The sequence below is a fragment of the Pseudophryne corroboree genome, chromosome 1, assembly GCF_028390025.1.
Source record: "Pseudophryne corroboree isolate aPseCor3 chromosome 1, aPseCor3.hap2, whole genome shotgun sequence".
Classification (NCBI taxonomy): Eukaryota; Metazoa; Chordata; class Amphibia; order Anura; family Myobatrachidae; genus Pseudophryne; species Pseudophryne corroboree.
Genome location: NC_086444.1, coordinates 942189713 through 942478070, shown reverse-complemented (window position 1 = coordinate 942478070; position 288358 = coordinate 942189713). Strand labels below are relative to the sequence as shown.

Below are 288358 nucleotides of genomic sequence, written 5' to 3'. Positions count from 1 at the left end.
GCTCCAGTAAATCTCTCTCAGTCTCTTATAATCTAAATGGAGAGGACGCCAGCCACGTCCTCTCCCTATCAATCTCAATGCACGTGTGAAAATGGCGGCGACGCGCGGCTCCTTATATAGAATCCGAGTCTCGCGATAGAATCCGAGCCTCGCGAGAATCCGACAGCGTCATGATGACGTTCGGGCGCGCTCGGGTTAACCGAGCAAGGCGGGAAGATCCGAGTCGCTCGGACCCGTGAAAAAAAACATGAAGTTCTGGCGGGTTCGGATTCAGAGAAACCGAACCCGCTCATCTCTAGATTTTAGTTAAAAAAAAATATATATATATATTTTAAAACATTGAAACATCGATAGGAAACATTGCGAACATCGGAAACATCTCAACCATCGTGGCTTTCATTTAGAAACCCGGTACAGCCTCCAAGTACACAGGGGCGGCTTAGTGGAGTTAATTTACACTTCCCCAGTGGCTGCTATAGTCTGCAGCCATTGGAGGGGGGGAAGGGGGTCCTGCCATGCTGACCGATCAGCAGTGATTTGCAGCACGGCAATCAGTAGGGCTTAGCGCAGGGAGGCAGAGGGACCTTCTGGTTTATTCTGACAGAAGCAGCGGAGGGAAGTTTCCCTTCCCTGCATCTGCAAACACTGTTTATCTAACTGGTCGCATCCTGTGCGACCAGGTCAGATAAAGCACTTGCAGGCATGGTTGCATCTGATGCGACCATGCCAGGCAAGTGGTTAATGACCTGTAGTTGATACAAGTATGGGAGTATGGGAGTGTGGTCAAATACCTTTCTAGTACTGGGTACAAACCTCATTTGTTCTCATAGCAGACTTAACTATTTGTGGAAAACTTTTTTTATGGATTCTGGTCCATGTTTATACAGTAGCGTTGTTGATATGTAGTTAAATGGTTAATCACTATGCACTCTCTTAACTGCGTTATTGTGCATGACTAATCTATATAAATAACATCACGTCTGAGTACATATTATTCCCCAAATATAAAGTTCTGACTGTCTAGACACCAGATGCAAGACTTGTTTACACACCTCTATAAAGGTTATCTGTATGTGGCCAAGTCTGTCACTGTGTTATTGGAGAGCCACAGTGCTGAACAGCTATACAGTGTTTAGCCCAAGAGAGATTGATACCTTATTGTATTGACTGCTGTTTATCTTATTTCAGGTATATCCTGTTATATTCAATAATTTGTACTCCGATTTGTAATCATGTGGACTAAAGTCCTTATTCACATCCACTATGCACCTATCAACTTGTAGGCACTTGCCAATTAGCATGATATAGTTGCTTTATATTTGACATCTGTACATTCATGTTGCAAATCTCCCATTCTACCACGTCCATATTGTATTCTTTTGGACTGATAAAAGTAGAAACTGGTGTGACCTTCTGCTGCTGTAGCCCATCCAGGTTCAATGTGCTGAGCAATAAGAGATGCGCTTCTGCATACCACTGCTGTAACACATGTTTAGTTTAGTTATTGTTGCTTTCCTGTCAGTTGGACATTTTCCTTTAAACTCTCTTATTAACCAGATGTGTTTGCCCACAGAACTGTTGCTTATTTGATGTTTTGCGCACAATCTCACTATAAGCATAGAGGCTGTCTGAAAAAAATAAATTTATTCTCCAAAGAAGAGCAACAAGAACCATTCAATTATGTCCCCAATCAGGGGCGGATTGGGATCAAACACCAGCCTGAGAAATTTATGGAAGCAGCACTAATGGAGGCGGAGTCTGTTGAGGGGGAGGGGCCTGTGAAGAGGGTGGGGTCACTCCTCAGAGGTCCTGATTCTGAGATAGACACAGTTGGGGCCTCTTTTGCTTTACGTTATGCTAATGTTTACCTGTGACTTTATGCATATGCTGCTACAATGACCTTCCCTGATGTACATCTATACGTCTGAACATACAAGGACTGATATGCCCACTTTCAGTGTCAACTGACACTGCAGCCATGCCTTTAATCTACTTCTGATTTTATTGATTTTTCATTGTACAAACCCTTTTTTTAACCTTATGGGGTATATGCAATTAGCGGCGAATTGCGGCAATTTTTCGGCCGTTTTTTAATTGGACACAATTCGACCGTCGAATTCCGGCAAGTGGGTGCCAGAATTCAACATATTCAATAAAAAACGGATTCAACAGTCCCGCTGTCGAAAGACGGCCGATTTGACGGATTATGATCCGTTTTTTAAAAAAACGGAAAAAACTGTAAAAAACCCGAAAAAAAATTGCGTGGGGTCCCCCCTCCAGAGCATAACCAGCCTCGGGCTCTTCGAGCCGGTCCTGGTTCTAAAAATCCGGGGGGGGGGAAATGACAGGGGATCCCCCGTATTTTTAAAACCAGCACCGGGCTCTGCGCCTGGTGCTGGTGCAAAAAATACAGGGGACAAAAAGAGTAGGGGTCCCCCGTATTTTTTACACCAGCATCGGGCTCCACTAGCTGGACAGATAATGCCACAGCCGGGGGTCACTTTTATACAGCGCCCTGCGGCCGTGGCATTAAATATCCGACTAGTCACCCCTGGCCGGGGTACCCTGGGGGAGTGGGGACCCCTTCAATCAAGGGCTCCCCTCCCAGCCACCCAAGGGCCAGGGGTGAAGCCCGATGCTGTCCCCCCCATCCAAGGGCTGCGGATGGGGGGCTGATAGCCTTGAGAAAATTGCAAGAATATTGTTTTTTCCAGTAGTACTACAAGTCCCAGCAAGCCTCCCCCGCAAGCTGGTACTTGGATAACCACAAGTACCAGCATGCGGGAGAAAAACGGGCCCGCTGGTACCTGTAGTTCTACTGGAAAAAAAATACCCAAATAAAAACAGGACACGCACACCGTGAGAGTAAAAGTTTATTTCAGACATGTCGACACATACATACTCTTTTTGTCCCCCGTATTTTTTGCACCAGCACCAGGCGCAGAGCCCGGTGCTGGTTTTAAAAATACGGGGGATCCCCTGTCATTTCCCCCCCCCCCGGATTTTTAGAACCAGGACCGGCTCGAAGAGCCCGAGGCTGGTTATGCTTTGGAGGGGGGACCCCACGCAATTTTTTTTCAGGTTTTTACCATTCCATTTAAAAAAATATATATATTTTTAAAAATATATAAATAATACTTGTGCCTCCAAAATAGACAAACCAAGTACCTAATCCCTTTTAATATAAATAGATATGCTATTACCAATAAAAAAATCACCCAAAAAAACATGTTTAAAATTTTTTTTATTAGATTCCGCCACCAAAGTGTGGCGGATTGAAAATGACGAATTTACTGTCTAAAAGCACTGTTGTCGAATTTCCAAACTTCAATTGAATATACTTTTGTCGAATTGCCGCAATTGTACCATTGCAGAAATGTCGAATTTGACAAATGTCGAATTTCAAAAAGTCGAATTTGGAAAGTCCGTTTTTTTGACGGAAAGTACTGAATTGCATTGTCGATTTTTTTTTTTTTTTTGCGGAAAAACTCCCGTTTTTTGACAATTTAGGGAATTTGACCGCAATTGCATATACCCCTATATGTTTCAAAATACAGGGAGGGGGAGCACACACTACATACAGCACAGTACAGGGAGGGGAAGCACACCCTACATACAGCACAGTACAGGGAGGGAGCACACACTACATACAGCACAGTACAGGGAGGGAGCACCCACTACATACAGCACAGTACAGGGAGGGGGAGCACACACCACATATAGCACAGTACAGGGAGGGGGAGCACACACTACATACAGCACAGTACAGGGAGGGGGAGCACACACTACATACAGCAAGTACAGGGAGGGAGCACACACTACATACAGCACAGTACAGGGAGGGAGCACACACTACATACAACACAGTACAGGGAGGGAGCACACACTACATACAGCACAGTACAGGGAAGGAGCACACACTACATACAGCACAGTACAGGGAGGGGGAGCACACACTACATACAGCAAGTACAGGGAGGAAGCACACACTACATACAGCACAGTACAGGGAGGGAGCACACACTACATACAGCACAGTACAGGGAGGGGGAGAACACCTTACATACAGCACAGTACAGGGAGGAAGCACACACTACATACTGCACAGTACAGGGAAGGAGCACACACTACATACAGCACAGTACAGGGAGGGAGCACACACTACATACAGCACAGTACAGGGAGGGGGAGCACACACTACATACAGCACAGTACAAGGAGGGGGAGCACACACCACATATAGCACAGTACAGGGAGAGCGCACACACTACATACTGCACAGTACAGGGAGGGGGAGCACACACTACATACAGCAAGTACAGGGAGGAAGCACACACTACATACAGCACAGTACAGGGAGGGAGCACACACTACATACAGCACAGTACAGGGACGGGGAGCACACACTACATACAGCAAGTACAGGGAGGGAGCACACACTACATACAGCACAGTACAGGGAGGGAGCACACCCTACATACAGCACAGTACAGGGAAGGAGCACACACTACATACAGCACAGTACGGGGAGGGAGCACACACTACATACAGCACAGTACAGGGAGGGGGAGCACACACCACATATAGCACAGTACAGGGAGAGAGCACACACTACATACAGCACAGTACAGGGAGGGGGAGCACACACTACATACAGCAAGTACAGGGAGGAAGCACACACTACATACAGCACAGTATAGGGAGGGAGCACACACTACATACAGCACAGTACAGGGAGGGGGAGCACACATTTCATACAGCACAGTACAGGGAGGGGGAGAACACCCTACATACAGCACAGTACAAGAAGGGAGCACACACTACATACTGAACAGTACAGGGAGGGAGCACACACTACATACAGCACAGTACAGGGAGGGGGAGCACACACTACATACAGCACAGTACAGGGAGGGAGCACACCCTACATACAGCAAGTACAGGGAGGAAGCACACACTACATACTGCACAGTACAGGGAGGGAGCACACACTACATACAGCACAGTACAGGGAGGGGGAGCACACACTACATACAGCACAGTACAGGGAGGGGGAACACACACCACATATAGCACAGTACAGGGAGAGAGCACAAACTACATGCAGCACAGTACAGGGAGGGGTAGCACACACTTCATACAGCAAGTACAGGGAGGAAGCACACACTACATACAGCACAGTACAGGGAGGGAGCACACACTACATACAGCACAGTACAGGGAGGGGGAGCACACACTACATACAGCAAGTACAGGGAGGGAGCACACACTACATACAGCACAGTACAGGGAGGGAGCATATACTACATACAGCACAGTACAGGGAGGGAGCACACCCTACATACAGCACAGTACAGGGAGGGAGCACACACTACATACAGCACAGTACAGGGAGGGGGAGCACACACCACATATAGCACAGTACAGGGAGAGAGCACACACTACATACAGCACAGTACAGGGAGAGAGCACACACTACATACAGCAAGTACAGGGAGGAAGTACACACTACATACAGCACAGTACAGGGAGGGGGAGCACACAGCACATATAGCACAGTACAGGGAGAGAGCACACCCTACATACAGCACAGTACAGGGAGGGGGAGCACACACTACATACAGCAAGTACAGGGAGGAAGCACACACTACATACAGCACAGTACAGGGAGGGAGCACACACTACATACAGCACAGTACAGGGAGGGGGAGCACACACTACATACAGCACAGTACAGGGAGGGGAAGAACACCCTACATACAGCACAGTACAAGGAGGGAGCACACACTACATACTGCACAGTACAGGGAGGGAGCACACACTACATACAGCACAGTACAGGGAGGGGGAGCACAGACTACATGCAGCACAGTACAGGGAGGTAGCACACACTACATACAGCACAGTACAGGGAGGAAGCACACACTACATACTGCACAGTACAGGGAGGGAGCACACACTGCATACAGCACAGTACAGGGAGGGGGAGCACACTCTACATACAGCACAGTACAGGGAGGGGGAGCACACCCTACATACAGCAAAGTACAAGGAGGGAGAACACACTACATACTGCACAGTACAGGGAGAGAGCACACACCACATATAGCACAGTACAGGGAGAGAGCATACACTACATACAACACAGTACAGGGAGGGAGCACACACTGCATACAGCACAGTACAGGGAGGGAGCACACACTGCATACAGCACAGTACAGGAGGGGGAGCACACACTACATGCAGCAAGTACAGGGAGGGGGCACACACTACATACAGCACAGTACAGGGAGGGAGCACACACTACATACTGCACAGTACAGGGAGGGAGCACACACTACATACAGCACAGTACAGGGAGGAAGCACACACTACATACAGCACAGTACAGGGAGGAAGCACACACTACATACTGCACAGTACAGGGAGGGAGCACACACTACATACAGCACAGTACAGGGAGGGGGAGCACACACTACATACAGCACGGTACAGGGAGGGGGAGCACACCCTACATACAGCACAGTACAAGGAGGGAGCACACACTACATACTGCACAGTACAGGGAGAGAGCACACACCACATAACCACATATAGCACAGTACAGGGAGAGAGCACACACTACATACAGCACAGTACAGGGAGGGAGCACACACTGCATACAGCACAGTACAGGGAGGGAGCACACACTGCATACAGCACAGTACAGGGAGGAGGAGCACACACTACACACTGCACAGTACAGGGAGAGAGCACACACCACATATAGCACAGTACAGGGAGAGAGCATACACTACATACAACACAGTACAGGGAGGGAGCACACACTGCATACAGCACAGTACAGGGAGGGAGCACACACTGCATACAGCACAGTACAGGAGGGGGAGCACACACTACATGCAGCAAGTACAGGGAGGGGGCACACACTACATACAGCACAGTACAGGGAGGGAGCACACACTACATACTGCACAGTACAGGGAGGGAGCACACACTACATACAGCACAGTACAGGGAGGAAGCACACACTACATACAGCACAGTACAGGGAGGAAGCACACACTACATACTGCACAGTACAGGGAGGGAGCACACACTACATACAGCACAGTACAGGGAGGGGGAGCACACACTACATACAGCACGGTACAGGGAGGGGGAGCACACCCTACATACAGCACAGTACAAGGAGGGAGCACACACTACATACTAGAGATGAGCGGGTTCGGTTTCTCTGAAACCGAACCCGCACGAACTTCATGTTTTTTTCACGGGTCCGAGCAGACTCGGATCCTCCCGCCTTGCTCGGTTAACCCGAGCGCGCCCGAACGTCATCATGACGCTGTCGGATTCTCGCGAGACTCGGATTCTATATAAGGAGCCGCGCGTCGCCGCCATTTTCACACGTGCATTGAGATTGATAGGGAGAGGACGTGGCTGGCGTCCTCTCCATTAGAAATTAGATTAGAAGAGAGAGAGAGATTGTGCAGAGTCAGACAGAGTTTACCACAGTGACCAGTGCAGTTGTTGTTAGTTAACTTTTATTTATTTTAATATATATCCGTTCTCTGCTATATCCGTTCTCTGCCTGAAAAAAAACGATACACAGCAGCAGCCAGTCACACAGTGTGACTCAGTCTGTGTGCACTCAGCTCAGCCCAGTGTGCTGCACATCAATGTATAAAAGGCAAAGCTTATAATAATTGTGGGGGAGACTGGGGAGCACTGCAGGTTGTTATAGCAGGAGCCCCCAGGAGTACATAATATTATATTAATTTAAAATTAAACAGTGCACACTTTTGCTGCAGGAGTGCCACTGCCAGTGTGACTAGTGGTGACCAGTGCCTGACCACCAGTATAGTAGTATATTGTTGTATGTATTGTATACTATCTCTTTATCAACCAGTCTATATTAGCAGCAGACACAGTACAGTGCGGTAGTTCACGGCTGTGGCTACCTCTGTGTCGGCAGTCGGAACTCGGCAGGCAGTCCGTCCATCCATAATTGTATTACAATATATACCACCTAACCGTGGTATTTTTTTTTCTTTCTTTATACCGTCGTCATAGTGTCATACTAGTTGTTACGAGTATACTACTATCTCTTTATCAACCAGTGTACAGTGCGGTAGTTCACGGCTGTGGCTACCTCTGTGTCGGCAGTCGGCAGGCAGTCCGTCCATCCATAATTGTATTATTATTATAATATATACCACCTAACCGTGGTTTTTTTTTCATTCTTTATACCGTCATAGTGTCATACTAGTTGTTACGAGTATACTACTATCTCTTTATCAACCAGTGTACAGTGCGGTAGTTCACGGCTGTGGCTACCTCTGTGTCGGCAGTCGGCAGGCAGTCCATCCATCCATAATTGTATTATTATTATAATATATACCACCTAACCGTGGTTTTTTTTTCATTCTTTATACCGTCGTCATAGTGTCATACTAGTTGTTACGAGTATACTACTATCTCTTTATCAACCAGTGTACAGTGCGGTAGTTCACGGCTGTGGCTACCTCTGTGTCGGCAGTCGGCAGGCAGTCCGTCCATCCATAATTGTATTATTATTATAATATATACCACCTAACCGTGGTTTTTTTTTCATTCTTTATACCGTCGTCATAGTGTCATACTAGTTGTTACGAGTATACTACTATCTCTTTATCAACCAGTGTACAGTGCGGTAGTTCACGGCTGTGGCTACCTCTGTGTCGGCAGTCGGCAGGCAGTCCGTCCATCCATAATTGTATTATTATTATAATATATACCACCTAACCGTGGTTTTTTTTTCATTCTTTATACCGTCGTCATAGTGTCATACTAGTTGTTACGAGTATACTACTATCTCTTTATCAACCAGTGTACAGTGCGGTAGTTCACGGCTGTGGCTACCTCTGTGTCGGCAGTCGGCAGGCAGTCCGTCCATCCATAATTGTATTATTATTATAATATATACCACCTAACCGTGGTTTTTTTTTCATTCTTTATACCGTCGTCATAGTGTCATACTAGTTGTTACGAGTATACTACTATCTCTTTATCAACCAGTGTACAGTGCGGTAGTTCACGGCTGTGGCTACCTCTGTGTCGGCAGTCGGCAGGCAGTCCGTCCATCCATAATTGTATTATTATTATAATATATACCACCTAACCGTGGTTTTTTTTTCATTCTTTATACCGTCGTCATAGTGTCATACTAGTTGTTACGAGTATACTACTATCTCTTTATCAACCAGTGTACAGTGCGGTAGTTCACGGCTGTGGCTACCTCTGTGTCGGCAGTCGGCAGGCAGTCCGTCCATCCATAATTGTATTATTATTATAATATATACCACCTAACCGTGGTTTTTTTTTCATTCTTTATACCGTCATAGTGTCATACTAGTTGTTACGAGTATACTACTATCTCTTTATCAACCAGTGTACAGTGCGGTAGTTCACGGCTGTGGCTACCTCTGTGTCGGCAGTCGGCAGGCAGTCCGTCCATCCATAATTGTATTATTATTATAATATATACCACCTAACCGTGGTTTTTTTTTCATTCTTTATACCGTCGTCATAGTGTCATACTAGTTGTTACGAGTATACTACTATCTCTTTATCAACCAGTGTACAGTGCGGTAGTTCACGGCTGTGGCTACCTCTGTGTCGGCAGTCGGCAGGCAGTCCGTCCATCCATAATTGTATTATTATTATAATATATACCACCTAACCGTGGTTTTTTTTTCATTCTTTATACCGTCGTCATAGTGTCATACTAGTTGTTACGAGTATACTACTATCTCTTTATCAACCAGTGTACAGTGCGGTAGTTCACGGCTGTGGCTACCTCTGTGTCGGCAGTCGGCAGGCAGTCCGTCCATCCATAATTGTATTATTATTATAATATATACCACCTAACCGTGGTTTTTTTTTCATTCTTTATACCGTCGTCATAGTGTCATACTAGTTGTTACGAGTATACTACTATCTCTTTATCAACCAGTGTACAGTGCGGTAGTTCACGGCTGTGGCTACCTCTGTGTCGGCAGTCGGCAGGCAGTCCGTCCATCCATAATTGTATTATTATTATAATATATACCACCTAACCGTGGTTTTTTTTTCATTCTTTATACCGTCGTCATAGTGTCATACTAGTTGTTACGAGTATACTACTATCTCTTTATCAACCAGTGTACAGTGCGGTAGTTCACGGCTGTGGCTACCTCTGTGTCGGCAGTCGGCAGGTATCCAATACTAGTATCCAATCCATCCATCTCCATTGTTTACCTGAGGTGCCTTTTAGTTCTGCCTATAAAATATGGAGAACAAAAAAGTTGAGGTTCCAAAATTAGGGAAAGATCAAGATCCACTTCCACCTCGTGCTGAAGCTGCTGCCACTAGTCATGGCCGAGACGATGAAATGCCAGCAACGTCGTCTGCCAAGGCCGATGCCCAATGTCATAGTACAGAGCATGTCAAATCCAAAACACCAAATATCAGAAAAAAAAGGACTCCAAAACCTAAAATAAAATTGTCGGAGGAGAAGCGTAAACTTGCCAATATGCCATTTACCACACGGAGTGGCAAGGAACGGCTGAGGCCCTGGCCTATGTTCATGGCTAGTGGTTCAGCTTCACATGAGGATGGAAGCACTCAGCCTCTCGCTAGAAAACTGAAAAGACTCAAGCTGGCAAAAGCACCGCAAAGAACTGTGCGTTCTTCGAAATCCCAAATCCACAAGGAGAGTCCAATTGTGTCGGTTGCGATGCCTGACCTTCCCAACACTGGAGGTGAAGAGCATGCGCCTTCCACCATTTGCACGCCCCCTGCAAGTGCTGGAAGGAGCACCCGCAGTCCAGTTCCTGATAGTCAGATTGAAGATGTCAGTGTTGAAGTACACCAGGATGAGGAGGATATGGGTGTTGCTGGCGCTGGGGAGGAAATTGACCAGGAGGATTCTGATGGTGAGGTGGTTTGTTTAAGTCAGGCACCCGGGGAGACACCTGTTGTCCGTGGGAGGAATATGGCCGTTGACATGCCAGGTGAAAATACCAAAAAAATCAGCTCTTCGGTGTGGAGGTATTTCACCAGAAATGCGGACAACAGGTGTCAAGCCGTGTGTTCCCTTTGTCAAGCTGTAATAAGTAGGGGTAAGGACGTTAACCACCTCGGAACATCCTCCCTTATACGTCACCTGCAGCGCATTCATAATAAGTCAGTGACAAGTTCAAAAACTTTGGGTGACAGCGGAAGCAGTCCACTGACCAGTAAATCCCTTCCTCTTGTAACCAAGCTCACGCAAACCACCCCACCAACTCCCTCAGTGTCAATTTCCTCCTTCCCCAGGAATGCCAATAGTCCTGCAGGCCATGTCACTGGCAAGTCTGACGAGTCCTCTCCTGCCTGGGATTCCTCCGATGCATCCTTGCGTGTAACGCCTACTGCTGCTGGCGCTGCTGTTGTTGCCGCTGGGAGTCGATGGTCATCCCAGAGGGGAAGTCGTAAGCCCACTTGTACTACTTCCAGTAAGCAATTGACTGTTCAACAGTCCTTTGCGAGGAAGATGAAATATCACAGCAGTCATCCTACTGCAAAGCGGATAACTGAGGCCTTGGCATCCTGGGTGGTGAGAAACGTGGTTCCGGTATCCATCATTACTGCAGAGCCAACTAGAGACTTGTTGGAGGTACTGTGTCCCCGGTACCAAATACCATCTAGGTTCCATTTCTCTAGGCAGGCGATACCGAAAATGTACACAGACCTCAGAAAAAGAGTCACCAGTGTCCTAAAAAATGCAGCTGTACCCAATGTCCACTTAACCACGGACATGTGGACAAGTGGAGCAGGGCAGGGTCAGGACTATATGACTGTGACAGCCCACTGGGTAGATGTATGGACTCCCGCCGCAAGAACAGCAGCGGCGGCACCAGTAGCAGCATCTCGCAAACGCCAACTCTTTCCTAGGCAGGCTACGCTTTGTATCACCGCTTTCCAGAATACGCACACAGCTGAAAACCTCTTACGGCAACTGAGGAAGATCATCGCGGAATGGCTTACCCCAATTGGACTCTCCTGTGGATTTGTGGCATCGGACAACGCCAGCAATATTGTGTGTGCATTAAATCTGGGCCAATTCCAGCACGTCCCATGTTTTGCACATACCTTGAATTTGGTGGTGCAGAATTTTTTAAAAAACGACAGGGGCGTGCAAGAGATGCTGTCGGTGGCCAGAAGAATTGCGGGACACTTTCGGCGTACAGGCACCACGTACAGAAAACTGGAGCACCACCAAAAACTACTGAACCTGCCCTGCCATCATCTGAAGCAAGAAGTGGTAACGAGGTGGAATTCAACCCTCTATATGCTTCAGAGGTTGGAGGAGCAGCAAAAGGCCATTCAAGCCTATACAATTGAGCACGATATAGTAGGTGGAATGCACCTGTCTCAAGTGCAGTGGAGAATGATTTCAACGTTGTGCAAGGTTCTGATGCCCTTTGAACTTGCCACACGTGAAGTCAGTTCAGACACTGCCAGCCTGAGTCAGGTCATTCCCCTCATCAGGCTTTTGCAGAAGAAGCTGGAGGCATTGAAGAAGGAGCTAACACGGAGCGATTCCGCTAGGCATGTGGGACTTGTGGATGCAGCCCTTAATTCGCTTAACAAGGATTCACGGGTGGTCAATCTGTTGAAATCAGAGCACTACATTTTGGCCACCGTGCTCGATCCTAGATTTAAAGCCTACCTTGGATCTCTCTTTCCGGCAGACACAGGTCTGCTGGGGTTGAAAGACCTGCTGGTGACAAAATTGTCAAGTCAAGCGGAACGCGACCTGTCAACATCTCCTCCTTCACATTCTCCCGCAACTGGGGGTGCGAGGAAAAGGCTCAGAATTCCGAGCCCACCCGCTGGCGGTGATGCAGGGCAGTCTGGAGCGACTGCTGATGCTGACATCTGGTCCGGACTGAAGGACCTGACAACGATTACGGACATGTCGTCTACTGTCACTGCATATGATTCTCTCAACATTGATAGAATGGTGGAGGATTATATGAGTGACCGCATCCAAGTAGGCACGTCACACAGTCCGTACTTATACTGGCAGGAAAAAGAGGCAATTTGGAGGCCCTTGCACAAACTGGCTTTATTCTACCTAAGTTGCCCTCCCACAAGTGTGTACTCCGAAAGAGTGTTTAGTGCCGCCGCTCACCTTGTCAGCAATCGGCGTACGAGGTTACATCCAGAAAATGTGGAGAAGATGATGTTCATTAAAATGAATTATAATCAATTCCTCCGCGGAGACATTGACCAGCAGCAATTGCCTCCACAAAGTACACAGGGAGCTGAGATGGTGGATTCCAGTGGGGACGAATTGATAATCTGTGAGGAGGGGGATGTACACGGTGATATATCGGAGGGTGAAGATGAGGTGGACATCTTGCCTCTGTAGAGCCAGTTTGTGCAAGGAGAGATTAATTGCTTCTTTTTTGGGGGGGGTCCAAACCAACCCGTCATATCAGTCACAGTCGTGTGGCAGACCCTGTCACTGAAATGATGGGTTGGTTAAAGTGTGCATGTCCTGTTTTGTTTATACAACATAAGGGTGGGTGGGAGGGCCCAAGGATAATTCCATCTTGCACCTCTTTTTTCTTTTCTTTTTCTTTGCATCATGTGCTGATTGGGGAGGGTTTTTTGGAAGGGACATCCTGCGTGACACTGCAGTGCCACTCCTAGATGGGCCCGGTGTTTGTGTCGGCCACTAGGGTCGCTAATCTTACTCACACAGCTACCTCATTGCGCCTCTTTTTTTCTTTGCGTCATGTGCTGTTTGGGGAGGGTTTTTTGGAAGGGACATCCTGCGTGACACTGCAGTGCCACTCCTAGATGTGCCCGGTGTTTGTGTCGGCCACTAGGGTCGCTAATCTTACTCACACAGTCAGCTACCTCATTGCGCCTCTTTTTTTCTTTGCGTCATGTGCTGTTTGGGGAGGGTTTTTTGGAAGGGCCATCCTGCGTGACACTGCAGTGCCACTCCTAGATGGGCCCGGTGTTTGTGTTGGCCACTAGGGTCGCTTATCTTTCTCACACAGTCAGCTACCTCATTGCGCCTCTTTTTTTCTTTGCGTCATGTGCTGTTTGGGGAGGGTTTTTTGGAAGGGACATCCTGCGTGACACTGCAGTGCCACTCCTAGATGGGCCCGGTGTTTGTGTCGGCCACTAGGGTCGCTAATCTTACTCACACAGCTACCTCATTGCGCCTCTTTTTTTCTTTGCGTCATGTGCTGTTTGGGGAGGGTTTTTTGGAAGGGACATCCTGCGTGACACTGCAGTGCCACTCCTAGATGGGCCCGGTGTTTGTGTCGGCCACTAGGGTCGCTTATCTTACTCACACAGCGACCTCGGTGCAAATTTTAGGACTAAAAATAATATTGTGAGGTGTGATGTGTTCAGAATAGGCTGAAAATGAGTGTAAATTATGTTTTTTGAGGTTAATAATACTTTGGGATCAAAATTACCCCCAAATTCTATGATTTAAGCTGTTTTTTAGGGTTTTTTGAAAAAAACACCCGAATCCAAAACACACCCGAATCCGACAAAAATAATTCGGTGAGGTTTTGCCAAAACGCGTTCGAACCCAAAACACGGCCGCGGAACCGAACCCAAAACCAAAACACAAAACCCGAAAAATTTCAGGCGCTCATCTCTACTACATACTGCACAGTACAGGGAGAGAGCACACACCACATATAGCACAGTACAGGGAGAGAGCACACACTACATACAGCACAGTACAGGGAGGGAGCACACACTGCATACAGCACAGTACAGGGAGGGAGCACACACTGCATACAGCACAGTACAGGGAGGAGGAGCACACACTACATACTGCACAGTATACAAGGAGGGAGCACACACTACATACAGCACAGTACAGGGAGAGAGCACACATTACATACAGCACAGTACAGGGAGAGAGCACACACTACATACAGCACAGTACAGGGAGGGAGCACACACTACATACAGCACAGTACAGGGAGGGGGAGCACACACCACATATAGGCCCTCATTCCGAGTTGTTCGTTCGGTATTTTTCATCGCATCGCAATGAAAATCCACTTAGTACGCATGCGCAATGTTCGCACTGCGACTGCGCCAAGTAACTTTGCTATGTAGAAAGTAATTTTACTCACGGCTTTTTCATCGCTCCGGCGAACGTAATGTGATTGACAGGAAATGGGTGTTACTGGGCGGAAACACGGCGTTTCAGGGGCGTGTGGCTGAAAACGCTACCGTTTCCGGAAAAAACGCAGGAGTGGCCGGAGAAACGGTGGGAGTGCCTGGCCGAACGCTGGGTGTGTTTGTGACGTCAACCAGGAACGACAAGCACTGAACTGATCGCACAGGCAGAGTAAGTCTGGAGCTACTCTGAAACTGCTAAGTAGTTAGTAATCGCAATATTGCGAATACATCGGTCGCAATTTTAAGAAGCTAAGATTCACTCCCAGTAGGCGGCGGCTTAGCGTGTGTAACTCTGCTAAATTCGCCTTGCGACCGATCAACTCGGAATGAGGGCCATAGCACAGTACATGGAGAGAGCACACACTACATACAGCACAGTACAGGGAGAGAGCACACACTACATACAGCAAGTACAGGGAGGAAGTACACACTGCATACAGCACAGTACAGGGAGGAGGAGCACACACTACACACTGCACAGTATACAAGGAGGGAGCACACACTACATACAGCACAGTACAGGGAGAGAGCACACACCACATATAGCACAGTACAGGGAGAGAGCACACACAAGTAGTGAAACATAGGCACAGGGGACCAGCGCAGCGGAATCTGTCCCAGTGGCCAATCCGCCCCTGTTTACATACATAGGCCATAGCCACCACATTATTACATGAATAGCTCCGCATTACACGTATAGCACCACATTACACGTATACAGATGGAGCCCTCCTCATCTATAACTTTAATAGAATTAACTGAGCCAGGGCAGTCGGACTTAATCCTGCTGTATTCTTCTCTCTGTATTGTATTGCAGCTGAGAACAATAGATGAAAGGCTTATGCTAATAAGACTTGATGCACCTAGGTACAGCAGAGAAGCCTAGATGAGCGAGGCTCCATCTGTAGCACCGCATTACGGCCCTCATTCCGAGTTGTTCGCTCGCAAGGCGATTTTAGCAGTATTGCACACGCTAAGCCGCCGCCTACTGGGAGTGAATCTTAGCTTCTTAAAATTGCGAATGAAAGATTCGCAATATTGCGATTACACATCTCGTAGCAGTTTCAGAGTAGCTTCAGACTTACTCGGCATCTGCGATCAGTTCCGTGCTTATCGTTCCTGGTTTGACGTCACAAACACACCCAGCGTTCGCCCAGACACTCCTCCGTTTCTCCAGCCACTCCCGCGTTTTTTCCGGAAACGGTAGCATTTTTTCCCACACGCCCATAAAACGGCCTGTTTCCGACCAGTAACACCCATTTCCTGTCAATCACACTACGATCGCCTGAGCGAAGAAAAAGCCGTGAGTAAAAATCCAAACTTCATAGCAAATTTACTTGGCGCAGTCGCAGTGCGGACATTGCGCATGCGCACTAAGCGGAAAAACGCTGCGATGCGAAGAAATTTTCAGAGCGAACGACTCGGAATGACCTCCTACATGTATAGCACCGCACTACACATATAGCAATGCATTACACAAATAGAACCACATTATACGACTAGCACCACATTACATACATATCCACCGCATTACATACGTAGCCACGGCAATACATAAATACGCCCATCATCATGGACAGACATTGGGCAGCTATAGGGCTGAAGGACTCTGCATTAGAGATTGTCCCAGGGCTGGCTGTGAGTGCTGCCTGGCCAGCTGGCATCCTGAGAACAAGGTACATTCTGCTCTTGGCCAGTTCCCAAACCATACATTGTGACCGGGGACGCCCTAACCCTTACACCATCATGATAATGCAAATAATGTAATTAAAAAATAATCTCTCTGCCGGGTCCCCTTCAGTGCTCAGTTGCCGCTCTGGCTAGTTCAGTGAGAGTGCGGGAGCTAGGGTGGCGGTGAGTGTAGTGAACACGGCTCCGGCCATCGCTATGCCGCTGCTCCCAGGCCGGGCTTGTTGAAGAAACCATTGGCCGGGGCCAGAGAGAGGATGCTGCTGGGCTGGTTAGCTTTCTCCAGGTCCACCACTTTTCACGGCTAGCAGCATCTGGAAGTGCCCGCTAGCCTAACTTACGGATTGCGTTCCAATGAACCGCAAGTACTGGAAGCAGTGTGAGCCAGCCCAGCCTGAGTGTGAATCGGCCTGGCTGAGGGGGATATGGGACCGGCCAGTCGGAATCTGTCATGGTGTCCTGGTGGGCCAATCCGCCCCTGTTCCCAATTGAGGACCACAGTGTGCGATTCAAAAGAGTGGGTTTCGATGCCAAAGTCACTATGTGCAGTGACGTGTCTTCCTTGCCATAACGGAATATTTCTTGGGGCTCTTGTTTGGTTATTTTTAATTACAGAGTCCAATGCTCTTGTGCAATCACTCCTGTGATTGAAATGGACATCGGTCAGACTCAGGACATCTCAAAACTTGTTTACAATGTTTCAATAAATCTCTACGTTGTAGCTACAGAACAGTTTGTGCAGCTCCTACTGTATTTAGCTGTAATGCTGGAATTGTGTATCGTGTACATACATTTGCATACAAAAAAATAGTACTTTCCACTGTCTGACCTGCACTTAAATACCCATGATAAACGTGCTGTGAGCATAATACATTCAAAATAAGTCTGTAAGTAATTAGTATGCTATTCCACCATAATGAATAATTAATGGATAACATATTGTAGCATTCTATTAGTTGAAGATTAACACAAAGACCTTACACTGCATATCCATGATTCAAACCACAATACAAATGGTTTCCATTACAACAAAAATCTAAAATATTCATTCAGCAATGCAGACTTGTAAAAATCCAAAAAAATAACAGAACGTGACCTCAATTTTTGTTTAATAAATAAAATATATTCAAGCACATAGATCAGTGGATAGCAGTATACAGTAAACAGGGGAACAAATGTCCTATTTATAAAAGGATGTACCTATAGTAATATTGGACAGGAGTGTGTAGGGATAACTGTACATGTGGATTAGACTAATATAAATCACAACTGACATTAACAAGTATTCTGCATGTTTTTATGCGTTCTTCTACCTAATTAACAACTTCTGAACTGCTAATACATTGCTGAATCAGCTCCATGAGACACGGTAAGGGTGAATATATGTATCCCCCTGCCTACTTATTATATGCATTACAGTATTATGGGGTTCTACTGATTAGTCCTGGAAAGAATAAACTGCCTTACATAGCCAGAAACTATGGGGCTAATTAAGAGATGGACGCTAATACACAGCTGATGAGTCTTTTATGCAAAAGCCGCAGGACGTGTATTAAGTAAAAAGACACCCTCTGACGGCTTCTGCGATCTGCTACTGTATCCGAAGACGCAGCTTGAGAATCTAAGAAACCTTGAGGTTACTCAGGATGTCCGGTGAACTCATACTGCTGGGGCCAATGAAGCTGCGTCACCGGAGCCAGAGAAGCTGCGTCTGAGGATGCAGACACTACTGGACTGGCACACGTTTTCTGGAATGCTACCCATTGCTGTTCCCAAATGACAGCAGCTTGTCAGTCATCCTTTGGCTTTTGGGGTAGTGTGCGACAAAATGCAGGATCTAACCTGCACATAAGCAAAGCGGCTCCTGCAAATGTGCAGAACAAAAAACATTGGAGAGTTACATAAATATTGAATTGACGTAACTCTGACTCATGATGCTGAAGGAAATCTGATATATTAAGTTGTGCTGTATGAACACTATTTCAGAAACAATACCATGAACAGCACATGAATTATGTTTAAATGTCCACATAAGGTGGCTCAGTATTAGTGCATATTGGGGGTCATTCCGAGTTGATCGTAGCTGTGCTAAATTTAGCACAGCTACGATCGTAAACTCAGACATGCGGTGCGACGCCCAGCACAGGGCTAGTCCGCCCCGAATGTCAGTGCCGCCCCCCCCCCCCCCTTCCCCTGCACAAATACAAAAGCATCGCACAGAGGCGATGCCTTTGTATCTGTGGAGTAACTCCCGGCCAGCGCAGCTCCTGCGGCTGGCCGGGAGTTGGCTTTCGCTGCCACGCAGCCGCCGCACCATGCCCCCCCAACGGTCCAGCCATGCCTTCGTTGGCCTACCGCGCCTACTAAACGGTGGCTTAACGCCGCCGTTCAGCCCCCTCCCGCCCAGTGACCGCCTCTGTCTCAGAGGCAATCGCTGGGCACCGATGACTGCCATGCGTCGGCACACTGCGTCACCGGTGCATGCGCAGTTCTGACCCGATTGCTGCGCTGTGACAAACTGCAGCGAGCGATCGGGTCAGAATGACCCCCATTGTTGTATGCTGAACTGCAATGAATAGCTGTTCAATTTTACAGGATTAATAGAGATTTCTGTATTTGTTAATACTTGTAGGTAATACATTTAATTAGCATTGGGCCCGATTCAGCATGGAACGCATTTGCGATGCGTTCGCATGCTGAAGCCCCTTTGCAGTGTGCGCACTTGCAGAAGCCACACTGTGCGTGCGCCCACAGTGAGATGTGATGGCATCTCTCTCTAGTATGCGAACGCCTCTGCCTGACTGATTGTCTCTGGAAACATAGGGGGCAATTCAGATCTAATCGCAGCAACAAATTTGTTAGCAGTTGGGCAAAACCATGGTGGTCATTCCGAGTTGTTCGCTCGGTAATTTTCTACGCATCACAGCGATTTTCCGCTGACTGCGCATGCGCAATGTTCGCACTGCGACTGCGCCAAGTAAATTTGCTATGCAGTTAGCTATTTTACTCACGGCATTACGAGGTTTTTTCTTCGTTTCTGGTGATCGTAATGTGATTGACAGGAAGTGGGTGTTTCTGGGCGGAAACTGGCCGTTTTATGGGAGTGTGTGAAAAAACGCTACCGTTTCTGGGAAAAACGCGGGAGTGGCTGGAGAAACGGAGGAGTGTCTGGGCGAACGCTGGGTGTGTTTGTGACGTCAAACCAGGAACGACAAGCACTGAACTGATCGCACTGGAAGAGTAAGTCTCGAGCTACTCAGAAACTGCACAGAGAAGTCTTTTCGCAATATTGCAAATCTTTCGTTCGCAATTTTGATAAGCTAAGATTCACTCCCAGTAGGCGGCGGCTTAGCGTGTGCAATGCTGCTAAAAGCAGCTTGCGAGTGAACAACTCGGAATGAGGGCCCATGTGCACTGCAGGTGTGGCAGATATAACATGTGCAGAGAGAGTTAGATTTGGGTGGGTTATATTATTTCTGTGCAGGGTAAATACTGGCTGCTTTATTTTTACACTGCAATTTAGATTGCAGATTGAACACACCACACCCAAATCTAACTCTCTCTGCACATGTTATATCTGCCACCCCTGCAGTGCACATGGCTTTGCCCATCTGATAACAAATTTGCTGCTACGATCATGTCTGAATTAGGCTCATGGTGCCCACATCATGTTCCCAAAGACTTCTCTACAGCGCATGTGCAAACTAGAGATGTGCACTTGAAATTTTTCGGGTTTTGTGTTTTGGTTTTGGGTTCGGTTCCGCGGCCGTGTTTTGGGTTCGACCGCGTTTTGGCAAAACCTCACCGAATTTTTTTTGTCGGATTCGGGTGTGTTTTAGATTCGGGTGTTTTTTTCAAAAAACACTAAAAAACAGCTTAAATCATAGAATTTGGGGGTCATTTTGATCCCAAAGTATTATTAACCTCAAAAACCATAATTTCCACTCATTTTCAGTCTATTCTGAATACCTCACACCTCACAATATTATTTTTAGTCCTAAAATTTGCACCGAGGTCGCTGGATGACTAAGCTAAGCGACCCTAGTGGCCGACACAAACACCTGGCCCATCTAGGAGTGGCACTGCAGTGTCACGCAGGATGGCCCTTCCAAAAAACACTCCCCAAACAGCACATGACGCAAAGAAAAAAAGAGGCGCAATGAGGTAGCTGTGTGAGTAAGATAAGCGACCCTAGTGGCCGACACAAACACCTGGCCCATCTAGGAGTGGCACTGCAGTGTCACGCAGGATGGCCCTTCCAAAAAACACTCCCCAAACAGCACATGACGCAAAGAAAAAAAGAGGCGCAATGAGGTAGCTGTGTGAGTAAGATAAGCGACCCTAGTGGCCGACACAAACACCTGGCCCATCTAGGAGTGGCACTGCAGTGTCACGCAGGATGGCCCTTCCAAAAAACACTCCCCAAACAGCACATGACGCAAAGAAAAAAAGAGGCGCTATGAGGTAGCTGTGTGAGTAAGATAAGCGACCCTAGTGGCCGACACAAACACCTGGCCCATCTAGGAGTGGCACTGCAGTGTCACGCAGGATGGCCCTTCCAAAAAACACTCCCCAAACAGCACATGACGCAAAGAAAAAAAGAGGCGCAATGAGGTAGCTGTGTGAGTAAGATAAGCGACCCTAGTGGCCGACACAAACACCTGGCCCATCTAGGAGTGGCACTGCAGTGTCACGCAGGATGGCCCTTTCAAAAAACACTCCCCAAACAGCACATGACGCAAATAAAAATGAAAGAAAAAAGAGGTGCAAGATGGAATTGTCCTTGGGCCCTCCCACCCACCCTTATGTTGTATAAACAGGACATGCACACTTTAACCAACCCATCATTTCAGTGACAGGGTCTGCCACACGACTGTGACTGAAATGACGGGTTGGTTTGGACCCCCACCGAAAAAGAAGCAATTAATCTCTCCTTGCACAAACTGGCTCTACAGAGGCAAGATGTCCACCTCATCATCATCCTCCGATATATCACCGTGTACATCCCGCTCCTCACAGATTATCAATTCGTCCCCACTGGAATCCACCATCTCAGCTCCCTGTGTACTTTGTGGAGGCAATTGCTGCTGGTCAATGTCTCCACGGAGGAATTGATTATAATTCATTTTAATGAACATCATCTTCTCCACATTTTCTGGAAGTAACCTCGTACGCCGATTGCTGACAAGGTGAGCGGCGGCACTAAACACTCTTTCGGAGTACACACTTGTGGGAGGGCAACTTAGGTAGAATAAAGCCAGTTTGTGCAAGGGCCTCCAAATTGCCTCTTTTTCCTGCCAGTATAAGTACGGACTGTCTGACGTGCCTACTTGGATGCGGTCACTCATATAATCCTCCACCATTCTTTCAATGGGGAGAGAATCATATGCAGTGACAGTAGACGACATGTCCGTAATCGTTGTCAGGTCCTTCAGTCCGGACCAGATGTCAGCATCAGCAGTCGCTCCAGACTGCCCTGCATCACCGCCAGCGGGTGGGCTCGGAATTCTGAGCCTTTTCCTCGCACCCCCAGTTGCGGGAGAATGTGAAGGAGGAGATGTTGACAGGTCGCGTTCCGCTTGACTTGACAATTTTCTCACCAGCAGGTCTTTGAACCACAGCAGACTTGTGTCTGCCGGAAAGAGAGATCCAAGGTAGGTTTTAAATCTAGGATCGAGCACGGTGGCCAAAATGTAGTGCTCTGATTTCAACAGATTGACCACCCGTGAATCCTTGTTAAGCGAATTAAGGGCTCCATCCACAAGTCCCACATGCCTAGCGGAATCGCTCCCTTTTAGCTCCTCCTTCAATGCCTCCAGCTTCTTCTGCAAAAGCCTGATGAGGGGAATGACCTGACTCAGGCTGGCAGTGTCTGAACTGACTTCACGTGTGGCAAGTTCAAAAGGTTGCAGAACCTTGCACAACGTTGAAATCATTCTCCACTGCGCTTGAGACAGGTACATTCCACCTCCTATATCGTGCTCAATTGTATAGGCTTGAATGGCCTTTTGCTGCTCCTCCAACCTCTGAAGCATATATAGGGTTGAATTCCACCTCGTTACCACTTCTTGCTTCAGATGATGGCAGGGCAGGTTCAGGCGTTTTTGGTGGTGCTCCAGTCTTCTGTATGTGGTGCCTGTACGCCGAAAGTGTCCCGCAATTCTTCTGGCCACCGACAGCATCTCTTGCACGCCCCTGTCGTTTTTTTAAAAATTCTGCACCACCAAATTCAAGGTATGTGCAAAACATGGGACGTGCTGGAATTTGCCCATATTTAATGCACGCACAATATTGCTGGCGTTGTCCGATGCCACAAATCCACAGGAGAGTCCAATTGGGGTAAGCCATTCCGCGATGATCTTCCTCAGTTGCCGTAAGAGGTTTTCAGCTGTGTGCGTATTCTGGAAACCGGTGATACAAAGCGTAGCCTGCCTAGGAAAGAGTTGGCGTTTGCGAGATGCTGCTACTGGTGCCGCCGCTGCTGTTCTTGCGGCGGGAGTCCATACATCTACCCAGTGGGCTGTCACAGTCATATAGTCCTGACCCTGCCCTGCTCCACTTGTCCACATGTCCGTGGTTAAGTGGACATTGGGTACAACTGCATTTTTTAGGACACTGGTGAGTCTTTTTCTGACGTCCGTGTACATTCTCGGTATCGCCTGCCTAGAGAAGTGGAACCTAGATGGTATTTGGTAACGGGGGCACACTACTTCAAGAAATTGTCTAGTTCCCTGTGAACTAACGGCGGATACCGGACGCACGTCTAACACCAACATAGTTGTCAAGGCCTCAGTTATCCGCTTTGCAACAGGATGACTGCTGTGATATTTCATCTTCCTCGCAAAGGACTGTTGGACAGTCAATTGCTTGGTGGAAGTAGTAAAAGTGGGCTTACGACTTCCCCTCTGGGATGACCATCGACTCCCAGCAGCAACAACAGCAGCGCCAGCAGCAGTAGGCGTTACACGCAAGGATGCATCGGAGGAATCCCAGGCAGGAGAGGACTCGTCAGAATTGCCAGTGACATGGCCTGCAGGACTATTGGCATTCCTGGGGAAGGAGGAAATTGACACTGAGGGAGTTGGTGGGGTGGTTTGCGTGAGCTTGGTTACAAGAGGAAGGGATTTACTGGTCAGTGGACTGCTTCCGCTGTCGCCCAAAGTTTTTGAACTTGTCACTGACTTATTATGAATGCGCTGCAGGTGACGTATAAGGGAGGATGTTCCGAGGTGGTTAACGTCCTTACCCCTACTTATTACAGCTTGACAAAGGCAACACACGGCTTGACAAATGTAGTCCACATTTCTGGTGAAATACTTCCACACCGAAGAGCTGATTTTTTTGGTATTTTCACCAGGCATGTCAACGGCCCTATTCCTCCCACGGACAACAGGTGTCTCCCCGGGTGCCTGACTTAAACAAACCACCTCACCATCAGAATCCTCCTTGTCAATTTCCTCCCCAGCGCCAGCAACACCCATATCCTCCTCATCCTGGTGTACTTCAACACTGACATCTTCAATCTGACTATCAGGAACTGGACTGCGGGTGCTCCTTCCAGCACTTGCAGGGGGCGTGCAAATGGTGGAAGGCGCATGCTCTTCACGTCCAGTGTTGGGAAGGTCAGGCATCGCAACCGACACAATTGGACTCTCCTTGTGGATTTGGGATTTCGAAGAACGCACAGTTCTTTGCTGTGCTTTTGCCAGCTTGAGTCTTTTCATTTTTCTAGCGAGAGGCTGAGTGCTTCCATCCTCATGTGAAGCTGAACCACTAGCCATGAACATAGGCCAGGGCCTCAGCCGTTCCTTGCCACTCCGTGTGGTAAATGGCATATTGGCAAGTTTACGCTTCTCCTCCGACAATTTTATTTTAGATTTTGGAGTCCTTTTTTTACTGATATTTGGTGTTTTGGATTTTACATGCTCTGTACTATGACATTGGGCATCGGCCTTGGCAGACGACGTTGCTGGCATTTCATCGTCTCGGCCATGACTAGTGGCAGCAGCTTCAGCACGAGGTGGAAGTGGATCTTGATCTTTCCCTAATTTTGGAACCTCAACATTTTTGTTCTCCATATTTTAATAGGCACAACTAAAAGGCACCTCAGGTAAACAATGGAGATGGATGGATACTAGTATACTTATGGATGGACCAGCGACTGCCGACACAGAGGTAGCTACAGCCGTGGACTACCGTACTGTGTCTGCTGCTAATATAGACTGGATGATAATGAGATGAAATTAATATATATATATATAATATCACTAGCACTGCAGCCGGACAGGTATATATATTTATTATGTAATGACTGATGACGGACCTGCTGGACACTGTCAGCTCAGCAGCACCGCAGACTGCTACAGTAAGCTACTATAGTAGTATGTATCAAGAAGAAAGAAAAAAAAAAAACACGGGTAGGTGGTATACAATTATGGATGGACCAGCGGCTGCCGACACAGAGGTAGCTACAGCCGTGGACTACCGTACTGTGTCTGCTGCTAATATTGACTGGATGATAATGAGATGAAATTAATATATATATATATATATAATATCACTAGTACTGCAGCCGGACAGGTATATATATTTATTATGTAATGACTGATGACGGACCTGCTGGACACTGTCAGCTCAGCAGCACCGCAGACTGCTACAGTAAGCTACTATAGTAGTATGTATCAAGAAGAAAGAAAAAAAAAAAAACACGGGTAGGTGGTATACAATTATGGATGGACCAGCGACTGCCGACACAGAGGTAGCTACAGCCGTGGACTACCGTACTGTGTCTGCTGCTAATATAGACTGGATGATAATGAGATGAAATTAATATATATATATATAATATCACTAGTACTGCAGCCGGACAGGTATATATATTTATTATGTAATGACTGATGACGGACCCGCTGGACACTGTCAGCTCAGCAGCACCGCAGACTGCTACAGTAAGCTACTATAGTAGTATGTATCAAGAAGAAAGAAAAAAAAAAACCACGGGTAGGTGGTATACAATTATGGATGGACCAGCGACTGCCGACACAGAGGTAGCTACAGCCGTGGACTACCGTACTGTGTCTGCTGCTAATATAGACTGGATGATAATGAGATGAAATTAATATATATATATATAATATCACTAGTACTGCAGCCGGACAGGTATATATATTTATTATGTAATGACTGATGACGGACCTGCTGGACACTGTCAGCTCAGCAGCACCACAGACTGCTACAGTAAGCTACTATAGTAGTATGTATCAAGAAGAAAGAAAAAAAAAAAAACACGGGTAGGTGGTATACAATTATGGATGGACCAGCGACTGCCGACACAGAGGTAGCTACAGCCGTGGACTACCGTACTGTGTCTGCTGCTAATATAGACTGGATGATAATGAGATGAAATTAATATATATATATATAATATCACTAGTACTGCAGCCGGACAGGTATATATATTTATTATGTAATGACTGATGACGGACCTGCTGGACACTGTCAGCTCAGCAGCACCGCAGACTGCTACAGTAAGCTACTATAGTAGTATGTATAAAGAAGAAAGAAAAAGAAAAAACCACGTGTAGGTGGTATACAATTATGGATGGACGAGCGACTGCCGACACAGAGGTAGCTACAGCCGTGGACTACCGTACTGTGTCTGCTGCTAATATAGACTGGATGATAATGAGATGAAATCAATATATATTATATCACACTAGTACTGCAGCCGGACAGGTAGATATATTTATTATGTAATGACTGATAACGGACCTGCTGGACACTGTCAGCTCAGCAGCACCGCAGACTGCTACAGTAAGCTACTATAGTAGTATGTATAAAGAAGAAAGAAAGAAAAAAAACCACGGGTAGGTGGTATACAATTATGGATGGACGAGCGACTGCTGACACAGAGGTAGCTACAGCCGTGGACTACCGTACTGTGTCTGCTGCTAATATAGACTGGATGATAATGAGATGAAATCAATATATATTATATCACACTAGTACTGCAGCCGGACAGGTAGATATATTTATTATGTAATGACTGATGACGGACCTGCTGGACACTGTCAGCTCAGCAGCACCGCAGACTGCTACAGTAAGCTACTATAGTAGTATGTATAAAGAAGAAAGAAAAAAAAAAACACGGGTAGGTGGTATACAATTATGGATGGACGAGCGACTGCCGACACAGAGGTAGCTACAGCCGTGGACTACCGTACTGTGTCTGCTGCTAATATAGACTGGATGATAATGAGATGAAATCAATATATATTATATCACACTAGTACTGCAGCCGGACAGGTAGATATATTTATTATGTAATGACTGATGACGGACCTGCTGGACACTGTCAGCTCAGCAGCACCGCAGACTGCTACAGTAAGCTACTATAGTAGTATGTATAAAGAAGAAAGAAAAAAAAAACACGGGTAGGTGGTATACAATATTATATATATATTATATACAATTATATATATATATATATATATATATATATATATATATTAAACTGGTGGTGATTATTAAACTGGTGGTCAGGTCACTGGTCACACTATCAGCAACTTGCAAGTAGTACTCCTAAGCAGACAATCACAATATATATTATACTGGTGGTCAGTGTGGTCACAATGGCAGTGTGGCACTCTGGCAGCAAAAGTGTGCACTGTACGTTATATGTACTCCTGAGTCCTGCTCTCAGACTCTAACTGCTCCCCACTGTCAGTGTCTCCCCCACAAGTCAGATAATACAGTCACACTATCTATCACTTCAGCAAGTAACTAGTCTAGTACTCCTAATGCTCCCCAAAATTACTACTGTGTCTCTCTCTACTGTCTCACTCTCTTCTCTATAAACGGAGAGGACGCAAGCCACGTCCTCTCCCTATGAATCTCAATGCACGTGTGAAAATGGCGGCGACGCGCGGCTCCTTATATAGAATCCGAGTCTCGCGATAGAATCCGAGCCTCGCGAGAATCCGACAGCGGGATGATGACGTTCGGGCGCGCTCGGGTTAACCGAGCAAGGCGGGAAGATCCGAGTCGCTCGGACCCGTGTAAAAAAAAATGAAGTTCGGGCGGGTTCGGATTCCGAGGAACCGAACCCGCTCATCTCTAGTGCAAACCACAGGGAAATGGCCAGAGACCTTTTTCCCAGTGATTTCTGCTGCTCTTCACTGCCGGCCATTATGGAACACGCAGCAAAAGTATAATTATGGGTGCAAAGTGTGCGGTGTGGACACCTCTGTACCCTTTGCAAATATGTGGAAATGTGCCCTGGCAGTTTTAGTATAGCAGATGGTGCTGGGATCAAGTGTCAGATCCAGCACCGGAAGTATAGCGGAGGTTGGTGCTCAGCTCCCACTGTCGATTAAGCAACAGTTTAAATTTGTCTCCAGGCACGAGCCAGTCACAGCTCGTGGACCAGCAGCCAATCAGAAGTGGCTGCAGCAAGCCAATCATGGCCTGCTACATCATAGTTCTGCCCATTTACGGCATCTGACGTCAGACACCACCAGGCGGAAGAGCTCAGTTTGGCTGTGCGTTCAGAGAATGAGGACATCAGGTCAAGAGATCCAGCGCCCACGGAAGAGGTCAAAGGCCATATGTTTGTGCAGGGAAACCTGCAGTACACATGTGAAACACAAAAAAGGGTTAATTCAATAAGCCATGGGGTGGGGCTGCCGTTGCAGCGGTGTGTAAATGCTGGCAATAGCACATCAACTCACCCCCTTTGTGAGCGATCTTGTCCCAGACTCAAGATCTTTGTATGTAGCCCTGCGAGCAAAAGTCAGCATTTCCAGAGCTACAATATGTGCAGTATATAGCCACACTTACTTGCACGGACTTGGGGCCTAATTCAGACCTGATCACTCGCTAGGAGTTTTTTGCACTGCTGCGAACAGATAGTCGCCGCCATAGGGGAGTGTATTTTCGCTTTCCAAGTGTGCGAACGCATGTGTAGCAGAGCTGTACGAACAGATCTTGTGCAGTCTCTGAGTAGCCCAGGACTTACTCAGCCTCTGCGAACACTTCAGCCTGTCTGGGACCAGAATTGACGTCAGGAACCCTCCCTCAGAGCCGGCCATAGGCATAGGCAAACTAGGCAATTGCCTAGGGCATTTGATATGCCTAGGGGCATCAGCAGCTTCTGCTGTTTAAAATGATATGCGGCATGCCTATATTCTGTGTGTTGCAATTCATATGCAGATACAGCCACAGTCTCACACAGTATATAGGCATGCTGCATATCATTTTAATAAGCAGAAGCTGCTTGTGCATCCTAGCCACATAGCAATGCAAATAAGATGCATTTTCATAAAAAAAGGTGCCCGACGTTAGCATTGAGGCAAGATTTATGAGGACACATCTGTATCCAAGCAGAGGCAGAGCTCACAGTGTTAGTGGCAGTGTGAGCGCTGTGTGCATGTGAGTGGATTGGTTGTGCAGTAGTGTTCGGAATATGTGTAAGGAACATTATGTGTGTCATGTAAAAATGCATTAATAATGTGCAACATTTGTGTAAGGGGCACTATGTGTGTCATTATGTGTATAAGGGCATTAATAATGTGTGGCATATGTGTAACAGGATACTACTGTATTTGTGTCATTATGTGTATAGGGGCACTAATAATGTGCAGCAAATGTGTAAGGAGCACTATGTGTGTCATTATGTTTATAAGTACATTAATAATGTGCGGCATATATGTAAGGGACGTTATGTGTAAAAGGGCATTAATAAAGGTTGTCATAATATGTAAGGCACATTATGTTTATAAGGACATTAATAAGGTGTCTCATATGTGTAAGGGGCATTACTGTGTGGAATTAGGTGTATAAATGCATTACTAATGTGTGGCATTATGTGTATAAGGTGCTCTACTATGTGGCGTTGCGTATATAAAGGGCACTACTGTGTCGTCTAATGTGAATAAAGAGCAATAGGGTGTGGTGTTATGTGAATAAGGAGCAATTCAGTGTGATGTAATGCAAATAAGAGGCTCTACTGTGAGGAGTAACATTTATAAGGTAAAGTGATACTACTGTGGGATGTAATATGAATTATGGACACTATCGCATGATCAAATGTGAATAAAGTTGCAGTACTGTGTGGTGTAATTGGAATTGGGGTTACTATTGTGTGGCCATGCCCCTTGCCAGCAAAAACACACCCCTTTTTGGGCTGTGCGCCAAATGTGTGAACTGTTCCTATTTAAAATATAGGTGGTACAAACACCAAAATAAGGACTGCTATGGGTGAGGGGTGATGGTGCTGGGAAAGAGGTGCAAGGTCAGAGGTAGAACCAGTGGTGGTGCTAGGGGGCACCAGCCAAAATCTTGCCTAGGGCATCATATTGGTTAGGGCCGGCTCTGCCCTCCCTGCTAACGCATGGGCACGCCTGCGTTTTTCCAACCACTCCCAGAAAACGTTCAGTAACCCCTCACAAATGGCTACTTCCTGTCAATCTTCTTGTGATCGCCCGCGCGAATGGATTCTTCGCACAAACCCATCGCTGAGCGGTGATACGCTTTGTACCTGTGCGACGCGCCTGCGCATTGCGTGCACACACATGCGCAGTTCTGAACTGATCGCAGCGCTGCAAAAAACGCTAGCGAGCGATCAGGTCTGATTTATCCCCTTGGAGTGGTGAACTAACTGAATTTACTTCAAAGTGACAATATGGACTGTATATGTAGCATGTATTGTGGTTGACCCATTTAGGTACATATAAGGCATTCTAGAAGAGTAGTGTGCATTGTGTGAAGTTATGTTTTCATGTTTGAAGCTGGTGACAGCAGGCAAGCTCCTAAAGTTAAGCATTTCAAAGCTTATTAAGTGGCTCTTTAATGCCGTTTCCATAAAAAAAAAATATGGGGACAGCTCCTGTGAGCGCTGGTGATTGCACAACAGAAGATATCTCCTGCTTTCTATCTTCTTAAAATCTAGAGATACATAATTCTTTCCGTAATCATATGAAAACAGCTGTCTCCAGGGCAAGTAGTCACTCAATTTGTTGACAGTCAATATGCTGACAGCAGATTGCTGATGACATAATACAGACATGGTTGTCATATTACTTAAAGCTAACAATATTGGCATTATAACTTTAAACATGATGCTTTACAATCATGTGTAAAGTTAGAATGTCAACAGTTAAAATACTTTAAGAAACATTTCCACCTGCCGGTGTTATGCCATTGGCATTCTCCTGTAGGTAAATTGACTGTCAACATATTGATATCCAAATCTAGCAGCTAGAACCAACCACAATGGAATTTAGATTCGCTAGTGTGATATGCCATTTTGCCTTGCTGACAATGGAAGACTTGTTTTATTTAATTATTATTATTTTTTTAACAACACAGCTCGTAATCGAGCACCTGGAGTCAGCAATGGAGCTTCACTGCCAGCGCTTGGAAGTAAGGTCTCCACTGAGGTACCAGCCCCCCACCAACCCAGAGTTGAACTACTGTACACCCCCCTTCTAACTTGCTTTAAATGTGACATTGTGCATGGGGTAGGGACACACAATGAAAATCAACATGTGACTAAAATGCAGCTCTGAACACACTGCTAACACTGGGTACTGCAGTCTGCTGTTGTCGGTATGCTGGACGTATTTTCCTCCCTCTGAGTGCCGCCCTATAAGTGATACTCTGGGGCAATCTAAAATTCCCTCCGAGAGTTGGCCAACTTCTTTAAGACTCTTGTATTATTTGATCTGTGCAACTATTATTCTCACTGGAGAAACTACAATGAGTCTATGGGTAAGAGGTACATCTATGGGCCCTACACACTGCTCGATCCGCCGCCGAGCTGCCCGACGGCGGATACGGCCGACGGGCGACCCGGCGGCAGGGGGGCCGTCACCCGGCTCCATAGCAGTGCAGCCAAATATGGACGAGATCGTCCATATTGGCCTGCATGCACAAGCAACGGGGCACCAGCAATGAACGAGCGCGGGGCCGCACATTGTTCATCGCTGGTGCCTCTACACTGAAAGATAGGAACGGTATCTCGTTCATTAATGAATGAGAACGTTTATATCTTTCACTCATATCGTCCAGTGTGTAGGGCCTACAACAGAACTTTATTGGATTTAAGACATACAACCATCAAGGAAATACAATCTAGTTTCCAATCTAAATATAGGACAAACAGAAAACAAGCCTATCATCTGCTTCCTCTTATAAATGATCTCCTTTATTCTCACAAAACAGCTGTATGGAAGCTTTTAATATTAATATATATACCGTATCTATATAAGTTTCATGCTGTATAATAACTATTCTTCTTAACATTGCCTCCAGTCATTGCAGTGAATCACTAAATTATTAAATTGCAATGTAAGTCTATCCCTTTTGGGGTTAAGACAGAACTAGACCTTCCTGTAGAAGATCAAGAGATAATTCTCTACGCCAACCCTGTATCTAAGGAAATCAGTAAAAAGTTTTGAGAACAATTTGTAAGATTAGACCTCTCTACACAGTGGGAGTAGAAAGCCACAGTTATTATAGGACGTGCACTTGTGTGGCAGCTATAGTTATACAAAAACAGGAAAGTGAGGAAATTGACACACAGCTGCTTGCAATTTATGATAAGCTTTTAATAATAGTAGCAGAATGCATGAGAAATATAATGTGAAGACCAAGTGAGTTGGATGAAAAATGTAGATATCTAGTGAAGAAAACAATGAAATAAAAAAGTTAAAAGAGATAAATGGAACTCTATAATTCTGATTATTGATTGATTAATGACTGGAATCCAGAACATATAACAGTAATCGCTGACACTTATGACACAGAAGTAAAATATATATGTAAATTCAAAAGTGCATAAGTAAAGATCCAGACTTACATAGTACATAGTTAGTGTCACAACTGAGGGCCTGAGCTGACGGGAGGCAGCCTCAGTTGTAGGGGCTGAGATGTACCGGAACCTGGGAGGTTGTATCAGACACCTGGACATGTAAGTAACATGAATAATAACTGCCCGAAGGCGTGACCACGACAACTTGGATAAAAGTCAATGATGTTTATTATGACAACTCCGCAACACAGCAGCAGTAAAAGAAAACGTAAAAGTCAGCAAAGAATAAATACAGTTCCTGGGTACTACAGGATGGCAGGAGCCACAGGGCACTGGTAGTGTGAGATAGTTCTTATGATCTTCTAGATGGAAAGTCCTTACCAGGCCCGACTGTAGCAATGGAGATAACCCAGGATTGTGCCAGCTGGTGTTCCAGGAAAAGCTGGGTTGCTGAAGATAAAACAGCTGCTGTGGATACTGGCTGGAACCAGACTGTTGTTAGCACGGAGTGGATACTGGCTGGAACCAGTTAAATAATAAATGAACTTGGGAGCGATGAAATATGAACTGAAATGTAGAACTTGAGAGCGGAGAAATAATAATACCGGTGGAGAGTGGTAAAGTGTAGAAAGGACACCGGCCCTTTAAGGGAAGCTGTACTCTGCTGGAAGCTGAGCTGGAAGCAGGTAATGTTGTAGCTGGAAACAGATGAATCCACAATGGATTGGAGAGTCAGGCTACACCGCAGGTGGAATGCTGGTGCGGGTCTCTATGGTGGAAGTCTTGAGACAGGAGCTGGAACCTGGAAGACAATCACAGGAGAGAGACAAACAGGAACTAGGTTTGACAACCAAAGCACTGACGCCTTCCTTGCTCAGGCACAGTGTATTTATACCTGCAGCAAGGAAGGGATTGGCTAGGCAATTATGCAGATTAACAATACTGACAACAGATTGGAGGAAATGATCAGCTGACAGAATCCAAGATGGCTGCGCCCATGCAGACACTTGGAGGGAAGTTTGGTTTGTAATCCATGTGGTAATGAAAACAGTAATGGCGGCGCCGGCCACTGGAGACAGGAGACGCCAGGCTGACAAGTGCACATCCAACCACGCGGACACAGCGGAGGCCGCGGCTGACGTAATCGCCACTCTGACACTCTGCATGCAGAAGCTCAGGGACGGCGGCGGAGGCCGCGGGAGACGCCATGCCAGATGTAATAAGGCGTTACTGTGACAGCGTCTCAGAGAGACAGGAGAGGATGCAGGAATGTGAACATTAGGATAACAGATGGGATCCGGTCCTGGAGCGCTGAGCCAGCCTTAGGAGGCATCTGATGGGTAAGAAATGGCGTCCAGATACCCGGATCGTGACAGCACCCCCCCCTTTAGGAGTGGCCCCAGGACACTTCTTTGGCTTTTGAGGAAACTTGGAATGGAATCTCCGGACCAAGGCAGGAGCATGGACATCAGAAGCATTGGTCCATGAACGTTCCTCAGGGCCGTAACCCTTCCAGTCAATAAGATACTGTAGTTGACCGTAACGGTGACGTGAGTCCAGGATCTTGGCCACTTCATACTCAACGCCTCGTTGAGTTTGGACTTTCGGAGTTGGAGGAAGTGAGGAATGAAACCGATTCAAGATCAGTGGTTTCAACAGGGAAACATGGAATGTCCTGGGTATTTTTAAGAAGGGAGGCAACTGGAGTCTGTAAGCAACAGGATTGATGACTTGTTCAATCTTGAAAGGACCGATATAGCGAGGTGCAAACTTCATACTGGGAACTCTTAACCTCAAATTCTTCGTGGATAACCATACCCGATCACCCACCTTGAGAGCAGGAACTGCTCGACGCTTCTTATCCGCAAACTTCTTGTACCTGAACGATGCCTTGAGCAGAGCTGATCGTACGCTCTTCCAGATATTGGCAAACTGATGCAAGGTGATATCCACTGCGGGAACAGAAGTTGCTGGAAGCGGTTGGAACTCAGGAACTTTAGGGTGGAATCCAAAGTTAGTGAAGAATGGTGTTGAAGCAGATGAAGAATGATACTGGTTGTTATGACAGAACTCGGCCCAGGGAAGTAATTGAACCCAGTCATCTTGAGAGGAGGACACATAGATGCGGAGGAAGGCCTCCAAGTCCTGATTCACCCTCTCGGTTTGACCATTGGTCTGAGGATGGTAAGCCGTGGAAAACTTTAGCTTGACTTGGAGGACTTGACATAAACTTCGCCAGAATTTGGCTGTGAATTGAACTCCTCGATCTGAGATAATTTCTTCAGGAAGACCGTGGAGTCGGAAGATCTCTTGTATGAATACTTGAGCCAACTTGGAAGCTGACGGAAGACCGGTGAGAGGAATGAAGTGTGCCATCTTGGTGAACCGGTCAACTACCACCCAGATGGTATTGAACTTGTTGCACATGGGTAAGTCTGTAATTAAATCCATCGACAAGTGGGTCCATGGTCGACGGGGAACGGATAGTGGAACCAGTTGCCCCGCAGGCGACTGGCGGGATACTTTATGTTGGGCACACTTTGGGCAAGATGCAATAAACTCCAAGACGTCCTTTTTCAGAGTTGGCCACCAATAGGACCTAGAGATAAACTCCAGGGTTTTTTGGATACCTGTATGTCCGGCAAAACGGGAAGCATGGGCCCAATGCATGAGCTTCTTCCTTAGCATCGGCTTCACAAAACTTTTCCCTGATGGGGGCGTAGAGTCCATCCCTACCGTGGAGAATGCCAACGGATTTATAATAGGATGCTTGTCTGAAGACTCTGACTCATTTTCTTGCTCCCATGAGCGGGAAAGGGCATCGGCCTTGCGATTCTGAGAGCCCGGACAGAACTGGAGTTTAAAGTCGAACCTGGAAAAGAAAAGTGCCAATCTGGCCTGACGAGGGTTGAGACATTGTGCGCCCTTCAGGTATAAAAGGTTCTTGTGGTCTGTAAGTATGGTGATTGAATGAGAAGCTCCCTCCAACAGATACCTCCACTCTTCTAGAGCGAGCTTGATGGCTAGCAACTCCTGGTCGCCAATGGCATAGTTGCGCTCAGCTGGGGAGAACTTCCGGGAGAAGAAACTGCAAGGGTGTAAATGGCCATCTTTAGCCCTCTGAGATAACACCGCTCCTACTCCAACGGAGGAGGCATCCACCTCTAAGATGAAAGGAGAGTCGATGTCAGGCTGTTTCAGAACAGGCGCAGAGATGAACCTTTGTTTTAAAAGATGAAATGCTTGCATGGCTTCTTCAGACCACTTGGACGGGTTAGCACCCTTCTTAGTGAAAGCAGTAATAGGCGCCACAATGGTGGAAAAGTCTCGTATAAACTTTCGGTAATAGTTGGCGAACCCTAAGAACCTCTGGACCCCTTTGAGGGTTAAGGGTACCGGCCAATTTTGGATTGCTTGTAGTTTCTCAGGATCCATCTCTAGTCCGGAACCGGACACAATGTACCCTAGAAACGGAATGGACTTGACTTCAAAGACGCATTTTTCTAATTTGCAATAGAGATGATTGACACGGAGACGGGACAGAACCTCTTTAACCCAAAAACGATGTTCCTCTAAATCGTTGGCAAAAATGAGGATATCGTCTAGATAGACCACGACATGACGGTATAGAATGTCTCTGAAGATCTCATTGACAAAATGCTGGAAGACAGCTGGAGCATTGCTCAATCCGAAGGGCATGACGAGGTACTCATAATGTCCGTCACGGGTGTTAAAGGCGGTCTTCCACTCGTCACCCTCACGGATCCGGATGAGATTGTATGCACCTCGCAAGTCCAGCTTTGTAAAGATGGTAGCTCCGCTAACTCTGTCAAAGAGCTCAGTAATCAGGGGTAAAGGATAACGGTTCTTGATGGTAATGTCGTTCAAACCTCTGTAGTCGATGCACGGCCGCAGACCACCATCTTTCTTTTTTACAAAAAAGATGCCTGCGCCGGCTGGAGAAGAAGAAGGTCGAATGAACCCCTTTGCTAGGTTCTCTTTAATATATTCCTCCATAGAATGCGTCTCAGGCAGAGACAACGGATAAGTTCGGCCTCGAGGTGGAACCTTCCCTGGAACGAGATCAATCGGACAGTCCCATTCTCTATGAGGAGGAAGGATATCAGCAGAAGCTTTACTGAACACATCCGTGAAATCTTGATATGGAGGAGGTGGAACATCAGACGACCTGGGGGAGGAAGAACAGACAGGCAATACTTTAAACAAACATGTCTCAGCACAGGAGGAACCCCATGCCAGGATTTGCGTAGTCGTCCAATCAATTGTAGGATTGTGAAGACGGAGCCATGGAAGGCCCAGGACCACAGGATGTGTGGCTCTTGGAATCACTAAAAAAGAAATAAGTTCGGAATGAAGAACTCCCACTCTCAGACGAACTGGTAGAGTCCTTAAAGAAATGACTGCATCAAAAATTTTGCTGCCATCCACGGCAGTTAAAGAAATGGACGAAGGAAGTCTCTCGGTGGGTAGGGACCACCGTTTAACATAGGCTTCGGTAATAAAGTTCCCAGCTGCTCCGGAATCAAGGAGGGCAATGACGTTCCGATAACGTTGAGCAACTTGAAGCGAGACTGGGAGATTACAATCTTGAGGAGATGGAGAGGAGATCATTACTCCTAGCCGGCCCTCTCCTTGGCGAGCTAGGATTTGGAGTTTCCCGGACGTTTGGGACAGGCATTAATGGTGTGAGACGGAGCTGCACAATAGAGACAGAGAAACTCGGAGAGACGTCTTCGGCGCTCAGCAGGAGTTAAACGGGAACGGCCAAGTTGCATGGGCTCATCTTTAGATGGTGACAGTTGACGAGGAGGAGGAGCAGAAGATTTTGGAGCAGATGATCTTCCACGCTCAGTTGCTCTCTCTCTGAAACGTAAATCAACTTTCGTGCAGAGTGAGATTAGCTCATCTAACTTAGAAGGTAAGTCTCTGGTAGCTAACTCATCTTTAATACGCTCAGATAAGCCATGCCAGAATGCAGCATACAGGGCCTCGTCGTTCCATGCCAGTTCGGATGCCAGGATCTGGAACTGTATCAGATATTGTCCTACAGTACGTGACCCCTGGCGTAAACGGAGAATCTCGGATGAAGCTGAGGTTACCCGGCCTGGCTCGTCGAAGATGCGCCTGAATGTTGACACGAAGGCAGTGTAGGAAGATAGCAGGGTGTCGGACCTCTCCCATAACGGTGATGCCCAATCAAGGGCTGAGCCACTGAGAAGAGAAATAATGTAGGCAATTTTTGTACGGTCACTGGGAAAATTGCCAGGTTGTAGCTCAAACTGAATCTCACACTGGTTGAGAAATCCCCTGCAGAATCTTGGAGATCCGTCAAATTTTGCTGGCGTTGGAAGATGAAGACGTGGAGCAGAAATGGGTAAGGTGGGTGGGGTTATAGCTGGAGTCACTGTGGTTGACGCACCAGACGCGCCTGATCCACGGAGAGTTGTCTGAATCCCATCCAGCCGAGTAGAGAGATCCTGGAGACAGCGGATGATGTGGCCCTGTGCAGCCTCCTGATGTTCTAGTCGGGCTGCCAGTTCTTGCATCGGCCTGGCCGCTTGATCCTGGTCTCCGGCTGGATTCATTAGGTCAGTGCTTACTGTCACAACTGAGGGCCTGAGCTGACGGGAGGCAGCCTCAGTTGTAGGGGCTGAGATGTACCGGAACCTGGGAGGTTGTATCAGACCCCTGGGCATGTAAGTAACATGAATAATAACTGCCCGAAGGCATGACCACGACAACTTGGATAAAAGTCAATGATGTTTATTATGACAACTCCGCAACACAGCAGCAGTAAAAGAAAACGTAAAAGTCAGCAAAGAATAAATACAGTTCCTGGGTACTACAGGATGGCAGGAGCCACAGGGCACTGGTAGTGTGAGATAGTTCTTATGATCTTCTAGATGGAAAGTCCTTACCAGGCCCGACTGTAGCAATGGAGATAACCCAGGATTGTGCCAGCTGGTGTTCCAGGAAAAGCTGGGTTGCTGAAGATAAAACAGCTGCTGTGGATACTGGCTGGAACCAGACTGTTGTTAGCACGGAGTGGATACTGGCTGGAACCAGTTAAATAATAAATGAACTTGGGAGCGATGAAATATGAACTGAAATGTAGAACTTGAGAGCGGAGAAATAATAATACCGGTGGAGAGTGGTAAAGTGTAGAAAGGACACCGGCCCTTTAAGGGAAGCTGTACTCTGCTGGAAGCTGAGCTGGAAGCAGGTAATGTTGTAGCTGGAAACAGATGAATCCACAATGGATTGGAGAGTCAGGCTACACCGCAGGTGGAATGCTGGTGCGGGTCTCTATGGTGGAAGTCTTGAGACAGGAGCTGGAACCTGGAAGACAATCACAGGAGAGAGACAAACAGGAACTAGGTTTGACAACCAAAGCACTGACGCCTTCCTTGCTCAGGCACAGTGTATTTATACCTGCAGCAAGGAAGGGATTGGCTAGGCAATTATGCAGATTAACAATACTGACAACAGATTGGAGGAAATGATCAGCTGACAGAATCCAAGATGGCTGCGCCCATGCAGACACTTGGAGGGAAGTTTGGTTTGTAATCCATGTGGTAATGAAAACAGTAATGGCGGCGCCGGCCACTGGAGACAGGAGACGCCAGGCTGACAAGTGCACATCCAACCACGCGGACACAGCGGAGGCCGCGGCTGACGTAATCGCCACTCTGACACTCTGCATGCAGAAGCTCAGGGACGGCGGCGGAGGCCGCGGGAGACGCCATGCCAGATGTAATAAGGCGTTACTGTGACAGCGTCTCAGAGAGACAGGAGAGGATGCAGGAATGTGAACATTAGGATAACAGATGGGATCCGGTCCTGGAGCGCTGAGCCAGCCTTAGGAGGCATCTGATGGGTAAGAAATGGCGTCCAGATACCCGGATCGTGACAGTTAGTGAGGTTGAAAAAAGACAAGTTGTCCATCGAGTTCAACCTTGCTTTAATCCTATGAATGTAACCGAAGTATATCTGTAGTAACTCAATACTGTCTTTTTAAATGTTATATCTTTGGATTTCTTTATCAGTCAGAAATTTATCCAACTCATTTTCAAACTCAGTTACTGAGTCCGTCATTACTAATTTCTCAGGCAAGATGTTCCAGATCCTTACTGCCCTTATTGTGATCTCTTCTAACCTCAGAGAGTGTCCGCATGTCCTTTGTATAGGTATCCTAGCAAACAAATCACCTGATAGCTCCATATATTGTCCCTTTATGTATTTATATATATTGATAATGTCTCTTCTTAGACACCTTTTTTCAAGTGAGAACATATTTAACTTGGTAAGCCTCTCCTCGTATTCCAGCATCTCTAACCCCTATACCAATTTATTTATTTATTTATTTATTTATTTATTAACAGTTTCTTATATAGCGCAGCATATTCCGTTGCGCTTTACAATTAGAACAACAGTAATAGAACAAAACCGGGTAAAAACAGACAGACAGAGGTAGGAAGGCCCTGCTCGCAAGCTTACAAGCTATAGGGAAATAGGCATAGATACACAAGGATAGATGCTACCTATTGCATAATGGTACACCAGATTGCTAGGTACTTAATGGGTTGTATGATGATACCCCACAAAGTTATCCAAGTGTCAGGAGGGTGTGAGACTAAAGAAATACAAGATATGTGATGTTATGAATACTCTACAGAGGATGTAATTAGATAGGGAAGCACTGAAGGTTATGTGGGTGGGTCTGGAATTTGATAGGCTTGTCTGAAGAGGTGAGTTTTCAGGGAACATTTAAAGGTTTGGAGACTAGAGGCGAGTCTTACTGTGCGTGGGAGGGCATTCCACAGAGTGGGTGAAGCCCGGATAAAGTCCTGTAATTTTGAGTGTGAACAGGTAATGCGTGTGGATGAGAGACGTAGATCTTGTGCAGAGCGGAGAGGTCGGGTAGGGAGATATTTTGAGATGAGTGAAGAGATGTATGTTGGTGCAGTTTGGTTAATAGCCTTGTATGTGAGTAAAAGTATTTTATATTTAATACGGTAGAATACCGGTAACCAATGGAGGGACTGACAGAGCGGATCTGCAGACGATGAACGTCTGGCAAGGAATTTACACATAGTTGCTCGTCTCTGAACCCTTTAAAGCTCTAAGATATCTTTTTTTATATTGTACACAATATTCAAGATGTGGACATACCAATGATTTATATAATGGTACGATTACACTTTCATCGCTAGTTTCAATTCCCGATTCCCGTTTTATGTAGGCTAAAATCTTATTTGCCTTTGTTGCTGCAATCTGACATTGTAGACTGTTGTTACTTTTATTATCAATGAGCACCTCCAGATCTTTTTCTAATACAGTGTCTCCTTCAATCGCTCTGTTTAATTTGTAGGATTCATGGTTATTTTTAGTTCCGAGGTGCATGACTTTACATTTATCTATATTAACACTCATCCTCCATTTAGATGCCCAAAGTTCCAGTTTAAATAAGTCATTCTCTATGGACTCTGAATCCTTGTCTGAGTTAATTACCCTACATATTAATATCATCTGTAAAAATTGATACTGTGCTTTCCAGACCTATTCCTAGGTCACTAACAGAGGCGTAGCTAGGGTTTTCGGAGACATAGAAACATAGAAACATAGAATTTGTCGGCAGATAAGAACCACTTGGCCCATCTAGACTGCCCCTTTTTTTTTTTTTTTATTATTATTTTTTATCTCTAACCTTATTTGATCCTTATTTCTTTGTAAGGATATCCTTATGTCTATCCCATGCATGTTTAAATTGCTCTACTGTCTTAGCCTCTACCACCTCTGATGGGAGGCTATTCCACTTGTCCACTACCCTTTCTGTGAAATAATTTTTCCGCAAATTTCCCCTGAACCTCCCCCCCTCCAGTCTCAGTGCATGTCCTCATGTCCTTTTGCTTCTCTTCATTTGGAGAATGTTTCCCTCCTGGACTTTGTTAAAACCCTTGATATATTTGAAAGTTTCTATCATGTCCCCCCTTTCCCTTCTCTGCTCCAAACTATACATATTGAGATTTCTTAGTCTTTCCGGGTATGTTTTGTGATGTAGGCCATGCACCATTTTAGTTGCCCTCCTTTGTACAGTTTCTAATGTATTAATATCCTTTTGAAGATATGGCCTCCAGAACTGAATACAGTATTCTAGATGAGGCCGTACCAATGACCTATACAGTGGCATTATTACTTCTTTCTTTCTGCTGCTGATTCCTCTCCCAATGCAGCCAAGCATCTGACTAGCCTTCCTCATTGCCTTGTTACATTGCTTACCTGCCTTTAAGTCATCTGAAATAGTAACTCCTAGATCCCTTTCCTCCTCAGTAGTTTCCAGTATAGTGCCATTAATACTGTATTTAGCTTTAGGATTTTTGAGACCCAAGTGCATGATTTTGCATTTTTTGGCATTAAACTGTAATTGCCAGACTCTTGACCATTCCTCTAGTCTACCTAGATCCTCAATCATTTGTTTTACCCCACCTGGTGTGTCTACCCTGTTGCATACCTTTGTGTCATCTGCAAAAAGGCATACTTTCCCTTTAATGCCATTTGCAATGTCACCAATAAATATATTAAAAAGCACTGGTCCAAGTACAGATCCCTGGGGTACTCTACTGGTAACATTTCCCTCCTGTGAATGCACTCCATTTACCACAACTCTCTGTTTTCTATCCTTCAACCAAGATCTTATCCATTCAATAATCCTAATATCCAATCCCAAACTTTCAAGTTTATTTAGCAGTCTGCGATGTGGAACTGTGTCAAAAGCCTTACTAAGGCAAGATGGAAAATGGCGCCCCCCCCAAAAAGAAAAAAAGTAAACAGCAAAATAAGCATGTGCATGCGCGCGCGGCAGAAAAATGGGCGTGGCTGCACACCAGAAGGGGTGTGGCCACGCACCAGAAGGGGTGTGGCCACTGAAAATTGGCCCACAGTGCCAGTTACATTGCCCCATAGTGCCAGATACAATCCCCCACAGTGCCGGATACATGCCCCACAGTGCCAGATACATTGCCCCACAGTGCCAGATACATGCCCCACAGTGCCAGTTACATGCCCCACAGTGCCAGATACATGCCCCTCAGTGCCAGATACATTGCCCCACAGTGCCAGTTACATGCCCCACAGTGCCAGATACATGCTCCACAGTGCCAGTTACATTGCCCCACAGTGCCAGTTACATTGCCCCACAGTGCCAGTTACATGCCCCACAGTGCCAGTTACATTGCCCCACAGTGCCAGATACATGCTCCACAGTGCCAGTTACATTGCCCCACAGTGCCAGTTACATGCCCCACAGTGCCAGTTACAAGCCCCACAGTGCCAGTCAGGGGCGGATCCAGGAGAAAATGGCCACCCACTTCTTTTTTAAAGGCACTGCTATGTGTGTGGTTTTTTTTTTAAGTACCTGCCACTGGTGCCAGTTACATTGCCCCACAGTGCCAGTTACATGCCCCACAGTGCCAGATACATGCCCCACAGTGCCAGTTACATGCCCCACTGTGCCAGATACATGCCCCACTGTGCCAGTTACATGCCCCACTCAGTGCCAGTTACATGCCTCACTCAGTGCCAGATACATGCCCCACTGTGCCGCCCCCCCGGTCACTCACCGCTTGTTGATATCTATGTGAGGGGAGGAGAGCGCAGCGCCTCTCCTTCCCCTCACCGCTCCAGGTCTCCGGCGGCTGTCTGGTGCCGGTTTGCTAGCCAATCAGAGCTCGCGGACCGGCAGCCAATCAGGAGCCGGTCCGCAAGCTCTGATTGGCTAACACCGCCGGAGACCGGACACAGCAGCGCTACTGGCAGCGCTGCTAGTGCTGGCAGTGCTGCTAGTGCTGGCAGCGGCGGTGAGGGGAGGGAGAGACACTGCGCTCTCCTCCCCTCACATTTCGGCGTGACAGGGGCGAGTGGGGCATTATGCCCTGGCCGGCGGCGGCGCCCCCCTCTCCTGGGCCTGCCAAGGCGCCCAGGGCACTCGCCCTACCCTTGTTACGCCTCTGGTCACTAATAAATATATTGAACTGTAGAGGCCCACGTACTGACCCTTTCGGTATTCCACTGAATACAGTGGCCCAGTTGGAGAACATCTCATTAACCATAACTCGCTGTTCCCTGTTGTCCAGCCAATTACTTACCCAAGTACAAATGGTGTTTCCTATGCCAAGCTCTTTTAGTTTGAAAATCAGCCTCTTGTGAGGCACTGTATCGAAGGCTTTTGCAACCTCTAAATAGACCACAGCTGCTGCATTGCCCTGGTCAAGATTGTCGCTCACTTTTTCGTAGATGCTAATTAAGTTAGTTGGGCATGACCTGTCCCTCACAAAACCATGCTGGTTCCTAGAAATAACATTGATGGTATTCAAATACTCCTGTATTCTATCCTTTAATATTCCATCCAAAATTTTTCCCACTACTGATGTAAAACTAATCGGTCTATTGTTACCGGGATGAGTTTTGCTTCCCTTTTTAAATATAGGCATTACCTCTGCTATCCGCCAGTCCTTTGGTATCATGCCGGTTTTCATTGAGTCATAAAAAATCAAATACAGAGGTCTTGCTAATTCTGAGTGAAGCGCCATAAGAACCATTGGTTGGAGTCAATCTGGACCCGGTGATTTATTAATCTTAATTTTATTTAGTTGCTCTTGTACTGTACTACTTCCTCCCTCAAATAAGTGCTTAGCAACGGTACGTCATCATTACTTACAGTGCCTTGCTAAAGTACTCACCCCCTTCTGCATTTTTCATGTTTTGTTGCCTCGCAACCTGGAATTAAAATGGATTGTTTTAAGGTTTGCATCATTTCATTCACAGACCATACCTACAACTTTGAAGATTTTTTTTTTAATTGTGAAGCAAACAACAAATAGGACAAAATAACAGAAAACTTCAGCGTGCATAACTTTTCACCCCCCTAAAGTCATCACTTTGTAGAGCCACCTTTTGTGGCAATTACAGATGCAAGTTGCTTTGGATAAGTCTCTATGAGCTTGCCATATCTTGCCACTGGGATTTTTGCCCATTCCTCAAGGCAAAACTGCTCCAGCAACTTTATGTTGGATGGTTTCCGTTTGTAAACAGCAATCTACAAGTCTGACCACAGATTCTCAACTGGATTGAGATCTGGGCTTTGACTAGCCTATTCCAACACATTTAAATATTTCCACTTAAACCACTCGAGTGTTGCTTTAGCAGTATGCTTCGGGTCATTGTCCTGTTGGAAGATGAACCTCCATCCCAGTCTCAAATCACAGGCAAACTGAAACAGGTTTTGCTCAAGAATATCCCTGTATTTAGCACCATCCATCTTTCCTTCGACTCAAAACAGTTTCCTAGTCCCTGCTGCTGAAAAACATCCCCACAGCATGATGCTGCCACCACCACCACCATGTTTCACTGTGGGGATGGTGTTCTTGGGGTGATGGGATGTGTTGGGTTTGCGCCAGAGATAGCATTTTCCTTGGTGTCCGAAAAGTTCAATTTTCATCTCATCTGACCAGAGCACCTTCCTCCATACATTTGGGGAGTTGTCTACATGCCTTTTGGCAAACTCAAGATGTGCCATCTTATTTTTAACACTAAGTAATGTTTTTTTTCTGGCCACTCTTCCATAAAGCCTAGCTCTATGGAGTGTATGGCTTATTGTGGTCACATGCGTAGATACACCAGTCTCAGCTGTGGAACTCTGCAGCTCCTTCAGGGTTACCTTTGGTCTCTGTGCTGCCTCTCTGATTAATGCCCTCCTTGCCTGGTCTGTGAGTTTTGGTGGCCGGCCCTCTCTTGGCAGGTTTGTAATGGTACCATGTTCTTTCCATTTGAAGATGATGGATTTGATGGTGCTGAGAGGGATCATCAAAGATTTGGATATTTTTTTATAACCCAATCCTGATTTCCACTTCTCAACAACTTTGTCCTTGACTTCTTTGTAAAGCTCCTTGGTCTTCATTGTGTGATGCCTCTTGCTTAGTGGTGTTGCAGCCTCTGGGGGCTTTCAGAAAAGGTGTGTTTATACTGACAAATCATTTGACACTTAGATTGCACACAGGTGGACTTCATTAGTTACGTGACTTCTGAAGGTAATTGGTTGCACCAGAACTTTTGAGGGGCTTCATAGCAAAGGGGGTGATATACACATGCACATGCCAATTTTCACATTTTTATCTATAAAAATTATTTTTTATATAAATTTTTCTCATTTCACTTCACCAACTTAGACTATTTTGTGTAGATCCATCACATAAAATTCAGATAAAAAAATAAATAAATTACAGGTTGTAATATAGCAAAATAGGTAAAAAGCCAAGGGCGGTGATTTCTTTAGCAAGGCACTGTATGTTAGTCATTTCCTCTAACATCTGTTCCTCTCTTGTAAATACTGATGAAAACAGAAATATTTAATATTTCTGCTTTTAGTTTGTCATCATTTGTCAATTGTCACAATTCTCCTTTTATTGGTCCAATATTCTCCCTTTTTGACCATTTGCTGTTTATATACTTTGGGTTAGTTTTACTCTCCTTAGCTATTTGCTTTTCCTTTTCTATTTTAGCAGCTCTGATTTCATTTGTGCATTTCTTATTACATTCCTTGTAGTACTGGAGTGACCCCGCCTTCCCATTTGATTTAAAAGCTTTGAAAGCGTGCCGCTTTTTATCCATTTCTTCCTTAACCTTCTTATTATGCACATCAGTTTGTATTTTGAACTTTTGTGTTTGCTGCTCATGGGAATGAATTTATGAGTATAATTATCAAGCAACCATTTAAAAGCATCCCACTTTTCAGCAGTGTTTTTACCAATGAACAAAGTGTCCTAGTCAATGCCCTTCAGTGCTTGTTTAAGACTATTGAAATTTGCTTTTCTGAAGTCTTTGTTGAACCCATATAGTGGTGTTTCTGAAAACCAATATTGAATGTGATATTGTGATCGCTGTTTCCCAAAGTCTCCCCTACTTAAGTATTTGATATTATCTCCATATTATTAGTTAGTACTAGGGTGGTCATTCCGAATTGATCGCTAGCTGTTTTCGTTCGCTGCGTAGCGATCAGGAAAAAAATCGGCACTTCTGCGCATGCGGCGCAATGCGCATGCGCGTCGTACTATTACAACAAATGATGTCATTTCACACAAGGTCTAGCGAAGCTTTTTTAGTCGCACTGCTGGCTGCAGAGTGATTGACAGGAAGAGGGCGTTTCTGGGTGTCAACTGGCCATTTTCAGGGAGTGTTCGGAAAAAACGCAGGCATGCCAGGAAAAACACAGGCGTGGCTGGCCGAATGCAGGGCGTGTTTGTGACGTCAAAACAGGAACTGAATAGTCTGAACTGATCGCAAGTGCTGAGTAGGTCTGAAGCTACTCTGAAACTGCACAAAATTATTTTGTAGCTGCTCTGCGATCCTTTCGTTCGCACTTCTGCTAAGCTAAAATACACTCCCAGTGGGAGGCGGCATAGCGTTTGTACGGCTGCTAAAAACTGCTAGCGAGCGAACAACTCGGAATGACCACCTAGGTCCAGTATTGTACTGCTTCTAGTGGGCTCCTCGATTAATTGAGACAAATAGTGGTCTTTCAGCATATTTAAGAACTTTTTTCCCTTAGCTGTAGCACATGATACATTGTTCCAATTAATGTCAGCATAGTTGAAATTCCCAATGATTATGACTTCCCCCAATCCTGTTGCTTTTTCTATTTGCTGCAATAGTTGAATCTCCTCAATCAAACCAATGTCGAGTGGTTAGTAGCATATACGTAATATTAGCTTTTTATTTCCTGTCCCCCAACATGATATTTCAACCCACAGTGCCTACACGGTATCTTCTGTTCCCTCATAGATCACCTCCTTTAGGTATGGTTTTAAGAATGGTTTAATGTAAAGCACTGGCGTGCGCAGCACATTTTATTAGGGGGTGCACCATCAGAGGGGTGTGTCTAGCATCGCCTTTTGGGCGTGTCTAGCACCATCTATTGATGGTGAACGCAATATAAAATATCCACCCTTGTACCAATCCTAATAAAGCAGATACATTGTCAGATGTTGTGGTGTGCACCAAACAAACACCCCTGATGGCACTTACTGCAATTACACTGCTCCTCCTCAGCCTGTGCTGGCTCCCCCTCACTTTCCCCTGCAAGCTGCAGCAGCTTACTTACAAGTCAGTCACTCACTGACACTGACAGTCACAGACTAGTACTGCTGCTGCTGGAAAAACGAGTGACGTGTCAATGCTGCTGCTGGCCGCCTGCCAGTATTGAATTTGTCTTCCTAAGAGGAACACTGGCTGCATGCTGCTCCTCATCAGTGGCTGGCGTTGGCATAGCATATAAGGAAAGTGGTGGGCATGCGAGCAGCATGACGGAATCACGTCACATCGCGCTGTTTTTGCACATGGAGGTGGAGCCGGGAGTTTGAAAGCCGGTGGCAGTGGCACCCTTGATTAACCCAGGCGTCTAATCAGTAATGCAGTCCTTACAGGATGCAGCGCAAAGGGTACAGTAATCAGCCTGCTCGGCGATCGCTGCTTCAGGCATGTGATATCGGGTGCCAGACATTAGGGGGTACCTGTGCGCACCAGGCACCCCCCCTGCGCACGCCTATGATGTAAAGGCATACTCCACCTCCTTTTTTGTTAGCCCTGTCTCTCTTGAAGTATATCCCTCCAAATTTGCTGCCCAGTTATGTGAGTCATCCCACCATGTCTCCATAATACCTAAAATATCAAGCTAATCTTTTAATGCAATTATTTCTAATTCCCCTATTTTACCTGATAGACTTCTTGTATTTGTTAGCATACACTTTAGTTATTCCTTTTTCTTTATGCTTTTTTGCTGATACAATATCCTTATTTAAATGACTATCTCTTGTTTTACCCTTGTTGCCTGATTTTCCTTTCCCCCCCTTTCCCACCCCCATTATACTTAATACATCCCTCATTACGGCTCTCACTTATCTTCCCGTATAATCTTACTAATCCCTCCCCCCAGACACCTAGTTTAAAATCTCCTCCAACCCTCTAACCATCTTTCCCCCCAGCATTTCTGCCCCCTCCTCGTTCAGGTGCAATCCATCGCGACAAAAGAGATGGCGTCTGACCGAGAAGTCTGCCCAGTGTTCCAGGAACACAAATCCCTCCTTCCTACACCAATCACACATTAACCTCCCTCATCTCTCTCTTTCTCCCTGGGCTAGCACGTGGCACAGGTAATAGTACTGAGAATATGACCTTAGATATCCTTTGCAACCTAGATCCTTGTAATCTTTTTTAAGGACATCCCATCTACCACTAACATTGTCATTGGTGCCAACTTGCACCAAGACCGCCGGGTCTTTCCCAGCCCCTCCCAATAATGGGGGGTCATTCAGATCTGGTCGCTGCTGTGCTGTGTTTTTGCACAGCGGGCGATCAGGTCCTAACTGCGTATGCGTATGCACCGCAATGTGCATATGTGTCGGACAACATCAACGGGCATCGCTGGTCAGTGACAGGATGGTATGATAAATCCGATCGCACGGGCGTTCGCAAGGTGATTGACAGGAAGAGGCCGTTTGTGGGTGGCAACTGAGCGTTTACAAGGATTGTCCAGAAAAACGCAGGCGTGCCCAGGGAGGGTGTCTAACATCAGCTCCAGCCCCGATCAACCTGAATCTATCGCATTGGAGGAATAAGTCCTGGGCTGCGCACACACTGCACAAAATGAATTTTAGCAGCTCAGCGTACACATAGGATCACACACTTGCACAGCGAATATACAGTCCCCCTGGAGGCGGCGACTATCTGAACGCAATACAGCAAAATTAGCAGCCCAGTGATGAGATATGAATGACCCCCAAATGTCTACCTGATCTGCGATGTGTCGTACCCGAGCACCAAGAAAACATACGGTAGGACAATCGCAGTCGCCGTAGCAGATTTCCCTATCCGCCTTTCTAATAATTGAAGGGTTTATTTACTAAGCCTTGGATGGAGATAAAGTAAATGGAGATAAAGCACCAGCCTATCAGCTCCTAACTGCCATGTCACAGACTGCGTTTGAAAAATGTCAGTTAGGAGTTGATTGGCTGGTACTTTATCTCCATCCAAGGCTTAGTAAATCAACCCCTGAGTCCCCTACCCCCACACTCTGACTAGTGACTAGGTACCTTGCTAAAATCTTTCCCCTCCATGCTGGAGTGACCGTTCCTCTGGATGCTAGAGGAAACCGTCTCTGCCAGCTTCGCCAAATCTGTGTTGGCATTCACAATGTCTTCATCCAATCAGGCGAATCTACTTGGATTGCTCAGCTCAGAGCTGGCCTGCCTCTTTCTGCTCCCTCTACCCCTTCCAACTGTAACCCAGCTACGTACCTGTTCGTCCTCCTCTGAAGATGGACCAACAGGCAGGGGAAGCACTTCATCCAGTCAGTTACCAGTGTCAACCACCGCTTCCCCCACCCTACTGCAGAGCTGGCTGGGGGTGCTAGGTGTAGATGCAACCCCGCAGGAGAGAGCGGGAGTAATCAAAGCGATACTAGAGGTACAAATCCTTACTGGCAGTGGAACTCCGGAGTCACCCCAAAGGACTGAACAAAAGCAGCGGTGCTTGAGATTAAAGGATGTTTCCACATTTCAGGAGAATAAAACAGACATCGATACTCACCTTAGATCTTTGAGAAACTCATGGGGGTGCACGGGATAAAGGCCACTGAATGGCCAAAGTACTTGGGGCCAAGTCTCACTGGCAGGGCTTTGGAGGCCTAGTGGACCCTAACTCCTTTGGAATGTGGAGTCTCCGTCTATATAAAGAAGGCATTGCTAGCTAAGTTCCAGATCTGATTGATATGCCGTTATGTGTGGAATCGGACAAAAAAATTGCAGTGTGTATGCCCGACACAATACATACTTATTCTGGAAGTTGTCAGACTATGTTTGTGATCTGTTACTAAATTAATCAGGGACTATAGCTGCATTAACAATAATTTATGCATTAGCACTTTTTATCCCTTAGACCTAAGAGTTCCTACTATAGTCTAATATTATAAAACAATGAAACTATTTGTTAACCGGCACACACTTGTTATTTACTCTCTTAATAAATGTCTGCGGCCATTGTTTAATATTGTTAGTCCAGGACCGGTTTCTAAGAAAAGGTATACTTTTATAGTATGCAAATTATAAACGTTACGTAAATGCTGATTGGTTGCCCTGGGCAACTTCTCTACTGGCTCACTTCTCCACTTTTATCACTGCTTAGTACATGTCCCCATTAGTAAGTTATTGAGAGCCTGGCCACGACGAATTGGTGCACACATCCTTCAGTAGTAAATCTAGGTTTAGAATGTAACTATCAGAGGGGAGAAGGATTAGGGAGAAGTTTGATATGAGATGAAATTTAAGCAAACTGAAGTAGGATTTTAGTACAAAAAATGACCAAGTGTCTGTAGGTGGTTCTTACTCTGGCTCGGAGTTTACTTACCTAGTTCTGCACTGCTCAGGGTGCCTGTCACTTTAAAGGGGGAAAATTCCTTGCTAATTTGGTTTCATTTATTAATAAATATTCGCTATCCAAATATTAAGTTTCCATTTCAGGTAACCTAAGTGTAATGGTGCATACACACTGGCTGATATATCACGGGTCCATCGGCCAGTGTGTACGAACAATGGGGGTAATTCTGAGTTGATTGCAGCAGGATTTTTGTTAGCCGTTGGGCAAAACCATGTGCACTGCAGGGGAGGCAGATATAACATGTGCAGAGAGAGTTAGATTTGGGTGGGTTATTTTGTTTCTGTGCGGGGTAAATACTGGCTGCTTTATTTTTACACTGCAATTTAGATTGCAGATTGAACACACCACACCCAAATCTAACTCTCTCTGCACATGTTATATCTGCCTCCCCTGCAGTGCACATGGTTTTGCCCAACTGCTAACAAAAATCCTGCTGCGATCAACTCAGAATCACCCCCAATGGGCCTAATTCTGAGTTGATCGCAGTAGCAATTTTGTTAGCAGTTGGGCAAAACCCAAGGGGTCATTCCGAGTTGTTCGCTCGTTATTTTTTTTCGCTACGGAGCGATTAGTCGCAAACTGCGCATGCGCAATGTTCGCAGTGCGCCTGCGCCAAGTAAATTATCACAAAAGTTTGGTATTTTACTGACGGCCTAACGAAGATTTTTCATCGTTCTGGTGATCGGAGTGTGATTGACAGGAAGTGGGTGTTTCTGGGCGGATACTTGCCATTTTATGGGAGTGTGCGGAAAAACGCTGGCGTTTCTGGGAAAAACGCGGGAGTGGCTGGAGAAACGGGGGAGTGGCTGGGCGAACGCTGGGTGTGTTTGTGATGTCAAACCAGGAACGAAACTGACTGAACTGATCGCAGTGTAGGAGTAAGTCTCGAGCTACTCAGAAACTGCTAAGAAATTTCTATTCGCAATTCTGCTAATCTTTCGTTCGCAATTCTGCTAAGCTAAGATACACTCCCAGAAGGCGGCGGCTTAGCGTGTGCAATGCTGCTAAAAGCAGCTAGCGAGCGAACAACTCGGAATGAGGGCCCATGTGCACTACAGGAGGAGTAGATGTAACATGTGCAGAGAGAGTTAGATTTGGGTGGGGTGTATTCAAACTGAAATCTAAATTGCAGTGTAAAAATAAAGCAGTCAGTATTTACCCTGCACAGAAACAAAATAACCCACCCAAATCTAACTCTCTCTGCAAATGTTATATCTGCCCCCCCCCCCCCTGCAGTGCACATGGTTTTGCCTAATTGCTAACAAACATGCTGCTGCGATCAACTCAGAATTACCCCCAGTATGTCTGTGAACACCGTCGTTCACAGACATATCGCATTGGCCCTGCAGCACAGCCGATGACCAATATATCTACCGATACATTGGTGCATCGCTGTGTGTGTACAGGCGGTCAGCCGGCCGCCCATAGCCCATAATCAAGCTGCATCAGTCGGCGGTGGTTGACGGCTGAAGTGGACAGGCGCATGTAAATGCCCGCCCCGTTCGTGACACCAGTCCCGACGGATCGGGCAGTGTGTATGCTCACATGCTCATTGTCCATAGATATACAGGTTGAGGGGTGGTCTTCTGTTTGCCGGCGGTCGGGCTCCCGGCGCTCAGTATACCGGCGCCGGGAGCCCGACTGCCGGCATACCGACAATTATTTTCCCTCGTGGGGGTCCACGACCCCCATAGAGGGAGAATAAAATAGTGTGGCGCGCGTAGCGCGCCACCGTGCCCGTAGCGTGGCGAGCGCAGCGAGCCCGCAAGGGGCTCATTTGCGCTCGCCAAGCTGTCGGTAAGCCGGCGGTCGGGCTCCCGGCGCCGGGATGCTGGTCGCCGGGAGCCCGACCGCCGGCCAGCCGTAGTGAACCCCAGGTTGAGTATCCCTTATCCAAAATGCTTGGGACCAGAGGTATTTTGGATATCGGATTTTTCCGTATTTTGGAATAATTGCATACCATAATGAGATATCATGGCGATAGGACCTAAATCTAAGCACAGAATGCATTTATGTTACATATACACCTTACACACACAGCTTGAAGGTAGTTTTAGCCAATATTTTTTATAACTTTGTGCATTAAACAAAGTGTGTATACATTCACACAATTCATTTATGTTTCACATACACCTTATACACACAGCCTGATGGTCATTTAATACAATATTTTTAATAACTTTGTGTATTAAACAGAGTTTCTGTATACTGAGCTATCAGAAAACAAAGGTTTCACTATCTCACTCTCACTGAAAAAAGTCCGTATTTCGGAATATTTGGATATGGGATACTCAACCTGTATCTGTAGATCAGTTGATCTGCAGCTCTATCTAAATGTGTGTACCCAGCATTAGAGGGGAATCCACTACTGTGATACTACGGAGTTTATTATTATGCTCTCACTCCTTTCACTACTGCACCTAAATCTGGAATGGCACAACCTCAAAGAGCTCCAATTAAGGGAAAATGAGTGGCACATATGTGTCCTCATACACTTGCTGCAGTTGTACCAAACAGTCCTTAGCACACCAGGTTCTGTGCAACTCTGTTTGGGCTGATCATATTTTTCACCCGAATTTGTATCTTAGTCGCAACTAGATGATACAAAACCGCTTCACGAGACTGCACTGATTAAATTGATATGTAACACTTGTATATCTGTGTGTGATGGAGTCTGAATCTGTATACAAAGTGCTGCATTCTAGTGGCCTCTGCTTGTTTTTCAGTGTAGTCTCTTGAAGCGGTTTTGTTGCGTCATATTGCAACCAAGACACAAATTCTGGCAAAAGATGCTTGGCACTGCATGGCATTTTGAGGCTAGGCACAGGGCCGGCAGCAGAAGTATTGGGGCCTTGCACACACTTGTGTTTTTGGCTGGTCAGCCATTGGCTCATCCCCCATGTGTCTTCAGCCTCATCCTCACTTGCTCCAGCCTCAACCCACATTGCTCCAGCCTCATACTCGCTTGTCTCTCTCCATCTCCAGCTATGCACTCATTCCCCCCCCCCCCCCCCCCGTCTCTCAGCCTCCTTTCCCACCATGTCTCTCAGCCTCACACTCATCCCGTGTGTCTCTCAGCCTCCCCCATGTCTCTTGGGCAAATCTTATTATGTCTCCACAGCCCAGTATTTTTAGCTCCATCCCCATCATTGTTCATCTCTAGTGCAACCCCCACTAGTGTCTCTCCTGCCCAGCCCACACTTACCTCCTGTTGCCTGCTGAGGGTGCAGCTCCTATTCACGGGTGGCTCGACTCCTCTCCAATGCAGTGGTATAGGAACAGCAGGTAACAGGAGGTAAGTGTGGGCTGGAGAGACACGTCATGTGATGACTTCACACACTGTGCCGGCAAAAAAATACTTTATTGCGCCGGTCGCACACTGGGCTCCTACGGCTGACTGTGCCATGCTGAGTACAGTAGCAGAGCAGTGCCATTGCACAGGCATGTGGGATACATGAACTGGACTCTCAAGATCCCTAAGGGGCTACAAATTCTTGAGCATCAAAGTGCACTGTATAGGCATTTTATTAATACTTTTTCCCTGTGCTTTCTTCATGGTGTGCACTTTACAACCAGCACAGTATATTGTACTGGGGTTCTTTATATTAATTTCATTCAACTGTGACCGTGTTGACAGTCATGATGTTGACATGGTCAAAATGAGGCCTGTGAACATTGCAATATTTATGAGGTACCCAATTAGTCATGAAAATTTTTTGGGTGAGAAAAACAGGGATTTGTTAGCTATTATTTTTATCACTTTTTTTTGGGGGGGGGGGGGGGGGCCTACAGATGTTGCCACATCTGCCGGGCGCCCAACGGGCACACCTAGTTGCACATGCGACTGCCCACGCCTAGCTGCGCCAATTGGCGCTCAATACATATCTAATGAGTGTGACTAAAGTGCGCCCCAGGCGTGCACGTGGATGCATCCATAAGGGGCATTCAGGCCTAGATGAAGCCACGATGAGCGTGGCTACATCTACAGTATATGTATTTTTGCGTTCACGATCATGAAAAAAAAAGCTACTTTTTGGGGATTTACTCTGGGCAGCATTTACGAAATGGGGGGGAGGGGGGGGGTATTGTCCCTATTTCCTGGAAGTATCGATGCCAGTATCTGTTTATTTCAATGCAGATTTTCTAGCCCTGGAAGCCAACCTGAGGGTTACTCAGATGGTAAGGGAAGAGTCGCACAGACACCTATTTACGTTTAATGTTTAAAAAATATATGTCCTTTCCCTTATATTCAATAGTATAGGTGTATACCTTTTATCTATTGGGAGGTGCTCAAAAGAATAGCGTAAGTATAGAAACTCAAAGGAAGAAAGAAGATTCCCTGTAGTGGGCACACTTTTAGTTGCTAAAATTGTTACCAATACTGAAACACTGTTTAAAACATTGGAGACAGTGAAGAAATACACAATTACAGTGGCTAAGCCTTTTAATTCACTTTATTTAATTTTTTCACAATTATTCACAATTCATATGCACTATATTTCGCTCATGTTTTAGAAATTATATTAAAAGTTATATTTTAGAATCTGTGGTCATCTATCATAATAGATATTTGACTTTAAGAAAGTATACTAGTCCGAGTGTGCCCACTACAGGGAATCTTCTTTCTTCCTTTGGGTTACTCAGATGGCCAATGTTCATGCAAGTGTTCTGATGTTGCATCTTCGGATACAGCAGCATATCACACAAGCATTCCTCCTGCAGCATTAGCAAATGTTAGCACAGTAGCTGCGTCTAATGATGCAAATACTCTGCTACTGCCTCCATCTCTGAATCAGGCCCTATACCTTCTTGCTAAATGTTGTTTGTTCTTCCCATAAATCTTTTAGTAGGCAAGAAAATATGAATTTCACCCATTCCTAACACTAGCATTAGTTTCTGAGAATCATGGCATGGACCAAGAGACCCCAGCAATGTAACCTTTAAAACAGATGTTTCAGGCTTTCAGCTAGAAGTCATCTCCACCAACCTAAGCTTTAATCAGCAGAAACTCTGCGTATGGCTTTACGTTTGACTTCTAAACACTGTGCAGTTGCTCCCTTAAGATGTAACCTGGCAGTATAAATAATGTTCACTTTATATCCAGCAGGTGCTTGGTGCACCTGGAATAAAAGTCTTCATTTCCATTTGTGTCTTTATAACAGATGGCCTTAATCTAAAGGGAGTTTGCAGAATACAACTTTATTTCGTCTGCAGCTGAGACTTTCATTTAGCAGCTGGGTGTCTGCCCCTTGCTGGGGAGATTCATCATAAGGAGGAAGAGAAAAATAAAGGGAACACTTCAAAACATAATTAAACTGGTTATAATGTTCCAATAGAATAAAAGTGTAAACACTTTTTTAAACAACTGTGGAGGGTTGGATTAATGATCATAAATGGAGAACACAAATTGCATGAGGGCCATGTAATTAGCGAATAGCACAGCCAGGCAAGCTCCAATCCCCTTCTGTTTTACATTTTGTCAGGCAATGAAATGTAAAATCACAGCAATATAATGTGGATACTGGCTCATTGGCCCAGTATTAGACAATGCAGGCCACATAGATAAATTAGCATATATGACCAGAGGGTTTATTGATTCCCAAATACGAGGGAGGTTCAATAAAGAGGGTAACAAGCCTTCTCATGTAAGTCATGTTCTCTATTTCATGATAGTTTCCTGCCAAGCCAGAGCAGGTAGACCACTGCTTTCCCTCACGGCCATTAGACCGCGCCTCATATCAGTCACACTGTTCCAACATCGGTTGCAAGATGGCGGGGCTGGCGGAAACCTGGTCAAACATTGAGGTGTGCAGTGTGATCAGATATTTGTGTCTAAAGGGCACATCAGCAGCTGAAACGCATCGCTAACTTGTTGATGTGCATGGTAATTACAGCATGTCACGAAAACAGGTATGTGTTTGGCGTACTGGTCGTGATTGGCCAGCTGAATCGCTGCTCATCTTGAATGTCCGTACTGCTGTTATCAAAGGCAGTGCACCAAACTCAAACCTGTTTCCGTGACATGACATTATCACTGTACACCTCAACAAGTTGGCAATGAAATTCAGCTGCTGAGGTGTCCTTCGTATGCAGGTATCTGATCACAAAATTTGACCAGGTTTCCACCAGCACCGCCATCATACAACGGATGTTGGGACAGTATGACTGATATGAGGCACAGTCTAATGGCGGTGAGAGGAAGCAGTGGTCTACCTGCTCTGGCGGGAAATTAGAATGAAATTAAATAGAGAACATTACACATGTGAGAGGTCTTGTTACCTTACTTATTGAACCACCATCATTTTATTTAGGAGATATTTGTAGTGAGTGCACATATATTTCCACAGCATTGACGTAGCATAAGCACTGCTTTTATGCTCGTTTACATTTGGATGCAAGTCAACTTTATGACACACGCCGCCCTTATAGGTGTTGTTTTCACAATCTCCCTCAAATGCCTTTTCAAAAGTAGATACGGGTATGCTTTAACTAAGTGGCGTTTGTATATTCTCTATGTAATCGTGTGGGTTTCCTCCTACACCCCAAAAAATATACTGGCTACATATAATTGGCTATAGACAAAGTAATTACCCCCTAGTGTGTATGACAACTAATCAGGGATTCACAGATTAATTTATATACATCCATATATTTAGTCCCATGCTGTATTGGCTGTGAAACATGGTAATAATTTGCCTGACATGAATTGTTCTATTTGTTACCAGTATTAGTACAGAATTATACTCAAAATACATTGCCAAAATTTCAATGTTGACATTACTGCCAGGTTGACCTAATGAACATTTACAAAATATACCACGCCTATGTGAATGACTAGCGATCTACAAGAGAGTCGTGGTAGATTAGATTGACAGGGATCTTATCATGGTGTATTAGGGAGAAAATTGCTTGCTGACATATGGGGCTAATTGTAATCTGGGGTTCTCTATAAATAGGATTACCATAATATCTTTTTAATCCAGGACACCTAATATGTACGCAGGTTCTGTGATTTATTAAACCAGGTGAAATGCAGGCTTGAATTTAACCTGCCACCGAACCTGTATAATTCGTATGTATCCCATTTTAAAAGGGATATTATGACAACACTGTCTATAAACAACTATTCCCAAATTTATATAGTTTTTAGGGTTCCTCACAGATACCCCTTCCTATTGCCTAGCTGTGTCTGCACAGAAGTGGTCACAGGTCTGAAACATGTATATCCTGCATGCTACTCCAACACTGTATAACCTTAATGGATCCCGCCAGGATAATTGTGAAAAATAGATCCCCTTGGTTCCTCAAGTCCCTCCTCTTTAAAAACAATCCCAAAGCCTTTTGAGATAGTTACTGCGGAAACATTACGTATGATCAGACAAAACTTCTGCTGGCCTCCTCCGGTTCATCAGATAGCTGGTTAGACAGACTATCTCTTCTCTACATCTCTCTTCTGGATGCCCCTCCTGAGATGCATCTCTGTCAGGGTGCGGGTCTTCACTCATGACCAGGCTTTTGGAGACCAATTGTTCTTTGAAGAGCCAAAGCACACATGAAGCTCTTTACAACTCATTCCACTGCACAATTCCCAACCTTTATATCCTAAATACGCTCAGCCTAATGGATGGATGTAGTGTCCTTTGATTGGACAGACCTGATTCCCACATGTGCCTTTCTGATGCTTGTTCTTTTGTTTAAGGCATTACACAAAAAGTCAGAAGTGGTCCAATTGTCTTGCTTAATCCTAGTTTGCCTCCTTTGACCATAGTTTCTGATAACCAGTTAGGCAAGGGAACCAAGATTCCTTTGGGCCATTAAGCAAAACTCCAGATTTCCTTTATGGCTCACCATAGGGCATGTGGAAGGTAATATTGCGGGGATTCTCACTGAATTGTCATTATCTTCCTCTATTGTGGTTCTGATCAATGCCTTTTTTAAGACCCTGCACAAGGTCTAGATAATGTGCCAGGATTAAGGAGATCAACACATGGTGTGATACCGCCCATGCTTCCACGTCATTTTCCCATCTTCATTTAGTCTTGGAATTTCTGGAGGGTTAGCTTCTTCTAGTACTACTGTACTGTATTGTGTTAATTCTGTTAGGTGCCTTGAGTTCTATTGGAGAAAGTTTGCTATATAAATAAATTATTACATTATTATTATTATTACTACTACTATCTGATTATAACGATCAGACATTGCACTTTTGGATCCTAAACAAACAGGGATAGACTTTATTTTTATTTAATCCATGTCATGTACCTGTTCATGCTTATTTAACAATGTGATATAGAGCCTTTTAATTATTTACATCTTATTTAGATACTAGTTGAAACATTTTCCTATTGACTAGAAAACGGATATGACTGATGTCCATTACCTTTCAGCTTTAGGTGCAGAACTAATCTTAACTGACATATCAGACACTTGGTTGACTAAAACTCTGAGGGGCTTTGCTATTATTCTCAATTGTCACAACAAAACCTCTTCCTGTGGGAACTCCCTGTGGAGTATGACAGTCAGATCCTACAGTATCTTATTGTGCTTAGTGTGCACGGTGGCCCAGAGAGGTGAGATATCTGTTTCTTTATAACCTGTGCAATAAAAATGTTTCACTATGCCAGAACTTTTACTATTAGAACCCCACCTACCATCTTAAAGGGAATTCCCTAAGGGGTGCCGACATCACTAACGCAGCCACAAAAAGTATGTTATAATAAATACTGCTTATTGGTCATCTGAATGAATAATGTCTGGCAAATGTTCAAGACCAACCAATCTTCATAAGAATGAGTTCCTCCAAGCAACCACCAGCTATTTGGTAGCCGGCCTACCAGCTGTTGCTGGGTTGTAAGCCTCCAGAGGAATCAATCTGCAAACCTCCTGTGTGCTAGAGTATAGGCTTGCCACCCTGCACCTTTGCTAGCTCAGTTTGTTTCTCTACTTAGATTATATTTTTGTTTATGCCTCCACTTCTGCTCTTTTAGAATGCCTTAGAAAGTAGAGGAGAAGAAGCCACTGATATCAGTTTCAATTAACAGACACATACTGTACCTAACTCAGCCAGATACAGCTCCAGGGGTAAATAACAATGAGGAGTAAGTCTGGGCCCAACCTGGTTATACTCAGCAGCCCAATCTACACTGAACCCTGCCCAAACAGGAAAATCAGAAATACTATATAAAAACGTAGTGGAGCTCGAAGTTGCTCAACCAGAAATACAGTATACAATAATCTTAATGTGGCAAACAGTCACTCAAAATATATCCTGATGGTGCTCTAAAGTGGCAAATATGTTGTAGTGTGTTACTTTTCAGAATAATCTTGATGGAATGTGGACATAGAATTGAAAAAGAGAGCATGTGTAGTAAATTTATTTTCCGTATATATCACTTCAAAGGTCCCGTTCACCACTTATGGTACGCGAATGGGGGCTGACAAAAATCAGTGAATCCTGTCTGTTTCTATAAGAAGCAAGGACGTACCATACTCACTTCAAACAGAGGTTTCTTTTAGATTCATCAGGGAAACCATCAATGTGTTACACCAGCACCATGTTAAAATAATCAAATCGGCGTACTCCACTCACTGAAATAAGCAGTGGTATAAGTATATAAAAATTTCTTTACATATACAGATTTTCAATGTAAATAGGCGTACCTTACTCACATAACAGGCAAGAAGAGCTCACATCAAGGTTTCTTTTAATTACGCGAATCTTCAATCAACTTAATCACCGGTCATTAATAGCCTTTACAGAAAACAATTTATAATCATAAAAAAACATGAAAACAAATATGAGCATACACAGTGATCCAAATAAAGTGAAACCAGCTTACAGTGGTGCAGGTCTTGATAAAAGCTCAATGTAAAAGTCCAGATCAGTCACAGAGCAGCATAAAGTACCTTCAATTAACAGGAAAACTGGATCATTGGGTCCTCAGCAATTAAAAAATAGGATTTTAATACCTACCGGTAAATCCTTTTCTCTTAGTCCGTAGAGGATGCTGGGGACACCAAAAGAAACATGGGGTATAGACGGGATCCGCAGGAGACATGGGCACTTTAAGACTTTGAAAAAAGGGGTGTGCACTGGCTCCTCCCTCTATGCCCCTCCTCCAGACTCCAGTCTCCAGTTATAGGAACTGTGCCCAGGGAGACGGACAAATTTCGAGGAAAGGATTTATTGTTAACTAAGGTGATATTCATACCAGTACACACCACAAACACACCGCACAACATGGCATTCAACAGAAACCAAGCCAACGGCATGAACCAATGTCAGCAACAGGCTGACTATAAACATAACACAACATGCGTGTAACCAGAATTAATAATTGCAGATTCAGTACGCACTGGGACGGGCGCCCAGCATCCTCTACGGACTAAGAGAAAAGGATTTACTGGTAGGTATTAAAATCCTATTTTCTCATACGTCCTAGAGGATGCTGGGGACACCAAAAGAACCATGGGGTTATACCAAAGCTCTAGAACGGGCGGGAGAGTGCGGATGACTCTGCAGCACCGATCGACCAAACTTTAGGTCGTCATCGGCCAGGGTATCAAACTTGTAAAACTTCGCAAAAGTGTTCGAACCCGACCAAGTAGCAGCTCGGCAAAGTTGTAATGCCGAGACCCCTCGGGCAGCCGCCCAAGAAGAGCCCACCTTCCTAGTAGAATGGGCCTTCACCGATTCCGGTAATGGTAATCCGGCCATGGAATGAGCATGCTGAATCGTGTTACAGATCCAGCATGCAATTGTTTGTTTGGAAGCAGGACACCCAATCTTGTTGGGAGCATACAGGACAAACAGAGCTTCTGTTTTCCTAACTCGAGCCGTCCTGGCGACATAGACTTTCAGCACTCTGACCACATCCAAAGATTTTGACTCAACGAAAGCGTCAGTAGCCACTGGTACCACAATAGGTTGGTTCATGTGGAAAGATGAAACCACCTACGGCAGAAATTGCTGCCGAGTCCTCAACTCTGCTCTATCTTCATGAAAGATTAAGTAAGGGCTCTTGTGAGACAATGCCGCTAACTCAGACACGCTCCTTGCGGACGCCAAAGCCGATAGGGTGACCACTTTCCAAGTGAGAAACTTCAATTCCACAGTCTGTAAAGGCTCAAACCAATGCGACTGTAGGGACTGCAACACCACGTTAAGATCCCATGGTGCCACAGGAGGCACAAATGGAGGTTGGATGTGCAACACACCCTTCACAAAAGTTTGAACTTCTGGAAGGGAGGCCAATTGCTTTTGAAAGAAAACCGATAAGGCTGAAATTTGAACCTTAATTAAGCCCAACTTTAGGCCCGCCTCTACACCTGCTTGTAGAAAATGGAGAAAACGTCCTCTTCTGCAGGAGCCTTCTTGGATTCACACCAAGATACATACTTCCTCCAAATGCGGTGGTAATGTTTAGACGTTACTCCCTTCCTGGCCTGAAGAAGTGTGGGAATGACTTCACTGGGAATACCCTTCCGTGCTAAGATCTGGCATTCAACCGCCATGCCGTCAAACGTAGCCACGTTAAGTCTTGGTATACGCACGGCCCCTGCAGTAACAGGTCCTCGCGCAGAGGAAGAGGCCAGGGATCTCCTATGAGTAACTCCTGAAGATCTGGATACCAAGCCCTCCTTGGCCAGCCTGGGACAATGAGGATCGCTCGAACCTTTGTTCTTCTTATGATCTTTAGAACTTTTGAAATGAGAGGAAGTGGAGGGAACACATACACCGACGGAAACATCCATGGTGTCACCAGTGCATCCACTGCTATTGCTTGAGGGTCCCTGGACCTGGAACAATATCTCTGAAGCTTTTTGTTGAGGCGCGACACCATCATGTCTATGTGAGGAACTCCCCAACGACTTGTGACTTCCGTGAAGACCTCTTGGTCTTCCGTGAAGACCATGGGGAATAGACGGGCTCCGCAGGAGACATGGGCACTTTAAGAAAGAATTTAGATTCTGGTGTGCTCTGGCTCCTCCCTCTATATCCCTCCTCCAGACCTCAGTTAGAGAAACTGTGGCCGGAAGAGCTGACAGTACAAGGAAAGTATTTTGGAAATCCAGGGCAAGACTCATACCAGCCACACCAATCACACCGTATAACTTGTGATAAACTTACCCAGTCAACAGTATGAACAACAGAGCATCAGTTTAACCCTGATGCAACAATAACATAGCCCTTATTGCAGCAATAACTATATACAAGTATTGCAGAAGAAGTCCGCACTTGGGACGGGCGCCCAGCATCCACTACGGACTACGAGAAATAGATTTACCGGTAAGTAAAATCTTATTTTCTCTAACGTCCTAGTGGATGCTGGGGACTCCGTAAGGACCATGTGGATTATACCAAAGCTCCCAAACGGGCGGGAGAGTGCGGATGACTCTGCAGCACCGATTGAGCAAACAATAGGTCCTCATCAGCCAGGGTATCAAACTTGTAGAACTTTGCAAAAGTGTTTGAACCTGACCAAGTAGCAGCTCGGCATAGTTGTAATGCCGAGACCCCTCGGGCAGCCGCCCAAGAAGAGCCCACCTTCCTAATGGAATGGGCTTTAACTGATTTTGGCAGCGGCAATCCAGCCGCAGAATGAGCCTGCTGAATCGTGTTACAGATCCAGCGAGCAATAGTTTGCTTTGAAGCAGGAGCACCCAGCTTGTTGGATGCATACAGGATAAACAGCGACTCCGTTTTCCTGACTCTAGCCGTTCTGGCTACATAAACCTTCAAAGCCCTTACCACATCCAGTAACTCGGAATCCTCCAAGTCACGAGTAGCCACAGGCACCACAATAGGTTGGTTCATATGAAAAGATGACACCACTTTTGGCAGAACTTGTGGACGGGTCCGCAATTCTGCTCTATCCATATGGAAAACCAGATAGGGGCTTTTATGTGACAAAGCCGCTAAATCTGACACACGCCTAGCCGAAGCCAAGGCTAATAGCATGACCACCTTCCACGTGAGATATTTTAACTCCACCGTTTTAAGTGGTTCAAACTAGAGATGAGCGGATTCGGTTTTACTCGGTTTTACTCGGTTCTCAAAACCGAATCTTATTGGCTCACGGATGTCACGTGTTTTGGATAGCCAATAAGATTCGGTTTTGAGAACCGAGTAAAACCGAATCCGCTCATCTCTAGTTCAAACCAGTGTGATTTCAGGAAACTTAACACCACGTTAAGATCCCAAGGTGCCACTGGAGGCACAAAAGGAGGCTGAATATGCAGCACTCCCTTTACAAACGTCTGAACTTCTGGTAGAGAAGCCAACTCTTTTTGAAAGAAAATGGATAGGGCCGAAATCTGGACCTTAATAGAGCCCAATTTTAGGCCCAAATTCACTCCTGACTGTAGGAAGTGAAGGAAACGGCCCAGCTGGAATTCCTCTGTAGGAGCATTCCTGGCCTAACACCAAGAAATATATTTTCGCCATATACGGTGATAATGTTTAGCTGTCACGTCCTTCCTAGCCTTTATCAGCGTAGGAATGACCTCGTCCGGAATGCCCTTTTCTGCTAGGATCCGGCGTTCAACCGCCATGCCGTCAAACGCAGCCGCGGTAAGACTTGGAACAGACAGGGCCCCTGTTGCAACAGGTCCTGTCTTAGAGGAAGAAGGCCACGGGTCCTCTGTGAGCATTTCTTGCAGATCTGGATACCAGGTCCTTCGTGGCCAATCTGGAACAATGAGGATTGTTCTCACTCCTCCTTTTCTTATTATCCTCAGCACCTTGGGTATGAGAGGAAGAGGAGGAAATACATAGACCGACTGGAACACCCACGGTGTCACCAGGGCGTCTACCGCTATTGCCTGAGGGTCTCTTGACCTGGCGCAATACCTCTGTAGTTTTTTGTTGAGGCGGGATGCCATCATGTCCACCTGTGGCAGTTCCCACCGATATGTGATCTGTGTGAAGACTTCCTGATGAAGTCCCCACTCTCCCGGGTGAAGGTCGTGTCTGCTGAGGAAGTCTGCTTCACAGTTGTCCACTCCCGGGATGAACACTGCTGACAGAGCGCTTACGTGATTCTCCGCCCAGCGAAGAATTCTGGTGGCTTCTGCCATCGCCACTCTGCTCCTTGTGCTGCCTTGGCGGTTCACCTGAGCCACTGCGGTGATGTTGTCTGACTGAATCAGAACCAGTTGGTCGCGAAGCAAGTGCTCCGCTTGACGTAGAGCGTTGTATACGGCCCTTAGTTCCAGGATGTTGATGTGAAGGCAGGTGTCTTGACTTGATCACAGACCTTGGAAATTTCTTCCCTGTGTGACTGTTCCCCACCCTCGGAGGCTAGCGTCCGTGGTCACCAGGACCCAGTCCTGAATTCTGAATCTGCGTCCCTCTAGAAGGTGAGAACTCTGCAGCCACCACAGGAGTGACACCCTGGCGGACAGGGTGATTAACCGATGCATCTGAAGATGTGATCCGGACCACTTGTCCAGTAAGTCCCATTGGAAGGTCCTCGCATGGAACCTGCCGAAGGGAATGGCCTCGTATGATGCCACCATCCTTCCCAGGACTCGAGTGCAGTGATGCACTGACACCTGTTTTGGTTTTAATAGATTCCTGACCAGTGTCATGAGCTCCTGAGCTCTCTCTATCGGGAGAAAAACCCTTTTCTGATCTGTGTCTAGAATCATGCCTAGGAAAGGCAGATGAGCCGTAGGAACCAACTGCGACTTTGGAATATATAGAATCCAGCCGTGTTGCCGTTACACTTCCAGAGAAAGTGATACGCTGTTCAGCAACTGCTCTCTTGATCTCGCTTTTATGAGGAGATCGTCCAAGTACGGGATAATTGTGACACCTTGCTTCCGCAGGAGCACCATCATTTCCGCCATTACCTTGGTGAAGATTCTCGGGGCCGTGGAGAGACCAAACGGCAATGTCTGAAATTGGTAATGACAATCCTGTACCGCAAATCTGAGGTACGCCTGATGAGGTGGATAAATGGGGACATGAAGGTATGCATCCTTTATGTCCAGAGACACCATAAAATCTCCCCCTTTCAGGCTTGCGATGACTGCTCTTAGCGATTCCATCTTGAACTTGAACCTTTTCAGGTATATGTTCAGGGATTTTAAATTCAATATGGGTCTGACCGAACTGTCCGGTTTCGGGACTACAACATGGTCGAATAATAACCCCCTCCTTGTTGAAGGAGGGGAACCTTGACCACCACCTGTTGAAGATACAATTTGTGAATTGCAGTTAACACTGTTTCCCTCTCGTGGGGGGAAGCTGGCAGGGCCGTCGGTGAGGGGGCATCTCCTCAAAGTCCAGCTTGTATCCCTGAGACACAATATCTATTGCCCAGGGATCCAACAGGGAGTGAACCCACTTGTGGCTGAAATTACGAAGACGTGCCCCCACCAGGCCTAGCTCCGCCTGTGGAGCCCCAGCGACATGCGGTGGATTTTGTAGAGGCCGGGGAGGACTTCTGTTCCTGGGAACTAGCTGTGTTGTGCAGCTTCTTTCCTCTGCCCCTGCCTCTGGCAAGAAAGGACGCACCTCAGACTTTCTTGTTTCTTTGTGTTCGAAAGGCTGCATTTGATAATGTCGTGCTTTCCTAGGCTGTGCAGGAATATAAGGCAAAAGATCAGAATTACCAGCTATAGCTGTGGAGACCAGGTCCGAGATCCCTTCTCCACACAATCCTCAGCCTTCCATATGCCTCTTAAGTCGGCATCACCTGTCCATTGCATATTCTACAGGACACGTCAAGCAGAAATCGACATAGCGTTGACTCTAGAACCCAGTAGACTAATGTCTCTTTGGGCATGTTTAATATAATATATATATATATATATATATATATATATATCTATCTTAAGACAGCATCTTTAATATATATATATATACATCTATATATATATATCTATATATCTATATATATATATATACATACTAGGGTCTCAATCTCTGCTGATAAGGTACCTGTCCACGCTGCTACAGCGCTATAAACCCATGCCGACACAATCGCCGGTCTGAGTAGTGTACCAGAATGTGCACGCTATCTGCAGGATCCCTGAGGATAGCTGTTAAGTCAGGGCTACCTTTTGGGCAAACGTGACACCCTAGGGGAAGATTCCCATCGTATCCTGGCCCTAGTAGGGAAAGGATACTCCCTGAGAATTATTTGTGGGAAACTGTAGTCTCTTGTCTGGAGATTCCCGCTCTTTTTCATCATGAGAGGAGGGAAATTTACCTCAGCTTTCTTCCCCTTAAACATGTGTACCCTTGTGTCAGGGACAGATGAGTCATCAGCAGTGCCGTAACTAGGCATTTTAGCGCTGTGTGCAAGAACCGACATTGGCGCCCCCCCCGTACAAGATAGGCGCGCGAAAAATATATAGGGGCGTGGCTTCACGGGAAGGGGCGTGGCAACAAAATAATAGCAATTCATACTACGGTGCACAGTAGTCTCCATTATTAAAATTATGCTGCACAGTAGCGCCACTACACCAGGTAGAGCCCCTTTTATACATTACAGCAGACAGCATCCCCCTTTTTACACATTGCGGCAGCCAGTCCCCCTTTTTACACATTACGGCAGCCAGGACCACTTTTTACACATTGCGGCAGACAGGACCACTTTTTATACATTGCGGCAGCCGGGACCCCTTTTTACACATTACGGCAGCCAGTCCCCCTTTTTACACATTACGGCAGCCAGGACCACTTTTTACACATTGCGGCAGACAGGACCGCTTTTTATACATTGCGGCAGCCGGGACCCCTTTTTACACATTACGGCAGCCAGTCCCCCTTTTTACACATTGCGGCAGCCAGGACCACTTTTTACACATTGCGGCAGACGGGACCCCTTTTTACACATTGCGGCAGATGGGACCACTTTTTACGCATTGCGGCAGCCGGGACCCCTTTTTACACATTGCGGCAGCCAGTCCCCCTTTTTACACATTGCGGCAGACAGGACCACTTTTTACACATTGCGGCAGACGGGACCCCTTTTTACACATTGCGGCAGCCAGGACCCCTTTTTACACATTGCGGCAGATGGGACCCCTTTTTACACATTGCGGCAGCCAGGACCACTTTTTACACATTGCGGCAGACGGGACCCCTTTTTACACATTATTAAAATTATGCTGCACAGTAGCGCCACTACACCAGGTAGAGCCCCTTTTATACATTACAGCAGACAGCATCCCCCTTTTTACACATTGCGGCAGCCAGTCCCCCTTTTTACACATTACGGCAGCCAGGACCACTTTTTACACATTGCAGCAGACAGGACCACTTTTTATACATTGCGGCAGCCGGGACCCCTTTTTACACATTGCAGCAGCCGGGACCCCTTTTTACACATTGCGGCAGCCAGTCCCCCTTTTTACACATTGCGGCAGACAGGACCACTTTTTACACATTGCGGCAGACGGGACCCCTTTTTACACATTGCGGCAGCCAGGACCCCTTTTTACACATTGCGGCATGTGGGACCCCTTTTTACACATTGCGGCAGCCAGGACCACTTTTTACACATTGCGGCAGACGGGACCCCTTTTTACACATTGCGGCAGACGGGACCCCTTTTTACACATTGCGGCAGCCAGGCCCCCTTTATACACATTGCGGCAGCCAGGACCCCTTTTTACACATTGCGGCAGATGGGACCCCTTTTTACACATTGCGGCAGATGGGACCCCTTTTTACACATTGCAGCAGACGGTGTCCGAGAGAGAGAGAGAGAGAGAGACATACTTACCTTCTCCCCGCTGACAGGCTCCTCGTGCAGCTTCCTCTCGGTGCAGGCAGGTGAGAAGGAGGAGGAGGGAGGGGGAGCAGAGAGCCGCAGCAGCGCTATTTGATTGGTAGTAAGCGCCGCTGCAGCATCCCCCTCTCCTTCTGTATTGGCTGCCTGGCGCTGCTGTGGATGCTGGGATGCATCCCAGCACCCACAGCAGCGCCAGGCAGCCAATACAGAAGGAGAGGGGGATGCTGCAGCGGCGCTTACTACCAATCAAATAGCGCTGCTGCGGCTCTCTGCTCCCCCTCCCTCCTCCTCCGCTGCCCGGCGCTCCTGTCTTCTCTCTTCACAGTGCGGCGCACGGCGCAGTTCAGAGGCGGCATGTAATGAGTCAATTTGACTCATTAAATGCCGCTGGCCGTGCGCCCCCAGGGCAACTGCGCTGTGTGCCAAGCCCCCTTGGCACACACGTAGTTACGGCCCTGGTCATCAGTGATATGCAAATCATCTTTTATTACAATAATCATATATTGAATACTTTCCTGCCATTTTGGCTGTAACTATGCATTATCGTAGTCGACACTGGAGTCAGACCCTGTGTCGATATCAGTATCTATTATTTTGGATAGTGAGCATTGAGAGACTCTGAAGGTCTCTGCGACATAGGGACAGACATGGGTAGATTCCCTGTCTGTTCTCTAATCTTTTGTGCAATAAATTCACCTTAGCACTTAATTACACATATCCAAACAGGTGTCGGCGTTGTCGACGGAGACACCCCTCACACACACATTTGCTCCATCTCCTCCTTAGGGGAGCCTTTTACCTCAGACATGTCGACACACACGTACCGACACACCACACACTCAGGGAATGCTCATCTGAAGACAATTCCCCCACAAGGCCCTTTGGAGAGACAGAGAGAGAGTATGCCAGCACACACCCCAGCACTATTAACCCAGGAATAACACAGTAACTTAATGTTAACCCAGTAGCTGCTGTTTATATTGATTTTTGCGCCTAATTATGTTCCCCCCCCCCTCTCTTTTTACCCTCTTCTACCGTGTATCTGCAGGGGAGAGGCTGGGGAGCTTCCTCTCAGTGGTGCTGTGGAGAAAAAACATGGCGCTGGTGAGTGCTGAGGAAGAAGCCCCGCCCCCTCGACGGCGGGCTTCTGTCCCGCTTAAATATACATTTACTTGGCGGGGGCTCATACATATATACAGTGCCCAACTGTATATATGCTAAACTTTTGCCAAAGAGGTCCCAATTGCTGCCCAGGGAGCCCCCCCCTGCGCCCTGCATCCTTACAGTGACCGGAGTATGTGAGGTGTGTGTGGGAGCAATGGCACACAGCTGCAGTGCTGTGCGCTACCTCAATGAAGACTGGAGTCTTCTGCCGCCGATTTCGAAGTCTTCTTGCTTCTTATGCTCACCCGGCTTCTGTCTTCCGGCTCTGCGAGGGGGGCGGCGGCGCGGCTCTGGGATCGGACGACGAGGGTGAGATCCTGTGTACGATCCCTCTGGAGCTAATGGTGTCCAGTAGCCTAAGAAGCAGGACCTATCTTCAGAGAGTAGGGCTGCTTCTCTCCCCTCAGTCCCACGATGCAGGGAGTCTGTTGCCAGCAGAGCTCCCTGAAAATAAAAAACCTAACAAAATACTTTCTCACAGCAAGCTCAGGAGAGCTCACTGAAAAGCACCCAGCTCGTCCGGGCACAGATTCAAACTGAGGTCTGGAGGAGGGGCATAGAGGGAGGAGCCAGAGCACACCAGAACCTAAATTCTTTCATAAAAAGCCCATGTCTCCTGCGGAGCCCGTCTATCCCCATGGTCCTTACGGAGTCCCCAGCATCCACTAGGACATTAGAGAAATATATAGTAATGCCCCAATTTAATAACAATATATAGTAATGCCTCCATTATAACAGGAACATTCAGCCACTGTCGCACTACCAGTAACCCTGACAAAGTTGGAGGAGCAGTCATGCTGCCAAGCACCATGGTTTTGTTGCTTTGTGGCACATTATAATTGTGGTAATGGCAAAGTGTGTGGCAGGTGGTACTGCGTACCCGCTGCCAAATTCTTACGGGTACTCCGTACCCGAGCGTACCCGCCCAGGGTTCTTTTGGTGTCCCCAGCATCCTCTAGGACGTATGAGAAAAGCAGTTAAATACCTCTTGGCCACCGCAGTTCTAGAAGATCTTTTTCAAGGCATAATAAGTGGTAAACATACCAATGTATTTATATTTCCGGTTACCAATCATGTATAACCGGAAACAATGTCACGATTAGTCCAAGACAAAATATTTAAAATAATAAGATTTTACTCACCGGTAAATCTATTTCTCGTAGTCCGTAGTGGATGCTGGGGACTCCGTAAGGACCATGGGGAATAGCGGCTCCGCAGGAGACTGGGCACAGCTAAGAAAGATTTAGGACTACCTGGTGTGCACTGGCTCCTCCCACTATGACCCTCCTCCAGACTTCAGTAAGGATACTGTGCCCGGAAGAGCTGACACAATAAGGAAGGATTTTGAATCCCGGGTAAGACTCATACCAGCCACACCAATCACACCGTATAACTCGTGATAATATACCCAGTTAACAGTATGAACACAACAGAGCCTCTCAAAAGATGGCTCAACAATAACCCTTGTAGTTAACAATAACTATATACAAGTATTGCAGACAGTCCGCACTTGGGACGGGCGCCCAGCATCCACTACGGACTACGAGAAATAGATTTACCGGTGAGTAAAATCTTATTTTCTCTGACGTCCTAGTGGATGCTGGGGACTCCGTAAGGACCATGGGGATTATACCAAAGCTCCCAAACGGGCGGGAGAGTGCGGATGACTCTGCAGCACCGAATAAGAGAACTCAAGGTCCTCCTCAGCCAGGGTATCAAATTTGTAGAATTTTGCAAATGTGTTTGCCCCTGACCAAGTAGCAGCTCGGCAAAGTTGTAAAGCCGAGACCCCTCGGGCAGCCGCCCAAGAAGAGCCCACTTTCCTCGTGGAATGGGCTTTTACAGATTTAGGCTGCGGCAGGCCAGCCACAGAATGCGCAAGCTGAATTGTGCTACAAATCCAGCGAGCAATAGTCTGCTTTGAAGCAGGAGTACCCATCTTGTTTGGTGCATACAGGATAAATAGCGAGTCAGTCTTCCTGACTCCAGCCATCCTGGAAACATAAATTTTCAAGGCCCTGACTACGTCCAGTAACTTGGAGTCCTCCAAGTCCCTAGTAGCCGCAGGCACCACGATAGGTTGGTTCAAGTGAAAAGCTGATACCACCTTAGGAAGAAACTGGGGACGAGTCCTCAATTCTGCCCTATCCATATGGAAAATCAAATAGGGGCTTTTACATGACAAAGCCGCCAATTCTGACACACGCCTTGCCGAAGCCAAGGCCAAAAGCATGACCACTTTCCACGTGAGATATTTTAAATCCACGGTTTTGAGTGGCTCAAACCAATGTGACTTTAGGAAACCCAACACCACGTTGAGGTCCCACGGTGCCACTGGAGGCACAAAAGGAGGCTGAATATGCAGCACTCCCTTGACAAATGTCTGAACTTCAGGCAGTGAAGCCAGTTCTTTTTGGAAGAAAATCGACAGAGCCGAAATCTGGACCTTAATGGAACCCAGTTTTAGGCCCATAGTCACCCCTGACTGTAGAAAGTGCAGAAATCGACCTAGCTGGAATTCCTCCGTTGGGGCCTTCCTGGCCTCACACCACGCAACATATTTTCGCCATATGCGGTGATAATGTTGTACGGTTACATCTTTTCTAGCTTTAATAAGCGTAGGAATGACTTCCTCCGGAATACCCTTTTCTTTTAGGATCCGGTGTTCAACCGCCATGCCGTCAAACGCAGCCGCGGTAAGTCTTGGAACAGACAGGGCTCCTGCAGCAGCAGGTCCTGTCTGAGCGGCAGAGGCCATGGGTCCTCTGAGATTAATTCTTGAAGTTCCGGATACCAAGACCTTCTTGGCCAATCTGGAACAATGAGAATAGTTCTTACTCCTCTTTTCTTTATTATCCTAAGTACCTTGGGTATGAGAGGAAGAGGAGGGAACACATAAACCGACCGGTACACCCACGGTGTCACTAGAGCGTCCACAGTTATCGCCTGAGGGTCTCTTGACCTGGCGCAATATTTTTCTAGCTTTTTGTTTAAGCAGGACGCCATCATGTCCACCTGTGGCTTTTCCCAACGGTTTACAATCAGTTGGAAGACTTCTGGATGAAGTCCCCACTTTCCCGGGTGGAGGTCGTGCCTGCTGAGGAAGTCTGCTTCCCAGTTGTCCACTCCCGGAATGAACACTGCTGACAGTGCTAACACGTGATTTTCCGCCCATCGGAGAATCCTTGTGGCTTCTGCCATCGCCGTCCTGCTTCTTGTGCCACCCTGTCGATTTACATGGGCGACTGCCGTGATGTTGTCTGACTGGATCAGAACCGGCTGGTTTTGAAGCAGGGGCTTTGCTTGACTTAGGGCATTGTAAATGGCCCTCAGTTCCAGAACATTTATGTGTAGGGAAGTCTCCTAACTTGACCAAAGTCCTTGGAAGTTCCTTCCCCGTGTGACTGCACCCCAGCCCCGAAGGCTGGCATCCGTGGTCACCAGGACCCAGTCCTGTATGCCGAATCTGCGTCCCTCTCTGAGATGAGCACTCTGCAGCCACCACAGCAGAGACACCCTGGTCCTTGGAGACAGGGTTATCAACCGATGCATTTGAAGATGCGATCCGGACCATTGGTCCAACAGGTCCCACTGAAAGGTTCTGGCATGGAACCTACCGAATGGAATCGCTGCGTAGGAAGCTACCATCTTTCCCAGGACTCGCGTGCAATGATGCACCGACACCTGTTTTGGTTTCAGGAGGCCTCTCACTAGAGATGACAGCTCCTTGGCTTTCTCCTCTGGGAGAAACACTTTTTTCTGGACTGTGTCCAGAATCATCCCCAGGAACAGTAGACGTGTCGCCGGAACCAGCTGAGACTTTGGAATATTCAGAATCCAACCGTGCTGGTGTAGCACCTCCTGAGATAATGCTACGCCGACCAACAACTGCTCTCTGGACCTCGCCCTTATCAGGAGATCATCCAAGTATGGGATAATTAAAACCCCCTTTTTCCGAAGGACTATCATCATTTCGGCCATTACCTTGGTAAATACCCTCTGTGCCGTGGACAGGCCGAACGGCAACATCTGGAATTGGTAATGACAATCCTGTACCACAAATCTGAGGTACTCCTGGTGAGGATGGTAAATGGGGACATGCAGGTAAGCATCCTTGATGTCCAGAGATACCATGTAATCTCCCTCTTCCAGGTTTGCAATAACCGCCCTGAGCGATTCCATCTTGAACTTGAATTTTCTTAAATATGTGTTCAAGGATTTCAAATTTAAAATGGGTCTCACCGAACCGTCCGGTTTCGGTACCACAAACATTGTGGAATAGTAACCCCGTCCTTGTTGAAGTAGGGGCACCTTGACTATCACCTGCAGGGAATACAGCTTGTGAATTGCCTCTAACACAGCCTCCCTTTCTGAAGGAGTCGTTGGTAAGGCAGATTTGAGAAAACGGCGGGGGGGGGGGATGTCTCGAATTCCAGCCTGTACCCCTGAGATACCACTTGAAGGATCCAGGGATCTACCTGTGAGCGAGCCCACTGATTGCTGAAGTTTTTGAGACGGCCCCCCACCGTACCTGGCTCCGCCTGCTGAGCCCCAGCGTCATGCGGCGGACTTAGCAGAAGAAGCGGGGGAGGACTTTTGTTCCTGGGAAGTGGCTGTATGCTGCAGCTTTTTTCCCCTACCTCTGCCTCTGGGCAGAAAGGACGCGCCTCTACCCCGTCTGCTCTTTTGGGGGCGAAAGGACTGCACCTGATAATACGGTGCTCTCTTTGGTTGTGAGGGGACATGTGGCAAAAATGCTGACTTCCCAGCTGTTGCTGTGGACACTAAGTCTGAAAGACCATCCCCAAACAACTCCTCACCAATATAAGGCAAAACTTCCATGTGCCTTTTAGAATCTGCATCACCTGTCCACTGCCGGGTCCATAACCCTCTCCTGGCACAAATGGACAGTGCACTTATTTTTGATGCCAGCCGGCAAATATCCCTCTGTGCATCTCTTATGTTAAAGACAGCGTCTTTAATATGCTCTACGTTTAGCAATATAGTGTCCCTGTCTAGGGTGTCAATGTTTTCTGACAGGGAGTCTGACCATGCAGCTGCAGCACTGCACATCCATGCTGAGGCAATAGCTGGTCTCAGTATAATACCAGTGTGTGTATATATAGCTTTCTGGAGAGCCTCCTGCTTTCTGTCAGCAGGTTCCTTTAGGGCGGCCGTATCCTGGGACGGCAGTGCCACCTTTTTTGATAAGCGCGTAAGTGCTTTATCCACCCTAGGGAGTGTTTCCCAACGTGACCTATCCTCTGGCGGGAAAGGGTACGCCATTAGTAATTTTTTTGAAATTACCAATTTTTTATCGGGGGAAGCCCACGCTAGTTCACACACTTCATTCAATTCTTCAGAAGGGGGAAAAACTACTGGTAGTTTTTTCTCCCCAAACATAATACCCTTTTTTGTGGTACCTGGGGTCACCTCAGAAATGTGTAAAACATTTTTCATTGCCTCAATCATATAACGAGTGGCCCTATTGGACATTACATTAGTCTCTTCGTCGTCGACACTGGTATCAGTATCCGTGTCGACATCTGTGTCTGCCATCTGAGGTAGCGGGCGTTTTAGAGCCCCTGATGACTTTTGAGACGTCTAGGCAGGCACGGGCTGAGAAGCCGGCTGCCCCGCATTTGGCATGTCGTCAAATTTTTTATGTAAGGAGTCGACACTTTCGCGTAATTCCTTCCACAAGTCCATCCACTCCGGTGTCTGTCCCGCAGGGGGTGACAACACATTTATAGGCACCTGCTCCTCCTCCACATAAGTCTCATCAAACATGTCGACACAGCCGTACCGCCACACCGCACACACACAGGGAATGCTCTGACAGAAGACAGGACCCCACAAAGCCCTTTGGGGAGACAGAGAGAGAGTATGCCAGCACACACCTGAGCGCTATATAAATCAGGGATTAACTAAATTATATCCCCTTATAGCTGCTATATGTATATTGCGCCTAAATTTAGTGCCCCCCCTCTCTTTTTTACCCTTTTCTGTAGTGTAGACTGCAGGGGAGAGCCAGGGTGCTTCCTTCCAGCGGAGCCGTGAGGGAGAAATGGCGCCAGTGTGCTGAGGGAGATAGCTCTGCCCCTTTTTCGGCTGACTTTTCTCCCGCTTTTTTATGGATTCTGGCAAGGGTATTTATCACATATATAGCCTCTTGGGCTATATATTGTGATATATTTGCCAGCCAAGGTGTATTTATTGCTTCTCAGGGCGCCCCCCCCAGCGCCCTGCACCCTCAGTAACCGGAGTGTGAAGTGTGTATGAGGAGCAATGGCGCACAGCTGCAGTGCTGTGCGCTACCTTGGTGAAGACTGATGTCTTCTGCCACCGATTTTCCGGATTCTTCTTGCTTCTGGCTCTGTCAGGGGGCCGGCGGCGCGGCTCCGGGACCGAACACCAATGGCCGGTTCCATGCGGTCGATCCCTCTGGAGCTAATGGTGTCCAGTAGCCTAAGAAGCCCAAGCTACCACCAGTTAGGTAGGTTCGCTTCTTCTCCCCTTAGTCGCTCGCTGCAGTGAGTCTGTTGCCAGCAGATCTCACTGTAAAATAAAAAACCTAAAATATACTTTCTCTCTAGGAGCTCAGGAGAGCCCCTAGTGTGCATCCAGCTCAGCCGGGCACAGGATTCTAACCGAAGTCTGGAGGAGGGTCATAGTGGGAGGAGCCAGTGCACACCAGGTAGTCCTAAATCTTTCTTAGCTGTGCCCAGTCTCCTGCGGAGCCGCTATTCCCCATGGTCCTTACGGAGTCCCCAGCATCCACTAGGACGTCAGAGAAATATACAATACATTCCAGTAAAGCCATAAAGCTTAGAAATGCCAAGCTGCAGTGCGCACGCCAGACTATCGTTCAGAGTGTTAGTAGGTGTTAATAAAAAGAGAGCAAAATCTATATACAAAAAGTGATATACTAGTGAAGTTTTAGTAACACCTACTAACACTTTACCTTCTCACATGTGTGCTGCCCTGGAGTGGCTGGCCTTTGCCGATTTGTCCGGTTCTGGACCCCAGACTTAGACCTATTATTAGGGACCACCAGTAATCAGAGGAGCCGTGTTGGGGCCTGGTGGCTTACCATATATTTGCAAATGTATGTAACCAAGTCCTCTGGATTTCTATTATAAACAGTTTTTCAAGTCATGGTACAGGTACAGCTTGGTGTGCTGGAGGACACCAGGGGTTAATCCCCATTTCATTTCTTGCTTAGACTAATCCCTCCACTTTCATGCACCTGAAGTGTATTTTATAATTGATATGCGCAACTTACATTTTGTTTTGTTAAGGCCTCCAGGTAAGTTGGCTCTCAAATCTAGAAATACATAAATGTTTGACCCAAAGTAGAGTCTATCATCATGTAGCATAGGACCACCAGAACAGAGACACCTTGCCGCAGATGGTTGCGTACCATGTTTGTAAATGTATGTAACCGAGACCTCTACATTTATGATCATGTAGGATGCATGTCTCTTTTGCTGGTCTGTGCTGTGGGATTTTTGTTTCTTCTTGTCTAGGTATTCAGAAGTCATCTTATGTCAAGTAATGGATATACACCAATAAATAAACTGTCTGGAAAGCAAAAAATAAGAATTTACTTACCGATAATTCTATTTCTCATAGTCCGTAGTGGATGCTGGGGACTCCGAAAGGACCATGGGGAATAGCGGCTCCGCAGGAGACTGGGCACAAAGTAAAAGCTTTAGGACTAGCTGGTGTGCACTGGCTCCTCCCCCTATGACCCTCCTCCAAGCCTCAGTTAGGATACTGTGCCCGGACGAGCGTACACAATAAGGAAGGATTTTGTATCCCGGGTAAGACTCATACCAGCCACACCAATCACACCGTACAACTTGTGATCTGAACCCAGTTAACAGCATGATAACAGAAGGAGCCTCTGAAAAGATGGCTCACAACAACAATAACCCGATTTTTGTAACAATAACTATGTACGAGTATTGCAGACAATCCGCACTTGGGATGGGCGCCCAGCATCCACTACGGACTATGAGAAATAGAATTATCGGTAAGTAAATTCTTATTTTCTCTAACGTCCTAGTGGATGCTGGGGACTCCGAAAGGACCATGGGGATTATACCAAAGCTCCCAAACGGGCGGGAGAGTGCGGATGACTCTGCAGCACCGAATGAGAGAACTCCAGGTCCTCCTCAGCCAGGGTATCAAATTTGTAGAATTTAGCAAACGTGTTTGCCCCTGACCAAGTAGCTGCTCGGCAAAGTTGTAAAGCAGAGACCCCTCGGGCAGCCGCCCAAGATGAGCCCACTTTCCGTGTAGAATGGGCTTTTACAGATTTTGGCTGTGGCAGGCCTGCCACAGAATGTGCAAGCTGAATTGTACTACAAATCCAACGAGCAATCGTCTGCTTAGAAGCAGGAGCACCCAGCTTGTTGGGTGCATACAGGATAAACAGCGAGTCAGATTTTCTGACTCCAGCCGTCCTGGAAACATATATTTTCAGGGCCCTGACTACGTCCAGCAACTTGGAATCTTCCAAGTCCCTAGTAGCCGCAGGCACCACAATAGGTTGGTTTAAGTGAAATGCTGAAACCACCTTAGGGAGAAATTGAGGACGAGTCCTCAATTCTGCCCTGTCCGTATGAAAAATTAGGTAAGGGCTTTTATAGGATAAAGCCGCCAATTCTGATACACGCCTGGCTGAAGCCAGGGCTAACAGCATTACCACTTTCCATGTGAGATATTTCAAGTCCACAGTGGTGAGTGGTTCAAACCAATGTGATTTTAGGAATCCCAACACTACATTGAGATCCCAAGGTGCCACTGGAGGCACAAAAGGAGGCTGTATATGCAGTACTCCCTTGACAAACGTCTGAACTTCAGGAACAGAAGCTAGTTCTTTTTGGAAGAATATCGACAGGGCCGAAATTTGAACCTTAATGGACCCTAATTTGAGGCCCATAGACAGTCCTGTTTGCAGGAAATGCAGGAATCGACCCAGTTGAAATTCCTCCGTAGGGGCCTTCCTGGCCTCGCACCACGCAACATATTTACGCCAAATACGGTGATAATGTTGTACGGTTACATCCTTCCTGGCTTTGATCAGGGTAGGGATGACTTCATCCGGAATGCCTTTTTCCTTCAGGATCCGGCGTTCAACCGCCATGCCGTCAAACGCAGCCGCGGTAAGTCTTGGAACAGACATGGTCCCTGCTGGAGCAGGTCCTGTCTTAGAGGTAGAGGCCACGGGTCTTCCGTGAGCATCTCTTGAATTTCCGGGTACCAAGTCCTTCTTGGCCAATCCGGAGCCACGAGTATAGTCTTTACTCCTCTCCTTCTTATGATTCTCAGTACTTTTGGTATGAGAAGAAGAGGAGGGAACACATACACTGACCGGTACACCCACGGTGTTACCAGAGCGTCCACAGCTATTGCCTGAGGGTCCCTTGACCTGGAGCAATATCTGTCCAGTTTTTTGTTGCGGCGAGACGCCATCATGTCCACCTTTGGTTTTTCCCAACGGTTTACAATCATGTGGAAGACTTCTGGGTGAAGTCCCCACTCCCCCGGGTGAAGATCGTGTCTGCTGAGGAAGTCTGCTTCCCAGTTGTCCACTCCCGGAATGAACACTGCTGACAGTGCTATCACATGATTTTCCGCCCAGCGAAGAATCCTTGCCACTTCCGTCATTGCCCTCCTGCTTCTTGTGCCGCCCTGTCTGTTTACGTGGGCGACTGCCGTGATGTTGTCCGACTGGATCAATACAGGCTGACCCTGAAGCAGAGGCCTTGCCTGACTTAGGGCATTGTAAATGGCCCTTAGTTCCAGGATATTTATGTGAAGTGACGTTTCCATGCTTGACCACAAGCCCTGGAAATTTTTTCCCTGTGTGACTGCTCCCCAGCCTCTCAGGCTGGCATCCGTGGTCACCAGGACCCAATCCTGAATGCCGAATCTGCGGCCCTCTAGGAGATGAGCACTCTGTAACCACCACAGGAGAGACACCCTTGTCCTTGGAGACAGGGTTATCCGCTGATGCATTTGAAGATGCGATCCGGACCATTTGTCTAGCAGATCCAACTGAAAAGTTCTTGCGTGGAATCTGCCGAATGGAATCGCTTCGTAAGAAGCCACCATCTTTCCCAGGACCCTTGTGCACTGATGCACTGACACTTGGCCTGGTCTTAGGAGTTTCCTGACTAGGTCGGATAACTCCCTGGCTTTCTCTTCCGGGAGAAACACCTTTTTCTGTACTGTGTCCAGAATCATCCCTAGGAACAGCAGACGTGTCGTCGGAATCAGCTGCGATTTTGGAATATTTAGAATCCATCCGTGCTGTCGTAGTACTATTTGAGATAGTGCTACTCCGACCTCTAACTGTTCTCTGGACCGTGCCCTTATCAGGAGATCGTCCAAGTAAGGGATAATTAAGACGCCTTTTCTTCGAAGAAGAATCATCATTTCGGCCATTACCTTGGTAAAGACCCGGGGTGCCGTGGACAATCCAAACGGCAGCGTCTGAAACGGATAGTGACAGTTCTGTACCACAAACCTGAGGTACCCTTGGTGAGAAGGGCAAATTGGGACATGGAGGTAAGCATCCTTGATGTCCAGAGACACCATGTAGTCCCCTTCTTCCAGGTTCGCTATCACTGCTCTGAGTGACTCCATCTTGAACTTGAACCTTTTTATGTAAGTGTTCAAGGCTTTCAGATTTAAAATGGGTCTCACCGAGCCGTCCGGCTTCGGTACCACAAACAGCGTGGAGTAATACCCCTTTCCCTGTTGTAGGAGGGGTACCTTGATTATCACTTGCTGGGAATACAGCTTGTGAATGGCTTCCAATACCGCCTCCCTGTCGGGGGTAGACGTTGGTAAAGCAGACTTCAGGAACCGGCGAGGGGGAGACGTCTCGAATTCCAATTTGTACCCCTGAGATACTACCTGCAGGATCCAGGGGTCCACTTGCGAGTGAGCCCACTGCGCGCTGAAATTCTTGAGACGGGCCCCCACCGTGCCTGAGTCCGCTTGTAAGGCCCCAGCGTCATGCTGAGGACTTGGCAGAAGCGGGGGAAGGCTTCTGTTCGTGGGAAGAAGCTGTCTGTTGCAGTCTTTTTCCCCTTCCTCTGCCCCGGGGCAGATATGAGTGGCCTTTTGCCCGCTTGCCCTTATGGGGACGAAAGGACTGAGCCTGAAAAGACGGTATCTTTTTCTGCTGCGAGGTGACTTGGGGTAAAAAGGTGGATTTCCCAGCCGTTGCCGTGGCCACCAGGTCCGATAGACCGCCCCCAAATAACTCCTCCCCTTTATACGGCAATACTTCCATATGCCGTTTGGAATCCGCATCCCCTGACCACTGTCGCGTCCATAATCCTCTTCTGGCAGAAATGGACATCGCACTTACTCTTGATGCCAGAGTGCAAATGTCTCTCTGTGCATCTCGCATATATAGGAATGCATCCTTTAAATGCTCTATAGTCAATAATATATTGTCCCTGTCCAGGGTATCAATATTTTCAGTCAGGGAATCCGACCAAGCCACCCCAGCACTGCACATCCAGGCTGAGGCGATTGCTGGTCGCAGTATAACACCAGTATGTGTGTATATACTTTTAAGGATATTTTCCAGCCTCCTATCTGCTGGCTCCTTAAGGGCGGCCGTTTCTGGAGACGGTAACGCCACTTGTTTTGATAAGCGTGTGAGCGCCTTATCCACCCTAGGGGGTGTTTCCCAACGAGCCCTAACCTCTGGTGGGAAGGGATATAGTGCCAATAATTTTTTAGAAATTAGCAGTTTTTTGTCGGGGGTAACCCACGCTTCATCACACACTTCATTCAATTCATCTGATTCAGGAAAAACTACGGGTAGTTTTTTCACACCCCACATAATACCCCTTTTTGTGGTACTTGCAGTATCAGAGATGTGCAAAACCTCCTTCATTGCCGTGATCATGTAACGTGTGGCCCTACTGGAAAATACGTTTGTTTCTTCACCGTCGACACTGGAGTCAGTGTCGGTGTCTGGGTCCGTGTCGACCCACTGAGGTAACGGGCGTTTAATAGCCCCTGACGGTGTTTGAGACGCCTGGACAGGCACGAACTGAGCTGCCGGCTGTCTCATGTCGGCAATAGTTTTCTGTAACGTGCCGACACTGTCACGTAATTCCTTAATTACGGCCATCCATTCAGGTGTCGACTCCCTAGGGGGTGACATCACCATTATAGGCAATTGCTCCGCCTCCACATCATTTTCCTCCTCATACATGTCGACACACACGTACCGACACCCAGCACACACACAGGGAATGCTCTGATAGAGGACAGGACCCACTTAGCCCCTTGGGGAGACAGAGGGAGAGTTTGCCAGCACACACCAGAGCGCTATATATGTATAGGGACAACCTTACAATAAGTGTCTATCCCTTATAGCTGCTTATATCTGTTATTTTGCCAAATAAGTGCCCCCCTCTCTTTTTTACCCTGTTTCTGTAGTTGCAGGATGCAGGGGAGATTCTGGGAGCCTTCCTACCAGCGGAGCTGTGTGGGAAAAATGGCGCTGTGTGCTGAGGAGATAGGCCCCGCCCCCTTCACGGCGGGCTCTTCTCCCGCTTTTTACTGGAAAACTGGCAGGGGTTAAATACATCCATATAGCCCAGGAGCTATATGTGATGTATTTTTTGCCAAATAAGGTAAATTCATTGCTTCCCAGGGCGCCCCCCCCCCCAGCGCCCTGCACCCTCAGTGACCGGAGTGTGAAGTGTGCTGAGAGCAATGGCGCACAGCTGCAGTGCTGTGCGCTACCTTATGAAGACAGGAAAGTCTTCTGCCGCCGATTTATGGACCTCTTCTTGCTTCAGCATCTGTAAGGGGGCCGGCGGCGCGGCTCCGGGACCCATCCATGGCTGGGCCTGTGATCGTCCCTCTGGAGCTAATGTCCAGTAGCCTAAGAAGCCCAATCCACTCTGCACGCAGGTGAGTTCGCTTCTTCTCCCCTTAGTCCCTCGATGCAGTGAGCCTGTTGCCAGCAGGTCTCACTGAAAATAAAAAACCTATTTAAACTTTTACTCTAAGCAGCTCAGGAGAGCCACCTAGATTGCACCCTTCTCGTTCGGGCACAAAATCTTAACTGAGGCTTGGAGGAGGGTCATAGGGGGAGGAGCCAGTGCACACCAACTAGTCCTAAAGCTTTTACTTTGTGCCCAGTCTCCTGCGGAGCAGCTATTCCCCATGGTCCTTTCGGAGTCCCCAGCATCCACTAGGACGTTAGAGAAATATACTAGACTAACTTTATCTACATTCTACATCTGTTTGCATAATACACTTGGAAATATAAAAGATGAGGTTATGAAATTGGTAAAGTGGAATAGAATACCAATATTATTCATCTACAGTGATACTTCTAGCATGGAGTAAAGTAAGTTTGTTTCCATTTATATAGCATTTGTGCAACTGTGAATGAACAACACCAAAGAATAATTACAGCTACTTTTTATCATTATTTGTATTACTTCTTGAGCCTCATTGTTAGTGAGAGTATACCTATTGTAATATATGATCCAGCGCAGTGTATTCTTTAGTGATGTTTGTACAAATGTTTGGAGTTTTTGCCTAACTTCTTACACTTGCTGCAGGTCCATTTGTTTCTGATTTTCATTCACTTAGCTAAATATCTGCAAACGCACTATAATACTTTTTATTATATAGCGCCAGGAGATTGGTAGTGGTGTCACTACCTAGTGTGTGTTTGGTTTTCCAACTGTCAATGTGTGCAAGGATTTCTTTTAAGACATCACCTTCAAAGCCCAACTTGGCAGACAAAGGATCCACTGTACTGTACATCAATGATTCCTTCTCCAGCTAGTTTACCACCTCTAAATCTCCCTTATGTTTTCTTTCAAAAAATATTTTACCCTCTCATACAGTCCTACAAGAAACTTGACATGGTAGACCAATAAAATGTTCTTACAATTATAAATAAAAAGTCAAAAGTAATGAAGTTATATAGAATACAATTATTTTATTGATCCAATTGGAAGCCAGTCATGAACCCTCCCTTGCAATAAAATAACCCAGTTGGGACTGTTAATGTGTCGGAGTGACGCACACAAAATAATTCTCCATATTGCAGCCAAAATCTCATTAAAAGCGACCATATAGTAAACTTGTCCAAAAAACAAGATTGCCCCTTCACAAAAAATGCTCCTCTTGTAAATCATAAATAAAATAACACATTTAAAGTTCAATGTTCCACAGAAATTAGTACATTCTTGATAAAATGATATGGTTTGGAATTTATTGTAAGAATTTTGTACATTAACCCATTTTAAACCATGCAAGTTTTTTAAAGACTTTTTCATACTTCGCAAAATCAGGGGCAGATTCTAACAGCCATGAGGGCACACCATTGATATTAGGGCAATAAAACCTTCGTTACATTTTGCTCACATCCCATAGAGGTATCGCTTGTAATAACCATAAATGCTTGCAACAGAATCGTGTTGTTAACCGAGTCTGCCCCTAAATAACAATCCAATTAACCAGGATAAAGTCGCGAGTTGCGAGTAAGTGCGGCTGCATGTACTCGGATTCGTGGGTTTTTGTTCACAGCCCCATAGGGTTTATACAAAAATCTGGGAGTCCGTGGTAAAAGATCGGGCCACAAAGGGGGCAAATTCCGGTGCCGTTGCCAGCATTTTCGAGATGCTGCAGTGGTAACTCGCCCCCTTCGCAGGTAATCGGATTGAGCCCACAGTCCATTACGTAAGAGTTCTTGCATTGAAAGGTCATGTAAGCATTTTATCATGCTTTCTCATAATTATTGGGCATCACTGTGGTGTTGCAATCTATGCAACAAATAGATTTACATTTATGTAGAACAAAAAACATGTTATTTCCTAATTGTTAAATATTCGGGGAAAGTAACAAGACTTCATGATAAACTAATATTGAAATAAACTTTACATATGAGCACTGCATTCTGTTTACCAAATGAGGCACAGGTGTTACACAATGGGCTAGTAAGTGTACAGTAAAGCTACTGTGATCTGACTGTTCTGCGCACCATTTAAATGTCTCATTCTTGAGACTCTTCATAGTGAGCATAGCCACTAGCATATGTGTTGCCTAAATTCAAGTGACTAAAAGGTTCTGAAGACTCTGTGTCAGAGTCTCTCTCTCCTTCTTCATCTTCCCCTTCTTCATCATCCTCATCATCATCCTCCTCTTCCTCCTCATCGTAGTAGGTGTTGGTGGCACCAGACGCAAGATTCTTCCAGTAGTTTTCATAGCCAGAGGCACCATCGTCATCGTCATTGGCTCCGCTCTGCCTGCCGAACTTCAGGTTACGTGCTACAGAGTGTAAACAGAAAGAACTGGTTACTAGTACGCAACATTTAATGTGGTCATTATGACTCAAGCATTTAGTGCAGGTTTTTAGAGAACGTAAGTGTATTTTGTTAGGTATATGGCTGATGGGCAATTTTTTTGCAGCAGTTTTAAAAACAGTGAATTTACTGTACAGACTCTCTAATCTAGTAAACAGCGGTTTTATTCCTAAAGAAAGCTGACTGATAATTGTGGTGATTTTGAGCCAATACAATCTAGTGCTTTGACCAATATTTTAACACATCTTCTGATCGTCATCCTAAGTTCAATGGGTTCAGGCATTAAACAGGCTTTCCAGAGTGCGCACTGCATACCGAAAATCCATTGCCTTTAACTGGCTATTGAAATTATTGGGAGAAGCACTTATAATTAGTATATTACAACTACAAAAAAAAAAAAAAAAAAAAGAAAGAGAAATGTGCCCTGTCCCCAAATTCCTCAATCAGTCCTGAATCGGCCAGCCTTGACTCGTTCCATTAAAAAATAAGGACAATCAGCATGGTGGAAAACACACAAGTTTTCCATGCGGTTTAATAAAATGGTGGAAGGAAATTTCTAGGATGTGATATATGTATATACATTAATTATCACAAAGTGACAAGAGGGTACAACACTGTTTTCAACTTCTTTCTCTTCCATATCTTTGGTCCTGCTGGTGCTTGCAGTTCCATAAGCTCCAGCATACAAAAACATTAAATGGCTGCTTGCGAATGTAACCCCACAACACCTGGAACCACTATATAGTAATATTGGGGGGAAATGTATAAATTTTTGCAAATAAATTGCGATACATTTTCCCCCTATTCGATTACTTAATTGCCAAGACAGCTCTTCTGATATAGAGTAAGTCCGACATAGTACAGACTAACAAGTTTAACACCTGGGGGTGAACATGCAGATGCACGGCCACTGGCCTGCAAATGCAACAAAGAGGGATCATTTTTTATAGTATTTTTTTTTTTTTTTACTATTTCTATACTATTTCATTCGGATTAAAATGCTACATGGGGAAAAAGTGACTAAAAAAAGTTATACTTCTATTTCTCTTTCCTATTATTATTATTATTTTATTATTATTGAATTATTAAGATATGTTGGATCAAAATATTTTGAGTAGTATTCAATGATACCGTCATGAATTTTTATAACTATACAATTTAAATGGTGTTTCCACAAATGAAAAACGCTGATTAACATCTGAAGTAGGACAGCGGCATGGCATTTCAGTGAAGGATGTCCACACGAACACATTTACATAAGAAGATGCACCACTATCAGAGAACCCTGTCAGCAAATAATACGACCTGTGTGCAATCATCTGCTGCAAGGAGAGGGGCAGATATGGGCAATTACAAAATGACAAACATGTCGGAACCAATACGATAGATCCTGACAGTCTGTACTTCTTGCTATGTGTGACCGGTTCATATTAGAGAATTCCAGGAGTGGGAGTAAAGAGACTTCTGAAATACTCAAACAATCCTACAGACAGCTAAATGTGTGACATTTCTATGTGCAGTGTGTATACATAAATTTGCAGTGACATAAGCTACTGCATTGTTTATAAAGTGCTGATGTGCGAGTAACACAGATAAAACACAGAATATATAGGGAAAAGAGGTCTTACTAGACATGCTCAAATTCTTAGTTTGCTGGGTTTCATGGCCACATTTGGGGCAGGGCGGCTCCTTTCCCTTCTCCGCCTTGAAAACTTTGCTTCGAGCATGATCATCACAGAAGCATGCCTGTCCAAATTACAATGATAAACATTACCCCACGGTACATCACTGAAGAGAACACATGACATAAACTTCCTTCTAAGGCGTGGCAGTAAACCACAGCAGAAATAGGCGATACCCTACTGCAGGGATAGGCAATCCTGTTTAGTTTTACTACGATCTTCCAAATTTGGTCCACCTGCTAGTTCCCGGATCTTAATAGAAGTTCTAGTTCAATACAACCCAAGATTATACACCTCCATTATGCTGGACATAGACTGTACAATTACAGACCCAAACAGCCAATCGGATCGATAATTGAACAGTGTTTTGCTACAACCAATCAGTAATTATGGATGGAGTGAAAGGAAAATAAAGAGAAGGAATTAAACCATGTATTACCTTGCAGCGGAGGCATGAATGTTGCCCTAAGCGATTGCAGGAAGCACCTGTTGAAAACAGTTGAATAAAACAAGATGTTGACCATAACAAACAGGCACTTATCTGAGAGCAATTGCTTTGGAAAAACATTTTTGCACAGGACTAATGGCAACGCCTCTCTCACCGAGACCTTTACTATGACGTGCAGAGGTCTCTGTTTTGGCTAGTCTCAGATGACATATTCAACATACCAAATCTTGTTCACAAAAAAAACTGCCAGATGTTAAAGGTTAACAAAGCTGGCATGGTAAATGCTATACACAATTTTAGTACATCGTTTAAAGGTGCATTGAATACAGTTTATTCGTTTGTAATTGATTTCTAAAGTTTTGAATCACAGCAGGTAATTTCCGGAGGTTTTGCAATTTCTTGCCAAAGGTCACTTTTCCTTCATCTGGCTCCGTTGTTATCCAGCAGAATTTTCATTACTGCGAGGAAAACATTCCTGATCAACTTCATGAAAGGCCTCTACGCAGCCAATAGGGCCAGCTGAAAGCTGATGTCTACCAACATCGACCAAGGGTCCTTATTCAGGTTGGTCTACATAAGTGATCCAACCTGAAGTTTCCAGATTGTCATGAAACTGCGCACGCACAGGACCCGTTCTGCGCATGTGCAGAACGTATTCTGCAATCGCATCTCATTAATGTGGTCGCCTATGTCCAATTGACAGGCAGAGGTATTCGCGGGGAGGGGCGGCCAGCATTGCCAGAAACGTTTCCCGGGAGTGGCGAGGCCAAGGACTGTGTTACAGACGCAGTTTCCATGGCTTCGCAAGCCACACTGTAACTGTTATTCTGAGTAAGCTCAGGCTTACTCAGCCTGCAGTTGTAGAGAAATAAAACGGTTCATCCAGAACTGCGATCGTATCACAGTTTAGTTTAGAGCTCACAAATGGAGGAAGGAGCTGGTATGCACCTCCGCCTGCATTTGCATTGCTATGGACTGCATAGGCAAAGCTGCTGCGAGCCGCTTTGCAAATGCAATCCTTACTGAAATGGGCCCAAGAACCATAAATTAACTGAAGGCTGCTAAAATTCCAAAAAATGATGATATCATATTCAAAACCTATTGAAAACCATGCACTTTTAGATTATGTATTAACATTTTGAATAGCATTTACCATGCTTTTTTTGTTAACCTTTAACATCTGGGAGTTTTTTGCCTCACCCTGTACTATAAAATGTACAGAGTGCCATGACACTGATGGAACTTGAACTCGGAGGAACTTCTGGTGTGTGAGAAGCAATGCTCGCAGAGTGATGGAGAAACAGGGGTGGCCTAATATAGGACCTCCTCATAGGAGTACGGCCTAGTACGGCAGGAGCAGAGGTCTAGGGACAGACTACACCACGTTAGATGGTAGTTAACGGAACCGGACAGGTTACAGGACTTAGCGAGACCGGGCTGGGTACCGGATTATATCTGGACCGGCTGGTTACAGGATTATATCTGGACCGGGCTGGTTACCAGATTAACGAGACCGGGCTGGGTACCGGTTATGTCTGGACCAGGCTGGTTACCGGATTAGCGAGACCGGGCTGGGTACCAGTTATGTCTGGACCGGGCTGCTTACCGGATTAGCGAGACCGGGGAGAGTATCGGTTATATCTGGACCAGGCTGGAAATGGGTTCAGAAATGTTGGACTGATTTAGCAACCTAAACTCTATAAAACACACTCTGAGGATACAGGGTGCAACCTGGGACGTAGCTTGAGAGCAACGTTGTGCAGGCGCCGAAGCTCTGTCCGACATCTGCCTTTAAACTTCCCGCTCAGCTCCCACTGGCCAAGCGGGTCACGTATGCTGAGGAGTGCTCCGATTGGCTGACTATGTCAGCTGACAGTCCAGGAAGATGGCGGCACCCATATCCGCGCCGGCGGGAGACCGCAGTGCATGGACGCCAGCCTCCTGCAGACCCCCTCGCCAGCGAGCCTGGACCTCTTCGCACTCGTCTAAACCAGCAACTCCGGCGGAGTGGTAAGTGTGGTGGCTGCCGCCGGGGTTTGATGACAAAGAGTTAGTTACTTCTGATACAGCGTGAGATAAGGATAAATTCTGTACTTCACAAATCCTGGATAAACTGAAACTTGAGATTCTCATAAATAAACTTACATTTAAAGGTTTCTGCCTCCAAGACCTGGCAACTAGCCTGATGCTCAAACTGGTCGTCTTCACACAGGGAGTTGTAACAAAATGAGCAGCTGAATATCCTGCCACCTGCACAGCAGAAAGCCACACATCATCATCATCATCCAACACAAAGCATGCCTCATACAGAACTGGCGATACGGTACATGTAAGTAGAATGTGTAGGGGTCGTGACGCAGTCATGAGATAATGTTTCTACTGCTCTGTGCCCACCTAAACGTTTAGTATTAGCAGTTGCAAGTTAACCATTGCAATGGTCAGAAATGATGCTATAGTACTATCCGCCAGTTATCATACTGAATCTCTACAGTAGATCACACATTAAGAGGATGATTTGCCGCTACAACAGCATAAAAGAGCACCGTAACGACAACGAAACTCCGCTAGACGTACTGAGGTTAGGTGTAATGAGGACACAACTATACCTACTGCATTTCTTTCTGCTACCACAATATAGGAATAAACAGATATTTTCACACATTATAATATTATGGTCATTTGCGATTAGAATAAACAGTTTAACTACTTTTGGAAGTAGTAAGGCAGTTTGACCGTGGCAAAGTCTTCCTTCATCTCATACTCCTGCCTGTCCCCATTTTATCTACCAGTGCGTTCTGCCCCTTATCTAGTGTATGTCACCTAGTAAAACATTTTATGTATTCCACAATATATTAATACTACATATCCTATGTGGATATGCTTCTAGTTTGGCCTGCTTTTCTGCCTGTTCTGTCCTACGTGATGATCAGAGTTATATATGCTTTGTATGCCGAGGCAGACCTATGGCACTTTTTATAAATAAATGTATAATATTTATTTAGGTTGCTAGACTAACAAATGCATACTAGTGCTTTATCCATACATTTCATCTTGGATGTTCATAGTTCTAAAATAAACTCAATGCATTAACATACCATGGTCCCAGACTGCCCGTTCACATTCAATGCATTCAGCAGCGGCTAGCGGACAGAGGCACGCGTGCACACTGAGGCATTTCCTGCCGTGGCACACCCAGGCCTCACAGAAGTCACAAATTGCACCCTGCAAACAGAAAAAGAGGTGTGTAAATATAGAACATCGTTAATGTGATACAGTTACAAAACGTTTGCAGAAAAGGACATAAAATCAGATAACAAATCATTTAAAATGAGTTTTAGATAATGTTAGAGAAAGTGTGTTTAAATGAAACAGAACTGCACAACAATAAATGTAAAAGATTACCATAACCTGTTGTCATTCTTAGATGTAGTAAATATTAATAGAAGTAAACAATTTCATTATGTTGTATTTTTTCTCAACTCAATCATGCCAACAAATAAGGAATCTCACAGAACATTTATATACCACTACCCCTTTAAATGTAGTGTAAGTTCAAATGGAGGAAGACCATTCCCTAAGGATTCAATTGTCTTACAAACTGGAGAATGTTTCTCTCTAATTACCATGGCCTTAAATAAATTGATCATTATGGCATGAACCTAGGATCTAGTTGTGCCTTACAATAGCAGTGATATACTGCACTACAGACCACAGCAAGATGCTTAATAAATGGGAAAGAGCCATTTAAAGAAAAAATTCTATACAGATAGATTACGTTATCCCAAAACATGCTTCCTCTAACACACAAAGAAAGCATTCATTTATTTGTAATTTAATGGAAGGGTTGTGAGACTATGTAAAGTTAAAGATTTAATATGCTAGTGACAAACGGAACTGAAGTTGCTCAAATAATTTTATAATCCTATCAAAGGTGCATGAAAGGGAGGGCTTAATCTAGACTAGGAAAAAAAAAAATCCTCCAGCACACTGTGAATAGGCCAGCATAAAGAGATTTACATTCTACCTGATAATATTAATACAGAGGGCTCCGTTGCATACATTTCAGAGTTCATATACTCACTGCAGCAGTTTTCAGTTCAACACTTCCAGGCTTATAGCACCATCTTGTGGTTATGTGGTGTATATGTTTAAATAGATTCTAAACTCCACATATATTTTCACCCAAAAACAGATAACGCACTAATACCCCTTTTACACTCGCAGAAAAATCCCGGGATATTGCACGTGAACGCGCATCATCCCGGGATTCTTCTCAGTGTAAATGGGTACAGGGACAATTTCCCGGGACGAGCATCCCGGGATTTCATCCCAGGTCAAAAGCAGGGTTGAACCCGGGACCGTCCCGGGAAGCTGCCAGTGTAAACGGGTATACCGGGTCAAGGCGACCCGGCACCCGTTCTCTTCATAGGAGGAGGCGGTGCTTGGAGAAGATTATCTCCAAGCACCGCCTCTGGGAGACTCGGCGGTGACGTCACTGACCCGGCAATATGCCGGGTCAGCCCGCTAATGTGAAAGGGTCATTCCCGGGAATGTGTCCCGGCAAATATACCGGGACACATTCCCGGGAATGAACTTTCCTGCGAGTGTAAAAGTGGTATAACAGACTCATGTTCAGAGTATTTCGGTTAGAATAGCAATACTATTGACAAAAAAAATATACAAATAAAAAAATAAGAATTTACTTACCGATAATTCTATTTCTCATAGTCCGTAGTGGATGCTGGGGACTCCGTAAGGACCATGGGGAATAGCGGCTCCGCAGGAGACTGGGCACATCTAAAGAAAGCTTTAGGACTATCTGGTGTGCACTGGCTCCTCCCCCTATGACCCTCCTCCAAGCCTCAGTTAGGATACTGTGCCCGGACGAGCGTACACAATAAGGAAGGATTTTGAATCCCGGGTAAGACTCATACCAGCCACACCAATCACACCGTATAACCTGTGATCTGAACCCAGTTAACAGCATGATAACAGAGGAGCCTCTGAAAGATGGCTCACAACAATAATAACCCGATTTTTGTAACAATAACTATGTACAAGTATTGCAGACAATCCGCACTTGGGATGGGCGCCCAGCATCCACTACGGACTATGAGAAATAGAATTATCGGTAAGTAAATTCTTATTTTCTCTAACGTCCTAAGTGGATGCTGGGGACTCCGTAAGGACCATGGGGATTATACCAAAGCTCCCAAACGGGCGGGAGAGTGCGGATGACTCTGCAGCACCAAATGAGAGAACTCCAGGTCCTCCTCAGCCAGGATATCAATTTTGTAGAATTTTACAAACGTATTTGCTCCTGACCAAGTAGCTGCTCGGCAAAGTTGTAAAGCCGAGACCCCTCGGGCAGCCGCCCAAGATGAGCCCACCTTCCTTGTGGAGTGGGCATTTACAGATTTTTGGCTGTGGCAGGCCTGCCACAGAATGTGCAAGCTGAATTGTACTACAAATCCAACGAGCAATAGTCTGCTTAGAAGCAGGAGCACCCAGCTTGTTGGGTGCATACAGGATAAACAGCGAGTCAGATTTCCTGACTCCAGCCGTCCTGGAAACATATATTTTCAGGGCACTGACAACGTCTAGCAACTTGGAGGCCTCCAAGTCCCTAGTAGCCGCAGGCACCACCAATAGGTTGGTTCAGGTGAAACGCTGAAACCACCTTGGGGAGAAACTGAGGACGAGTCCTCAATTCCGCCCTGTCCGAATGGAAAATCAGATAAGGGCTTTTTCAGGATAAAGCCGCCAATTCTGACACACGCCTGGCCCAGGCCAGGGCCAACAGCATGACCACTTTCCATGTGAGATATTTTAACTCCACAGATTTAAGTGGTTCAAACCAATGTGACTTTTGGAACCCAAAACTACATTGAGATCCCAAAGTGCCACTGGAGGCACAAAAGGAGGCTGTATATGCAGTACCCCTTTTACAAACGTCTGAACTTCAGGGACTGAAGCTAGTTCTTTTTGGAAGAAAATTGACAGGGCCGAAATTTGAACCTTAATGGACCCCAATTTCAGGCCCATAGACACTCCTGTTTGCAGGAAATGTAGGAATCGACCCAGTTGAATTTCCTCCGTCGGGCCTTACTGGCCTCGCACCACGCAACATATTTTCGCCAATTGCGGTGATAATGTTTTTGCGGTTACATCCTTCCTGGCTTTGATCAGGATAGGGATGACTTCATCCGGAATGCCTTTTTTCCTTCAGGATCCGGCGTTCAACCGCCATGCCGTCAAACGCAGCCGCGGTAAGTCTTGGAACAGACAGGGTCCTTGCTGGAGCAGGTCCCTTCTTAGAGGTAGAGGCCACGGATCCTCCGTGAGCATCTCTTGAAGTTCCGGTTACCAAGTCCTTCTTGGCCAATCCGGAACCACGAATATAGTGCTTACTCCTCTCCATCTTATCAATCTCAGTACCTTGGGTATGAGAGGCAGAGGAGGGAACACATACCCTGACTGGTACACCCACGGTGTTACCAGAGCGTCTACAGCTTATTGCCTGAGGGTCCCTGGACCTGGCGCAATACCTGTCGAGTTTTTAATCATGTGGAAGACTTCTGGGTGAAGTCCCCACTCTACCGGGTGGAGGTCGTGCTGAGGAAGTCTGCTTCCCAGTTGTCCACTCCCGGAATGAATACTGCTGACAGTGCTATCACATGATTTTCCGCCCAGCGAAGAATCCTTGCAGCTTCTGCCATTGCCCTCCTGCTTCTTGTGCCACCCTGTCTGTTTACGTGGGTGACTGCCGTGATGTTGTCCGACTGGATCAACACCGGCTGACCTTGAAGCAGAGGTCTTGCTAAGCTTAGAGCATTGTAAATGTCCCTTAGCTTTAGGATATTTATGTGAAGTGATGTCTCCAGGCTTGACCATAAGCCCTGGATATTCCTTCCCTGTGCGACTGCTCCCCAGCCTCGCAGGCTGGCATCCGTGGTCACCCGGACCCAGTCCTGAATGCCTAATCTGCGGCCCTCTAGAAGATGAGCACTCTGCAACCACCACAGGAGGGACACCCTTGTCCTTGGTGACAGGGTTATCCGCTGATGCATCTGAAGATGCGACCCGGACCATTTGTCCAGCAGGTCCCACTGGAAAGTTCTTGCGTGGAATCTGCCGAATGGGATTGCTTCGTAGGAAGCCACCATTTTACCCAGAACCCTTGTGCATTGATGCACTGAGACTTGGCTCGGTTTTAGGAGGTTCCTGACTAGCTCGGATAACTCCCTGGCTTTCTCCTCCGGGAGAAACACCTTTTTCTGGACTGTGTCCAGGATCATCCCTAGGAACAGAAGACACGTCGTCGGAACCAGGTGCGATTTTGGAATATTGAGAATCCAATCGTGCTGCCGCCACACTACCTGAGATAGTGCTACACCGACCTCCAACTGTTCCCTGGATCTTACCCTTATCAGGGAATTGTCCAAGTAAGGGATAACTAAAATTCACTTCCTTCGAAGGAATATCATCATTTCGGCCATTACCTTGGTAAAGACCCGGGGTGCCGTGTACCATCCATACGGCAGCGTCTGAACTGATAGTGACAGTTCTGTACCATAAACCTGAGGTACCCTTGGTGAGAAGGGTAAATTTTGACATGAAGGTAAGCATCCTTGATGTCCCGAGACATCATGTAGTCCCCTTCTTCCAGGTTCGCAATCACTGCTCTGAGTGACTCAATCTTGAATTTGAACCTCTGTACGTAAGTGTTCAAAGATTTTAGATTTAGAATCGGTCTCACCGAGCCGTCCGGCTTCGGTACCACAACAGTGTGGAATAATACCCCGTTCCTTGCAGGAGAGGTATCTTGATTATCACCTGCTGGGAATACAGCTTGTGAATGGCTTCCAAAACTGTCTCCCTGTCAGAAGGAGACATCGGTAAAGCCGACTTTAGGAAACGGCGAGGGGGAGACGTCTCGAATTCTAATTTGTACCCCTGAGATATCACCTGAAGGATCCAGGGGTCTACTTGCGAGTGAGCCCACTGCGCGCTGAAATTCATTGAGACGGGCCCCCCACCGTGCCTGATTCTGCTTGTAAAGCCCCAGCGTATACTGAGGGCTTGGCAGAGGCGGGAGAGGGTTTCTGTTCCTGGGAACTGGCTGATTTCAGCAGCCTTTTTCCTCTCCCTCTGTCACGGGGCAGAAATGAGGAACCTTTTGCCCGCTTGTCCACGAAAAGACTGCGCCTGATAATACGGCGTCTTCTCATGTTGAGAGGCGACCTGGGGTACAAACGTGGAATTCCCAGCTGTTGCCGTGGCCACCAGGTCTGAAAGACCGACCCCAAATAACTCCTCCCTTAATAAAGCAATACTTCCAAATGCCGTTTGGAATACGCATCACCTGACCACTGACGTGTCCATAACCCTCTACTGGTAGAAATGGACAACGCGCTTAGACTTGATGCCAGTCGGCAAATATTCCGCTGTGCATCACGCATATATAGAAATGCATCTTTTAAATGCTCTATAGGCAAAAATATACTGTCCCTATCTAGGGTATCAATATTTTCAGTCAGGGAATCCGACCACGCCAACCCAGCACTGCACATCCAGGCTGAGGCGATTGCTGGTCGCAGTATAACACCAGTATGTGTGTAAATACCTTTTAGGATACCCTCCTGCTTTCTATCAGCAGGATCCTTAAGGGCGGCCATCTCAGGCGAAGGTAGAGCCCTTACAAGCGTGTGAGCGCTTTATCCACCCTAGGGGGTGTTTCCCAACGCACCCTAACCTCTGGCGGGAAAGGATATAATGCCAATAACATTTTAGAAATTATCAGTTGTTATCGGGGGAAACCCACGCATCATCACACACCTCATTTAATTTCTCAGATTCAGGAAAACTACAGGTAGTTTTTCCTCACCGAACATAATACCCCTTTTTTGGTGGTACTCGTATTATCAGAAATGTGTAAAACATTTTTCATTGCCTCAATCATGTAACGTGTGGCCCTACTGGAAGTCACATTCGTCTCTTCACCGTCGACACTGGAGTCAGTATCCGTGTCGGCGTCTATATCTGCCATCTGAGGTAACGGGCGCTTTAGAGCCCCTGACGGCCTATGAGACGTCTGGACAGGCACAAGCTGAGTAGCCGGCTGTCTCATGTCAACCACTGTCTTTTATACAGAGCTGACACTGTCACGTAATTCCTTCCAACAGTTCATCCACTCAGGTGTCGACCCCCTAGGGGGTGACATCACTATTACAGGCAATCTGCTCCGTCTCCACATCATTTTTCTCCTCACACATGTCGACACAAAAGTACCGACATACAGCACACACACAGGGAATGCTCTGATAGAGGACAGGACCCCACTAGCCCTTTGGGGAGACAGAGGGAGAGTTTGCCAGCACACACCAGAGCGCTATATAAATACAGGGATAACCTTATATAAGTGTTTTTCCCCTTTTCTCTGACGTCCTAAGTGGATGCTGGGGACTCCGTCAGGACCATGGGGAATAGCGGCTCCGCAGGAGACAGGGCACAAAAGTAAAAGCTTTAGGATCAGGTGGTGTGCACTGGCTCCTCCCCCTATGACCCTCCTCCAAGCCTCAGTTAGGTTTTTGTGCCCGGCCGAGAAGGGTGCAATCTAGGTGGCTCTCCTAAAGAGCTGCTTAGAGTAAAAGTTTTGTTAGGTTTTTTATTTTCAGTGAGTCCTGCTGGCAACAGGCTCACTGCAACGAGGGACTTAGGGGAGAAGAAGTGAACTCACCTGCGTGCAGGATGGATTGGCTTCTTAGGCTACTGGACACTAGCTCCAGAGGGACGATCACAGGTACAGCCTGGATGGGTCACCGGAGCCGCGCCGCCGACCCCCTTGCAGATGCTGAAGAGAGAAGAGGTCCAGAAATCGGCGGCTGAAGACTTCTCAGTCTTCATGAGGTAGCGCACAGCACTGCAGCTGTGCGCCATTGCTCTCAGCACACTTCACACCAACGGTCACTGAGGGTGCAGGGCGCTTGGGGGGGCGCCCTGGGCAGCAATGAAAGTACCTATGCTGGCTAAAAATACATCACATATAGCCCCTGGGGCTATATGGATGTATTTAACCCCTGCCAGGTTGTCAGAAAAACGGGAGAAGAAGCCCGCCGAAAAGGGGGCGGGGCCTATTCTCCTCAGCACACAGCGCCATTTTCCTACACAGCTCCGCTGCTAGGAAGGCTCCCAGGCTCTCCCCTGCACTGCACTACAGAAACAGGGTTAAAACAGAGAGGGGGGGCACTTATTTGGCGATATTATTATATATTAAGATGCTATAAGGGAAAACACTTATATAAGGTTGTCCCTGTATAATATAGCGTTTTGGTGTGTGCTGGCAAACTCTCCCTCTGTCTCCCCAAAGGGCTAGTGGGGTCCTGTCCTCTATCAGAGCATTCCCTGTGTGTGTGCTGTGTGTCGGTACGTGTGTGTCGACATGTATGAGGACGATGTTGGTGAGGAGGCGGAGCAATTGCCTGTAATGGTGATGTCACTCTCTAGGGAGTCGACACCGGAATGGATGGCTTATTTAGGGAATTACGTGATAATGTCAACACACTGCAAGGTCGGTTGACGACATGAGACGGCCGGCAAACCAATTAGTACCTGTCCAGGCGTCTCAAACACCGTCAGGGGCTTTAAAACGCCCATTTACCTCAGTCGGTCGACACAGACACGGACACGGACACTGACTCCAGTGTCGACGGTGAAGAAACAAACGTATTTTCCATTTGGGCCACACGTTACATGTTAAGGGCAATGAAGGAGGTGTTACATATTTCTGATACTACAAGTACCACAAAAGAGGGTATTATGTGGGGTGTGAAAAAACTACCTGTAGTTTTTCCTGAGTCAGATAAATTAAAGTGTGTGATGATGCGTGGGTTTCCCCCGATAGAAAATTATTGGCGTTATACCCTTTCCCGCCAGAAGTTAGGGCGCGTTGGGAAACACCCCTTAGGGTGGATAAGGCGCTCACACGCTTATCAAAACAAGTGGCGTTACCGTCTCCAGATACGGCCGCCCTCAAGGAGCCAGCTGATAGGAGGCTGGAAAATATCCTAAAAAGTATATACACACATACTGGTGTTAAACTGCGACCAGCGATCGCCTCAGCCTGGATGTGCAGCGCTGGGGTGGCTTGGTCGGATTCCCTGACTGAAAATATTGATACCCTTGACAGGGACAGTATTTTATTGACTATAGAGCATTTAAAGGATGCATTTCTATATATGCGAGATGCACAGAGGGATATTTGCACTCTGGCATCAAGAGTAAGTGCGATGTCCATATCTGCCAGAAGATGTTTATGGACACGACAGTGGTCAGGTGATGCAGATTCCAAACGGCACATGGAAGTATTGCCGTATAAAGGGGAGGAGTTATTTGGGGTCGGTCCATCGGACCTGGTGGCCACGGCAACAGCTGGAAAATCCACCTTTTTTACCCCAAGTCACATCTCAGCAGAAAAAGACACCGTCTTTTCAGCCTCAGTCCTTTCGTCCCCATAAGGGCAAGCAGGCAAAAGGCCAGTCATATCTGCCCAGGGATAGAGGAAAGGGAAGAAGACTGCAGCAGGCAGCCCATTCCCAGGAACAGAAGCCCTCCACCGCTTTTGCCAAGTCCTCAGCATGACGCTGGGGCCGTACAAGCGGACTCAGGTGCGGTGGGGGGTCGTCTCAAGAGTTTCAGCGCGCAGTGGGCTCACTCGCAAGTGGACCCCTGGATCCTACAAGTAGTATCCCAGGGGTACAGATTGGAAATTCGAGACGTCTCCCCCTCGCAGGTTCCTGAAGTCTGCTTTACCAACGTCTCCCTCCGACAGGGAGGCAGTATTGGAAACAATTCACAAGCTGTATTCCCAGCAGGTGATAATCAAAGTACCCCTCCTACAACAAGGAAAGGGGTATTATTCCACACTATATTGTGGTACTGAAGCCAGACGGCTCGGTGAGACCTATTCTAAATCTGAAATATTTGAACATTTACATACAAAGGTTCAAATCAAGATGGAGTCACTCAGAGCAGTGATAGCGAACCAGGAAGAAGGGGACTATATGGTGTACCTGGACATCAAGGATGCTTACCTCCATGTCCCAATTTGCCCTTCTCACCAAGGGTACCTCAGGTTCGTGGTACAAAACTGTCACTATCAGTTTCAGACGCTGCCGTTTGGATTGTCCACGGCACCCCGGGTCTTTACCAAGGTAATGGCCGAAATGATGATTCTTCTTCAAAGAAAAGGCGTCTTAATTATCCCTTACTTGGACGATCTCCTGATAAGGGCAAGGTCCAGAGAACAGATGGAGGTCGGAGTAGCACTATCTCAAGTAGTTCTACGACAGCACGGGTGGATTCTAAATATTCCAAAATCGCAGCTGTCTCCGACGACACGTCTGCTGTTCCTAGGGATGATTCTGGACACAGTCCAGAAAATAAGATTTTACTTACCGATAAATCTATTTCTCGGAGTCCGTAGTGGATGCTGGGGTTCCTGAAAGGACCATGGGGAATAGCGGCTCCGCAGGAGACAGGGCACAAAAAGTAAAGCTTTTCCGATCAGGTGGTGTGCACTGGCTCCTCCCCCTATGACCCTCCTCCAGACTCCAGTTAGGTACTGTGCCCGGACGAGCGTACACAATAAGGGAGGATTTTGAATCCCGGGTAAGACTCATACCAGCCACACCAATCACACCGTACAACTTGTGATCTAAACCCAGTTAACAGTATGATAACAGCGGAGCCTCTGAAAGATGGCTTCCTTCAACAATAACCCGAATTAGTTAACAATAACTATGTACAATTTATGCAGATAATCCGCACTTGGGATGGGCGCCCAGCATCCACTACGGACTCCGAGAAATAGATTTATCGGTAAGTAAAATCTTATTTTCTCTATCGTCCTAGTGGATGCTGGGGTTCCTGAAAGGACCATGGGGATTATACCAAAGCTCCCAAACGGGCGGGAGAGTGCGGATGACTCTGCAGCACCGAATGAGAGAACTCCAGGTCCTCCTTAGCCAGAGTATCAAATTTGTAAAATTTTACAAACGTGTTCTCCCCTGACCACGTAGCTGCTCGGCAAAGTTGTAATGCCGAGACCCCTCGGGCAGCCGCCCAAGATGAGCCCACCTTCCTTGTGGAGTGGGCCTTTACAGATTTAGGCTGTGGCAAGCCTGCCACAGAATGTGCAAGTTGGATTGTGCTACAGATCCAACGAGCAATCGTCTGCTTAGACGCAGGAGCACCCATCTTGTTGGGTGCATACAATATAAACAACGAGTCAGATTTTCTGACTCCAGCTGTCCTTGCAATATATATTTTTAATGCTCTGACAACGTCCAGTAACTTGGAGTCCTCCAAGTCACTTGTAGCCGCAGGCACTACAATAGGCTGGTTCAGATGAAATGCTGACACCACCTTAGGGAGAAAATGCGGACGAGTCCGCAGTTCTGCCCTGTCCGAATGGAAAATCAGATATGGGCTTTTGTAAGATAAAGCTGCCAATTCTGACACTCTCCTGGCAGAAGCCAGGGCTAGAAGCATGGTCACTTTCCATGTGAGATATTTCAAATCCACCTTTTTTAGTGGTTCAAACCAATGAGATTTTAGGAAGTCCAAAACCACATTTAGATCCCACGGTGCCACTGGAGGCACCACAGGAGGCTGTATATGCAGCACTCCCTTAACAAAGGTCTGGACTTCAGGGACTGAAGCCAATTCTTTTTGAAAGAAAATCGACAGGGCCGAAATTTGAACCTTAATAGATCCCAATTTGAGACCCATTGACAATCCTGATTGCAGGAAATGCAGGAATCGACCCAGTTGAAATTCCTCCGTCGGAGCACTCCGATCTTCGCACCACGCAACATATTTTCGCCAAATTCGGTGATAATGTTGCACGGTTACTTCCTTCCTTGCTTTAATCAAAGTAGGAATGACTTCTTCCGGCATGCCTCTTTCCTTTAGGATCCGGCGTTCAACCGCCATGCCGTCAAACGCAGCCGCGGTAAGTCTTGAAACAGACAGGGACCCTGCTGAAGCAAGTCCCTCCTTAGAGGTAGAGGCCACGGATCTTCCGTGATCATCTCTTGAAGTTCCGGGTACCAAGTCCTCCTTGGCCAATCCGGAACCACTAGTATCGTTCTTACGCCTCTTTGCCGTATAATTCTCAATACTTTTGGTATGAGAGGCAGAGGAGGAAACACATACACCGACTGGTACACCCAAGGCGTTACCAGCGCGTCCACAGCTATTGCCTGCGGATCTCTTGACCTGGCGCAATACCTGTCCAGTTTTTTGTTGAGGCGAGACGCCATCATGTCCACCATTGGTCTTTCCCAACGGGTTACCAGCAAGTGGAAGACTTCTGGATGAAGTCCCCACTCTCCCGGGTGAAGATCGTGTCTGCTGAGGAAGTCTGCTTCCCAGTTGTCCACTCCCGGGATGAACACTGCTGACAGTGCTATCACATGATTCTCTGCCCAGCGAAGAATCCTTGCAGCTTCTGCCATTGCCCTCCTGCTTCTTGTGCCGCCCTGTCTGTTCACATGGGCGACTGCCGTGATGTTGTCCGACTGGATCAATACCGGTTTTCCCTGAAGCAGAGGTTCTGCCTGGTTTAGAGCATTGTATATTGCTCTTAGTTCCAGAATGTTTATGTGAAGAGACGTTTCCAGGCTCGTCCATACTCCCTGGAAGTTTCTTCCTTGTGTGACTGCTCCCCAGCCTCTCAGGCTGGCGTCCGTGGTCACCAGGATCCAATCCTGTATGCCGAATCTGCGGCCCTCCAATAGATGAGGACTCTGCAACCACCACAGAAGAGACACCCTTGTCCTTGGAGACAGGGTTATCCGTAGGTGCATCTGAAGATGCGACCCTGACCATTTGTCCAACAGATCCCTTTGGAAAATTCTTGCGTGGAATCTGCCGAATGGAATCGCTTCGTAAGAAGCCACCATTTTTCCCAGGACTCTTGTGCATTGATGTACAGACACCTTTCCTGGTTTTAGGAGGTTCCTGACAAGCTCGGATAACTCCTTGGCTTTTTCCTCCGGGAGAAAAACCTTTTTCTGAACCGTGTCCAGAATCATCCCTAGGAACAGCAGACGAGTTGTCGGCATTAACTGGGATTTTGGAATATTCAGAATCCACCCGTGCTGTTTTAGCACTTCTTGAGACAGTGCTAATCCCATCTCTAGCTGTTCTCTGGACCTCGCCCTTATTAGGAGATCGTCCAAGTATGGGATAATTAATACGCCTTTTCTTCGAAGAAGAATCATCATCTCGGCCATTACCTTTGTAAAGATCCGAGGTGCCGTGGACAATCCGAACGGCAGCGTCTGAAACTGATAGTGACAGTTTTGTACAACGAACCTGAGGTACCCCTGGTGTGAGGGGTAAATTGGAACGTGGAGATACGCATCCTTGATGTCCAAGGATACCATAAAGTCCCCCTCTTCCAGGTTCGCTATCACTGCTCTGAGTGACTCCATTTTGAACTTGAACTTCTTTATGTACAGGTTCAAGGACTTCAGATTTAGAATAGGCCTTACCGAGCCATCCGGCTTCGGTACCACAAAAAGAGTGGAATAATACCCCTTCCCTTGTTGCAGAAGAGGTACCTTGACTATCACCTGCTGAGAGTACAGCTTGTGAATGGCTTCCAACACCGTCTCCCTTTCGGAGGGGGACGTTGGTAAAGCAGACCTCAGGAAACGGCGAGGTGGATCTGTCTCTAATTCCAACCTGTATCCCTGAGATATTATCTGCAGGATCCAGGGATCTACTTGCGAGTGAGCCCACTGCGCGCTGTAATTTTTGAGACGACCGCCCACCGTCCCCGAGTCCGCTTGAGAAGCCCCAGCGTCATGCTGAGGCTTTTGTAGAAGCCGGGGAGGGCTTCTGATCCTGGGAAGGAGCTGCGTGTTGCTGTCTCTTCCCTCGACCTTTGCCTCGTGGCAAATATGAATAGCCCTTTGCTCTCTTATTTTTAAAGGAACGAAAGGGCTGCGGTTGAAAAGTCGGTGCCTTTTTCTGTTGGGGAGTGACTTGAGGTAGAAAGGTGGATTTCCCGGCTGTAGCCGTGGCCACCAAATCTGATAGACCGACTCCAAATAACTCCTCCCCCTTATACGGCAAAACTTCCATATGCCGTTTTGAATCCGCATCGCCTGTCCACTGTCGCGTCCATAAAGCTCTTCTGGCCGAAATGGACATAGCACTTACCCGTGATGCCAGTGTGCATATATCCCTCTGTGCATCACGCATATAAAGAAATGCATCCTTTATTTGTTCTAACGACAGTAAAATATTGTCCCTGTCCAGGGTATCAATATTTTCAATCAGGGATTCTGACCAAACTACCCCCGCACTGCCCATCCAGGCAGTTGCTACAGCTGGTCGTAGTATAACACCTGCATGTGTGTATATACTTTTTTGGATATTTTCCATCCTCCTATCTGATGGATCTTTAAGTGCGGCCGTCTCAGGAGAGGGTAACGCCACTTGTTTAGATAAGCGTGTTAGCGCCTTGTCCACCCTAGGAGGTGTTTCCCAGCGCTCCCTAACCTCTGGCGGGAAAGGGTATAATGCCAATAATTTCTTTGAAATTATCAGCTTTTTATCAGGGGCAACCCACGCTTCATTACACACGTCATTTAGTTCTTCTGATTCAGGAAAAACTATAGGTAGTTTTTTCATACCCCACATAATACCCTGTTTAGTGGTACCTGTAGTATCAGCTAAATGTAACGCCTCCTTCATTGCCAAAATCATATAACGTGTGGCCCTACTGGAAAATACGGTTGATTCGTCACCGTCACCACTGGAGTCATCGCCTGTGTCTGGGTCTGTGTCGACCGACTGAGGCAAAGGGCGTTTCACAGCCCCTGACGGTGTTTGAGTCGCCTGGACAGGCACTAATTGATTGTCCGGCCGTCTCATGTCGTCAAACGACTGCTTTAGCGTGTTGACACTATCCCGTAGTTCCATAAATAAAGGCATCCATTCTGGTGTCGACCCCCTAGGAGGTGACATCCCCATATTTGGCAATTGCTCCGCCTCCACACCAATATCGTCCTCATACATGTCGACACACACGTACCGACACACAGCAGACACACAGGGAATGCTCCTAATGAAGACAGGACCCACTAGCCCTTTGGGGAGACAGAGGGAGAGTTTGCCAGCACACACCAAAAGCGCTATATATATATCAGGGATAGCCTTATAATAAGTGCTCCCCTATAGCTGCTTTGTTATATAAAAATATCGCCATAAATTTGCCCCCCCTCTCTGTTTTACCCTGTTTCTGTAGTGCAGTGCAGGGGAGAGACCTGGGAGCCGTCCTGACCAGCGGAGCTGTGAGAGGAAATGGCGCCGTGTGCTGAGGAGATAGGCCCCGCCCCTTTTCCGGCGGGCTCGTCTCCCGCTATTTTGAGAAATCAGGCAGGGGTTAAATATCTCCATATAGCCTCTAGGGCTATATGTGAGGTATTTTTAGCCTTTATAGGTACTCATTTGCCTCCCAGGGCGCCCCCCTCCCAGCGCCCTGCACCCTCAGTGACTGCCGTGTGAAGTGTGCTGAGAGGAAAATGGCGCACAGCTGCAGTGCTGTGCGCTACCTTTAGAAGACTGCAGGAGTCTTCAGCCGCCGATTCTGGACCTCTTCTGTCTTCAGCATCTGCAAGGGGGCCGGCGGCGCGGCTCCGGTGACCATCCAGGCTGTACCTGTGATCGTCCCTCTGGAGCTTGATGTCCAGTAGCCAAGAAGCCAATCCATCCTGCACGCAGGTGAGTTGACTCCTTCTCCCCTCAGTCCCTCGCTGCAGTGATCCTGTTGCCAGCAGGAATCACTGTAACATAAAAAACCTAGCTAAACTTTCTCTAAGCAGCTCTTTAGGAGAGCCACCTAGATTGCACCCTTCTCGGCCGGGCACAAAAATCTAACTGGAGTCTGGAGGAGGGTCATAGGGGGAGGAGCCAGTGCACACCACCTGATCGGAAAAGCTTTACTTTTTGTGCCCTGTCTCCTGCGGAGCCGCTATTCCCCATGGTCCTTTCAGGAACCCCAGCATCCACTAGGACGATAGAGAAAAAGGTGTTTCTCCCGGAGGAGAAAGCCAGGGAGTTATCCGAGCTAGTCAGGAACCTCCTAAAACCAGGAAAAGTGTCAGTGCATCATTACACAAGGGTCCTGGGAAAAATGGTGGCTTCTTACGAAGCGATTCCATTCGGCAGATTTCACGCAAGAACTTTTCAGTGGGATCTGCTGGAAAAATGGTCCGGATCGCATCTTCAGATGCATCAGCGGATAAACCCTGTCTCCAAGGACAAGGGTGTCTCTTCTGTGGTGGCTGCAGAGTGCTCATCTACTAAAGGGCCACAGATTCGGCATTCAGGTCTGGGTCCTGGTGACCACGGATGCCAGCCTGAAAGGCTGGGGAGCAGTCACACAAGGAAAAAATTTCCAGGGAGTGTGATCAAGTCTGGAGACTTCTCTCCACATAAATATACTGGAGCTAAGAGCAATTTACAATGCTCTAAGCTTAGCAAGACCTCTGCTTCAAGGTCAGCCGGTATTGATCCAGTGGGACAACATCACGGCAGTCGCCCACGTAAACAGACAGGGCGGCACAAGAAGCAGGAGGGCAATGGCAGAAACTGCAAGGATTCTTCGCTGGGCGGAAAATCATGTGATAGCACGGTCAGCAGTGTTCATTCCGGGAGTGGACAACTGGGAAGCAGACTTCCTCAGCACGACCTCCACCCGGGAGAGTGGGGACTTCATCGGGAAGTCTTCCACATGATTGTGAACCGTTGGGAAAGACCAAAGGTGGACATGATGGCGTCCCGTCTGAACAAAAAACTGGACAGGTATTGCGCCAGGTCAAGAGACCCTCAGGCAATAGCTGTGGACGTTCTGGTAACACCGTGGGTGTACCAGTCGGTGTATGTGTTCCCTCCTCTGCTTCTCATACCTAAGGTACTGAGAATTATAAGACGTAGAGGAGTAAGAACTATACTCGTGGCTACGGATTGGCCAAGAAGGACTTGGTACCCGGAACTTCAAGAGATGCTCACAGAGGACTCATGGCTTCTGCCGCTAATAAGGGACTTGCTTCAGCAAGTACCATGTCTGTTCCAAGACTTACCGCGGCTGCGTTTGACGGCATGGCGGTTGAACGCCGGATCCTAAGGGAAAAAGGCATTCCGGAAGAGGTCATTCCTACCGTGGTCAAAGCCTGGAAGGAGGTGACCGCACAACATTATCACCACATGTGGCGAAAATATGTTGCGTGGTGTGAGGCCAGGAAGGCCCCACGAAGAAATTTCAACTCGGTCGATTCCTGCATTTCCTGCAAACAGGAGTGTCTATGGGCCTCAAATTGGGGTCCATTAAGGTTCAAATTTCGGCCCTGTCGATTTTCTTCCAGAAAGAATTGGCTTCAGTTCCTGAAGTCCAGAAGTTTGTCAAGGGAGTACTGCATATACAACCCCCTTTTGTGCCTCCAGTGGCACTGTGGGATCTCAACGTAGTTCTGGGATTCCTCAAATCACATTGGTTTAAACCGCTCAAATCTGTGGATTTGAAATATCTCACATGGAAAGTGACCATGATGTTGGCCCTGGCCTCGGCCAGGCGAGTGTCAGAATTGGCGGCTTTGTCTCACAAAAGCCCATATCTGATTTTCCATTCGGACAGGGCAGAGCTGCGGACTCGTCCCCAGTTTCTCCCTAAGGTGGTGTCAGCGTTTCACCTGAACCAGCTTATTGTGGTACCTGCGGCTACTAGGGACTTGGAGGACTCCAAGTTGCTAGATGTTGTCAGGGCCCTGAAAATATAGGTTTCCAGGACGGCTGGAGTCAGGAAAACTGACTTGCTGTTATCCTGTATGCACCCAAAAAACTGGGTGCTCTTGCTTCTAAGCAGACGATTGCTAGTTGGATGTGTAGTACAATTCAGCTTGCACATTCTGTGGCAGGCCTGCCACAGCCAAAATATGTAAATGCCCATTCCACAAGGAAGGGGGCTCATCGTGGGCGGCTGCACGAGGGGTCTCGGCTTTACAACTTTGCCGAGCTGCTACTTGGTCAGGGGCACACCCTGGCTGAGGAGGACCTGGAGTTCTCTCACTCGGTGCTGCAGAGTCATCCGCACTCTCCCGCCCGTTTGGGAGCTTTGGTATAATCCCCATGGTCCTGACGGAGTCCCCAGCATCCACTTAGGACGTCAGAGAAAATAAGAATTTACTTACCGATAATTCTATTTCTCGTAGTCCGTAGTGGATGCTGGGCGCCCATCCCAAGTGCGGATTGTCTGCAATACTTGTACATAGTTATTGTTACAAAAATCGGGTTATTATTGTTGTGAGCCATCTTTTCAGAGGCTCCGCTGTTATCATGCTGTTAACTGGGTTCAGATCACAGGTTGTACAGTGTGATTGGTGTGGCTGGTATGAGTCTTACCCGGGATTCAAAATCCTTCCTTATTGTGTACGCTCGTCCGGGCACAGTATCCTAACTGAGGCTTGGAGGAGGGTCATAGGGGGAGGAGCCAGTGCACACCACCTGATCCTAAAGCTTTTACTTTTGTGCCCTGTCTCCTGCGGAGCCGCTATTCCCCATGGTCCTGACGGAGTCCCCAGCATCCACTACGGACTACGAGAAATAGAATTATCGGTAAGTAAATTCTTATTATAGCTGCTGTATAGTTAATACTGCGCCTAATTAGTGCCCCCCTCTCTTTTTTAACCCTTTCTGTAGTGTAGTGACTGCAGGGGAGAGCCAGGGAGCTTCCCTCCAACGGAGCTGTGAGGGAAAATGGCGCCAGTGTGCTGAGGAGATAGGCTCCGCCCCTTTTTCGCGGACTTTTCTCCTGCTTTTTTATGGATTCTGGCAGGGGTTAAATGCATCCATATAGCCCAGGAGCTATATGTGATGCATTTTTTGCCATCCAAGGTGTTTTTATTGCGTCTCAGGGCGCCCCCCCCCAGCGCCCTGCACCCTCAGTGCCCGAAGTGTGAAGTGTGCTGAGAGCAATGGCGCACAGCTGCAGTGCTGTGCGCTACCTTGTTGAAGACAGGACGTCTTCTGCCGCCGATTTTCCGGACCTCTTCTGCCTTCTGGCTCTGTAAGGGGGCCGGCGGCGCGGCTCTGGGACCCATCCAAGCTGGGCCTGTGATCGTCCCTCTGGAGCTAATGTCCAGTAGCCTAAGAAGCCCAATCCACTCTGCACGCAGGTGAGTTCGCTTCTTCTCCCCTTAGTCCCTCGATGCAGTGAGCCTGTTGCCAGCAGGTCTCACTGAAAATAAAAAACCTAAACTAAAACTTTCACTAAGAAGCTCAGGAGAGCCCCTAGTGTGCACCCTTCTCGTTCGGGCACAGAGATCTAACTGAGGCTTGGAGGAGGGTCATAGGGGGAGGAGCCAGTGCACACCAGATAGTCCTAAAGCTTTCTTTAGATGTGCCCAGTCTCCTGCGGAGCCGCTATTCCCCATGGTCCTTACGGAGTCCCCAGCATCCACTTAGGACGTTAGAGAAATAATGTTGAAGTTGCAGCTATCAGCTACAGTGAAGGTAACATTATCATCAGAGAAACAGGTTTGGTATATTATGTCAGTCACCATGTCTAAAGTAACCTTACACCAGACATCGACACTTCATACTGTCAATATTCTGTTCATGACAAAATTTTCCATGTGACATTATGAATTTAAGAACTAGAGATGAGCGGGTTCGGTTCCCTGAGAACCGAACCCCCCGAACTTCACTACCGGAGCCCGGTTCGGGTTTTCCCACCTGACTCGGAAACCAGAACGAGGCAAAACGTCATCATCCCGCTGTCGGATTCCCGCGGGCTTTGGTTTCCATATAAGGAGCAGCGCGTCACCGCCATTTTCACTACGGCATTGGAGAGTGTAGCAAGACGACGTGTTCCCGTCCTCAGTGTCTGTGTGGGAGGGATAGTGGGGGTGGCGATTCCAGTGCTGTCTTGTGCTGCTCAGTCCAGTGTAGTCTCTTATGCTGCATCAGTCCAGTCACAGTGGTGGTGTCCTCTGCTGCCATATGTCCAGTGCTGCTGTATAAGTCCAGTCCATTGCATTGGTGCTGTATTGTCCTGCATCAGTCCAGTGGTGTTGTCCCTGTGCTGCCGTATAAGTCCAGTGGTACCGCCGTATAAGTCCAGTGGTACCGCCGTATAAGTCCAGTGGTACCGCCGTATACTGCAATGCCCTCTACCTTGGTCTCCCAGCAAAAGAATTGCACCGCTTACAGCTGGTGCAAAACACAGCTGCCAGGCTGTTAACCAACCAGCCCCGTTCTAGCCACATAACACCCATCCTCTACTCCCTTCACTGGCTGCCTGTAAAATGGCGAATAATCTTCAAGATTGGCTTACTGAGTTTCAAAGCACTACATGACCAGGGCCAAGGTACCCAAAGCAGCTTCTGATCCCATACTGCCCCACTCGATTACTGCGATCTGTAGATGAAGGACTTTTAGCAGTACCTGGAATCTCCCGTAATTCATCTGGGGGTCGTCGAGCTTTTAGTCATGCGGCTCCAACTCTATGGAACTCACTTCCCCGCACAGTGCCAGAGGCCCCAACTATAGAATCCTTCAAAAGTAGACTCAAGACTTTCCTGTTTACACAAGCATTTCCATAATGTCCCTTTAGTATCTTCATGCTTCTGTATCATTATTTTCTGTAGTATATTATGCTATGTATCTGTTAATCGCCTTGAGTCCTATTGGAGAAATAGCGCTATATAAATAAAATTATTATTATTATTATATGTCCAGTGGTACTGCCATATAATTCCAGTTATACTGCCGTATAATTCCAGTGATACTGGCATATAAGTCCAGTGATACTGCCATATAAATCCAGTCCAGTGGTACTGCCGTGTAAGTCCAGTGGTACTGCCGTATAAGTCCAGTGGTACTACTGTATAAGTCCAGTGGTACTGCCGTATAAGTCCAGTGGTACTGCCGTATAAGTCCAGTCCAGTGGTACTGCCGTATAAGTCCAGTCCAGTCCAGTCCAGTGGTGCTGCCGTATAAGTTCAGTGGTTCTGTCCTGTGCTGTATATTATTTATTCCAAATAAAGGTGTTACTGTATTAATATTTAATCCAAATAATTTTTACAGCGTTTGCCTTGTGTGGTGTACAGGCACGCTCTCCTTTGCTGCATTTTGTTATATAACTCCAGAAAAATAATGGAGAACAAAAGTATGGGGGATAAAATAGGGAATGATCAAGAACCACTTCCTGCTGCTACTGCCGCTGCTGTTGTTGCTGCTGGGAGTCGATCGTCATCCCAGAGGGTAAGTCGGAAGACCACTTTTACTTCTTCAACTAAGCAAATGACAGTCCAACAGTCCTTTGCGAGGAAGATTAAATATGACAGCAGTCATCCTGTTGCAAAGCGGATAACTGGGCCTTGACAGCTATGTTGGTGTTAGACGTGCGTCCGGTATCCGCCATTAGTGCAGTGGGACTGCAGTACCAACCCTAGATGGGCCAGGTGTTTGTGCCGCTTAGCTTAGTCATACAGCTACCTCATTACACCGCCTTTACTTCTTTGCATGATGTGCTGTTTGGGGACTATTTTTTATTTTTTTTTAAGTGCCAACCTGTCTGCCACTGCAGTGCCACTCGTATATGGGCCAGGTGTGTGTGCCGCACACTTGTGTCGCTTAGCTTAGTCATACAGCAACCTCATAGCACCTCTTTTTTCTTTGAATGATGTGCTGTTTGGGGCCTAGTTTTTTTTAAGTGCCATCCTGTCTGCAACTACAGTGCCACTCCTAGATGGGCCAGTTGTTTGTGCCGCCCACTTGTGTCGCTTAGCTTAGTCATACAGCCACCTCGGTGCAACCTTTTGGCCTAAAAACAATATTGTGAGGTGTGAGGTGTTCAGAATAGAAATTAATGTTATTGAGGTTAACAATACCGTAAACTCAAATTACCCCCAAATTCGGTGATTTTAGCTGTTTTTATGGTTTTCTCAAAAATCATCCAGATCCAAAACCAAAACACGAAAGGGTGGTTTTGGCAAAACCAATCCAGACCCAAAACACGAGCATGGAACCAGAACCAGAACACGAAAAGTGCCCGCCACACATCTCTAGTAAGAACCCAATTTGGACTTGTCATACATTATGTTTGGAAGTGTGACAACTCACATTTATGTGTAATAAAATAAGAATTTACTTACCGATAATTCTATTTCTCGGAGTCCGTAGTGGATGCTGGGGTTCCTGAAAGGACCATGGGGAATAGCGGCTCCGCAGGAGACAGGGCACAAAAAGTAAAGCTTTACGATCAGGTGGTGTGTACTGGCTCCTCCCCCTATGACCCTCCTCCAAGCCTCAGTTAGGTACTGTGCCCGGACGAGCGTACACAATAAGGAAGGATTTATGAATCCCGGGTAAGACTCATACCAGCCACACCAATCACACCGTACAACCTGTGATCTAAACCCAGTTAACAGTATGATAACAGCGGAGCCTCTGAAAAGATGGCTCACAACAATAATAACCCGATTTTTGTAACTATGTACAAGTAATGCAGATAATCCGCACTTGGGATGGGCGCCCAGCATCCACTACGGACTCCGAGAAATAGAATTATCGGTAAGTAAATTCTTATTTTCTCTATCGTCCTAGTGGATGCTGGGGTTCCTGAAAGGACCATGGGGATTATACCAAAGCTCCCAAACGGGCGGGAGAGTGCGGATGACTCTGCAGCACCGAATGAGAGAACTCCAGGTCCTCCTTAGCCAGGGTATCAAATTTGTAGAATTTTACAAACGTGTTCTCCCCCGACCACGTAGCCGCTCGGCAGAGTTGTAATGCCGAGACCCCTCGGGCAGCCGCCCAAGAAGAACCCACCTTCCTTGTGGAGTGGGCTTTTACCGATTTTGGCTGTGGCAGGCCTGCCACAGAATGTGCAAGCTGAATCGTACTACAAATCCAGCGAGCAATAGTCTGCTTAGACGCAGGAGCGCCCAACTTGTTGGGAGCATATAGTATAAACAGCGAGTCAGATTTCCTGACTCCAGCTGTCCCTGAAATGTATATTTTTAAAGCTCTGACAACGTCCAACAACTTGGAGTCCTCCAAGTCGCTTGTAGCCGCAGGCACTACAATAGGTTGGTTCAGATGAAATGCTGACACCACCTTAGGGAGAAAATGCGGACGAGTCCGCAGTTCTGCCCTGTCCGAATGGAAAATCAGATATGGGCTTTTGTAAGATAAAGCTGCCAGTTCTGACACTCTCCTGGCCGAAGCCAGGGCTAGTAGCATGGTCACTTTCCATGTGAGATATTTCAAATCCACAGTTTTTAGTGGTTCAAACCAATGAGATTTGAGAAAGTCCAAAACAACATTGAGATCCCACGGTGCCACTGGAGGCACCACAGGGGGCTGTATATGCAGCACTCCCTTAACAAAAGTCTGGACTTCAGGAACTGAAGCCAATTCTTTTTGGAAGAAAATCGACAGGGCCGAAATTTGAACCTTAATAGATCCCAATTTGAGACCCATAGACAATCCTGATTGCAGGAAATGTAGGAATCGACCCAGTTGAAATTCCTCCGTCGGAGCACTCCGATCCTCGCACCACGCAACATATTTTCGCCAAATGCGGTGATAATGTTGCGCGGTTACTTCCTTCCTTGCTTTAATCAAAGTAGGAATGACTTCTTCCGGCATGCCTTTTTCCTTTAGGATCCGGCGTTCAACCGCCATGCCGTCAAACGCAGCCGCGGTAAGTCTTGAAACAGACAGGGACCCTGCTGAAGCAAGTCCCTTCTCAGAGGTAGAGGCCACGGATCTTCCGTGATCATCTCTTGAAGTTCCGGGTACCAAGTCCTTCTTGGCCAATCCGGAACCACTAGTATCGTTCTTACGCCTCTTTGCCGTATAATTCTCAATACTTTTGGTATGAGAGGCAGAGGAGGAAACACATACACCGACTGGTACACCCAAGGCGTTACCAGCGCGTCCACAGCTATTGCCTGCGGATCTCTTGACCTGGCGCAATACCTGTCCAGTTTTTTGTTGAGGCGAGACGCCATCATGTCCACCATTGGTCTTTCCCAACGGGTTACCAGCATGTGGAAAACTTCTGGATGAAGTCCCCACTCTCCCGGGTGAAGGTCGTGTCTGCTGAGGAAGTCTGCTTCCCAGTTGTCCACTCCCGGGATGAACACTGCTGACAGTGCTATCACATGATTCTCTGCCCAGCGAAGAATCCTTGCAGCTTCTGCCATTGCACTCCTGCTTCTTGTGCCGCCCTGTCTGTTCACATGGGCGACTGCCGTGATGTTGTCCGACTGGATCAACACCGGTTTTCCTTGAAGCAGAGGTTCTGCCTGGCTTAGAGCATTGTAGATTGCTCTTAGTTCCAGAATGTTTATGTGAAGAGACGTTTCCAGGCTCGACCACACGCCCTGGAAGTTTCTTCCTTGTGTGACTGCTCCCCAGCCTCTCAGGCTGGCGTCCGTGGTCACCAGGATCCAATCCTGTATGCCGAATCTGCGGCCCTCCAATAGATGAGCACTCTGCAACCACCACAGAAGAGATACCCTTGTCCTTGGAGACAGGGTTATCCGCTGGTGCATCTGAAGATGCGACCCTGACCATTTGTCCAACAGATCCCTCTGGAAAATTCTTGCGTGGAATCTGCCGAATGGAATTGCTTCGTAAGAAGCCACCATTTTTCCCAGGACTCTTGTGCATTGATGTACAGACACCTTTCCTGGTTTTAGGAGGTTCCTGACAAGCTCGGATAACTCCTTGGCTTTTTCCTCCGGGAGAAAAACCTTTTTCTGAACCGTGTCCAGAATCATCCCTAGGAACAGCAGACGTGTTGTCGGAATTAACTGGGATTTTGGAATATTCAGAATCCACCCGTGCTGTTTTAGCACTTCTTGAGACAGTGCTAATCCCATCTCTAGCTGTTCTCTGGACCTTGCCCTTATTAGGAGATCGTCCAAGTATGGGATAATTAATACGCCTTTTCTTCGAAGAAGAATCATCATCTCGGCCATTACCTTGGTAAAGACCCGAGGTGCCGTGGACAATCCGAACGGCAGCGTCTGAAACTGATAGTGACAGTTCTGTACGACGAACCTGAGGTACCCCTGGTGTGAGGGGTAAATTGGAACGTGGAGATACGCATCCTTGATGTCCAAGGATACCATAAAGTCCCCTTCTTCCAGGTTCGCTATCACTGCTCTGAGTGACTCCATCTTGAACTTGAACTTCTTTATGTACAGGTTCAAGGATTTCAGATTTAGAATAGGTCTTACCGAGCCATCCGGCTTCGGTACCACAAATAGAGTGGAATAATACCCCTTTCCTTGTTGTAAAAGGGGTACCTTGACTATCACCTGCTGAGAGTACAGCTTGTGAATGGCTTCCAAGACCGTCACCCTGTCTGAGGGGGACGTTGGTAAAGCAGACTTCAGGAAACGGCGAGGTGGATCCGTCTCTAGTTCCAACCTGTACCCCTGAGATATTATCTGCAGGATCCAGGGATCTACCTGCGAGTGAGCCCACTGCGCGCTGAAATTCTTGAGACGACCCCCCACCGCCCCCGAGTCCGCTTGAGAAGCCCCAGCGTCATGCTGAGGCTTTTGTAGAAGCGGGGGAGGGCTTCTGTTCCTGGGAAGGAGCTGCCTGTTGCTGTCTCTTCCCCCTTCCTCTGCCTCGTGGCAGATATGAATATCCCTTTGCTCTCTTGTTTTTAAAGGAACGAAAGGGCTGCGGTTGAAAAGTCGGTGTCTTTTTCTGTTGGGGAGTGACTTGAGGTAAAAAGGTGGATTTCCCGGCTGTAGCCGTGGCCACCAAATCCGATAGACCGACACCAAATAACTCCTCCCCTTTATACGGCAAAACTTCCATATGCCGTTTTGAGTCCGCATCGCCTGACCACTGTCGCGTCCATAAACTTCTTCTGGCCGAAATGGACATAGCACTTACCCGTGATGCCAGTGTGCAGATATCCCTCTGTGCATCACGCATATAAAGAAATGCATCCTTTATTTGCTCTAAAGACAGTAAAACATTGTCCCTATCCAGGGTATCAATATTTTCAATCAGGGACTCTGACCAAGCTACCCCAGCACTGCACATCCAGGCTGTCGCTATAGCTGGTCGTAGTATAACACCTGTATGTGTGTATATACTTTTTTGGATATTTTCCATCCTCCTATCTGCGGGATCTTTAAGTGCGGCCGTCTCAGGAGAGGGTAACGCCACTTGTTTTGATAAGCGTGTGAGCGCCTTGTCCACCCTAGGAGGTGTTTCCCAGCGCGCCCTAACCTCTGGCGGGAAAGGGTATAAAGCCAATAACTTCTTTGAAATTAGCATTTTTTTATCGGGGGCAACCCACGCTTCATCACACACCTCATTTAATTCATCTGATTCAGGAAAAACTATAGGTAGTTTTTTTACACCCCACATGATACCCTGTTTTGTGGTACCTGTAGTATCAGCAATATGTAACGCCTCCTTCATTGCCAAAATCATATAACGTGTGGCCCTACTAGAAAATACGGTTGATTCGTCACCGTCGCCACTGGAATCAGTGCCTGTGTCTGGGTCTGTGTCGACCGACTGAGGCAAAGGGCGTTTTACAGCCCCTGACGGTGTTTGAGGCGCCTGGACAGGCACTAATTGATTGTCCGGCCGTCTCATGTCGTCAAACGACTGCTTTAGCGTGTTGACACTATCCCGTAATTCCATAAATAAAGGCATCCATTCTGGTGTCGACCCCCTAGGAGGTGACATCCCCATATTTGGCAATTGCTCCGCCTCCACACCAATATCGTCCTCATACATGTCGACACACACGTACCGACACACAGGGAATGCTCTTAACGAAGACAGGACCCCACTAGCCCTTTGGGGAGACAGAGGGAGTTTGCCAGCACACACCAAAAGCGCTATATATGACAGGGATAGCCTTATAATAAGTGCTCCCTGTATAGCTGCTTTAATAATATAGTTTTGCCACAATTTTGCCCCCCCTCTCTTGTTTTACCCTGTTTCTGTAGTGCAGTGCAGGGGAGAGCCTGGGAGCCTTCCTGACCAGCGGAGCTGTGTGAGGAAAATGGCGCTGTGTGCTGAGGAGATAGGCCCCGCCCCTTTTTCGGCGGGCTCGTCTCCCGCTCTTTAGTGGATTCTGGCAGGGGTTAAATATCTCCATATAGCCCCCGGAGGCTATATGTGAGGTATTTTTAGCCAAAAAAGGTTTTCATTTGCCTCCCAGGGCGCCCCCCTCCCAGCGCCCTGCACCCTCAGTGACTGCCGTGTGAAGTGTGCTGAGAGGAAAATGGCGCACAGCTGCAGTGGGGTGGTCTTCAGTATGCCGACTGACGGGATCCCGGCGCACAGTATACCGGCGCCGGGATCCCGACAGCCGGCATACCGACACTTATTCTCCCTCGTGGGGGTCCACGACCCCCCTGGAGGGAGAATAAAATAGTGTGGCGCGCGTAGCGCGCCACCGTGCCCGTAGCGTGGCGAGCGCAGCGAGCCCGCAAGGGGCTCATTTGCGCTCGCCACACTGTCGGTAAGCCGGCGGTCGGGCTCCCGGCGCCGGTATGCTGGTCGCCGGGAGCCCGACCGCCGGCATATCATAGTGAACCCCTGCAGTGCTGTGCGCTACCTTAAGAAGACTGAGGAGTCTTCTGCCGCCGATTCTGGACCTCTTCTCGTTTCAGCATCTGCAAGGGGGCCGGCGGCGAGGCTCCGGTGACCATCCAGGCTGTACCTGTGATCGTCCCTCTGGAGCTAATGTCCAGTAGCCAAGAAGCCAATCCATCCTGCACGCAGGTGAGTTCACTTCTTCTCCCCTAAGTCCCTCGTTGCAGTGATCCTGTTGCCAGCAGGACTCACTGTAAAATAAAAAACCTAAGCTAAACTTTTCTAAGCAGCTCTTTAGGAGAGCCACCTAGATTGCACCCTCTCGGCCGGGCACAAAAATCTAACTGAGGCTTGGAGGAGGGTCATAGGGGGAGGAGCCAGTACACACCACCTGATCGTAAAGCTTTACTTTTTGTGCCCTGTCTCCTGCGGAGCCGCTATTCCCCATGGTCCTTTCAGGAACCCCAGCATCCACTAGGACGATAGAGAAATACAAAATACATGAAGTAACAAACCTTTATTGGCACTGAATTAAGAGACTGACAATAATAATAGTGGTACAGGTTGAGTATCCCATATCCAAATATTCCGAAATACGGAATATTCCGAAATACAGACTTTTTTGAGTGAGAGTGAGATAGTGAAACCTTTGTTTTTTGATGGCTCAATGTACACAAACTTTGTTTAATACACAAAGTTATTAAAAATATTGTATTAAATGTACTTTAGGCTGTGTGTATAAGGTGTATATGAAACATAAATGAATTGTGTGAATGTACACACACTTTGTTTAATGCACAAAGTTATTAAAAATATTGGCTAAAATTACTTTCAGGCTGTGTGTATATGAAACATAAATGAATTCTGTGCTTAGACTTAGGTCCCATCACCATGAAATCTCATTATGGTATGTAATTATTCCAAAATACGGAAAAATCCCATATCCAAAATACCTCTGGTCCCAAGCATTTTGGATAAGGGAGACTCAACATGTAATAAGATGACTAATAATAAAACATCTAGTGAAAGTGGATACATACCACCATTGCCATGCCAGTGCTGTAAACACCAGGATGTCTAATTACACAGTCTGAGGATTTCATCATACATTTGGTTTTTCCTGTAATAAATATTAAATAATCAGATTTAATACTTGTTTTGAAATATGGCAGAAAATCATTGACAAATATTAAAAGTAGCAAATCTTCATTTTGTAAAGGAAGTATTTTATGGTAAGTTTCCCAAGATGGTATTTTCCAAACTGCCATGCATAACCACCTTGTACTACAATAAAACCCATCCCAGAGGTACAGCCTGACACATAATGGTGGTGTCCGATTTATTACCTGCAGCCACCAGCTCACCCAGGAGATACACAATTAGGCCAGTATGCTGTACAGACAACAAGTGCACGAAGCACAAAGAGCAGAAAATACTACCTGCTTTTCCATGCATCACACAAACAACAGACAACTCTATGTTTACCCTGTGATTTACAGAAGCTCTAGAACAGACACATCTCCCAAGTCTAAATCTGCCTGCATACAGCAAATGTGCCATCCCTGAGGCACGATATGGATTTGCCACAGTGAAAAATTAATCTAAACAAGACCTGTCAATTTTTAACAGGCTGGTTGTTATAGGACAATAAAAAAGGCCTACAAAATTTGTGCTTAAATATGCACAAAACTATTAAATTGGGAAAAAGAATACACAGCATTCAACACATTGTTTAAGTAGAGAAACTTTTGATTGGTTGCAGGAATTATCTTTACCGTCTATGGAGACCGTGAAAACCTACAGATGTAAAGGTTCTGCCCAACCCACAGTAGGCATAGCCTAGACCTTGCGGTTGCCAAATCGGAACTTTGCCTGTATAACAATGTGTATAAATAAAGACCTAGGTTTTATTTAATAAATAGTAAATGCAAATGTACTTTTTTTTTTTTTTATGGAAACAAAAGATATTAAGCATATAATTGTTAGCTCCTCGCATACATAAGATAGCATAAACTGTATGATCACTTACCGCAGTGGGCACACATCGGCAGCTTCTGTACAGAACTGCAGAAATAGCAAAAAGCTCTGTTCTTCTGCCGTCTTCATTTCACACACATAAAAAAAAAAAAGAAACATTTCACAGCTTTAAATTCTTATTGACAAGCTGTCTTGAAAATAATAACATAAAAACATCTAACATACCTTTGGCATTTGTCACATTCCTATAAAAATAAAGAGAAAACAGAATAAGCATTTACATGACAAACTCCCCTCAGTGTTTACTTAAGCTGTACTTTATGTTTCAGGAAAATAATGGTTCCCTCACTGAAGATTAACAATCTCTAACTTACCTACTTACTAGGCAACTATATACCCCTGTCACCGGAGGCAAAATTAAACGTACAGTTGCCTCCTAAATTATTCCTTGTGACAGAGTTCTATCTTTTTACACCGGCTTATAACGAGTACTCAGAGGACACATGTGCCATTATGGCAGTCAAGGGAGCAATAGGTATGAAGACTGCAAAGTATCAATTATATTTCCTGCATGCGTCATAAAAAGAGGGGGGGAAAAAGAAATGTAGAAGATGGATAAGACCACGGTTTGATTCAGTTTATAAAAAAGAAAGGACTTATTTCTCTCCCTGTGGACCATAGCAATGCTGTTTTGTTTTAGTGCAGGAGTGTTGATTCGCTTACTGCTACACTAGCATACCAGTTACTAAACAAATTAAACGCATAAGGGAGGTATAGTAGATTTAAATAGATGTGTCCTCATACATCTAGCCTCAATACAGACGGGCAGTACGGACGGTGTAATGGTTAGCATTACTGCCTCACAGCACTGAGATCATCAGTTCGAATCCCACCATGGCCCTAACTGTGCAGAGTTTGTATATTCTCCCCGTACTTGTGTGGGTTTCCTCCGGGTACTCCAGTTTCCCCCCACAATCCAAAAATATACTGGAAGGTTAATTGGCTCCCAACAAAATTAACCCTAGCATGAATGTGTGCGCATGTACATGTAGTAGGGAATATAGAGTGTAAGCTCCACTGAGGCAGGGACTGATGTGAATGATCAAATATTCTCTGTAAAAGCACTGCGGAATATGTGTGCGCTATATAAATAACTGGTAAATAAATAAATAAATAAACACACACAAAAACACTGTAACGTAGCATTACGTATGCAAATACAGCCATAGTCACACACAGAATGGAATGCCACATATTTTATTCAGCAGAGTCTGCTAGAGTGTCATTCGCATAACAATACGAATAAGGAACTCACAGGATCTTTCTACAAAGCCCTCTGAAGATGAAGAAGCAAATGAGATATATGAACCACTCTGTTTTTCTTACCAAGCCATGTAGGACTTCAAAATACTTTTGGTGGTATCCTATTAGCAGCAGTACTTTCCCGCTGCAATAGGATTGCCAGGGTTATCTCCTGATGCCAGCACTTATTGGGCATTATGTTTCAGATGTGTCAGGCACCCAAAGCAACCATATTATTTCAGGTTCGACTCCCATGTCCTTCAGAGGAACATGCATATCGCGATAAGGAGCTGCAGGAGGTGCAGATTGTTCAGATTGTGAATGATATTGCATAGTGTGTCTGGACCATCAGAGCCAGCGCAAACAGAGCCTGCAGGTCTAAATATGCATGTTCCTCTGAAGGACATGGGAGTCGAACCTGAAATAATATGGTTGCTGGCTGGGAGCCCTTATCATCAGGGCATATGAGCTTCTTATAACTCCGCCCCCTCCCTAGTAGCAATGCCCACTCTAACAGTGTGCCAAAGTAAAAGAAAATGGGCGCTACTGAAATTTTGTACTCGTCTTGTCGCTGTGGACATATGGTAGTGAGGAAGCCTCCAGCCCCTGGATACCTCCGTGCCCTTGCCGGCTAACCAATGCTACGTGAGCCTGAACACTTTTCAATAGCTCCGTCTCCCGCGATACTCCCCCCACCTCAGCTATCAGCGCGCCAGTCTCTCTCACCCGGGGTGTCCCCCTGACCACCTCTCCGGATCCACTCCGGTAGGAACAAATTGCACTGCCTGCTTGTGCCTACTTTCTCTCTCAAAAAAAAAAAAACTGCGCCTGACGGGAGAACCGTTCGTCTCTGACTGCTCCCCACCGTTCCGCATGGAAGGGGGTCTTATCACTACTCACTGTTCAGTAGATCTCCTGAGTGAGCCGCTGATCCCTTCCACAGGGATCTTTGTCTCACGTGTACTCCAAAGAGTACCACAGTGTCACCTGCTCCCTCCTTTCTCTTAGGTGGGATTGGGTCACTGAATCTGTATATAGAAAACTCTTATGGCGCAAGAGCTCACGTTTTGTGCTTCTGCCTCCGTTCTGCATTCTTCACGCCCAGCTGTCTAACTCCAGTGTCCCCTAGTGGATGATAGAGAAATGCTGTTGCTTAACTTTTTCCCCTATACCAATATGTTGTAAGCAAAAGGAAAGATATGAGGGAATACAAGTAAAAGAAAGATTTTCACAGCTAAAAGTGATATTTTACCATAGAAGCATTACAGGGGTGTTTGGCTAGGTCCACATTTCCTCGAGCTGCCCTTAGCTGTTTTTCCCTCTCTTTGCGACTCTCTGCCTTCTTCCGGGCACCTGTCTTCTTTTTGGGCATTTTCAAACACTACTGAGAAAGAGAGAAATGTCATATATGTTAACATGTACAGTATATCTTAAAGACTTCACAGATAATATGGTATAAATGCACAGAGACATCTACTGTATGTTGCCATTTTATTTGAGGTGGATAGATGAAATAATAATGTAAGAAACATGCCCTGTACTCTTGTAAACAATAGTAGGTAACAGTTCATGAAGGTGACGGAAGGGAGATGGAAGGTGGGGGAAGGGGGAGTTTGCACCCTGAAATCAACGTCCGAGTACTTTACTGATCAACCATATCAGTGCAGTAACTTTGGTATATTTTGAAACCACTGACTACTTTTTATTATTAATAATGATATTAATTTTGAGGCAAATTGGAACATATCCACATTGCATAGTGTGTACGCTCAATCACACGTTCATGATGGTCGTTATTATGGTTGTCCTATGTGATGCGCTGCACGACAGATGGGCTGGCGGCCCCGATTACTGCATGCCGGTGAATACAAGATTGCATGGTTACACATCGGATCATGCAGTGTGTACAGCCACCAGATATATTCTCCCATGGGGCATCCAGCTGGCTGGAACACGCATCGTTCTGATATGTACCTTGCCTCAGGTGGATTGGAAAATGCACTTTACCCATGGTGCAATTAACAACCCCTGGGGGCTGACCGGTAAAGGCCCTGTGCTTTGTCTAACCTTGGCTTTGTAATGCTGCAGAGAGGAGCTGGAGGGAGTACTAAAAAGAAGCTGTAATTACTGTGATATCACAGAGGTTGCAGCTACTGATTTGATCACCATCTCACATCATCCTCTACAGCAGGAGTGGGGAGCCTGCGGCCCTCCAGCTGTGGTTGAACAACACATCCCAGCAACCGTTTTAGCATGGCCAAATAGCAAACTGTAGAAGGGCATGTGGGTATGTGTAGTTCAACAACAGCTGGAGGGCCAAAGGTTCCCCACCTCTTCTTTACAGCTATGTAAAAATAGGTAAGCATAGATCACTCCTACTGGCTATTACTGGTAGAATTTGATAACCTATGACCTAAGATCCGCAGGAGACATGGGCACACTATAAGACTTTGAATGGGTGTGAACTGGCTCCACTCTCTATGCCCCTCCTCCAGACTCCAGTTAGAGAACTGTGCCCAGGGAGATGGACATTTCGAGGAAAGAATTTATTGTTTAAACACAGTGAGTGTCCTACCAGATCACACCTCGAACACGGCATTCAATAGAACACCAGCCAACGGCATGAAAAAATACAGCCATATGCTGCGATAATATGTAACAACCTGTGTGTCAACACAACCAATAATAAGATACCACATGCCATGGCATGAACAACGTCAGCAACAGCCTGACTGAAAAGAAACACCACAAGAGTGTAACCATAATCAATAACTGCAGATACAGTACGCACTGGGACGGGCGCCCAGCTTCCTCTACGGACTAAGAGAAAAGGATTTACCGGTAGGTATTAAAATCCTATTTTCTCCTACGTCTTAGAGGATGCTAAGGACTCCGTAAGGACCATGGGGTTTATACCAAAGCTCCAGACCGGGCGGGAGAGTGCGGATGACTCTGCAGCACCGATTGAGCAAACATGAGGTCCCCATTAGCCAGGGTATCAAACTTTTAGAGTTTAGCAAAAGTGTTTGAACCCGAGCAAGTAGCCGCTCGGCAAAGTTGAACCGCCGAGACTCCTCGGGCATCCGCCCAAGAAGAGCCCATCTTCCTAGTAGAATGGGTCTCCACTGACTTCGGTAACGGCAATCCAGCCGTAAAACGAGCACGCCGAATCGTATCACAGATCCAGCGTGTAACAGACTGCATAGACGCAGGCGCCCCAATCACGCTGGGAGCATACCGGACAAACAGAGGCTCTGTTTCCCAAATCTGAGCCAAATTGGTGACATAAATATTCAAAGCCCTGACTACATCGAGAGACTTTGAATAAGCCAATGCTTAAGTAACCACAGGCATCAAAATAGGCTGGTTTCTGCGAAACACAGAAACCACTTCTGGCAGAACTATTATCAGAGTTCTCAATTCCGCTCTATCCACATGGAAGATCAAACAAGGGCTATTGTGAGACAAAGCTGCTACTTCTGACGCCCGCCTTGTGGACGCCAAGGCCAATAGCATGACCACTTTCCAAGAGAGAAATTTTAAGACAACCTTTCATAAAGGTTCCAATCAGTGTGACACAAAAAAATGCAACACCACGTCAAGGTCCCACGGTGCCAATGGGGGCACAAATGGAGGTTGGATGTGCAGTACTCCTTTCACGAAAATCTGAACCTCCGGAAAGTTGGCCAATCCTTTTCTTGAAAGAAATTTTATAAGGCCAAAACCGCACTGAAATGGAGCCTAACTTTAGGCCTGCATCCACACCTGCTTGCAAAGAATGGAGAAGAACGACCCAGCTGAAAGTCTTCTTGGATTCACACCAAGACACATATTTATGCCAAAAACGGTGGTAAGGCTTTGCATTTACTTCTTGTCTAGCCTGAAGAAGTGTGGAAATGACTTCACTGGGAATACCCTTTCGGGCTAGAATATGGCGCTCAACCGCCACGCCGCCAAACGCAGCCGCGGTAAGTCTTGATCCATGCCCAGACCTCGCTGTAACAGTTCCTCACGTAGAGGAAGAGGCCAGGGATCTTCTATGAGTAAATCTTGAAGATCTGGATACCAAGCCCTCCTTGGCTAAACCGGAACAATGAGGATCGCCTGAACCTTTGTTCTTCTTACGTTTATCACCTTCAGAAAGGGTGAAAGCGGGGGACATATATACCGACTGAAAACACCCAAGGTGTCACAAGGGCGTCCACTGCTATAGCTTGAGTGTCCCTTGACCTGGAATAATATCCCTGAGGTCTCTCGTTGAGGCGAGACGCCAACATGTCCAATGGAGGCACACCTCAAAGACTTGTCACTTCTGTGAAAACTTCTCGATGATGACTTTATTTCTCCCGGATGGAGATCGCGTCTGCAGATGAAATCTATTTCTCCGTCGTTCACATCCGAAACGAAGACTGCAAATATAGCGTTTACCAGTCTTTCCACCCAGCGGAAAACTTTTTGCGGCTTCTGCCATTGCGGCTTTGCTCCTTGTTCTGCCCTAGCGGCTCACTTACACCACTGCTGTCAAGTCGTCCGACAGAAGCAAGACGGCAGATCACGAAGAATATTTTCGTCGAAAATAGCTCTTAATTCAAAAAAGCTTATTGCAGACAAGATTCCCAGCTTGACCTTTTCCTCTGGAAATACTTCCCTTGGAAGGACTGCTCCCCAGCCTCGGAGATCTGCATGCATGGACACCAGAATCTAATCCTGGATCCCAAACCTTCGTCCCTCTAGGAGGTGAGAACTGAGCAGACACCTCAGAAGCGATATCCTGTCCATTAGGATTATATTCCGGTGCATGTGCAGGTGAGACCCGGACCACATATTCAACTGGTCCCGTGAAAACCACTCTGGCATTTGATCTGCACACCTAAAAAGCCTCTTAGGCCGCCCCCATCTTCTTCATCAACGGAACACATTGATGGATTGTCACTGCAACTCTGATCCGACTCCAGATCCTCAGACCTCTTTCCACAGGAAAACACATAGCCTCAACCGTTCAGTATCTACTCTGATACCCACCTCCGACATCTGCGTCGTTGGGAACAACAGCCAATCCCTGTGTTGGAGAACAGTCAGAGGGAAACAACGATTTGCACAACTTGTTTCTTGACCTCGCCTTAATCAGGAGAGTGTCTCAGTACAGAATAACAATGGCTCTTACTATTGAAAGAATACCATCCTACTGCCTTCACTCCGGTGAAATGGCAAAGACAATCCTGGATATCAACCCAGGTAAGCTGAATGCGGAAAAAAAACTCAATGAAACCCTTTTCTACCTTCACGTTTTTCTTTTTTTAAACAGAGACAGCAGGACAATGTCCTGAACCTGACGCAACTCTGGTATGGCGTCGCGTACTACCTCCCCTTCCAGAGGGGAATCGGTAAGATCTATTTGAAAAATCAGTGAGGGGAATCATCTGTAAACTCCAGTATGTCCCCCTATGGAATCTATTATTAACTCACAGACCCAAGTCCATTCCCAGACTGACTGAAGAGTATTAGACGAGTTCCCACCAATGTGGGCTCCAGCCAGATAGACCCAGCGACATGCGGTGGATGTGGTAGACACAGAAAACGACATCTGCTTCTGCGAACCTAACAAGGCTGCAGAACTCTTACCTTTTCACCTACCACTATCTTCACAGAAGGGAAAAAAGAACGGTAGTGAACCGGTTAAAATGACTGCATCCCACAACAGAATGCGTCACCAACCGTCGTGAGGGAATCTAACTCACGAAGGTAGACTAACCAGTGGTATCCACCGAGATCGACTTAACTGAGGCATCCCCAAACAGCGTTACACCGTCCCAGGGAAAAAACTCCAGTTTCTCTCGGAGTCAGCCTTGCAGTCGCAATGTTATAGAGAAGAATCAACATAAGAAACATCCCCTCTCTCTGTAGGGTAATTCTATCGGATGCCATTCCGAATACAAACACTCCCCCATATGCAGGTAATGCAAATAACTCCAAATCATAGAAATAAAATATCACTTAGCTTCCTGTGTACGATCCTTTGTGACAGGGCCCCGTGTCGACCAGGAGTTGACTTCCACAATATTCTATCCGTGGCGGGAATGGAATAAACATTCGGACTCCTTGAGAGGATCTGAGACCAACTCGTCACGGCCGACCTAGAGCTTTATCAACAGAGCGACCAGCACATGAAAAGGAATACTGTTACTTCAGCATTCATTAGAAATCGTAATATGAATATATATATATATATATATATATATATATATATATATACGTAGTGAAGAAAATAAGCGCTTGGGAGTGCAATAGCAGAAAAAAGGTGGACAAAAAACAGGTGGGTATAGTTAAAACCAAGAGCACTTATCTGGTTTTACAAGTATTTCCAATGATTGTTGATCAATTGAGATTCACATGTAAAGAAAAAACATAACGAAACATAGTGTGTACCGTTTTAACAAAGCAATGTCATTAAATAATAATAAAGGGCCATAAATTAGGGAACGTGCTTATTCCCAATTGCATATATTTGACAGCCCAGACATTTTTACGGTAAATAAATTAACAATTTAATAATTTAATACAAAAGACATACAAGTGGCTACACTAAAAACGTACAAGATAAAAAAGTATATTGAGGCTTATCTGTCCGTCTAAAAAGGACTCAGCAGCAGACTGTCCCGATATAAATAAAATAGCCAAAATACATGCGTACAAGAATTTTAAAATTCAATCGCTTATCTGTCCATTAGAGGAATTACAGCAGCAGAATAGTCCCAACGCGTTTCGTCCGTTCAAAAGCCTGGACTTCTTCAAGGGGATAAGATAAGCGATTGAATTTTAAAATTCTTGTACGCGGGTATTTTGGCTATTTTATTTATATCGGGACAGTCTGCTGCTGAGTCCTTTTTAGACGGACAGATAAGCCTCAATATACTTTTTTATCTTGTACGTTTTTAGTGTAGCTACTTGTATGTCTTTTGTATTAAATTATTAAATTGTTAATTTATTTACCGTAAAAATGTCTGGGCTGTCAAATATATTCAATTGGGAATAAGCACGTTCCCTAATTTATGGCCCTTTATTATTATTTAATGACATTGCTTTGTTAAAACGGTACACACTATGTTTCGTTATGTTTTTTCTTTACATGTGAATCTCAATTGATCAACAATCATTGGAAATACTTGTAAAACCAGATAAGTGCTCTTGGTTTTAACTATACCCACCTGTTTTTTGTCCACCTTTTTTCTGCTATTGCACTCCCAAGCGCTTATTTTCTTCACTACGTATTTTTGTTTTTAAGTGTACACCTTACACTTATTCTGTATTATGAGCAGCTACTCTTAAAAGAGTTAAGGAGTGTCACTTACAATAATTAACACAGCACACCTGTACTGAAGCGCCTAGGTCTCTGCTATTCTATATATATATATATATATATAGTCTTGGAAGATCCTGCACTCTCATCAAAAGTAATAACGACGGCGGGTGCTCCTAATGACCTGAGAGGTCACCAATATACCACAACAACCACCTAGGTGGAAGGTGCACTCACGCCCAGAAATTAGTCTCTGAAGTCACTTGTAAATTCAGTATATTTTTATTCGGGTTCACTGTTGATGCCGTATTTCATCGATGAAATACGGCATCAACAGTGAACCCGAATAAAAATATACTGAATTTACAAGTGACTTCAGAGACTAATTTCTGGGCGTGAGTGCACCTTCCACCTAGGTGGTTGTTGTGGTATATATATATATATATATATATATATATATATATATTATATTATATATTATATATATACACACACACACACACACACACACACATAAGCGGATTGTCCGGAACTGTCGGGCCCCTAGTGACATTAATGTGTTCTCAATGTGTATGACCATGTACTGAAATGCCCCAGTTGTGGATCTAGCAGGAAACCTTATGGTCGACAGAAAACCTAGTATTCGTCGACAGCAGGGAGTAGTAACCAGGCAAAATAACATTCTTGCAACCCCGAGGGGTCCGAGGGAAGTATACATATATAATTTTAATAACACTTCCCCACATATACTACCATGTCTGTGCTCGAGCTACAGGCCCATGGAACCGTACCATACATATACATATATATATACAGGTATAAGGCAGTTACAGCATGTTAATTTACACCCAGTAAGAACAGTTGGCATACTACTGTGTCTCCCATACAGTGTTTACTTTTAACAAGCATACAACTACCGACCTGCTGATACTGCATCTACCGAATCATGTACCAACAGGCGTCGGCGATGCCGACAGTGATCCCCACAGCTGTTTGCGACAGAGCACTCACGCATGTCTACATATGTTGACTAAAAAGCTATAGTGGATATATCTGACAGGGAACACACAGAGATAAATGCACAACAATAATGATTACATGCCCATTATCGAAAATAGTGCTATAATTCCTTCTATATAGCACTAAAACACTGTGCTCCCCCTCGTTTGCCCTATATACATGCTTTTGGCGAGGACATGGAGAAAATGGCGCTGAATCTTGTTGTGAATGCTAAGCCCCGCCCCTTCTCGGCACGCTTCAGCCCCTCCATTAAAATAACTTTTTTATGCTGGTGGGGGCCGTATACAGTGCCCACGCACTATATACATGTTTTGTCACACACAAAGAGGTTTATATTGCTGCCCAGGGCGCCCCCCCCTTGCAAAGCCGTTGGTGTGTGGGAGCAATAGCGCGCAGCGCGGCCACTGCTTTATACTGGCGGGGGTATCGTACACGGTGCCCGGGCACCGAATATGCATCTCTTGCCAGCGGTTTTGACCCTCAGTAACTTGCTGCCCAGGGCGCTTTCCCCCAGCGCCCTGCACCCTGTGAGTGCCGTTGGTGTGTGGGAGCATGGAGCGCAGCGCGACCGCCGCGCTGTACCTCCGTTACTGAAGTCTTCTGTTCTTCACATACTCACCCGGCTTCTTTATTCTGGCTTCTGTGCGAGGGGTGATGGCGCGGCTCCGGGAACAAGTAGCTAGGCGCACCAAGTGGTCGAACCCTCTGGAGCTAATGGTGTCCAGTAGCCCAAGAAGCAGAGCCTTTAACTCACAGAAGTAGGTCTGACTTCTCTCCCCTCAGTCCCACGAAGCAAGGAGCCTGTAGCCAGCAGGTCTCTCTGAAAATAAAAAACCTAACAATAAAGTATTTTAGAGAAACTCAGTAGAGCTTCCCTAGTGTGTGTCCAGTCACTCCTGGGCACAGAATCTAACTGGAGTCTGCAGGAGGGGCATAGAGGGAGGAGCCAGTTCACACCCATTCAAAGTCTTATAGTGTGCCCATGTCTCCTGCGGATCCCGTCTATACCCCATGGTCCTTACGGAGCCCCCAGCATCCTCTAGGACAGAGGTTCTCAAACTTGGTCTCGTGGGCCCACACAGTGCATGTTTTGCAGGTCTCCTCACAGAATCACAAGTGAAATAATTAGCTCCACCTGTGGACCTTTTAAAATGTGTCAGTGAGTAATTAATACACCTGTGCACCTGCTGGGTTACCTGAAAAACATGCACTGTGTGGGCCCACGAGGACCAAGTTTGAGAACCTCTGCTCTAGGACGTATAAGAAACTGCAGTTTTAAAATTCATTTCATCTACTTGCATAACACCTGCTCTGGTTAACAGATACCTCTTAAAGGATAATTTTACTGTTAAAAAAAAAAAAAAAAAAAAACCTTACGTTAAACATATTACAATTAAACCCAGACTTGCTAATGCAACACGTTATCTAGAGAAAAAAAAAAATAACTTTGTTCCAATGGAGTCATTTGGTTTACTGCCATTACTGTGAGTATCAGACACTGCTATGCATTTTATATGACCACCTCTGCAAGCATTAGCACTTAAGGTGGTATCCAATTAGGTTGTGATTTTTCACCGATATTTTTTTTCTGGGGTATCCAATTAGATCTCCCATAAAGAAAAAAACTTTTTTTTGCAAAATCACACAGGTTGAGTGAAACCTGTGTGTTTTCGCTGCCTCAGACCCGAAAAGCCTGAGTCAGGTGAGACAAAATCCCCAGTAAGCTGCAGCTTGTGCTGGCTTATTGGGGCTAATAGGATAGCCCTCAGTGAAGCAGTTACCTGCGGACAATGGCCCTCATTCCGAGTTGTTCGCTCGGTAAATTTCATCGCATCGCAGCGATTTTCCGCTTAGTGCGCATGCGCAATGTCCGCACTGCGACTGCGCCAAGTAAATTTGCTATGAAGATAGGATTTTTACTCACGGCTTTTTCTTCGCTCCGGCGATCGTAGTGTGATTGACAGGAAATGGGTGTTACTGGGCGGAAACACAGCGTTTTATGGGCGTGTGGATAAAAACGCTACCGTTTCCGGAAAAAACGCGGGAGTGGCTGGAGAAACGGAGGAGTGTCTGGGCGAACGCTGGGTGTGTTTGTGACGTCAAACCAGGAACGATAAGCACTGAACTGATCGCAGATGCCGAGTAAGTCTGAAGCTACTCTGAAACTGCTACGAGGTGTGTAATCGCAATATTGCGAATACATCGTTCGCAATTTTAAGAAGCTAAGATTCACTCCCAGTAGGCGGCGGCTTAGCGTGTGCAATACTGCTAAAATCGCCTTGCGAGCGAACAACTCGGAATGAGGGCCAATGATCGCAGGTAATTGGATACCACCCTTAGAATTCAAACCCTAGCTAATGCAATCATGCCATATCAATAAGGTAAGACAGATAGGGAGCAATTCAAGTAGCGGTGAGAAGTGCCTTTGAAATATATGGACTCAGGGATTGATATGAGGTATTAGACCAGCGGTTCCCAACCTTATTTCTCTCCCATACCCCTTGATAAGGCTTTTCATTTTTGAGTACTCCCTCGTCTCATAAATCCCCGCCACCCATCCGTCCTCGCCATAAAAGTTTGTTTTTGTTAGGTTGTACTTTTACACTATGGTGTGTGACAGGGTGTAGTATGGTATGCCGACGGCCGGGCTCCCGGCGACCAGCATAACGGCGCCGGGAGCCCGACCGCCGGCATACCGACAGCGTGGCGGGCGCAAATGAGCCCCTTGCGGGCACGGTGGCGCGATTTTATTCTCCCTCCAGGGGGGTGGTGGACCCCCACGAGGGAGAATACCTGTCGGTATGCCGGGTGTCGGGATTCTGGCGCCGGCATACTGTGCGCCGGGATCCCGACATTCGGCATACTGAAGACCACCCGTGTGACATACATGTTACTAATAGCTTTCTCCTTACACCATGTATAATCCCACACATGTACCCAGAAAGCGGTAACTCATATACAATAGGTGCACAGTTATTACACACAGTATCTGCATGGGAAGAAAAGTAATCTTTACTTACTGTAGATAACATTTATAAAGGGACCCAAGCCTGAAAATGGGTACAGCTAATGCAAGCTGGGACTGTAATGGGCATAGATAGACACATAAAGGAAAGGAGCAGAGGGCTGGGGGAGACTAGGTACTAGGAAGGAATGAGCACTGGGATATGATAGAGATAAGTCTGTGATGTCAGGCGGCGTCCTCCATGAGCGACTGCGCATTCACTGGGTCACAGCCTATCCTACATCCAGCCGCCATTACCGGCTGCAATTTCAAGTACCGCTCTGCAGTGCGGCGCATACCCCCGGGGGTACGCGTACCACCGCTTGGGAACCGCTGTATAACACAATGGAATAAAAAAATATAGATGTTAGCAATTATGTGTTAGTACAATACTAACAGCTACATATTTTTATTTATGGTCTAATACTTCATTTCAGTACCAGAGTTCATATATTTATGTATGCGTTATGTTTTAATACACCAGATGTGTGTTTTTTTATCATCTTTTTAATATTGTATTTGAAAAAAAATTATATTTAGAGCTGACAGTGCTTTTATTATTTTTCTTTACTTCTTGTATTTCAGGGTTCCAGTTAATAGTCCCTGTTAGTTGGCATGCCGACTGTAGGGCTTTTGATCGCTCAGGATCCCGGCGTGAGCATAGTGACCGCCGGTCACATGACCGGATCCCCTCCTGCACTGCCATAGTGACCTCTATTTGATGTTCTTAGAGAATAATTGTGCTCCTTGGGGAGAATTCAATTAAACGTACTATTGATCGTGCGAGAAATGAGCACCTGGAGCTATTTAATTAGCTGCAGATTTCTGTTCACAAACTCCTGAAGCGCGAGTAGAAATACGATAAAACTAGTGCAGCGATGTGAGTTGTTGCAGGCTTCCTGGCCACGCTAACAGCATCGCACTTGGCACTTAAGACTGAGGATCCAGTTTACCGTGACTAAATGGCATTCTTCATTTTTATTACCAGTTATTTATATGGCGCATGCATATTCTGCAGCGCTTTACAAAGAATATTTGGCCATTCACATCAGTCCCTGCCCCAGTGGAGCATACAATCTATATTCCCTACCACATGTACACACAGAAACATTCATGCTAGGGTTCATTTTTGTTGGGAGCCAATTGACCTACCAGTATATTTTTGGATTGTGGGAGGTAACCAGAGTACCCAGAGGAAACCCACACATGTACGGGATAGAATATACAAACGCCACACTGTTAGAGTCATGGTAGGAATTGAACCCACAACTACAGTGCTGTGAGGCTGTAATGCTAACTATTACACCATTGGTACTGCAGTAACCTGTACCTCCTGGCTTAAGTGCCTTAGATTTTTTGGGGGAAAGAAATGTCTTCAGTTATGTAAATAACCGTGAGCTCGTATGCTTTGCATGCAAAACTTTATTTTAAAGTTCCATTGTAGTTACAGTATTGCCACAGATGCCCCTACTTCTGATCAGTATGGTATATTTTAGTGGAGTCTTCAGCAGGGTATAAACCGCATGACCCAGTGATGTGGTAATGCAAAATAATGACACATTGCATTCGCTGTACACACTGCATGAACCTGTTAGACGGCATAATGTATCATTGCATGCTGCATGTAACTACACAGCTGTCAGCCATGGAACCATCCTATTGGTCGCACAGCACATCCAATTGTACGACTCAGTGAACGACGACTGGGTAGAAGGTTATGACTAAATCCAAGTTGGCTAAAGGAACTCTGACATCACCAGGGGAAGGAGAGCAAGGTCAGAACATGGTTGGTTCTATATCTAAGTGGGAGAAGGGACCTTGTGACGTACCTAGGGGAGGAGACACGTCACCAGGGGGACGAGCTACGGCCGAACAGGGTACCCGAAAAGTACCCTTGCGGGCTCGGTGGCTCGCTCCGTTCCACTCGCCACCTAATTACTAAAGGTAATAGTTGATGGCGGGGATAGTAGAGCAACTGTTCCGCTGGCCTAGCTCCTCCCCCTTGGGTCGTGGCTCCTCCCCCTGACGGAAGAGGTCCCTTAGGCCACTTGGATCTAGCCTCAACCGTCAGAACGTGGGTACCCAAAATGTGGGATAGCTTCGCTCGCCACGCTTCAGGCTCGCTCCACTTCACTCGCCAACAGGTTACAAAAGGGAGTAGTAGTTGACATGGATAATGAAAGTACTATCCCGCTGGCCTTGCTCCTCCACCTAATGTCAGAGGTTCCACTTGGATCTCACATCAACCCTGTTTACAATGGATCAGGGGTACACGCTATATGATGTGTACATTATATAATCTTTATGTTTTTTGATGGGAGCCCTTCAGATGCTTGCTATGGGGACAGTAGTTTGCAGTTACACCCCTGGCCTTGGTATTCACGGAGAGGCAATAACTTATTTCACATAAGCACATGTATTAGACGTCTGACGAGTAACTATTAATGAGCCACGGGTGTGTGCTGCTCTTTATTGTTTCCCACTATTATATAACCAGGGCCCATAGGAGGGCGGAAAAGAGACAGCCATGCTTGGGGTAAGGGCATGTCACACTGCCCGCAGCAGCCTATACATTATGTAGATGTCGCACTGTACAGTACTACGTCCGCGGCTGAACCCAAGTATAATCTAGCAGGCGAGAAGGTGTAAGGGCAGGGAGAAGATGCCACGTAAGCGGCCCCCGGGGTCACGTACCTGGCGGCTGGGGAGACCGGTTACGGCCGCAGGGAGACTGCAGCACGGTTTACGCCGCAGGGCAGCTCTCTCAGTTTCTGACCCGACACCTGTGCCCACTGTCCAGCAGCTCTCTCAGCTCCCAGCAAAGCAACGTAGTCACAGGCCTCACTCTCAGGCAGGTAAGCCGATGCGCCTGAAAGGGCCAATAACAGCGCAGCTCTCATCTCTTTCCTCCGTTCACTGACGTGAAAGAACGCCTGTGATTGGCTACGACCCAACAAACTCCCCTAGCAATCAGTAGACCTGTAAACACTAGAGGAAAACACAGTTTAGTTTAATGTCTGGAATCTCTGGAGAATTATGGCAGCCACTATGCTGGTGTCCCGGGACAAGGTGCAGGGCTGCTCGATAGCGCATACTGGTGCTGATAGATACTGATTCGCAGCCAGTGACCAGCATGCTGTACGTACACGGCTTTCTTTATGGCGCGATCAGCTGGCCCTGTGTGGGGATTTAGCTAAGAAGCCGTAGAACTTTCAGTCAGTATGGTGCAATGGCAGCTAAGTATTGCATATGTAGTAATCATGCATATGTAGTAATGGTTAATAAATATATCATTTTACATTCTACATCAAAATGTATACATGTGAATATATGCTTTTATATGCCCAGGGTAGTTATACACGTGTATTTGGTAAACAATACTATAGTTGATGAGTAGATGCATTGCACAGTTCTCTGTTTACACCTGTTTTGAGTTGGGACATTGGATTAAAAAGGTGCATGTGCAACACACTGGGCGGTATTCAATTATTTCCGCCCCCTTCCACACCCGTTCTGTATCGGCTGATGGGTGTGGTTTCATCATTGGGTAGCGAGGACCCTAACCCTTTATGCTTCTAAACATGATTACTGTGGGTGTGATATGCGTGATAATGGGGTTCACTTTAGAAAGAAGATTGAGTGTGATATATCATTTGAATACCGATTGATTGGGCTAGTCAACAAAACGGCACGTGACCTGGGCAGGAAGGAGAACTGCCGTTGCGAGTACCTGGTGCTCAGGTATAAAAGGGAGAGCCGCAGCGCTAGACGGGACTTGTAAGTGCGCCTCCGAGGAGCTGCTTCAACCTCTCCCTGCCCGCATGTAAGAGCCATGCTCAGAGCCGGATTAAGCATTTGGGGGGCCCGGAGCACTAAAGACAGGGGGGCCCTCCCCCTCCCGTCATCACCACCCCCTGGCTGTGCCCGCTGTTGCTGTTTGTTCCCCACTTCCGTCCATGAGGCAGCAGCATAGGGCAGGTCCTACCTGCACACCTGCGGTGGTGGCGGACTCCAGAGCCTCCTCTCAGGCAGCATGGAAACCGATTCTGCTCATCTCCAGCCTCCGCCAGCACCACCAGCTCTCCCAGTAATTGTGCTGCTACTGGTGGCGGAGACTGGAGGTGAGCAGAATTGTCAGTGAATAGTAGCAGCGCCAGCAGGGGCAGAACTTTATTTTTCTTTTAGGTGGAGCTGGAAGTGGACGTCCCCCCACTGTGAGAAGTTTGTGTTCCATGAACTGGCGCAGACGTTTAAGAGGAGAGAGAGTGCAAGAGATGCGGAGAGGGGGGCAGAGAGAGTATATGGGGTGCTGAGAGGTGAGAAGGGGAAAGAGGGCGGGTAAAGAGGTGGCAGAGAGGAAAAAGAGAGATGGGCAGAGAGGGAAAAGGGGTGAGAGAGAGCGAGAGAGAGGGGTGTGAGAAAGAGAGGATAGGAGAGCGAGGTGCAGAGAGATTACAAAAGACATAAAAATCCAACAGTCCATAGGCAAAAGTAAATACAGCCTACAACGCTGTTCTTCCATCACTGTAGCTCCAAGCATAAAAGAAAGATACTAACATTAAATATGTGTAAGTAAATAAAACAATAAATATATCCCGGCGGCGCCGCTACCTTTTGCTGCCTCTGAGTCCATGTCATGTACTGTATGTGGGCTGCTTACTTCTCTTGTACATCTCTCTCCCTCTCCTCCCATTGCATCTGCGCCCTTTTCTTCTTCTCTCTCCCCTCACTGCTGACAGACGAACCGGGGCTAACTGATGGTGGGTCTCAGACACTCAGAGCCTCCCGGCCACCCAGACCAAGTGCGGGCACTGCGCGGCTGCTGTAGGGTCCGCCTCCGGAAGGAAGAGCAGAAGTGTGGTGATGATGGCTATCGCTAGCCAGTGCTCCGCGCTTGGATGCCGCCTAGGCTGCTGCTGACGTTATATGGTCGCAGCTATGTTAATCAATGTACCTATAGCTACACATAAGTACACTGTGGCTGTGTGTTACAGGGGAGAGGGTGGGTGTGGATCTGCCACTGAATGCTACAGTTGGGTAGGAGCGGCTCTGGATAGGGGGGCCCTCTTATAGGGGGGCCCAGGGTTACTAACCCCCAGTGACCCCCCCTTAATCCGGCTCTGGCCATGCTGTAAACATTGTCGGCGCCATAGGCGTGCACACCAGGCACCCCCTAATGTGAAGCCCCCCTCGCCGAGTGTGCTGATCGATTCCATGCGCAGAAGTGCAGTGCGGCTAAAAAAAGCCAAAAAACACTGAGGAAGCCGCCGATGCAGTAGAAGGCGGGGAAACGCGTCTGTCATTACAGGAGTTGGTAGCGGAGACATCGACGGGCCGGCCGGCCGCAGGCATAAGCAACCCCACTGAGGTTGGGAGGAGAAACACGCCGCAGAGAGAACCCGGAGGCTCCAGATAAGGCTCTAACCAGCCGGGAGGGGTTTATCCAAGAACACTGCACAGGCATAGTATTATACCCTGAAAAAGTGGAATGCTATAATTGCTTTATAAGAGGCTTTAATCACGTATGATCTGCCTGGCTAAACGGCAGAAGCCCGAAATGCGGATAATGCGGTTCTAAGTGTACAATTGAGTGTGGATGTCTTTTAATTGAGGAGAGAGACTTTCTGATCTGGACTGAGCTATTATATGAATACATGCTGAGATAAAATATCATTACCTAAAAGGAGAAGTACTCTACATAGTTGTATGTCACCAACCAAAAAAGCGCTGGACAATCTATTTTGGTTTAAATCTATTGGAAGTGATATAACTAATATTGCAAGAGGAAGATATTAATGGTTCATTTATAGCGTATAAATTCAGGATACAAAGTGCATTAGGCATATATACTGGAATCAAGAAACATATCCTCTATTATTAGACCCATTAACAATATAATAATTGTTTTTTTATATTATAAAAAAAATTTTATGCGATGCTGGCCGGCATCTAGCATTATATGTGTTTGTATGTATTTATATATGTCTAGAGATTAATTTTATGTGATAATAAATATCCATATCAGAGTGAATTGCGCAGTCCCAGTTTTGTTTTTTTGCGGCTAAAAAAAACTGGCTGAGCTGCAATGAAGCAGATGACCCGGCAGCCAGGGCACTGCTACACAGTGTCTGTGCCGTGGCCAGCCCCTCCCACCAGGCGCAGAGTGGGCTGTGTGTGTCAGCCCAGCTCTCACCTCTCTTCCTGGCTGCTCTCTCGGCTGCATGGCAGTTGTGAACACCCTGGCTGCCTCTGTCCGGGCTGGCTTTGGGATGGACATCTGAAGCCCATCATCAAAAGGTGGATGGGCTTCCGCCATCGAATGTTCTGATGTGATGGTAGTTAACCATCACATTAAAAGCATTCGATGGAAAATCCATCGTGATGTTCGCGCATGTGCAAGTTTCCGAGTTTGCGCATCTGCAATATGCCATAATGTTGCTTAATAAGGGCGGGCTAGAGGTGTGATTGAGGGCGGAGCCCAGAACAGAGACCTGCTATTACAAGAGTAGGCGGAGCAGCTACAGCACCTGACACAGCAACCACGCCAGTAACCTGAGTGATGCTGAGGCCAGTGAGCTGAGTGACGCCACGGACATGAAGGAGAGTGACCAGTGCCGGATTTCCCACAAGGTGTCCGCATCCGGAGTCTTACCTCCGGTTCTGGTCCCTGCGGCATTCCTGTTAGCTCGCTGGTATGGCTGCGGCGGAAAGGAGCTGCGGCTGCGAGGTCCTCCGGTGCGGCTGCCGGGCGTCTGGAGTCCGGGTCCTGCAAGCGGAGCATGGCAGCCGGAGGTGTCTGTTTCCAAGTGTCCTGTTGCTGGAGTTGTGGCGTCTGGGAGGCTGAGGCAAGAGGTAGTGGCTGTGTGCTGGTCCCACATGTGTCCTCTGCGCAGGGAGCCACTATGTTGGAGACCAAGCCAATAGGTTTCCCAGTCCGCGTCCAGCCAATCCGGTGCAGTCTTCCCTTATAAAAAGGGTTTGATGCTTAGCTATGGTGCCAGTGCTTCAAGTTACTTGCTGCTGTAAGGTGCTCAAGATCTGTGCTCCCAGGTTAACCCCTGGTATACTGGTTCTGTTGGGGCCGCCCGGTGGTCAGTTCTGTTATTGCAGTCCTTTGCTCCCAGTCCACCTGCTCTCGCGTTTTAACTGCTGGGTCTTCTATCTGGTAGAAGGTCTCCGTTTGCTTTCGGTGCTCACAGCGATCCTCTCTTCAACATCGTTCTTCAACTCATCTCTTCATCCAGTGCTCTTCAGCATCGTTTACAAATCCCAAGTCATCTCTTCATTCAGTGTTTTTCAGCATTGTTTACAAATCACAAGTCATCTCTTCATTCAGTGTTCTTCAGCATCGTGTACAAATCACAAGTCATCTCATTCAGTGTTCTTCAGCATCGTTTACAAATCACAAGTCACTTCTCCATTCAGTATTCTTCAGCACCGTCTACAAGTCACGAACATTTCGTTCTTCAGAACTCACTAGGACTTATCTCCTAGCCGTTGTGAATGATTGCAGTCTCATTAAAACTGAATTAATCTTTCTTAAGTGTATCGTTCTCAGTTATTGTCCTCATTGCCTATCCCTCTTCATCTTCGGGCCAACTCTTCAATCCATGAGTAAGAACTATATTCAGCCATCTCGTTTCCTTCCTTTGCCAAAAGCTGCTCCCTCAGTCAATTGTCAGTTGTCAGATCCTCAATTCAAGCCGAGCCTTCCCTCTCTCTGTCAGTGCCTCCCTCTTCCTCTGTCAGGGGAGGTACATCATACTCTATACTATAAGGAGGGGGAAGCAAATTATATTCTATACTATGGGGAGGGTGCACAAACGCACAATAAAATATTTATATATTTATTTATTTTTTGGGGGGGGGGGGCAATAATGTGCCTCGGGGTGTCCAGACCCCTAAATCTGCCTCTGAGAGTGACACAGCCAGGCTCATCGTAATCTGTATCGCTGCAGCAGGGGCAAGGGCTCTCTCAGAGCAATCTGCTTCCATTGGAACACCATCAAATTGTTACCTTTCGATGGTGGCAAACATCGGAATGCCACCATCGAATGGTAAAAACACTAACATCACAACTAAAACATTGATGGTTGCTAACCATTGTGATTCGAAGTCCATCCCTAGGCTGACTTCCTGCTATTCACTAAATAAAGTAAAAAGCCAGGTAGGGGCTGTGCTTACTGGGGGTAATATGGAGGAGGTGGGTTGTGTATAATGTAGCATGGGTGTGCTATGGGGAGGGGGGCTGTGTATAATTTAGCATAGGTGTGCTATGGGGGGGGGGGGATTATGTACAATGTAATATCCTATTGGTGTGGGTGTGCTATGGGTGAGGGGGACTATATATATTAAAATATGCTATGGGGGAGGGAGGCTGTGTATAATGTAGCATGGGTGTGCTATGGGAGAGGGGGGCTGTCAGCCCTCCCCATGCTCCTATGATTGATCTCAGTGGTGGACTGTAGCCGGCAGGCAGAGTTAGGACCCAGCTTGGGCTCTGCGGTCTTCATTTTCAGCTCCCTGAGCTGGCCGGCAGCCGCTGTGAAGTGGACAAAGCAGCAGTGGCCGGGTGTTGGTGAGCCTGTGAATTTCTGCAGCGGGGTACACTGGGTTCCACAGGGAATAACATCGGGATGTAGAGTAGGATCTTGATCCGAGGCACCAACAGGCTAAAAGCTTTGACTGTTCCCAGGATGCATAGCGCCGCCTCCTCTATAACCCCACCTCCATGCACAGGAGCTCAGTTTTGTAGTTGGTGCCAAGCCGTGCAGGCATACAACAGGCAGGGCTGATTATAAGTGAATTTTGAAGACTTCAAGGGCTGCAGCAGAGACAGTGTGAGTGTAATGCTGCTTTCAGATCGCAAATGCCGGATCCTACCCGGTAAGAGAAACGTGTACTTACCAAGTGGGATCCGGCATTTGCTCTCCTCTGCTGGCTTTTCGACCCGACAATATACCGGGTCGGTTGCCATAGCAGCGGGGGGCGCAGCAGGGGCGGGGGTGGAGGCGGCGCTGGGAGATGAGCTCATCTCCTGCGCCGCCTCTCCTTATGCTGTGAATGGGAGCCGTGTCGCATTGAAACGGATCCCATTCACACTGCACCTGACCCGGTATTCAACCCGGTAATAACCCTTCTTTTTAACCGGGTTGAATTACCGGGTCAGGCGACCCGCTAATTCGGCAAAGGCGCTTTCACATCGCACACTGACCCGTTTCGACACGGCAATATACCGTGTTGATACCGGGTTATTTGTGCGATGTGAAAGGGGTATTAGATGTCATTCTGACATCTCCTGGTGTGTACTCCCGTGTCCTGGTTGCCGTGTACTTACAGCGGAGGCTCCGTTTTTCTTCAGTCAGACACACACCACCCCAGCTCTCAAGGATCGCGCGGCCACACTTAGGGAGGAGGTAAGAGGGTCCCCCTGGCAGGACCCGCTGGAAACTGCGATCTGGCGTGGCCGGTGGGAGGCGGTGCGCGCGTGCTGGCGTGGACTCTGTGTCAGTACACGGACCCCACTAGACCACCAGGGCAGGGGCACGGGTCGGTTTTATAAAAAAACGTTTTTATATCGCCCACAGTACCCGGTGGTGAAGTCCAGCAAGGGGATAAGGCTCTGACCTGTAGCCCCTCCCACAGCCCCTGGGCGCCATTTAGAGTAAATGTTCCCACCCTGGAGCTGCATCTCTCTCTCTCCCTCACTCCCTGTCAGCGTTTGGGCGCCATCTTCACATGCTGAGCTGATCCTGGGACTGTTTGGGCAAACCCTCCTCTGTAAAGCCGCCTGCATGTCAGTGCTGTGCATTTTACAGGACACTTAAGTATTCTACATGTCTGTTGACAGTGTTAGTTAAGAAACAGTGCATTTAGTCAGGGTTATGTCATAGTTGCCGACTTTTGGGCTGCTCTCTCCGGGAGAGAGCAGCCAGTCGGCTCAGCAGGGGGGCGGGCAGTGAGCTGATGTGAGGAGGAGGCGGGCCGGAGGCGGGACAGAGGAGGGATGGGGGCGTGGCTGCTGGATCATGTCATGCAAGCCACGCCCCCCACTGTGTAATGCCGCAATTACCGGCTTTATACAGTGGGGGGCGTGGCTTGCATGACGCGATTCAACAAGAATCGCGTCATCGCCTGCCCGGACCGCCCACTTCACTTGCTAAGTGGGCAGCCGGGCAGGGGGGGACCCTGTAATCGGGAGACTTGCCTGCTCTTCCGGGGGGCCGGGAGGGTCACCCGATTTTCGGGAGCCTCCCGGCCATTCCGGGAGGGTAGGCAAGTATGGGTTATGTAGTACAAGTACCCTGTGATATACATCCAGTATTTACTGTGCATTGATATATGCATTGTTTGTATAGCTGTACTTAGTATTACTTTGTATTGCTAGTCCAGTGCAGTTTTATTGCATGTCATAATTTCTGCACTGTGTGTGTGTGTGTGTGTGTGTGTGTGTGTGTGTGTGTGTGTTTGTGTGTGTGTGTGTGTGTATACAGCTGCTGCATGACTTCCATTCTGTGTATCTCAATCAGATTGCTATCCCTATATTCTGTACCCTGAGGGGGCTAAGTGCATCAGGGCTATTATTTAATATAGGTGTTTCACAGGATATACTTGTTGAGTATTTTTCTGTGTGATTTTCAGTCACCATATACCTCTTGAATTCTCTGTTTGTGCTAATACAGTGCACAGGGGGTTCTTGTTAAGGTATTAGACTGCTGATATTGTACTAAGGGGGTAATTCTGAGTTGATCGCAGCAGCAAGTTTGTTAGCAATTGGGCAAAACCATGTGCACTGCAGGGGGGGCAGATATAACATTTGCAGAGAGAGTTAGATTTGAGTGGGTTATACTGTTTCTGTGCAGGGTAAATACTGCCTGCTTTATTTTTACACTGCATTTTAGATTTCAGTTTGAATACACCCCACCCAAATCTATCTAAAAGGTCTGGCATACCCGAAACAGGCTCGCACTTCCAAAACCACTAAACCCAAACCTAAACTTGCCTGGGCTGCCCGTCAGCCAGCTTCCAAAACTGACAAGCCTGCTGCATGACGGGGCGGGCCTCCCTCTGGGGGATCTCAGGGTGGGAGGCGGACTTCTAGGGTTTACCCAGGAATGGTTGAAGACCACTTCCGATGCCTGGGTACGGGAAGTCGTCACTCGCGGTTTCGCCATATCTTTCAAGAATCGTCCCCCTCATCGATTTTGCCTGACAGACTTCCCTTCGGATCAGGTGAAGGCAAAAACTCTTTGGTGGTTCAGTCCCTCCTGGTCACAGGAGTGGTAGTACAGGTGCCTTTGGCTCAGAGAGGCAAGGGGTACTATTCACCGCTGTTCCTAATCCCGAAAACCGAATGGGTCCTCTCAGCCCATTCTCAACCTCAAGTCCTTGAACAAATCTGTGAAAGTCTCCAAGTTTCGTATGGAAACTCTTCGCTCTATTGTTCTGACCTTGGAGCCCGGGGATTACATGGTCTCCCTGGACATACAGGATGCCTACCTGCATATTCCTATTGCAATGTCGCATCAGCAGTACCTGAGGTTTGCTGTGGGCAACCTCCATTATCAATTTCGGGCTTTACCTTTTGGTTTGACCACGGCTCCGCGAGTCTTCACGAAGGTCATGGCGGTAATGACGGCTGTACTCCGCTGTCAGGGGGTCAGGATCCTCCCGTATCTGGACAACTTGTTGATCCTGGCAAATTCCCCAGAAATTCTGCTACGTCATCTGGATTTGACGCCCCAGTTTCTGCAAGCCCACGGGTGGCTCATCAACTGGAAGAAATCTTCCCTGGTCCCTGTTCAGAGCACGGTGCACCTGGGGGCATTGTTGGACACTCACAACCAGTGGTTGTTCTTGTCTCAGGAGAAGGTCCTGAAACTTCAGGATAGGATTCAATGCTTCCTATCTCGTCCACAAGTGTCGATACACTCGGCAATGCAAATGCTAGGTCTCATGGTGTTGGCTTTCGACATGGTGGAGTATGCTCAATTCCATTTCTGCCCTCTGCAGAAACTGATTCTTGCCAAGTGGGACAGCCTGCCTCACCGGATCAGGTCTCACAGGATCTCCTTATCTCCGGAGGTCCGTCTGTCACTGAGTTGGTGGCTGCAGGATGAACGTTTGAGCAGGGGTCGTCCCTTCTGGATCTCCAACTGGGTCCTTCTGACGACGGACGCCAGTCTGTGAGGTTGGGGCGCGGTGTTGGAGCAACACTCCCTTCAGGGTCGGTGGCCCAGGGAGGAGTCTTTCCTCCCGATAAACATTCTGGAACTGCGGGCAGTGTTCAATGCACTGAACTTGGCCCAGCATTTAGTACAGAACAGACCTGTTCAAGTACAGTCGGACAACGCCACCATAGTGGCGTACATAAATCAACAAGGCAGCACTCGATGCCGCATGGCTATGAGGGAAGTATCAAGGATTCTTCAGTGGGCGGAACGCCACCTACCGGCCATATCGGCAGTGTACATTCCAGGGGTCCTAAACTGGGAAGCGGACTTCCTCAGTTGTCAGAACATACACGCCGGAGAGTGGAGCCTCCATCCAGAAGTATTTCAACTCCTAGTGGACAAGTGGGGCCTCCCAGATGTGGACCTGATGGCGTCTCGACACAATCACAAGGTTCCGGTCTTCGGAGCAAGAACAAGGGATCCTCAAGCAGCGTTCCTGGACGCACTGGCAATTCCATGGAACTTTCGGCTCCCCTACGTGTTCCCTCCGGTGTCACTTCTGCCCAGGGTAATAAGGAAGTTCAAGCAAGAAGGAGGACTCCTGCTTCTGATTGCCCCAGCGTGGCCCAGACAGCATTGGTTCTCAGACCTTCAGGGTTTCTCGATCGAGCTTCCCCTTCTACTTCCACAGCCCCCAGATCTCCTCGTTCCGGACCCTTGTGTATATCAGGATTTGGCCCGGTGGGCTTTAACGGCTTGGCTCTTGAAGCTTCGGTCCTGAGGGCCAAAGGTTTTTCTGAGGCGGTCATTCAAACTATGTTGAAGGCCCGGAAACCGGCTTCTGCCCAGATTTATCATAGGGTCTGGAATTCTTACTTTGCTAGGTGCGCATCTAACAATCATGACACTTACAAGTTTAGTCCTGCCAAACTATTGGCCTTTCTGCAACAGGGCCTGGACTTGGGCCTTTGTTTGGTCTCCATCAAGGTTCATATTTCTGCATTGTCGGTTTGGTTTCAGAGAAAAATTGCGACTCTAGCTGTATGTTCTTACATTCACTCAGGGTGTGTTACGGATTCAACCTCCTTACGTCCCGCCTGTGGCTCCTTGGGATTTGTTGGTGGTTCTGAAGGCATTACAAGAATCTCCGTTTGAGCCTCTTGAATCGGCAGACCTTAAGTGGCTTTCTCTTAAGGTATTGTTTCTACTGGCTATTGCCTCTGCTAGACGGGTGTCTGATTTGGGTGCCTTGTCTTGTAAGTCCCCCTGTCTGATTTTTCACCGTGATTGGGCGGTTCTTAGAGCACGTCCTGGGTACCTACTTAAGGTGGTGTCTGCTTTCTACCTTAATCAGGAGATTGTGGTTCCGGCCTTTGTCTCTCCTGAATTGTCTTCCAGAGAGCGGTCCTTGGATGTGGTACGGGCTCTCCGTATCTATGTGAAGAGGACAGCTCCCATTAGGAAGTCTGATTCTCTCTTTGTACTGTTTGGTTTTCACAAATGTGGCTGGCATGCTCACAAGCAGATCCCTGCCAGATGGATTAGAATGGTGATTGCACAAGCTTATGCGCAGGCTGGTCTCCCAGCTCCTGCTGCTATCAAGGCCCATACTACTCGGTCTGTTGGACCTTCTTGGGTGGCCCGAAGTGGTGCGACCCTTGAACAATTGTGCATGGCGACTACGTGGTCCTCAGTGAACACGTTCATAAGGTTCTATGCCTTCGATACATCCGCCTCCCAGGATGCTTCCTTTGGACGCTGGATTCTTGTGCCCGCTACAGTGCGTTCCCTCCCATAAGGAACTGCTTTAGGACATCCCCGATGTTATTCCCTGTGGAATACCAGTGTACCCCGCTGCAGAAAAGGAGATTTATGGTAAGAACTTACCTTTGTTAAATCTCTTTCTGCGAGGTACACTGGATTCCACAGGGCGCCCACCCTGACGCACTTAGCTTCTTTGGGTTTGTATGGCATTAGCCGCTGATACCTTCTCCTGTCGTGAGAATGTGGTGTACGTGGCTACTAACGGTTGTCGTCTTTTACCTGCTACTGCATTGGACTGGTTAACAAAACTGAGCTCCTGTGCATGGAAGCGGGGTTATAGAGGAGGCGGCGCTATGCATCCTGGGAACAGTCAAAGATTTTAGCCTGTTGGTGCCTCGGATCAAAATCCTACTCTACACTCCAATGTTATTCCCTGTGGAACCCAGTGTAGCTCGCAGAAAGAGATTTAACAAGGGTAAGTTCTTACCATAAATCTCGTTTTCTTCTCGTACTCTGTGGCGTAACGTGAATTTGGCTCATACTGTGTGGCATAATGTGAATTTCGGCTCATACTGTGTGGCGTAACATCAATTTTGCTCATACTGTGTGGCGTAATGTGATTTTCAGCTCATACTGTGTGGCATAACGTGAATTTCGTCTCGTACTGTGTGGCGTAACGTGAATTTCGGCTCATAGTTTGTGAATTAACATGAATTTTAGCTCATACTGTGTGGCATAACGTGAATTTCGTCTCATTCTGTATGGTGTAATGTGAATTTCAGCTCATACTGTATGGCGTAATGTTAATTTTGGCTCATACCATGTGGCGTAATGTGAATTTCAGCTTATACTGTGTAGCGTAATGTGAATTTTCGGTTCATACTGTGTGGCATAATGGGAATAAGGGGCACTACTGTCAGTAGCTGGGGAGATGTGACAAATGCTGGTGTCCTGCAGAAGAGGGGTCTGATGGCATAGAAAGAGGCAGATGTGGCTATGATGGCACGTGTAAATTTTAAACTTTACTTGTGTTATATTAAAACTCAAATGTTCGGCCCCTAAATCTCCCGCACTTTTAAGAGTGGCCCACTCAAAGTCAGGGTGTAGGTGCAAGGGGTGGGAGTGTGTGTGTGTGTGTGTGTGTGTGGGGGGGGGATGCATATGCACCTAGGCCCATCACTCTAGGTTCCGCCACCTAGGTCAATGATAGGTTGGGGAAATGTTAGCAGTGATATGATGCAGCGGCAGCTAGGACTCAGTTATATGCCGTAGCAGACAGTCAGTACCAGCCAGTGGTCGCACCATTATGTTTCATTTTATTTCTTTGGGGTGTATTATATCTACTTTATAATAAATAAATAATAATAATAATTAATAATTTTTAGGAACTAGGGAGAAATTAGATTAAACCATGTGATTTTACTGTGATTAACTGTTAATTTACACATTGGAGCTGATTGGCTGGTGCGTTTATCACCTTGCACTTATCACTGGTTTATCACTTCCTTATGCCTTCTCCAGGTTAATACATCTGCCTCATAGAGTGTCAATTAATTAGGTTTTTCCTCTTACGTCCTAGAAGATGCTGGGGTCCACATTAGTACCATGGGGTATAGACGGGTCCACTAGGAGCCACTGACAATTTAAGAGTTTGAGAGTGTGGGCTGGCTCCTCCTTCTATGCCCCTCCTACCAGACTCAGTTTAGAAAATGTGCCCGGAGGAGCCGGTCACAGTTAGGGGAGCTCCACAGGAGTTCTTTTAGTTTTATTTTATTTTTTTAGAGTTTAGGCACAGGGAGGCTGCTTGCAACAGCCTCCCTGCTTCGAGGGAGTAAGGGGGGGGGGAGTAGTGTCCGCGATGCGGGGTCTGAGCCACTATCTCCGCTGACAGGACACCGAGCCCCTGAGGGGATTGAACGTTCGCCGCCACAGGGGATCGCTCACCCCAGCAGCATGCCTCCACCCCCTTACAGAGCCAGAAGATCAGTGGCGAGTTAGTCACCGGCCCCCTTGGCAAGCGGGGAGCTGGTGTGAAGATGGCGGCAACCGGCGGTACATGGTGCAGCGCTGTGAGGGGCGCCCTGAGCCAGCGCCTACACCCTACACTGTCCAGCAAGCCTTTCAGGGTCCCATGATCGCTGCCAGCACATTTCCTCACACCAGTATAATCTTCGGAAGTGCGGGAAGCAGCGCCATGAAAGGGGCGGAGCTTCTCCTCAGGGCGGACCCAGCAGCGTTCAGTGTCATTTTCCTGCCTGCAGAAGCGCTGACAGGGAGAGCTGTCCCTCCAGATCAACTCCAGCTATCTTGTACGGTACCAGGGAGTTGTAGAGTGGGGGGCTGTATATCTGTACTGTGTAACCTATTAAGGTGCACAGTAAGCGCTGGGTAGGGGTTTCCCTATATCTTGAAGCGCTGTGTGTGGGTTGGCTTCAATCTGTGTCTCTCTTGGCATTCTTAGGGGGGAAACTCTGTCTGCCCCGTGTGTGTGTGTGTGTGTGTGTGTGTGTGTGTGTGTGTGTGTGTGTGTGTGTGTGTGTGTGTGTGTGTGTGTGTGTGTGTGTGTGTGTGGAGTGTTTGTTGTCTCCATAAAACTATGTCCAGGGACTCTGTCATATGCTGCAGAGGATAATTCCTCTCAGGATGAGCCCATTCCATGTAATCAGGATTGCACTGTTTTAGCGCAGGTCCCTGCAAGGGAGCCTGAGTGGTTAGCCTCTCTTAAAAGTATGATTTCTCAGACTTCTAGGGTTGCACAAAATGAAACTGCAACTCAGGTTTTACAGAACTCTGTGGCAGTTTGGTCCGGTTCTGTTACCTCAGGGCCCCCTAACGCACGCTCTCAAAAACGTGCTCTTGCCCAGATTATGCAGGATGACACGGATACCGATTCTGACACGGCAGACGGTGATGGGGATGTGCTGCGGGGGGCAGCATCTCTTGCAAAAGGGGTGCAGTTGATGATTGAGGCAATTAGGGATGTGTTGAATATTACAGATAGAACACCTGAGCTTACTTCACTGACAATAAGAAAGCCTCGCTGACCTTCCCTGCGTCTAAGGAATTAAACTCTATATTTGAGAAATCCTGGGAAAACCCGGAGAAAAAATTTCAGATCCCTAGAAAGGTTCTGGTTGCTTTCCCTTTCCTGAGGAAGATAGGAAAAAATGGGAAAACCCACCCATAGTGGACGCATCTGTTTCCAGGCTCTCAAAAAAGGTGGTTTTACCTGTTCGAGGATCTACCGCATTAAAAGAACCGGCTGATCGCAAAATTGACACTACGCTCAAATCCATATACACAGCTTCAGGGGCGATATTACGTCCTACTATTGCCTGTGCATGGATTTCTAAAGCTATAGTGAAGTAGTCAGGCACGTTACTTGAAGATTTGGATACAATGGATAAAAGTGACGTTGAATTGTTTTTACGTAACATACAGGATTCTGCAGGATTTATGGTGGACTCTATGAAAGACCTGGGTTCGATGGCTGCAGGGATATCTTCCATGTCTGTTTCAGCTCGCAGAGGACTTTGGCTGCGCCAGTGGTCTGCCGATGCGGAATCCAGGAGGGGTGTGGAGAACCTACCCTACACAGGTCAGGCTCTATTTAGGGAAGCGTTGGATGCGTGGATTTCCACGGCAACTGCGGGTAATTCACCTTTTCTTCCCTCAGCTGCGCCTGCTACGAAGAAACCTTTTTCTTCAGCTGCGTCGCCGTCCTTTTAGGCTGCCAAATCAAGAAAGAGTAAGCCGTCTAACACCTTCTTTAGAGGAGGTTGGGCAAAATCCAAGAAACCTTCTGCTGCGAGTTCCCAGGAACAGAAGCCTGCTTCAGGCACGTCAAAATCCTCAGCATGACGGTGCAACGCACGGCCTGGAGGTAGGGCTGGTGGGGGCGAGGCTCAGACGATTCAGCCACGTCTGGGTGTCATCCGGCCTAGACCCCTGGGTGCAGGATATTGTGTCCCAGGGGTACAGACTGGAGTTTCAAGATCTCCCACCTCACCGATTCTTGAAATCGGGCTTGCCAGTTTTGCTGGCAGACAGGGCTGTCCTATAGGAAACCATCCAAAAGTTGGTAGAGTCACAGGTCATTGTACCAGTTCCACCTCATCTGCAAAATAAAGGTTACTATTCGAACCTTTTTGTGGTACCAAAACCAGATGGTTCGGTCAGACCCATTCTGAACTTGAAATCGCTAAACCCCTTTCTGAGGGAGTTCAAGTTCAAAATGGAATCTCTGAGGGTGGTGATATCAGGTCTGGAGGAGAGGGAATTCCTAGTATCCCTGGATATCAAGGATGCGTACCTCCAAATTCCGATTTGGCCACCGCATCAGGCTTTTCTCCGATTCGCACTGTTATACAGTCATTTTCAGATCCAGGCACTGCCATTCGGCCTCTTCACGGCACCGAGGGTGTTCACCGCAGACAGGGGGTGAATATAATCCCGTATCTGGACGATCTGCTAATAATGGCATCGTCCAAGGAGAAGCTGTTGCAGTCCATTGTTCTCACGACTCAACTACTCAGGAAACACAGTTGGATCCTGAATCTTCCAAAATCACACTTGGAGCCGACCAGGAGGTTGTCCTTTCTGGGAATGATCCTCGACACGGAAGTGCAGAGGATGTTTCTTCCAGAGGAGAAAGCGTTGGTGATACAAACAATGGTCCGGGATGTCCTGAATCCAGCCCGGGTATCGGTCCATCAGTGCATTCGCCTTCTGGGGAAGATTGTGGCCTCTTACGAGGCTGTGCATTATGGGAGGTTTCACGCTCGGCCCTTCCAGCTGAATCTCCTGGACAAGTGGTCGGGATCTCATCTACATATGCACCAGAAAATATGTCTGTCACCAAAGGCTAGGATTTCACTCCTCTGGTGGCTACAGTTACCTCACCTTCTGGAGGGCCGCAGGTTCGGGATTCAGGACTGGATCCTTGTAACCACGGTTGCAAGTCTCTGGGGCTGGGGCGCAGTCACTCAGGGGGAGACCTTCCAAGGAAGGTGGTCAAGTCTGGAAGCCGGCCTACCAATAAACAACGGCCTACAATGGTCTTCTTCAGGTGGCCGATCTTCTGCGAGATCGGGCCATTCAAGTGCAGTCAGTGTAACGACGGTAGCGTACATAAACTGACAGGGCGGAATGAAGAGCAGAGCTGCAATGTCAGAGGTAATAAGAATCATCCTCTGGGCAAAAAAACACGCGTTGGCGCTGTCAGCAGTCTTCATTCCGGGAGTTGACAACTGGGAAGCGGACTTCCTCAGCAGATCTCCATCCAGGAGAGTGGGGACTCCATCCAGTGGTGTTCACGGCGGTAACAGATCTTTGGGGTGTACCTCAAATAGACATGATGGCCTCTCGTCTCAACAAGAAGCTTCGGTGGTATTGTTCCAGGTCGAGGGACCCGCAAGCCGTGGCGGTGGACACCCTAGTGACTCCGTGGGTGTTCCAGTCGGTGTACGTGTTTCCTCCACTTCCATTCCAAAAGTTCTAAAACTCATAAGGAGAACAATCCTCATTGCAATCCTCAGGCAATCCTCATTGCTCCGAACTGGCCAAGACGGGCTTGGTACGTGGATCTTCTGGATCTACTGCTAGAAGAGCCAAGGCCTCTTCCTCTTCGGGAGGACCTGCTGCAGCAGGGGCCATATTCTTATCAAGACTTACCGTAGCTACGTTTGACGGCATGGAGGTTGAACGCCAGATATTAACTCGGAATGGCATTCCGAACAAGGTTATTCCTACCCTGATACAGACTAGGAAAGGAGTAACATCTAAATTTCTCTTACGTCCTAGAGGATGCTGGGGACTCCGTAAGGACCATGGGGATAGACGGGCTCCACAGGAGACATGGGCACTAAAAAGAACTTTAGATATGGGTGTGCACTGGCTCCTCCCTCTATGCCCCTCCTCCAGACCTCAGTTTGATACTGTGCCCAGAGGAGACTAGGTGCATTACAGGGAGCTCTCCTGAGTTTCTCTGAAAGAAAAAATTTTGTTAGGTTTTTTATTTTCAGGGAGCCCTGCTGGCAACAGGCTCCCTGCATCGTGGGACTGAGGAGAGAGAAGCAGACCTACTTAAATGCTAGGCTCTGCTTCTTAGGCTACTGGACACCATTAGTTCCAGAGGGAGTCGGAACGCAGGTCTACCCTCGCAGTTCGTCCTGGAGCCGCGCCTCCGTCCTCCTCACAGAGCCGGAAGATAGAAGCCGGGTGAGTATGAGAAGATAGAAGACTTCAGAGGCGGCAGAAGACTTCAGATCTTCACTGAGGTTACGCGGTAACGCAGCGCGCCATTGCTCCCTCACACAGCCCACATGGCAGGCACTGATGGGCGCAGGGGGGGCGCCCTGGGCAGCAATTTTAAACCTCTAGGACTGGCCAAAATATATATATAGGCTCTGCAGGCTGTATATAGGAAATCCCCTATCAGATTTTAAAGAAATCGAGCGGGACCGAAGCCCGCCGCTGAGGGGGTGGAGCTTGATCCCTCAGCACTCACCAGCGCCATTTTCTCCACAGCACACCGCTGAGAAGCTGGCTCCCTGGACTCTCCCCTGCTGAACACGGTGACAGAGGGTTTTAAAGAAGGGGGGGCACAGTGCAGTGAATATATATATATAATAAAAGCGCTATATCTATCTGGGAATTTTTTCCAGGGTCATTGGCGCTGGGTGTGTGCTGGCATACTCTCTCTCTGTCTCTCCTAAGGGCCTTGTGGGGGAACTGTCTCCAGATTAGAGATTTCCCGGAGTGTGTGGGGTGTCTGTACGCGTGTGTCGGCATGTCTGAAGCGGAAGGCTCTTCTAGGGAGGAGGTGGAGCAAATGAGTGTGGTGTCTCAGTCGGCAACGCCGACACCTGACTGGTTGGATATGTGGAAAGTTTTAAATGCAAATGTGAATTTATTATACAAAAGGTTGGACAAAGCAGAGTCCAGGGAATGTGCAGGGAGTCAAGCCCTGCCTTTCACTATGTCGCAGGGACCTTCTGGGTCTCAAAAGCACCCACTATCCCAAGTAGTAGACACTGATACCGACACGGATTCTGACTCCAGTGTCGACTACGATGAGGCGAAGTTGCAGCCAGAATTGGCTAAAAGTATTCATTATATGATTATTGCAATAAAAGATGTGTTGCATATTACAGATGACCCCTCTGTATCGGACACGAGGGTCCACATGTTTAAAGAAAAGAAGGCTGAGGTTACTTTTCCCCCTTCACATGAGCTAAATGAGTTGTTTGAAAGGGCTTGGGAAACTCCAGACAAGAAACTGCAGTTTCCCAAAAGGATTCTTATGGCGTATCCTTTCCCGGCTAAGGACAGGATACGGTGGGAATCCTCCCCAAGGGTGGCCAAAGCGTTGACACGCTTATCCAAAAAGGTAGCGCTGCCATCTCAAGATACCACAACCCTCAAAGATCCTGCTGATCGCAGGCAGGAGACTACCTTGGAGTCAATTTACACACATACTGGTACATTACTCAGACCGGCGATAGCGTCTGCTTGGGTTTGTAGCACTGTAGCAGCGTGGACAGATACCTTATCTGCTGATATTGATACGCTGGATAAGGAAACCATTTTATTGACCCTGGGTCATATTAAGGATGCTGTCCTATATATGAGGGATGCTCAGAGAGACGTCGGCCTACTGGGTTCCAGAGCCAACGCTATGGCGATTTCTGCTAGGCGAGCCCTATGGACCCGACAATGGACGGGTGATGCCGAATCAAAGAGGCATATGGAGGGTTTGCCTTACAAGGGTGAGGAATTGTTTGGGGAAGGTCTCACGGACCTGGTTTCAACAGCTACTGCAGGTAAATCAACTTTTTTGCCTTATGTTTCCTCACAGCCTAAGAAAACCGCACATTATCAGATGCAGTCCTATCGGTCGCATAAATCCAAGAGAGTACGTGGATCTTCCTTTCTTTTTCATCCACTAGGGGTCACTGGAGTACTCTTGGGATATGGACGGCTTAGCAGAAACAAAGGCACTGAATATTTAAATTTAGAACTCTCCACCCCTCCATATCCCCGAATACCTCAGTGTAGTATCTCAGTGTTTTTTCTGTGCTCACAGCACTAACAAGGCTTGTGTGGAGTTCCCACACTTGGTGGAAGATTTTATTAATTTTTCATTTTTACTTTTACATTTTACTTTTTTTCACTTAGCACATCCCTTCCCAGTTTCTGGAAAAACATGGGTCCGGGATAGTGCCGCTGCACGGACAGCGCATGGCGTGTCGGTCCTCACAAAGAGCACCCTCACAGCCACAGGCAGCCCACTGTCTCCTGCAACAGCTGGACGGGGCTTACAGATAGAAGCCCCGTCGCAGCCATGACCTGAAGGGCTGGACGGAGCTTACAAATAGAAGCCCCGTCGCAGCCATGACCGGAAGAGCTCGGAGCTTAGAAGCCCGTCGCAGGCCTCCCTACAACAAGGTATGCTGGGGAAACGGGGCGGTCAGCGCAGGCTGCCGCCCCGCTGTGTGGGGTCACTGTTGTAATGCCGCCGCTCCCGCCGCTCATACAGCCGCCCGCCCCAGCCGCTCCGTCCGGCCGCCCCAGCCGCTCCGTCCGGCCAGACGCTCCGTCAGTGCTGTCTTGGTGCCAGCGCTGAGAGGGGGAGAACCGCCGCAGCTCGGCTAGCGACGCCGGAAGCCGCTACGCGCCGCTCCGGCCAGCCGACCTCCGCTGCTCGGCAAGAAGTGTCCTTTGCCTCCCTGCAACTTCCCGGCGCTCCCCGCTGAGACACAGCGCTACAGGGAGTACAGGGGGAAGGGGGGGGGAATCTGGCTGATTACAGCGGCAAGGGAATGTAAAGGGCTGCCATACCTATATAAACAGCAGGCAGAGTTAATGTATGATAGGCTAGTGAGCCTATATTAATACTGGATCCATGTATTGTAGACTGCCTGTGATTTTCACAGTGTAATAGACTATTGAGCCTATATTAACACTACAGCATGTATTGTGGTCTGCCTGTGATTATCACTGTATAATAGGCTATTGAGCCTATATTAACACTACAGCATGTATTGTAACCTGCTTGTGATTTTCACTGTATAATAGGCTATTCAGCCTATATTAACACTGTAGCAATTGTAACTGTGATTATCAGTGTAAGCATGGCATGGGGGCCATTTTAACCATGCTTCCTGTTTCTTCCAGTTTGTAATTCCAGAACATTCCTGCCCTACATCACTACTCCACCGGAGGCGCAGGGGTGTTAGTGGGAAGTTTGGTTCAGGTTTCACATAGGCTGGCCATGTGAACTGCATTTCGGCCATAAATAGATAGATATATATTATACACCTTAAGTAATAATTTTACTGAGTCGTGCAAGTGTCTGTCCTTTGCCTATTGTGTTGTCTGTCGGCATAAGGAGTAAGGCTCCAGCACAGACTAAAAATACTTTTAAACAAAAGTCTGGACATAAATCTACCACATGTTCAGTATGTTTTGTAGGTTTTCCACTCCGGAAGCCGGTTCATTCCCAGATCCTATGTTAAGCATTGGCAATTCAAATTGACTCCGCTCGACAGGAGCGGTAAGATCGGAGTCTCGGAAGTTACTCCGCCAGCTTTAACGGAGGAGTCTCAGTCCAATTTCACTTTGGATACCAGGGTGTTAATTTAACTGGTCTTATAATTTAAACATTTCTTCTATGTTGCAGTCCTGACAATTCTATGTCAAACCTCACAGCGCTAAATACGAGTGAGGAGGGCACATTAGACAGTCAGATAGTGCGGGTTTTGACAACCATACATTGCTAATGACCAGTGAGTCAGTCTCTGAAATTTACAGAGAATAAGGAGCCTCTAACATCTAATCCGTTGTATTTACTAAACGACAGATCTTCAATGGTTTTCTTATTTAGGATATCTTACTAAGATTTAAGGCTATTTACCCGTTTCCACACAGTGACATCTAAATTGGAGAATCCGCCATTGGTGAATTCGTCTGTGTCAAACCTTATAAAGACCCAAGATACATTTGGGTCACTAGGGCGCTCTGTGTATGGAAACAATGACGATTACGTTATACTTATCGTTAATGAGAAGCTGCTGAGTATCTCGGTACAGCGTCTGCTGCCGCCTGTTACCTTGCTTCTCGTTTTTCATCGTCAATAGATTCAGCACGACAAGGCACACAACGCGACGGCAGTCGCATACACAACAACCAGGGAGGAACGAGAAGCCGCATGGCAATGCGGGAAGTAGCTCGAATCCTCAATTGCCCAATTGTAGACTGGGTTCATTCCGGGAGTGGACATCTGTTAGACAGATGATCTCAGCCGTCGGGATTTTCATCCAGGAGACTGGGCATTAAATCCAGAGGTGTTTCACAGGTTGGTCCACAGGTGGGGTTACCCTCAGGTGGACATGATGGCATCTCGCCACAATTACAAACGCCCACTATGTGTCCAGAACGACAGTTCCCAAGGGCAGTGGCGGTGGATGCTCTCACAATCGCGTGGCCGTACAGCCTCGTGTATCTGTTTCCACCGTTTTCCGCTGTTCTCTCCGTTGCTAAAACGGATCATAAGAGAGTCCGTCACAGTCATACTAGTGATATCTCATGGGTCTCAGAGAGTTTGGTTCTCGAATCTCCGAGGACTACTCGCAGACGATCCTTGGCCGCTCATACTACGTCCAACCCGTTACGACAGGGGCCGTGCTTTTACCCCTATTTAGCGCGGCTGCGGTTGACGAGGTGGTTGTTGAGACCGCCCTCTTCAGAAGAAAGAGAGGGCATTACAGTATCGGTTATACCAACCATGTTACGAGCTAGGAAGCCGGTTACGGCAGCTCATTATTACAGAATTTGGCGTGCCTATATAGGTTGGTGTGAAGCTCTGAAGTTTCCGACATCATTTTTCAAGTTACCCGTATTCTGTTATTTTTACAGACGGGGTTGGATGGAGGACTGCGTTTATCTACACTGAAGGTGCAGGTATCTGTGTTGTCAATTTATTTTCAAAGACGATTGGCTCTATTGCCGTCGGTACACATTTTTCTGCAGGGTGTCCTCAGAGTACAGCCTCCATTTATCCTACCTACAGCGCCATGGGACTTGAATTTGGGTTCAGATTTCTTACAGTCTTCATATTTTGAACCCTTACAGCAAGTGGATATTAAGTTTCTGACTTGGAAAACGTTTTTTCTTCTAGCCTTAGCTTCGGCAAGGCGTTTTTCAAATTTGGGTGCCTTGTCTTGCAAGCCACCGTATTTGGTGTTTCCTGATGACAGAGCGTAATTTCGGACGATTTCCGATTTCTTACCAAAGCTAGTGTCATCTTTTCACATCAATCAACCAATAGTGGTTCCTGTGTTGACAGTACATTCTAGAATTCTGAATGTGGTACGCGCATTACACGTTTATATGTCCCGAACGTCTACAGTTCGTAATACGGATACGTTGTTTGTTCTCTATGATGCTGCCAAGTGGGGTTGGCCAGCTTCTCAGCAGACCTTATCCAGATGGATAAAACTGACTATACGTCAGGCTTACCTTAAGGCTAAGTTACAGTCGCCTACATCAGTAATAGCTCATCCCACAGGTTATGTGGGAACGTCATGGCCAGCTGGTCGTGGAGCTTCTACGACACAGCTTGACCGTGCGGCTACATGGTCTTCAGTGCACACGTTTGTGCGCTTTTACAAGTTTGATACGTTTGCGGCATCAGCATCTAGCTTTGGCCGCCTAGTGTTACAGGTGTCAAACAGCTCTCCCGCCCACGGGGGAAGCTTTGGTACGTCCCAAGAGTACTCCAGTGACCCCTAGTGGATGAAAAAGAAAATAGGATTTTGGTACTTACCAGGTAAATCCTTTTCTTTGAATCCATAGGGGGCACTGGACGCCCACCCAGAGCAGTTTTACCTGGGTTGTATTAAGCTCAGGGGATCTTATGGTAACACATTTTCACCGACTGGTTCAATTATAAGGTTCTATCGGTTATGGTGTCAACTGTTTCGTTGTCAGTAACGTTATGTGTCAACTTTGTTGTTGTCCGTTATGTTATAGGAATTCTCCATTGTCAACCTCTCTATAGTTCCTGTTCGGCTCAGTAAAAAACACTGAGATACTACACTGAGGTACTCGGGGATATGGAGGGGTGGAGCGTTCTAAATTTAAATGTTCAGTGCCTTTGTTTCTGCTAAGCCGTCCATATCCCAAGAGTACTCCAGTGCCCCCTATGGATTCAAAGAAAAGGATTTACCTGGTAAGTACCAAAATCCTATTTTCTTGCCAGAGGTAAGGGCAAGGGGAAAAAGCTGCCAACTACAGCCAGTTCCCAGGAGCAGAAGTCCTCCCCGGTTTCTACAAAATCAACCGCATGACGCTGGGGCTCCGCTGAAGGAGTCCGCCCCAGTGGGGGCACTTCTTCGACTTTTCAGTCATGTCTGGGTTCAATCACAGGTGGATCCCTGGGCAATAGACATTGGGGTATATTTACTAAGGTCCAGATTTTGACCGAGATGGTGTCATCTCGGGAATTTACTAAACTCAAATCTCGGCAGTGATGAGGGCATTCGTATTTTTTTGGAAGTCAAAGAAAAAAAATACGAATGAATACACCATCGGTCAAATACGACTGTTTTTTGATACAACTCGGTAATTTACTAAAAAGTGTATTTCACGAACACTGCTGGCAATAGCCAAACACTACCATGAAAAAATACAAATCGTAAAAAAAAGCAAATTTAAAACAGTGTTCTGATAGGCATGCACGGATCCATGAGATCCGTGCATGTTTATCAGTGGGAAGGGGTGGGAAAGTGTTAAATTTTCAGGAAAAAAAATGCGTGGGGTCCCCCCTCCTAAGCAAAACCAGCCTCGGGCTCTTTGAGCCGGACCTGGTTGAAAAAATATGGGGGGAAAAAGGCGCTCCATTGTATCCAATGGTGGGAACTTTGCGGTCAGCGGTTGACCGAAAGTAACCTCACCGCTGACCGCAAAGTTCCCACCATTGGATACAATGGAGCGCATAGGCGCTACATTGTATCTCTGCCGTGTGCAGCCTGACAGACACTACAGGAGCACACAGCCAATCAGGAGAGTGCCATGACGTGGCGCTCCCTGATTGGCTGATTGTGGTTCTCCAAGTACCAGCTTGCGGGGGAAGCTTGCTGGGACTTGTAATACTGCTACTAAAAACAATATTCACATTTTTTTCAAAAGGCTATCAGCCCCCCATCCGCCGCCCTTGGATGCGGGGGACAGCCTCGGGCTTCACCACTAGCCCTTGGGTGGCTGGAGGGGGGGGACCCCTTGATTTAAGGGGTTCCCACTCCTCCAGGGTACTCCGGCCAGGGGTGACTAGTTTGGTATGTAATGCCAGGGCCGCAGGGACATAGATAAAAGTGTCCCCCGGCTGTGGCATTATGTACCTGGCTAGTGGAGCCCGGTCCTGGTTTCAAAAATACGGGGGACCCCTACGCTTTTTGTCCCCCGTATTTTTGGAACCAGGACCAGGCGCTGATTAAATATGGGGGAACCCCTGAAATTTTATTTCCCATATTTTGTCAACCAGGACTGGCTCAAAGAGCCCGAGGCTGGTTTAGCTTAGGGGGGGTGACCCCACACATTTTTTTTTAATGATTTGTAACAATGTTATTTTTTATACGAAAGGTGCACAATGAAGCCCTGCACGGATCTCACAGATCCTGCCGAGATTCATTGTGTTAATGTCGGCAGTGTTTTACTATTCACTCCCGTAAAACACTGCCAAAAAATGACATCGACATCGGAAAACACGAAAATGCAGAATACGACAGCTTAGTAAATTAGTCGTAATAAATTCAAAAAGTTGCAAATTTACACCTGCGATGTCATTCGTGTTTGAACTTTAACCTCATTCTGAAAAATACGAATTTTAGTAAATATACCCCATTGTTTCCCAGGGTTACAGGCTGGAATTCGAAGAGGTGCCTCCTCGCCGATTTTTCAAATTGGCCCTACCGGCTTCTTCCCCAGAGAGGTAGGTAGTTTTAAATGCGATTCAAAAATTGTCTCTTCAACAAGTGGTGGTCAAAGTTCCCCTGCTTCAGCAGGGGATGGGGTATTACTCAACCCTGTTTGTGGTCCCGAAACCGGACGGTTCGGTCAGACCCATTCTGAATTTAAAATCCTTAAACCTATACTTAAAAAGGTTCAAGTTCAAGATGGAATCGCTCAGAACGGTCATCGCCAGCCTGGAGGGGGGGGGATTATATGGTGTCCCTGGACATAAAGGATGCATACCTTCATGTCCTCATATATTCTCCTCATCAGGCGTTCCTGAGATTTGCTGTACAGGATTGTCATTACCAATTTCAGACGTTGCCATTTGGGCTTTCCACGGCCCCGAGGGTTTTCACCAAGGTAATGGCGGAAATGATGGTGCTCCTGCGCAGGCAGGGAGTCGCAATTATCCCGTACTTGGACGATCTCCTAATAAAAGCGAGATGAAGAGAGCAGTTGCTGAACAGCATATCACTCTCCCTGAGGGTGTTGCAGCAGCACGGCTGGATTCTCAATCTACCAAAGTCACAGTTGGTTCCAATGAACTGGTTGCCTTTCTTAGGCATGATTCTGGATACAGAACAGAAAAGGGTTTTTCTCCCGATGAAAAAGGCCCAGGAACTCCAGAGCTTGGTCACATCTGCATATGCATCAGATGATCAGACTGTCCCCAAGGGCCAGGGTATCTCTCCTGTGGTGGCTGCAGAGTGCTCACCTTCTAGAGGGTCGCAGGTTCGGCATTCAGAACTGCGTTCTGGTAACCACGGACGCGAGCCTCCGAGTATGGGGAGCAGTCACACAGGGAAGAAACTTCCAAGGTCTGTGGTCAAGCCAGGAGGCTTGTCTACACATCAACGTACTGGAATTAAGGGCCATATACAACGGCCTTCATCAAGCGGAGAATTTGCTTCGCGACTTACCGGTTCTGATTCAGTCAGACAACATCACCGCAGTGGCTCATGTAAACCGCCAAGGCGGAACAAAGAGCAGAGTGGCAATGGCAGAAGCTACCAGGATTCTTCGCTGGGCGGAAAATCATGTAAGCGCTCTGACAGCAGTCTTCATTCCGGGAGTGGACAACTGGGAAGCAGACTTCCTCAGCAGACACGATCTACATCCCGGAGAGTGGGGACTTCATCTGGAAGTCTTTGCAGAGATTACAAGTCAGTGGGGGCTGCCTCAAATAGACATGATGGCGTCACGCATCAGCAAGAAGCTTCCGAGATATTGCGCCAGATCAAGGGACCCTCAGGCGATAGCAGTGGACGCCCTGGTGACACCGTGGGTGTTCCAGTCGGTCTATGTGTTCCCTTCTCTTCCTCTCATCTCAAAGGTATTGAGAATCATAAGACGAAGAGGAGTACAGACAATTCTTATTGTTCCAGATTGGCCTCAAAGGGTCTGGTATCCGGATCTGCAGGAAATGCTCACAGAAGATCCGTGGCCTCTTCCTCTCAGAGAGGACCTGTTGCAACAGGGGCCCTGTCTATTCCAACACTTACCGCGGCTGCGTTTGACGGCTTGGTGGTTGAACGCCGGATCCTAGCTGAAAAGGGCATTCCGGATGAGGTCATTCCTACGCTGATAAAGGCTAGGAAGGAGGTGACGGCGAAACATTATCACGTATTTGGAGGAAGTATGTGTCTTGGTGTGAGTCCAAGAATGCTCCTCCGGAGAATTTCATCTGGGCCGTTTTCTTAACTTCCTCCAGACTGGAGTGAATTTGGGCCTAAAATTAGGCTCCATTAAAGTTCAGATTTCGGCCCTATCCATTTTCTTTCAGAAGGAATTGGCTTCTCTCACAGAAGTCCAGACTTTTGTGAAGGGAGTGCTGCATATCCAGCCTCCTTTTGTGCCTCCAGTGGCACCATGGGACCTTAACGTGGTGTTACGGTTCCTTAAGTCTCACTGGTTTGAGCCGCTTCAAACGGTGGAATTAAAGTATCTCACTTGGAAGGTGGTCATGTTGTTGGCCTTGGCATCTGCTAGGAGAGTATCTGAGTTAGCGGCTTTGTCTCACAAAAGCCCCTATTTGATTTTCCATGTGTATAGAGCTGAGTTGCGGACAACCTATTGTGGTGCCTGTGGCTACGCGGGACTTGGAGGATTCCGAGTCCCTTGATGTGGTCAGAGCATTGAAAATTTATGTAGCCACAACGGCTCGGGGTAGGAAAACAGAGGCACTGTTTGTCCTGTATGCAGCCAACAAGGGGGTATATTTACTAAGGTCCCGATTTTGACCGAGATGGTGTTTTTTCTTCAAAGTGTCATCTCGGGAATTTACTAAACTAAAATCTCGGCAGTGATGAGGGCATTCGTATTTTTTTGGAAGTCAAAGAAAAAAAATACGAATGAATACACCATCGGTCAAATACGTCTGTTATTTGGTAGAACTCGGTAATTTACTAAAAAGTGTAATTCACAAACACTGCCGGCAATAGCCAAACACTGCCGTGAAAAAATACAAATCGTAAAAAAAAACTAAAAAATTTGCTGGGAAAAAATGCGTGGGGTCCCCCCTCCTAAGCAAAACCAGCCTCGGGCTTTTTGAGACGGTCCTGGTTTCCAAAATATCGGGGGGGAAATTCCCCCATAGTTCATAAACCAGCACCGGGCTCTGCGCCTGGTCCTGTTTCCAAAAATACGGGGGACAAAAAGCGTAGGGGTCCCCCGTATTTTTTAAACCAGCACCATGCTCCACTAGTCAGGTACATAATGCCACAGCCGGGGGACACTTTTATATTGGTCCCTGCGGCCCTGGCATTACATACCCAACTAGTCACCCCTGGCCGGGGTACCCTGGAGGAGTGGGAACCCCTTAAATCAAGGGGTCCCCCCCCTCCAGCCACCCAAGGGCCAGGGGTGAAGCCCGAGGCTGTCCCCCCCCCCATCCAAGGGCGGCGGATGGGGGGCTGATAGCCTTTTGTAAAAATTAGAATATTGTTTTTAGTAGCAGTACTACAAGTCCCAGCAAGCCTCCCCCGCAAGCTGGTACTTGGAGAACCACAAGTACCAGCATGCAGAGGAAAACCGGGTCCGCTGGTACCTGTAGTACTACTACTAAAAAAATACCCCCCAAAAAACAGGACACACACCGTAAAAGTAAAATTTTATTACATACATGCACACCACCATACATACATATTACCTATGTTCACACGTGGCTCGGTTCTCTTCTCCATGTAGAATCCATGGGTTACCAGCATCCTCTACGGACTAGGAGAAAAAGATTTACCGGTAGGTTTAAAATCTTATTATTACCATCGTATTTGGAAAAAATATGTATCTTGGTGTGAGTCCAAGAAGTTTCCTACGGTGGAGTTTCAACTGGGACGGTTTCTCCTCTTCCTGCAAGCAGGTGTGGAGATTGGGATCCGTAAAGGTCCAGATTCCGGCCCTGTCCATTTTCTTCCAGAAACAGTTAGCTTCCCTCCCGGAGGTTCAGACCTTTTTGAAAGAGGTTCTGCACATACAGCCTCCCTTTGTGCTGCCTACGGCGCCATGGGATCTTAACGTGGTGCTGCAGTTTCTCCAATTGGATTGGTTCGAGCCTCTTCAAATAGGAGTTCGAAGTCAAGTTTCTCACATGGAAGGCTGTCACTTTGTTGGCCTTAGCTTCTGCTAGACGTGTCTCGGAGTTGGGGGCTTTGTCTTGTAAGAGCCCCTACTTGATCTTCCATGAAAATAGAGCTGAGCTCAAGACACGTCAGCAGTTCCTTCCGAAGGTTGTGTCGGCATTTCATATTGTGGTGCCAGTGGCTACTGACTCCTCAATTTCATCAAAGTCCATGGATGTTGTAAGGGCTCTGAAAATCTTTGAGAAGAGGACTGCTCGTCACAGGAAATCGGACTCTCTGTTTGTCCTGTATGATCACAAGAAACTTGGGTGTCCTGCTACTAAGCAGACAATCTCTCGCTGGATCAGGTTCCCTATCCAGCATGCGTATTCTACGGCAGGATTGCTGTGTCCTACGTTTGTTAAGGCCCACTTTACTCGTAAGGTGGGTTCTTCCTGGGCGGCTGTCTGGGGTATCTCGGCTTTACAGCTTTGCCGAGCGGCTACTTGGTCTGGGTCAAACACGTTTACAAGGTTGTACAAGTTCGATACTTTGACCAAACTTCAGATCCTCAGTGGCCAATCAGTTCTGCTGGAGCATCCACGCTCTCCCTCCCGTTCTGGGAGCTTTGGTACATCCCCATGGTACTAATGTGGACCCCAGCATCCTCTAGGACATAAGAGAAAAATAGTTTTTTAATTACCTACCGGTAAATCTTTTTCTCGTAGTCCGTAGAGGATGCTGGGGTCCTCAGTACCATGGGGTATAGACTGGTCCACTAGGAGCCACTGACACTTTAAGAGTTTGAGAGTGTGGGCTGGTTCCTCCCTCTATGCCTCTCCTACGAACTCAGTCTAGAAACTGTGCCCGAGGAGACGGACAACTTCGAGAGAAGGATTTTACACAGATAGTGGCAAGATTCACACCAGCTCACACATACAAAGAAAACCAAGCTAACCAGCTTGAAACATCAGCAACGGCTGAACCATATTACTTAAGCAAGTAACAAAACAGTACTTAACCAAGAACCAAGCAGTATGAACAAAGTAACCACTGCAGGATCACGAAGTGCTGGGCGGGTGCCCAGCAACCTCTACGGACTAAGAGAAAAGGATTTACCGGTAGGTCATTTAAAATCCTATTTTTGCTAGCTATTGCCTCTGCTAGAAGGGTTTCAGACTTGGGTGCCTTATCCTGTCGGTCACCCTTTCTGATTTTTCACCATGACCGTGCGGTTCTTAGAAGTCACTCTGGTTATCTGCCTAAGGTGGTGTCGTCTTCCGTTATCTCTCCTGGTTTGTCCTCAAAAGAACGGTCTTTGGATGTGGTACGGTCTCTCCGTATATATGTGAAGAGAACCGCCTCTCATAGGAGATCTGATTCTCTCTTTGTCCTTTTTGGTTTTCACAAACATGGCTGGCCTGCGAATAATCAAACCTTGGCCAGATGGATTAGAATGGTGATTGCACAAGGTTATGTGCATGCTGGACTTCCAGCTCCTGCTACTATCAAGGCCCATTCTACTCGGTCTCTTGGACCTTCTTGGGCAGCCCGCCATGGCGCGTCCCTAGAACAATTGTGCATGGAGGCTGGGTGGTCCTCAGTGAACATGTTCATTAGGTTCTATGCCTTTGATACTTCTGCCTCCCAGGATGCTTCTTTTGGACGCCGGGTTTTTTTTATTTTACAAATTAGGTTTTATTAGAAGTTTTTACAGATTTACGCCAATATAATATTAGAAATTGAAAAAGGCACATTTTACAAAAAAGTGCACAAAGTGATAGAACACGGTCTGTATTACAGAAAAGAACCAGACTATAACTGCTTATCATAAGACAAATCTTACACAAAAGTGAGCCAACTCAAAGTATAAAAATAGAACTAAGATTCAAAAAACCAGGCATTAAAAAAGCAAATATATAAAAACTAAAAGATGAGAAAAAGGAGAAGTAGAAGAACAACTTATCAATGATAAAATAATGTAGAAAGGTAAAAAGAAGAGAGATAAAGAAAAGCGGAAGAAAAAAAAGAAAGAAAAAATTGTCTCTTTCCCCCAAGAACCAAATATACATAGAATCAGAATTAATACATAGGGGTATATTTACTAACATTCGTAATTTTCGGAAAAAGGTCAAAGTTCAATTACGAATGACATCGAAAGTGTAAAACTGCAACTTTTTGAATTTATTACGACTAATTTACTAAGCTGTCGTATTCGGATTTTTCATTTGTTCCGATGTCGATGTCATTCGTGTTTTTTTTTACCTTTTTTACGGCAGTGATCAGCAAAACACTGCCGACTTTTTCAAAATGAATCTCGGCCGGATCTGTGTGATCCGTGCTGGGGTTCATTTTTTTTTTTTTTAAATAAACACTGTAAAACGGAGAAAAAAAATGCGTGTGGTCCCCCCTCCTAAGCATAACCAGCCTCGGGCTCTTTGTGCCGACCCTGGTTGCAGAAATATGTGGGGGAAAATGACAGGGGTTCCCCCATATTTAAGCAACCAGCATCGGTCTCTGCGCCTGGTCCTGGTTCCAAAAATACGGGGGACAAAAAGAGTAGGGTTCCCCCGTATTTCTAAAACCAGCACCGGGCTCCACTAGCTGGACAGATAATGCCACAGCCGGGGGTCACTTTTATATAGTGCCCTGCGGCTGTGGCATCAAAAATCCAACTAGTCACCCCTGGCCGGGGTACCCTGGGGGAGTGGGGACCCCTTCAATCAAGGGGTCCCCCCCCCAGCCACCCAAGGGCCAGGGGTGAAGCCCGAGGCTGTCCCCCCCATCCAATTGGCTGCGGATGGGGGGCTGATAGCCTTTTGTGAAAATGAAAAGATATTGTTTTTAGTAGCAGTACTACAAGGCCCAGCAAGCCTCCCCCGCATGCTGGTACTTGGAGAACCACAAGTACCAGCATGCGGCGGAAAAACGGGCCCGCTGGTACCTGTAGTACTACTACTAAAAAAATACCCAAAAAAAGACAAGACACACACACCTTGAAAGTAAAGATTTATTACATACATCCACACAAACATACTTACCTATGGCCCCACGCAGGTCGGTCCTCTTCTCCAGTAGAATCCAAGGGGTACCTGTTGAATAAATTATACTCACCAGCTCCAGGGTCCCAGGCTCCTCGTAGCATCCATTTGTAATCCACGTACTTGAATAAAATAAAAAAACGGACACCCGAGCCACGCACTGAAAGGGGACCCATGTTTGCACATGGGTCCCCTTTCCCCGACTGCCAGAAACCCACTGTGACTTCTGTCTAAGTGGGTTTCTTCAGCCAATCAGGGAGCGCCACGTTGTAGCACCCTCCTGATCGGCTGTGTGCTCCTGTACTGTATGACAGGCGGCACACGGCAGTGTTACAATGTAGCGCCTATGCGCTACATTGTAACCAATGGTGGGAACTTTCTGCTCAGCGGTGAGGTCACTTTCGGTCAACCGCAGGGCAGAAAGTTCCCACCATTGGTTACAATGGAGCGCATAGGCGCTACATTGTAACACTGCCGCGTGCTGCCTGTCAGTCAGTACAGGAGCACACAGCCGATCAGGAGAGTGCTACAACGTGGCGCTCCCTGATTGGCTGAAGAAACCCACTTAGACAGAAGTCACAGTGGGTTTCTGGCAGTCGGGGAAAGGGGACCCATGTGCAAACATGGGGCCCCTTTCAGTGCGTGGCTCGGGTGTCCGTTTTTTTATTTTATTCAAGTACGTGGATTACAAATGGATGCTACGAGGAGCCTGGGACCCTGGAGCTGGTGAGCATAATTTATTCAACAGGTACCCCTTGGATTCTACTGGAGAAGAGGACCGACCTGCGTGGGGCCATAGGTAAGTATGTTTGTATATTTGTGTGGATGTATGTAATAAATCTTTACTTTCAAGGTGTGTGTGTCTTGTCTTTTTTTGGGTATTTTTTTAGTAGTAGTACTACAGGTACCAGCGGGCCCGTTTTTCCGCCGCATGCTGGTACTTGTGGTTCTCCAAGTACCAGCATGCGGGGGAGGCTTGCTGGGCCTTGTAGTACTGCTACTAAAAACAATATCTTTTCATTTTCACAAAAGGCTATCAGCCCCCCATCCGCAGCCAATTGGATGGGGGGGACAGCCTCGGGCTTCACCCCTGGCCCTTGGGTGGCTGGGGGGGGACCCCTTGATTGAAGGGGTCCCCACTCCCCCAGGGTACCCCGGCCAGGGGTGACTAGTTGGATTTTTGATGCCACGGCCGCAGGGCACTATATAAAAGTGACCCCCGGCTGTGGCATTATCTGTCCAGCTAGTGGAGCCCGGTGCTGGTTTTAGAAATACGGGGGACCCCTACTCTTTTTGTCCCCCGTATTTTTGGAACCAGGACCAGGCGCAGAGCCCGATGCTGGTTGCTTAAATATGGGGAAACCCCTGTCATTTTTTCCCCCATATTTCTGCAACCAGGGTCGGCTCAAAGAGCCCGAGGCTGGTTATGCTTAGGAGGGGGGACCCCACGCATTTTTTTTCCCGAAAATAACCACTTTCCCACCCCTTCCCACTGATATACATGCACGGATCTCATGGATCCGTGCATGCCTATCTAATCACGGGGAAAAAAAGCAGGTCTGGTTTTTTTTTAGCACTTTTTTACGAGTTGTAATTTTTCACGGCAGTGTTTTTTTTTTTTTTTTTGCTTTGCACTTCTTAGTAAATTACCGAGATTCATACTTAAACAGCCGCGTTTTGACCGATGGTGTATTCATTCGTAATTTTTTTCTTGGACTTCCAAAAAATTACGAATGCCTTCATCACTGCCGTGATTTGAGTTTAGTAAATTACCGAGATGACACTTTGAAGAAAAAACGGCATCTCGGTCAAAATCGGGACCTTAGTAAATATACCCCATAGAATCAAAATGAATACCTAAGCCAGCCTCAGAAGAGTATTGGTAAACTAAAACCAACTAACAATGAAGAGATTTATAGTGGTCGGACTCCTTATAAACCAGCCAAGGGTACCAGGTTGCCGTGAAATCGTGTTTTTTCAAATCTAGGATCGTAATAAGATCTTCCATAGCCATATAATGATCCAGTCGCTCACACCACTCCTTCATGTTAGGAGTGATGCTGGATTTCCAGTGAACCGGGATAACTGCCTTTGAGGCACTAAGGATATGGCGGAGCAGTGATTTCTTAAACTGGGAGTATGGTCGATGAAAGAGGTTCAACAGCCAAAAACTGGGGCAAAAAGGGAGGTCATCGTTTAGAATAATATTAGCTGTGCCTACTACCTTACGCCAAAAGGGTTGGATGAGTGGGCATTGCCACCAAATATGTAGAGGGATACCAATCTCCGCCAAACACCTCCAACAAGTGTTCGGTACACCTCAGTATATCTTAGCTAACCGACTTGGGCAATGATACCATCGGGTGAGCACCTTATAATGGGTTTCCACTATTAAAACATTAGGTGAGGAATTGAAAATTTCTTTCCAATCATCCTCATTAACCAAACCCCTAAAATCTAACTCAGTCTCTCATAAATTTGGGTTGAGAAGGGAAGGCTCGATTGATTAGTAGCTTATAAATTGTAGACAATGAGTGACGGGGATAGGCCTGAGAGAGGCACAAGTTTTTGAATGGTGTCGTTGTACGTCTGCATTTCTTAGGAGCCCGTATGCTTATGAGGAAGTGTTTGATCTGGAGGTATCTCCAAATCTCCCTGTTAGGCAGATCCCAATTAGCTTGTACTGTCGGGAAATTCAATATGCCAGATGCGTCCAATAATTGGTCTACTCTTGATATACCTCTATCCAGCAAAAGGGGGAATGATAAGGTCTGGGTACCCGGCGGAAAATCTGGGTTTATAAATAAGGGCATAAGCGGAGATGGAGATGGAACGAAAGCGACGCCAGCATGCAAAGGTAGGCCCTGCGAGCGGGTGTGAGACCGAAGGGATTCTAGCCAGCCAGGGCGAGTCAGGGTGCAAGGAAGGGATCGAAGCTAATTCGATATCCACCCACTGTTTTCTATCTAGCTGACGAGTCCACTCCAGTATTCTTGTAAGGGATACCGCACTATAATATGAGAGAAAGTGTGGCAACTGAAGCCCCCCCCCCTTATATTTTTATTTTATAAAGGATTTTGTTTTTGAATCTAGGTCTATGCCCCGACCAAATGAAGTCCCTGATCTTGCACTGGAGAGCAGAAAACCAGGAACAGGGGATAGCAATAGGCAGGGTTTGAAGGAGGTATAGAATTCTAGGTAAAATATTTATCTTAAAAACTCCTACTCTTCCTATCCATATTTCTCTGATGTCCTAGTGGATGCTGGGACTCCGTCAGGACCATGGGGATTAGCGGCTCCGCAGGAGACGGCACAAAAATAAAAGCTTTAGGACTAGGTGGTGTGCACTGGTTCCTCCCCCTATGACCCTCCTCCAAGCCTCAGTTAGGTTTTTGTGCCCGTCCGAGCAGGGTGCAATCTAGGTGGCTCTCCTAAAGAGCTGCTTAGAAAAAGTTATTAGGTTTTTTATTTTCAGTGAGTCCTGCTGGCAACAGGCTCACTGCAACGAAGAAGAAGTGAACTCACCTGCGTGCAGGATGGATTGGCTTCTTAGGCTACTGGACACCATTAGCTCCAGAGGGATCGAACACAGGCCCAGCCATGGAGTCCGGTCCCGGAGCCGCGCCGCCGACCCCCTTGCAGATGCCGAAAAGTGAAGAGGTCCAGAAACCGGCGGCAGAAGACTTTTCAGTCTTCATGAGGTAGCGCACAGCACTGCAGCTGTGCGCCATTGTTGTCAGCACACTTCACACCAGCGGTCACTGAGGGTGCAGGGCGCTGGGGGGGGGCGCCCTGGGCAGCAATGATAATACCTTGTTCTGGCTAAAAATACATCACATATAGCCCCTGGGGCTATATGGATGTATTTAACCCCTGCCAGGTCTCACAAACACCGGGAGAAGAGCCCGCCGAAATAGGGGGCGGGGCCTATCTCCTCAGCACACAGCGCCATTTTCCTGCACAGCTCCGCTGCGAGGAAGGCTCCCAGGACTCTCCCCTGCACTGCACTACAGAAACAGGGTAAAAAAACAGAGAGGGGGGGCACTTTTTTGGCGATATTGATATATTAAGCTGCTATAAAGGAAACAACACTTCTGTAGGGTTGTTCCTATATATTTATAGCGCTTGGGTGTGTGCTGGCAAACTCTCCCTCTGTCTCCCCAAAGGGCTAGTGGGGTCCTGTCTTCGATAAGAGCATTCCCTGTGTGTCTGCTGTGTGTCGGTACGTGTGTGTCGACATGTATGAGGACGATGTTGGTGTGGAGGCGGAGCAATTGCCGGTAATGGTGATGTCACCCCCTAGGGAGTCGACACCGGAATGGATGGCTTTGTTTATGGAATTACGTGATAATGTCAGCACGTTACAAAAATCAGTTGACGACATGAGACGGCCGGCAAACCAGTTAGTACCTGTCCAGGCGTCTCAGACACCGTCAGGGGCTGTAAAACGCCCTTTACCTCAGTCGGTCGACACAGACCCAGACACGGACACCGAATCTAGTGTCGACGGTGAAGAAACAAACGTATTTTCCAGTAGGGCCACACGTTATATGATCACGGCAATGAAGGAGGCTTTGCATATCTCTGATACTGCAAGTACCACAAAAAGGGGTATTATGTGGGGTCTGAAAAAACTACCTGTAGTTTTTCCTGAATCAGAGGAATTGAATGAAGTGTGTGATGAAGCGTGGGTTAACCCCGATAGAAAACTGCTAATTTCAAAGAAGTTATTGGCATTATATCCTTTCCCGCCAGAGGTTAGGGCGCGCTGGGAAACACCCCCTAGGGTGGATAAGGCACTCACACGCTTATCAAAACAAGTGGCGTTACCGTCTCCTGAAACGGCCGCCCTCAAGGATCCAGCTGATAGGAGGCTGGAAACTACCCTGAAAAGTATATACACTCATACGGGTGTTATACTGCGACCAGCCATCGCCTCTGCATGGATGTGCAGTGCTGGGGTGGTTTGGTCGGATTCCCTGACTGAAAATATTGATACCCTGGATAGGGACAGAATTTTATTGACTATAGAGCAATTAAAGGATGCTTTTCTTTATATGCGAGATGCTCAGAGGGATATTTGCACTCTGGCATCGAGAGTAAGTGCGATGTCCATATCTGCCAGAAGAAGTTTATGGACGCGACAGTGGTCAGGTGATGCGGATTCCAAACGGCATATGGAAGTATTGCCGTATAAAGGGGAGGAATTATTTGGGGTCGGTCTATCGGATTTGGTGGCCACGGCAACAGCCGGGAAATCCACCTTTTTACCTCCGGTCCCCTCCCAACAGAAAAAGACACCGTCTTTTCAGCCGCAGTCCTTTCGTTCCTATAAGAACAAGCGGGCAAAAGGACAGTCATATCTGCCCCGAGGCAAAGGAAAGGGTAAGAGAGTGCACCAAGCAGCTCCCTCCCAGGAGCAGAAGCCCTCCCCGGCTTCTGCAAAGCCCTCAGCATGACGTTGGGGCTTTACAAGCGGACTCAGGGGCGGTGGGGGGTCGACTCAAGAATTTCAGCGCACAGTGGGCTCACTCACAGGTGGACCCCTGGATCCTGCAGGTAGTATCTCAGGGTTACAGGTTGGAATTCGAGAAGTCTCCCCCTCGCCGGTTCCTAAAGTCTGCTCTGCCAACGTCTCCCTCAGACAGGGCGACGGTATTGGAAGCCATTCACAAGCTGTATTCTCAGCAGGTGATAGTCAAGGTACCCCTCCTACAACAGGGAAAGGGGTATTATTCCACACTAATTGTGGTACCGAAGCCGGACGGCTCGGTAAGACCTATTCTAAATCTGAAGTATTTGAACCTGTACATACAAAAATTCAAGTTCAAGATGGAGTCACTCAGAGCAGTGATAGCGAATCTGGAAGAAGGGGACTTTATGGTGTCCCTGGACATCAAGGATGCTTACCTGCATGTCCCAATTTGCCCTTCACATCAAGGGTACCTCAGGTTCGTGGTGCAAAACTGTCATTATCAGTTTCAGACGCTGCCGTTTGGATTGTCCACGGCACCTCGGGTCTTTACCAAGGTAATGGCCGAAATGATGTTTCTTCTGCGAAGAAAAGGCGTATTAATTATCCCTTACTTGGACGATCTCCTGATAAGGGCAAGGTCCAGAGAACAGCTGGGGGACGTAGTAGCACTAACCAAAGTAGTGCTGCAACAGCACGGGTGGATTCTGAATTTTCCAAAATCTCAATTGACCCCGACGACACGTCTGCTGTTCCTGGGAATGATTCTGGACACGGTTCAGAAAAAGGTGTTTCTTCCGGAGGAGAAAGCCAGGGAGTTATCCGAACTTGTCAGGAACCTCCTAAAACCAGGAAAAGTGTCTGTGCATCAATGCACAAGAGTCCTGGGAAAAATGGTGGCTTCTTACGAAGCGATTCCATTCGGCAGATTCCACGCACGAACTTTTCAGTGGGATCTGCTGGACAAATGGTCCGGATCGCATCTGCAGATGCATCAGCGGATAACTTTGTCTCCACGGACAAGGGTGTCTCTTCTGTGGTGGTTGCAGAGTGCTCATCTGTTAGAGGGCCGCAGATTCGGCATACAGGACTGGGTCCTGGTGACCACGGATGCCAGTCTGAGAGGCTGGGGAGCGGTCACACAGGGAAGAAACTTCCAGGGAGTGTGGTCAAGCCTGGAGATGTCTCTTCACATAAATATACTGGAGCTAAGAGCGATTTACAATGCTCTAAGCCTGGCAAAACCCCTGCTTCAGGGTCAGCCGGTGTTGATCCAGTCGGACAACATCACGGCAGTCGCCCACGTAAACAGACAGGGCGGCACAAGAAGCAGGAGGGCAATGGCAGAAGCTGCAAGGATTCTTCGCTGGGCGGAAGATCATGTGATAGCACTGTCAGCAGTGTTCATTCCGGGAGTGGACAACTGGGAAGCGGACTTCCTCAGCAGACACGATCTACACCCGGGAGAGTGGGGACTTCATCCAGAAGTCTTCCACATGATTGTGAACCGTTGGGAAAAACCAAAGGTGGATATGATGGCGTCCCGCCTCAACAAAAAACTGGACAGGTATTGCGCCAGGTCAAGAGACCCTCAGGCAATAGCTGTGGACGCTCTGGTAACACCGTGGGTGTTCCAGTCAGTGTATGTGTTTCCTCCTCTGCCTCTCATACCAAAAGTACTGAGAATTATACGGCAAAGGGGAGTAAGAACGATACTCGTGGCTCCGGATTGGCCAAGAAGAACTTGGTACCCGGAACTTCAGGAGATGCTCACGGAAGATCCGTGGCCTCTACCTCTAAGACGGGACCTGCTTCAGCAGGGACCGTGTCTATTCCAAGACTTACCGCGGCTGCGTTTGACGGCATGGCGGTTGAACGCCGAATTCTAAGGGAAAAAGGCATTCCGGAAGAGGTCATCCCTACCCTGGTAAAAGCCAGGAAGGAGGTGACTGCACAACATTATCACCGCATTTGGAGAAAATATGTTGCGTGGTGTGAGGCCAGGAAGGCCCCGACGGAGGAATTTCAACTGGGTCGATTCCTACATTTCCTGCAAACAGGATTGTCTATGGGCCTCAAATTAGGGTCCATTAAGGTTCAAATTTCGGCCCTGTCGATTTTCTTCCAGAAAGAATTGGCTTCAGTTCCTGAAGTCCAGACTTTTGTAAAAGGAGTACTACATATACAGCCCCCGGTTGTGCCCCCAGTGGCTCCGTGGGATCTTAATGTAGTTTTGGATTTTCTCAAATCCCATTGGTTTGAGCCACTCAAATCGGTGGATTTGAAATATCTTACATGGAAAGTAACCATGCTACTGGCCCTGGCTTCAGCCAGGAGAGTGTCAGAATTGGCGGCTTTATCGTATAAAAGCCCATATCTGATTTTCCATTCGGACAGGGCAGAACTGCGGACGCGTCCTCAGTTTCTGCCTAAGGTGGTTTCAGCGTTTCACCTGAACCAGCCTATTGTGGTGCCTGCGGCTACTAGCGATTTGGAGGATTCCAAGTTGCTGGACGTTGTCAGGGCATTGAAAATATATATTTCAAGGACGGCTGGAGTCAGAAAATCTGACTCGCTGTTTATACTGTATGCACCCAACAAGCTGGGTGCTCCTGCTTCTAAGCAGACGATTGCTCGTTGGATTTGTAGCACAATTCAACTTGCACATTCTGTGGCAGGCCTGCCACAGCCTAAATCTATCAAGGCCCATTCCACAAGGAAGGTGGGCTCATCTTGGGCGGCTGCCCGAGGGGTCTCGGCATTACAACTCTGCCGAGCAGCTACGTGGTCGGGGGAGAACACGTTTGTAAAATTCTACAAATTTGATACCCTGGCTAAAGAGGACCTGGAGTTCTCTCATTCGGTGCTGCAGAGTCATCCGCACTCTCCCGCCCGTTTGGGAGCTTTGGTATAATCCCCATGGTCCTGACGGAGTCCCAGCATCCACTAGGACGTCAGAGAAAATAAGATTTTACTTACCGATAATTCTATTTCTCGTAGTCCGTAGTGGATGCTGGGCGCCCATCCCAAGTGCGGATTGTCTGCAATACTTGTACATAGTTATTGTTACAAAAAAATCGGGTTGTTATTGTTGTGAGCCGTCTGTTCAGAGGCTCCTACGTTTGTCATACTGTTAACTGGGTTCAGATCACAGGTTATACGGTGTGATTGGTGTGGCTGGTATGAGTCTTACCCGGGATTCAAAATCCTTCCTTATTGTGTACGCTCGTCCGGGCACAGTATCCTAACTGAGGCTTGGAGGAGGGTCATAGGGGGAGGAGCCAGTGCACACCACCTAGTCCTAAAGCTTTTATTTTTGTGCCCTGTCTCCTGCGGAGCCGCTAATCCCCATGGTCCTGACGGAGTCCCAGCATCCACTACGGACTACGAGAAATAGATTTATCGGTAAGTAAAATCTTATTTTTTTTTCTACCCCATTTGAGGAGATCTGACTGGAGTCTAGCTAGCAGAGGAGGAAAATCAGAGTAGTAGACTTGTGTAAGATCTCTAATCAATATTATCCCCAAATATTTTAGTTGTGTAGGATGCCACTTAAAGGGGGAGATGGTCTGAAGAACCTGCAAATTTGTCTGATTTAGAGTCAGGTTCAATGCCACAGATTTGGCTAGATTAACTTTAAAATTGGAGAGGGCACCAAAACGTTTGAATTCCATGAGGAGGTTAGGTATGGAGATCAACGGATTGGACACCACAGCAAGAAGGTAGTCAGCGAAAAGAGCAAGTTTATATTCTTTACCGCCTACAATCATCCCATTAATATTACTGTTCTGTCAAATGGCCCTCACCAGGGGCCTCCATACAAAGAACACATATCAGTGGAGATAAAGGACATCCCTGACAAGTGCAATTCGCAACGTGAATCACATCTGAAAACTCCCCATTAATGCGAACACAAGCTGAAGGCCCAGCATAAAGTGACCAAATTCTCTGAAAGCCCACTGGTCCCAGGCCCAAATGCTCTAGAACTCCTAAAAGGAGGTCCCAATCTATCCTGTCAAATGCCTTTTCTGCATCAGTAGAAAGCAAGATAGACGGAGAATCATAGTGAGAGGCATAATGGATCAAATCTAAGACTTTGGTGGTATTGTCCCTGGCCTCTCGACCAGGGACAAATCCCACCTGGTCCGAGTGGATTAAATTTGGAAGGAACACCTTCAAACGATTGGCTGTGAGCTTAGCAAAAAACTTCACATCAACGTTCAACAGGGAGATGGGTCTATAACTGGAGCACTGGGCCAGGTCTTTACCCTCCTTAGGAATAACTGATATGTGTGCAAGCAGAGACTGAGGAGAGAACAATCAGATATCTGATTAAATGCTCTAAGCATTAAAGGCGATAAGGCATCCCCAAACATTTTATAATATGATATGGAGAATCCATCTGGACCAGGGCTCTTTCCATTAGGTGTAGACTTAACTGCCTCCTCCAATTCCAGAAAAGTAAAGGGAGTCTCCAGCTGCTCAACCTCTTCCGGTTTTAAAGAGGGAAAATTCGGGGCGTGGCTTAACGCTGGAGGAGAGCAGTCGCAGCTGTGCATAGCTCCTGCTTTAAACAACATCTTTTCACCCTCCTAGCCCGCCTAAACTCATCCCCCTGCCCCATACCCTTACCTGCACTCTCCCAACCCCCCTGCTGCTAAACACCAGTGGCCGCGGAATCGGGGAGCACACTGTCAGCTTCCACAGATTGCGGCCCGTTGCTGCCTCTCACACCGGGTCCTCGATTTCGCGGACAACCCACCGGACTTCCGGAAACGCGGCGGGGACAGCGCCCGGACCCTGCTCACCTCTCCCGGGGCTCTCTGGCCGGCCTGTGACCTCCAGCCGGCCCCGCAGATCCCGTGACCATCAACACCCGCGGGAGGCTCCAGTCAGGCGGCCGGCTGTTCACTCCCTGCACGGAGACCCGGTGGCCATCTTCCTCCCTGCTCCCACTGCACCAAACGAACACACAGGCTGCCGTGGACCCGGGGGAGGACGCCTGCGGCTATCCCACACACCCCACACCTCGGCTGGCTCATCCTGCTGATGCTTGGACCCTACCCGGGTCGGCTGGTGGTCGCAACCGCGGTCGGGACCCTCTGGGGGGGGGGGGGGTGCTGGCCGTTAGCGGGCCCTGCTGGGATTCGGCTGCTCTGCCGTCACCGACCTAATGGAGCTGCCTGCAACTCATAAGGAGACACAGCCCACCCACCCTTCCCACTGCAGCTCGACACTTAAGTGTCCGCACACCACTCTGTACTTCCCCTTACAGTGCATGAAAGCCGGCGGCCATATTGGCATTGCCCCAGATACTGAAGACTCTGTGTTCGAGACAGAGGGAGATGGGAGCTGCACTGGCTTGACAGCTACAACACAGTGCAGTGAGGAACTCTCCCCTGCCTTCCTCCCGCCGACCGGATCACCACTCCTCCCTCCGCGCAGACCCCTGTGGCTGTTCGCGATGTGGCGACAACCGGGGATTCATGAAAGCCTCTAACACCCTGACCCTGACCTCATCGCTGCTGAGCACCTAAAGGTCCACCGACACCTGGACACCGGGTCCTGAGCTGACCTCCGCCTCATTGGCTGCTGCCCTCTTCCTGCACACCCACGAGGGCCTGGCCCCTCTCATCATCCACTCCTGCCGGCTCCTGCAAGTCTTATCAACCACAGACACCGCACGCCCCTCCCTCTCTCCCCCCCCCCCCCATTTCACCTCACCTCCCATACATCTTGCTCAGGATGAGCGGCTACTGAAAGCCACCATCTAATATGTGAGACCCGTTACATCTTTTACTACCTAGACTCTCAGCGCCTGGCTACCCCACCTCTGCTTGAAACCTCTTTGCATGGAAAAGTTCCTGATTCCCCTGCCCGTGATGTCCGCAGGCACTACTCAACATTCACGAGAAGACACCCCATGCGGGGACTCCTCCGACTCTGACCACTTGACCACACGCTCACTCTCCCAGCGCTCCCGCAAGTCACGACCGCTTCTTAAGCAGCCGAAGATGAAACATAAGAACTTGCTGGCGGTTCTAGGGCCACTCCTGGATGAGAAACTGGCGGGCATCAAAGAGGCCATCGAGTCTTCTTCGACTTTGCTGAGCCAGCACTCTACTCGCCTTGATGAGGCGGAACAAAGAATATCGACCATGGAGGATAATTTGGAGGAAGCCCAACGTTCTCTACAGGCCAAACAGCTCGAGGTCGCTGACCTTTCTGAAAAGCTTGATGACCTAGAAAATCGCGGCAAACGTAACAATCTGCGGGTCATAGGCGTCCCAGAGTCGGTGCGGGGTCGCGAACTCCTGACCCTCCTCTCAGTGGATATCCCGGAGCAACTTTCCATGGATCTAAAAGGAGTCCCTCTAGTCATTGAGAGAGCCCATCGTGTGGGCCCTGAAAGGAAGAACTCTCTGGGTCGCCCTCGTCCGGTCATCATGCGTATCCTGAACTATGTGGACAAGGCGAGACTCCTTGATCACTATCGCAAAGCTACCAACGCCTCCATCGATGGTAACCGCCTCCTCATCTTTCAGGACTTTTCCGCATCAGTAGCCACAAAGCGCAGAGAGTTTGCTCCTATATACAAACACCTCTTTGAGGCAAAGATCAGGTTCTCCTTGCTTTATCCTGCCCGCCTCAGAGTTTTTGAAGATGTACGACCACGCTTCTTTGAGGATCCAGAGGAGGCCAAGCTGCATTTTGTTATACCTGACACTTGATCACTGCGTATATATATCTGTCAACTACTCTACGTTGCCCGAATCTGCATTCGGGTCTCACATAATGTTTCACTGTTACAGTAGAGTGTGATTGGTTCGCACACTTGCTCACGCAACTGATTTACTTGTTGTGTACTGATGTTTTGTTTATTTTATGTTTGGTTTGTTAGTTTTACCTGCATGGACCGGGACCCCTTCCCTCCACTGGGAGATTCCCCCCTTGCTCGCTGGGACAGGGTGGGACCCTGCTTTATCTTTCACGTCTATTTTTTTAGCTTTTTCCCGGTAGGGGTGGGTTGATATGTCTACTGAAGCCCACCCACACTCTCATGTAGACGGAGATTCAACAACTACGCTACTTCGTATTGTTTCATGGAATGTAGAGGGTCTTAACCACCCGGTTAAGAGGAAGAAAGTGATCTCTCATTTAAAACGCATGTCCCCCCATATTATATTCTTACAGGAGACCCACTGGCTAGATGATCCTAGAAATATCTTGCGAGCCCCATGGATAGGCGAATGCATTTCGTCTCCATACCACTCTAAATCTAGGGGGTTAGCGATTTTATTACACTCCAACCTCCAATATACAGTTCTTAGGAAGCTCTGTGACCCCGAGGGTAGATTTTTATTGTTAGATGTATGCATTAATAATACGGTCTACACCCTCCTCAACATATATGCACCTAATGTATATAATAAACCCGACTCCTTTTTTGCAGGTCTTTTAACAACCCTTCTTACCTGGGGCTGCCAGAACTTAATCGTTGGCGGGGACTTCAACTTAGTCGTCGACCCATCCATGGACAGATCCAGGGTAAGTACTACCACCACCACCACCACCACGACTCTTGCTCAACTCCTACCCTCTTTCTGCTCCCAATTGGATCTCTTGGACCCCTGGCAGATCCTTCACCCCACTCAAAAGGACTACTCTTTTTACTCTCATCCCCACTCCTCTCACTCCCGTATTGACTACATCTTCACTACCACTCACCTTCTCCCCAGAGTCACTCACACCTCTATTGACAATATTATCATATCAGAACATGCCCCTATCTCCCTCCATATCCGACTAAATGTACCCTCCCGTAGTCTACCCCGATGGCGTTTTCCAGCCTACCTGCGTCACTCCACTGATTTTCTTCTTCACATGAAGCAATCTTGGCACAATTACACATTAGACAATGATGACCAGAGTCCAGACTCGCTGATTTTCTGGGGAGCAGCCAAAGCTGTTCTCCGAGGTCACATCATGTCATACACTCATTCTAAACGGAAGAAGTTTTCGTCTCAGCTACAGTCCTTGAGTACAACCCTCACCTCAGCATACAGGAGTTACACTCAACACGATACCCCCGCCCACAAAGAAGCTTATCTCTCGGCCAAACTTGTTTATGATACATTTCTCACGGAAAGAGCCCAACTAACTTATGATTATCAACGCAACAAATTCCATAGATGGGGCAACAAATCGGGCAAATTACTGGCCAACCTAATTAAAGGCTCTAACTCCCGCACATGGGTTAACGCAATCAAAAGCTCAGACTCGCTGAGCACAGACCCTGCAGTTATCTGCAATTAATTTAGAGACTTTTATCGATCTCTGTACTCCAAAGGTCCCGATGACCCGGCGGCTAACTTCTCCTTTTTAAAGGAGGCCGATCTCCCTGTATTGACTCAGGATGAGAGAGACTCTTTGGAAAGCCCGATTACGGCTGAAGAGGTTGTTGATGTCATTAAGACCTTACCGAACAACAAAAGCCCCGGTCCTGATGGCTTTGGCGCAGAGTTCTATAAAATGCTTAGGGATGAACTGGCACCCACCCTTACGTCTCTCTATAATCACATTCTTACCTCCAAACAAACACCGATTAGATTCAATGAGGCCACGATTATAGTCATTGCGAAGCCTGGAAAGGATCCCTCCCTACCCGGCTCTTACAGGCCGATCTCTCTCCTCAATCAGGATTTTAAAATTCTTACGAAATTAATGGCCAATAGAGTGCAGCTCTGTCTTTCTCGCCTCATATCGCCTGCGCACTTGGGATTCATTAAACATAGACAATCTGTGCAGGGTATCAGGACCGCCCTGGCGGCTATCACCTACTCGCATACCCACAATCTCACCAATAATATCCTCATTAACCTCGATGCGGAAAAGGCCTTTGATAAGATTGCCTGGCCCCATCTTACTAGGGTTTTGTCTTATCAACAGTTTGGAGATAAATTTTGTGGCCTAGATGAATCCATCTATGCTGGCCCCACTGCGCAGGTGATAGTCAACAACACTCCCTCACCCTCCTTTATCCTTGAAAGAGGGACCAGACAAGGTTGTCCCCTCTCCCCCCTCCTTTTAAACCTGGCCTTAGAACCCTTTATACGTTACATCCTCAACCTCTCTGATTTTCGTGGTGTTAGGATTGGCAATAGAGAGATTAAATTAATAGCGTTCGCGGATGACATTCTTCTTTTTACCTCCAACCCGAAACAATCCATTACAGCACTGCAGCACGCTATTTCTCGCTTTTCCTCTTTTGCAGGATTTTCGATCAACCTCGACAAATCGGAGGCTCTGGCCATCTTTCTTCATATTACTACAGGGTGGGATACCCCCTTCCCGTTTCGGTGGGCCACCAATCATATCACGTATCTTGGGGTCCGCCTTCCCTCTCACCCCGCTCGTTTATACCTTGACAACATTCACCCTATCCTAACCAAGATCCAGACAGAATTAGCACTATGGCAGAATCTACCTCTCAACCTTTTAGGTCGCTGTAGCCTAGTGAAGATGGCCAGCTTCCCCAAATTGCTCTATGTCCTTCAGATGGTGCCTATTATGCTATCTAAATCTGACCTCTCCCTCCTTAACTCATCTATTTCTAAGTTTATTTGGTCCAATAAGAGACCCCGAATTAGTTTTTTTTAAACTGTCTCAGATGGTACAGAATGGAGGGCTGAACCTGCCGGACATAGAGAAATATAACAGGGCCTGCCTCCTACGCTTTGCCAGGGACTGGATCAATGGTACTTCGATTTTCACTGACTCACTGATTGACTCCCAACTCTGCACCCCCCTCTCTCTTAGTTCTGTTCTACACACGTCCAAATCTGATTTGTCATCTCTATCTCTGGAAAATATACTCCTTACCTCCACTGCGTTGGCATGGAGACTATCTAGGAAATCCCTGAAGTTACAGTACACCCACTCCATATTTCTCCCCCTAGTTGGGAACCCGTGTTTTCAGCAGGGCCAGGCCTCCTATCCCTTTGTTGCATGGTACGCTGCAGGGATCACACGAGTCGGTGACCTTCTTAACTCTAGTAAAAAACCACTAACTTTTGCGGAAGCACAGATTAAATATGACATAGATCCGAGCCATGGATTCTATTTTTTTCAGGCTTCTCATTATATACACTCAGTCCTTTCTCATCTCCATGTATCCGACTTTGTTAACAGCCTTGATACGCTCCTGCGCTCTGGGATATGCTCCATCTCATCTCTCTATGCCCGCATTCGCACAGAACACATTCCCACCACGGATCTAACCCAAGTGCTGACATGGTCCTCCCAAATTCCCTCTATGCCCCCGGACACCGTGATGGACTGCTTTACAACTTCCCTCAAACTCATCCCGGCTAGCCTGTATCAAGAAATGTCCTATAAAATTCTACACAGAGCCTATATCTCTCCAAAGAGGAGTCACTTGATGGGTTTGTCTGACTCTGCGAAATGCTTGAAATGCTCTGCGCCAATAGCTGGGCAGAGCTACAATCATATAGCACCTCCGAGTTGGATCTGCCCTTTCAATGTACTTCCTCTTGGGCTCTCTTCGGCCACACTCAAGACCAGCCTGACCTCCCCTCTCAAGACACAAAACTGATAGCAATTCTATCGGTGGTAGGCAGGAAGGCCATACTTCAGCAGTGGATTTCTGACACCCCTCCAACGCTATCACTAGCTACCTCTAGACTACTCTTCCTGTTCACAATGGATTGGCTGGAAACGACACTGAATAAGGAGACTCTGACCCCTACCTTATTCCGATGTTGGGGCCGTTTTATCAACCAACTGCCCACTCTGACAAAATTGGCTATTGGGCAGAGCTTTCAACATACCGCGTGGTATGGCCTTCAACTCCTGACTGATGATCCTCCCATCTCACTCTCGCGACTACACGATCCTCCTCCTCTATCTCCCTCATCTACTTCCCTTCCCTGATTACTACATCTCAGGCTGCAGCTCCCCCTTTTCTCTTTCTCCTTCGCCTCGCCCCTTCCATATTTCCTCTCTACTTCTCCGCTGTCTACATACCTCTCCTTGCTCTGATGATGTCTCCATGGATGGGTCGGCGGTCCCTATGCTCCAGCAGGTATGATTATTTTTATGTTTTTTCTGCGTTTTTCTTTCTCTTTTGGTTCGGTAGGTTTTAGTTTTTCGTTCTCCACTGGGGAGAACGTATTAGTATGTTGTTTTGTTTCTACTGTTTATATTTCAGCCTTTGCATGCGATTGACGAACAGTATTTTTGTAGAATGACTTTTTTTTTTTTTACAACTCTGGTAACTGTGTCGTCTACAACTTTATTTCTATATACTAGAAAAGGGAAAAAGTGAGGTTTCACCCTAGCCACCGATGCCGTAAACTTAGACGATGTTTGTTGTATTGCTTATCTTTGCACCAGGCTGGATGACATGTTTACTTCTGATATTCAATGTTGTATATTCAAAACCTCAATAAAAGACATATTGGGGAAAAAAAAAGAGGGAAAATTCACCTCATTAAGGTATGATCTAATCAAAGCCTGTCTTGATTACACTTCGTCCAGCTCCATGGTTCCACGTAAATTATATAGTTGGGAATAAAAATCCTGAAAGGCCGCTGCTATTTCTTTAGTTTGGTTACATAAGACCCCCTTATGGGATGTAACCCACGCTATAAATGCTGCCCCACGTTGTTCTCGTAAAGCTTTAGCCAATAACCTCCCAGGTTTGTTACCCCAGAGAAAGTAGCGACTATGGCACTTTCTCGCGTCCATTTTGATTTTTTTCAGACATAAAGGAGTTGAGTTCCTTCCTGGCCTCTATTAGAGATGGGAGAATCTCCTGAGATGGGACCGATTTATGTTGAAGCTCCAAAGCTTGGATTTTATTAATAAGGGTTTCTCAAGCAGCTAAACGCTGCTTTCTAAGGTACGAACCAAGCTGTATGAATTTACCTCTAAATACGCACTTGTGCGCCTTCCACACCGTGACCTTAGATACCTCGTCATTGTCATTGTTATGAATATATTCAATTATTGAATCCCTGATTTGCTCTTGGCAATAGGGATCCTGGAGGAGTAGATCGTTTAATCTCCATGTATATGAGTTCGGGCGAAAGGAAGATAAACATAATTTCAGCGAGACAGGAGCATGGTCCATCCAGGAAATATTACCTATAGAAGAGGTATCCACTAGATGCAGAAATCTGTGAGAAAGGAACATGTAGTCTAGCCTCGTGTATCTGTTATGTGGGTGTGAATAGAAAGTGTAATCCCATGTGGAAGGATGGTGAGTACGCCATACATCTATGAACTGAAAGCTGTGAAAGAGTTTCCTGATCCTGCAATGCAATTTGTCTAAATACCGGGGAGCAGGGTTAGAGGAATCTAAACGGGGGTCTACACTCCAATTTAAGTCTCCGCCAAAAATCAAGACCCCAGTAACGAGGGGTTGAGCCAGGTTGAATACTTTTTCAAAAAATGCTGGCTGGGCTTTATTTGGGGCGTAAACATTGATAAGGGTAAAGTCGCTATTGGAAATCTTGCAAGTCAATAGCAATGCCCTACCTGGAATCAATTGGTAACTCACTACGTCAGAGAGAACTACATGCTTTGCGAATAATATGGTCACACCCAGTGTTTTACCTGTGATGTTATTAGAAGCATACCCGGTGGGAAAATCTCTATTCCTGAAAGAAGGGGCGGCGCCCTCCTTAAAATGTGTTTCCTGTTAAAAAGGCTACATCTGCTCTCTCCAACTTCAGTTCCCTCAGGGCCCTGGACCTTCTCAGGAATATTGAGTCCCTTCACGTTGATTGAAACCACATTTAAGTTAGTCATTTACACATATCAGGGCAGAGATAGCAATGAACAACCTCAGAGGCTGAATCTGCAAAACAAAGTCTAAGATTAAACACACGTATATCCATATGCATTAAGTAGGGAGGAGAGACCCAGAAAAAGGAGAAAAAGGAAAAGAAGGAAAAGAAAAAGTAAAAACCAGAAAAAGCGACAGAACAAAAAATCACAATGTAATAAAACAAACTATAAAGGAATTTGAACAAGAAAACCGCTCCCAAGTGACATAGAGACAGAAGACACGCCTCAGCCTCTAGGCCTCGGCCCAAACTCTGCGGTGCAATTGGGGGAACAAGGGGAGAGCGGATCAAACCGCCAGCACAAAAAGAATGTAGCATGAGTAGTAGACAAACCTGTCTACCTTGAAAAAACTGTGAACCATTGTAACTAACGGTTCTAAAGAGAACCGGAGTAAATGAAATTGAAATGAATTTGAAGTTTGTTATCAGTATGTACCACAGAAAATACATATACATATATTTTTTTTTCTTAATGCCAATAGTTTCCATTTATGATGTATTAATTTTTAAAGATGTATTTATTTTTAAACATAACCCTACCTACCAAAGGGACAAAGGAAGATCTACAGCTGCTTCCATTAATATTGCACTAGCTGCGCCAAAACCAGAAAGAAAAGAACTCGACCTAATACGTAAAGTCCACGTTGTCGAGATCATATCTTCAATATAGGACAAAGAGGCCAAAAGGAGAAGGCCTCGGTAGTGGCCAATGAGGTGACTACGGAGCATATCTTTTCTTGAGCCTGCCAGATGAGCTCTCTTACAAAAAGTTCAAACCCTAACAACAAATTGTCAGATACGAGACTCATACTCACACAGTCCTCCAAGTTTCATATAATTATCGTACCTATATATAGTCAGTGGCCACATGTCTCAAGTTTTCGTCGCAGGCGAAGTTGACAGTGAGAAAGACGCAGAGGATGAGGGACGGTTCCGCTTCTGAGATGATGCAGGAGATCCCACTACTTGAAACGGAGGCTCAACCCTAGGAGCTTGTGTGGGAGAGAGCCTTGACCGAACAGATTGCCAGTCAGGAATACCTATAATTTCCATGTCTAATGCAGAACAAAAAGAAGCAACATCCTCAGGACCACGGATTGTAGCAGATTTCCCTCCATTGGTGGCTGTTAAGCTGAAAGGAAACCCCCATCTATACTTAATATTCTTTTGCGGAGGAGATCTGTTAAGGGTTTGAGGTGACGTCTTGATTGCAGAGTGGTCCACGAAAGATCCTGGAAAATTTGGATAGGACGCCCATTAAATTCAAGTCCCTCCGAATTCTGCAATCTATGCAGTATTTCATCCTTCTGATGGAAATAATGTAGGCGGCATATGATGTCTCTCGGACGTTCTGACTGTAAACCTTTAGGCCTCAACGCTCTGTGAGCCCTATCAAAGACAATAGAATTGTCCGGTTCATTTTCCAGGATTTCGTTAAAGATTTTGTTGAGGACATCTTGAATGCTTTGTTGCGATATTTCTTCAGGGATGCCTCTTACTCTTAAATTATTTTGATGACCCCTGTTATCAATATCATCAAGATGGTCATGGAGGTTCTGGATCTCTTCCGCCTGAAGCTTAATTGTATCCACCAAGGCTTGTTGGAAGGAATTAACCTTTTCTCCGTTGGTTTCCAGAGTTTCCAGTCATGAGCCCAGCTGTGTCAGCTCTGATCTCAACGTAGAGACCCCAGAATGTACCACATCACGCAGTTTAGCTTCTAGAGATTCAAAGTCAGCTTTAGTTGGAATATCCGCTTCAGTAGGCAAAGATTTCAGTAATCTTAAGACCGTCTGCATGTCCTGCTTGTCACCTAAGCTAGAGACAGTTGGCGAGGATCTAGGATCAATAGACGCCTCCAAAGCCGCAGAATGAGTAGGCGAGGTAGGTCTTGGAAGGGTCGACATGCCTAATTCTCTTTGCAGGCTAAGGTAGCATCTAAGATCTGGGCGAGAATGCACCTGAGCCGAGGCAGTTGAACTTTTACCACCTCTTCGTTTCCTTCAACTCATGAAAAAGAGGAGACGTCTCGATATTCAAGGGGAGGTATGTAAGAAGACACTGCGAGAGAGGCTTCAGAGCAGGAAGACCAGACCAGGGCTCAGAACCGGAGAACATAGAAAACCGGATTCAGGTACGCCAGAAAAGGTCAAGTGTTGAACTCCAGCTAAGCAGTATGACCACGGCATAGCGAGGATGAGGTAGGGTTCTTTATCTGGAACTTCAGTCACATTTCATGGGTGATGTGCCAGCGGGTATCAGCCGCTCCTCCGCAAGAGGTCTTACATAACCAACAAAGGAAGTGCCATCTCCAAGCAGAGAAGAATATCTTCACATAATAGTAGCAGCCGACTTCCAACAAAGGCAGTCGATATAGTGTAAGCCGGAGAAAATAAAGGAAGGTGTAATTTAAAAGAGTACCACTGGGGGGAGCTCAAAAATCACAATGAAAAGATGAGGATGGGAGAATAAAAAACAAAACCAAGGATCCAAGTCACAGCCAGATTGAAGCAGGAATGAGCAATTGATAGTGTGCTTACCAGCAGCTGTTGTCAGGGCTCCAAAGCTAGACAGCGTGACAGTGCAGGGAGCCTCTGCCAGGATCATGTAAAATGGTCGCCGTGTTCAGCCCAGCGGAGAACCCCTCTGGAGGATCCCAGCACCCAGCCCTCCGCGTGTGGGGTAACAGTAGAGCCGGCCGCAGCTCCGTCTGCGTCGGGCAGTGGCAGGTGCAGGTGTCAGCAGAGCGCTTGGCAGCGCGGTACCCGGCTGCCGCTGGTACAGACCGCAGGTGCAGGCGTCAGCAGAGCGCTTGGCAGCGCGGTACCCGCTTGCCGCTCGTTCCGTCCCGGACTCTTGTCCGAAATTCAGTCCCCGGCTTCCAAGAGCGCAGGCCTCAACCGCGAGAAGGCAGGAGGCCCTCCCCGGCTCCGAGACCAAGCACAGTCGGGTCAGATAGGGTGGGGGCAGCGGGTAGGGTGTGCTGGGAGACTGGAATGGGCTCAGTAGTGGCCAAGGGCGGATCCAGAAAAAAATTACAGGGGGGGCACCATAAGTGATTGGGCTATCGAGGGGTGTAGTTAGAAGTGGAGTAGGTGTGACCAAGTTTCAGTGGGTGTGTCCAATTGTGTGAGGGGTAACAGCACAGACACAGTCACTATCCATGTGTACAGCAAAGTCTAAAGGGCCCCATACACTAGGACAATAATACCCAATTTAATCTGATTTCGGGCATTAGGCCCAATATATCGGATGAAATCGGGCATTTTGGAGGCGTTTCCAATCCCATCTGATGTGCGTTCCCTTGAGCATCAGATCGGATCCTCCAGATTGAATGTGCTGCACATTCAATCTGGTCCAACCCCGCAGGCGTGGCTGGGATCGGCCAGGATCGCCCAAGATACATTGTATACGGACAGCATACGATGTATCTTGGCCGATCCTGCACCCCCCCCCCCCCCCCCCTTCCTACCGGGAGTCTGCCGGGGTGATCTCCTGCGACATGTCAGAGGGACATGTCACAGTAGTGTGTGGGGCCCTTTACACAGATGTAGCGTAAATCCAAAAACATAAGGAGTGTCAAGTCCAAAGCAGAGGTCAGGAACAAGCAGGCAATAATGCAATAAGTCAGGGTCTCAAAACATAGTCACATCTCCAAAACCAAGGTCTGGGCAGGCAGTAAACAAGAGTCCCAAAAGTAGCCATGCAACTGTAGAATACCACCCAACAAATGCTCATAATTCTTTAATGTGTGCTACTGACTAATTATGGATTATACACCGCAAGGTCCTCTACCCATATTACTTAACTTGCAATAAACAGTAAGCTGTATCCATTGCGACAAAATCAGGGCCTATTGCTAGTTACGTTATTTTGAGGTTCAGTTATATTTCTGCCCACAAAGATAAATACGAGTTTCATTCAGTAAACCCGAGAAGGAGATTATGTAGTCACCCAGTAAAACACTGAGACACTCACCAGACACCAGTGACGTGCGGTGAGGTCCCTGGCTGGGAAGGCACTGAGATTTATATATATAACTTAACACTTTATTCAGTAATATTATCACCAATTGTTAATCAGTCACAAAGTCTATGCATTACTCCTAGACATCATTATGGGTTAATTGTATCTATATTTATATGGAAATATGTACTATGTTTCATCTCATGTTGACACATTTCTAGTGCACAGTAGTATTGATTCTTATTTGACCCATGATGTATTCTGTGGATAACTTTGGTTTATTGTTTGTTTTTGGTTTGCACATCACAGGGGTGTTGTTTCTGTGTGCTCTGGTCCGGGTGCTCCTTGACGCCGCAGCCGGCGCCTCGTAATGACGTCATCATTTGGACGGAGCGGGACGCGACTGGCCGGAGGCGCCATGGATCATCAGACGGAGTTAAAAGGGTGAGTAACACATTGTAATCTTTTATCCTGACGAAAATGCCGTAATAGACATTGAAACGTTGATTAGAACATCAGACTTGCCTGTCTGTCTTCATTTCTACGCCGAGAGTGCCGCCCGATTCTGCATGCTATATTGGACACAGCGCTGCTGTTACCAGGGAGGGCACCGGCTGTATTACTTGTTCATATTGAATTTTGGGAATTGGGAGTGCCGTGGACTTTGCACACGTGTATATATATATATATATATATATATAAAAATCTCCTTTCTTATGGGCGGCACTCAGAGACTTGTATCAAACGAATTAAGTGAAAAAAAGACCCCACCGGGCCGTTTTATTGGTGACGTTTCGGGGTATAATCCCCTTCCTCAGACAATCAAATAGTGAATAACAGTGACATTTATAGCAAAAACTAACCTGTGACCCTCCTGTGCAACCTCCGTGTGTGTCCCATGCTCCCGGCCGCCGTCCCGTAGTGGCACTTCCGGTCGCGGGTCTCCCGTCGCGCCGGAAGTGACATCACCCCGTCCGGCCCCGGTTGCTATGGGAACACACTGTAATCGAAAACAGTGTGTAAATACAAGAATATTCATATCGTTATGACTCCTTGTGCGGGCACCTGAGTGCCCTTACTCAAACAAAACTTGCCATTAAACATAAAATAATTGTGCTCCAAAGTAAGATTCAGGAGGTTCAAAAGGGATGACACTGGTGACACTGGATGTCACCAGTCTATATACTTGCATCCCTCACAAGGCAGGTGTGGAAGCTGTACGCAAACTGATTTTTGGGAATACATTGTACCAGGGGCCCGATATTGACTTGTTTTTAACTCTGTTGTTATTTACTTTGGAGCACAATTATTTTATGTTTAATGGCAAGTTTTACAAACAGGTCACGGGCTGTGCAATGGGGTCTTCTGTGGCCCCTTCCTTTGCAAATAGCTACATGTGGGAGGTGGAAAAATGTATTTTCTTCGAGGACACAGAGATGGTTGATGCATTGTTTATTTATTTTCGCTATATTGATGATCTATTAATTTTTTGGAAAGAAGACTTCGGTAAACTTGAGGCCATTGTCAAATCCCAAAATTTGTCAACCAGTCCCATCAAATTCACAATGGTGAGTAATACCAGTGAAATTTGCTTTCTGGATATTTATATACAGATCAGAAACAATCTGATTCAGACCTCTTTGTATGCGAAACCCACGGATCGGAACACGATCCTACATGCAGATAGTTTCCATCCTAAAAATACCATTCGGGGATTTCCCTACTCACAGTTTGTTTGAGTGTGTAGAACAAACAGTGATCAGGATGTGATGCTTAGACAACTTAATAGTATGTTGGAGAAATTCAAGGCAAGAGGATACGCTTTGGGGGAATCGAAAAAAGCCAGAGACAAAGCCCTAAGGGTGACTCAACAGAACCCCAATTGCTGGCTATCTGTAAATAAGAATAATAAGAAAATAAGAGACACCATTGCTTGGGTAAATGAGTACAACACACAGAGTCCCCACACAACCAGCAAAGCTAAGGAGTTGTGGCGAATGGTGAACACGGACCCTGAGCTAAAATGTTTTCAGAAAACCAGGTTGATGCCTAGCTATTCCCGGGGGAGGAATTTAAAGGACCTGTTGTTCAAAACAGATGTGACTGGCTTCTTGGAATCCAGCGCATCACAGAATTCCTTAAGTCGCAAAAATGGGTGCTATAAATGCTTGGGCTGCACGACGTGTTCGTACATGCTCATAGGGGACACTATCCCTCACCCACACACTGGAAAACGACTTCAGATCAAATGGCCTCTGACATGCACCAGTCGGTTTGTAATCTTTGTCATAGTATGCCCATGCGGCTTATACTATGTAGGCAAAACTGAGTGCCAACTTAAGGTTAGGTTGACCCAACACAGATCGGCCATATGGAATGCTCTTTTGACTGGTACAAGCGAACAACCGGTGGCACGACATTTCTCGCAAGCTCGACACAATCTGGCTAGCCTGAAATACAAAGCAATTGATTGCGTACCAGCCTCTCGCCGAGGCGGCAACCGGGGCAAAAAGCTGTTACAATTAGAGTCCCGTTGGATTTTCAGACTGGATTGTTTAGCCCGAAGGGCTTAAATAAGACCCTAGGTTTATCTCATTTTCTTTAAGGCAGGTCCAATGGACTTCTCACTCTTAACGATCACTCTTAGGGATTCATTTTCTAAAAAGAACCCTTTAATTATAAGCTTTATCAATCCAATGAGTGTAGTTAAGATTTTGGCAAGTAGATGGCAGCAACTCTATGCAGTATGTCAGTTGTGCCACTTTACAGTATATACGTGAGTGATTTTGACAAACATATGGTGATTTCGACACAGGAGTAATGATATATTTTAACCAATTTTTAGGATATTGCACTTTTTCTCTCTATATATATATATATATATATATATATATATATACGTTCCAAAATGTTAGTTCAGCCTAACACTGGTATTTATTAATTATTATGCAGTATTTATTGATATGTATTGATGTATTTGTGTGCACAAAGTTTTTTACAGCTGAACATGTTCACATGATTTGTTTGAGTAAGGGCACTCAGGTGCCCGCACAAGGTGTCATAACGATATGAATATTCTTGTATTTACACACTGTTTTCGATTACAGTGTGTTCCCATAGCAACCGGGGCCGGACGGGGTGACGTCACTTCCGGCGCGACGGGAGACCCGCGACCGGAAGTGCCACTACGGGACGGCGGCCGGGAGCATGGGACACACACGGAGGTTGCACAGGAGGGTCACAGGTTAGTTTTTGCTATAAATGTCACTGTTATTCACTATTTGATTGTCTGAGGAAGGGGATTATACCACGAAACGTCACCATAAAACGGCCCGGTGGGGTCTTTTTTTCACTTAATTCGTTTGATACAAGTCTCTGAGTGCCGCCCATAAGAAAGGAGATATCTACAGATGCTGATCTGAGGGAAGGGCACCGGAGCAAGATATACGTAAGACCGGAGTGCCAGGGACCCTGTATGCATTGCTATATATATATATACAGTATATATATATATATATATATATATATTGTAAATGAGTAAATCAGTGCGCTTGTCCAAATTATGCGAAGTTCCTTACTGTAAGAGTGCAATCTAAAGTCACAAATAAATTTGGTCAAATGACCAGTCCTATAAATGAGTTCTTCCAAAACTCGTGTTTGGTTTAATTGCCAAACAGTCCACATTTTCCCCGTTGTAACGGGTGGCTGCTCAATTCTTCAAAAAGTGCCACTAGGTATGTGTAGCCCAAAGGGGAATCTGAAAATAGATGAAGAAACAACAGAGCGCCTATAGTGTAGTATCCTTTAAATTAGTTTTTGTCACACGCAAGAATAATATTGCGTACAGGATTACGGCTTGACTCAATGCCTATCGATCCCCTGGTCTTTTAGTCCACGTCTCAGTCGAAATCTAGATAGAGTCAGGAGACAGGGAATTACTCAGAAAATAGGGTCAAATTTTACATCTCACATAAATTACATGCGTACCAGATAAAGTAATCATTTGTGCATATCAGTATAGGTACTTGTATCCTGGTCCTCATCAGAGGGTGGTGGTCATATGGAAACCGGCAGCATTGGGAAGATTGCGGGCACCAGAAGCTGCACTTTCCTATCCAAACATCAATCAATCATTCAACCAATATCCACGGTGCTAGAATGACACCGACCGGAAATACCGTGCCCAAGGCGATGACCCAGCAGAGAATAACGGGAGAGGCGGGGCCTGAGCTACAAAGGCGGTGTCTGCAAGGGAGCGGTTTTCCAGCGCTCCGTGTGCGAAGCCTGGAGAAAGAAGAGGATAATAGCACTGTTGCAGCCGCTTTCAGCTCAGTACATGTCTGTCACACGAAGGGGGCGGAGTGTATATATACACACACACACAGTGGTCGAAGTGGAAATTTTTAAGTGGGAGTATGGAAAAGTGAAGGTTGCAATTATGAGCGCACCTCCGGAAAAGCGGGTGTGGCCACTCAAACAGGGGTTTGTCCTCCAGTGTAGTAGGACCCCTTATACTATCTAGAACTGGCGCCTCTTTCACCTGATACTAGAGATGAGCGGGTTCGGTTTCTCTGAATCCGAACCCGCCCGAACTTCATGTTTTTTTTCACGGGTCCGAGCGACTCGGATCTTCCCGCCTTGCTCGGTTAACCCGAGAGCGCCCGAACGTCATCATGACGCTGTCGGATTCTCGCGAGGCTCGGATTCTATCGCGAGACTCGGATTCTATATAAGGAGCCGCGCGTCGCCGCCATTTTCACACGTGCATTGAGATTGATAGGGAGAGGACGTGGCTGGCGTCCTCTCCATTTAGATTATAAGAGAGAGAGATTTACTGGAGCTTAGGACTAGGAGGAGTACTGTAGAAGTGTAGAGAGTGCAGAGAGTTTACTAGTGAGTGACCACCAGACAGTGCAGTTTATTTAATATATCCGTTCTCTGCCTGAAAAAAGCGATACACACAGTGACTCAGTCACATACCATATCTGTGTGCACTGCTCAGGCTCAGCCCAGTGTGCTGCATCATCTATATATATTATATATCTGTCTGACTGCTCAGCTCACACAGCTTATAATTGTGGGGGAGACTGGGGAGCACTGCAGTGCCAGTTATAGGTTATAGCAGGAGCCAGGAGTACATAATATTATATAGTGAGTGACCACCAGACAGTGCAGTTTATTTAATATATCCGTTCTCTGCCTGAAAAAAGCGATACACACAGTGACTCAGTCACATACCATATCTGTGTGCACTGCTCAGGCTCAGCCCAGTGTGCTGCATCATCTATATATATTATATATCTGTCTGACTGATCAGCTCACACAGCTTATAATTGTGGGGGAGACTGGGGAGCACTGCAGTGCCAGTTATAGGTTATAGCAGGAGCCAGGAGTACATAATATTATATTAAAATTAAACAGTGCACACTTTTGCTGCAGGAGTGCCACTGCCAGTGTGACTGACCAGTGACCTGACCACACTGACCACCAGTATAGTTAGTAGTATACTTATATTGTGATTGCCTGAAAAAGTTAAACACTCGTCGTGTGACTTCACTTGTGTGTTGTTGTTTTTTTATTCTATAAAAATAAAACTCATTCTGCTGACAGACAGTGTCCAGCAGGTCCGTCATTATATAATATATAATATATACCTGTCCGGCTGCAGTAGTGATATATATATATTTTTTATATCATTTATCATCCAGTCGCAGCAGACACAGTACGGTAGTTCACGGCTGTGGCTACCTCTGTGTCTGCACTCGGCAGGCAGTCCGTCCATAATTGTATACCACCTAACCGTGGTTTTTTTTTCTTTCTTCTTTATACATACATAGTTACATAGACATCTCTTTATCAACCAGTCTATATTAGCAGCAGACACAGTACAGTACGGTAGTTCACGGCTGTGGCTACCTCTGTGTCTGCACTCGGCAGGCAGTCCGTCCATAATTGTATACCACCTAACCGTGGTTTTTTTTTTCTTTCTTCTTTATACATACATAGTTACATAGACATCTCTTTATCAACCAGTCTATATTAGCAGCAGACACAGTACAGTACGGTAGTTCACGGCTGTGGCTACCTCTGTGTCTGCACTCGGCAGGCAGTCCGTCCATAATTGTATACCACCTAACCGTGGTTTTTTTTTCTTTCTTCTTTATACATACATAGTTACATAGACATCTCTTTATCAACCAGTCTATATTAGCAGCAGACACAGTACAGTACGGTAGTTCACGGCTGTGGCTACCTCTGTGTCTGCACTCGGCAGGCAGTCCGTCCATAATTGTATACCACCTAACCGTGGTTTTTTTTTCTTTCTTCTTTATACATACATAGTTACATAGACATCTCTTTATCAACCAGTCTATATTAGCAGCAGACACAGTACAGTACGGTAGTTCACGGCTGTGGCTACCTCTGTGTCTGCACTCGGCAGGCAGTCCGTCCATAATTGTATACCACCTAACCGTGGTTTTTTTTTCTTTCTTCTTTATACATACATAGTTACATAGACATCTCTTTATCAACCAGTCTATATTAGCAGCAGACACAGTACAGTACGGTAGTTCACGGCTGTGGCTACCTCTGTGTCTGCACTCGGCAGGCAGTCCGTCCATAATTGTATACCACCTAACCGTGGTTTTTTTTTCTTTCTTCTTTATACATACATACTACTACGACATCTCTTTATCAACCAGTCTATATTATTAGCAGCAGACACAGTACAGTACGGTAGTTCACGGCTGTGGCTACCTCTGTGTCTGCACTCGGCAGGCAGTCCGTCCATAATTGTATACCACCTAACCGTGGTTTTTTTTTCTTTCTTCTTTATACATACATAGTTACATAGACATCTCTTTATCAACCAGTCTATATTAGCAGCAGACACAGTACAGTACGGTAGTTCACGGCTGTGGCTACCTCTGTGTCTGCACTCGGCAGGCAGTCCGTCCATAATTGTATACCACCTAACCGTGGTTTTTTTTTCTTTCTTCTTTATACATACATAGTTACATAGACATCTCTTTATCAACCAGTCTATATTATTAGCAGCAGACACAGTACAGTACGGTAGTTCACGGCTGTGGCTACCTCTGTGTCTGCACTCGGCAGGCAGTCCATAATTGTATACTAGTATCCATCTCCATTGTTTACCTGAGGTGCCTTTTAGTTGTGCCTATTAAAATATGGAGAACAAAAATGTTGAGGTTCCAAAATTAGGGAAAGATCAAGATCCACTTCCACCTCGTGCTGAAGCTGCTGCCACTAGTCATGGCCGAGACGATGAAATGCCAGCAACGTCGTCTGCCAAGGCCGATGCCCAATGTCATAGTACAGAGCATGTCAAATCCAAAACACCAAATATCAGTAAAAAAAGGACTCCAAAACCTAAAATAAAATTGTCGGAGGAGAAGCGTAAACTTGCCAATATGCCATTTACCACACGGAGTGGCAAGGAACGGCTGAGGCCCTGGCCTATGTTCATGGCTAGTGGTTCAGCTTCACATGAGGATGGAAGCACTCAGCCTCTCGCTAGAAAACTGAAAAGACTCAAGCTGGCAAAAGCACCGCAAAGAACTGTGCGTTCTTCGAAATCCCAAATCCACAAGGAGAGTCCAATTGTGTCGGTTGCGATGCCTGACCTTCCCAACACTGGACGTGAAGAGCATGCGCCTTCCACCATTTGCACGCCCCCTGCAAGTGCTGGAAGGAGCACCCGCAGTCCAGTTCCTGATAGTCAGATTGAAGATGAAGATGTTGAAGTACACCAGGATGAGGAGGATATGGGTGTTGCTGGCGCTGGGGAGGAAATTGACCAGGAGGATTCTGATGGTGAGGTGGTTTGTTTAAGTCAGGCACCCGGGGAGACACCTGTTGTCCGTGGGAGGAATATGGCCGTTGACATGCCTGGTGAAAATACCAAAAAAATCAGCTCTTCAGTGTGGAGGTATTTCAACAGAAAAGCGGACAACAGGTGTCAAGCCGTGTGTTGCCTTTGTCAAGCTGTAATAAGTAGGGGTAAGGACGTTAACCACCTCGGAACATCCTCCCTTATACGTCACCTGCAGCGCATTCATAATAAGTCAGTGACAAGTTCAAAAACTTTGGGCGACAGCGGAAGCAGTCCACTGACCAGTAAATCCCTTCCTCTTGTAACCAAGCTCACGCAAACCACCCCACCAACTCCCTCAGTGTCAATTTCCTCCTTCCCCAGGAATGCCAATAGTCCTGCAGGCCATGTCACTGGCAATTCTGACGAGTCCTCTCCTGCCTGGGATTCCTCCAATGCATCCTTGCGTGTAACGCCTACTGCTGCTGGCGCTGCTGTTGTTGCTGCTGGGAGTCGATGGTCATCCCAGAGGGGAAGTCGTAAGCCCACTTGTACTACTTCCAGTAAGCAATTGACTGTCCAACAGTCCTTTGCGAGGAAGATGAAATATCACAGCAGTCATCCTGCTGCAAAGCGGATAACTGAGGCCTTGACAACTATGTTGGTGTTAGACGTGCGTCCGGTATCCGCCGTTAGTTCACAGGGAACTAGACAATTTATTGAGGCAGTGTGCCCCCGTTACCAAATACCATCTAGGTTCCACTTCTCTAGGCAGGCGATACCGAGAATGTACACGGACGTCAGAAAAAGACTCACCAGTGTCCTAAAAAATGCAGTTGTACCCAATGTCCACTTAACCACGGACATGTGGACAAGTGGAGCAGGGCAGGGTCAGGACTATATGACTGTGACAGCCCACTGGGTAGATGTATGGACTCCCGCCGCAAGAACAGCAGCGGCGGCACCAGTAGCAGCATCTCGCAAACGCCAACTCTTTCCTAGGCAGGCTACGCTTTGTATCACCGCTTTCCAGAATACGCACACAGCTGAAAACCTCTTACGGCAACTGAGGAAGATCATCGCGGAATGGCTTACCCCAATTGGACTCTCCTGTGGATTTGTGGCATCGGACAACGCCAGCAATATTGTGTGTGCATTAAATATGGGCAAATTCCAGCACGTCCCATGTTTTGCACATACCTTGAATTTGGTGGTGCAGAATTTTTTAAAAAACGACAGGGGCGTGCAAGAGATGCTGTCGGTGGCCAGAAGAATTGCGGGACACTTTCGGCGTACAGGCACCACGTACAGAAGACTGGAGCACCACCAAAAACTACTGAACCTGCCCTGCCATCATCTGAAGCAAGAAGTGGTAACGAGGTGGAATTCAACCCTCTATATGCTTCAGAGGTTGGAGGAGCAGCAAAAGGCCATTCAAGCCTATACAATTGAGCACGATATAGTAGGTGGAATGCACCTGTCTCAAGCGCAGTGGAGAATGATTTCAACGTTGTGCAAGGTTCTGATGCCCTTTGAACTTGCCACACGTGAAGTCAGTTCAGACACTGCCAGCCTGAGTCAGGTCATTCCCCTCATCATGCTTTTGCAGAAGAAGCTGGAGACATTGAAGGAGGAGCTAACACGGAGCGATTCCGCTAGGCATGTGGGACTTGTGGATGGAGCCCTTAATTCGCTTAACAAGGATTCACGGGTGGTCAATCTGTTGAAATCAGAGCACTACATTTTGGCCACCGTGCTCGATCCTAGATTCAAAGCCTACCTTGGATCTCTCTTTCCGGCAGACACAAGTCTGCTGGGGTTGAAAGACCTGCTGGTGACAAAATTGTCAAGTCAAGCGGAACGCGACCTGTCAACATCTCCTCCTTCACATTCTCCCGCAACTGGGGGTGCGAGGAAAAGGCTCAGAATTCCGAGCCCACCCGCTGGCGGTGATGCAGGGCAGTCTGGAGCGACTGCTGATGCTGACATCTGGTCCGGACTGAAGGACCTGACAACGATTACGGACATGTCGTCTACTGTCACTGCATATGATTCTCTCAACATTGATAGAATGGTGGAGGATTATATGAGTGACCGCATCCAAGTAGGCACGTCACATAGTCCGTACTTATACTGGCAGGAAAAAGAGGCAATTTGGAGGCCCTTGCACAAACTGGCTTTATTCTACCTAAGTTGCCCTCCCACAAGTGTGTACTCCGAAAGAGTGTTTAGTGCCGCCGCTCACCTTGTCAGCAATCGGCGTACGAGGTTACATCCAGAAAATGTGGAGAAGATGATGTTCATTAAAATGAATTATAATCAATTCCTCCGCGGAGACATTGACCAGCAGCAATTGCCTCCACAAAGTACACAGGGAGCTGAGATGGTGGATTCCAGTGGGGACGAATTGATAATCTGTGAGGAGGGGGATGTACACGGTGATATATCGGAGGGTGATGATGAGGTGGACATCTTGCCTCTGTAGAGCCAGTTTGTGCAAGGAGAGATTAATTGCTTCTTTTTTGGGGGGGGTCCAAACCAACCCGTCATATCAGTCACAGTCGTGTGGCAGACCCTGTCACTGAAATGATGGGTTGGTTAAAGTGTGCATGTCCTGTTTTGATTATACAACATAAGGGTGGGTGGGAGGGCCCAAGGACAATTCCATCTTGCACCTCTTTTTTCTTTTCTTTTTCTTTGCATCATGTGCTGATTGGGGAGGGTTTTTTGGAAGGGACATCCTGCGTGACACTGCAGTGCCACTCCTAAATGGGCCCGGTGTTTGTGTCGGCCACTAGGGTCGCTAATCTTACTCACACAGTCAGCTACCTCATTGCGCCTCTTTTTTTCTTTGCGTCATGTGCTGTTTGGGGAGGGTTTTTTGGAAGGGACATCCTGCGTGACACTGCAGTGCCACTCCTAGATGGGCCCGGTGTTTGTGTCGGCCACTAGGGTCGCTAATCTTACTCACACAGCTACCTCATTGCGCCTCTTTTTTTCTTTGCGTCATGTGCTGTTTGGGGAGGGTTTTTTGGAAGGGCCATCCTGCGTGACACTGCAGTGCCACTCCTAGATGGGCCCGGTGTTTGTGTCGGCCACTAGGGTCGCTAATCTTACTCACACAGCTACCTCATTGCGCCTCTTTTTTTCTTTGCGTCATGTGCTGTTTGGGGAGGGTTTTTTGGAAGGGACATCCTGCGTGACACTGCAGTGCCACTCCTAGATGGGCCCGGTGTTTGTGTCGGCCACTAGGGTCGCTTATCTTACTCACACAGCGACCTCGGTGCAAATTTTAGGACTAAAAATAATATTGTGAGGTGTGAGGTATTCAGAATAGACTGAAAATGAGTGTAAATTATGGTTTTTGAGGTTAATAATACTTTGGGATCAAAATGACCCCCAAATTCTATGATTTAAGCTGTTTTTTAGTGTTTTTTGAAAAAAACACCCGAATCCAAAACACACCCGAATCCGACAAAAAAAATTCGGTGAGGTTTTGCCAAAACGCGTTCGAACCCAAAACACGGCCGCGGAACCGAACCCAAAACCAAAACACAAAACCCGAAAAATTTCAGGCGCTCATCTCTACCTGATACCACACAGTATGGGCCAAAATTCACATAATAGCACACGATATGAGCCGAAATTCACATTACAGCACACGGTATGAGACGAAATTCACATTACAGCACACGGTATAAGCCAAAATTCACATTACAGCACATGGTATAAGCCAAAATTCACATTACAGCACACGGTATAAGCCAAAATTCACATTACAGCACATGGTATAAGCCAAAATTCACATTACAGCACACGGTATGAGCCGGAATTCACATTACAGCACACGGTATAAGCCAAAATTCACATTACAGCACACGGTATAAGCCAAAATTCACATTACAGCACACGGTATAAGCCAAAATTCACATTACAGCACACGGTATGACCCGAAATTCACATTACAGCACACGGTATGACCAGAAATTCACATTATAGCACACGCTATGACCCACAATTCAGGGACAGGGAGAGAGAGTGACAGCAGGGACTGAGAGAGTGACAGCAGGGACTGAAAGAGTGACAGCAGGGACATAGGGAAGCAGGGGAACATTACCTGATATGTGCAGCGGAGTTGCGGAAGGGACTGTGGTTGTCGTGGTAGATGAGCCCATGGTCTGCAGGGAATGCGGCAGTACTAAGCTGTCCTTTGTTGCTGCGGCGTTGATGTCCCTCTGACCACCGGCAGTTGTTGTCTGCGGTGGTCAGCTTTCAGTGGCGGTGCAGCGTGCGGCAGTGAGCGCTGGTCAGCAGTGGGCGGCGGGCAGCTGTGATACAAATATATTATTTTTTTTACATTTATTTTATTTATTTTTCCCTGTCCCTGCAGTCCAAGTGATCTGGTGGTGAGCTGCAGTCCAAGTGATCTTGGCCAGATCACTTGGACTGCAGCTCACCCCCAGAGCACTTGGACTGCAGCTCACCCCCAGATCACTTGGACTGCAGCTCACCCCCAGTTCATCTGGGGGTGAGCTGCAGACCAAGTGATCTGGGGGTGAGCTGGCCAGACACTTCCCACCCCAACGCACAACTGCCCCCCCCCCCCCCCCAGCCCCCCTCGCCTTCTCGCCTGGGTGGTCAGGCACCAGCGCTGCCCGGTGCCGTAGCGCGCTGTCCCCAGCTCTGGTGCTCCCGTTATCTCCAGAGCTGCCGCTGCTGTAGGCAGCTCTAACAACGGGTCCCGCTGCCCACACGCCGCGCTCCTGTAGTTGCGGCTCTACTGTAGCGCCGGGTCCCGCCGCTGCCTCCCCCCCCCCACTGCTAATAGTGCCTCCCAAGGTGATTAAAAGTTTTAAAATGCATAGTATAATATAAAGAGTTTACTTATGACACAGAACATGTGTCATAAGTATTTTCTTTATATTATTTTAATCATTAATGCCTCCCCTGACTGCACGTACCTGCCAGACACACACTGACCACCAGTGCAGAATGCAGGGCCAGTATTCTTCTTGGCCTGGGCGTCCGGTCAGCAGCACCTGTGCAGCGTGCATCTTCTTTTGGTGTCTGCCCTGGCTGGGACCCTCAGCGGCGGATGGCGGTGTAACTCCAGGGGCTGGCGGCGGTTCGCTGTCCCGGACCCCCAGTGGCAGTGCGCTGTGTGTGGGTGGGCTGGCGGTGCGCTGTCCCTCAGCGGCGGTGGCGGTGCGCCGTCCCGGACCCCCTGTGGCAGTGCGCTGTGTGCGGGTGTGCTGGTGGTGCGCTGTCCCTCAGCGGCGGCAGCAGTGCGCTGTCTTGGACCCCCAGTGGCAGTGCGCTGTGTGTGGGTGGGCTGGCAGTGCGCTGTCCCTCAGCGGCGGGTTTAAATCTGGGAAGCTCCACCTCCAATCATGCAGGAAGGTGGAGCAGCTGACTGGGGAGGGCTTACAGTGGCTGACTGACATCCAGCAGTCTCATAATTGATTCGGGCGGGTGCGTGGACATTATTTGACTGCACAGTAAAAAAAAAAAAATGACAGGGGGGCACGTGCCTTGGTGCCTTCCCCCTAAATCCGCCACTGGTAGTGGCTAAAAAAGCCTGTAGATAGGATGGCAGCCCAGAGCTCCACTCAGAGACGTCTGTCCCACTTGCCGGTCATGTGACCCCCCTGGACGCCGGGCTCTTGTGCCCCGATGTTATTCCCTGTGGAATACCAGTGTATCCCGCTGCAGAAAAGGAGATTTATGGTAAGACTTACCATTGTTAAATCTCTTTCTGCGAGGTACACACCAGTGTGTGGAGAAAAGCTCTACCTGTTGGCTCCCTACCATCGCTAGTTGCGCACGCACATGGTGATAGCCCATCTCAGTTAAACACCGCTTCTGGAACGGTTAACAGCCATTTTAAAAACATTGTCTGCCTCAGCTAAACAGGGACATAAGTTTGTGCTCCAGTCTACACATATATCTTGCTCCTAGTTCTCCTTATACATACAGTATATATATATTGAGTTCCTTCCTGATGTTAGCTGTACTGTTGAGCAGTATTTTCCAACTGGTTACTCATCATTGAGTTTTGTTTGAGGACTTTCTGTTGTGTGTGTGTGCCTCGGCTGCTGATACCAGTACTGGGGACACCCCAGGGTCAGTCAATGCTTTTAGTTTGATTTAATATATATCTATCCATTTGCAGCCCCACATATTGCAATTGGTGCTGCATGCAATTACTTTGACACCACTGCATTAGCTTTTTGTGTGGTGATAACTTTACAGTGTTTCAAAAAACAAAGCTTCCAAGGTGTGCCTCTGTGACACACACTTATACAACCTATGCTAATAATTTTTATGCCCTGCACCCACACCATGACTGCTTTTTTGCCTGTTGTTTTAAGGCTGCTCTGCTGTATTCTTCTTTTACTGCAGCATCCATTCAGGAACAGTCTTGGGCTTCGACTTTGAAACAGGTTATGTCCCAATTGTCTTCCAGTCCTCCGTCTCCCGGGTCAGCTCCTTTTGCTAATATAGCTACAGGTATGCCCATATTAACTAGCAGATTCCATGCTCAGCATCCACAACTATCTGGCGTGGAACCTCTGTGGATGCAGTCAATTACTGAAACAATACAGGGGCTGGTGCAGGTGTCTACATCCCTGCAAATGCCAAACTATTGCGCATCCAAGAAGTGAGAGCTCTTTCCCTATGTCTGGTGGCGATTCTGCGGTTTTCTTAGACTTCCTCATTGTTAGAGGATTACTTGTCACAAATAGATCTTGAGTCACTTATCAGGGCAGTTTTATATGTACTCCTATAGTTTATTTTTGTATTTACTAGATCTGCACTCCTGATCGAGGATTCTGAGCATGCTCCTTAGTCAAAGCCCCTGATATTCAAGCAGCAGAAGAGGGTTATGACTGAGTTTCCTGCTGCTGCATAGCTTGATGACCTCTTTGAGGAGGCATGGGCTCTCACACTAAAATGCGCTTCAATTTTTCTAAGTGCATGGTTTCATTCTACCTGCTTCAAAATAAGGTCAATTGTGAATCCCCTCCGGTAGATGCCCACATTGCTGGTCTCTTTAGATCCTCTATCCTACCTATTGCAAATATGGCTTCCCTTTAAGATCCAACAGATAATCTAGCAAAATTCATTAAGACAGCGTATACCCATGAAGGTGGTATTGTACACCCAGCACTTGTGTCGTCTACGGTGGCTAATGCTTGATGTAGGCATTTGAGATAGACTCTGGTACTAGCATAATGAAATGATTTGTCTCAAGTGGAGTACAGTAAGAATGCGAGCTCCTGCCTGGGTCAGGTGGTAGTTTACAAGGGTTATAACAGCTAAATTCTTGGTGTCTACTGTGACAGCCATGAGAACCCTCTGACTGATTCCAAGAAGGTGTTATAGGCGCTCCATTATTCAGGGGACATCCTATTTTATTAGGAATTAGACAAGATAATTGCTATGGTGGCAACGTCCAAGACTGCATTGTTTGCTACAGCAGGTCTTCCCTGTGTCATCACATCCACTTTTTGTTCCTTTCGTCGGAAAGGCATGGGGCCAGGCGTCTTCTAGATTTCATGGGTCCTCCATTTGGATTTTACACTGCTCCTTGTGTTTTCACTAAGGTCGTGGCACTGCACCATGTCCGCAATAGAGTCAGAATCTTGTCTTATCTGGACGACTTTCTCCTGGCCCAATCTCCTGGTGTCCTGTCGGACCACATTCATCAGACAATGGATAGTCTGCATTCATACACGTGGGTGATGAACTGCTTAAAATATACATTGACGCCTTCTCAGGTGATGATGCACTTAGGGGCTCTGCTGTATTGCGTGTTTCAACAGGTTTTCCTTCTGGAGTTAAGATTCAGGCACTGCAATCCAAGTTTTGCACGTTCCTCAGTCATCAAGTCTCCATTCATTCCTGAATATGGATTGTGTTCCTTAGTCTCCACAATTGAGAGGGCGGAGTATGCCCAGTTTCACACCTGTCCTTTGCAACTAGACATTTTAGACAGATAGAACAATTCTCATCTACACCTCAAGGCACTGACAAGAATTCTCTCATGAGAAGTACATCACTCCCTCCTGTGGTCGCTATACTGTTCCCACCTAAACGGATGCCTCTCATTTTTAATCCAGGACTCACCACTGACGCCAGTCTTCAAGCGTGGGTGGCGATGTCCTGTCAGCAGATGTTCCTTAGGAGAATGGATGGCTTGGGAAACCCATTTAATTATCATTGTACGTGATCTCCAAACGGTGTACAGTGCTCTTTGCTTTGTACAGCCTCTCCTCCAGGGTCATTAAGTCAAGGTACATACAGATAACATGACAGTCATTGCCTACATCAACCAGGGCGTTAATCGCACTCACAGTGCCGTAAAGGAGGTCGGGCACATCCTACATTGTCCATAGCATCATCTCCCGTCTCTCAGTAATGTTCGTTCCAGCCATACAGAATTGTGAAGAGGACTTCCTGAGCCTCCAGGATATACATTCATGCGAGTGGGTTATACATCAAGATGTCTTACAAATATTTGTTAGTTGGTGTGTCCTACCAGACAGACACAATGGCTTTCTGCATAACTACCAGCTTCTGAGGAATTGCTCCTACACCAGGGATCCCAGAGCTCTCCTGGTAAACGCTCTGGTGTTGCAGTGGACGTTTCTGCTCATCTATGTCTTTCCTCCACACTCTGTGGTCCAGCAAGTCATCCGCAAGTTTAACTAGGAAGGAGTCTCAATGATCCTGGTGGCTCTGATTTAGCAGCATGTTTGGTATGCCCATTTTCCTGTCCAATCACTTCCATCGATGCTCCTCTTTTTCTGTCTGTACACCCATGTCTACTATCTCAGGGTCCATGGCTGCCTCACTTTGTATGGGTGACTCTTGAAACATCCGTCCTGAGATTGAAGGCATATTTCAAGAGGGTCATCAGTACCGTGCTTAGTGTTAGCAAGCCATCTTCGGCTAGAATTGATCATTGCATTTGGTGGACATACTTTGCATGGTGGTCGGCCAGAGACTTCATCTCCAGGTCATTCTTCTTTCATGGGTCCTTTCCTTTCTGCAAGCTGGGTTGTATTTGAACCTTTGGCTCTTTCTTGAAGGTACAGTTTTCTGCCCATTCTGTCCTCTTTCAACGACAGACTGCACTCTTACCGGACATGAAGAAGTTTTTTGAGGGCATTCTACACATACTGCCGGCATTTGTCCCTTTGGTTGCCACATGGCATTTGTCTTTTGATTCTTCATGCTCTCCAGTCTGCTTCTATTGATCATTTGGATATGGTCTTCTTACTTACCATATCATCAGCTGGGTAGGTCTCCAACTTGAGTGCCTTGTCTTGTCACTCACCCTTTCTAATCTTTCATTCAGATTCTGAGGTTATCAGGACTTGCTTTAATTTAGTGATGTGCACCGGAAATTTTTCGGGTTTTGGTTTTGGGTTCGGTTCCGCGGCCGTGTTTTGGGTTCGGACGCGTTTTGGCAAAACCTCACCGAAATTTTTTTGTCGGATTCGGGTGTGTTTTGGATTCGGGTGTTTTTTTTCAAAAAACCCTAAAAAAACAGCTTAAATCATAGAATTTGGGGGTCATTTTGATCCCATAGTATTATTAACCTCAATAACCATAATTTCCACTCATTTTCATTCTATTCTGAACACCTCACACCTCACAATATTATTTTTAGTCCTAAAATTTGCACCGAGGTCGCTGGATGGCTAAGCTAAGCGACACAAGTGGCCGACACAAACACCTGGTCCATCTAGGAGTGGCACTGCAGTGTCAGGCAGGATGGCACTTCAAAAAAATTGTCCCCAAACAGCACATGATGCAAAGAAAAAAAGAGGCACAATGAGGTAGCTGTGTGACTAAGATAAGCGACCCAAGTGGCCGACACAAACACCTGGCCCATCTAGGAGTGGCACTGCAGTGTCAGACAGGATGGCACTTCAAAAAAATTGTCCCCAAACAGCACATGATGCAAAGAAAAAAAGAGGTGCACCAAGGTCGCTGTGTGACTAAGCTAAGCGACACAAGTGGCCGACACAAACACCTGGCACATCTAGGAGTGGCACTGCAGTTTTCTAGCGAGAGGATGAGTGCTTCCATCCTCATGTGAAGCTGATCCACTAGCCATGAACATAGGCCAGGGCCTCAGCCGTTCCTTGCCACTCCGTGTCGTAAATGGCATATTGGCAAGTTTACGCTTCTCCTCAGACGCTTTTAATTTTGATTTTTGGGTCATTTTACTGATCTTTTGTGTTTTGGATTTTACATGCTCTGTACTATGACATTGGGCATCGGCCTTGGCAGACGACGTTGATGGCATTTCATCGTCTCGGCCATGACTAGTGGCAGCAGCTTCAGCACGAGGTGGAAGTGGATCTTGATCTTTCCCTATTTTTTTAACCTCCACATTTTTGTTCTCCATATTTTAATGCGCACAACTAAAAGGCACCACAGGTATACAATGTAGATGGATGGATAGTATACTTATGGACGACGAGTGATGACACAGAGGTAGGTACAGCAGTGGCCTACCGTACTGCTATATACAGTATAATGGACCTGGTGGACACTGTGAGCAGACTGCAAACTAGTACTACTAGTATAAAGAAAAAAAGCCACCACAGGTATACAATGTAGATGGATGGATAGTATACTTATTATTATTAATGGATGACGAGTGACTGACGACACAGAGGTAGGTACAGCAGTGGCCTACCGTACTGCTATATACAGTATAATGCACCTGGTGGACACTCAGCAGACTGCTAAACTAGTACTACTAGTATAAAAAAAAAGCCACCACAGGTATACAATGTAGATGGATGGATAGTATACTTATGGACGACGAGTGACGACACAGAGGTAGGTACAGCAGTGGCCTACCGTACTGCTATATACAGTATAATGGACCTGGTGGACACTGTCAGCAGACTGCTAAACTAGTACTACTAGTATTAAAAAAAAGCCACCACAGGTATACAATGTAGATGGATGGATAGTATACTTATGGACGACGAGTGACGACACAGAGGTAGGTACAGCAGTGGCCTACCGTACTGCTATATACAGTATAATAAATGGACCTGGTGGACACTGTCAGCAAACTGCTAAACTAGTATAAAGAAAAAAAGCCACCACAGGTATACAATGTAGATGGATGGATAGTATACTTATGGACGACGAGTGACGACACAGAGGTAGGTACAGCAGTGGCCTACCGTACTGCTATATACAGTATAATAAATGGACCTGGTGGACACTGTCGGCAAACTGCTAAACTAGTATAAAGAAAAAAAGCCACCACAGGTATACAATGTAGATGGATGGATAGTATACTTATTATTATTAATGGATGACGAGTGACTGACGACACAGAGGTAGGTAAAGCAGTGGCCTACCGTACTGCTATATACAGTATAATGGACCTGGTGGACACTGTCAGCAGACTGCTAAACTAGTACTACTAGTATATTAAAAAAAAAGCCACCACAGGTATACAATGTAGATGGATGGATAGTATACTTATGGACGACGAGTGACGACACAGAGGTAGGTACTGCAGTGGCCTACCGTACTGCTATATACAGTATAATAAATGGACCTAGTGGACACTGTCAGCAAACTGCTAAACTAGTATAAAGAAAAAAAGCCACCACAGGTATACAATGTAGATGGATGGATAGTATACTTATTATTACTATTATTAATGGATGACGAGTGACTGACGACACAGAGGTAGCTACAGCAGTGGCCTACCGTACTGCTATATACAGTATAATGGACCTGGTGGACACTGTCAGCAGACTTCTAAACTAGTATAAAAAAAAGCCACCACAGGAGTGTTTTTCAGGCAGACAAACGTATACTGGTGGTCACTGTCAGCAAAACTGTGCACTGTACTCCTGCTATAGCTGCTCCCCAGTCCCCACAATTAAGCAGTGTGAGCACTCAGCACAGATATATCATGCAGCACACTGAGCACAGATATGGTATGGAGCGTTTTTTTCAGGCAGAGAACGGATAAAAAAAAACTGGTGGTCACTATCAGCAAAACTCTGCACTCTACTCCGAGTCCTAACAGCTGCTCCCCAATCCTCCCCACAATTAGTAATAAAACAAGCAATCAACTGTCTCTTCTACAATTATAAACGGAGAGGACGCCAGCCACGGCCTCTCCCTATCAATCTCAATGCACGTGTGAAAATGGCGGCGACGCGTGGCTGCTTATATAGAATCCGAATCTCGCGAGAATCCGACAGCGGGATGATGACGTTCGGGCGCGCTCGGGTTAACCGAGCCATACGGGAGAATCCGAGTATGGCTCGGACCCGTGTAAAAAGGGTGAAGTTCGGGGGGGTTCGGTTTCCGAGAAACCGAACTCGCTCATCACTACTTTAATTACCTACTAAATGTGGTATCTAAGTTCCAGATCAACAAAGATATTGTGTTAGTTTCTTTCACTGATCCATACTCCTCACCTGGTGAAGGCTCTCTGGATGTAGTGATGGATCTCCTGCTTTACAGGACAGGACCAAAGATGTACAGAAATCAAATTCTTTCTTTGTCTTGTATCATTTTCACAAGCGTGGCTGGCCGACTTCAAAATAGACTTTAGCCATGTGGCTTCGCTTGACTATACGCTACTCCTACTCTTCCATGATCTTCCTTCTCCTCCTGTGCTGACTTCTCATTCCACTTGGTCAGTGAGGGCATCTTGGCCAGCTCAACGTTGTGCTTTTGTGGACCAGCTTTGTAATGTTGCCATGTGGTCCTCTGCCCAGACTTTGATTCTATTCTATGTGTTTGACACCTTTTGCATCTTCTGACGCCGCCTTCGGGCAAAGAGGGACAGCCCATAATGGCACATATTTGGAATATACAATTGTATCCCTGTGCCCTCTAGTGTAGGAAGAATAAAAGGAGATTAATGTTCCTATCTCATGAAATCATTTTTGTTTCATCTATAGGGGGAACAGGGTGCCCACACTGACGCACCTTGCTTGCAGGGTTTACCGTATATACTTGAGTATTAGTTTACCTGAATATAAGCCGAGGCACCTAATTTCACCACAAAAACCTGGGAAAACGTATTGACTCGAGTATAAGCCTAGGGTGGGAAATGCAGCTCTAGCCGTACACAGCCCTCATAGTGCCAGATATGCCCTCATGCTGCCAGATATGCCCCACAATGCCAGATATGCCCCACAGTGCCAGATATGCCCTCATGCTGCCAGATATGCCCTCATGCTGCCATATATGCCCCACAGTGCCAGATATGCCCTCATGCTGCCAGATATGCCCCACAATGCCAGATGTGACAGATATGCCCCACAGTGCCAGATATGCCCTCATGCTGCCAGATATGCCCCACAATGCCAGATATGCCCCACAGTGCCAGATATGCCCCACAATGCCAGATATGCCCCACAGTGCCAGATATGCCCTCATGCTGCCAGATATGCCCCACAATGCCAGATATGCCCCACAGTGCCAGATATGCCCTCATGCTCACAGTGCCAGATGTGCCAGATATGCCCTCATGCTGCCAGATATGCCCCACAGTGCCAGATATGCCCTCATGCTGCCAGATATGCCCCACAGTGCCAGTTACTTACCCTCCGTCGCTCCCACGCTGTCTTCTGAAGGAGGGACACGGAGGGCACAGCGTGCGGCTCTCCTGTGTCCCTCCTGCGTCTCCGGCGGCAGCGGCGTGTGTGTGTTAAAGGAAGTGCCGGTTCGTGCACTTCCTTTAACACACACATGCCGCTGCCGCCGGAGATGCAGGAGGGACACAGGAGAGCCGCGCGCTGTGCCCTCCGTGTCCCTCCTAAATACTGACTCGAGTATAAGCCGATGGGGCTTTTTCAGCACAAAAAAAGTGCTGAAAAAGTCTGCTTATACGCGAGTATATACGGTAGTTACTATGTACAGGTTTTCAGAACACCCTTCTTCTGTGTTTGAGTATGTGTGGGTATTCTTTCTTTTTCTCTCTTCTCTTCGCTCCTGCCGTGGGCTTGCTAACTTAACTGTGTAGCCTGGTCTAGGGGCTGGGTTTGGTGGAGAGAGAGTCCAGGGCTGCAATTGAAAAATAAACTCTTCTCCAGCCTATACCCGTTGTATCCTTGTGACCCCTTTATATAGTGAAAGAAAAATATTTTACTGTTTAAGCACAGGAATCTCCCTTTTCTATAAAGGCATGACCACAACCCTCTGACAACACCATGTTCTAATGCGTAATGACTTGTATGGACCTGTATAAAAATGCAGCTTTTGTACATTCTGTACAACCTTAATTGCAGTAATTCTATATTAAACTTTTAAATATGACTTAATGTGGTCTATGAAGTGTTAGTATTATTTGTCTTTCATTTACTAGGGGACACTGGAACACTTGAGGCAGCTGAGTGTGAAGTATGCAGAACGGAGGTGTGGCACAATGTAAATAAAAATGTATACACAGCCGGCTCTTCCCATTCACGGCCCCTTAAACCATAAGTTTGAATATTTGTGCTCTTGCGCCACAATTTTTTTTTTCTCTACAATTATAAGAGAAGCCCAATCCCACCTAACGGAAAGGAGGGTGCAGGCAAGACTGAACAAGAGACTAAGATCCCGGTGAAAGGGATCGGCATCTCTATCAGAAGATTCTCTTCTAATAGTGAGTAGGCGGCTGATCCGAGAAAGAGAATATCCTTATTAGAAAAGAGCAGCTGGAGCCGAGCCAACCTGTTAAAAAGGGGAGCAAAGGTTTCCATGAAGCTGAGAGACAAGGACCATGACTGAAAGAGTCGTCATCTCTCCTAAGAGGCACAATGAGTTAATTTACAGCGTTTTTACATAGGCACTGTTAGAGACAGTCCGTATAGACACTGCCTGTAAGGAGAGTGAGCACTATTGGGTGCAGTGTTTTTATTATACTGCAGAAGGGAGCGCACAACAAGCAGCCTTATTGTACATCAGAAATTGGCAGTGGCCGCTAGCGGTGCTGACGAGCAGTGGCAGCTGGCATTAGCGTGTTTGACGAATATCCCCTGCTGGCGTTCTGGTACAGCGCTACTGTGCTAGCTATAGACCAGACGCCAGTACGTTCTGTTTATCAGCCGTGTAGCAAAGCTACATGGAGGGCTCTATGCATGCTGAGCACAGACAGGACTTTTAGAGTTATAAAAATATTGTGTTGCGTACATTTTGGATTTTAGAAATAGGCGAGCACCAGCAGTTAGAAACTCTATGAAGAGATTCTTCAGCTACCAATCACTGTCAAGCAGATTGAAACATTGTATTAAATTCAGTACAGCCTGAAATTAATTTACATATGGCTGGTTTGTGTTGCTAAGGAAAGGCTTTGCTGCTGCTGCTAAATCTTTGTATAAAGAATTATGTGGTTTTCTTTTCCTTCCAAAGAATTCTACTGAAAAAGATCCTGAGGAAGAGGAGCAACAGAAGTATAATCCAGTCAACCCAAGCTGTTCTAACAGTTGGTGCTGTGAGGATTGCAGATGCCATGCTGGTTTTTAAAAATATATATAATTTTTTTAAATAAAGTTACAGTAGATTAGTTCCAGCTGTGTGTCTAAACCAGTTTTACTTGCTCCCTATAGCCCTGCGGTCTTTTTCTTCCTACTTAAATAGGGTGAAAGCAATGCTGATTGGTTCTTTTGAGCTGTTTAACATACACGCCACTAACAAGACAACACAGAAGCAATAATGGCAACGAGGTGAGCGATTTAGGTTTAGGAATTGACGCTCAACCTGGGAGTAGTGATCATGCGGCATCATGGAAATGTGCCCTAGCCGATAGATTCCAGACAGATGGCGGAATGCCGCAAGTATATTTAGAATGGCCAGCAGGGTTTGGCAAAACTATGGATTAATTCTTCAGTAGAATGCCTGCAAATGCAAAAAAGACTGTGTGTAACCACTACCAACTCTACATGAAGAGGAAGAGGGTCTTGTAATTGATGAAGAAGGTGAGGCAGTAGAGGCGATACTGGACACCAGTCCGTAAGAGTAGGACTCAGAGGTTAAGGGATTAGATTCTCTTATTGAGGTTTAACAGGTCCTTAACCTCAATGAGAAAGAAGTTAAGGAACCGGAAGGTTTTGATTTATTTAATTCGAGAAGCACCATGAGGAGCGTATTTTCAAATTCCTCAGACTCTCCAGGTTCAAAGGGAGAAGCTTGGAATCAGCCTGATAAACGCTTCAAATAATTCCAAAGAAGTTTGAGGCTGATTAATGACTACATGTATAGGTGGGAGGTTCCACAGAGGGTTGATGCTAGACTGTCAAGACTGCTAGACTGTCAAGTAGAAAAACAATCTTGCCTATACCAAACGTAACTATTTTAAAGGAGGCATCAGAACTTAAGGTAGACACATCACTGAAACCACCGGTCAGAAACTATTTTTTGTAGCTGCTGCGACATCACACAGACCTACTATTGATAGTGCCTGGGTCACCAAGGCTATTGTAGCATGGTCTGGTCGTATTGTTCAGGCTGTAGAGAAAGATACAGCAGGAGTAAATAGTTAGACTAGTGTAGCATAACAGTTTGTTGACTACTTACAATTGCCAAGCCGCAAAGGGATGCTACCAGAATAGCCTCATACTTCTCTACATTGGCCATATCCAAATTAAGGATTCTGTAGCTCAGACTGGCAAATCTTTATAGCTGCAAGGGCATCACACAGACCTATGAGGTCTTGTAATGAGGTTTTGTTTTCCTGTTCCCTATTCTGTGTCAAATTTTTCTGAGTAGGAGTAGACGGCTGTGAATACATTTTTATTTAGATTGTGCCACACCGCCGGTCTACATACTTAACACCCAGCTGTCTCAAGTGTTCCAGTGTCCCCTAGTGGATTCAGAAAAATTAATTAATCGGTAAGTACCAAAATACTCTCTTCTGTTTTTTATTTTTTATTTTCTTTATTAGATTTCTGTCCACGTTCCAAATCCCGTCTACATTGGGAAGCCTATTTAAATATTTGCCTGAAATCGAATGGACAGGCATTCCTTATGTTATAGATGGAAGAAAAGTTCTTACCTGTCACTTAGGAAAAGATTTGTCACTTACACAAAAAAAAAATATGAAGCTGAAAAGAACATTAAACAGGTAAGAAATGTAGTAATGCTCACCTCCTGACAGGGTTAAGATCCCTGCTAATATGTTAAACTGAGTGGCTCTGCATTATCCCACAGTGATTCCTCTGTAGGTCTGTTTTCTCTGTGTCGACAACCATTGACTTTGGGAGCCATGATGATGATGTAGCAGCAGATAAGTTGTTCCGGGGGTCCATGGTAGTCCATCTTAGATCATATCTGTGAGATGCTGAATAGGTAGCTACAGTGCACTGCAGGTGGGTACTGGCTAGAACTGACCAGGCTCACAACAAGGTGCTCACGCTCAGAGGCGTCACTCACCTCTAACACCCGGTGCGGCAGCAAGAAAAAAGGGGGTGGTGCTTCACAGAAAGGGATGGGGCTTTAATAGAGGGGTGGGGCTTCGCTGGCGGCACCCGTTTTTAGCTCATTGAAGGCACGAAAAGGGGTGGGGCTTTGCAGGATGGGGCAGGGTTTTGCATTCCGACACCCGTTTTTTTGTCACTGGGGGGTGTGGGAGGTGAGGGCTGACTCCCAGGGGTGCTGTCCCTGCAGTGCTGGCTCCTACACAGTGACAGGAGCCGAGTGCTGCACATAATATAACAGTGCAGCACTAGGCTCCTGTCACTGTGCAGGAGCCGGCATTTTGGTGTCACCCCTCGGCGGGTGACACCCGGGAGCGTGCCGCACCCTTCTTGTGACGTCACTGCTCACGCTGCCTCACCGGGAATCAACAAGATATAGTGTAGTATCGGCTGCTTTAACACAAGTAGCTGCAGCACAAGGCCAGTGGTCACAAACAGGAGCTCGTTTACCCAATTTTTATTTTGATGGGTTATGTAGATAGAGGTTGACCCAGGTGTAAATGCTGTAGCAATGGCAGATGTCAGTCCCTCTGGCAGGGGCAGATGTCAGCCCTTCAGAGGCAAGTCTGGTTAGTCTTGCATAGGGGAAACTTCAGAGGATGTGCCTCTACAAATTAGAGATTACCTGGCTGTATGCCAGCATAAAAAAAGACTCCGTGCTGTTCGGGAGCCCCAGTACCGCTCTCCGGTGTTAGAAGTCTCTTTGCTCCAGTTCTGGGATGTCTTGCTGCAGTCCATTCAAAACCTCTGGGTGAGTGACATTGTGTCCATAAGATATATACTGGACTTGACTGTTTCCATGTTCAGGAGATTTTTTTTTTGTCCACTTAAAATCTGTTCATACGTAAGGCCCATTAACTTGCAGTACATTCTCTCTTAGATTTATGAGTTATTGTTGTGTTTCATGTATACCAGCATGGGCTTTGATTTTACTCAAAGCTCTTCCTGTTAAGCATGCAGGATTTGTCCTCCTATTGGATTCTGAATTTGAAGGCGCTGAATTCACATCCCATTCTACCATCTCTTCTTTTTAGTTAACCCTTCTGGCGAAAGCATAATGGATGCAAGGTAATTATCATGAATAGATAAAAAGGATGCATATCTTCCGTTTCCCATCTGGAAGGACATCATAAACTCCTCATCTTTGCAATGAGAGACTTGCATTTCCTGTTCCAGGCCCTACCATTAGGCATGTTCATAGAGTCCAGAGTTTACTCAAAGGACTTTGCCCACATGGTTTCTGTGTTGAGGCACAGAGGAAACACCATCATCCCTTATTTGGACAAACTTCTAATAAAGTTCACCTTATAATTCTTGTTTCTACAGCATCTTCAGATGGCATTTTAAGCACTCGGTTGTATCCCAAATTATCCCAATTTCTCTGACGTCCTAGTGGATGCTGGGAACTCCGAAAGGACCATGGGGAATAGCGGCTCCGCAGGAGACTGGGCACAAAAGTAAAAGCTTTAGGACTACCTGGTGTGCACTGGCTCCTCCCCCTATGACCCTCCTCCAAGCCTCAGTTAGATTTTTGTGCCCGAACGAGAAGGGTGCACACTAGGTGGCTCTCCTGAGCTGCTTAGTGAAAAAGTTTAAGTATAGGTTTTTTATTTTCAGTGAGTCCTGCTGGCAACAGGTTCACTGCACCGAGGGACTAAGGGGAGAAGAAGCGAACTCACCTGCGTGCAGAGTGGATTGGGCTTCTTAGGCTACTGGACATTAGCTCCAGAGGGACGATCACAGGCCCAGCCATGGATGGGTCCCAGAGCCGCGCCGCCGGCCCCCTTACAGAGCCAGAAGACAGAAGAGGTCCGGAAAATCGGCGGCAGAAGACGTCCTGTCTTCAATAAGGTAGCGCACAGCACCGCAGCTGTGCGCCATTGCTCTCAGCACACTTCACACTCCGGTCACTGAGGGTGCAGGGCGCTGGGGGGGGGCGCCCTGAGACGCAATAAAAACACCTTAGATGGCAAAAAATACATCACATATAGCTCCTGGGCTATATGGATGCATTTAACTCCGGCCAGTTTTTCCTTAAAAAAGCGGGAGAAAGGCCGCCGAGAAGGGGGCGGAGCCTATCTCCTCAGCACACAAGCGCCATTTTCCCTCACAGCTCCGCTGGAAGGACGTCTCCCTGACTCTCCCCTGCAGTCCTGCACTACAGAAACAGGGTAAAACAAGAGAGGGGGGGCACTAATTTGGCAGATTAATCAATACAGCAGCTATATAAGGGAAAAACACTTATATAAGGTTATCCCTGTATATATATAGCGCTCTGTTGTGTGCTGGCAAACTCTCCCTCTGTCTCCCCAAAGGGCTAGTGGGGTCCTGTCCTCTATCAGAGCATTCCCTGTGTGTATGCTGTGTGTCGGTACGTTGTGTCGACATGTATGAGGAGGAAAATGGTATGGAGGCGGAGCAATTGCCTGTAATAGTGATGTCACCCCCTAGGGAGTCGACACCTGACTGGATGGTCTTATGGAAGGAATTACGTGATAGCGTCAGCACTTTACAAAAGACTGTTGACGACATGAGACAGCCGGCAAATCAGTTATTACCTGTCCAGGCGTCTCAAACACCGTCAGGGGCTCTAAAGCGCCCGTTACCTCAGATGGTCGACACAGACCCAGACACGGACACTGACTCCAGTGTCGACGGTGAGGAAACAAACGTGTATTCCAGTAGGGCCACACGTTACATGATCACGGCAATGAAGGAGGTTTTGAACATTTCTGATACTACAAGTACCACAAAAAAGGGTATTATGTGGGGTGTGAAAAAACTACCCGTAGTTTTTTCCTGAATCAGATGAATTAAATGAGGTGTGTGATGAAGCGTGGGTTTCCCCCGATAAAAAACTGCTAATTTCTAAAAAATTATTGGCATTATACCCTTTCCCGCCAGAGGTTAGGGCGCGTTGGGAAACACCCCCTAGGGTAGATAAGGCGCTTACACGCTTATCAAAACAAGTGGCGTTACCGTCTCCTGATACGGCCGCCCTCAAGGAGCCAGCTGATAGGAAGCTGGAAAATATCCTAAAAAGTATATACACACATACTGGTGTTATACTGCGACCAGCAATCGCCTCAGCCTGGATGTGCAGTGCTGGGGTGGCTTGGTCGGATTCCCTGACTGAAAATATTGATACCCTGGACAGGGACAGTATATTATTGACTATAGAGCATTTAAAGGATGCATTTCTATATATGCGAGATGCACAGAGGGATATTTGCACTCTGGCATCAAGAGTAAGTGCGCTGTCCATTTCTGCCAGAAGAGGGTTATGGACGCGACAGTGGTCAGGTGATGCGGATTCCAAACGGCATATGGAAGTATTGCCGTATAAAGGGGAGGAGTTATTTGGGGTCGGTCTATCGGACCTGGTGGCCACGGCAACGGCTGGGAAATCCACCTTTTTACCCCAGGTCACCTCTCAGCAGAAAAAGACACCGTCTTTTCAGGCTCAGTCCTTTCGTCCCCATAAGGGCAAGCGGGCAAAAGGCCACTCATATCTGCCCCGGGGCAGAGGAAGGGGAAAAAGACTGCAGCAGGCAGCCTCTTCCCAGGAACAGAAGCCCTCCCCCGCTTCTGCCAAGTCCTCAGCATGACGCTGGGGCCTTACAAGCGGACTCAGGCACGGTGGGGGGTCGTCTCAAGAATTTCAGCGCGCAGTGGGCTCACTCGCAAGTGGACCCCTGGATCCTGCAGGTAATATCTCAGGGGTACAAATTGGAATTCGAGACGTCTCCCCCTTGCCGGTTCCTGAAGTCTGCTTTACCAACGTCTCCCTCCGACAGGGAGAGGCGGTATTGGAAGCCATTCACAAGCTGTATTCCCAGCAGGTGATAATCAAGGTACCCCTCCTACAACAGGGAAAGGGGTATTATTCCACGCTGTTTGTGGTACCGAAGCCGGACGGCTCGGTGAGACCTATTTTAAATCTGAAATCCTTGAACACTTACATACAAAGGTTCAAATTCAAGATGTAATCACTCAGAGCAGTGATAGCGAACCTGGAAGAAGGGGACTATATGGTGTCTCTGGACATCAAGGATGCTTACCTCCATGTCCCAATTTGCCCTTCTCACCAAGGGTACCTCAGGTTTGTGGTACAGAACTGTCACTATCAGTTTCAGACGCTGCCGTTTGGATTGTCCACGGCACCCCGGGTCTTTACCAAGGTAATGGCCGAAATGATGATTCTTCTTCGAAGAAAAGGCGTCTTAATTATCCCTTACTTGGACGATCTCCTGATAAGGGCAAGGTCCAGGGAACAGTTAGAGGTCGGAGTAGCACTATCTCAAGTAGTACTACGACAGCACGGGTGGATTCTAAATATTCCAAAATCACAGCTGATTTCGACGACACGTCTGCTGTTCCTAGGGATGATTCTGGACACAGTCCAGAAAAAGGTGTTTCTCCCGGAGGAGAAAGCCAGGGAGTTATCCGAGCTAGTCAGGAACCTCCTAAAACCAGGCCAAGTGTCAGTGCATCAATGCACAAGGGTCCTGGGAAAAATGGTGGCTTCTTACGAAGCGATTCCATTCGGCAGATTCCACGCAAGAACTTTTCAGTGGGATCTGCTGGACAAATGGTCCGGATCGCATCTTCAGATGCATCAGCGGATAACCCTGTCTCCAAGGACAAGGGTGTCTCTCCTGTGGTGGTTGCAGAGTGCTCATCTTCTAGAGGGCCGCAGATTCGGCATTCAGGACTGGGTCCTGGTGACCACGGATGCCAGCCTGAGAGGCTGGGGAGCAGTCACACAGGGAAGAAATTTCCAGGGCTTGTGGTCAAGCATGGAAACGTCATTTCACATAAATATCCTGGAACTAAGGGCCATTTACAATGCCCTAAGTCAAGCAAGGCCTCTGCTTCAGGGTCAGCCGGTGTTGATCCAGTCGGACAACATCACGGCAGTCGCCCACGTAAACAGACAGGGCGGCACAAGAAGCAGGAGGGCAATGGCAGAAGTTGCAAGGATTCTTCGCTGGGCGGAAAATCATGTGATAGCACTGTCAGCAGTGTTCATTGCGGGAGTGGACAACTGGGAAGCAGACTTCCTCAGCAGACACGACCTCCACCCGGGGGAGTGGGGACTTCACCCAGAAGTCTTCCACATGATTGTGAACCGTTGGGAAAAACCAAAGGTGGACATGATGGCGTCCCGCCTCAACAAAAAACTAGACAGATATTGCGCCAGGTCAAGGGACCCTCAGGCAATAGCTGTGGACGCTCTGGTAACACCGTGGGTGTACCAGTCAGTGTATGTGTTCCCTCCTCTGCCTCTCATACCCAAGGTACTGAGAATCATAAGAAGGAGAGGAGTAAGGACTATACTCGTGGCTCCGGATTGGCCAAGAAGGACTTGGTACCCGGAACTTCAAGAGATGCTCACGGAGGACCCGTGGCCTCTACCTCTAAGAAAGGACCTGCTCCAGCAGGGACCCTGTCTGTTCCAAGACTTACCGCGGCTGCGTTTGACGGCATGGCGGTTGAACGCCGGATCCTGAAGGAAAAAGGCATTCCGGAGGAAGTCATCCCTACCCTGATCAAAGCCAGGAAGGATGTAACCGTGCAACATTATCACCGTATTTGGCGTAAATATGTTGCGTGGTGTGAGGCCAGGAAGGCCCCTACAGAGGAATTTCAACTGGGTCGTTTCCTGCATTTCCTGCAAACAGGACTGTCTATGGGCCTAAAATTAGGGTCCATTAAGGTTCAAATTTCGGCCCTGTCGATTTTCTTCCAGAAAGAACTGGCTTCAGTTCCTGAAGTTCAGACGTTTGTCAAGGGGGTACTGCATATTCAGCCTCCTTTTGTGCCTCCAGTGGCACCTTGGGATCTCAATGTAGTTTTGGGGTTCCTAAAATCACATTGGTTTGAACCACTCACCACTGTGGACTTAAAATATCTCACATGGAAAGTGGTAATGCTGTTAGCCCTGGCTTCAGCCAGGCGTGTCTCAGAATTGGCGGCTTTATCCTATAAAAGCCCTTACCTAATTTTTCATACGGACAGGGCAGAATTGAGGACTCGTCCTCAATTTCTCCCTAAGGTGGTTTCAGCGTTTCACTTAAACCAGCCTATTGTGGTACCTGCGGCTACTAGGGACTTGGAGGACTCCAAGTTGCTGGACGTAGTCAGGGCCCTGAAAATATATGTTTCCAGGACGGCTGGAGTCAGAAAATCTGACTCGCTGTTTATCCTGTATGCACCCAACAAGCTGGGTGCTCCTGCTTCTAAGCAGACTATTGCTCGTTGGATTTGTAGTACAATTCAGCTTGCACATTCTGTGGCAGGCCTGCCACAGCCAAAATCTGTAAAAGCCCATTCCACAAGGAAAGTGGGTTCATCTTGGGCGGCTGCCCGAGGGGTCTCGGCTTTACAACTTTGCCGAGCAGCTACTTGGTCAGGGGCAAACACGTTTGCTAAATTCTACAAATTTGATACCCTGGCTGAGGAGGACCTGGAGTTCTCTCATTCGGTGCTGCAGAGTCATCCGCACTCTCCCGCCCGTTTGGGAGCTTTGGTATAATCCCCATGGTCCTTTCGGAGTTCCCAGCATCCACTAGGACGTCAGAGAAAATAAGAATTTACTTACCGATAATTCTATTTCTCGTAGTCCGTAGTGGATGCTGGGCGCCCATCCCAAGTGCGGATTGTCTGCAATACTTGTACATAGTTATTGTTACAAAAATCGGGTTATTATTGTTGTGAGCCATCTTTTCAGAGGCTCCTCTGTTATCATGCTGTTAACTGGGTTCAGATCACAGGTTGTACGGTGTGATTGGTGTGGCTGGTATGAGTCTTACCCGGGATTCAAAATCCTTCCTTATTGTGTACGCTCGTCCGGGCACAGTATCCTAACTGAGGCTTGGAGGAGGGTCATAGGGGGAGGAGCCAGTGCACACCAGGTAGTCCTAAAGCTTTTACTTTTGTGCCCAGTCTCCTGCGGAGCCGCTATTCCCCATGGTCCTTTCGGAGTTCCCAGCATCCACTACGGACTACGAGAAATAGAATTATCGGTAAGTAAATTCTTATTTTAAAACACTTTCCTAACGAGAATGGTTTAGTTGTGCCTGTTTTTATTTTAAAAGCTGTGACAGAGGGTTTTTCGCCCTGCAATGAAGATTCCGGCACTCCAGTTGTTAATGAAGTTGTTTCTTTTGCTGCATCAGGTACCTGTAACTCCGCTTGAAAAATGTGGTGGTGTTCGAAGTATTAAAATTTTCCGTGTTTCATTCCTGGACATTTCAGAGGCAGATCTTACACTTAAATAAAACCTTGTTGCACTTGTTAATATAAGTAAATTATATTTCTAAGTGATATTAAAAACTGGGTGTTTCAATAGCTGTTAGGAGGAGTGTAAGGCCTCCTGATTATATCTCACTATGGAGAGCTATAAGATGGGCTATAAAAAAAAGAGACACAGTGCTGGGGACACTCAAGTCTAATTGTAATATACAGTAGTTACCTAGACCTGTGAATAATTAAAATAAATTAATTCAATTATATATGGATGTAGAAACTTACCAACAATTTAAATTAGCATTTAGTTAACCAATCTTAATCAATTCTCAAATAATGTAGCAATATAAGTACTTAATATCACAATCATTTTTTTAGATGGGTAACACTGCTACCCACAATAATCACAATGTAGTAGTGATAGCTATATCCATGTAAAAGTTTGTCAGCATTAAGTGGAGAGAGAACGGAGTACAGCATGCTTGACCCATTAGGGCATATGAAAGCAACCGATACCGTATGGTTACTTCTGCTGCTAGCCAGCATTGTTATGCACTCACCTCTTCACACATAGGGCAGGATAAGCAAGTGTAGTTCCTAAGAAAGCCGTGCTCACATGTGGTAATATCTGAGCCAGTAGAAGCTGACTCGCACAGACTGAAGTGTAGACAGTTTAGTAAGTTTGTGTGTGGTCCGTTTGTCCAGCTATGACAGCATGAGCTGAGCGCTCTGATTTCTTGAAATAATTCCACGTACTCTGGATGCTTGGTGATGATCTTTGTGTATGTCCAGACAAAGTAGTGTGTGAAGAAGGTTAATGCGGCAACATAACATGTTTTCCCATGGTACCACCCACTCCTTCGTCAAAGGAAGAACTTACCCTGTTGGTCAAGGACGGTATATCTTAATGGAAAAAAAAAATCAGGCGCAAACTCTTAAGCACTAATAATGATAGTGAAAATATTATTTACCAATTAACATGTACTATAAGTAAAGTTCTTAGCTCATATCAGGAACAAATTACATGACCATCCATCAAATCTCCGTGAACTTCATCAGATGGGTCTCTAATACTAACTTTTGAAAATAACCCATCCGGAGAGGCAGTGATTCATGCTGTCTCATCAGAAGCACTAGTGACTTGTGTGGTGTCTTCCTAGCCTGAAGCTGTCCAAGGGGTCCCCCTTTCTTGGTGATTTTAACCGCAGATGCCAGTCTGACAATTGGTGAGCTGTCACTTTGGGCCTACATCTTCAGCATCTTTGATCCAATACAATGTTTGCCATCAACATCTTGTATTTGAGTACGTATTGAAAGCCATCCCCAAAGTTTAGCTGGTCTTACATGGAATTCCTGTTTGGATACAGTCGAACAATGCCACTGCTGTGGTTTACATTAACAAATGTTGTTGTTTCACATGTTATTTTATATCCCATAGTACATTGTTCTATAAAAGAAAATATTTTTGTGTGTGTGTATATATATATATATATATATATATATATATATATAATGCATGTATGTATGTGTATGTATGTATGTGTGTATATATATATATATATATATATATTGTGACAATATCACTGGACTAGTAGTGGAATGCAGCTATATTTACCGCATGTTTCAAACATATGTATTTTAAAAGACAGGAATTATCTATTGATACTTAAGGGATTCTGGGGTTGGATGTGAGAACAGATGGTGGGTTCTCCATCCATTTAGTCACAGTTTAGGTTTTCGGACTATTAACCTCACAGAAGGATAAGTAGGGCTTTTAGCTATAGGTGTTTGTTAAAAAGGCTGTCAGCATGGTCATTGTTCGCTCACACTGCTCGTGAAAAGAGGAGAGACAATGAACTCTTTGAGAGAATTCTGCTGTTGAAATCCAGTGTGCAGTGCCTGGTAAAAACGATTTTTGTATTTTTGTTATTGAGTTAGAAATGATCCGGTGTGTAGTTAGTGCTGGACAGCAAGACATCTTATTTTGATGTTTATCTGTATGTGTATATATATATATATATATATATATATATTTTCTACATAAGTACATACATCAAGACTCCACCAGGGACTCCAAATGGCATCCAGTCACGATACCGACTGTCATGGTCCCGGCAGTCGAAATTACGAAGCTGGAATCCTGACACTACTCGGAATGCTTTCGACTGCATCCCGACAAGGTTAACAAACCCACTGGTGGGATCACGAACAAGTATTTGCTGGTCTTCAGTATTAAGCTGTGGGGGTTGGTTTATGATACGTTAAGGGGGTTAGGTTTAGGCTGTGGGTAGGGAGGTTTAGAGTCGAATTGATGAAAAGGTAAGTATACTTACCTTGCCCCTGTAGTGATTCTCACCATTGGGATGCAGCAGTCGTTATTCTGATCGCCGCCATCCCCAATGCCATAATTTCATACAAAAAAATCTGTACACATGGGGAACCTGCACAACATTTTAAATGCAAAAAGAGTTTTTCTAATCCATAAAAGTCGTTGCAAAGAGTTACAATATCAGCCTTTACAATGGCAATTAATTGAGAATAGCATAGTAGTAGTCAGCAATCTGGAAGAAACATAATCAGCACGCCTTTAACAGTCTGGTGTTCTATTGATTATATGTCCGGCACCCACAGTTTTTTGGAAATTGTTAGCAATTCAAGCAAACTTGTGTGTGTATAAATATAGAGATGTAGATATATGGATCTATATATCATGATGGGTTTTTTTTAGTTGGAGGACCATATATCCCTGGATAGTAGACTACTTGTTAAATTTACGTCTATCATGTAGCATAATTTCCAAAATTTAAGGTATTTTCATAAATTAGTATCTAACATACTTTATAAAAATTGTTAATTATATTGAAACTAGGTGATTCATCGCGCCCTACGGGCGCTCTTCACACCGTCATAAGGGGCTACTCCCCCGTAACCCCCGGAGAAATGTCAAGGTGTAGAATAGTAGTTTCAGAGTGTTTTTTTGGTGGAGGTGGGGGGGTTTGGGGTGTATGTGGTTTACAGTTAGGGGCAGATGTATGTGATAGGTTTTGGGTGGTTTTGTGCTGCATTGTGGAGGGGGGTGAAATGACTGTGGGTGGCTTAGTGTGTTGTGGGAAGGTGTACATGGATTCGGTTGGCTGGGCCGAAGATGCTGTGGTTGGTGGGTGACCAGAGTGAGGTTGGACGGTGGATGTGGTCCAGTCACTGTATACTTTGGGCTAGGACTGATGTTTGGGGGAGGGGAGAGGAGGTGTTCCACTTGGTGGAGGTGCTGGGGTTAGGGGTAGGGTAGACGAAGGTGCCATGGCTGAGGGATGTTTACATGGGGTGAGTTGTGTAGGGTATTGGGGTGTATTCCCCCCCCCAATTTCCAGCATCCCCCTCCTGCTGATCACCAGCACCATTCCCCCCCCCCCCGATTTCCAGCATCCCCCCCTGCTGATCACCAGCACCATTCCCCCCCAATTTCCACCACACCCCCTGCTGATCACCAGCACCATCCCCCCCTGCTGATCACCAGCACCATTCCCCCACCCCTGCAGATTTCCAGCACCCCGCCCTGCTGATCACCAGCACCATCCCCCCTGCTGATCACCAGCACCATTCCCCCCCCCTGCTGATCACCAGCCCCCCCCCCCCTGCTGATCACCAGCACCATCACCTCCTCGCCGATTTCCAGCAACCCCCCCCCCCCGCTGATCACCAGCACCATCCCCCCCTGCTGATCACCAGCACCATTCCCCCCCCCTGCTGATCACCAGCACCATCCCCTCCCCGACGATTTCCAGCCCCCCCTTCCTGATCACCAGCACCATCCGCCCCCCCCCCCCCTCCCCGCTGCAAGCGCGGCTCACCTGGGCCGGTCACACAGGCAACGGGAGCGCTGCAGCAGGGAGAGAGGAGACCAGGTTGCCGGGGCTGGAGGGATCCACGCTGGCGGGAGCGGAGTGCGGGCTGTGCATGCGGCTTCCTCCTCTCGGGCAGCATGGTCGAGCAATCACCAGCCTCCGCCGCCAGCAGCATCTCTCCTGGTAGCGGCGGAGGCTTGAGTTTGCTCGACCGTGCTGCCCGACAGGAGGAAGCCGCATGCACAGCCCGCACTCCGCTCCCGCCAGCGGGGATCCCTCCTGACCCGGCAAGCTGAATGGGGACCGAGCTCCGGCTGAGGGGCCCCTTAAAGTAGGGGATCCCGGGGTAGTGATCCCCCGGCCACCCCCCTTAATCCTACTCTTGTGTTGTGTGAGTGATTGTGTCCGCCTCCTTGGTGTTGTGCTGGCACAGGGGACAGGCCGTTGACTCCGCCCAGCACTGTAACTCCACCCAGCGTTACGGCAGGCACAGAGTCACAGATTTAGGCTAATATAAAGGAGACATTTTAAATCATATATTTTTGGACAAATAGAATCATTTTTCTCAAGTTTGGAAAGTAGAAAAAAAGTAAGGGGTTATGAATAACATATTATAAATCCATTTAAAAAATAAAAAAGGTACATACTCCTATAAAAAATAAGACTCATTCCGATGCAGTGGCAAAATGGCAATTTTTCACAAATTTGATGACATTTTCTTACTGCGTATGCATCTGGGATACAGTGCACGCAAACAGCAATTGAATTATCAGGTTAATTGTCCCATGGTATTATTTTCAAAGTTAGTGACAGGAAGACAGCATTTGGGGTTGGTAACAGGGAGTGGCTAGATAAACCCAGGCGTGTTATTTGCCGTTAAGAAGTCATTTTCTGGCAATGCCAAATATAGCATTTGTAATGTTATGCAGACATTGGTGGTGGGCAGAGAGACTGTCTAGTGTTTGGAAACCAATCTGTCCGAGATCATTAAAAGAAGCTCATATAGAGGAAAGGGTAGAAAGTAGTAGAAGGCTAAGGTTATGGGTGATCCAGAGGAGATCAACTAACGGATAGCCCGTGCATGCAGACTTTTCAAAAGTAACCCAGCACTTTGTACATTCCCACAATGGGAATGTTCTGCAGCTGAGCAATGAAACGCGCATACCGGTGTCTAACAATATCCAGGAGAGCTTACCCACCCTGTGTTTTAGGAAGGTACAACCTGCCCTGTGCAATTGTATGAGATGTATTCTTTGCATTGTAATAGGTCATTATGGTCTGGCATTTATCCAAGTTGAATTTATAAAAACTATATGGAATAGTTCAAAATAGATACATAACTTTAAGAAACAGTAACCTTTTATAGCAGCCAGACGCCCTTACTCTGAGATATAATAAGAGACCCAACACTTTATAAGGCTCACCAATTTATCTAAAAGAGGATGAACATTAACATCAAAACCTTTGAACAAAATAGAGGGATATGAATTACAAAGTAAAAAGGATGGAAAAAGAACCCCTCAAATTTTATATAAAATACTAATTGTTAAAGCTTAAAACTTAGATGATTCAACTTATTATAGGGGTCACTACTATAGTTGTGTAATAAACCATACAAAAATGGCAATGAGGACCATAAAAAAGGATGTCATCAGTGAAAATACAGAATTTAAGTTCATGTTCTCAATCCTCATAGGTAGGTCCTCCTCCAAAAACATATTCTTAGGATAAAGTGTGGGCACTGAGGCTAGGGAAAGGACAAAATATAAGGTGGTGATCAATCTGGCAGTGGGAGACTGAAGGACACCAAGCATTTTAACAGGAGTTAGGGGTCAAAGAGCAAGTCATTTTTTTTTACTTTGCCTATCAAATTTTATTGATAATATTGAAAATAGTTTTTAGAGGGCATGGAAAATGTAAATTTAAAATTAAGTTCAGAAAATAGGTGAAATGAGTTGTCGTTAGTAAAATCATTTAGGAATCTAATACCACCTTCTAGCCCGGAGGAGATATCTTAAGGGACAAGGCCATGCAAGAAATCCGGAGAGTTAAATATGAATAATGGGTGGGAGATGGCTAAAAGAATTAATGAATGTTTTAACAGCAGAGTCCTATAGACATTTTTACATGTTGATGGACAAAGCAAAATCAATCATTGAGTAGGAATTATGGATAGGAGATAAAAGTCATAGTCCTGGGCCGTTGTATTTGGTGACCTCCACACATCATACAGGTAGAAGTAAAAGTCTGAAAAGAGGTTACAGAATGCAATGGAATGTAAAGCAATCATGTGGTAAATAGGAATTGAGGCACCATGATAACGATCCAATTTTAGATTCAGGAACAGGTTACCCAAGGATACTGAAAAGAGGAATTTTGGTCAATTAGCGTTGAATCCTTTTCTGCGAAGCAAGCTGGGCAACACTGAACCATGGGATTGCAGGTTGTGGCTGGAACTGTCACCTAAATTAAACTGTAACTTTAAAAATAAGCGCCTCCACCAGATTTTCATTGCTTACTTAAGAGTCCTGAAAGAAGTAGCAGTAACCCAGTGAAACTGTTATGACACTAAAACAAACAAGTAGGTAAAAGACTGTCAAGAAAAAACTTGGGAGGGAACACAGTGTTGCACAGCCTGCTTAAGCTAATAGGATTCAGCTGTAAATGAACGAAAATAAACTTTTCATTCAAAATGGCCTCCATGCCAGCTTGTAGGAGGTAGTGAGCCTCAATAAAGTAGTTATGAAAAGCAAAATGTTCTCCCGTTTTAGGAGCTCGTTCAGTAAGTAATGGAAAATTAGCAAATTGCAATACGGCCTATTATCTAACAACTGCGCATGCGTGAGTAATAGCGACAGAAAACACTTACACACTGTGATCACAATGCAGACTCTGTTTTAATGACAGGAAGCTGTCATTTCTTGTCGGAAATTGGCTGTTTTCAGAGTTTGTCTGAAAAAATGCAGTTATGCTCAGGCATTTTTAAGGAGTGCCTCTGACGTCAGCAATGCCCACTTCCAGCATCCTGTGTTACAAGAATTTTGAACTACCTTGCCTGGCGCAGATAGGAAAAATCTTCGATATTCTTGGATTTGTGTATGGTTTTACGATAATCGCGCATATTGCGATTTATACACAAGTTCTGCAATGTGCATTTTTTTTCTAAATTTATAGTCGGCAACTTTTTGATCACAGAAAATGCTTGTAATCCTTACTGACAAAGGTCCATGGTGTCACAATCATTATTGTGAGTCACGATAGCCACGAGGTCCAGCTTAACTTCTCAGATATGAGCATTGAGATCATTTTAAAGAGCATTTTTTAATGCTTAGAGAAGATGACATGTTTATAATTATTATGGGAGTCTCTGAGTCAGAGTTGACCCAAGATTGCTGAATTAAGCTAGCGGTTCCCCGTGCAAGGCAAGAGGGTAGTGTGGCACCTACAGAAAGTGCCTGGATGGAGGGTGTATTAGGCCTCAAATCTAAGAACTTCACTGGTGGTGGTAGAGATGCATTATACTGTTTTGGAGGCATGGTGAAATTGGGTAACAACGAATAAGAGAAAAATATACAAATTATCCAATTCAATCCGTGTATGAAAAACTGGACATGCATGTGAGAAGTAATCAGGCATTTGGGAGAAACATAGAAACATAGAATTTGACGGCAGATAAGAACCACTTGGCCCATCTAGTCTGCCCATTTTTTTTATCCTTTAGGTAATTGCAACCCTTTTTGAACCTTAATTCTTTGTAAGGATATTCATATGCCTATCCCAAGCATGTTTAAATTGCTCTACAGTCTTAGCCTCTACCACCTCTGATGGGAGGCTATTCCACTTATCCACTACCCTTTCTGTGAGAAGGAACAGTTTGGAGAGACAACAGTATTGAAACATAGCTTATCAGGAATACACCTGTAGGAAACATGGGTGGTAGACAAGGAGTGAACATATCACATCCTTAGGCAGAATGAGGGGAGACTGGTAAAAAAGGGGGCACTTCACTTGATCCAGACAATGAGCATCAGTAAAATGGTTGGAAAACAGCAGAAGTGAAGTATCCAGCAGGGACACACAGCACAAGCAGCAGCCAGTAACTGTTCAGAGTGACTGGGACCAGTCACGGCAAAACAAGGAGCAGGCAGTAGAGTGTGTTAGATGAATGACAATAGGGAGGATCAGAGCAGGAACTGCACAGCTATAGGCTGGGTACAGAAGGGCTTGATGCGTCCACAATGTCAACTTCTAAGACACGATCATGTCAGCTAATAGGGACACTCCCTCTGTATGGGTGCTCCTCTGGGAGACATTCAAATTTAGCAGTGTTAATAAGCAGTAGCAGGAATGTAAGATGCAATGAGTTCATGGAGGCAAAGAAGGGCGCATTGCGCTTAGACTCGTCACACGCTTCCTGGGTTCTGCAGATGGCACAGATGTTGTGGGCACACAGAGAAAATAAAGTCTGGGCTATAAGTGGGGAAGACTCCAGTTGACACACTTTTTAAATTGGCATAGTGCTGTAGCAGTAGTAATGTGTGTCCACTCTGTCTGTGTCACGATCCGGGTATCTGGACGCCATTTCTTACCCATCAGATGCCTCCTAAGGCTGGCTCAGCGCTCCAGGACCGGATCCCATCTGTTATCCTGATGTGTACATTCCTGTATCCTCTCCTGTCACTCTGGGACGCTGTCACAGTAAACGCCATATTACACCCGGCATGGCGTCTCCCGCGGCCTCCGCCGCCGTCCCTGAACTTCTGCATGCAGAGTGTCTGAGTGGCGATTACGTCAGCCGCGGCCTCCGCTGTGTCCGCGTGGTTGGATGTGCATCTGTCAGCCTGGCGCCTCCTGTCTCCGGTGGCCGGCGCCGCCATTACTGTTTTCATTACCACATGGATTACAAACCAAACTTCCCTCCAAGTGTCTGCATGGGCGCAGCCATCTTGGATTCTGTCAGCTGATCATTTCCTCCAATCTGTTGTCAGTATTGTTAATCTGCATAATTGCCTAGCCAATCCCTTCCTTGCTGCTGGTATAAATACACTGTGCCTGAGCAAGGAAGGCGTCAGTGCTTTGGTTGTCAAACCTAGTTCCTGTTTGTCTCTCTCCTGTGATTGTCTTCCAGGTTCCAGCTCCTGTCTCAAGACTTCCACCATAGAGACCCGCACCAGCATTCCACCTGCGGTGTAGCCTGACTCTCCAATCCATTGTGGATTCATCTGTTTCCAGCTACAACATTACCTGCTTCCAGCTCAGCTTCCAGCAGAGTACAGCTTCCCTTAAAGGGCCGGTGTCCTTTCTACACTTTACCACTCTCCACCGGTATTATTATTTCTCCGCTCTCAAGTTCTACATTTCAGTTCATATTTCATCGCTCCCAAGTTCATTTATTATTTAACTGGTTCCAGCCAGTATCCACTCCGTGCTAACAACAGTCTGGTTCCAGCCAGTATCCACAGCAGCTGTTTTATCTTCAGCAACCCAGCTTTTCCTGGAACACCAGCTGGCACAATCCTGGGTTATCTCCATTGCTACAGTCGGGCCTGGTAAGGACTTTCCATCTAGAAGATCATAAGAACTATCTCACACTACCAGTGCCCTGTGGCTCCTGCCATCCTGTAGTACCCAGGAACTGTATTTATTCTTTGCTGACTTTTACGTTTTCTTTTACTGCTGCTGTGTTGCGGAGTTGTCATAATAAACATCATTGACTTTTATCCAAGTTGTCGTGGTCACGCCTTCGGGCAGTTATTATTCATGTTACTTACATGTCCAGGGGTCTGATACAACCTCCCAGGTTCCGGTACATCTCAGCCCCTACAACTGAGGCTGCCTCCCGTCAGCTCAGGCCCTCAGTGTTATGCACACCAGTGCCTGCAGGAAAGTACTGGTGTCAGAACTGTTATGCACTCCAGTGTCTGCAGGAATGTACTGGTGTTTGAACTGTTATGCAAAACAAATGGACTCACAGACAAACTGGGGAATATGACATAACGTACACAGAAGGTAATAGGGTAACAAAATACACACAAAGTGAACAGAGAAGCCCAGAGGCTAAGGAACTGGGTATCTCCCTTGTATTAGAACTGCACAGATGGAAAAAGCAAGATGTTGTGTTTTAATACGTAGAGAACCTGAAATGCTGTTGCTAAGGGCAACAGCAAAACCCTAAAGGGTTACCAACGGGTGTGGCAGTAAACTCCTTGGTCAGAGATGGAATGATAGACACAAGGAGAGTCTCCACAATCCTATTTCTCACTTGCAGTGCACAGGTTTTAGCTTACTGCCACTAAACTGACCCCTGACACCTAGCACAGTGAGACAGGATTAGACAGGCAAGTCTTAGAATACAGCCGCAAACTTGCTAAGTTCACAGAGTAGTAACAGAACCCCAGCAAGCTAAACGACTGACTCCAGTCTTACTGCTAGGTCTGGATTGGCAGAGTGTAATACCAAATCCCCAGGCCTATTTGCAGTAAGCAACAAACAAATACAAAGCTACACAGTACTGGCTAACTTTCATGAACTGACTAACCAACAAAGATTCAGCAGCATCTGCTTACCCTGAAAAGAGGCCTTATAAAGCAGGTGCTGTCCACGCCCCACTCAGACCTCACAGACTGTGAGCACAAAAACCAGCACCGGATCCCCTGCCGTGCACAGAGCCTATAACCACTGCACAGCAAAAGACCCGAACCGGAGTATCAGCTGCGCTCAGGTTACTCCACTAGCACTTGTCTCCCGGTTGCCATGACGACGTGGCAGCACAGGGCAGGAGACCCTAACAGTACCCCCCCTCTGACGGGTCAAAGAACCCCTACCACCGGGTTTATCGGGGAACTGCGAGAAGAAAGAGCGTATCAGTCTGGGGGCATGAAGATCACAACTGCGCACCCACGACCGCTCCTCCGGGCCATACCCCTTCCAGTGCACCAAAAATGACAGCCGACCCCGAACCACCTTGGAGTCAAGAATCCTTTCAACAACAAACTCCCTCTGGCCACGTATCAGAAGAGGGGAAGGTCTTCCACTGGAAGAAGGATTACTAATCGCCCGTTTTAAAAGGGAACAATGAAATGTTTTATTGATACCCAAAGAACGGGGCAGATCTAACTGAAATGCCACCGGATTGATAACCCTGGTGATCTTATAAGGGCCGATGAACCGGGGCCCTAACTTATGAGATGGCTGTCTCAACTTCAAATTCTTGGTAGACAACCAGACGAAGTCTCCTAATTTGAAGCTGCAGGGTCTTTTCCGCTTATCAAAAACCCTTTTGGTCACTAATGACACAGACACAAGGGCTTTCTTCACTTTCCGCCAAATACCTCTAAGGACCGAAACCACAGAGGAACCACCAGGCGTGGAGTCCAGGGGGTCAAAAGAATTGGCCTTAGGATGATGCCCATACACACAAAGGAAGGGAGAGATCCCTGTAGCAGAGTGAGCCGCGTTGTTATAGGCAAACTCCGCCATGGACAGATGAGCAACCCAGTCAGTCTGACACTTGGAGACATAACACCTGAGGAACTGCTCCAAGGACTGGTTCACCCTTTCAGTCTGCCCATTAGACTGCGGATGGTAGCCTGACGACAAGCTGACAGAAATCTGGAGATCGGAACAAAATGCCCTCCAGAATTTGGCCACAAACTGGGATCCGCGGTCAGAGACCACATCTAGTGGCAACCCGTGGAGACGCACAACATGCAGCATAAATAATTCAGACAGGCGTCTGGCTGATGGCAGCCCAACCAGTGGAACGAAGTGCGCCATCTTCGAAAACCTGTCAACGACAACCCAGATGGCTGTCATCCCCGAGGATTTGGGCAAGTCCACCACAAAATCCATTGAAATGTGGGTCCATGGCTTAGATGGGATAGAGAGTGGATGTAATGGGCCAACAGGAACCCCTCTAGGAGTCTTATTTCGGGCACAGATGTCACATGCCCGAACCCACTGATCCACATCCTTAGCCACCGAGGGCCACCACACCGCCCTAGATAGCAACTCCCGAGTTCTGGCAATTCCCGGGTGACCTGCCGACTTCTTGGCATGGAATTCCAGGAACACTCGCTGTCTTAACCTAGGAGGCACAAACAAAAGACCTACCGGAAGGTCTGGAGGAGCCTGCTCCTGTGCTCTAAGGACTAATGATAAGAGGTCCTGGGTAATGCCCACTTTAATACATGATGGGGAAACAATGGGCAACGGCTCCTCGGTGGTCTCCTGGATTGGAGCAAAACTCCGCGAGAGCGCATCAGCCTTGATGTTTTTTGACCCAGGGCGATATGTTATCAAAAAATTAAAGCGAGCAAAAAACAAAGCCCATCGTGCCTGCCTGGCATTGAGACGCTTCGCTGACTCTAAATATGCCAGATTCTTATGGTCAGTGAGAATTGAGACCACAAACTTAGCCCCCTCAAGCCAGTGTCTCCACTCCTCGAGTGCATCCTTAATAGCCAACAATTCCCGGTTACCCACGTCATAATTCATCTCGGCAGGCGAAAATTTACGGGAAAAGTAAGCACAGGGATGAAGGCGATTATCAGACACTCCCATCTGAGAAAGCACTGCCCCAATACCCATCTCAGAGGCATCCACCTCCACCACAAAAGGACGCTCTGGATCTGGGTGTCGCAGCACCTTGGCCGAAACAAATGCCCTTTTGAGACGGGCAAAAGCCGCTTTAGCCTCACAAGACCAGTGAGCAACATCCGCCCCTTTCTTAGTGAGTGCCACCAAGGGCGCCACTATAGACGAAAATCCAGCGATAAATCGTCTATAAAAATTTGCAAAGCCCAGGAAACGCTGAAGCGCCTTCAAACTAGTGGGCTGCACCCAATCCAGGACTGCCTGTACCTTGGAACCCTCCATTTGGAAACCTTCTGGGGAGATAATATATCCTAGAAATGCGATTTGCTGAACTTCAAATTCGCACTTCTCCAGCTTTGCCCCAAGCCGGTGGTCTCTGAGTTTCTGGAGGACTAAGCGTACATGCTTCCGATGTTCCTCCAGGGAATGGGAGAAGATTAGGATGTCATCTAAGTATACAACTAAGAATCTATCCAAATATTCCCTGAGCACATCATTCATGAAATCCTGGAAGACTGCCGGGGCATTACAGAGCCCAAAAGGCATCACCAAATATTCATAATGCCCTGAGTGGGTATTAAAGGCAGTCTTCCATTCATCCCCCTCTCTTATTCGGATTAGATTGTACGCACCGCGTAGGTCAATCTTAGAAAAAATGGTGGCAGTACGAAGCTGGTCAAACAAGACCGAAATGAGAGGCAGTGGGTATGAGTTTTTAATCGTGATACGGTTCAATTCCCTGAAGTCGATGCAGGGTCGCAACGAACCGTCCTTTTTACCCACGAAGAAGAACCCCGACCCAACTGGAGACTGTGAAGGTCTGATAAATCCCTTAGCCAAGTTCTCCTGAATGTACTCTGCCATAGCCTGAGTCTCAGGACGTGACAGGGAGTACAACCTGCTCTTGGGAAGCTTAGCATTTGGCAACAAATCAATGGCACAGTCATAGGGGCGATGGGGAGGTAGTACCTCTGCAACTTTTTTGGAGAACACGTCCGCAAAATCTGCATAACACCCTGGCAATCCTGGCAAACTTAGCTGCGAGAGCCTGACTGGAAGGCTCAAGCAACTCCTGAAACAATCAGTACCCCAACTAAGAATCTCCCCAGAGACCCAGTCAAATTGAGGATTGTGGGCCCTTAACCAGGGTAACCCCAACACCAATGGGGCAAAAGTACAGACAGTCACATAAAAGGACAATTTTTCAGAGTGTGTGGCTCCAATAAACAAAGAAATCTGGCTAGTGCAAGAGGTAATTTTACCTTGGGATAATGGTTCCCCGTTTAACCCACAAATCTCAATTTCCGATGCCAAGGGTACTAAGGGAACAGAGTGTTTCAGGGCGAATTGGCGGTCCATAAAAACCCCGTCGGCCCCACTGTCCACAAAGGCCTCAGTCTTGACAGTTTGACCGAGGATCTTCAAGGTCACCGGAATGATAAAAGTCTTCTTGGGAAATTCTGACTTCTGGCCTGACAGGATATTTCCCATCACCCTCAGGCCCTGAAGTTTTCCGGCTTTTCTGGGCATGATACTACCACATGACCTTTATTCCCACAGTACAAACACAACCCCTGCTGTCTCCTCCGCGTCTTCTCACGCGAGGAGAGGCGGGTAGCCCCAATCTGCATAGGCTCCTCAGAAAATTCCTCAGAGTCTGAGGTTCCCTTGGGAAGGAAGGAAATCTCAGTCTCCCTTTCAAGCCTACGCTCTCTCAGCCGTCTATCCACCTGGATGGATAACTGCATGAGCTGATCCAAGCTATCAGGCAAGGGATATTGTACCAGTTGGTCCTTTATCTGGTTAGAAAGACCTCTTCGGTACTGGTATCTCAGGGCTGGGTCATTCCACTGGGTATCATGGGCCAACCTCCGAAACTCCGTACAGTAAACCTCAACTGGCCTTCGCCCTTGCTTAAGGATCGAAATCTGAGCCTCGGCTGAGGCCGTCTTGTCAGGGTCATCATACAACATGCCCAGTGCCATAAAAAAAGCATCAACACTTTTAAGCGACGGACAGTCAGGCTGCAACCCATATGCCCAGACCTGTGGGTCTCCTTGTAGCAAGGAAATCACTATGCCCACCCGCTGAATCTCCGACCCAGAAGACTGAGGCCTAAGCCGGAAGTATAGCTTGCAGCTCTCCTTGAAACAAAAGAACTGCGAGCGATCTCCAGAAAAACGATCCGGGAGATTTACTTTCGGCTCCTTAACCCCTGCAGGTGCTGCTGCTGCGGGAGCTCCGCCAGCAGCCTGGGAGGTGTGCATTTTAATGGACAAATCATTAAATTGTCGAGTCAGGACCTGCACCTGATCGACCACCTGTTGCAACGTATTTTGAGGGGTATGCTCCATATTCCCACAAAATTTCAACAGGAGTATTAGGCTGCTGAATATGTTATGCACACCAGTGCCTGCAGGAAAGTACTGGTGTCAGAACTGTTATGCACTCCAGTGTCTGCAGGAATGTACTGGTGTTTGAACTGTTATGCAAAACAAATGGACTCACAGACAAACTGGGGAATATGACATAACGTACACAGAAGGTAATAGGGTAACAAAATACACACAAAGTGAACAGAGAAGCCCAGAGGCTAAGGAACTGGGTATCTCCCTTGTATTAGAACTGCACAGATGGAAAAAGCAAGATGTTGTGTTTTAATACGTAGAGAACCTGAAATGCTGTTGCTAAGGGCAACAGCAAAACCCTAAAGGGTTACCAACGGGTGTGGCAGTAAACTCCTTGGTCAGAGATGGAATGATAGACACAAGGAGAGTCTCCACAATCCTATTTCTCACTTGCAGTGCACAGGTTTTAGCTTACTGCCACTAAACTGACCCCTGACACCTAGCACAGTGAGACAGGATTAGACAGGCAAGTCTTAGAATACAGCCGCAAACTTGCTAAGTTCACAGAGTAGTAACAGAACCCCAGCAAGCTAAACGACTGACTCCAGTCTTACTGCTAGGTCTGGATTGGCAGAGTGTAATACCAAATCCCCAGGCCTATTTGCAGTAAGCAACAAACAAATACAAAGCTACACAGTACTGGCTAACTTTCATGAACTGACTAACCAACAAAGATTCAGCAGCATCTGCTTACCCTGAAAAGAGGCCTTATAAAGCAGGTGCTGTCCACGCCCCACTCAGACCTCACAGACTGTGAGCACAAAAACCAGCACCGGATCCCCTGCCGTGCACAGAGCCTATAACCACTGCACAGCAAAAGACCCGAACCGGAGTATCAGCTGCGCTCAGGTTACTCCACTAGCACTTGTCTCCCGGTTGCCATGACGACGTGGCAGCACAGGGCAGGAGACCCTAACACTCAGTTGTGACAGTAAGCACTGACCTAATGAATCCAGCCGGAGACCAGGATCAAGCGGCCAGGCCGATGCAAGAACTGGCAGCCCGACTAGAACATCAGGAGGCTGCACAGGGCCACATCATCCGCTGTCTCCAGGATCTCTCTACTCGGCTGGATGGGATTCAGACAACTCTCCGTGGATCAGGCGCGTCTGGTGCGTCAACCACAGTGACTCCAGCTATAACCCCACCCACCTTACCCATTTCTGCTCCACGTCTTCATCTTCCAACGCCAGCAAAATTTGACGGATCTCCAAGATTCTGCAGGGGATTTCTCAACCAGTGTGAGATTCAGTTTGAGCTACAACCTGGCAATTTTCCCAGTGACCGTACAAAAATTGCCTACATTATTTCTCTTCTCAGTGGCTCAGCCCTTGATTGGGCATCACCGTTATGGGAGAGGTCCGACACCCTGCTATCTTCCTACACTGCCTTCGTGTCAACATTCAGGCGCATCTTCGACGAGCCAGGCCGGGTAACCTCAGCTTCATCCGAGATTCTCCGTTTACGCCAGGGGTCACGTACTGTAGGACAATATCTGATACAGTTCCAGATCCTGGCATCCGAACTGGCATGGAACGACGAGGCCCTGTATGCTGCATTCTGGCATGGCTTATCTGAGCGTATTAAAGATGAGTTAGCTACCAGAGACTTACCTTCTAAGTTAGATGAGCTAATCTCACTCTGCACGAAAGTTGATTTACGTTTCAGAGAGAGAGCAACTGAGCGTGGAAGATCATCTGCTCCAAAATCTTCTGCTCCTCCTCCTCGTCAACTGTCACCATCTAAAGATGAGCCCATGCAACTTGGCCGTTCCCGTTTAACTCCTGCTGAGCGCCGAAGACGTCTCTCCGAGTTTCTCTGTCTCTATTGTGCAGCTCCGTCTCACACCATTAATGCCTGTCCCAAACGTCCGGGAAACTCCAAATCCTAGCTCGCCAAGGAGAGGGCCGGCTAGGAGTAATGATCTCCTCTCCATCTCCTCAAGATTGTAATCTCCCAGTCTCGCTTCAAGTTGCTCAACGTTATCGGAACGTCATTGCCCTCCTTGATTCCGGAGCAGCTGGGAACTTTATTACCGAAGCCTATGTTAAACGGTGGTCCCTACCCACCGAGAGACTTCCTTCGTCCATTTCTTTAACTGCCGTGGATGGCAGCAAAATTTTTGATGCAGTTATTTCTTTAAGGACTCTACCAGTTCGTCTGAGAGTGGGAGTTCTTCATTCCGAACTTATTTCTTTTTTAGTGATTCCAAGAGCCACACATCCTGTGGTCCTGGGCCTTCCATGGCTCCGTCTTCACAATCCTACAATTGATTGGACGACTACGCAAATCCTGGCATGGGGTTACTCCTGTGCTGAGACATGTTTGTTTAAAGTATTGCCTGTCTGTTCTTCCTCCCCCAGGTCGTCTGATGTTCCACCTCCTCCATATCAAGATTTCACGGATGTGTTCAGTAAAGCTTCTGCTGATATCCTTCCTCCTCATAGAGAATGGGACTGTCCGATTGATCTCGTTCCAGGGAAGGTTCCACCTCGAGGCCGAACTTATCCGTTGTCTCTGCCTGAGACGCATTCTATGGAGGAATATATTAAAGAGAACCTAGCAAAGGGGTTCATTCGACCTTCTTCTTCTCCAGCCGGCGCAGGCTTCTTTTTTGTAAAAAAGAAAGATGGTGGTCTGCGGCCGTGCATCGACTACAGAGGTTTGAACGACATTACCATCAAGAACCGTTATCCTTTACCCCTGATTACTGAGCTCTTTGACAGAGTTAGCGGAGCTACCATCTTTACAAAGCTGGACTTGCGAGGTGCATACAATCTCATCCGGATCCGTGAGGGTGACGAGTGGAAGACCGCCTTTAACACCCGTGACGGACATTATGAGTACCTCGTCATGCCCTTCGGATTGAGCAATGCTCCAGCTGTCTTCCAGCATTTTGTCAATGAGATCTTCAGAGACATTCTATACCGTCATGTCGTGGTCTATCTAGACGATATCCTAATTTTTGCCAACGATTTAGAGGAACATCGTTTTTGGGTTAAAGAGGTTCTGTCCCGTCTCCGTGTCAATCATCTCTATTGCAAATTAGAAAAATGCGTCTTTGAAGTCAAGTCCATTCCGTTTCTAGGGTACATTGTGTCCGGTTCCGGACTAGAGATGGATCCTGAGAAACTACAAGCAATCCAAAATTGGCCGGTACCCTTAACCCTCAAAGGGGTCCAGAGGTTCTTAGGGTTCGCCAACTATTACCGAAAGTTTATACGAGACTTTTCCACCATTGTGGCGCCTATTACTGCTTTCACTAAGAAGGGTGCTAACCCGTCCAAGTGGTCTGAAGAAGCCATGCAAGCATTTCATCTTTTAAAACAAAGGTTCATCTCTGCGCCTGTTCTGAAACAGCCTGACATCGACTCTCCTTTCATCTTAGAGGTGGATGCCTCCTCCGTTGGAGTAGGAGCGGTGTTATCTCAGAGGGCTAAAGATGGCCATTTACACCCTTGCAGTTTCTTCTCCCGGAAGTTCTCCCCAGCTGAGCGCAACTATGCCATTGGCGACCAGGAGTTGCTAGCCATCAAGCTCGCTCTAGAAGAGTGGAGGTATCTGTTGGAGGGAGCTTCTCATTCAATCACCATACTTACAGACCACAAGAACCTTTTATACCTGAAGGGCGCACAATGTCTCAACCCCCGTCAGGCCAGATGGGCACTTTTCTTTTCCAGGTTCGACTTTAAACTCCAGTTCTGTCCGGGCTCTCAGAATCGCAAGGCCGATGCCCTTTCCCGCTCATGGGAGCAAGAAAATGAGTCAGAGTCTTCAGACAAGCATCCTATTATAAATCCGTTGGCATTCTCCACGGTAGGGATGGACTCTACGCCCCCATCAGGGAAAAGTTTTGTGAAGCCGATGCTAAGGAAGAAGCTCATGCATTGGGCCCATGCTTCCCGTTTTGCCGGACATACAGGTATCCAAAAAACCCTGGAGTTTATCTCTAGGTCCTATTGGTGGCCAACTCTGAAAAAGGACGTCTTGGAGTTTATTGCATCTTGCCCAAAGTGTGCCCAACATAAAGTATCCCGCCAGTCGCCTGCGGGGCAACTGGTTCCACTATCCGTTCCCCGTCGACCATGGACCCACTTGTCGATGGATTTCATTACAGACTTACCCATGTGCAACAAGTTCAATACCATCTGGGTGGTAGTTGACCGGTTCACCAAGATGGCACACTTCATTCCTCGCACCGGTCTTCCGTCAGCTTCCAAGTTGGCTCAAGTATTCATACAAGAGATCTTCCGACTCCACGGTCTTCCTGAAGAAATTATCTCAGATCGAGGAGTTCAATTCACAGCCAAATTCTGGCGAAGTTTATGTCAAGTCCTCCAAGTCAAGCTAAAGTTTTCCACGGCTTACCATCCTCAGACCAATGGTCAAACCGAGAGGGTGAATCAGGACTTGGAGGCCTTCCTCCGCATCTATGTGTCCTCCTCTCAAGATGACTGGGTTCAATTACTTCCCTGGGCCGAGTTCTGTCATAACAACCAGTATCATTCTTCATCTGCTTCAACACCATTCTTCACTAACTTTGGATTCCACCCTAAAGTCCCTGAGTTCCAACCGCTTCCAGCAACTTCTGTTCCCGCAGTGGATATCACCTTGCATCAGTTTGCCAATATCTGGAAGAGCGTACGATCAGCTCTGCTCAAGGCATCGTTCAGGTACAAGAAGTTTGCGGATAAGAAGCGTCGAGCAGTTCCTGCTCTCAAGGTGGGTGATCGGGTATGGTTATCCACGAAGAATTTGAGGTTAAGAGTTCCCAGTATGAAGTTTGCACCTCGCTATATCGGTCCTTTCAAGATTGAACAAGTCATCAATCCTGTTGCTTACAGACTCCAGTTGCCTCCCTTCTTAAAAATACCCAGGACATTCCATGTTTCCCTGTTGAAACCGCTGATCTTGAATCGGTTTCATTCCTCACTTCCTCCAACTCCGAAAGTCCAAACTCAACGAGGCGTTGAGTATGAAGTGGCCAAGATCTTGGACTCACGTCACCGTTACGGTCAACTACAATATCTTATTGACTGGAAGGGTTACGGTCCTGAGGAACGTTCATGGACCAATGCTTCTGATGTCCATGCTCCTGCCTTAGTCCGGAGATTCCATTCCAAGTTTCCTCAAAAGCCAAAGAAGTGTCCTGGGGCCACTCCTAAAGGGGGGGGTGCTGTCACGATCCGGGTATCTGGACGCCATTTCTTACCCATCAGATGCCTCCTAAGGCTGGCTCAGCGCTCCAGGACCGGATCCCATCTGTTATCCTGATGTGTACATTCCTGTATCCTCTCCTGTCACTCTGGGACGCTGTCACAGTAAACGCCATATTACACCTGGCATGGCGTCTCCCGCGGCCTCCGCCGCCGTCCCTGAACTTCTGCATGCAGAGTGTCTGAGTGGCGATTACGTCAGCCGCGGCCTCCGCTGTGTCCGCGTGGTTGGATGTGCATCTGTCAGCCTGGCGCCTCCTGTCTCCGGTGGCCGGCGCCGCCATTACTGTTTTCATTACCACATGGATTACAAACCAAACTTCCCTCCAAGTGTCTGCATGGGCGCAGCCATCTTGGATTCTGTCAGCTGATCATTTCCTCCAATCTGTTGTCAGTATTGATAATCTGCATAATTGCCTAGCCAATCCCTTCCTTGCTGCAGGTATAAATACACTGTGCCTGAGCAAGGAAGGCGTCAGTGCTTTGGTTGTCAAACCTAGTTCCTGTTTGTCTCTCTCCTGTGATTGTCTTCCAGGTTCCAGCTCCTGTCTCAAGACTTCCACCATAGAGACCCGCACCAGCATTCCACCTGCGGTGTAGCCTGACTCTCCAATCCATTGTGGATTCATCTGTTTCCAGCTACAACATTACCTGCTTCCAGCTCAGCTTCCAGCAGAGTACAGCTTCCCTTAAAGGGCCGGTGTCCTTTCTACACTTTACCACTCTCCACCGGTATTATTATTTCTCCGCTCTCAAGTTCTACATTTCAGTTCATATTTCATCGCTCCCAAGTTCATTTATTATTTAACTGGTTCCAGCCAGTATCCACTCCGTGCTAACAACAGTCTGGTTCCAGCCAGTATCCACAGCAGCTGTTTTATCTTCAGCAACCCAGCTTTTCCTGGAACACCAGCTGGCACAATCCTGGGTTATCTCCATTGCTACAGTCGGGCCTGGTAAGGACTTTCCATCTAGAAGATCATAAGAACTATCTCACACTACCAGTGCCCTGTGGCTCCTGCCATCCTGTAGTACCCAGGAACTGTATTTATTCTTTGCTGACTTTTACGTTTTCTTTTACTGCTGCTGTGTTGCGGAGTTGTCATAATAAACATCATTGACTTTTATCCAAGTTGTCGTGGTCACACCTTCGGGCAGTTATTATTCATGTTACTTACATGTCCAGGGGTCTGATACAACCTCCCAGGTTCCGGTACATCTCAGCCCCTACAACTGAGGCTGCCTCCCGTCAGCTCAGGCCCTCAGTTGTGACAGTCTGCCAGCTAGGCAAGGCAACCTTCAATTATTTAAACAAAAATAAGTGAACTTTTTAAGATGTTATGTAAACCTTTAAATTGGTTAAAATTGGGTTGCTTTGCCCTCAATAGTTATTATATATATTTGTCTAAAAAATGTTTATACATTCTTTAATGTAGATCCTCCATAACACTGAAAGAAGGAAAAAGATTGCATCCAAAAAAATAAAAAGGCAGCTGGAAAAGGATCCCAAAAAGATTATTTGGGATCATAGTTATACTGTTAAATTTCCACAAATTTCTGAACATGAATATCATGCTACAAGTGGAGAGGTAATATACAGTTTATCAGAGTATCACTATAGCATTGATAATATCAAATGATAGTTTACCATAGTATAAAATGACTGTTTCTGTAATCCAGGTTGCCAACATAAGAGAGAAAGTGGATACACGAGTCAAAGACAAGGTAGTGAAGTTGCACAGGGGTGGATCACGAACAGTAAGCAAAATCAGGAAGCATACCGATATATTTGTTACTCGAGAGCTGTTCCATGATGGTGATCCAGTTGAACTGACAAGGAGAAGATATTTTCCTACTCGGAAAGATATTTCCAATTTAATAGCAAAGGCTAGGCAAGAAGGTCGAAACTCCTTGTTACACCAGGAATAAATTGGTCAGCCAATGGCAACATAAATCGCCAAACGATAATTTTTATTTCAGACCAAATTTAAGCACAGATGAAGAACCTGAAAAGCCAAAATTTTTATTTTGTTATCAATTCGAACGGCAAAAAAAATTGTTAGAAATGTATGGTAGCATAACTTTGTTGGATGCCACTTACAGAACAGCACGTTATGCATTGCCACTCTTTTTTTCCTCTGTGTCCGTACTAATGTGTGTTATTTAGTAGTGGGCACTTTCGTAACACAGGAAGAAACATCCACCAGCATTGAAGAGGCATTGATTATGTTCAAAGATTGGAACCCTAAATGGAAACCAGATACATGGATGGTTGATTTCTGTTCAGAAGAAATAAAAGCTTTATCTAAAGTCTTTCAGGGTAAGTTCTTTCCTAACATAAGGGTCATTAATATATTTAATTGGTGAACGGAAGTTATTTTATAATATACATAAAGCATGTTACATTAAAAATATAAAACATAGATGTTACTGCTTAAGTTAAGTAAATTATTATAATTTTCTCATACGTGCTAGAGGATGCTGGGGACTACATCAAGACCATGGGGTATAGACGGGACCTGCAGGAGACCCTTTCTGGGTCACATACAAATTTGCACAAGTAGTACAAACTGATACCGACACGGACTCTGATTCCTGTGTCGACACTAGTGATTCCAGGGGAATAGGTCCTAAGTTGGCAAAAAGCATTCAAAACATGTTTTAGCTATAAAGGAGGTGTTAGAAGTTACGAAGCCCCCTCTTTTACCACAAGGAGAGGGTTTACTTTAGTAAAGAAGTAATGTAATTTTCCCTCCACCTCAGGTCTGATTTAACCTGAAAAGAAATTTCAGATTCCCAAAAGGAATTCAGGCAGCTTACCTTTTCCAAAAAAGGTGGGAGTCACCCCGCATTTTAGACAGGGCCCTGTCATAAAAGAGAAAAGGTGTTTCTCCCTGCGCCTGGAATGGCTTCACTTAAGGAACCGACAGACCGCAAGTGAGTGAGGTGATTTATTGATGTGGCCAATGGGACACTAAGGCCTACCATTGTCTGTGAGTGGGTGAGTAGTGCTATTGAAAAGTGGTCAGAAAACTTGTCATTAGACATTGACACAATAGATGGAGACGAGATACTCCTAACGTTAGGTCATATCAAAGACGCTGCTGCGTACGTACTAGATCCATGAAACACATTGGTTTCTTGGGATCAAGAACCGCTACCATGGCAGTATCGGCTCGGAGGGCGTTGTGGATTCGCCAGTGGAATGCTGATGTAGATTCCAAAATAAAATATGGAGGCTCTCCCGTATAAAGGCGAGGCCTTGTTTGGTGATGGGCTGGATGCGTTAGTCTCGGTGGCTACCGCAGGTAAGTCGACATTCTTGCCTTATGCTCCTACACCGGCGAAAAAGACAAATCACTCTCACATACAGTTCTTTCGGCCCAACAAATACAAAAAGGCCAAAGGTCTCCCCTTTTTTTGCAGGTAGGGGAAGGGGAAAAGGAAAGAAATCCGCAGCGTCTCCCGGATCACAGGAGCAGAAGTCCACCCCTTGCTTCTGCCAAATCTGCAGTATAACGCTGGGGCTCCCTTGCGGGAGTCCACTCGGGTGGGAGCACGTCTGAAACTTTTCAGTCAAATCTGGATTCAATCTGGCCTGGACCAATGGGTCTTACAAATAGTGTCCCATGGGTACAAACTAGAGTTTCAAGACATCCCCCCATGCCGATTTTTCAAATCGACCTTGCCAGCTTCTCTTCCGGGAAGAGAGGCAGTAACAACGGCAATTCAAAAATTATGTCAGGAACAGGTCATTGTCCTGGTACCCTTGGCACAGTAAGGAGTAGGTTTTTTTATTCAAGCCCCTTCGTAGTTCCGAAGCCGGACAGCTCGGTCAGACCGATTTTAAACCTGAAAATCTGAATCTCTACCTGAAAAGGTTCAAGTTCAAGATGGAATCCCTGAGGCTAGTGATTTCCAGTCTGGAAGAGGGTCACTCCATGGTGTCAGTAGACCTATAAGATGCTTACTTGCATGTGTAATAAAATTAAGAATATATGGAATAAAATTCTGGTGAATACAGTATCTCAATGGATAGTTAATATAAGGAGAAGCATATGATCACACTATATAGTGTTCTCTCGCCCTTATAGTGTTAAGTTAAACATTTTTATAAATGGATAATTTTATGCAGACTTTGTATCCAGCTAGTTGTCAGTAATGAGATCAATTAAGCAGAATCTCCGTCCTTGCTGCGCTCACTAATAGACTGACACTCACTTTAAAAAAAACAATACCGTTCACTGAAAGGTATCTTTGTATTTCTTGATCTCATCTGGCACCTTCAAGATATCAGGTTTCAGGACACCAACAGACCAATGCCAAATTGATAAAGATAAAAAGGTTATCCCAGCAGGGAATTTATTCACAAAAACTTCACAAAGATTTTCTGTAAAAAGGACACAGGACGCATACCCGCTCCCAAATAGAGGCTGTGCTTCACTACTGAGATGTCCGGAATATCTCAGTCCGCTGTAACGGCAAACAGCCTCAGGCGTGCGGGTAGGTCACGGCTCTCTCCTGGGTCAGCTCATACGTCACTACAGCATCAATGCGTTTCGGGGGTCCGCCCCCTTTTTCAAGATACACTGTAGTAGATACGGATCTTCCTTTATATGTTCTCAAAGAAGTTCTGATTGGATCACTTCCAATGAGGTCATTGTAGGCGGGTAGTTTTAAAATCAATCACACACCCATTCTGAGCTTACGTAAATATATGTTACATTGACACTCGTCAGCGTGTCTCACAAATACATAATAAATAGTGAGTTATACAATACCATTCCCCCCCCTGCTGATCACCAGCACCATCCCTTCCCCGACGATTTCCAGCCCCCCCTTCCTGATCACCAGCACCATCCGCCCCCCTCCCCGCTGCAAGCGCGGCTCACCTGGGCCGGTCACACAGGCAACGGGAGCGCTGCAGCAGGGAGAGAGGAGACCAGGTTGCCGGGGCTGGAGGGATCCACGCTGGCGGGAGCGGAGTGCGGGCTGTGCATGCGGCTTCCTCCTCTCGGGCAGCATGGTCGAGCAATCTCCAGCCTCCACCGCCAGCAGCATCTCTCCTGGTAGCAGCGGAGGCTTGAGTTTGCTCGACCGTGCTGCCCGACAGGAGGAAGCCGCATGCACAGCCCGCACTCCGCTCCCGCCAGCGGGGATCCCTCCTGACCCGGCAAGCTGAATGGGGACCGAGCTCCGGCTGAGGGGCCCCTTAAAGTAGGGGATCCCGGGGTAGTGATCCCCCGGCCACCCCCCTTAATCCTACTCTTGTGTTGTGTGAGTGATTGTGTCCGCCTCCTTGGTGTTGTGCTGGCACAGGGGACAGGTCGTTGACTCCGCCCAGCACTGTAACTCCACCCAGCGTTACGGCAGGCACAGAGTCACAGATTTAGGCTAATATAAAGGAGACATTTTAAATCATATATTTTTGGACAAATAGAATCATTTTTCTCAAGTTTGGAAAGTAGAAAAAAAGTAAGGGGTTATGAATAGCATATTATACATCCATTTAAAAAATAAAAAAGGTACATACTCCTATAAAAAATAAGACTCATTCCGATGCAGTGGCAAAATGGCAATTTTTCACAAATTTGATGACATTTTCTTACTGCGTATGCATCTGGGATACAGTGCACGCAAACAGCAATTGAATTACCAGGTTAATTGTCCTATGGTATTATTTTCAAAGTTAGTGACAGGAAGACAGCATTTGGGGTTGGTAACAGGGAGTGGCTAGATAAACCCAGGCGTGTTATTTGCCGTTAAGAAGTCATTTTCTGGCAATGCCAAATATAGCATTTGTAATGTTATGCAGACATTGGTGGTGGGCAGAGAGACTGTCTAGTGTTTGGAAACCAATCTGTCCGAGATCATTAAAAGAAGCTCTAATAGAGGAAAGGGTAGAAAGTAGTAGAAGGCTAAGGTTATGGGTGATCCAGAGGAGATCAACTAACGGATAGCCCGTGCATGCAGACTTTTCAAAAGTAACCCAGCACTTTGTACATTCCCACAATGGGAATGTTCTGCAGCTGAGCAATGAAACGCGCATACCGGTGTCTAACAATATCCAGGAGAGCTTACCCACCCTGTGTTTTAGGAAGGTACAACCTGCCCTGTGCAATTGTATGAGATGTATTCTTTGCATTGTAATAGGTCATTATGGTCTGGCATTTATCCAAGTTGAATTTATAAAAACTATATGGAATAGTTCAAAATAGATACATAACTTTAAGAAACAGTAACCTTTTATAGCAGCCAGACGCCCTTACTCTGAGATATAATAAGAGACCCAACACTTTATAAGGCTCACCAATTTATCTAAAAGAGGATGAACATTAACATCAAAACCTTTGAACAAAATAGAGGGATATGAATTACAAAGTAAAAAGGATGGAAAAAGAACCCCTCAAATTTTATATAAAATACTAATTGTTAAAGCTTCAAACTTAGATGCTTTCAACTTATTATAGGGGTCACTACTATAGTTGTGTAATAAACCATACAAAAATGCAATGAGGACCATAAAAAAGGATGTCATCAGTGAAAATACAGAATTTAAGTTCATGTTCTCAATCCTCATAGGTAGGTCCTCCTCCAAAAACATATTCTTAGGATAAAGTGTGGGCACTGAGGCTAGGGAAAGGACAAAATATAAGGTGGTGATCAATCTGGCAGTGGGAGACTGAAGGACACCAAGCATTTTAACAGGAGTTAGGGGTCAAAGAGCAAGTCATTTTTTTTTACTTTGCCTAAGTAGATAAAGACAACCTTTCTGTCAAACTTGACAGGTACCACACCCACTTCTCCTAGGCCCCGCCCCCTTTTAATATTAAATGATAGTGTTTTATATCGCTTAATATAAAATTTTATATAAATTTATAGTGTTCGATATTAAACCGTATTAAAAATTATCGCGTAACACCAGTCGCAGAGTGTCACGTAACACCAGTCGCAGAATGTCACGCAACGCAGCGCGTCAAATCAGGCGGATGAAAGATGCATATTACACAGTGTTAAAGCCAGGTAGTTTTAGCGGCATTGATAAATATTATGGGTCGGTTAAAAATAAATTTAAAAGATCCGACGTAAGAAAGTGGTTACAAGAACAAGACGCATACACGCTGCACAAGCCAGCAAGAAAAAACTATAAAAGGAACATGATTTGTGTATCGGGTATAAACCAACAGTGGCAATGCGATTTGGTCTCACTGATAGATTTGTCAAAATACAACGATGGCGTTAAATACATATTAACAATCATCGATATATTCAGTAAGAGGGTGTGGGGTGAAAGTCTGACCGCTAAGAATGCCGCAACGGTCGCTAATGCTTTTGAAAAAATATTCCAGCGCGGCGATGTGCCGATGAAGCTACAAACCGATAATGGTAAAGAGTTTCTAAACAGAAACCTAAAAAAGGTGTTAGAAAAATACGGTATAAATCATTTCACGACCAATAACGATGTGAAAGCGGCTGTTATAGAGCGCTTCAATAGGACTTTAAAAACACGCATGTGGCGCTATTTCACGGCAAAGAATACCTACAGATATATAGATGTTTTACAAGACTTCATACGCAGCTATAATAACACATACCATAGAACGATTAAGTGCGCTCCAAACGATGTGAATGACTCTAACGCATTGAGTGTCTTCAAAACGACCTACGGTGATTACTTTAGAAGTAAGAAAGCCCCAGTTTGTTTAGGAATCGGTGACCACGTCCGTATTTCTAAATATAAGGACATATTTCAGAAAGGTTACGAACAGAGCTTTTCTGAGGAGATTTTTGTTGTACATAGTGTGAACACTAAAGGGATTAAACCGCTTTATAAGTTGGCAGATCTGTACGGTGAAGTTATAACAGGTAGTTTTTACCCCGAAGAGCTTCAAAGCATACCAAAAAACTATAACAGAGTTTACAAAGTGGAAAAGATTTTAAAAAATAAGACGGTCAGAGGCCGTAAATACGCGTTAGTCAAGTGGCGCGGGTACCCCGCAAAATTTAACAGTTGGGTCGCAGCATCGGTGATAAAAGACATATAAAGATCATCAGTATCTAACAAGACGAGCGATGGATGACAAGTCGTTCTACATAACCTTACCCAGCAACGCATCGGCTGTTACCTTCCCGCAAAATAAGATTTCTAACTATACGACAAAGTTGGCTAAACCGATAGACTTAAATGGCGAATGGGAAGTGGCACTTACTGAGATACAATACCCGCATACGTGGAATACATTGGATTTACAAGATTGTAGACTGCAATTATCATGGGATGGAACGGCGGAACAGCCGGTGGCGAGAGTCGCGAGTTTGTGCATTAAACCCGGTTTTTATGAAACAATCGAAGCGTTACTGAACGTAATCAACGCTGAAATTGTACAACTGAAACTGGACGTTGGATTAAGACTAACGTATGATCCATTTGCACGCGTTGTAACATGTGACAGTAAACTGTTGTATCAAATCCACGCCGGTTCTAAGCTGACATGGATACTGGGTTTACAACCTAAAACTAATATTTCTAAACCATGCGCCGACATCAAAGGCGGCCAATATACGATGTACGTGTACACAGACATTATCGAACACCAACGGGTCGGGGATAGTTATGTACCGCTACTTCGCACTGTTGAAATGAAGGGTTATAACAATGAGGTTGTCACAATACGATACGAGAAACCCGATTACGTACCATTGTGCAAAACACATTTTGACACGATAGCCATAGAGATAAAGAACGACCAAAACGAGAACATGGCATTTAAGTTTGGGAAAGCGATCGTGAAGCTACACTTCAGACGCCGCAAAACTGAATTTTATTAACTAAGCAGAATGGTCGCTGTTAAAAATTATGGCGATCCGGGACTCTATGCGCAATATTATAAATCTCAAGCCGGTAATGGATTACCAGGTTTTCACGGCAGCGCATACATGTACGGCTACGGTTTAGGCGGTATTTTTCGAAGTCTTTTCAGAAAAGCTGTTCCTCTTTTCCGGAGAGGTTTAGAGTTGGCTAAACCGCATATGAAGACAGCGGTTCGTAATATAGCGAAAGATGTTATCGGGCAAGCCACAACGGCCGTTGTGAATAAGATACACGAGGCGAACCAAGCAAAGCAAGACGGTTCAGGACTAATATATACAAGAAAAGGCGTGTCTAAAAGAAAACGGAAGCGTATGATAACGCTTCCGCCTTGGGACATACCCTTTTTAAATAAAAAACAGAGACGACGCAACTCAAAGAAGAAGAGAAAGCCGAAGAGTGCCGTTGGTGATATTTTTTAAACATGTCTTTCATACACCACGAATCCGTTGAATGTGCAAAAACAGAGCTGGATCTTTTTGACGTGCCCCCGACACAAACTAGCATAGAGAAAAGTCTATACGTCGAAGTTCAACCTTTAGCGGCGTTATCCGACACAGCTCCGCTTGAGTTTTATATAGCAGCCAGCAGTGAACACTACTACGATCTGAACAATACGCTGTTGTACGTGACATGTAAGATCGTACGAACCGATAACACGCCGATACCGCAAGGTGCGCGGGTCGCGCTTATTAATTACCCAATAGCGACTTTATTCAACCAAGTGGATGTAACTTTGGGCGACAGGCTCATATCACAATCCAACAATCTTTACGCATACCGCGCGTACATTGAGACTATATTAAATTACAGCTCGGACGCATTGTCAACAAAACACACAACAGGACTATTTTACAAAGATGTGGATGGTGAATTTAACAACACGGCGCTGGACGGCCCGAATACGGGATTCAAAAAACGAGCAGGCGCAACAGCGCAGAGTCGCACTGTTGAACTGCTAGGCCCGCTTCACTGCGACCTTTTCCATCAACATAAACTAATTTTAAACGCCGTTGATCTGAAGATTAAACTAACCAGAAACAAAGACGCATTCTGCTTAATGTCGTCTGAGGCGGATGCCTTTAAAATACAGATCACAGCTGCATCCCTGTTCGTGAAAAGAGTTCAGGTCTCACCGGCCGTGCGGATTGGGCACGCGCAGGCTCTGTTAAAAGGTAACGCGAAATACGCGATTGACCGCGTTGGGATGAAAATCTACAGCGTACCAACAGGCAGTAGAGTATTTAATCTAGAAAATTTATTTTTAGGACAAGTGCCGAAAACAGTTATAGCCGGTTTCGTGGATAACGAATCATTTTCAGGAATCCATAACCGGAACCCCCTGTGCTTTGAACATAAAAATGTAAGTTTTGCGTCCCTTTATCTGGATGGAACGCCGCACCCCGCCAAGCCATTTCAACCCGACTTTGAAAGCGGTAATGCTGTAAGAGAGTATATGTCACTCATACAGATCACAAATAAGCAGAAATCTGACAATGGTATACTGATTGACCGCGAAGAGTACCTCAGGGGCTACACGCTATTTGCTTTTGACCTTTCACCAGAACAGGAGTGTGGAGAACACCTTTCCCTGATAAGAACAGGCAATCTACGTGCCGAATTCCGCTTTGCAGAAGCGTTGGACCGGACAGTCAATGTGATAATATACGCGCTATTTGATAACATCATCGAGATTAATCAAAGGCGCGATGTGCTGTACGATTATCTATAAATGAAATAAACTAACACTACGCTGCTGAAAAAATTAACACATTACAGATAAACTGTATTCTGTACGCCGTGCAAAACACAAGGCATGTTTTTAAAGGAACGTATCCGTGCGATATGTTACCGGTCAGTAAACTGTTGCAATATCCCTGCGCGTTTGTAATCAATACGCATAGCAGCGGGCAGCCGGGTGAGCACTGGTTGGTCGCTTATTTTAACGAACAACGTGAATGTTACTTTTTTGATTCTTACGGGTTAGCCCCTGACAGCCCCCTATTCCCAAAGGCAATAATACATTTTTTAAACTTGACTTCAAAAAGTGTTTATCACCAAAATATGCAGTTGCAAAATTTTAACAGTACCGTTTGCGGTCAATATTGCATATACTTTATATTTTACATGTGTAAAAAATACAAATATGTGGATGTACTGGCCCGTTTTAGTGATGACACAAAACGTAATGATTGTTTTGTTTCAAATTTTGTAAGACGACTCCCAAGAAGCCATTGTCTGAGTCATTATGCATATAGATATATACAGAGTTGTGTAACTTGTAACCAACGCTGTGCGTGAAGCGTTTTATGTACAACGTGTCATAACTTGACACGTTGTACATAAAACGTTTCACGCACAACGCTGTGTGTGAAGCGTGTTACGCACAACGTTGTATTGTTTGTGTAACTTGTAATCAACATTCTGTTTGATACGTTTTATGTACAACGCATCATATCTATGATGTTTTTCTAATAAACAACGTTGTTTATTAAACTTTATATCGTGTGCTTGAAATTTCTTCCGTTTACAGCAATAGAAACAAAGAACAAAACGTTGTTTTATAAAGCATAAGCATATTTTATTGATATATGTATATATATATATATATATATAATCAAATTAAAGGTGTTCGGCACTCCCTGTAAGTAAGTGTTGAATAAATGGCCCGGTGCCCTCCAAAGCAAATATGCAGAGATAATCAAAGCGGCTGGGTAGGCGGCACTCTCGGGACTTGTAGTACAAATATACACTGGAAAACCAGGTGAGCTACGTTTCGATTTAATGAAAATCTTCGTCAGGCATACAAAACATACAATAAAAGACATACCTTTATAGGGAAGGTGCACCGTGCTCGTGAAGTGGCCGAACAGCTGCCGGAGGTCGTCATTACGTCATCAGTACGGTATCCCCCGCAGGCAGACGTATGACGTGTGGAAAGGGTGAGGCAGAATAAACCCGTTACCAAGACAACCCTAAACAATGAAGTCATTCAAATAGGCTTAATATAATATACATAAGGAGAAGGTTAAATTCCTTAACTACTGTATTCACTTTTGCCAGAATATTGTTATAATTCACAGTTTGCATTATATAGTTATGCTAGTTATCTAAGAAGCATTAAATACTAAAATAGGAAAGGAAGCTAGATGAAACAATTAAGGGACATTATCTCATTTAGTCCATGGGGGGCCACTGTGTTCAGACGATAAATCCAGCGAGCTTCAAGTTGTAAAAGGGCTCTAGCTCTGTCACCACCCCGTTTGGATTCCGTAACTTGGTCCAACATTTTATAACGTAGTGTAGACAATGTGTGTCTCGCTGTTTTAAAATGTTTGGCCACTGGTTGGTCAATTTGTTTCCCTTCTAATATGAGTTTGATGGCACTCCTATGTTGTGCCATCCTTTCCCGGAACTGGCAAGTGGTTTTTCCGATGTACAGCATGCCACAGGGGCAACGAATGCTGTAGATTACATATTTTGAAGTACAAGTTAGGACTTTATTGATTCTGATTTTTTCTCCAGACTGTGGATGTGTAATGAAATCTCCCGTTTCCAGATACAGGCATGTTGTGCATCCCAGGCATTTGTAGTTGCCTGGTTTTTTGCTCAGAAAGTGTGAAGTTGAGCTAGGTGTAGAATGTGAAATGTCTGTATGAATGACTCGGTCTTTGATGTTACGTCCCCGTGTATAACATGGTAGCAGTGTGGTTTGTTTGAAAGATGGCAAATCTCGATCATTCTGTATCATCGGCCAGAATCTTTTAGAGCGTGAAATTAAATGATTAGATGCTGTGGAAAAAGCATTGACATATATGATGGATTGTGTGGAAGTATTTTTTTGTTCCACAATGCTCTTCACTTTAGGGGTGTTCAAAGCTCTTTGTCTGGCTTTCGTCAAAAGAGAATTGGGATATCCCCTTTGCAAAAATTTTTGTGTCATAATGCTCATCTGATGTAGTTCATCTTCCTGGTCGCTACATATTCGTCGGACTCTTAAATATTGAGAGTATGGAAGCCCCTTCTTCAATGGGGCAGGATGGTGGCTGGAGGCTAACAGTAAGTTATTACAGTCCGTTGGTTTATTGTACAAAGATGTTTGTAATTTGCCATCTTTATGACAAATGTTGACGTCCAGGAAATGTATGTTATGTTCTTGGATCTCGTATGTAAATTTGATGTTCGGATCTCGTGTGTTGACTTCTTCCATCATGACTTCAAACTGGTATTTGGTTCCTGTCCACAGTATGAGGATATCATCGATGTAGCGAGTATAGAAGGCTATGTTGCCTCCATACTCTTCTACATCGAAGAACAGGTGTTGTTCTACTACAAACATGAAGGCATTGGCATATACTGGGGCGGCGGCAGAACCCATTGCACAGCCGAGCTCTTGCAGGTAGAACTCGTTGTTAAACAAAAAATAATTTTTTGTGAGTGTCATCTCTAGAAGTTTAAGGAAGAACGTGGTTTCCGGGCCGTTATAATGGGGGTTATCTTCAATTAATGTCTGAACCGCTTGGAGACCCCTGTTGTGGGGGATGTTAGTATACAGGCTGCTAACATCACAGGTACAGAGCCAAAAGGGGTGGGGAAGATCTTTCAGGTTACTGAGTTTATCTAGAAGCATGCTAGTATCTTTAAGATAGTGCTTCTGATTTTGCACTATTGGTTGCATGTAAAAATCTATATATCTGGATGCATTATAAAATAAAGAATTACGTGCCGAAATTATTGGTCGTCCTGGAGGACGAAATCTGTTTTTGTGTAATTTCGGAATAAGGTTGAAGAGTGGGACCATGGGGGTGGTGTTAAGTAAAGCCCTTTGGGTGTCTGAATCTATGATGCCTTTGTCGAGGGCATCAGTCAATAGTTCTTGCAGCTGTAAGAGAAATTCATTGGTGGGGTCCTTCTTAAGTTTGGTGTAGACCTTGGGGTCGTCCAGATGTCTATAGGCCTCTAATTTATAGTCGCTTGTGTCCTGTATTACTATCCCGCCCCCCTTGTCGGCAGGGCGTATGGTAATATCCGTGTAGGAGGCCAGATCTTTTAAGGCTTTAGATTCCTCCCTGGAAATGTTGTGCCGGGTTTGTAGAGGATTCTTTTCCAGTGATTCTATATCTCCTAATAGGGTCCTTGTGAAGACTTTGATCGATGTATTGTTGGAGACTGGGTCAAAGGTGGATTTGGGGCGCACGGGGCATTTGGTTCCTTTATCATTTGTTAGAGGAGATTTAGAAAAATATTCCTTCAGACGTAATTGTCTGTTTAAACGGGTGAGGTCTATTCGGCTTTTGAGGCCGTCAAATTGGTTAGTTGGGACAAAATTAAGTCCCCGTTGTAGGACCTTGGTCTCGGAAATTGTCAAAGTCCTTGATGACAAATTATGAATTATTTCTTGCTTTTTGTGGTCTTTTTTAATTTGCCTTTGGCATTGACCTCCTCGTCTGGTTCTGTTTCTCCTCCTGTATCCCTCTGTGCCCGAGTTCGTATCCCTAAAGGGATATGCTTGGTAGATTTTTTTCGGCTAGAAGTGGCGGTATCCTGATCACTTTGTGAGGTACCGCTAGATATGTCAGTCTCCAATGGAAATCTCCTTTGACCTCGCTGGTATCTCGGTCGGGGGTGACGGGTCCCTGCCGAGGGGTTGGTAGCCCAGGTATACACTTTATTTTCCTCATAATCTCTGGTCACTGTTGTTAATTTATTGGTTTTGAATTTAATTAAATCTGTGCGATATTTATCGACTTGGGACGTTAGTTTATTAAGCCAATCACCATTGTCGGCTGCACTTAATGTCGGCATGGAGGTTGATTCCAAGATCTTAATTTTCTCCTTGATGGAATTGAGCTCTCTAGTAGATTCCTCGATAACGAGTAATATCAAATCGAATGAGGCTTTGTTTAGGACCGCCACCCATCTGCGGCAAAAGTCTGTATTGTGGCGTCCAATAGTGGGCATATTTTTAATCCTAAAGCCCCGTGGGATTTTCTTCTCTCTAAAATAATCCGATAGGGTTACTCCGTGGAGATAGAAATCTATCTCGCGTTTTTTCAATCTCAGTAGCTGGATGAAAATATTCTCTGGCGTGTCTGTTCCCTTGGCAGTAACAAATTTGTCTTTAATCAAGATGCGTTCCGCATCTAAATCCGATAGGGATAAGGTGTCTCCCACTGGCAGATTCAGGTTGCGGAAGCCAGTCGCGTCCTCATGTAGGGTGTCCATAGCAGTGGGGAAATTCACACACCGTGTGTGATCACCAGCAGTGATAAAACAGGGAAAAGAAGAAGAATGTCCGACTTAGGATGCTGCAGCCAGCGTCCACTTTTAGCAGGATGTCGGGTGCCTTAACAGCTCTTGCAGGAGCTTATTTTTAATCAAATTAAAGGTGTTCGGCACTCCCTGTAAGTAAGTGTTGAATAAATGGCCCGGTGCCCTCCAAAGCAAATATGCAGAGATAATCAAAGCGGCTGGGTAGGCGGCACTCTCGGGACTTGTAGTACAAATATACACTGGAAAACCAGGTGAGCTACGTTTCGATTTAATGAAAATCTTCGTCAGGCATACAAAACATACAATAAAAGACATACCTTTATAGGGAAGGTGCACCGTGCTCGTGAAGTGGACGCTGGCTGCAGCATCCTAAGTCGGACATTCTTCTTCTTTTCCCTGTTTTATCACTGCTGGTGATCACACACGGTGTGTGAATTTCCCCACTGCTATGGACACCCTACATGAGGACGCGACTGGCTTCCGCAACCTGAATCTGCCAGTGGGAGACACCTTATCCCTATCGGATTTAGATGCGGAACGCATCTTGATTAAAGACAAATTTGTTACTGCCAAGGGAACAGACACGCCAGAGAATATTTTCATCCAGCTACTGAGATTGAAAAAACGCGAGATAGATTTCTATCTCCACGGAGTAACCCTATCGGATTATTTTAGAGAGAAGAAAATCCCACGGGGCTTTAGGATTAAAAATATGCCCACTATTGGACGCCACAATACAGACTTTTGCCGCAGATGGGTGGCGGTCCTAAACAAAGCCTCATTCGATTTGATATTACTCGTTATCGAGGAATCTACTAGAGAGCTCAATTCCATCAAGGAGAAAATTAAGATCTTGGAATCAACCTCCATGCCGACATTAAGTGCAGCCGACAATGGTGATTGGCTTAATAAACTAACGTCCCAAGTCGATAAATATCGCACAGATTTAATTAAATTCAAAACCAATAAATTAACAACAGTGACCAGAGATTATGAGGAAAATAAAGTGTATACCTGGGCTACCAACCCCTCGGCAGGGACCCGTCACCCCCGACCGAGATACCAGCGAGGTCAAAGGAGATTTCCATTGGAGACTGACATATCTAGCGGTACCTCACAAAGTGATCAGGATACCGCCACTTCTAGCCGAAAAAAATCTACCAAGCATATCCCTTTAGGGATACGAACTCGGGCACAGAGGGATACAGGAGGAGAAACAGAACCAGACGAGGAGGTCAATGCCAAAGGCAAATTAAAAAAGACCACAAAAAGCAAGAAATAATTCATAATTTGTCATCAAGGACTTTGACAATTTCCGAGACCAAGGTCCTACAACGGGGACTTAATTTTGTCCCAACTAACCAATTTGACGGCCTCAAAAGCCGAATAGACCTCACCCGTTTAAACAGACAATTACGTCTGAAGGAATATTTTTCTAAATCTCCTCTAACAAATGATAAAGGAACCAAATGCCCCGTGCGCCCCAAATCCACCTTTGACCCAGTCTCCAACAATACATCGATCAAAGTCTTCACAAGGACCCTATTAGGAGATATAGAATCACTGGAAAAGAATCCTCTACAAACCCGGCACAACATTTCCAGGGAGGAATCTAAAGCCTTAAAAGATCTGGCCTCCTACACGGATATTACCATACGCCCTGCCGACAAGGGGGGCGGGATAGTAATACAGGACACAAGCGACTATAAATTAGAGGCCTATAGACATCTGGACGACCCCAAGGTCTACACCAAACTTAAGAAGGACCCCACCAATGAATTTCTCTTACAGCTGCAAGAACTATTGACTGATGCCCTCGACAAAGGCATCATAGATTCAGACACCCAAAGGGCTTTACTTAACACCACCCCCATGGTCCCACTCTTCAACCTTATTCCGAAATTACACAAAAACAGATTTCGTCCTCCAGGACGACCAATAATTTCGGCACGTAATTCTTTATTTTATAATGCATCCAGATATATAGATTTTTACATGCAACCAATAGTGCAAAATCAGAAGCACTATCTTAAAGATACTAGCATGCTTCTAGATAAACTCAGTAACCTGAAAGATCTTCCCCACCCCTTTTGGCTCTGTACCTGTGATGTTAGCAGCCTGTATACTAACATCCCCCACAACAGGGGTCTCCAAGCGGTTCAGACATTAATTGAAGATAACCCCCATTATAACGGCCCGGAAACCACGTTCTTCCTTAAACTTCTAGAGATGACACTCACAAAAAATTATTTTTTGTTTAACAACGAGTTCTACCTGCAAGAGCTCGGCTGTGCAATGGGTTCTGCCGCCGCCCCAGTATATGCCAATGCCTTCATGTTTGTAGTAGAACAACACCTGTTCTTCGATGTAGAAGAGTATGGAGGCAACATAGCCTTCTATACTCGCTACATCGATGATATCCTCATACTGTGGACAGGAACCAAATACCAGTTTGAAGTCATGATGGAAGAAGTCAACACACGAGATCCGAACATCAAATTTACATACGAGATCCAAGAACATAACATACATTTCCTGGACGTCAACATTTGTCATAAAGATGGCAAATTACAAACATCTTTGTACAATAAACCAACGGACTGTAATAACTTACTGTTAGCCTCCAGCCACCATCCTGCCCCATTGAAGAAGGGGCTTCCATACTCTCAATATTTAAGAGTCCGACGAATATGTAGCGACCAGGAAGATGAACTACATCAGATGAGCATTATGACACAAAAATTTTTGCAAAGGGGATATCCCAATTCTCTTTTGACGAAAGCCAGACAAAGAGCTTTGAACACCCCTAAAGTGAAGAGCATTGTGGAACAAAAAAATACTTCCACACAATCCATCATATATGTCAATGCTTTTTCCACAGCATCTAATCATTTAATTTCACGCTCTAAAAGATTCTGGCCGATGATACAGAATGATCGAGATTTGCCATCTTTCAAACAAACCACACTGCTACCATGTTATACACGGGGACGTAACATCAAAGACCGAGTCATTCATACAGACATTTCACATTCTACACCTAGCTCAACTTCACACTTTCTGAGCAAAAAACCAGGCAACTACAAATGCCTGGGATGCACAACATGCCTGTATCTGGAAACGGGAGATTTCATTACACATCCACAGTCTGGAGAAAAAATCAGAATCAATAAAGTCCTAACTTGTACTTCAAAATATGTAATCTACAGCATTCGTTGCCCCTGTGGCATGCTGTACATCGGAAAAACCACTTGCCAGTTCCGGGAAAGGATGGCACAACATAGGAGTGCCATCAAACTCATATTAGAAGGGAAACAAATTGACCAACCAGTGGCCAAACATTTTAAAACAGCGAGACACACATTGTCTACACTACGTTATAAAATGTTGGACCAAGTTACGGAATCCAAACGGGGTGGTGACAGAGCTAGAGCCCTTTTACAACTTGAAGCTCGCTGGATTTATCGTCTGAACACAGTGGCCCCCCATGGACTAAATGAGATAATGTCCCTTAATTGTTTCATCTAGCTTCCTTTCCTATTTTAGTATTTAATGCTTCTTAGATAACTAGCATAACTATATAATGCAAACTGTGAATTATAACAATATTCTGGCAAAAGTGAATACAGTAGTTAAGGAATTTAACCTTCTCCTTATGTATATTATATTAAGCCTATTTGAATGACTTCATTGTTTAGGGTTGTCTTGGTAACGGGTTTATTCTGCCTCACCCTTTCCACACGTCATACGTCTGCCTGCGGGGGATACCGTACTGATGACGTAATGACGACCTCCGGCAGCTGTCCGGCCACTTCACGAGCACGGTGCACCTTCCCTATAAAGGTATGTCTTTTATTGTATGTTTTGTATGCCTGACGAAGATTTTCATTAAATCGAAACGTAGCTCACCTGGTTTTCCAGTGTATATTTGTACTACAAGTCCCGAGAGTGCCGCCTACCCAGCCGCTTTGATTATCTCTATATATATATATATATATATATATATAACACGGTAAAGAAGCATTTAAAACATTACATAAAATATTATTGACATAAGTTAAACATTGTGGCGCAAAATACCAACACAAAATACAGTGTATAAAAATAATATAAATTAGTTATATGTTATAATTTCAGCCACTGTGAATCCTGAAATAGATTTACGGATCTTTTCCTAGGCAGTAAGTAACCGTGCGGTGTTGTTAAACCTGGGGGACTTAAAACATTTATTCGACCTTTGTTAAGGGTTTGTAACGACATGGGCGATGTCACAGCGCCATCAGAGTCATCCTGCATCTCAGCTTTTAATCGTTCTAAACACATTCTATTCCCCGCATTGGCTATGACGGTTGAGGGAATATTCAATTCAGACATTGCCCGCATAAATTCAGGCCAACCATTCGGTATATTACGGATCGACACACCGTTACTTTGCGTGATGCTTCTTATTAAATCTAACATGTTGGAACCAGGCACAGTGACGCCTTTGTACAGAAACTCCCCTTTACTGTTCCAGTCTGTGATGTGTTTAGAGCGTGTCATTTTACTCAATAGTATTTCACAGTTTTTCTTATACCGGTCATTAACACCGCTCAAAAGCTCATGATAAACAGCATCGGGGGCAATAGGCTGTGTCGTATTATTTGATTCATCAACAGATTTTGCAACGGGTGATAAAAGAGCTAAAGTTGACATTTCACTATCAGCCTGCTTACTCAACACCAGGTATCTCTGCAACAACATTGTATATCGCTTTGCTTTTTCATATTCTGATAAATCATTATTCTGTAGTATTTTCACGATCTCTACATCTAGACCGTGCGTTGCTGTTTTACGTATGTCGTCACTGTTCGGTTTATTATGTAAACGTTCTATCTGATTCTGAGGCACCAGATACATTTTCTCAGCGTACTCCATCAGCGATTAGACAATAGTCCTGTAATTAGCGGTATAGCAAAACCAAGCAGCGAACCGATAAAACCACCCGACTGTTTAACCAACCGCTTCTTTTTTCCAATGGCACATTTCTTATTACAAAGTGATTTTATAAGCGCACGCTTCTTTTTAAGGTAGTTCAGCTGCCGTTGAGACAGCGGTATTTTGCCTTTAAGCGTGTTGAGCGCTATCTCACAAATAGCCGTGACTAAATCGTTTGAAGCGTTGGATAAAATAGCATTTCTTTGGATTGGTGTTGCTTTAATTAACGTTTTTAAAAGCACCCAATTACGTCTTATCCGCCCCGACATGTTCACCGTTGTTAGAATGACAACAAATGACTAAAGGTTGTACTGTTATAGCTTTATAGAACCACGCTTCTTAATGACAAAAGCGACAGGCGTGTCTGGTGGGAATAAGCCGCTTCGTAAACGATAATCGTCAAGAGCGTTGTTTCTTAAATCAACCAGCAAATACCCATAAGGGGCCGCCGTCGCGGATTCATAGGATTCGAGAAAAAAATGATGTTTCGATGGGTACATTTGTCTAGCCAGAATGCCCACCTGCATTTTATCCCTGGGGTTTTTGAACAGGACCATATATTTTGTGTTTAAATGTATAGTTCTGCTCTTTTTACCTTGACAAAATATGTTTTGGACAAGGTACAGGATACTGAGATTACGATGATGTACATACTTTGTGAAAGCCTTCTCAACCTCAGAATTATTACTTGCCGCGTCCATCAAATCATCAATCACTGTTAAATTAACCTTATCAGGAGGAAAAAGTTGATCATCGCTAAAAGACTCTGGTAACCCCTCTATAAAGCGCGTACCGGGGTAATCACGCAGAAGTTGGTCGTATATAGGTTGCCAACAGGTGTAAAACCAAACAACATTATCAGGTACATGAGTCATATGTGTTGCAGCGTGTTGCAACAGCGTTTTGACAAAATAACTTTTACCCGAATTGGACGGCCCCGCTAAAATACATGAGAAAGGGTGTTGAAATCTGGTGTCCATCTTAATAGCCGAACGGCAGTGTTGTGAAGTTGTCCGTAAGAGACCGTTTAGTATAAACACACCTTTGCGTCTTCTGCAAAGTACGCGTCTCTATCTGCCAGCACTTTTTCACACGTACTATACCGGGTTGACGGATCACAACCTTTTTCTGGTCATCGCCTTCGGGGTTTAAAGGATAATCTAAGACCAGTTCTTTCAGGCTGCCAAAGTTAACGTGCTGCGCATTATCAACATTGAGCGTTATACCTTTAACTTTTAAACAGGTCTTTCCGTTGTTTAGTCGATAGCCGTATGACTTGGGACCGGCTGAGACAAATTCTGTTATATGTGTGCCTGTGGGCAGTTCGCTGGTCAACTCACCTAAATAATCACCCAATGGCGGGCTCCAGTCACCGGGTCTACTGACAAAAATTACAGAATCGGTGTCGTGATAAAGACATCTATCTTGTAATCTATACAGTAGTTTGTACAGTTCAACACGTGCATAAGCCGTTGTAAAGATGGCTATAGTTACATTTGAAATTGCACCCCTGGTGTAATGATCTTTGGCATACTTCCAATTTACCATAACTGTATCATCGTCAATAAAATCCAAAGCGGACACGTCATAGTACGGTAAGAACGCGTATTCAAAAAGTTTGTCGGGGTCGGTCACTAGACACGTATTGGGCATGTTGCTACGTTGACCAAATTTACCCCATAAGGAATTTAAAAACAATTTTGAAATTTGTCTTTTAGCGGGGTTGATTTCTATGTAAAAAAGGGGAGGTAGAGGACTGCTGCGCCTCAGAGAGCTGCAGTAGGGATACCAACAGATGATCACTCAATCACCCTGGAACACAATGCACAAGAAAATAAGGGATCCCTTCTGCGCTCATCCAACAACAATAAACAGTAATGCAATAAATGATAGGTTCCCAATGGATAAGTCTATGACACCGCTCCCGGTGTGGGAATTCCCCATTCTCCTGCCAGTGTCACAGCGCTCCCTCCAGTGCCGGCGCTGCTACCGCACACACAGGGCGTCAGGTGACAGACAGCAGGTCGCCCGCCAGCCCCGGCTCTCTCCCTACTGTCAGCGTGCCCTTTCATGCTCTCCCCCCGGCACATGGGCTGCTGTCACCCGATGTACATACAGCGGCACAGGACAGACACAGATGGGTCAGATCTCTGCATTTAAGGTCATCCAACTACGAGGATAAGAACTTTCCACCTCGGAGAAGGTAAAGAAGAACCAAGCGACTTAAGACACCTCTACATGCGGGACATACCACGACTCCTTGTGAGTACGGTATGCATTGAGTCTCCCTACATCCAGCACTTCCGCTTTGTATAAGAACTAAAAGAGACTATAATTTAGTCATAGACTTATCCATTGGGAACCTATCATTTATTGCATTACTGTTTATTGTTGTTGGATGAGCGCAGAAGGGATCCCTTATTTTCTTGTGCATTGATTTCTATGTGTTCGGGTCGTAAAGACACGCCTTCATTTTTTTGATAGGCGTCTATATACTCTTGGTGTTTCTCAGCGTCTGTACACCATTCGGGATAACCAGAGGCCTCTTGTTTATCCCTGAGGTGTGTTTTAATGTAGCCTGAAAACAATTTGTCAGATCTCTCATCAAAATGCCACACCTCATAGATTTTACATACCTTGTACCCCATTTCTACAGCCAAGTTTAGTTCCACGGTACACCATGTACCGATGAGCGCACGTTTTTCTGAATCATGAACGCACGGCTCAGTCTGTCCAGACTCAGCGCATGTGCGACATAATGGAAACATTAACTTGCCGCCCATTTTAACCGGCAGAACCGGAAAGAATAGGCCACGAGGTGGGTAAACTTTAACCCTGGCAAAACCGAAATACTTTGTGACATCACCAAAGTCCTTATAAATAATGCGTGGGTGCTGTATAGGATACGTTTTGGGTTTATTAACATACGGATAGAGGCTGGTGAAATCAAAATAGTGTATTTTTTCATCACAGCCTGTTTTGTGATACAGCTTTATGGCGTTTGTGCGCCCGCCATAAAGAGCATCACGTGGCTCCAAGGGTTCGGGTAATTCTTTACCCTTCAGAAAAGCCTGTAGATCCGCATCAGAATCTAGCATAGACTTCCATTCACAACCCCAGATTTCACGTATCTGAAATCCACAACGTTTAAGGTAGTGCAGCTTTACCTGCGTCTTGTGGTGTAATTGACCGTAGGTCGTTTTAGTCAGTTTGTTTTTATCATCGGCGTTGTAACAAGCACCACAGCCGTGATAAAAACAACCTTGGAATTCAAATGCAGTGGGTGTTCCGTTAATCACGGCATAACCATCCAGGCTGTATTTACCAACTTTCTTCTCACCCCCTTGTAAAGCGTGTCTTATACTCACCCCTTCTTTGTGTTCTATGTACATTAACCACTGTATGGCGGGCGTTGAGTAACGCTTCTGCGTCTTGTGATAGTTATCACCCGGTACAAGCGCCAGTGTCTTTTCCTGTAAAAATTTACACCGGTACATGGCCATGCATACGCTCGCCAACGTAACTAATTGAAAAGCCTCGATGTGACGTTTAACCACAACCTTTTTTTTTTTCTTTGTTATTAGAAACTCCTGTTCTGTCATGGCTATAACAGCAGATCTGAAAGCATCACAAGCTTTTTGTAATATTTTCACATCGTCTTTACAATATCGTACGAGCTCTTTTTGAAAGTTAAACGGTTTGTGTACACACTGTTTATACCAAGCTGTAAACTCAGATAATTCATCAGGCATCATGTATTGTGGACCAAAATACTCTATTGACGGCATAGCTCCTATGTAATTTTGGTTATCAGCTGTGTTAAAAAAATGTGGGAAATAACCTTTGGTACCGTCAAATCCCATCGCCTTTGGTAACTTGCTAAGCCGCATGGGTAAAAAATTTAAAGAGTCGATAAATCTTATCTTCAAATCTTTTACCGTGACGCACATTATGTTGCCGCCTCTAGATAATAATTCAATCTTTAATTTCTCCTTAATCAGCTGGCGCAGCACAAAATACGCATCATAGCGACCCGCATTATGGGCTATGAATGTGTAATGCGCAAATTTTGGTTTCATGAACGTCTTTACAAAGTCTTCGATACACGCAACACCCTTAAACTCCCAGTCTTTCTCACCCGTTAATGTTAAAGCGTAACAGTAGTTTGGTATGTGCACACCCGTCTCCTGCATACACTCAAAATCATAAAAGATGTATTTCTTTGTGGGCTCTTCCGACTTGGTGTTTGTATATAGCACAAATGGTTCGAAAACCCATCAACGAATACCTTACAAATGGGACACTTTAGGCCTCGGCAGTTATGATCTGTTCGCCTGTAGAGACAACACTTGTCACAATATACATGTTCAAGACAGGATATTTTGTGATCAAGAGCTAAAGCTTTGTGTTGCTCTAAACACTCGTTTGATCGACAAAATACCCTACACACCGAACACCTTAACGCCGTCACACCGTCGTCAATACAAGCCGGCCTGTGACAAGCCTTACAAAAGAAAAGACAATCGTGATTATTTCTATGATGGTAAGCGCTATGACAACGGACGCAATAATATCGGGCTCCAAGAAACGCTTTGATATCGAGTATCCCATAAAAGTGACAATCGTGATATAACACAAACAGTGTGTCTTTGTAACGTTTGTCCGTACTGTAATATTTCCAATCCCCTTGATTATAATAGAGGATATTGATAGAGGCTTTTAAATAATTTTCAAAAATTGCAACAGCGCTAAAGCTGACCGCTTTATCAAGCGGAAGATTCAAAGCTTTATGTAGCTGGATCGCTCTCTCCTGTATTACATGGTCATCGGCATTGTTACCTTTATCCAGAAGTTTACAGACGCTAGCGGCCAAACACAGGTTATTACCTATGCTTCTGTAGTCATAGAGGTATCTCTTTCTCTTATTTATTATCAAACTTTGGGGCAGTCGTTGTAAACTCCTCCCAGTCAAGCCAGACCCTGCCCTGTTCCTAAAAATACTGATCACAAATCTAAAGCCTGTGGATAATAAGAATTCAGCGTTACTTTGAAGCGTGTTTGTAATCTGATTCAAAAAACTGGCAGCGTCTAATGTTTCTTGCGGCTTACGATGCGAATATATGGCATTGTGTAACCCACCACCCTCCAATCTAAGCTGAACACGGTCGGCAGGATCCGCACCTGCGAGGACGCCATCGAGCATGGACTGTATCGCAGTATGAATGGCTCGCACCCCCTCTACAAATGATGTAACCCTGTCCAAATTAACAAACCGATAGTGATTGTGGTACTCAACGGCTCTGAAATTCGGTCGTTGTCGTTCATAGCTGTTAATTGCTTCTAAGTATACATGTTGCCGACCTTCGTCATTACCGGGTGACTCAACACTGCCTGCATCATCATATATGGGGCTTGCATTGCGCTCAATATTGTCAGCCTGTGATTCGTCATTCGGTAATGCATGGGGTGGGGATTGATCTAAATCTACATGCCTCGCACTGTGCTGACCGCCTACCACATGTTCCCTGTGCCGCTTGCGCTTTCTCAATTGGCCACCTACCGCATGTTCCCTGTGCCGCTTGCGCTTTCTCGATCTGGTTAATGTTGTTACAGCCTGTTTCACCTTTGCGCGTCGGAATAACTGTGAGATCTTGTATGTTAAACAAGGTTTAATTCGTGTTTTTTTTTTACAGGCATTTAAATTTAAAACACGTTTCAAACCATTGCCTAGCATGCCTAGTCACGGCTCAGTTTCATTTATTTCTGCAAAATGATGTATGTTGGCTTTAATAAATTCAGTTGTCTTAACCGACCGATCTATGTATTTTGACATGACATTCATATACGTCTCAACAACTTCTTTAACAATGTCTTGTTTACATTTACTACCGTGGCACACACCTTTAATGTGTTTTAACAAATATCCGGCTTTTACGCCCATGTTCTCAACATCTTCCCGTATCTTACCCAACAACGCGTAAAATTGTATTTCAGCGTCTTGGCCTAATTGTTCTGAATTTTGACATTCATCAACTATGTCGGGCGCTAGCCCTCGCGCCGGTACACAAGCATCAGCCGATGCGTGTACCAGGGCTGTCGTTGTAAAAATATTGGGCATTGATGTTACACAATCAACCGTTGTAGTATTACCAGGTAATCCTGCAACGGCTGATAATACCTCATCAGAACTATTCTGCGGATCTTGTGTCGTTGACTCTACACAGTTTGTAATAAGCTCTTGCCCATTTATGTCATCAATATCTGATATCACAGGATTACCAGCTATGTGTCTTGTTTCTGTTTCAGAGCAATCCTGTGTATCGGTAATAGTAATGACATCGGATTGCGACAATTGCTTAACATTACTTCTTGAGTCAATATTTGATAACAAACCAATGCCTGCTATGTGCCTTGTTTCTGTTTCAAAACAAACCTGTGTATCTGGAATTGTGATTACAGCGGATTGCGACAATTGCTTAACATTACTTCTTGAGAGACGCGATGCCCTCTTAACCTTTACAGTCTTTGTATTACCAGCGACATCCCGGTCTGCAGTGTTAAACGCTGTGTGTTTTGATGTTACAGCAACATCATTACTTACGCATGATACAGTTTGTAACGCGATCCTCCTCCGTTGCGGCTTATCATTTTCGGAATATGACAATTTTCTTTTCAGATCTGTAAATGCTGAATTATGACTTCTCTCATTCGTTCTTGGTCGAGCAGGCTTTCGTTTGTTCGGGATGATACAACCGTTATGCACCGCCATAACTGATGACCTAGCAAAGTCCTTATGTACAATTGCCGGCGTTACGAATTGATGGTTCTCCGCTTCAGCGGCGGTTGTGCGTTTTGATATTTTCCCGCTTGTACTAGGCCTGTGTATTTGCGCTACTGTATCACGGCCTGTTGGTATCAAAGGAGCATATCGTCTTGCTACAGCGTCATCTGTAATACATATATTATAAAATAAATATAAACGCCTCTGCCTGTAAATCAGTATTTAAATCACCGCATAACAATATACCATATAACAGTGTTTGATTACACACCTGCTGCTGCGAATTGATGGCTTTCCGTTTCAGCGGCGGTTGTGCGTTTTGATATTTTCCCGCTTGTACTAAGCCGGTGTATTTGCGCGACTGTATCACTGCCTGTTGGTATCGTAGGATCATATCGCCTTGCTACAGCGTCATCTGTAATACATATATTATAAAATAAATATAAACGCTGCTCCCTATAAATCAGCATTTAAAACACCGCATAACAATATGCCATATAACAGTGTTTGATTACACACCTGCTGCTGCGAATTGATGGATATCCGTTTCAGCTGCTGTTGTGCGTTTTGATATTTTCCCGCTTGTACTAAGACTGTGAATTTGCGCGACTGTATCACGGGTTGTTGGTATCGTAGGAGCATATCGCCTTGCTACAGCGTCATCTGTAATACATATATTATAAAATAAATATAAACGACGCTGCCTGTAAATCAGCATTTAAATCACCGCATAACAATATACCATATAACAGTGCTTGATTACACACCTGCTTTATATTCGAATGTTTTAGCCCGACCCCCTGTCGCGTGTGGGAAAAACGGTTGCTCATCAACAACATTGCTGTTCTGTAAAGAGGCGTTGTGACAATAATCAGGTTTGTTCAATATATCCCGTAGAATACCGTCAGCCGTCGCATCATCCATTTTTGTGGCATCTTTAGCCGTTGAAAAAATGAAAAAATAAATATTACATACGGTATAAAATTAGAATAACATGAAAAAGCGATTCATTACTGAGAATATAAAGTGTGTACAGTTGACAACAAATCAGCACAACTGTACAAGGTTTATTTTTAATTCTTTAGCCGTGGAAAAATAAATAAATAAATAAAAAATAAATAAATAAAAAATAAATAAAGATATCATGTTACTCACAGTCTGGCGCCAATTCCAAAATATTAGTAAAATCGGATATAATGCTGAAATCTAAACCAAATGGGCTATCTTCAACCGAATCGAAATTCTCTGTATTTGTGATTACTGTCAAATCGGGGGAAATAAAAATGAGAAAATAATAATTATTTAATAATTACTATTTAATAATTACTTATCAATGTATCCAGACTGTTGTACGTTCATACTATTTAAACTTTTAAAAATGAACAAATTATAGACCTTGACTATAATTTCATACTATTTAAACTTGAAATATAAATAAAAACGTGTCAATGTCATTTATAGACATAGCTTACCATGAGACGTTTGATAACTTGGCAAAGCATCATCATCATCATCAGAAGAAGATCTGTTTCTAACCATGAAATCATCTTTGCTGTTGATGTTCTGCATTGTCTGTCTCTGAACCAATAATGAAAATGAGAGACGATTAATATCTATCAAACGAATTAGATGAAATAATGTGTCGGCGCATTCCCAAAATGAACCACTAGATGTCGCTATTACCACATATTTAAATAACCTTCAGACAGTCACATTAATTAAAAGCCAGCGGCGCATTCCCAAAATGAACCACTAGATGTCGCTATTACCACATATTTAAATAACCTTCAGACAGTCACATTAATTAAAAGCCAGCGGTGCATTCCCAAAATGAACCACTAGATGTCGCTATTACCACATATTTAAATAACCTTCAGACAGTCACATTAATTAAAAGCCAGCGGCGCATTCCCAAAATGAACCACTAGATGCCGCTATTACCACATATTTAAATAACCTTCAGACAGTCACATTAATTAAAAGCCAAAAGAAAAACCGGGTGCTCGTATGATCAACAGGGTTTTCTTTTGGCTTTTAATTAATTAATTTAATCAATACTAAGCGGATCCCAATGGTGCTTCCTAACATTTTATACAACTTGTTTGCACTTTAATCACATTAATTCATAGCTATATGTTCTATGTGTTACAATGCATCGCTAAACAGCAACATCAATGTGGGTATACCCCCACAAAAAGAAGGAGTAAAAACGTAGCATTTCACATATGAGTTCATACTGCGCTTTGCAACTGTCCAATAGGTTTGAAATATTAACATATTATGCATGTATGCCTAAAAACAAAGGATGCAATGGCAGGGCAGAATCGTGTAACAGTGTGTATATCGCGGCATAGAGACCACATATTTAAACAGCCTTCAGAGCCATATTTGTAAAATAAAAAATAAAAAAAATAAAAAAAAATGCAATATGTATAAATATAATAATAATAATAATAATAATAATAATAAAAAAGAATATCATATTTACCATTATGACTTCAAGTGTGTATAGCGGTGCAGCTTCAGTTGAAATTTCTTCTCAGTGCACTTCAGTGATGTGTCCTGTTCTTATAGTCATGGCTGTGAGCCAAATGGCCCCCACCACTCTGTGCTATGCCGTCCCACATTTCCAATCTGCTGGGGCGGGACTTTTAAACATATAAACTCTAGTCTATAATTTAGTAATTGTGATAATTATTTTCAGTTACAATAAAGATATAATCTTTTAGCTGGTTCTTAAATGTCATACACAGCGCATCAAATGCATACCAAATACATTTATATTATATATACAGAAGAAAAAAAAAAATCCTGAGTGGTCTAAACTACTTGTATAGATTGAACGGAAGTCATTCCAAATGGGTATATCTTATACTGTAGAATATGAGGTTCATAAAAAGCGCATAAATTATTTAATAATAAAATTAATTCATAAAAAGCATTATACAGAAGTTCTTATGAACTAATGTACATGAATACAAAATTATTTTATGATTCCATAAATATACACTGGCTTACTGATTTGTAGCTAAAATTACTTTCAGGCTGTGTGTACATGTAACATAAATGAATTGTGTGAATGTAGACACAATTTGTTTAATGCACAAAGTTATAAAAAATATTGTCTAAAATTACTTTCAGGTTATGTGTATAAGGCGCACATGCAATATAAATGCATTCTGTGTTGTAGCTAAAATTACTTTCAGGCTGTGTGTACATGTAACATAAATGAATTGTGTGAATGTAGACACAATTTGTTTAATGCACAAAGTTATAAAAAATATTGTCTAAAATTACTTTCAGGTTGTGTCGCACATGCAATATAAATGCATTCTGTGCATAGATTTAGGACCCATCACCATGATATCTCATTATGGTATGTAATTAATCCAAAAGATGGAAAAATCCGATTTGAGTCAACACATAACCCTGTAGGTGGTGCTAATGTTCCTCTACAGAGATAACAATCGAAAATGGTCATGGTCAAATTGCACATCGTACTTCTGAAAGCATCTGTGACATTTTAAAATGACCTTTTAAATTAGTGCCATGTGTGATGACCCCGGGCGTCTAAGAAATGGACATGGTCAAATTGTACATCGTACTTCTGAAAGCATCTGTGACATTTAAAATGACCTTTGTGACATTTTAAAATGACCTTTTAAATTAGTGCCATGTGTGATGACCCCTGCGTCTAAGAAATGGACATGGTCAAATTGTACATCGTACTTCTGAGGGTTTCTGTGACATTTAAAATGACCTTTTAAATTAGTGCCATATGTGATGATCCCTTGCGTCTATGAAATGGACATGGTCAAATTGTACATCGTACTTCTGAGGGTTTCTGTGACATTTAAAATGACCTTTTAAATTAGTGCCATATGTGATGATCCCTTGCGTCTAAGAAATGGACATGGTCAAATTGTACATCGTACTTCTGAGGGGTTTCTGTGACATTTAAAATGACCTTTTAAATTAGTGCCATGTGTGCCAAGCTTGATGTTTCAACTGCTGGAATGTGTGATGCTTGAATGTGCACAGCCTAATCCAAATAGTGAAATAAGACGGTCTGTAACTACCTGGTTTTAACACTGTGTAATATGCATCTTTCATCCGCCTGATTTGACGCGCTGCATTGCGTGACATTCTGCGACTGGTGTTACGTGACACTCTGCGACTGGTGTTACGCGATAATTTTTAATACGGTTTAATATCGAACACTATAAATTTATATAAAATTTTATATTAAGCGATATAAAACACTATCATTTAATATTAAAAGGGGGCGGGGCCTAGGAGAAGTGGGTGTGGTACCTGTCAAGTTTGACAGAAAGGTTGTCTTTATCTACTTGCCTATCAAATTTTATTGATAATATTGAAAGTAGTTTTTAGAGGGCATGGAAAATGTAAATTTAAAATTTAAGTTCAGAAAATAGGTGAAATGAGTTGTCGTTAGTAAAATCATTTAGGAATCTAATACCACCTTCTAGCCCGGAGGAGATATCTTAAGGGACAAGGCCATGCAAGAAATCCGGAGAGTTAAATATGAATAATGGGTGGGAGATGGCTAAAAGAATTAATGAATGTTTTAATAGCAGAGTCCTATAGACATTTTTACATGTTGATGGACAAAGCAAAATCAATCATTGAGTAGGAATTATGGATAGGAGATAAAAAGTCATAGTCCTGGGCCGTTGTATTTGGTGACCTCCACACATCATACAGGTAGAAGTAAAAGTCTGAAAAGAGGTTACAGAATGCAATGGAATGTAAAGCAATCATGTGGTAAATAGGAGTTGAGGCACCATGATAACGATCCAATTTTAGATTCAGGAACAGGTTACCCAAGGATACTGAAAAGAGGAATTTTGGTCAATTAGCGTTGAATCCTTTTCTGCGAAGCAAGCTGGGGAACACTGAACCATGGGATTGCAGGTTGTGGCTGGAACTGTCACATAAATTAAACTGTAACTTTAAAAATAAGCGCCTCCACCAGATTTTCATTGCTTACTTAAGAGTCCTGAAAGAAGTAGCAGTAACCCAGTGAAACTGTTATGACACTAAAACAAACAAGTAGGTAAAAGACTGTCAAGAAAAAACTTGTATGACTGAGCGTGAGGGAGGGAACGCAGTGTTGCACAGCCTGCTTAAGCTAAAAGGATTCAGCTGTAAATGAACGAAAATAAACTTTTCATTCAAAATGGCCTCCATGCCAGCTTGTAGGAGGTAGTGAGCCTCAATAAAGTAGTTATGAAAAGCAAAATGTTCTCCCGTTTTAGGAGCTCGTTCAGTAAGTAATGGAAAATTAGCAAATTGCAATACGGCCTATTATCTAACAACTGCGCATGCGTGAGTAATAGCGACAGAAAACACTTACACACTGTGATCACAATGCAGACTCTGTTTTAATGACAGGAAGCTGTCATTTCTTGTCGGAAATTGGCTGTTTTCAGAGTTTGTCTGAAAAAATGCAGTTATGCTCAGGCATTTTTAAGGAGTGCCTCTGACGTCAGCAATGCCCACTTCCAGCATCCTGTGTTACAAGAATTTTGAACTACCTTGCCTGGCGCAGATAGGAAAAATCTTCGATATTCTTGGATTTGTGTATGGTTTTACGATAATCGCGCATATTGCGATTTATACACAAGTTCTGCAATGTGCATTTTTTTTCTAAATTTATAGTCGGCAACTTTTTGATCACAGAAAATGCTTGTAATCCTTACTGACAAAGGTCCATGGTGTCACAATCATTATTGTGAGTCACGATAGCCACGAGGTCTAGCTTAACTTCTCAGATATGAGCATTGAGATCATTTTAAAGAGCATTTTTTAATGCTTAGAGAAGATGACAGATGTTTATAATTATTATGGGAGTCTCTGAGTCAGAGTTGACCCAAGATTGCTGAATTAAGCTAGCGGTTCCCCGTGCAAGGCAAGAGGGTAGTGTGGCACCTACAGAAAGTGCCTGGATGGAGGGTGTATTAGGCCTCAAATCTAAGAACTTCACTGGTGGTGGTAGAGATGCATTATACTGTTTTGGAGGCATGGTGAAATTGGGTAACAACGAATAAGAGAAAAATATACAAATTATCCAATTCAATCCGTGTATGAAAAACTGGACATGCATGTGAGAAGTAAACAGGCATTTGGGAGAAACATAGAAACATAGAATTTGACGGCAGATAAGAACCACTTGGCCCATCTAGTCTGCCCATTTTTTTTATCCTTTAGGTAATTGCAACCCTTTTTGAACCTTAATTCTTTGCAAGGATATTCATATGCCTATCCCAAGCATGTTTAAATTGCTCTACAGTCTTAGCCTCTACCACCTCTGATGGGAGGCTATTCCACTTATCCACTACCCTTTCTGTGAGAAGGAACAGTTTGGAGAGACAACAGTATTGAAACATAGCTTATCAGGAATACACCTGTAGGAAACATGGGTGGTAGACAAGGAGTGAACATATCACATCCTTAGGCAGAATGAGGGGAGACTGGTAATAAAGGGGGCACTTCACTTGATCCAGACAATGAGCATCAGTAAAATGGTTGGAAAACAGCAGAAGTGAGGTATCCAGCAGGGACACACAGCACAAGCAGCAGCCAGTAACTGTTCAGAGTGACTGGGACCAGTCACGGCAAAACAAGGAGCAGGCAGTAGAGTGTGTTAGATGAATGACAATAGGGAGGATCAGAGCAGGAACTGCACAGCTATAGGCTGGGTACAGAAGGGCTTGACGCGTCCACAATGTCAACTTCTAAGACACGATCATGGCAGCTAATAGGGACACTCCCTCTGTATGGGTGCTCCTCTGGGAGACATTCAAATTTAGCAGTGTTAATAAGCAGTAGCAGGAATGTAAGATGCAATGAGTTCATGGAGGCAAAGAAGGGCGCATTGCGCTTAGACTCGTCACACGCTTCTTGGGTTCTGCAGATGGCACAGATGTTCTGGGCACACAGAGAAAATAAAGTCTGGGCTATAAGTGGGGAAGACTCCAGTTGACACACTTTTTAAATTGGCATAGTGCTGTAGCAGTAGTAATGTGTGTCCACTCTGTCTGCCAGCTAGGCAAGGCAACCTTCAAATATTTAAACAAAAATAAGTGAATTTTTTAAGATGTTATGTAAACCTTTAAATTGGTTAAAATTGGGTTGCTTTGCCCTCAATAGTTATTATATATATTTGTCTAAAAAATGTTTATACATTCTTTAATGTAGATCCTCCATAACACTGAAAGAAGGAAAAAGATTGCATCCAAAAAAATAAAAAGGCAGCTGGAAAAGGATCCCAAAAAGATTATTTGGGATCATAGTTATACTGTTAAATTTCCACAAATTTCTGAACATGAATATCATGCTACAAGTGGAGAGGTAATATACAGTTTATCAGAGTATCACTATAGCATTGATAATATCAAATGATAGTTTACCATAGTATAAAATGACTGTTTCTGTAATCCAGGTTGCCAACATAAGAGAGAAAGTGGATACACGAGTCAAAGACAAGGTAGTGAAGTTGCACAGGGGTGGATCACGAACAGTAAGCAAAATCAGGAAGCATACCGATATATTTGTTACTCGAGAGCTGTTCCATGATGGTGATCCAGTTGAACTGACAAGGAGAAGATATTTTCCTACTCGGAAAGATATTTCCAATTTAATAGGAAAGGCTAGGCAAGAAGGTCGAAACTCCTTGTTACACCAGGAAAATTTGAATAAATTGGTCAGCCAATGGCAACATAAATCGCCAAACGATAATTTTTATTTCAGACCAAATTTAAGCACAGATGAAGAACCTGAAAAGCCAAAATTTTTATTTTGTTATCAATTCGAACGGCAAAAAAAATTGTTAGAAATGTATGGTAGCATAACTTTGTTGGATGCCACTTACAGAACAGCACGTTATGCATTGCCACTCTTTTTTTCCTCTGTGTCCGTACTAATGTGTGTTATTTAGTAGTGGGCACTTTCGTAACACAGGAAGAAACATCCACCAGCATTGAAGAGGCATTGATTATGTTCAAAGATTGGAACCCTAAATGGAAACCAGATACATGGATGGTTGATTTCTGTTCAGAAGAAATAAAAGCTTTATCTAAAGTCTTTCAGGGTAAGTTCTTTCCTAACATAAGGGTCATTAATATATTTAATTGGTGAACAGAAGTTATTTTATAATAAACATAAAGCATGTTACATTAAAAATATAAAACATACATGTTACTGCTTAAGTTAAGTAAATTATTATAATTTTCTCATACGTGCTAGAGGATGCTGGGGACTACATCAAGACCAAGGGGTATAGACGGGACCTGCAGGAGACATGGGCATGCTAAAGACTTTTCATTGGGTGTGAACTGGCTCCTCCCTCTATGCCCCTCCTCCAGACCTCAGTTTTAGAAATGTGCCCAGGTCGACTGGATGCACTCTGAGGAGCTCTACTGAGTTTCTCTGAAAAGACCTATGTTAGGTTTTTTATTTTCAGGGAGATCTGCTGCATCAGACTCCCTGCTTCGTGGGACTGAGGGGGCAGAGTAGGAACCAACTTCCTAAAGAGTTTCATGGCTCTGCTTCTGGCTGACAGGACACCATTAGCTCCTGAAGGGAACTGAACGCTAGCCGTGCCTAGATGCTCACTCCCACAGCACGCCGTCACCCCCCTCACAGAGCCAGAAGTCAGAAGACAGGTGAGTGTTAGAAGACAGATCTTCAATCAAGAAAGTGACGGCTAAAGGTACCGCGCGGCTGGCGGGAGCACAGTGCGCCATGTTGCCCACACATACACAGGCACTGCAGGGGGGGGGGGGGGCCCTGGGCAGCATGAAACCTATGGAAACTGGTATAAATAAGGGGCATAAGTTGCTGAGGCACAGTCCTACCCCCACCAGTATAAAAAATTACCTCATAAAAGCTGAGGAGAAACACACCATTGAAGAGTGGAGCTTCCTACTCAGTCAGCCAGCACACTGCTCAGCGCCATTTTCTCTCTCCTCAGGCTGCAGAGACAAGGCTGGTCCTCCTCCACTACTGAACAAGTATCAGGGTGCAAAACAGGGGGGGCCCACAGTGAATTTGGTGCTATATAATTGTGTGATTATCATTATAAAAGCGCTGAATGTCAGTGGGCATTTTGTGTTCACAGAGATTGTGTTACTGGCGCTGGGTTGTGAACTGGCAAATCCCATCTGTGTCCCTCTGACAGATTTTACTGTGGGTCTGTCCCCCTATAAGTCCCGGAGTGTCTTTGGTGTGGTTCTGCATGTGTGTGACATGTCTGTGGCAGGGAACTCTGTGGAAACATGTTAGGGACACAGAGGTGTAATATGACACCAAGAGCCTGACTGGGTAAAAGGTTTCATGATAGTGTGAATCATATCAGTAAGAGGTTGGACTGAATCTCATACAGAAAATTAAAATAATCTGTTGAAGATGTGATTTTTAATAGTTCTGCCTTTCATCCACAGGGACCTTTCTGGGTCACATACAAATTTGCACAAGTAGTACAAACTGATACCGACACGGACTCTGATTCCTGTGTCGACACTAGTGATTCCAGGGGAATAGGTCCTAAGTTAGCAAAAAGCATTCAAAACATGTTTTAGCTATAAAGGAGGTGTTAGAAGTTACGAAGCCCCCTCTTTTACCACAAGGAGAGGGTTTACTTTAGTAAAGAAGTAATGTAATTTTCCCTCCACCTCAGGTCTGATTTAACCTGAAAAGAAATTTCAGATTCCCAAAAGGAATTCAGGCAGCTTACCTTTTCCCAAAAAGGTGGGAGTCACCCCGCATTTTAGACAGGGCCCTGTCATAAAAGAGAAAAGGTGTTTCTCCCTGCGCCTGGAATGGCTTCACTTAAGGAACCGACAGACCGCAAGTGAGTGAGGTGATTTATTGATGTGGCCAATGGGACACTAAGGCCTACCATTGTCTGTGAGTGGGTGAGTAGTGCTATTGGGAAGTGGTCAGAAAACTTGTCATTAGACATTGACACAATAGATGGAGACGAGATACTCCTAACGTTAGGTCATATCAAAGACGCTGCTGCGTACGTACTAGACCCATGAAACATATTGGTTTCTTGGGATCAATAACCGCTACCATGGCAGTATCGGCTCGGAGGGCGTTGTGGATTCGCCAGTGGAATGCTGATGTAGATTCCAAAATAAAATATGGAGGCTCTCCCGTATAAAGGTGAGGCCTTGTTTGGTGATGGGCTGGATGCGTTAGTCTCGGTGGCTACCGCAGGTAAGTCGACATTCTTGCCTTATGCTCCTACACCGGCGAAAAAGACAAATCACTCTCACATACAGTTCTTTCGGCCCAACAAATACAAAAAGGCCAAAGGTCTCCCCTTTTTTTGCAGGTAGGGGAAGGGAAAAGGAAAGAAATCCGCAGCGTCTCCCGGATCACAGGAGCAGAAGTCCACCCCTTGCTTCTGCCAAATCTGCAGTATAACGCTGGGGCTCCCTTGCGGGAGTCCACTCGGGTGGGAGCACGTCTGAAACTTTTCAGTCAAATCTGGATTCAATCTGGCCTGGACCAATGGGTCTTACAAATAGTGTCCCATGGGTACAAACTAGAGTTTCAAGACATCCCCCCATGCCGATTTTTCAAATCGACCTTGCCAGCTTCTCTTCCGGGAAGAGAGGCAGTAACAACGGCAATTCAAAAATTATGTCAGGATCAGGTCATTGTCCTGGTACCCTTGGCACAGTAAGGAGAAGGTTTTTTTATTCAAGCCCCTTCGTAGTTCCGAAGCCGGACGGCTCGGTCAGACCGATTTTAAACCTGAAAATCTGAATTTCTACCTGAAAAGGTTCAAGTTCAAGATGGAATCCCTGAGGGTAGTGATTTCCAGTCTGGAAGAGGGGGACTTCATGGTGTCAGTAGACATATAAGATGCTTACTTGCATGTGTAATAAAATAAAGAATATATGGAATAAAATTCTGGTGAATACAGTATCTCAATGGATAGTTAATATAAGGAGAAGCATATGATCACACTATATAGTGTTCTCTCGCCCTTATAGTGTTAAGTTAAACATTTTTATAAATGGATAATTTTATGCAGACTTTGTATCCAGCTAGTTGTCAGTAATGAGATCAATTAAGCAGAATCTCCGTCCTTGCTGCGCTCACTAATAGACTGACACTCACTTTAAAAAAAACAATACCGTTCACTGAAAGGTATCTTTGTATTTCTTGATCTCATCTGGCACCTTCAAGATATCAGGTTTCAGGACACCAACAGACCAATGCCAAATTGATAAAGATAAAAAGGTTATCCCAGCAGGGAATTTATTCACAAAGACTTCACAAAGATTTTCTGTAAAAAGGACACAGGACGCATACCCGCTCCCAAATAGAGGCTGTGCTTCACTACTGAGATGTCCGGAATATCTCAGTCCGCTGTAACGGCAAACAGCCTCAGGCGTGCGGGTAGGTCACGGCTCTCTCCTGGGTCAGCTCATACGTCACTACAGCATCAATGCGTTTCGGGGGTCCGCCCCCTTTTTCAAGATACACTGTAGTAGATACGGATCTTCCTTTATATGTTCTCAAAGAAGTTCTGATTGGATCACTTCCAATGAGGTCATTGTAGGCGGGTAGTTTTAAAATCAATCACACACCCATTCTGAGCTTACGTAAATATATGTTACATTTACACTCGTCAGCGTGTCTCACAAATACATAATAAATAGTGAGTTATACAATACGAATTTAAAAAAACAAACAATGATTAACAATAAGTAATAAAACATATATGATAAAAATGACTGGGCATGCACTTCATTCCCATTCATACTATTACTCCACGAATGGGTTCCATAAGTATAGAAAAGAGAAAGGGGAAAAAAAGACAAGTGTTAGAAATGGCTATTATAAAAACCATTTGGTCTCAAATTCGTTATTTAAGCCGTCCGGCAACAGAGTTCTCATTTCAAAGATCGTTTGCATTTCTAACTTAGCAAGTCTAACGGATCTATCACTAGTCCTCCAATTGCATTTTGCAACTTTTATCCCCGCAAACATTTTAATATACTTTGGATCACAGTCATGTGTAGTCTTGAAATGCATCGATACATTATGATTTTCATAACCCCGTCTAATGTTCCTGACATGTTCTGTCAGTCTGTCCTTTAGTGGGCGTGTCGTGCGTCCAATGTATTGTTTGTTGCACTGACATTCTAATAAGTAAATTACATATTTACTATTGCATGTAATAAAAGTATTGATTTTCTCTTTTCTATTATTGCTATTAGACATTACTTCTAAAATATTTCTATTTGTTTTGCAAACTTTGCACATAACACATTCCCCACATCTGTGGAAGCCTTTTGTTATAATTGACATATTGGACTTAGGTGTTTATATGGCACTATTCACTAGGACACAGGTTCTCAAACTCGGTCCTCAGGACCCCACACAGTACATGTTTTGCAGGTCTCCTCACAAAATCACAAGTGAAATAATTAGCTCCACCTGTAGACCTTTTAAAATGTGTCAGTGAGTAATTAATACACCTGTGCACTTACTGGGTTACCTGCAAAACATGCACTGTGTGGGGTCCTGAGGACCGAGTTTGAGAACCACTGCACTAGGATATCTTTCAGATTATCCGCTCTTCTATATATAAAGCGAGGGATTTCAGAGATATACTCCTTTAAACTGGGATCCGCCTGGAGTATCCCCCAGTGTCTTTTTATAATGCCCTCCATATCTCTATGATGATTTGTATATTTAGATATAAAAGGTACTCCATATTTCTTATCCGACATTCTTCTTTCTGTGTTCATTAAAATAGTATCCCTATCCAGATTTCTACATTTACCAATAGTCTTATCCAAAACCATCTCCTTATATCCTTTATTAACAAAGTGTTGTTTCATTCCAACAGCCTGTTGATCAAAGACATTTACGTCTGTGCAATTGCGACGCAATCTTTGAAATTGGCTGTTGGGAATGCTGGACAACCAATTACTGTGATGATTACTACTCATATCAATGTAAGAATTGCAGTCTGTTGGTTTACTGTACTTTTTGGTATAAATATGATTATTCTCCACATAGATGGTTAAATCCAAAAAATTTATAGTGGTGTCACTAATTTCAAAGGTTAATTTTATATTGTGATCATTATTGTTTAACCTTTCGCAAAAGAGGTCAAGGGAGGTTCTATCCCCTCTTCAGATGAATATAATATCATCTATATAGCGATTATATAGTACCAGGCTGGCAACCGCCTGCCAATCTGCCCACACCGCTGACTCCTCCCAGTGGGCCATGAACAGATTGGCATAGCTGGGTGCCAGCCTGGTACCCATCGCAGTGCCTGTACACTGCAAATAAAAGTCACCTCCATACCAAAAATAATTATTGGTTAGGATCATGGAAACACCCTCCATTATAAGTTGTTTATGTGAAGTGCTGTGTTCACTCTTTTCTAAATGGAATTTAATGCCTTCTAGACCATCCTCATGACGGATGTTGGTGTACATCGCTGCAATATCCGCTGTAACCAACAGATATCCAGGTTCCCATTTGATCATGGCCAATTTATTAATAATGGATATGGTATCCTTTAAATAGGATCTCGTTCCTACTACCAAGGGTTGTAATTGATGGTCCAAATAACAAGAGAGGTTAGCAGTTACTGAGTTAACCCCAGCCACAATGGGGCGACCCGGAAGTTTGCTTAAACTCTTATGCACCTTTGGCAGTGCATATAACACCGGTATGGAGGGGTTTTCTATTAGTATATATGAGGCAATATCTTCAGTAATGGTATTATTAGTTGTGTATAGATTAAGAAGCACTTCTAATTTTTTTGTAATCATATTAATGGTATCTCCTCTTAACTTCCTATATGTATGTTGATCTGTAAGTTGATTCATGATTTCAGCATGATAATCATCTCTATTTAATACAACAACCCCCCGTCCCTTATCTGCTGGCTTTATTACTATTTGATCGTTGTCTTTGAGTTTTTTAATTGCTTCCCTCTGTTTCTTATTACAATTGGTGGACTTTGTAGGTTTAAAAACCGTCCTTTCCAAATCCTCTTTGATCAGCCTTTCAAATGTCTCAATAAAACAGCCTTTTTTATGATAGGGGAAGAAAGTAGATTTCTTTCTAAATACTTTCACTGAGGGATCATATGGAGTACTCTCCATATTACCCTTAGTTTGATCAGAGAAGAATTTTTTCAGGGTTAATCTCCTAATAAATTTTTGGAGGTCTACAAATGTCTCAAAGTGGTTGATCTTATTGGAAGGTGCAAATTTCAAACCTCGCTGTAGAACATCTTGCTCATCCTTAGATAATACATAGTCACTTAGATTATAAACCACTGTATTATTGCTTTCAGTTTCCTTTTCTATTGCAGCCGGCACATCACGATTTTGTGTTGTCTTACGATACCTCCTTGATCTATTTAAGTGGATGCCACCCCTTTTAACACGTTTTTTGGGTTTCGGGGGTTTATATTGGTCATCCACTACTTCCCTAAAAAACGGCCTCTATCGTCCCGATTTCTAGGCGCTCTTTGGCTAGTGCTGGGTCTAGGGGTGTTGGTTTTAGGATCTTCACCCCTATGATTCTCCATTCTTTCCTGAGATTGTATAAAATGATTTGAATTATCATGTTCAATAATCCCCCTATTTCCATGCTGTCTTAAACTTTAGTCAGAATTATTCAATCTTTCCCTCTCTCTCCTGTCTCGCTGGTGGTTCCAATTTCTCTGTGGAGATACCCTGTACTTCCTATTCTCTTTATATATTCCCTATCGTATTGTCTTATGTATGTACCTTTAGTGTTATGGAAGTCATATTGTTTCTTTCGTTCATAAACAGTATCTTTATGTCTTTTTCCATTATTCCTACTCATCCATAATCTATCTTTTTCATTATCCTTATTATATAACCTTCTTGGTGTGTGTGGTGTAATTGATCTCTTACGACCCCAGTTCCTAATTTTGTCTTGTATTAATGGTTCCTTATTTTTATTGTAAGTATATTCTAATCTATTTTCATAGTCCTGTTTGTCTCTTTGATATTAATTCCGTTTTTTTGGATTAAATCTCTCTCATTCTTTTCTATTCTAGTTGTTATTCTTTCCTATAAATCCTTATATTCTCTTGAGTCCGTAAAGGGTTTAATTAGACTATGCAATGTTTCTATCTCCAATTCAATTTCCTTCCTTTTTTTCCCTCTTTCCTCAATAATATGGGTCATTAGTTTGGATGAACAGTCATTCAAAATCTTTTGCCAACCCTTGGTGAAGCCCTCCGATTCGTCACCAAAGGTGGGCAATTTATCAATTCGCAGTCCCCTTGGAACAATACCTTCTTTAATATACTGCTCCAGGGTGGCCACTTCCCACCAGATTTTCCTTTCCCTGATGAGTAATTTCTCCAATTTATATACACTGTCATTTAAATTGCCATCATGCAAATGTGTAGTCGTAACCTCATTATTGTGATTATTAAATATATCCTTGCATGCAGCATCTCTTAAACCCCTATAACGGAGCATTCTACAAGCAGCAGTGAGTAAGAAAAATGGTGTACTCTAAACAGAATAACAGGAAAAGGAATTATTTCCCCTCACAGCGCTGGTAATCAGCTGCTCAGCTCCACTCCCAGATATACACCAACACCTGTAACTAGTACTGACAAAAAGGAGAATTTGGAGAGGAGTGTACAGCGCTGAGAACCCCTAGGATCCAGATAATGTCTTAATATATTTGACACGATAAAAAACCTTATCCTTACACATATAATAAAATAAAGAATATATGGAATAAAATTCTAGTGAATATCTCAATGGATAGTTAATATAAGGAGAAGCATATGATCACACTATATAGTGTTCTCTCGCCCTTATAGTGTTAAGTTAAACATTTTTATAAATGGATAATTTTATGCAGACTTTGTATCCAGCTAGTTGTCAGTAATGAGATCAATTAAGCAGAATCTCCGTCCTTGCTGCGCTCACTAATGGACTGACACTCACTTTAAAAAAAACGATACTGTTCACTGAAAGGTATCTTTGTATTTCTTGATCTCATCTGGCACCTTCAAGATATCAGGTTTCAGGACACCAACAGACCAATGCCAAATTGATAAAGATAAAAAGGTTATCCCAGCAGGGAATTTATTCACAAATACTTCACAAAGATTTTCTGTAAAAAGGACACAGGACGCATACCCGCTCCCAAATAGAGGCTGTGCTTCACTACTGAGATGTCCGGAATATCTCAGTCCGCTGTAACGGCAAACAGCCTCAGGCGTGCGGGTAGGTCACGGCTCTCTCCTGGGTCAGCTCATACGTCACTACAGCATCAACGCGTTTTGGGGGTCCGCCCCCTTTTTCAAGATACACTGTAGTAGATACGGATCTTCCTTTATATGTTCTCAAAGAAGTTCTGATTGGATCACTTCCAATGAGGTCATTGTAGGCGGGTAGTTTTAAAATCAATCACACACCCATTCTGAGCTTACGTAAATATATGTTACATTGACACTCGTCAGCGTGTCTCACAAATACATAATAAATAGTGAGTTATACAATACGAATTTAAAAAAACAAACAATGATTAACAATAAGTAATAAAACATATATGATAAAAATGACTAGGCATGCACTTCATTCCCATTCCTGTTATGCTTACTTGCATGTTCCCATTTATCCTCCTCACCAAGCTTATCTGAGATTCGCAGTACAGGATTGCCATTACCTATTTCAGACGTTGCCGTTCAGACTCTCCACGGCACCGAGGGTATTCACCAAGGTGATGGCGGAGATGATGGTCCTCCTTCGTTAAAAAGGAGTCAATATAATTCCTTATCTGGACGATCTCCTGATAAAAGCGAGATCCAGGGAACAGTTGGTGCAAAACATCGCACTCTCCCTGTCAATACTCCAACAACACGGTTGGATCATGAATTTTCCAAAGTCGCAGTTGGAACCGACGACAAGATTGTCCTTTTTAGGGATGATTCTGGACACAGAAGTACGGAGAGTATTTCTTCCAGTGGAAAAGGCTCTGGAAATCCAGAAAATGGTCAAACAAATATTGAAACCAACAAGTGTGTCGATCCATCAATGCATTCGGTTGTTGGGGAAAATGGTAGCGGCCTACGAGCCCATACAGTTTGGCCGATTTCATGCCAGAGTATTCCAGTGGGACCTGTTGGACAAGTGGTCCGGATGCCACCTACACATGCACCAGAAAATAATCCTGTCCCCCAAAGCCAGGATTTCGCTCCTGTGGTGGCTACACAGTTCTCACCTACTAGAGGGACGCAGGTTTGGGATTCACGACTGGGTCCTAATAACCACGGATGCAAGTCTCTGAGGCTGGGGAGCTGTCACACAGGGGGAAAGCTTCCAAGGAAAATGGTCAAGTCAGGAAGCCTGCCTTCACATAAACGTGCTGGAATTGAAAGCCATTTACAACGGCCTTCTACCAGCGGTACATCTTCTTTCAAGATCCCGTGCAGATCCAGTCGGACAATGTAACAGCAGTCGCGTACATAAACAGGCAAGGCGGAATGAAAAGCAGAGCGGCAATGGCAGAGGTGACAAGGATTCTCCTCTGGGCAGAAGGACATGTTAGAGCTCTGTCAGCAATTTTCATTCCGGGAGTGGACAACTGGGAAGAAGACTTCCTCAGCAGACACGATCTCCATCCAGGAGAATGGGGCCTCCACCAAGAAGTCTTCACAGAGGTGACGAGTCTTTTGGGAGTTCCTCAAGTAGACATGATGGCATCTCGTCTAAACAAGAAGCTTCAGAGATATTGTTCCAGCTCGAGAGACCCTCAAGCAATGGCAGTGGATACACTGGTGACCCAGTGGGTGTTTCGGTCGGTATATGTTTTCCCTCCACTTCCACTGATTCCAAAAGTTCTCAAAATAATAATAAGAACAAGAGTTTGAGCAATCTTCATTGCCCCAGACAGGCCAAGGAGGGCTTGGTATCCAGATCTTCAGGAGTTGCTCATAGAAGATCCTTGGCCTCTTCCTCCTTGAGAGAACCTACTACAGCAGGGGCTGTGTGTGTATCAAGACTTACCGCGGCTACGTTTGACGGCATGGCTGTCGAGCATCAGATCTTAGCCCGAAAGGGTATTCCCAAGGAAGTCATCCCCACTCTTATTCAGGCCAGGAAAGGAGTAACGTCTAAACATTACCACCGTATTTGGAGAAAATATGTGTCTTGGTGTGAATCCAAGAAGGCTCCTATGGAAGAGTTTGAGTTGGGACTTTTTTCCATTTTCTGCAGGCTGGTGTGGATGCGAACCTTAGATTGGGGTCAATCAAGGTCCAGATTTCGGCCTTATAAGTTATCTTTAAAAAACAATTGGCCTCCTTTTCAGAAGTTCAGACATTCGTGAAAGGGGTTCTGCACATCCAGCCTCCATTTGTGCCTCCAGTGGCACCATGGGACCTTAATGTGGTGTTGCAGTTCCTTCAATCGGGTTGGTTTGAGCCTCTACAAGAAATAGAGTTGAAGTTTCTCACTTGGAAAGTGGTGATGCTTTTGGCGTTGGCACCCGCAAGGCGGGTGTTTAAATTGGGGGCCTTGTCCCACAAGAGCCCTTACCTGATCTTCCATGAAGATAGGGCAGAGTTGAGAACTCGTCAACATTTTCTTCCAAAGGTGGTTTCCTCTTTCCACATAAACCAACCTATTGTGGTGCCAGTTGCTAAAGCTCTAACCACAAAGTCTCTAGATGTGGTTAGAGCTTTGAAGATTTATGGCGCTAGAACAGCTCGAATACGGAAAACAGAGGTTTTGTTTGTCCTGTATGCTCCCAACAAGATTGGGTGTCCTGCTTCCAAGCAGACTATTGCGCGCTGGATCAGAGGTACGATTCAGCAAGCTCATTCTACGGCTGGATTGCCGTTACCGATGTCGGTGAAAGCCCAATCTACTAGGAAGGTGGACTCCTCCTGGGCAGCTGCCCGGGGGGTCTCGGCATTACAACTTTGCCGAGCAGCTACTTGGTCGGGGTCAAACACATTTGCAAAATTCTACAAGTTTGACACCTTGGCCGATGAGGACCTAAAGTTTGGTCAATCGGTGCTGCAGAGTCATCCGCACTCTCCCGCCATACTGGAGCTTTGGTATAGACCCCATGGTCTTGATGTCGTCCCCAGCATCCTCTAGGACGTATGAGAAAATAGGATTTTGATAACCTACCGGTAAATCCTTTTCTCCTAGTCCGTAGAGGATGCTGGGCGCCCATCCCAGTGCGTACTTTACCTTCAGTTTAGTTATTACAGTTACACAAGTTGTGTTATCTTGGTTTCAGCATGTTGCTGCAATTAGTTCATGCCTGTTGGCGTGTGTTATGTTTAATGCCATGTGTGCGGCATGGTTGAGGGTGTGAGTTGGTAGATATCTCACCACTAGTTAAGTAATTCCTTTCCTCGAAATGTCATACTCCCTGGGCACAGTTCCTACAACTGAGGTCTGGAGGAGGGGCATAGAGGGAGGAGCCAGTAAACACCCAATGAAAACTCTTTAGAGTGCCCATGTCTCCTGCGGATCCCGTCTATACCCCATGGTCTTGATGTCGTCCCCAGCATCCTCTACGGACTAGGAGAAAAGGATTTACTGGTAGGTTATCAAAATCCTATTTTTGGTGTGTTTTTCTTTTTTCTTTTTTTTAACCTCTTCAGGGATACTGGCAAATATTTGTACGTTTACTTTTAGTTAAAAATAATGGCTATAAATCTTCAATGTTAGCCCTTCCCTCCTGAGATGTTATAAGCCAAAAAGGCAAATTCCTAAGGAGAGAAAAGACACGATTAATTGTGCTAGTTACAGACCCATCTCCCTTCATCTTGATTTGAAGATATATTCTAAAATCCTGGAAAAGAGTCTGAAAACCTTTATATCATCCCTGAGCCATTATGACCAGGTGCGGTTTACCCTGGGATGTCATATCACGAATTCCGTAAGATCCCCCAAATATCTTACTTTAGATGCTGAAGAAGCGTCTGATAGGAATTCATGGGGGGTATATTCAACTGAAGTATCGCTTGCTG

At 46.1% G+C, this 288358-nt stretch overlaps 1 protein-coding gene and 1 long non-coding RNA gene across 4 annotated transcripts; one reads left to right on the top strand and one right to left on the bottom strand.

Moving 5' to 3' along the window:
• Positions 1 to 84134: 84134 nt before the first annotated feature.
• Positions 84135 to 134776, bottom strand: ZNF330 (zinc finger protein 330). 2 transcript variants are annotated; one of them, XM_063920387.1, is made up of 10 exons: positions 134615 to 134776; positions 121852 to 121980; positions 119523 to 119542; positions 119350 to 119420; positions 118361 to 118440; positions 90746 to 90872; positions 89796 to 89900; positions 87642 to 87688; positions 87149 to 87266; positions 84135 to 85485 (listed from the first exon to the last, which is right to left on the bottom strand). In XM_063920387.1, exons 2-10 carry the CDS (start codon positions 121969 to 121971, stop codon positions 85211 to 85213), a joined length of 963 nt encoding a protein of 320 aa, XP_063776457.1. In that variant the 5' UTR covers positions 121972 to 121980; positions 134615 to 134776; the 3' UTR covers positions 84135 to 85210. The 2 variants fall into 2 exon arrangements, with proteins under 2 accessions (XP_063776457.1, XP_063776456.1); XM_063920386.1 differs by having other exon boundaries at positions 121852 to 121983; positions 134615 to 134775.
• Positions 134777 to 134907: 131 nt separating this feature from the next.
• LOC134918761 (uncharacterized) lies at positions 134908 to 215478 on the top strand. 2 transcript variants are annotated; one of them, XR_010177450.1, is made up of 4 exons: positions 134908 to 135058; positions 189089 to 189223; positions 213553 to 213732; positions 215119 to 215478. It is a non-coding gene; the product is annotated as an uncharacterized LOC134918761 (long non-coding RNA). The 2 variants fall into 2 exon arrangements; XR_010177449.1 differs by having other exon boundaries at positions 134908 to 135135.
• The last annotated feature ends 72880 nt before the right edge of the window (positions 215479 to 288358 follow it).

Coding starts and splice junctions, on each gene's coding strand:
- ZNF330 (XM_063920387.1), bottom strand. CDS start 121,971: ATGCCCAAAAAGAAGACAGGTGCCCGGAAGAAGGCAGAGAGTCGCAAA. Junction 119,543..121,851: donor ACCCCTGTAATGCTTCTATG/GTAAAATATCAC, acceptor TTATTTTTATAG/GAATGTGACAAATGCCAAAG. Junction 87,689..89,795: donor GGAGGCAGAAACCTTTAAAT/GTAAGTTTATTT, acceptor TGTTTTCAACAG/GTGCTTCCTGCAATCGCTTA.